Source organism: Macaca nemestrina, chromosome 16 (genome assembly GCF_043159975.1).
Source record: "Macaca nemestrina isolate mMacNem1 chromosome 16, mMacNem.hap1, whole genome shotgun sequence".
Taxonomy (NCBI): domain Eukaryota; kingdom Metazoa; phylum Chordata; class Mammalia; order Primates; family Cercopithecidae; genus Macaca; species Macaca nemestrina.
In genome coordinates, this window is record NC_092140.1 from 35,919,414 (window position 1) to 36,154,612 (window position 235,199).

Consider the following 235,199-nt stretch of genomic DNA (forward strand, 5'->3'; position numbering starts at 1 on the left):
TTTGCATTTAACATGCTTGGTGAGACCTTCCCTAAATTAGATAAATGCGTGTGATGACTCCCTTAACCTTCCCGGTATCCCAGCTTGCTAGCCCACCACCTAACCACCTGTATCACCCATCACCTTTCCAAGTTTCGGTCTATCTTTACGATTTTTTTGGTTATTACCAAAACCTGGAAAAGTGGAGTTATACTACTGAAAGTCCTAAGTAAAGAATCTATTGAAGGATTTTTCCCGCATGCTCAGTGGCAGATGCGGGTAGCAGTATCCCTGCAACACAAAGAAAGGGAGACGACAGACACAATGAGAACAAAGAGCTGCTGGGTCCCACACTAGAGAAAGAAATTGGGAATAGGCACATAATAGTGAAGACAACAAGAATTAAGATGTAAAGAAAAGCAGTCATTTTACTGCACAATTTATATACACCCTAAGAAGGAGAGAAACAGACAGCCCTATCCTCGTTCATTTACCCAATATGGTCTATATACATCCAACAAGCAGTAGTCAAGCTTTTGAACCCTGTTTTCTAAGTAATAATTATCATCTTTGTTCTTTAAAAAGAAAGCATGCATTGAAATTTAGACGTAGAAAAGAGGTGAAACATTGTTTAACAATTCTAGTCTGCATTATTCTTCTGAAAAGACAAATTTGCCCTTTTCCTACCTGTTTTAAAAGTGTGAAATTATTTGTGTCCAAAGAAAATTTAAATAATGTTTTTGCTTTCTCTTAATGCCCCTCTTTTTTTCCCTTTTGTGAATTGCACATGTACACACACCAGAGACACTCAAAATGCACACTGATTTCAACTTGGTGTCCCCAGGCTGCCAGTCTCTTTAACGTATAATTAAAGAGGTTGATGGTGTCAAGGTTTTAATTAAGCAGTCTTGATTTTTTATTTTGATGCAAATTAGTAAGCTTTGTGTTTTGAAAGAGATTGCATGCTGTAGTTGCTCAATTGTAGTGTTTTCATTTTAAATAAAATATGTAGGTGATTTCAGAGGTTTACAAAGAAGATATGAGAAATGAAAGTGCATGTCTCATTTAAAAGTTTGTGCTTTAAGCATACATTTGATGCACCGTAAGGTAATGTGAAACATCCACATATCACACATTCAAAACTGGATAAAGAAATGCACATTTCTCTCTATTAATTACACTTCAGAACTACCATCAGTCTAGTGAATTTTAAGAGAGAACATGAACTTATTTTAATTTGTATTTTTCACATATATTTCTAATAGTGTCTATGAATATTAAATAGATAGAGCAACAGAATCGCAAAAGCACCGTAGGTTCTTCTTGAGTATATAAAAATAATTCTGCAAGGAAACTGAGAAATAGCCTGTTATTATCCCAGTTTTACAGATGAGCTTACGAGGTTATGTTACTGCCCAAGTTCAGTCATGAAAATGATGGTTCTTAGCAGTTGCTAGTGGGCCAGAGTAAAATTTCTCCTAGAGTAAGATTCATATGTTTAAATTTTGCGATCAGTACAGCTGACATACCCTAATATGAGTACTACATTAATTCAAGTTTATAGATCCAATTACTGCAAGAAAAGAAAATAACCTAATGTGTTAAACTAAGATCAAAGATCCCCAACTGTATTTTCAAGTCGATTTGAACCACAAGTTTGAGTGATTCTTATGCCTCTTCATGGAGAGTCCTGTTTATACATACAGAATAGACTTGAACACTGCAGGTCCCATTGCCCGTGTGCAGCGCCTAGCATAGTGTCTAGCACATGGCAAAGAAATACTCAAAAAAATTTTAAAGGATGAATGAATCAATAAATAAATCCTCAAGTTCTAGCTGGAATTTAGACAAACACATAATTAGCTATTTCCATAAACCTCATTTATCATAAGGTAACAACATGGGAAGACTAGAGGCTTTTTGCAGATCCCATAATAATCAATTATTTTACTTCTGACCCCGTTAATAGCCAGGAAAATACTTGCTGCACCTAATGTGTTATATTTTAATGTAGGGAGATTATGGAAAGAGAAAACAGAAATACAAGAAGTCAGAATTTATTTTTAAAAAATCCCTGTGTGAGTTGCTCCATTCTAACCCCACCCAACTCTACTACTCATATTCATGCCCAAACTCACATAATTATACCCTATAAAGTCACATGTGGTGGTAGTTACAAGAATAATAATAGTAATAATAATCATTCTGTTGATTTGTCAAGCTATACCTGTAAGAGCCCCTTTAAATAAACACTCATTACATGTCTATTATTTTCAGGTGCTAGATGAGTTTTAAGAAGTGAGTAAGAAACCAGTGTCTCCACCATCAAGAACTTATCTAGTTGAAGAAAGAAGCATATAAACAACTAACTATAACACAAAAAATAGTATTACGTATCATAATGAAAATATAAATGAACAGCATAAGGAGTGATCAAGAAGGAGCAATTCAGCTAAAAATTTTGGGAAGGCTTCGAGTAGAAAATAAACATTATTTCAACCAGGCACGGAGGCATGTGTCTGTAGTCCCAGCTACTCAGGAGGCTGAGAAAGGAGGATTGCTAGAGCCCAGGAATTCAAGGCCAGCTTGGGGAACATAGTAATACTTTATCTCTAAAAGAAAGAGAGAGAGGAACAAAGGCAGGAAGGGAGGAAGAGAGGGAAAAAAGAAAAGGGAGGGAGGAAGGAAGGAAGGAAGGAAGGAAGGAAGGAAGGAAGGAAGGAAGGAAGGAAGGAAGGAATCCATTATCTCATTTGGATCTCCTCATTTAAGAGAATTCATTATCTCATTTGGTTCTCCTCATCAAGCTGTTAGGTAAGGCATCAGGGCGAGTGTGATATTCATTTATCAGTCCGCATGGGATGAAAACTAGGATATAGTACCCAGCTCTAATTCTTAATCAATATCCTTTCCTCTGTGGTCGATTTGTTTTGTTTTTATGAATAGCTCACATATGTACTACTGCCATTAGAAAGAAACTTTCTACAATTTATCTTAGAAGCTATCTAGTGCTTACTAAATGCCAAGAATTGCTCTAAACCCTTTCCATGTATTAAGTTATTTAATGATCAAACAACTCCTTGAGATACTTATTTTATAAATGAGAAAACTGAGGCACAGAGAGGTCAATTTGCCCACAGTTACCCAGCCATAAGTGGCAGAGCCAGGTTTTGAAGCTAAGCAGTCTGATTTCAGAGTCCAAGCTCCTAAACTGTAGTATCTCTTTTTAGGTCTTAAGCAGTACCAAGCAGAGTACTCTGCTCTGGTCCTTGTGGCTTTTAAATAAAAACTATTGACTAATGCAAAATCAGTCAATAGAATGCCTTGAACAAAGTCTGATTCATTAACACGCAAATATTACTGGAATTTTAAAGGTCACCAAGCACAGATTAGAAAACAGTAAGCTTCCAAGATCAACAAAGTTCCCAGTGCTGGTACAACATTTTTGACAGTACAATGGCTATTCATTCAGTGTGCATTTCTGAGCAGATGACTAAAACAGCCTAAATTATCACTGTCCTGTTTTGCATTTCTAGCCATTTGGATTATTCAAAGGTCAATACCACTTTTAAGAATACGTAAAAGAAACAATGCCATGAACTATATCAAACCCAAACAGATCCAATACTGGTTTTGGAAAAGTTCAAAAATTAAAAAAAAAAAAACAAACAAACCCATCAGGGACTTTTTTTTTAAATCTGAAACTTTTTTACCCAAAGCAAATAGACATTTTTGAACAAGATTTGCTTTTCTTAAAAATAAGTGCCCAAGATTAAACTTTGAAAAATAACATCTTACATAAAAGCACCTTTATTTTTCAAAATTTAACTTTACAGAGAAGAATGAATTCGGTATAATTTGAATCTAGCTGGAAAAAATATGGTAATTTATCCTACCATCACGTTGGCTATGTATTCTAAAGCTTTTGAAACTATTGGGATTTAGAATTATTTATTTTCTCATTTTCCTCAAATGTTTCTCTCATCATAAAAGTCAATGTGGTCGATTTTTTTTTTCTTTAATTGAAAAGGTTTCGTTTTCTTTGATAATTTACAGAGCTTTTATAAAACTCCTCTGAAAAAAGAAATTGCCATCACACCTAAGTGTTACAAACAAAAGCTAGAAATCATTTGGAAGTCTGTGTGACATGGCAGGGCAACAAGCCCTCCTGTTAGTGGATCTTTTTGTTCTCATAACAGAATCTGACACAGGTGCAAGGACATGACTCTTGGAATCTAAGTAAATTGCAATGGAAGGCAGCCCACAGAAAATAGTACACCATTCTCTTCGCCAAATCCTCACAGTCTGGAAGTTATAAGTCAGTTTCAGAGAAATTGCTGCAAGTTTATTCAAAACAAACCTTCAATTAGTGCATTTTCATAGTCTGTGCACATAATGAATTTTCAGAAAAGAGTAACAATATTATAGAGGGGTGATCTGTGTTTCAACTACAATATCTCGTCCTGGATCCTTCACAGAAACAATGATTATAATCCTGTCAGAGAAGGATTGGGTCATTGTGATTACAGATATGTTTTTTTTTTTTTAATCTTCAGGAATGTGTTTTTTTTATTTTCAGAAAAAAAGATATGTGTCAATTGTCATAGAATATGAAAGCTGTCATTGTCTTCAAATCAAAATGCAAAACGTTCAAAGATGAAAGGTTCTGGTAACTGAGGGATGGTCAAATTGGTAGGATAAGGGAGAATTAAGACAGAGTACAGTTTTCCAGATTTATAACCAGATGAAAGCCTCTGTTTTCAGACTCTGAGCTTTACTTGATGGTATTTATAAGCAATTTGTATTAGTACATGGAAACTGTGTCTGAAAACTCTGATACTACTAGAAGACTGGAGACAGAAAAAATAACAAACAAACAAACAAAAATCAGTAAATAGTTAAATTACTAGCTTAAAAATCAATTTATACCTGCATTTTTTCTTATATCTCCCTTACCTCTGGGTCTGTTTCCTTATAAAAGTTATTTTTACATGTTTGTTTGGTGATTAGGCCAACAAATGGCAGATGCCTATTGGAAGAAGAAAATCTAAACTAATTCAGCTTTTAGAAGACAGAAATCCAGAGAATTACTGTGGAAGCCTAACTTGAAAATGAGATGGTGACATCAGTCCCTTTGATGCTGCTACACTGCACATGTGGACAGGCAGAAGGATGATACAGGCTCAGGGTTCATCTTTGCTCCTGTGCATGGCTGAGAGAGGCTCCATCTCCATGCTTCTGACAGTGCTAAGGGAAAAAAAAGTGATCTGGCCAAGTGTATTGTAGCTCATAAAGCTCCTGCCTAAAAGTGGCAAAAGTTTCCTCCACTCACATTTCATTTACCAAAACAAGTGACATGGTTACAACTAACCTCAAGGGAACAGGGATATGCTATGGTACCATATGGCCAGAAGAACTGGAAATATTTTGTGTATAGCACTGCCTACTACAATAGGTCTTTTACATAAGTATTTCTTGTTAAGGAATAAACTGAAGGCTAAGATTTACCTAAAACATTTTGGATGATTCTCATAAATTTTGTACTTTTTTTATGTGGTTGTTTGGCTATGAGTTCTTTGTTATTGTGTGTTTGGCTCAACGTAATATGTGTGTATATAGTTTAAAAATCAATCTTTTACTATTGTTTCCTAATTTAATTGCATTGTAATTAGAGATTATGGTCTGTATAAATTTGATTGCTTGAAATTGATGGGACTTCCTTTGTGGCTTAGTAGATTATGAATATATGGAAATGTTCCATTTGTACTGGAGCAGCAGTATGTCTACATTCTATTTGTTAGGTGCAGGCTATCTACACACATATATAATTCATATAAATATAAATATATGTATCTAAATATATATTTATATAGATTCATAGCTTATGTATATTTGTTTGAAATCAAATTACCTACTTACCTCATTCAAATCTTCTGTAGTCCTACTCATTATCTATCAATTACTGAAAGAAAAGTATTTAAATGTGCTATTATGGTAATGTATATGTGAAAATATGTATTTGTTGTTTTATATATTTTATGCATAAATGTTCATGATTTAGATATTCTTCGAAGCATCCCAGTTGTTTTTATGTAATGTTTCTTATTCAATTACTTTTACCTTAAAATATATTACATCTAATATTAATAATATTAATGTTGCTACTTCAGCTTTCTTTCAGGTAGTAATTTTAACCTTCGGATTTTTCTAAGTTGCTTTGTTTTAAAAGTGATTTGCATAAGGTGCATATAATTGGATTTTATCATTCAATCTTATGTCTCTGTTATTTATTAGGTATTTACATTTATTGTAATAATTGCTGTTTCTGAACTTATTTTTATCAGAATATTTTGTTTCTCTTCACTACACTTTGTCCCCCTTTCTACCTTTCCTTGGATTTTCAAATTTATATATTTCATTTTTTCCCTCTACTCATCCAAATGCTATGAATTTTATTTCTGTTATTTGTAGTTACCCTTCATTTTTTAAGAATCATGTTCAAGAATTAAAATTTTCTAACAAATTTTCAATTTATTTCCTTGTATGAATAGAACAGGGATTTTAGAATTCATTGGCACTTTTTTTCTGTATACTTATTAGTGCCTAGATTTTTACTTTCACCTCTTTTGAGGTGAAACTCATACGCACACAAATAGTTATTTTAACAGTAAGTAGTTAAATTACTAGTTTAAAAAATCAATTTATATATGCCATTTTCTTTTATCTCTTTCTTGCTTCTGGGTGTGTTTCCGTTTCCTTATTATAATGTTTGTTTGTTTGTTTTTAGGAAGGGTCTGTGGGAAAATGTATTTATTCTACCTTCATCCTTGAATGTGCTTTAGCTAGAAATAAAATTCTGGATAGATAGGTATTTCCCTAAGAATTTTAAAGACATAATTTTATTTCTTCTGGCATCTACTGGTAATAATAAGTTTAATTGTAGTCTCTATTTTCTCCCTGGTAGATTTTAACAACATCTCTGTGTTTTGTTATTTCCTCATAATGTGTCTAGTTATGCATTTACTTTTATTTATCTGGAATACATTTTTTATGTGTGTAAATTTAATGGGTATACGTGCAGTTTTGTTACATGTGTATATTTGTTCAGTGGTGATGTCACCAGTAATGTACATTGTACCCAGTAAGCAATTTTTAATCATCCTTCCCCCTTTTGGCCTACTACTCTTCTGAGTCTCTACTTTCTATCATTCCACACTCTATGTCCATGTGTACACATTATTTAGCTCCCACTTGTTTCTGAGTTGCTTCACTTAAGATAATGGCCTCTGGTTCCATCCATGTTGCAACAGAAGATATTATTTCATTCTTTTTTATGACTAAATAGTATTTCATTGTAAATATGTACACCACATTTTTTTTTCAATTTTACAACTTTATTTGATGTATTTGACGATCAGCGATTAGTTCTCATCCACATTGACTGTCTGTAGATTTTTGAAAGTGGTAACAGGTACATAGGAAACCAAAGTGTAGAGCTTATTTGGTGAATCTTCATCCTCATTACGTTTTCTGGGCAGCCGCACACGGATTCGGTATGGGACATTCCTTCTTGCTTTGGCCCAGACAGCTTTGTTGAGCGTGGTATCAATGCGCACTTCTGGAGTTCCCATCTCCTTCATGGCAAATTTCCGAATCTCTTTGAGTGCCCGAGGGGCACGCTTCTTGAAGCCCACTCCATGGATGCGCTTGTGAATGTTGATGGTGTATTCTCGGGTCACCACCTCGTTGATGGCAGAACGGCCCTTTTTCTTCTCGCCACCTTTCTTTGCCGGAGCCATTCTGCCGGTCCAAGTTGGAAAGCTGTACACCACATTTTAATCCAATCATCTGTTGATGGACACTCAGGTTGATTCCGTATCTTTACTAGTGTGAATAGTACTGCAATAACCATATGAGGATTGGTATCTTTTTCATATGATTTCTTTTCTTTGGGTAGATACCTAGTAGGGTTGCTGGACTGAATGGTAGTTCTATTTTTAATTCTCTGAGAAATCTCCAAAATGTTTTCTGTAGAGATTTTGCTAATTTACATTTCCAACAGCTTTGTATAAGCATTTTTTTTCTCTGCATCTTTGCTGACATCTTTTATTTTTGACTTTTTAATGATAGCCATTCTGACTGATGTAAGATAGTATCTCATGGTGATTTTAATTAGCATTTCTTTGATGATTAGTTATATTAAGCATTTGTTTCATATGCTTATTGGTCATTTCTATGTCTTCTTTTGAAAAATGCCTATTATTGTCCTCTGTCCACTTTTTAATAGGGTTATTTTTATTGTTGTTGAGTTTTTGGGGTTCCTTGTAAATTTTGGGTAACAGCCCCCTGTTGGATGCATAATTTGCAAATATTTCCTGCCATTCTACAGGTTGTCTGTTCACTTGTTGAATATTTATTCTGCTGTGCAGAAGCTTTTTAGTTTAATTAAGTCCAGTTTGCCTATTTCTGTTTTAGTTACTTGTACTTCTTAGGTCTTAGTCCTAAATTCTTTGCCGAGACCAATGTCCAGAAGACTCTTTCCTTGGTTTTCTTCTATTGTTTTTATAGTTTCTGGTCTTATATTGGAACCTTTGATCCATCTTGAGTTGATTTTTGTGTACGGTGACAGATAGAGGTCTGGTTTCATTCTTCTGCATATAGCAATCCAATTTTCCCAGGACTATTTATCAAAAAGGGTATCTTTTCCCAGTGCGTATTCTTGTCAACTTTGTCAAAGATTAGTTGGCTCTAGATATGTGCGTTTATTTCTAGGTTCTTGATTCTGTTCCATTAATCCGTGTGTCTGTTTTTATACCCGTACCATGCCATTTTGATTACTGTAACAATGTAGTATAATTTAAGTCAGCTATGTGATGCCTCCAGCTTTGTTCTTTTTGCTCAGGATTGCTTTGATTTTATTCAAGCTCTTTTTTGGTTCTACATGAATGTGAAACTGTCTTTTAGTAATTCTGTGAAAATGATGTTGGTATTTTAACACAGATTGCATTGAATCTGTAGATTGCTCTCTGCAGTATGGATATTTTAACAATATTAATTCTTCCAATCTATGAGAATGGGATGTTTCTGCATTTGCTTGTGTCATCCACAATTTCTTTCATCAGTAGATTTCCTTGTAGAGATCATTTGCCTCCTTGGTTAAATATATTCCTTTTTTTTTTTAATAGTTATTGAAAATGGAATTGCCCATTTGGTTTCTCAGGTTGATCATTATTAGTGTATAGAAATCCTGCTTATTATTGGTGTGTAGAAATGTGTATAGATTTTTGTACATTGACTTTTTATCCTGAAACTTTACTGAATTCACTTATCAAATCTAAGAGATTTTTAGTAAAGTCTTAAGGTTTTTTAGATATAAGATTATATCATCAGCAAAAAAAGATAACTTCACTTCCTCTTTTCTTATTCGAATGTCTTTTATTTTTTTTCTCTTGCCTGAGTGCTCTGGCTCAGACTTCTAGTACTATGTTAAATAGGAGTGGTAAAAGTGGGCATGCTTGTCTTGTTATAGTTCTTAGGGGGAATGCTTTCAACCCTTCCCTGTTAATTATGATGTTAGCTGTGGGTTCGTCATATATGGCCTTTATTATTTTGAGGAATGTTCCTTCTATGCCTAGTTTAGTCATGAAAGTTGGTGTCAAATACCAAATTTTACCAAATGCTTTTTCTGCATCTATTGAGGTGATCATATGCTTTTTGTCCTTAATTCTGTTTATGAGATGAATCACATTTATTGATTTGTGTATGCCGAACCATTCTTGCATCCCTGGAATAAACCCTGCCTGACCATGGTGTATTATCTTTTGATGTGCTGTTGGATTCAGTTTGCTAGTATTTTGTTGAGGATTTTTGCATCTGTGTTCATTGGAGATATTGGTCTATAGTTTTCTTTTTCTGTTGTATCCTTGCCTGGCTTTGGTGTCAGGATGATACTGGCTTCATAGAATGAGTTAGAGAAAATTCCCTTCTTATGTATTTTTTGGGGAAAATTTCAGCAAGATTGGTATCAATTCTTCTTATATGTGTGATAGAATTTGGTTGTGAATCTATCTGGTTTGGGGCTTCTTTTTTGTTGGGAGATTTTTTTTTATTACTAATTCAATCTCACTATTCATTCTTGGTCTGTATAGAATTTGTATTTTTTCCTGGTTCAATCTTGGGAGGTTACATGTTTCCAGGAATTTATCCATTTTCTCTAGATTTTCTGGTTTATGAACATGTAGTTGTGCATAGTAGTCACTGATAATATTTTGTATTTCTGGGGTATTAGTTGTAATGTCTCTTTTTTCATTTCTGATTATGTTAATCTGGATCTTCTCTCTTCTTGGTTAGTCTAGCTAGTGGTATATCAATTTTGTTTATCTTTTCAAAGAACCAACTTCTGTTTTGGTTTTTTTATCCTTTGTAATTTTTGTCTCAATTTCATTTAGTTCTGCTCTGTTCTTTGTGATTTCTCTTCTTCTGCTAGCTTTAGGTTTGGTTTGGTGTTAGTTTTCCAATTCCTTGAAGTTCAGCATTAGGTTGTTAATTTGTAATCTTTCTATTTTTATGTAGACATTTGACACTATAAACTTGCATTTTAGTACTGCTTTTGCTGTATCCTAGAGGTATTGATATATTGTGTGTCTCCATTTTCATTCATTTCAAAATTTTTTTTTAATTTCTGTCTTAATTTCGTCATTGACCCAAAGTTCCTTCAGGAGTATGTTGTTTAACTTTCATGTATTCATATAGTTTCTAGAGTTCCTCTTGGTATTGATTTCTAGTTTTATTCTGCTGTTGTTTGGGAAGATACTTTATATTATTTTATTTTTTTTTTCAATTTATGGAGACTTTTGTGGCTTAATATATGGTCTGTCTTAATATATGGAATGTTCCATGTGCCAATGAGAAAAATGTATATTCTATACTTGTTGGGGAAAACGTTCTGTATATATCTATTAGGTCCATTTGGTCAAAAGTCTAATTTAAGTAGAGTGTTTGTTGATTTTCTGTCTCAATGATCTGTCTAGTGCTGTCAGTGAGGTATTGAAGTCCCCCACTATTATTGTACCTTATTCTTTAGGTCCAGTAATATTTGTTTTATGAATCTGGGTGCTATGGTGTTTGAAGCATACAAATTTAGGATGATTTTATTCTCTTATTTAATATATCCTTCATAATTTTCTAATGACTTTCTTTTTTGTTTGTTTGTTTGCATTTTACTGTTTTGGATTGAAAGTCTGTTTTATCTGTGTAAGTATAGTTTGTTTGTTTGTTTTTTACTGTTTTGGATTGAAAGTCTGTTTTATCTGTATAAGTATAGTTACTCCTGCTCAGTTTTGGTTTCCATATGTATTGAAGTATTTTTCTGTCCCTCTACTTTCAATGTTTCTATATTTTTACCAATAAGATGAGTTTCTTGTAAGTAGTATATAGTTAGATCGTATTTTTTTAATTCATTCTGCCAATATATAACTTTTAAGTGGAGCATTTAATCCATTTGCATTCAATGTTAATATTGATAGGTGAAGTTTTATTCCTGTCATATTGTTCATTGTTATCTAGTTGTCTGGTAAATTCTGTTTTTTTTTCTCTCTGTTTGCTTAGTGGTTTGGTGGAGTTCTGTCATGGTGCCATTTGATTCCTCTGTCTTCCTCCTGTGCTTTGTAATTGTTGTATAAGACCTGAGAGTTTTTACTTTTACGTATTTTTATAATGGCAAATATCACCTTTTTGTTTCAATATATTGGACTCCGTTAGCATTTCTTGTAGGTCCACTCTAATGGTTATGAATTCTATCAGTGTTCGCTTATCTGGGAATGACCTTCTTTCTCCTTCATTTATGAAGCTTGTTTTAGCTGGATATAAAATTCATGACTGATAGTTTTGTTTTGTTTATCTTTTTTCTTTTAGCACTTTGAAAATAGCATACCATTCCCTTCTGGTTTGAAAGGTTTCTAATGAGAAATCTGCTGTTAGTTTGATGGTAACAAACTTTGTAGGTAACTAGACACTTTTGCAATTTTAGAATTTTTTCTTCACATTGACTTAGATAGTTTGATGCCTGTATGTCCCGGCAAAGTCTATTTTGCAATGTATTTTGCTTGTGATCTTTGGGCATCCTGTACCTGGATGTTTAAATCTCGTGCTAGACTAGGGAAATTTTCATCAATTGTTTCCTTAAGTAGTTTTTCTAAACTTTTTGCTTTTTTTTTTAAATCCCTCAGGAATACCAAAGAATTGTAAGTTGGTCACTTTATGTAGTCTCATACTTTTTGAAGGTTTTTAAAAAATTCTTTGAAGTACTGTTTTATTTATTTTTCTTTGACTGGATTAATTCAAAAGATCTGTCTTCAAGTTCTGTGTCTCTTTCTCCTGCCTGGTCTAGTCTATTGTTGAAGCTTTTAGAAGTATTTTGTAATTACTTCAATGAATTTTTCATTTTCAGAAGTTTTTTTTGTTTTTTAAGATATTTATCCCTTTGGTAAATTTCTTGTTCATATTTTGAATTGATTTTCTGATTTCTTTGTAATGGTTTTCAGATTTCTCTTGCATCTCATTGGACTTCTTTAAAATCACTATTTTGAATTCTTTATCTGGCATTTTTTAGGGTTTCTTTTTGGTTAGGATTTATTGCTGGAGAATTACTGTGTCCTTTGGGGGATCAGATTTCTCTTGCATCTCATTGGACTTCTTTAAAATCACTATTTTGAATTCTTTATCTGGCATTTTTTAGGGTTTATTTTTGGTTAGGATTTATTGCTGGAGAATTACTGTGTCCTTTGGGGGGTGTCATGATACCTTACTTCTTAATATGATGATTTATTTTCATCTAAACAGTTGCTTCTTATTTTTGAAATGACTTTTATTGGGGTGGGACCTTTTTTCCTTGAGGATGTGATTATGATATATGTTGAGTAGAGGAGCCGTTTGGCATTGCTTCTGGGTATATTCAATGATGAAGATTCTGTATTATTTCCTTGATTATAAATAGCCTTATCAGTGTGGTGGTTTATCAAATGTTGGTTGTAGTAGTGGAGTACTGGACAGGTGAGCAGCCTCACCAACTCTTGAGTAGCCAGGGTGGCATGGACAATGGTGATAGTAGAGGTCACAAGAAGCTTATCTCCTTCTCAAGTGCTGTGCATTTGTGTCAGCACACGCTGTGATGGGCCGTGCAGGTCAACCTCCAAGCCAGTAGGCAGTGGATATTTGCAGGTAAGAGCAGCTGAAGTGGTAGCAATATAGTTTATGCTTGATTTTTGTTAACCAGGAGAAGTACTTGGGTTTCCCAGGCAATGGACTGGGCATGGAACACTCAGTGGTCTGGGTCCTGTTTCCACCATGGTGGGGAGTTTGATGCTGGATGGAGCTGATCTTGGCAAGTCTGCACTCAGGTCCCCCAGTGATGGTTGCAAGTACTAGCCCTGCTGGGGGTATCCGGGGGCAGTCAATATGCTGCTGGAGAAATGCCTGGGCAAGGAGCAGAGCTACCACTGCTGCACCAAGGTCCCAGGCACAGGAACAGAGAGTGACGCTGCCACCAAGGTCAGATGAACAGGAATGAGACAGGTCTCTCCCTCACTCTCTAGACCCAATCGGGCTCACTCTCCTTTCCCTACCAATGGAGCCAGTTGGGACATTTAGTCACACGCAGTCTGCCTTCAGTCCTCAAGGCCATCCAAAGCTATAATACTCATCTGAGTCAAAACCATGCCTCTCAGGCAAATCTCCCTCTGCTCTGGTTCCATAAAGAGAGGGTGCCCAATTGCAGTGCCCATGGCTGGAGCCCACACTTCACTCATCTCTCAGTTCAGGTCATGGGGCCCCTCCTCTGCTTGAAACCCAGTACTCCAATATCCGGACTGAGACTTTTATGCCAACAGCTGCCACTGCTGCTAAATTCCAGGATCCTGCATGGCTTGCTATGAGCTAGCATCAAGAATGGCACTGTCCTGTCAGCACCCAGGCCTGGGAAGATGCTTGGGAGGCGTCCCAGGGCCATTTCTTCTCACGGTTTTCTGGCTGCTTCCCATGTTAGACCTAAGTTTAGGAGAGTCAAGGTCCTCTCCCATGGCAGGGTTGTGCAGTTCTCCAGTGGAGAGATGAATCACAGAGAAACACTCACTCACCCTTTCCTGTACTGGGGATTCACTCACAGTTTTTAGCCAGAGACCACCATGCAGGCTGCCTGCCCACTTTCTCTTTCGTAGCATCTGAAATTGTCTTTCGCTCTTCTGTTGAATTCCCATGTTTCTTCTTGAATGAAATTTCACGGTATGAATCTCTACACACTATTTTGCTTCTTCCAAGTGAGTGAGGCATGCTAGAAAAGCCTCTAATCTACCATCTTGGAAAAACAAAAACAAAAACTCCAGAGTGTATTTTCTGATTGCTGATGTATTTCATCTACTCTAAAAATTCTCAGTTTTTATTTCACTTCTTGTTGCTTCTGCCTTTTTCTCCATTCTTTTCTGTGGCAGTGGGGAGATGGGTGGAATTTTATGGCTGTGTCTGTGTTTATTCACTCATTCATTAATTTATATCTATCTCTATATCAATATATCTTTATATCTCTTAATTAATCTTTCAAATTTTTTTCCTCTTATTCTCTCTGCTAAAGTCTTGGTGAATTCACTGGTATTACCACTCAATCTATTTGTATTACTTTGATAATTCCAGTTTAGAGTTTGTCCAGCCTACTAAGTTGTAAAAATTGCTTTTGTATGATTTCCCCTGTTTCCTTGAATTATGCTATCACTTTATGTATCTCTTTGTTAACTTTAAACATACATGTTCTAAAGCATTTTTAAAATGGCACTTTTATTTCTATTTTGTCTAAAATTATTGTATTTCCTAAGGTTTCATTTTACTTTCTAACTTTCTTGGTCTTAATTTTATTTGTATATTTCAGAATGTTGCTTTTTAGATCCACCTTGACTCCGTGATATTTTTCTCTTATCTCTTTTCCTCCTCTCTGTTTACAGTCTTTGTGGTTGCCTCAGCCCAGCCCCTAGGACTCATAGTCCAAGACCAGATCGTTTTCTAATGGCTCAGTGATCTTATCCACCATGATACTGGGATAGTTTGGAGCTAGATGACATGTTGGCTAGGCTTGGTCTTGAAGGTTGAGCCTGTCCTGCTGTTTTTCCTAGTACTCCGATTCTTACAAGCCATACCTCTGGCCAGCAACTGGCAACACCTTTTTGTTTCTGCCTGTCTTCCCGGGGTAGGAGAAAAAGAAAGGAGGGAGGAGAGAGGCTTGCCTCTCCACCCTACTTCTCCCCGGACCTGGAAACTGATATCCTTACTGCTTCTGCTGCTTCTGATACTGAGAATGGCAGTCCTGGGGCTTCAGTCCAACATTTCTCTTAAGTTCCTCATTTATAAAGCATATTATCCTTTTTTAAAATTTTATATTATGCTTTGCTCCCATGGTTATACGTTTGGACATGGGATCTGTGAGTGATTCAAAGTGTAAACTTTGAATGTCATTTTGACAGGAAGTCTACACTATTTTATTACCTGTTTTTAAACAAGCTAAACATTGCATCCTAACGCCATGCCACAGTAGAGGTCGGACTATGTGTTTTCTTCCATGTTACAGCTTCAGTTCAACATTAGCCTCTAGTGCACACCATACACTACTTAATCAGCATGCCTCATCCTCACTCAAAGAATAAAAGGAAGCTACAATGGCTTTAAACTTCTCCCTCTTATACAAAAACAAGAAGATAAATCACATAAGACATTTTTCACCTAAAAGAAAGATTACACTTTTCCACATTCATTCAGGTATAGTGGTTGGATGTCCTGAATCAATTTGGAAGGATGAACTGGGCAGAGGTTGCAGCTTGCCTCTCTGCTACTGCCTCCTAAAAGTTGTAGCCTCATGACTATTGTTTCCACATACTGGTCATCAGCTAGGAAAAGCCTATAAAAATAAAGCATTGGCTTACCCTCCTCCCCACCAAAAATCCCACTGTTTAATAGGAACTATAATGGATTTTGAAATCTAAGATAAATGATACTTTAAAAATAAACAGCTTAGAATCATACTTGTGATGTTGTTCTCCCTTTTATTGGCAAAGAATGGAATTGAGATGATGAGGGAGGTTTACATTTGGACTTGTTTTAAATTTTAAGAAGCTGTTCTTTTAAATTTACCATCTGTTACTTCAATACTTCAAAGTGTCTATGGTAACTGTTCAGGGATACCAGAGAGAACCATGGTGTAATTGGGTATGGCTTGACCCCTACTGTGCCTTTCTCATGGAGGAAGACCAATTCATTGTGAGTCTCATCACATTAAAAGAGAGTTTCCCTGCAAATATGTTAGCCTTCTGGTTACTGCACAGCAGAGATAAGAATTAGCTATAGACATTTTTGTAAGCCATTTGAATTACAAGGTGTTAATTCTGAGAAGAAAATTCTACCAACCTCTTGAGGTGAACCTCCATGCAAACTACAGTATTTCAACATTTTATGGCAGGTCTTAAATAACACCAAGTAAATACGTTTAAGTCAAACAATTAGTCTTTGATTAAGAAAGAATGATCCAGTTCACAGATTCCATTGTTTTCTTGAGATACTTTTAAGTTGGAGAAATTACCAGAAATACATTGATTTTTTTTAACTTTTATTTTAAGTTCAGAGGTACATGTGCAGGATGTACAGGTTTGTTGCATAGGTAAATGTGTGTCATGGGAGTTTGTTGTACAGATTATTTCATCATCAAGGTATTAGGTATCCATTAGTTATTTTTTCTGATCCCTCCTCCCACCACCTTCCTCCCACCCTCCACCCTCAAATAGACCCCAGTGTGTGTTGTTCCTCTCTATGTGTCCATGTGTTCTCATCATTTAGCTTCCACTGATAAGGGAGAACATGCTGTATTTGGCTTTCTGCTCCTGCATTAGTTTGCTAAGGTTAATGACCTATAGCTCCATTCATGTCCCTGCAAAGGACATGATCTCATTCTTTTTTAGGGCTGCATAGTATTTCATAATGTATATGTACCACATTTTCTTTATCCAGTCTATCATTGATAGACATTTAGGTTGATTCCGTGTCTTTGCTACTGTGAATGGGACTGCAGTGAACATACATGTGCATGTGTCTTTTTAAAAATTTTCAATTTTTTCCCATAGGTTTTTGGGGTACAAGTCATATTTGGTTACATGAGTAAGTTCTTTAGCGGTGATTTGTGAGATTTTGGTGCATCCAACACCTGAGCAGTATACACTGTACCCTATTTGTAGTCTGTTATTCCTCACCACGCCCCCCATCCTTCCCCAAGTCCTCAAAGTCCATTGTAGATTCTTATGCCTTTGCATTCTCTTAGCTTAGTTCCCATACATCAGTGAGAATATATGATGTTTGGTTTTCCATTCCTGAGTTACTTCACTTAGAATAATAGTCTCCAATCTCATCCAGGTCGCTGCAAATGCCATTAATTCATTTATTTTTATGGCTGAGTATATATCAGATTCTTTATCCCCTCATTGATTGATGGGCATTTGGGCTGGTTCCACGATTTTGCAATTGCGCATTGTGCTGCTATAAATGTGTGTGCAAGTATCTTTTTCATATAATGACTTCCTTTCCTCTGGGTAGATATCGAGTAGTGGGATTGTGGGATCAAATGGTAGTTCTACTTTTAGTTCTTTAAAGAATCTCCATACTGTTTTCTATAATGGCTGTACTAGTTTACATTCCCACCAGCAGTGTAGAAGTGTTCCCTGATCACTGCATCCATGCAGACATCTACTGTTTTTTTTTTATTTTTTTATTATGGCCATTCTTGGAGGAGTAAGATGGTATCACATTGTGGCTTTGATTTGCATGTCCCTGATCATTAGTAATGTTCAGCATTTTTTCATAAGTTTGTTGACCATTTTTATATCTTCTTTTGAGAATTGTCTATTCATGTTCTTAGTCCAGTTTTTGATGGGATTGTTTGTTTTCTTTCTTACTTATTTGTTTGAGTTCATTGTAGATTTTGGATATTAGTCCTTTGTCAGCTGTATAGATTGTGAAGATTTTCTCCCACTCTGTTGGTTGTCTGTTTACTCTGCTGACTGCTCCTTTGGTCATGCAAAAGCTCTTTAGTTTAACTAGTCCCACCTATTTATCTTTTTTTAAATTGCATTTTCTTTTGGGTTCTTGGTCATGAAATCCTTGACTAAGCCAATGTCTAGAAGGATTCTTCCTATGTTATCTTCTGGAATTTTTATAGTTTCAGGTTTTAGGTTTAAGTCCTTAATCCATCTTGAGTTGATTTTTTAATAAGGTGAGAGATGAGGATTCAGTTTCATTCTCCTACATGTGGTTAGCCAATTATCCCAGCAATTTGTTGAAAAGGGTGTTATTTCCCCCACTTTATGTTTTTGTTTGCTTTGTCAAAGATTAGTTGGCTATAAGTATTTGGGTTTCTTTCTGGGTTCTCTGTTATGTTCCATTGATCTATGTGTCTATTTTTATACTAGTACCAGTAGTGTGAGGTACTGTGATGCCTCCAGATTTGTTCTTTTTGCTTAATCTTGCTTTGGCTATACAGGCTCTTTTTTGGTTCCGTATGAATTTTAGAATTGTTTTTTCTAATTCTGTGAAGAATAATAGTGATATTTTGATGGGGATTTTGTTGAACTTGTAGGTTGCTTTTGGAAGTATGGTTATTTTCACAGTATTGATTCTACCCATCCATGAGCATGGGATGTGTATCCATTCATTTCTGTCATCTATTATTTCTTTCAGCAGTGTTTTGTAGTTTTCTTGTGGAGGTCTTTTGCCTCCTTGGTTAGGTGTATTCGTAATTATTTTATTTATTTATTTATTTATTCAGCTGTTGTAAAAGGGGTTGAGTTCTTGATTTGATTCTCCTCTTGGCCACTCTTGGTGTATAGAAGAGCTACCAATTTGTGTACGTTCATCTTGTGTCTGGAAACCTTGCTAAATTCTTTTATCAGTTCTAGGAGCTTTCTGGAGGAGTCTTTAGGATTTTTGAGTTAAATGATCATATTGTCAGCAGTGACAGTTTGACTTCGTCTTTACTGATTTGGATTCCCTTTATTTCTTTCTCTTGTCTGATTGCTCTGGCTAGGACTTCCAGGACCGTGCTGAAGAGGAGTGGTGAGAGTGGGGATCCTTGTCTTTTTCCAGTTTTCAGAGGATATGCTTTCAACTTTTCCCCATTCAGTATTATGTTGGCTGTGGGTTTGTCATAGATGACTTTTATTACATTGAGGTATGTCCCTCGTATGCTGATTTTGCTGAGAGCGTTAATCATAAAGGGATGTTTGATTTTGTCAAATGCTTTTTCCACATATATTGAGATGATCATGTAATCTTTGTTTTTAATTCTGTTTATGTGGTGTATCACATTTATTGACTTGTATATCCTAAACCATCCCTGCATCCTTGGTTTGAAACCCACTTGATCATGGTAGATTATCTTTTTGATATGTTGTTGGATTCAGTTAACTAACATTTTTGTTAAGGATTTTAGCATATATGTTCATCAGGGATATCGGTCTGTAGCTTTCTTTTTTGGTTATATCCTTTCCTGATTTTGGTATAAGGGTGATGCTACCTTCATAGAATTAATAAGGGAGGGTGCCCTCTTTATCTTGTGGAATAGCGTCAAAAAGACTGGTACCAATTCTTTGAATGTCTGGTAGAATTCTGCTGTGAATCCATCTGATCCTGGAATTATTTTGTTGGTAATTTAAAAATTACCATTTCAACCTTGCTGCTTGTTATTGGTCTGTTCAGGGTATCTAATTCTTCCTGATTTAAGCTTGGAGGGTTGTATTGTTCCAGGAATTTATCCATCTCTTCTAGGTTTTCTAGTTTCTGTGCATAAAGGTGTTCATAGTAGCCTTGAATGATCTTTTATATTTCAGTGGTGTCAGTTGTAATATCTCCTGTTTTGTTTCTTAATGGGTTATTTGGATTTTCTCTCTTCTTTTCTTGGTTAATTTTGCCAATGCTCTATCAATTTTGTTTATCTTTTCAAAGAACCAGCTTTTTGTTTCATTTTTTTGTTTGTTTCGATTTCATTTAGTTCTGCTCTGATCTTGGTTATTTCCTTTCTTCTGCTGGATTTGGGTTTGGTTTGTTCTTGTTTCTCTAGTTGTTTGAGGTGTGACCTTAGAATGTCAGTTTGTGCTCTTTTAGTCTTTTTGATATAGGTGTTTAGGGCTATGAACTTTCCTCTTAGCACCGCCTTTGCTGTATCACAGAGGTTTTGATAGATTGTGCCATTATTATCATTCAGCTCAAAGAATGTTTTAATTTCCATCTTGCTTTTGTTTTTGACCCAATGCTCATTCAGGAGCAGGTTATTTAATTTCTATGTATTTGCATGGTTTTGAAGGTTACTTTTGGAGTTGATTTCCAGTTTTATTCTACTGTGGTCTGAGAGAGTGCCTGATAAAATTTCAATTTTCTTAAATTTATTGAGGCTTGTTTTATGGCCTATCATATGGTCTATCTTGGAGAAAGTTCCGTGTGTTGTTGAATAGACTGTGTATTCTGTGGTTGTTGGATGAAATGTTCTGTGTATATCTGCTAAGTCCATTTGTTCCAAGGTATAGTTTAAATCCATTGTTTCTTTACTGACTGTCTGTCTTGATGAACTGTCTATTGCTGTAAGTGGAGTATTGAAGTCCCCCACTGTTACTGTGTTGCTGCCTATCTCATTTCTTAGGGCTATTAGTAATTGTTTTATAAATTTGGAGCTCCAGTGTTAGGTGCATATATGTTTAGGATATATTTTCCTGTTGGACAAGGCCTTTTACTATTATACAATGTCCCTCTTTGTCTCTTTTAACTGCTGTTGTTTTAAAGTTTGTTTTTTCTGATGTAAGAACAGATACTCCTGCTTGCTTTTGGTGTCCATTTTCATGAAATGCCTTTTTCCACCCCTTTATTTTAAGTTTATGTGAGTCCTTATGTGTTAGGCGAGTCTCCTGAAGGCAGCAGATAGTTCATTGGTGAGTTTTTATCCATTCTGCCATTCTGTATCTTTTAAGTAGAGCATTTAGGCCATTTATATTCAATGTTAGTATTGAGATGTGAGGTACCGTTGCGTTCATCATGCTCTTTGCTTCCTGTGTACTTTGGTTTTTTCATTTCTGCTTTTTAACTTGTATTTGTGTTTTATGACTCCTGTGTGATTTATGCTTTAAGGAGGTTCCATTTTGATGTGTTTCCAGGATTTATTTCAAGATTAAGAGCTCCTTTTAGCAGTTCTGGTAGTAGTGGCTTAAGAGTGGCGAATTCTCTCAGCATTTGTTTGTCTGAAAAAAAAAAAACTGTATCTTTCCTTCATATATAATGCTTAGTTTCTCTAGATACAAAATTCGTGGCTGATAATTGTTGTATTTGAGGAAGCTGAAGATAGGGCCTCAATCCCTTCTAGCTTGTAGGGTTTCTGCTGAGAAATCTGCTGTTAAACTGGGAGGTTTTCCTTTATAGGTTAGCTGGTGCTTTTGCCTCACATCTCTTAAGACTCTTTCCTTCTTCTTAACTTTAGATAACCTGATGATAATGTGCCTAGACCACGATCTTTTTGTGATGAATTTCCCAGATGTTCTTTGTACTTCTTGTATTTGGATGTCTAGGTCTCTAGCAAGGCCAGGAAATTTTTCCTCAGTTATTCCTTCAAATATGTTTTCCAAGCTTTTAGGATTCTCTTCTTCCTCGGGAACACCGATTATTCTTAGGTTTGGTCGCTTAACATAATCCCAGACTTCTTGTAGGCTTTGTTCATATTTTCTTTTTCTTTTTCCTTTGTCTTTGTTGGATTGGGTTAATTTGAAGACCTTATCTTCGAGCTCTGAATTCTCTTCTACTTGTTCAATTCTGTTGCTGAGACGTTCCAGCGCATTTCACGTTTCTGTAAGTGCATCCAATGTTTCCTGAGGTTTTGATTGTTTTTTCTTTATGCTATCTTATTTCCTAGAATATTTCTCCCTTCAGTTCTTGCATAATTTTTTTTTTATTTCCTTGAATTAGGCTTCACCTTTCTTTGGTGCCTCCCTGATTAGCTTAATTACTAACCTTCTGAATTCTTTTTCAGGGGAATCAGGGATTTCTTCTTGCTTTGGATCCATTGCTGGTGAGCTAGTGTGATTTTTGGGGAGTGTTGAAGAGCCTTGTTTTGCCATATTACCAGAGTTGGTTTTCTGGTTCCTTCTCATTTGGGTAGGCTCTGTCAGAGGGGAAGTCTAGGGCTGAAGGCTGTGTCTCAGATTCTTTTGTCCTACAGGGTGTTCCCTTGATGTAGTACTCTCCCCCTTTTCCTGTGGATGTGGCTTCCTGTGAGCCAAGCTGCAGTGATTGTTGTCTCTCTTCTGGGTCTAGCCATCCAGCGAGTCTACCTGGCTCTGGGCTGCTACTGGGGATTGTCTGCACAGAGTCCTGGGATGTGAACTGTCTATGGGTCTCTCAGCCATGGATACCAACACCTAGTCTCGTGGAGATGGTGGGGGTGAAATGGACTCTCTGAGGGTTCTTAGCTTTGGTGGTTTAATGTTCTATTTTTGTGCTGGTTGGTCTCTTGTGGGGAGGTGGCACTTTTCAGAGAACATCAGCTGTGGTAGTATGGAGAGGAGCCGGCCATGGGTGGGGTCCCAGAACTCTCAAGATTATATGTCCTTTGTCTTCAGCAATCAGGGTGGATAGAGCAGGACCATCAGGAGGGGGTAGAGCTAGGCAAGTCTGATCTCAGACTTTCCTTGGGTGAGTCTTGCTGTGGCTGCAACAATCTCCCAGGGCCTTTCCCACTGCTTCTCCTACCCCTGCATTTCACTCGGCTGTCTAAATTGACTCAGCTCCAGGTAAGGTCAAAAGCTTCTCCTGCAAACTAGACCATCAGTTTCACTAGTTGGGGGTATGTGTTTGGAGCAGAGGATTTCCCTTTCCCACTTCCACAGTTTGGGCACTCACAGTATTTGAGGTGTCTCCTGGGTCCTGCAGGAGCAATCTGCTTCCTTCAGAGTGTCTGTGGCTCTTCTTGGGGTTTCTGGTTTGTTCTGGCAGTCATTCTGGACCTAAAATTAACAATGCGAGCCTTCATATGCTGCTCTGTCCATCTGAGTCGAAGCTGCAGTCTAGTACTGCTTCCTGTCCGCCATGATACCCTACTGAATTTTTGCATGTGTCATTATAATAGAGCAATTTCTATTTTGGGGGATATATACCCAGTAATAGGATTGCTGGGTAGAATGGTATTTGTGTCTTTAGGTCTTTGAGAAATCAGCACATTGTCTTCCACAACTGTTGAACTAATTTACACTCCCACCAACAGTGTATAAGAATTCCTTTTTCTCCACAACCTTACCAGTATCTGTTATTTTTTGTCTTTTTAAGAATAGGTATTCTGGCCAGGCGCGGTGGCTCAAGCCTGTAATCCCAGTACTTTGGGAGGCCGAGACAGGCGGATCATGAGGTCAGGAGATTGAGACCATCCTGGCTAACACGGTGAAACCCCATCTCTACTAAAAAATACAAAAAACTAGCCGGGCAAAGTGGCAGGCACCTGTAGTCCCAGCTACTCGGGAGGCTGAGGCAGGAGAATGGTGTAAACCCGGGAGGCAGAGCTTGCAGTGAGCTGAGATCTGGCCACTGCACTCCAGCCTGGGCGACAGAGCAAGACTCCGTCTCAAAAAAAAAAAAAAAAAAAGAAAAAAAAGAATAGGTATTCCAACTGGTATGAATGGTATCTCATTTTGGTTTTGACTTGTACAGAAATATATTGGCGATAGTGGGGTTGGTGTGGTTACTTTGATGTGCTGATGTGTGCACTGTGGAATAAAGCTAATGAGCATTATGTTTGTATCATTGACAACTGGTATTAATAGCATGGAAAAAAACAGATATCCACTAAGATCAATGAGTTTGACCTTAGAGTCCTGAAATAAATTGAATTGGAATATCAGTGTAAGGTCATTTATCTTTTTTAAGAAAAAAAAATATTTTTAATATTATCCACTGAAATGGCCTAGAGATATTGATCAACCCAATAGTAGTGAGCAACCCTGGTGGTTAGATTGTGGTCCTTTAACTATTCCACTAAAAGAACAGTGTTCTTGAAAAAAGTAAAAAGCACTTGTTAGAGATCTAAGGTAGAAAATTTACCAGATAAGCCTGAAAATTATTATCAAAAACTAGTAGAATTATGTCAAAAGGACAGAGGAGCCAGCTTAAATAAGCTCCCAACTGTCCAGGGATGGGGCCATTTCAATATCAGTAAGAACAGTAACTGTCATGGATGGAAACACACAAAATATATTTAAGTCCATAGTTTAAAATGATACTTAAATACATAAATCACCTTTGGAGAATACTAAAGCTTTGACTTATGATTTTGAAAACTGATAAAGGATAAAGCTCTTATTCTACCTTTTCTATAAAAATTTAAGATAACCTAATTATTTTGAAAGAAAGTATCTTTTCATAGATGTATTTTGGCTAATAAATGAAAAGGGAAAAATAAAATGAAAACAGCACATTTATCAATATCTAATGAATTGCTAATCTCACAAAATGATGGTAGATATTATGCACCACTAATGAAAGTACCCAATATCACTGATTAAGTGGTCTTCACACACACACCGCCACCACCAACACAAAACCTGAATTTGATCACATCTCAAGACATGGAAATACAGGGGCTGAGAAACATGTGTGAAACAAAACAAAAAATACAATCAGCAAAACTCTGTAAGACGAGTGACCCAACTTCCTTCTGCTCCTCCTGCTTCTCTTCGTCCTTCTCCTCCTCCTCCACTCATCCTCTTTCTTCTGCAACAACAACAACAAAATTGCAAGAGGAAAAAAAATAGACAGAGGAGGAACCTATATACTAAAAGAGATGACATATCAATAATGTGTAGTGATTGAATCATAATTCAAATAAGCTTAAATAAGGAGAGAACATTTGTAGCATAAATAAATTGTGAAATGTGAGCACTATCTGGATATTTGAGGAGATTAAGGAAATATGGCTAATTTAAGAGAGATATTGGTGATATTTGTGCCCTGTTCTAAAAACATACAGATAGTAAGTATACTATGGTAAACACATATATATATGTATATATTAACTGCCATTGCATCAGTCTCCTGAGATTGCAGTTAAGTGGCAGTAGGGTAGGGATGGGAGAGTGGAGGGTGATGGAAGTGGGAAATGAATGTTTGTTGTTTACTTTAGCCAGAGAATAAATTATAAAGTGCATGTCAAATTTGGTTTTAATTCACTTGAAGCATCTATATGAACAGCTTAACAAATGAATTAGTGACCTGTTAAGGCATAAAGAGCATTGGATAAGTTTCTTTCTATCTCATTTTTCTCTACTAAACAAAGTACATTAAAAGTTCAAGTGGCCAGGCATGGTGGCCCATACCTGTAATCCCGTAATTCCGGCACTTTGGGAGGCTGAGGCAGGCAGATTGCTTGAGCTCAGTAATCCAAGATCAGCCTGATCAACATGGAGAAAACCCCATTTCTTTAAACAAACAAACAAAAAAATACAAAAATTAACTAAGCGTGGTGGTTCACACCTGTAGTCCCAGCTACTTGGGGGATGAGGTGGGAGGATCCCTTGAGCCCTGGAGGTCAGGACTGCAGTGAGCTGAGATCAAGCTACTGCACTCCAGCCTGGGTGACAGAATGAGACCCTGTCTTAAAAAAAGAGAAAAGTTTATAATGAATTCAAGCATTCCACATATATTAGAATTGACAGAAGTCTCAATATCTTATGAAAAAGATATATGTGTGTGTGTATATATGTGTGTATATATATATATCCATATGCCTCCATTTTAGAATTTTATGTTTGTTGAAATTTAGTAGAACCTTTAGATTTTTCCCTTTTTTCACCTACATTAATCATCCAGTATTGAAGAAAACCATGAGAAAAAAAAAAAAAAACCAAAGAAAAAAAGAATCTTTGAGGCTAAATATTTTGATCTTTATACATTTTCATTTTTCTTCCTGTGTGGTATACATTTCCTTTACCATATTAAAATATCATGGAATTAGGCACTTCATTGGTACATTCCTCTAGCATTTCTTGAACAATTCTGCCTTCACTTAATGATTGTCAAAAATTTTCTCAGGTTGTAACATCTCTAAAAAGGTGTGATATTAGAACCAGCAACACAGGTATGTAAAGTGCCTGGAACACAGTTGGTGCCCAGTGAGTAGAATTACAATGATGTCAAAACATTATTAATATGGGCGTACCTTTGATTTTCCCCCTTTTCCTACCCATCAAAGAAAGTCTGCATTGACAAGCCCAATTTCCCACTTCCTCTCACCTCTTAAAGGATAAATATAATTTTGTGCTAAATTTAAACCTAAGCCAATCTACTAAATCATGTGAAGAGAAAGAGAAGAGAAGGCCGGGGGCCTGTGGGGGTAGGGTATTGGAGTTGAAGTTAAGAGGAGTAGAAAAGGAAGGGGGATTTTAATAAGAGCGGATGTCGAGTATGTATTTGAATCCCCTTGACTGTCCTTTGAAAGGTATCTTATAAAAGATGAAATTCTTTTTAATTATGTTTCAGGAGTCAAACTACCCTTCTTGACTGTAGCAGTGTTATGGGACTGAACCCTGAGAATGTCTGGATTTACAAGGCTTACATTATTGACATGAAAGTTGTGTAGAAAATTATTAACATTGCTCAAACAGAGGTTTGGCCTTGCCCTAGACTCCTGGGAGATAACTTCTAAGGCCTTGGAATGTTCTACTTGCTAAGTGTGAGTTTGTTTACCTGGGGGCTTTGAACCATGGCAGATATTTTATGCTAACAATATGATTTATGTTGGGGCCTTTGGATCATACAGTATCAGTACCTCTGGAGAGGCTGCAGACGAAGGTCAGCCATGCAAGTGTTCAACCATGTCTACGAGACAAAATTCTAGTAAAAACTCTGGACGCCAAGGTTTGGATGAGCTTCCCCGGTTGCCCCTATGCAGTGCAGATTGTCACACATCATTACTGGGAGAAATAGAACCTGTCCACACAACCCCACTGAAGAGAACAACTGAAGCTCAACACTTAATGTCTCCTGAACACTGCCCTGTGCTCCTCTTCCCTTGGCTTATGTTAATCTGTATCCTTTGCCTGTGATAAACTGTGAATATAACAGCTTTTCTGAGTTTTCTTGGGGGGCCTCCCAAACTGATAGCTGTGTCAGAACTGAAGGTGGTCTTAGAGACCCCGGAACTCAGAAGTTGATGTCAGAAATGAGGGTGGTCTTGGGGACCAACAAACTTTGCAGAAGTGCATTGAGAATATATTTCTACACACAAATGTAAGATAAAAGTATTTATGAAAAAGCTTAAAAGTGAAAAGAGGAACCACATTCAGAGGAGAACAAGTCTAGAATTGTAGACCAACAAGCTGTACTTCCAGAGAAAATGTTAGAATACATAGTCAAAATAGCAAAATATGGAAAATGATATAATTTCTAAAGAAATAAATGATGATTTAATGTATTCTTTACAGTAGTGATAAATATAGTAAATTAAAATTTTTATAGAATGGGTATAATGCATATTAACTTTAGTAAAATTTTTATTTAGTCCCAGGGTTTGATGTTTTAAAGCATCTTATGTTAAACAGCCTCCAAGAGGACTACAAATTTAACTAATTCAATAGTAACACATGCAGAGTACAAGAAGTAACTCACAAAAGAAGAAATCTATACAAATGCATGCTAGGACAGAACTTACTTTGCAAATGTATGGCATAAAATCCATCCAGACAAATAAAAACCACAAGTTAAGTAGGAGTTAGCAGCGTGTCACTGTAATTCTAAAAGTTAATAAAATACTGCATTATCCAAATAAGAGAATGGCATATAAGGCTAAGTCTGTCACTGTATTCTATTCTAGTGGGATAATTTTTAGATTATCATATTCATTTTAAAACTCCATATATAGTGAAAGAAATTTCAGCATGCTGGGTTCCAATCTTAGCTTTGCCACTAACAAACTGGCTATCTCATGGAAGCTATCAGAGTTTGGCCTTGCCCTAGAGCCCTGGGAGATAACTTCTAAGTCCTTGGAATGTCCTGTCTGCTAAATGTGGCTGTTTACTTGGGAGAGTCAGGTCCCCAACTCTCTTCATCTCCAGATCCTGTAAATTGAGGACATCAGGCCAGAATCATACTAAAATCACCACACAGATTTTAAATCCTTTGTTCAACAGGAAAAGACATTATTCAAAATCGTTGGGAGGATTGAATCACAGTATATTTGTATGCAAAGAGATGTTTCACAGGAGGCTGTGGGCTACAACCTGCTGATGAGCTATCACAGGGGCCAGGTCAGAGGCCCTGGCTCACAGGAATCTATAGCTGATACTATTACCAGCTCCCATAGTCTTTCTTTAGTTGTAAGACCCTCATTTTACTAGGCATGTAGCTAGAAGCTACATTTCACAACCTCCGTTGGAGTTAGGTGTGAAATGGGATATAAGTGGCCAATTGGATGTGAGTGAAAGGAATAGGGCTGCTTCTTCATCACATCCATTATTTTTCTCATTGGGGCAATTACAGAGCTGGTGAGCTGGGATTATTTTGTTTTGTTTTGTTTTGTTTCCTTTTTTGAGACAGGGTCTCACTCTGTCGCCCAGGCTGCAGTGCAGTGGTACGATCTTGTCTCACTGCAACCTCTGACTCTTGAGTTCAAGTGATCCTTCCACCTCAGCCTGCCAAGTAGCCGGGACTACAGGCATGCACCACCACGCCCTGCTAATTTTTGTATTTTTTGTAGAGATGAGGTTTCGCTATGTTGTTCAGGCTGGTCTTCAACTCCTGTCCTCAAACAGTCTGCCCACCTTAGCCTCCCAAAGTGCTGGGGTTAGGCGTGAGCCACCACACTAGGCCTTCAGCTTTGATCATGAGATACTAGCGGACGGCAGTGTAACATGTGCTTGGGACACTTTCCTGGGCAGAACCTACTTTTGTTTTCAAGTGAGAAATATATATATATTTTTAAATTCTATCTTGTTTGAGCCACTGTATTTTAGAGGTTTTTGCTACATCACTTAGCTCTGCCCTAGTTTATATACAGATTGCTACTAGGAATCAGGTGCTATCAAACAGGAGCATAAAACACATGCTATTAGTTAATTGTCTTTGTAATAGGAATGAAGAAATAAATGTTGAAAACTAAAAGTTTATTGACCCTTCTTATGCTATGGCAAAATATTTGGCAAAGTTCTCACTTGCCTTAGCTACCTATGAAGCCCATGCTAGAAAAAGAGATTGGGAAAACCTAGAATATTTGTATATTTTAGCTGTTTCTTACTGAATGGTATGGATCAAATGTTTGTATCCTTCCAAAGTTTATATGTTGAAAACCTATTATCCAGTGTGATGGTATTTGGAGGTGGGGCCTTTGGGAGGTAATTAGATCATGAAGGTGGGACCCTCATGAATGAGATGGTGCCCTCATAAAAGAGGCTGCAGAGAGCTTCTTTGTTTTTCTATCATTTGAAGGCACAGCAAGTAGTTTCCATCTTTGAACCAGAAAGTAGGACCGCAGCAGAAACCAAATCTGCCGGCACCTTGATCTTAGACTTCGCAGCTTTCAAAACTGGGAGAAATAATGCTTTGCTGTTGATAAGCTACCCAGTTTATTGTATTTTGCTATCACAGCTCAAATGGACAAAGATGCTGCATTTACCATGAGAGAGATGAAGTAAAGCAGAATTTAGTCAGTTCACAAGCACAGATGCCCACATGTTGCAGTTCAGTCCTGTCTGAGACCTGTAATCAAAATTGACATTTACAGAGCATTTCATTCAAATGTTATAGAATACACATTCTTTTCATCAGCACATGGAACATTCTCCAGAATAGACGCTATCTATATCTAAAACCATATTATTTCAATAAGTTCTGAAAAATATTCCATAAAATTCAACATCCCATTATGATCAAAATCCTAAAAAACTGGTTATAGAAGGGAAGATATCTCAAGATATCTCTTGTCAGCCCACAGCTAACATTATCCTGAATGGGAAAAAGTTAAAAGACTTTTCTCTAAGATCTAGAACAAGAAAAAGATACCTACTTTTACTACTTTTATTAAGCATAGTACTAGAAGCCCTGGACAGAGCAATCAGGCAAAAAAAAAAAAAAAGAAAAAAAAAAGGAAGGAAGGAAGGAAGAAAGAAAGAAGGAAAGAAAGAAAGAAAGAAAAGAAAGAAAGAAAGAAAAGAAAAGAAAGAAAGAAAGAAAGAAAAAGAAAGAAAGAAGAAAGAAAGAAAGAAAGAAAAGAAAGAAAGGGCATCCAAATTAAAAAGGAAAAAGTAAAATTAGCCTTGTTCACAGATTACAGGATCTTATATTTTAAAAATCCTAATGATTTAACCAAAAACTGGGTAGAACTGATAAATGAATTCAGTAAAATTGCAGGATGCAAAATCAACATACAAAAAACCAGTGACATTTATATACACCAACAGCAAACAATATGAAAAAGAAATCAAGAAAATAATTCCAATTACAGTAATGACAAAGAATGTAAAATACCTAGGAATTAACCAAAGAAGTGAAAGAGCTCTACAAGGAAAACTATAAAACATTGGTAAAAGAAATTGAAAAGGACACAAAATTTGGAAAGCTCTTCCCTGATCAGGGATTAGAAGAATTAATACTGCTAAATTTGTATGTCAATACTACTCAAAGCAGTTTATAGATTCAATGTAATCCCTATCAAAATACCAAGGCCATTATTCACAGAAATAGAGAAAACAATCCTAAAATGTATATGGAACCACAGAAGACCCCAACTAACCCAGGAATAGCCAAAGCAATCCTGAGCAAAAGGAACAAACCTGTAGGCATCACACTTCCTGACTTCAAAATATATTACAAAGCTATAATAACCAAATCAACTGGCATATAAACAGGCATATAGACCAATGGGACAGAATACAGAACCCAGCTACAAATCCACATATTTACAGCTAATTCATTTTCAACAAAGGCACCAAGAACAATGGGAAAGAATAGTCTCTTCAATAAATGGTGCTGGGAAAACTGAATATCCATATGAGGAAGAATGTAAGTAGATACCTATCTCTCACCATATACAAAATCGAATCAAAATAGATTAAAGACTTAAATCTAAGACATGAAATTATGAGAACACAAGAAGAAAACATTGGGGAAATTCTCTGTAACATCGGTTGGGGCAAACATTTTTTGTGTAGGAACTCAAAAGCACAGGTGACATAAGCATAGTTAGATAAACGGGAGTAAACCAAGCTAAAAAGCTTCTGCACAGCAAAGGAAAGAGAACAAAGTGAAGAGACAACCCACAGAATGGGAGAAAGTATTTGCAAACTATCCAGCTGACAAGAGATTAGTAACTAGACTATATAAGGAGCTCAAACAACTTAACAGGGAAAAAAACTAATAATCTGACTTAAAAATGGACTAAAGATCTGACAAATTTTCAAAAAAAGACATACCAATGGTCAATAGGTATATGAAAAAATGTACAACATCACTAATCTTCAGAGAAATGCAAATTAAAACCACAATGTGATATCATCTCACCCCAGTTAAAGTGGCTTTTATAAAAAAAGACAGGGACCAATTGATTCTGCTGAGGATGTGGAGAAAGGGGAACCCTCTTACATTGTTGATGGGAATGTAAATTAGTACAGCCACTCTGGAAAACAGTATGGAGGTTCCTTAAAAATTTAAAAATAGAACTACTACATAATTCAGCAATTCCACTACTGGGTACATAGCCAAAAGTAAGGACATCAATATATTGAAGAGATATCTGCACTACCATGTTTACTGCAGCACTATTCAAAATAGCCAAAATATAGAATCAGCCTAAAAGCCTATCAATGAATGAATGGATAATGAAAATTATATATATATATATATATATATATGATATTATTCAGATATAAAAAAGAATCAGATCTTGTCACTTGCAACAACATGAATAGACCTGGAGGTCATTATATTAAGTGAAATAAGCTAAGCGTGGAAAGACAAATATCACATGCTCTTACTCATAAGTGGGAGCTTAAAAAGTGGTTCTCATGAAGATAGATTGTATATTGGTGGTTACCAGAGGCCAGGAAAGGGTGGGCAGAAGGGGAGGATGAAGAGAGGTTGTTTAATGGATACAAATATACAGTTAGATAGAAGAAATGGTGTTTAATAGATCAGTAGGGTGACTATAATTAACAATAATCGGTCTTTGTACATTTCAAAAAGCTAGAAGAGAATAATCCAAATTTTCCTCACATACACAAAAGATAAATATTTATGATCAATACCCCAATTACCCTAATTTGATCTTTATAGGTTATATGAATATATCAAATTATCACATGTACCCTGAAAACATGTATATCTATTATCTGTCAGATATAGATAGATAGATAGGTAGATAGATAGATAGATAGATATAAATATAGATATAGATAGATATAGATGATATAGATATAGATATAGATAGACTGGGAGTCCAGTGATTGAGGATTTAACCAAGCTAGATTATATGGTTTTGATCCGTGCCCCCACCAAATCTCATGTTGAAATGTAATTCCCAGTGTTGGAGGTAGGGCCTGGTGGGAGGTGATTGGATCATGGGGGCAGTTTCTCATGAATGATTTAGCACCATCCCCCTTGGTGTTGTCTTCAAGATAGTGAGTTCTCATGAGATCTGGTTGTTTAAAAGTGTGTAGTACCTCCCCACTTTCTCTTTCTTGCTCCTGCTCCCACCATGTGAGCTGCCTCACTCCCTACTTACCTTCCTCCGTAATTGTAAGTTTCCTGAGGCCTTCCCAGAAGCTGAGCAGATGTAAGCATTATGCTTCCTGAATAGCCTATGGAACGGTGAGACAAACCTCTTTTCTTTATAAATTACCCAGCCTCAGGTATTTCTTTATGCCAGTGCAAGTATAGATTAATACACTAGGAAATCCAACTGCAGCTTTATGACAAAGAGCAAGAGAGATCACTGTTTCTCAGAAACTCTTGCAGGGACTTCCATCTAGTGCTTTTCCTCAAACAGTGGGAATCAACTCACCTGCAAAGATCATTCAATTGAGGGAGAGAGGGATGAGCCAAGCATGGAAGCCAGTAAATAAAAGAGAAAAGTCTGCACATGGAAGAACTATGACCACCTAAGGCCTTCGCTAAGGTTGCCTTCATATGGAACTGACTAGTAGAAACAGATTAGAAGTCTATTCCATTTTTGAGCAGATTGTACTGCTTAAAAATAAAACATAAACCAGACTTACAGAAGCTATGATAGTTTGCCATTCCCTCCTCTCACCCTGAAGTAACCTTTCTGTCCCTAAACCCACACCGGTAGAAAGCAGGCCATAAAAGCTGTGCAGTCACAAGGAGGCCAAACTCTCCAACGTCCACCTCAGGTGCGACCATGGAGGCAAGTGGGCAAGGGAGTTCCTCCCAGAGAGCAGAACCAGGTCAAACCCAGGAACTTAATACCAGAGGAAACTTTTCATAATTACTGGCTGGCAAAATTGTTAGCTAACACAGACCACAGACTGCTAATCTCCATCCTTCCCTTTTCTGAATGAGAGTTCTCATTGTGATTATCTTTACTCCACAGTGATGTATTGGACGCCCGGGAGGACAGATAACTCACATTTCAGTCTGTAGGTCTCTGGACTGGAAGAAGTCATATCAGCACCTGACAGAGGGCACTAGGGGTCAAGCAGAATCCCTAGCCTCTTAGCTGGATGGGTAATTGAATGGGATTTAGAGATGTCCTCCTTGAGGAGTGTTCTGTGTGTAGGAAGAAAGGTGGACTTGGGTACTTGAACAAGCAACTCTATAAACAGTTTTTTTTTTTTAATAGATGCTGCTCTTTATTTCCAATATTCATTCTGCTTTCTTCCTTTAATAATAGAAACTCCTTCAATGTAATGAAAACTCACAGCTAGAGACTACATTTCATTCTCTTGTGCAACTACACCTAGTCAAGTGTCCCAAGGTGTGTCAAATGAGATGTGAGTGGAAGTCATGTGCAACTTTTGTGTCACATCCTTAAAAAGGAAGATGGCTGCTCTCCACTCCCCCTTGCCTGGATGCTGGAAAGGGGAAGCAAAGCTGGAGAACCTGCTTTGACCTGGTATTGAAAGCAGCTTGCTAGGGGATGGTGGAGCAAGAAGACAGAGGGAACCAGCATCCCTGGATGACCTAGAAACAGAGCTGCTTGCCTTCTCTGGACCACAACCTAATTCTGGACTGTAATGTGGGGAGAAAAATAAATTTCTATGTGTTTGGAGCCACGGTCTTTCTGAATCTCATTGTTATAGAAGCTTAGCCTGTACTCTAACTAATACAATAGCTAACATTTGACAATGTTTACATGCCTAGCAATAGTGAAATGGCATAGAGGTTTTCGTAGTAATTTTTCAACTTGATTTATTTTAAAAACTGTATTTTATAGTAGTTCTTGACATACAAAAAAAATTGTGAAGATAGTATAGAGGTTCTGTATACCCCACACTCAGGTCGCCGTATTATTAACATCCGACATTAGTATTGTACATCTGTCATAATTAATAAACCCATTATAAACTCAAATCTATATTTTATTCAGATTTGTTTAGTTTTTACCTAATGTCTTTTTTTTTCCCATTCCAGGATCCCATTCAGGATACCATAGTACATTTAGTTGTCGTATCTCCTTAGCCTCTTCTTGGTTGTGACGGTTTCTCAGACTTTCTTGTTTTTCATAACCTTAATAATTTTGAGGAGTACTGGGCCCTCAGTTAACATATTTCTGATGTTTATCTCATGATTTGACTTGAGTTATGGGTTTCAAGGATATTTATATCATGATTAGACTGGAGTTATGCATTTCAAGGAAGAAGACTGCAGAGGTATAGGGCCACTTTTATCACATCATATTGAGGGTACGTGCCAGTGACACAATTTATTACTGTTGATGTTAATCTTGATCACTTGGCTGAGGAAGTGTTTGTCAGGTTTCTCCACCATAAAGTTACTCATTTCACCCCTCTTTCCATACTGTGCTCTTTGGAAGGAAGTCACTATGCACAGCTGATACTTGAGGAGTGGAGTTATGTTCCATCTCCTTAAGAATGGAATAGCTAGATAAATTATTTGGAATTCTTCACATGGGAGATTTCTGTCTTCTCCTCCATTTAGTTATTTGTTCCATTATTTACTTACACCATCACAGCCTCATGGATATTTATTTTACACTTTGGATTATAATTCAATACTACATAATTTATTTTGTTGCTCAAATTTTTCCCAGGTTTGGCCATTGTGAGCGCTTTCAGTTGACTTCTCTATGTCCCTTTAACATATTCACATCATTTTGTGTGTGCATGTGTGTGTTTGAGCACTTCCTTATTTTCTGGCACTATACGATGCTCCAGGTTTATCTTATGTACATACTGCTGTAGTCCAAGAACCAGTCATATCGCCAAAGAGTGCCAGTTCCTTCTATGGGAGATAGTATGAGAAATCAAGACCTGAATGCAAGGTATGCTCACTGCTACTGGAGTTTCATTGCTTCTAGGCATTCTCATATGAGATAGCAAGAAAAAAAATATATGTATGGTAACTGATATAGATATTTATATACACATACCTACAAATGTTTCTATATATAACCATCTGCATCTGTATTAAACTATCATGAGTTCATACTGATAATTCCAACTCTTTTTCATTGCCACATGAATCATTCTAGCCAGCCTCCTTTGCTTGCTTATCTGTAACCATTAATTGCAACAGTGAAAAGCCTGGCTCCCACAATCTGCTGTCCATTTACTTAATTGTTCAATTCCAGGATACATGTATAGTGGTTTCAGAGTTGTTAACCCTTATGCCCATGGGAAAGAACTTTAACAACTAGAGTACAATGTCTGTATACAGTTGCTTTTGCATTTAGTCTTACAATCTTCACTCATTTTCAAAGTTACGTAGGTCAAGACCTTTTCCCCCTTTCCTCTTTAGTGATACTGTATCATACATTTGTAATACGATTAGACTCTTTTGTCACACTCTGCATTTCATGTTGAAATCCCCTGGCCCTGGCCTCCTAAATGATATTTTTAATTTGCCTACTACTAGAGTTCATTCTTTGTACTGTAAAGTTCTGTGGGTTTTGATAAAGGCATAGTGTCATATATTCATTATTAGAGTATCACACAGAATAGTTCTATTGCCCTAAGAAACTCCCTGTGCTTCACTTACTCAGCTCTCCATCTGTACCACCACCCCTAACACATACACACTTTACCTGAATCCCTGGCAATCATTGATCTGTCTACTGTCTCTATGTTTTTACCTTTTCTAGAATGTTATATAAATGAAACCATACAGTATGGAGTCTTTTTCAGACTTATATAAATGAAATAATACAGTATGGAGTCTTCATTCACTTAGCAATAGGCAGTTGAGATATATTCATGTTTCTATAGACTAAGTAGTTTATTCCTTTTCTTTGCTGAATATTATTCCATTGTATAGATATACCATAGTTTGTTGAGCTATTTCTTTATTGAAGGACAACTTGATTTCCTCCAGTTGTTTATGATTATAAATAAAATTGCTATAAATATCTATATACCGGTTTTTGTATGGATATAAGTTATCAGATCATTTGGGTAAAAACCTGGGAGCACAATTGCTGGATCATATTTTAAGACTATGTTTAGCTTTATAAGAAACTGCCAAACTGCTGTCTGAGGTGGGTATCTTAGTCCATTTGTGTTGCCATAAAGAAATATCTGAGGCTGGATAGTTAATAAAGAAAAAAGGTTTATTTGGCTTGCAATTCTGCTGGCTGGAAGATCGGACATCTGGTGAAAGCCTCAGGCTGCTTTCACTCATGGTAATAGATGAAGAGTAGCCAGTGTGTGAAAGATCTAATGCAAGAGAGAAAGGAATAAAAAGAGGCAGGAGGCACCAGGCTCTTTTTAACAAGCAGCTCTTGTGGGAACTAATAGAGTGAGACACAGTTATTACTGTGAGGATGACACCAAGCCATTCATAAAGGACTTTCCCCAATTACCCAAACACCTCCCATTAGGCCCCAGCTCCAACATTGGGGATCAAATTTTAACACAAGATTTAGATGGAACAACCATCCAAACTGCGGCAGTGGCTACACAATTTTGCATTCCTATAACGATGAATATGAGAGTTCCTATTGCTCTGAGTACTTGCTAACAACTGATATTATCAGTTTTTAGATTTTAGCCATTCTAATAGGCATATAGTAGTATCTCCTTGTTTCAATTTGCGTTTTCCTAGTGACAAATGTTGCTGGGCATCTTTCATATGCTTTTTTGACATCTGTATATCTTCTTTGGTGAGATGTCTGTTCAGGTCTTCTGCCCATTTTTTTTAACTAAGTTTTTTTTTTTGTTTCCTTATGTTGAGTTTTAAGAATTATTTTTACATACTAGGGACAAGTTTCTAATCAGATATGTGTTTGCAAATAATTTCTTCCAGTCAATGGCTTATATTTTATTCTCTTAACAATGTCTTTCACAGAGCAGAAGTTTTTAATTTTAACAAAGTTCAACTTATATACAACCATTTTTTATAGAGCATGCTTTTGGTGATGTATCTAAGAACTCATGTTGCTTTTCTCCTGTATTATTCTAGAAGTTTTATAATTTTGCATTTTACATTTAAGTCTATGATCCACTTTGAGTCAATCTTTGTGAAAGGTGTAAGGTCTGTGTGTAGGTGTTGTTTGTTTACGTTGTTTTTGCATTTGAGCATTCATTTTTCCAGCACCAGCACCATTTTTGAAGACGATTTCTTTCTCCACTGAATTGCCTTTGTGCCTTTGTCAAAAATCAGTTGACTAAATTTGTCTTAATATAATTTTAACCTGTTTGTGAAATCAATCATACTCAATAATATTTTAATGATACAAATCTAAAAGGCATACATGAATTCTACCAAATTTCAACATTCACTTAATGATGTATATCTTTAATGATCCATTATGAATTTATGATGACCAGACTCTTGCTTGCTTCTTCAACCTCATCTCTTCCTGCCCATTCCAGCCTAATTCCAGCCTCCTGGCAGTCTTTCTGTGTATTTAGTCTTTTCTAAGTCACACTGAAGTTTCACTGGACATGGGGCCTAAACACTTTCTTGTGGGAGACTTTCAATTTGGTTTGTCTTTATGAGCTGAAGAAACCCTAAAGCTCACAATCTTTCCTTTTGTCTTAGGAAAATATGTAAAATTCCTTCATTTTAGCTGTTAAGAAAGTTATACCAGGATCGAAAGTTTCTTTCTTCCAGATGCATTATTCATATTGCAACAAAGGAAAATCACACGTTTATAAAATTCCTATGAGAAGTCTCCTAAACGTGAAATGATGCTGCCTTACTGTTTAATGTTTCTATTTGGAAAACAGAAAGGGATATGATCCTTAGGGCCTTAGATGAGGAGAGGAAATGTCACACAGGATCCATTACTTTCCCTCAAGATGCAGGTTGGTTCAGACCTTACTCATCTCACCTTTAAAATAGTCATCAGAGCCTGCCTGGGCCCAGGTGAGCAACTTCAGCCTAAAGTCCAGGACTCAGCAGGCATTTGGGTAACTCATCATGGCAGAGAATTGAAAGCAGTCTGAGTAATATCTGATTTTTTTTCTTATGTGGTTCCCTGTGGAACCATGTAATAGAGGAAACTTACAAATCTTTTGACTGGTCTCTGTCTCCTGGCAGCTTTGAACTTCCATCTCATAACGTTTAAAGAAGCAAGGTTCAGTTTAGCCCAGACAAATGGCCTGATTTGGGCCAATTCTAAGACATCTTCTCCTGGATAGCTTTTTCCCAGGCTGATTCCTTCCCATCATCCAGATGATTTGAAATATTACCTCCTCACCTGACCACCTTATTTCTAAAACTACCCCTTCATCTAGTCACTGTATTTTACTCATTCATAAGTCTTATCAATTTCAGAATTATTGTGTTAATTTGTTTTCTGACTTTCAAACTCCTTCTCCACCTCCTGCTGGCTTTAGAATGTAAGTTTCATGAGGTCAGGAACCTTGATTGTTTGGGTTATTCCTGGGAACTAGAATGTAGGTCTTTTTTTAAGTTATTGAATAACAGAACAAATGAATAAATGAATGAACAATGATAGATGATAAACCATGCATTTTTTTCCAAGGAACCTAGAATAATTGGGCATTTAGATGTATTAATGAGAAGAATGTATCAAAGAGAATACAAAGATCCTTTCCAGAAGGCATTTACAAGGCAATGATGATGATCACTTTCCTCTCTTACAGTGAAAACATTGAAATCACTACCTACCTCATGCATTTGAGTATTTCATTAATCTCTCAGAAAGCATACTTTTTTTTTCTTTTTTAGATGGAGTTTTGCTCTTTTCGTCCAGGTTGGAGTGCAATGGCACGATCTCGGCTCACCACAACCTCTGCCTCCCAGGTTCAAGCGATTCTCCTGACTCAGCCTCCCAAGTAGCTGGGATTACAGGCGTGCGCCACCACGCCCCTGCTAATTTTGTATTTTTTTTAGTAGAGACAGGGTTTCTCCATGTTGGTAAGGCTGGTCTCAAACTCCCAACCTCAGGTGATCCGCCCACCTTGGCCTCCCAAAGTGCTGGGATTACAGGCATGAGCCGCCATGCCCAGCCAGAAGCCACACTTTCTAAGCAGGACAAAGATCCAGTAAATAAGGGTCAAAATGGTGCCTCAACTTGTGTTGGGATAAAGTCAACATGCAATTCTAAAATACATACAAAATATTCAACAACTCTTATGCATCTAATAAAAGATATCATCTAAGAACTGGGTAAGTAACAGGAATAGATTCATAGTCATGTGATGGTTGAGTTGGTGGAAACATTCGAAAGTCAATATTTTAAACCCCATAGTTTAAACAGTAGGGAATGTGTCCAAAAGGGAATATGGCTTGCCCACGTTATACACATATTTATAGGTGGCTCTGGGAACTGTTGAGCACTAGGGAATAGTTGGAACTTTAATAGCAATTTATTTACATTGTATCAAAATAACCAGCAAATTCAGCAGTACAAAAAAAAAAAAAAAAATCAACATCCTTGTTAGTTTGCCATGATGTAGACCCAACAGTCACTTGTTTTGGTAGAGCTCTTTATCAAGCTGAATGTTCCAAACACTCACAATTTTCCATCATAGTAAACAAGTCAGGGAATGCACAATAGTGATAGCTGGACCATCTCATCACTTATATCTAATAAGTTGAGTGATTGCAATCAAACCATTAAGATATACATATTACTTCTTGAATAAATTCTTATTTCTTGGCCTTATTAAAAGAGAGAATATCATTTTACATTACACTATTTCTGAGATTATTATATGTCTTTGACTTATTTAGAAGGACATTGTCATGATGAAGCTATTCATTCTCTTTTAGAGACATCTTTTTATTGGTGATAGAATTCAGGACCTAGTATCCTTAGATTTAGGCAATTGTGCCCAGGAAAAGTGTCAGTCATAACATAATTAATAGCCTGCAAAAAATGTGAGATCTTGTAAGTTGTTTTGGGAATCTGTCACTTCTATAGTGAAAATAAACTCAGACATAATGAAATGATCTTGATGAATCAGAAACATTTGTCTCTCCATTTCATGTCTATTCCATTTTTACAACAGCTTTTGGTTTGATTTAATACATTATTATAGGAGAGAGGGCCCATTAAACAGCTATAGAAAATGAGAAATGTGTTCCTTTTAGGTTTTTATACTTTTTAAATGATATTCAGATGATTTTAATTACTACAAAAGCATTGAGATGTTAATATACTTTAGATGAAAGGGAGGGATACTATTTCATCCATCCTTTTCTGCAGTGAATTTCAACTCTGAGAAAATTATTTCTTTTGATCACTCTGATAGCATATAATAAAAGAACAATAAAACATGTGGCTCAATTACCACTGCTTCTCATCAAGCATGAATTAATGAATATAAAATTATTATTAATTGTTTTTCCTGGCTCCCTCTTCATTGGACAACAATTTCACATTGCTGTATTTTGATAAGCATTTTGTGTTTAACACTTTGTGAACCAGGCTTTAAGAGGAACAGAGGCATGAAATTATTACACAGGAGAATAATTCTTTGAATGTATTAACATTTGGAAAACACATGATAATCTTTTAATCTCCCTAGTTTATCGCAGTTTTCCACAACTGCCTTAACTTCTCTAGAATTCTGCCCCTACTTCCATGTTCCATACATCTTTTTTCTAGAAACAGTTGCTATATGCACATAAAATGGTTTAAAAGTTCAATTTCCCAATGTTAATAATACTAGTTCCTCACATGATTATTACATGTTCAATTTCTTCAGAAAAGTTTCTTAAAAATAAAATATATAGCTTGAGTAGTTAAAAATAAGCTAAACAGTGCAACAGAGAATATAATATAATAAACAGTGCATGAAATTATTACACAGGAGAATAATTCTTTGAATGTATTAACATTTGGAAAACACATGATAATCTTTTAATCTCCCTAGTTTATCGCAGTTTTCCACAACTGCCTTAACTTCTCTAGAATTCTGCCCCTACTTCCATATTCCATACATCTTTTTTCTAGAAACAGTTGCTATATGCACATAAAATGGTTTAAAAGTTCAATTTCCCAATGTTAATAATACTAGTTCCTCACATGATTATTACATGTTCAATTTCTTCAGAAAAGTTTCTTAAAAATAAAATATATAGCTTGAGTAGTTAAAAATAAGCTAAACAGTGCAACAGAGAATATAATAGATTGTGATCACTATCATTGACAAAATTAATGTTGGTGAATTATATTTACAAACACTTCACATAAAGATTCTATGTAACTGATAGTTCATTTTATTTTTATAAGCCTTTTGTAAATAGGTGCTATGTAATATGAGTATATATAACATGCTAAAGAACATATCCTTTTAGTCCATAACCATTACTTCTAATAGATTATATGTATACCCAGATTTTCAAATGCATACAAAGAAAATTTAACAAATAATTACATGTAAGCTATACATGTCATATGATTTTACCTGTTACCCATCAATCTGTTTCTGTTTTTAAAACACAGTTTTCAAACACTATGTCTGTGATTAAACAATGACACTAAAGTTAAATTGTTTATATGTCCTACCTAGTTCAATAGGCTTAATAAACACATATGCATACATGTTTCCAAAGAGCAAACTAAAACCTGCTTTAGAATCAGAGAATTTGGGAAGCAAAAGGAACCTTAGAAATCATGTTATCCAATGCCCCTTATGTTACAAATAGTAGCACAGAGATCTGGAAAGTTTAGTGATTTTTGAGGTCTATAAACTTTTTATGTTAACATCTTTCTGCCCAAGTGTATAAGAAAAGTGTTGTTAGTATTTCTTTTGCAGAGGAAGGAAACATATCTTGCTTTCTTGACAGTTCTTCAGGATGTCAATGTCTATGAATCCGAATTCTTAGAGAATAAAAGGTGAAGAAATGAGAAACTTGGTTTAAATAGAAACCACTCACAGCCAACATATGGAGCAGGGATGGACCTGGCTGGAGTGTAATGCTCACTGCCTATCAGAAGCATCATTCCTTTGACATTGGTATCTGGAACCATTTGAACTTTTTATTGCTAACTCTAACCAGAGACCAGATGGCTCTTTTTATGTGTGTGACCTTATTGAAGACAATTAGATTACTTATGCAATAACAGAATTATTAATTTTGTACAAGAGTTGATCTTCAATATGAAAGCTTTTCTAGATTACATATTATTAAGATAAAACTTGTAACTTTTAATTCCTTAATGAGTGCTTTTCATCTTGATTTCCTTGTGCCAGAGTTATGGAATCCACTTTGCTGAAAATCAAAAGAAAAAAGACATGCAAATTCCGTACAAAAACAAGCTCATCATTAAAAATTTACAGACAATTATTCACCCAAAGGGCAGTGGTAGATTAAGGATTCCACTTTTCCTTCCACTTCTGAAATAATCACTATGGCTTTTGGTCATACTGTGTATATGATGTACCAGATGCCTGGTATGCATATTTATGAGATGTCTGAGAGTCATCTCCTGACAACTTATATGTACTATAAAACATGCAATGCCTATGGAGTACATATAGGGGGGAAGACACAAAAACTTCTGAGTCTTTTGGTAATCACACCCGCTAAGCCACATCATGAACTCTGGGAGAATAAAAATTTTAGAGCTACCACCATGCACATCAGGACCCATGATATAACATTAGATCATCATAAGATTACTAATTCAGGAAGAAAAGTGAGTATGAGAGCTCTCTGGGGGAAGCAGAACATAGAAGGCAAAGTATGAATATAATTAGGTATGTTCTTGTAATTGATTCTGCAGGCTGATGGAATGTGGGTTTCTGATATTTTTTCAGAGCATTTTCTAGATGTAGTCTCCCAGTAGCTCATTAATATCACACATTTGTCACTAAATTCCATACTTTGGATACCACGTAGGAGTCCCAAGTGTTCCTTTTTCATTCATCATACCAATAAGACAGCAGGAAAAAGTGCCTTTCACATAGTACTGTTGACCATCTTCTCAATATCATTTTGGTTATTTTATCTACTTACTACTGAATCTAAAAGTAAAATGTGGATAGTAGCTTTTAATAACCAGTCAAGTTTCACAGGACTTAATTTTGCTAATTTATGGTACAATGTGCACATCTCTTAAATCAGCTTTTAAACCTTTCATACGTAGCTTATAAAAAATGTTAGTTAAAAACACAGGTCCTCAATATCCTTTTCTCACATTGCATATGCTAATTAAGAGTGCAAATTATAGTAACATTGATCTTAGATGGATAAAAAACTTAAATGCTATATTTTTGTAGAATTACATAGAATTAACTAAATTTTCAATTTAAAAGTAATATTCAAAAGCATTTAATGCGATAACCAAATTTAGTTTAAAATTATACAATATTCAAGTGCAAGCATAAAATGTCATTTACGAATATGGACTTCAATTTAAACAATTATGTGAGTAGAGAATATCTTTTTATGTTTGGAAAAAATGGAAAATTGTCTAAAATGAACGACCTTTTGGTTTAGTTGTATCTATATCGAATCTGATACCAGAAGGCAATATAAAAGTTGACTGATTTCATACCATTAAACAAAATACTACCATAGTATAAATACCTGCAGCTGAATTATTAACTAAATATAATTAATAAAATGTTTTACTTTATTAAAATACATCATTTTAAGTGATACCAAATGCTCATTAAGGTTAACAAAAGTGTTAAATGCTTACAGAGTGTAACACTTACCCATAATCTTAGAGTAGCAAGGTTCACAGTGTATTGTCTGTCTATAAATCCAAATACTATCACCCGCTTGTAGATTTTCCAAAGGCCGCTTGCATATTTCACACTAAAGAAAAAATATATATATAAAGTTTCCATTATAAATGAAGTCTAGATTATTAGAGAAACAGACATCATCTCTCTACCATCGAGGTACCTTTAAGGGATGTCTACCACTGAAGTTTTCTACTTCACTCACAGTGGAGTAGATATAAATGTCCAGAAATTATTTATGCCAAGGACAAGATGACCATTCAGTATCTCAAACAAACACACAAAGGTGCATTTATTGTTTGCTAACTTAAAGGAGAGCTAGTTACGCTGTCCAAGCACAACCTAATGGAGAGAAGAAATAAACTGCTGATCTGACTGGGTTTGGGAAAAAGTTTATTTTGAGTTGTGCTGGTTTGAGGTAGGAAAGGGCTGACCTCTGCTTCAGACCTATCCACTGCTGATTGGCTGACTTCAAAGCATGAGGCTGTCACTGATTGGTTGGCTTTCAGAAGCCAATTCATTGAAGTAAACTGTCATTGATTAATTGGGTTTGTCTAAACCAGTTCATGTGGCTCTCTATTGCTATGGCTATAGAAAAAGCAGTATTTTTCTAAAAGAGTGAAGATGTTTGTTTTTATTCTCAGTAATATTTTATTGAAATTACACTGAAAATAGAAATAAATGATCTAAAATGTAATAAATGAAAGTATTTCTATTTACTAAAGGCAATGATCAGGAGAATATTCTTGCTTTAAATTTTTCTGCATAGTAATTTTAATTAAAAAGCTATAAACTAAGTTTTGTTTAATTGAACATATTTCATAACTAAAAAAACTTTGTTCTCATAACTATAAAACCTGCAGATTATATCTTTATATAGAATTCTGTACATTATGCCCTAAAATTGAAATGTTTTGCTCAAAATGAGTTACTACATTTCTGATTGCTATGTGTCACTGTTTGAAAGTAATAGAAATAGAAGCAATCAATTGACAAAGTACTGCATTATTTGACTGGATTTGATCATTTGTATCAACCATAGAATGTTGCACTAGAAAGAAACCATATATTTGACCCATTGTTTCTCCAACTGACTGTACATTAGATTAATCAAGGAGCTTTTTAAAAATACCAATGCCCAATAATCGCCTCTAAGATTCATGATTTAACTGGGGCTGGTCCCAATCATTCTATTTTTTTCCTCATCTCCCCAGATGATTATAATATGCAACCAGGATTGAGATCCACTGGTCTAGTCAACACCTTATCTTACAGTTATGGAAACTGAGGCCAAGGTAATTTAGGTGGTTGTCCAAAGTCACACTGACACAGTTACAGGCAGAGGCAAAACTAGAACTCAGGTCTTCAGACTCCCACTTAGTGCTTATGCAGTTACACCAAAAACAATGATGTCGATCCACCCAATGTTATGGTGAGAATGCAAAGAAGCATCCTATGAAAGCACAAACTATGAAGTTTTAGACTACTAATGAAAACTTTATTATTATTTATTGAGCCATAATTAATTACAACTAATTATGCTCTCAAAAGCAGACTGACATTCACCTATTGTTAAACCCATTGGTCCTAATTTCATAAGGTAAGAAACTGCTAACTTTCTTCTCAACAATTTATTTTTTTGTTTTGATTTCATCACATATTTTCTGTAATGCATAATTTAGTAAAGTGTTGCAAAAACTTTTATAAAAAGAATAAGTGGTTTTTTTCCCCACAGATTTAAATCTCTAGGGTAAGAGTGAATAAATGTGTCAGTAATCAACTGTAAGTCTAAAGCCAAGATAGTAATTACAAACCTTTGAGGTTTAGGCTGCAGAACTCAGAAATATTTAAGTAGTGTACTATCAATGTGACTGACAGTGCTTCTGAAAGCTTTTGCTTCATCTCATTTATTACATTAAATTATTATTTTTATTCCAGTCATTATGCAATTTTTTATTTAGTTAAGTGAAATAAACACATCCTTACCTTAAAGCAAGTAGAATGGCAGCAAATTTGTAATTCATCTAAAATCATTTTAGTTTCTACACCCAAGGGTTTTCGGCAATAAGTGCACATATCTCTTTCAATGACAGACCTATAGAGATGTAAGCAATTAAAAATAAATTTGCCATAATACAAAAGACAGATATATTCCCTATAAACTCACATGGAAACAGTATGTTAATGTTGATGATACTTTAGAAAATTTCACAAAAATCAAGGAAAGTTTGGAGTTTACTTATTCTAGTAATAGAATTGACTCTTCTAGTTATCTCAAAATGATATCAAATAACTAACATGAGAGAAAGTCTAAAATTATTAATTCATCAGAAATCAAGAGTACAGCTGGGTGGGACAAAGATGCTCAGTTTCCTAATTAGGAAATATCTCAAGTACTCCTCAGAAGTAGTTGAGGGCTTTTATTTATTAATTTACATATATCGTGTTACAGATTACACAGAAAAAATATGCTGCAGATTAATTTTTAACTCTCAAAATATTCAATAGACCCAAAATAGAAATCCATTCAAGAGCACGTAGATAAACTCGCAAAATGATGAGTCTGTAGTGCCTGGGACTGTAGGGGCCAGAGTCACCAAAACACTCCTCTTGGTGCCACTGTAAGACTCAGGATATAAGGATCCCTATCGTGACAAAATGTATACCCTTCAGCAAGATATAACCCCACCACAAATTTGATGGGGAAGAAAAGAGAGTTTTGTTTATTAAATAACAAATATTAAATATTTGTTAAAATAATGTTCAATGATAAATGATCTGCAGATATGATCAGCAGAATCCAAAATATCTTGAGTCACACCGGAACCTTAAGAAAGGATCCTTTTCCTTTTGTAAGGTCTTAGGACAGTCTTAAATAGCACCCTGCAGAGTGTACCAGTTTCAGGGTATTAGCATGCAGGCCTGACATTTCCAGAGTAGGATATGTAATGGGATAGTGAAATTAAGCAGCCAATATCTAAATAGTGCTTTATATGATATGTGAAGTGCACTTTTCTCTGCACTTTACTTACATAAACTCACTCTTCACAACATTCCTGACAAGCCAATATTATTATCATCATTTTATTAAAAAAGAAACTGAGGCACAAAAGGATAAGTAACTTGCCACTGTCATGAAAGCAGTGAGTGGAAGAGTGAAGATGTGAATGGAGGCAGCGTGGTCCTAACACAATGAATCCAAAGATCTGTTGCGCTCATTGTGTTGAAATAAGTTAGTCATACCCAGGAACCGCTAATCTATTACCAAGCCCAGAAGTAGGAGCAAAGAGGAGAGAGAATGGAAGGGAAAAGAAAGTGGGAGAAGAAAGGCATTATAGCAGATAAACTTTATCTAGCTTTATACTTTTCATCATTCTAGTAACATCTTTCTAAGTCTCGTGTATATAAATGAGTATTTTCTGCTTTTATCTGTTCTGTACCCGCTTGCTTATAGCTACCTGGCAAATATTTTCCTATGGATTATCCATAAACACACACACATATGTATGCATACACTTAAATTTCCCATTTAAGACTGTAAGCACTTTAAGAGTAGAAAATAGGTGCTCTATGCCCTTCATGCATTCCGCAGGCACTGATCTAGGCGCTGCAAATACAAAGAGTGGCGAGACAGTCTCCTCTGACAAGATGCTGTTTCCACTGGGGAAACCAGATGCATGATATAATGATCACAGTGGAATACAGGTACGTGGACAGAGTGAGGATAGCAGAGCCAAGAGAACCACTAACCCCTGGGGTGAAGTCAGGAAAGCCTTGTCAGAAAAAAGTGCTATATGCATTGTTTGAAGAGGAAAGAGCTCTCAAGGTGGGCTTGGTGGGGTAGGGATGAGGGGATGGTAGAGGAATTCCAAGCAGAGTGAACAGAACATACAAAGGATATTCTGCAGGAGCAGGTTCTGAAGGACCACGGAGAATGTGCAAAAGAAGTTGGACTTTATCCCGTTACATGGGAAACCACTTTAAACAGGATTGACCTGCTTAAATAAGAACTGTAAGAACATCGCCAATTTCACACACTATCAACAGCAAAAGGTTGTGGAACTGACTGGTCTCATGGAGAATCGACTTCTGCACTGATGACTAAGAAAAATTTCAAAGCCACTTTAGGAATAGGGTTTAAAGTCTTTCTATTAACAGCAATACTTCTATGGAGAATGTTTTCCTCCCTTAAGTTAATAATTGAAATACAAGCTCAGGAAATGCATTGATGTTGGTATTATCTTTATTAAGATCATACAGTTAGTCAAAGATCTTTTCGAAGCATTATGAAAACCTAACTCTGTTTTTTTTTAATTGGTTATCCAGATATTTGTAGTTCTAATGCTGGTGTCGATGAATTTACTACTCAAAGAGGTGTGACTTATAGGCAAGACACTCAGCAAAGCATTGCTAGTGGGCAAAATATTGGAAAAGTGACAAGAAAGGGATATAATTTTGATGTCTGGTTCACCCATGTTTCCCTTAGAAAATGGAACATAGGTTCATGTTCTCAAAAAAAAAAAAAAAAAAGTACTAAGTACACATTAGGTACCAAGCACTGTGTTAGAAGCTGAGACTACATAAGAAAATAAAGTATGTCTCTACCCTCAGTGAGTCATATCTCCAGCCCCTGCTATAAAGAAACACCATCAGTGGAACATCAGACATTTGCATGATGGCTTGTTTCCAGGGCTTGAGTTGAAATGCTAATTATTTATTTTCATTTACTTCACTGGAAAGCTGCAGGCCATACTCTCATAAGTGTCACCTAGGTGCCCCACTAAATGTTAAAGGGTAAAAGAGGATCATTAACAGCAAAAACCTGGAATGGGGCCAGTTCACCAGCACTCAATCAATACTCATCATAACTCCACTCCTGGGAACTGAGCTTGGGCCCAGAGTGGGTCACAGCAGCATATGTGCACGGCTGTTTGTAAGCCAAGCAGGTTGCAGAAAAGCACAAGAAGCGGGTGTTGAGCGTGCAGTCTATGGATGCAATGAAGCCTAAACGCTAATAATGTGGCAGCCCTGGGGCCTCCTGGGGATCACCAGGGGCTGGCCTGGGAGGCAGCTGTAAGGCACAGAAAGGTCTTTTGATAATATGCATCAAAATCAGACAGCAGCAACAGCCAGGAAGCCAAGAAACAAATTCCTGGATGCAGAAGTTGTTGTTATTGAGATGCACTTCTGTCCATGCACATACATGACAAGAAACATCAGCAGAACCATCTCCAAGGACAAAAGACAGCATGAAATATATATATATATATTCGTATATTATATACATATATATAAAAATGTGTGTGCATGCATGTGTGTGTGTGTACTTTTTATGTATGGAAATAAAGACATACTCACCTATCAGAAGTTGAATAAACAGTTTGTATGTATTTTCCGGAGATATTCTCCTGATATCCATCCTTGGGTGATTTACTAGGAACAAACATATACAGGCATGTGAGAGTCAGGCAATTTTCCTTATGTAGATAAGAAAACACACTCACACCATCTCATGAAGCCTCATAATATTTTATCTTTGTGTATGTTACAAGCCAGGATGATGTACTGACACCTTTTTTAATCTGTAGAAATATTGATACACAAGTCACCCCCAAACTGACATATATACCAAAATAAATAGAGAGTAGGGTAAGGAATACAGGAACAAGTGTGAGCAGGAAAAGAAGTCCTCATCTTTCATGAAATTTATACTTGCACCTCATCTGTTTACTAAAGAAAGCTACGCAGAATGTAACGTAGATAAAGAAAATACTCAAAGCACAAACAGGGCAAGCCCACAGACACACCATTCACAGGGAGAAACTGAGATTTTTGAACTTTTAGAAAAAGCACCCAACATTTTTATTTTTACTTGAATATATCCAAGAAAGAATAATTTAGAACGAAAGCAAAAGAAGTATGATTTTTAAAAGTCTTCTCTTTTCTATTATGTAGATTGCCCCAGCTTTTAAACACCACTCTTTCCTGGAGACAAATAAAATCTGTAATGTCCTAACCAGCTGGTTCCCTTAATTGCTTCCCAAGCACTTATGCTATCTGGGCATATATTAAGAATAGAAGCAATATGTTTCTTTATTTCATACAATGAGTGATAACCACATGGCCCTCACTTGGGATTTTTAAATGAGAAACCTATCTCTCTCTCCAAATTTCGTGGAGGCAGACTGCCGTCAGAACTAAAATCTACTTTATGAAACCCATAATCCCACAATGCTACCTAAGAATTTGCACATATTTATGTAGGATGTATGTCATGATTCCCATTTTATTGATGAGGAAACTGAGACTGGAAGAGTAACATCACTGAGGCTACATGGTTAGGAAACGACAAAGAAGGATTCAACCTCAAATGTAACTCTAGGGATTCTGTACTGTATCACACTGTCTGTCAATGTAGATTTTAGGGAACTTAAGGATGTCCAAGGTACATAACCATCCTTGCTAGGTTAAGGTACAGGAGGCAACCAATCCTTCCAGAGGCTTCTGGCCAACAGACTATTAGCCTGATATGACACAATATTAATATTATCTTTTTATAATGACGGTGCTAAAACTCAGATGCACATTAGGAACATCTGAAGAGTTTGTTAAAACACAGGTTGCTGGGCCGGAGCTGTAGAGTTTCTGATTTAGCAGGCAGGAGTGAGGCCAGAGAATTTTTATTCCTAGAAAGTTCCCAGGTCATGCTCATGGTGGTGGCCCAGAGACTATGCTTTGAGAATTACTGTTCTATATGTGAACATGATACACATATGTACAGGGTATATACAGTATGTACTTTTAAAAAAAAAACCATAGTCATCATAATAAAATAAGTATGTTTTAGTCTTGGTACTTCCAGGAATCAAGTTAATATTATTTTACCCAACTATCCTATTAATCAAAAAAATCTAGAGCATGATGTTTAGCAGAATATTCCTAATTCTTAAATAAATTATTCATTATGCAAAAATCAATATTGTGGTTGTTTGGCATTAGTTCCCATAAGAAATTTCTTTAAAAATCAAAATGTATTGATGTGACATTCCGTAAGGATAAAAATGTGAGAGATTATGTAAATATAGAAAAAAAGCCTATGTTATTGTTCACCAATATTTCACACCTTGCCTTTACTATAATACTATTTGATATTACTCATCTTTTTATCAATTTATTTCAGATTCAGTAACTACTTGCTATTTTAAAGTTTACTCTGAAGTGTTTTAAATTTGAGTTTAATTGAAAGACAGCAGAAATCACTGACTTGAACACACCAGAGAGTGAGAATTGGATTAAGGAAAAAATCAATCTTGATGTTGCATTTTGCAAGGTAAATTATGCATGGGTTTGAGAAACCTTTTTTGGAAGATCACTCAGCTCCTGACATGTATTGAATTTCCTGGATCCCCATCACGACTGCCTTCCACACAGAAGGCTGCCTGAATACACTTCTCTTAGACCCCTTTGAAATGGGCTTGTCTTAACATATGGGTCATGTATAGCAGCATTTGTGTGCCCCACCATTATTGTACTCCACAATTGGGACAATTCTTGTTTTATATTCCTTGAAAACCAAATGGATTGTTGAGCCCTGACCTTGGTTTACATTTTCCCCAATATCCAACACTCCAAGCAGCAGATTTCAATTGAAACATCAATATCGTACAACTTGGGCCAGGATGCACTACTCAAATTTATACCCCTTATTTTAGATTGGCAGTAAACAACTGTAGATAGAATCAGTTAATTCAAGTGGAACTCCAAATTAGTATAGGAATAGTTGTGCATTTTATAAAGCTTATTTTAACCATATAGTTATATACATTTATGTGAGGACTTTCAAATGGCAACCCTATTATGTATACATGTGTTATATTAAAATATTATTGAGTTCATCTAATGACTACAATTATTTATAGCCCAAGTACATAATATCAGAAACATTATAGAGAATTATATATGTAGGACTCAGTGTACTCATAAATGGTCTTCTATTTGAAAGAAGCACACCCTAAAACAATAGCATCTCTTATTAAACATAGATCCTTTCAAAATTATAAAATGAAGCAAAATATTTGAAATAAATTTTGAATACCTATTCTCCACATATGTCCTTGTGTACACAACAGTATCCTTTGGTCCTGCCTGCTTGGCTCCAGTGTTAGTGCTGCAAAACAAATCATTTTACTTCATGTTTAAAGTTTATTTGCAAGGATAACATAAACAAGGCTATTTTCCAATTCAAAGCAAAATGTAATGCATATATGTTCCTTCTGAGCTATAATTGTTGAAACATCAATGTTAGAGTGGTATTAATACAGCACTGCAAAAATGTTTTATCTCCCATTTTGTTTTTAACTTCCACTGTCTTGGTTTACTTCCTAAGTATTGTTACAAAACTTGATCACTCGGTAATTCTTTTATAGAACATGAGGATTATTTTTGAATATTTGTGTAATATGTTATAGTGCCTCTTTCTTTGATGTCTCATTCATATTTCCAAACCATAACTTTCTTCATGAACCTCAAACCAAAAGTAGACCTTAATTAGCTATCATGACAATATCTGATTTAACCAAGCCTTTAGATCTACCTAAAGAATGTCACACTAATGTCACAATCATGCTTTTTTAAATTGCAGACTTTTTGAGGGAAAATCACGTTTGATACTTTCCTACCAGATGTCACACAATGACACATTCATGAACTTATTTTTTTGTGTAAAGCTGTTTATACAGGTAACCCCACATAAAATTAGAAATTTCTGCATTTCAAAGAAAGGGTCAAGTTGGGTGTGGGGTATCTTTATAAAACAAAAGGAGAATAGTCCTGTCGTTTATTCTGCAGTTGGCCACGGTACCTGAGATTGTTCCTGGCTTCATAAGAATGGGAAGCAATTCTTGTGGACTGGTTGTGCAGAGGATTGGTGAACTCGTTGACTTGGGCATCTAGCCTGATAAAGCAAACACAAGTATTTGGCACTTCAAATCAAGGTCACTAGAAGTTTTTTGTGTTATTAAAATTCTTCTCAATTAACATTATTTTACAATGTGAATCTTTTTGTGTTTGCCTGGCTTCTGCACAGATAACACAAATAGAATGCATGTACTATTTTACTCCCTCTATGGAAACCTCTGCCTTACCTTTAAGAACAATCTGTAGGTATGTGCCACATTAGCTAACATTGCTCTTTTTTTTTTTTTTTTTTTCGAGACGGAGTCTCGCTCTGTGGCCCACGCTGGAGTGCAGTGCCGTGATCTTGGCTCACTGCAAGCTCCGCCTCCTGGGTTCCCGCCATTCTCCTGCCTCAGCCTCCAGTGTAGCTGGGACTACAGGCGCCCGCCACCGCACCCGGCTAATTTTTTTTTTTTTTTTTTTTTTTGTATTTTTAATAGAGATGGGGTTTCACCGTGTTAGCCAGGATGGTCTCCATCTCCTGACCTCATGATCCGCCCCTCTCGGCCTCCCAAAGTGCTGGGATTACAGGCGTGAGCCACCGCGCCGGCCTAACATTGCTCTTTTTATCAAGGACAGAAATCATCTGAAATTGGTTTCTGTAACATTTTCACACCAGCAATGCCATTATAGAAAGTTTCCCATGTATAATATATCTAAGAATTTATCAATTGAATGAAAATGATCCAGGGGTTGCTTTGAGAAACTCCAGTCTTCATTTTGTTTTTAATGGAAGGCAATATCTTGAAGATGGCAGAAGAACTCTGACCTAGATTTCTGCTAATCTAAAAATGTCATGATACTCAACAAAATGTAGGCATATGCGCTTTTTCCTATGGAAGAGAGGAGATTCTTAATGCAAAAATGGAGAAAATTTTAGCTCCTTTTGCTCCTCCATGTTAATAAACTCTGACATAGAAGAGATATGAAAACCTAAATGAGAGTTTAGGTCTTAATCAAGCCTTATCATTCTCAAACAGGCTGATTTCCAGATAGCTCTTAAAGAAGAGGAAAGCATTTGTTTACATATTATCTCTGGCATACAGAAAACCATCTGGTTTTAAGGCAGATGTTTCACAAAATATCCACGTAAGTTAAAATTTTACTAAGTGATGAGAAGGTGGAATTAATATTATTAGGTTTTCTAACATGATTACTAGAGTATGTCATCCCAAGAATCATAAACCTAGCTAAGAATCGTTTGAAAATGTTCAGATCATATAATATACAATACAAAACCCAACTTTAACAAGTAGAGAGCTTCAAAGGACAAAGATTATCTGTGAGTTTGAAATGCATTTGTATTATCCTCAGCAATAGAATATTAATTTTAGATCTTTCCTGCTTTCTCTTGTAGGCATTTAGTGCTATAAATTTCCCTCTACACACTGCTTTAAATGTGTCCCAGAGATTCTGGTATGTTGTGTCTTTGTTCTCATTGGTTTCAAAGAACATCTTTATTTCTGCCTTCATTTCGTTATGTACCCAGTAGTCATTCAGAAGCAGGTTGTTCAGTTTCCAGGTAGTTGAGCGGTTTTGAGTGAGTTTCTTAATCCTGAGTTCTAGTTTGATTGCACTGTGGTCTCAGAGACAGTTTGTTATAACTTCTATTATTTTACATATGCTGAGGAGTGCTTTACTTCCAACTATGTGGTTAATTTTGGAATAAGTGCGATGTGCTGCTGAGAAGAATGCATACTCTGTTGATTCAGGGTGGAAAGTTCTGTAGATATCCATTAGGTCCGCTTGGTGCGGAGCTGAGTTCAATTCCTGGATATCCTTTTTAACTTTCTGTCTTGTTGATATGTCTAATGTTGACAGTGGGGTGTTAAAGTCTCCCATCATTATTGTGTGGAAGTCTAAGTCTCTTTGGAGGTCTCTAAGGACTTGCTTTATGAATCTGGGTGCTTCTGTATTGGGTGCATATATATTTAGGATAGTTAGCTCTTCTTGTTGAATTGATCCCTTTATCATTATGTAATGGCCTTCTTTGTCTCTTTTGAACTTTGTTGGTTTAAAGTCTGTTTTACACTGTTAGTGGGACTGTAAACTAGTTCAACCATTGTGGAAGACAGTGTGGCGATTCCTCAAGGATCTAGAACTAGAAATACCATTTGACCCAGCCATCCCATTACTGGGTATATACCCAAAGGATTATAAATCATGTTGCTATAAAGACACATGCAGACATATGTTTATTGCAGCACTATTCACAATAGCAAAGACTTGGAATCAACCCAAATGTCCATCAGTGACAGACTGGAGTAAGAAAATGTGGCACATATACACCATGGAATACTATGCAGTCATAAAAAAGGATGAGTTTGTGTCCTTTGTAGGGACATGGATGCAGCTAGAAACCATCATTCTCAGCAAACTATCACAAGGACAAAAAACCAAACACCGCATGTTCTCACTCATAGGTGGGAATTGAACAATGAGAACACTTGGACACGGGAAGGGGAACATCATACACTGGGTCCTGTCGTGGAGTGGGGGGAGGGGGGAGGGATAGCATTAGGAGATCTACCTAATGTAAATGACGAGTTAATGGGTACAGCACACCAACATGGCACATGTATACATATGTAACAAAGCTGCATGTTGTGCACAGGTACCCTAGACCTTAAAGTGTATATATATATATATATATATATATATATATATATATATATAAAGAATATCAAAAATCACCAGTTTGCAAAATCCACAAACAGGAGAGATAAGTGATTTGCCAACAGTACTGTTATGGACTGAGATGTATTCCCCAAAATTTATATGTTTAAGCCCTAACCTTCAACATGACTACATTTGGAGACAGGGTTAATAAGGAGGTAATAAAGGTCATCTGTGGTTCCACAGAACTGGAATCCTCATAAAAAGAGGAAGAGCTACCAGAGATGTCTTTTCTTCTGTGTACAGAGGAAAGGCCATGAGAGTACACAGTGAGAAGGTGGCCAGCTGCAAGCCAGGAAGAGAGGCCTCACCAAAACCAATCCTGATAGGATCTTGCTCTTGGGCTTCTAGCCTCCAGAGCTGTGAAAAAATAAATGTCCATTGTCTAAGCCACCCAGTCTGTGGTATTTTGTTAAGGCAGCCCACGCTGACTAATACTGGTATCTTTTCCCAGTTGTGTTTATAATGTGATTAATGACAATGACTTTGTGGAATATTTAATTTTTAGAACTGTGAACAAAAACCAAATGCTAGGTTTGTAATGTGGTACAACAAACTCTTTGATGGATTTTGCTCCTCATGTAGACTTTGAGGATGATAATTTAAACAAATAAACCATTATTTTGGAGTAACTTTAAATGCACAGAAAAATGGCAAAGATAACACGGAGAATCCCTGTACACCTTCACCCAGATTCCCTTAAGGTTAATATCTTATGTAATTATAACAGAGTTGTCAAACCTACAGAATTAATATTTGTACCATACTATGAACTAAACTACAGATTTTATTCATGTTTCACTGGTTTTTCCATTGGTGACTTTTTTCTGTTTCAGAATACAATCCAGGATACCATATCTACATATCCATCATGTCTCTTTGGCTGCCTAGGGTCTGTGATAGTCTGCCAAGTCTTTGTTTTTCATGGGATAGTAATAGATTTTATGACAGAAATGTTATCTTAACGACAATTAAGTTGTAAGACTAATTTTTTGTTATTTAGAACCATAGGAATAGAGTTGGGGAGACAACACTTTGGCAACCAACAAAACAGCCCATAGTGCCTTTTAAAATGCTACTGGGCCCCACATCCAGATATTTTAATTTAACTGGTTTGGAGTACAGCTTGGTCACTGGGAACCTTTAAAGCTTTCCAGTGAGTCCCTTATACAGTCAAGGTTGAGAATCACCGCCTTAGAGGTTGGGAAGTCCAACATCTTACTCAAAAGAACATTGATTCTCAAAGTGTAGTCCCTGGAATAGCGAGTGATTCAGATGTACCCAAAAGTTTGAGAACCAGTGTAATAGAAGAATCTCTGCCAAATTATTCCTCTCAAATGCCTTGAATAATCTTTGTAAAGGAGAATTCATGACTCATAGCATATGTCACTTGACGGCTTAATTGTTAGGAAGTTATCCTCCATTGAAACAAACTGCTGAATTGTAATTTCCAATCAATGGTCACAGTTTTGTTTCTTAATTAAGCAATGACTCTACAAATACAAACCCAAACATTGTATTGAATCTCATAGAATTCCAAATGGATTTACACTTGAGAAAATGTTCCCTGCAGTGGAAATTCACCTTGAAAATTTACCTAAAACCCTCATACACTGCGTATGAGAATATAAAATGATATGGCTGCTTTGAAAGCAGTCTAGCAGTTCCTCAAATGGTTAAACATAGAATTACTCTACAATCCATCAATTTCATGCGTGGTATATACCTAAGAGAAATAAAAACACATTTTCACACAAAAACTCATATACGAATGTTCATAGCAACATTATTCACAATAGTGAATTAAAACCCAATATTGAAATAATCCAAATGCCATCAGGTGATGAATAGATAAATAAAATTGTCTGACCACCTTATCATTATATGATTTGAAAAGTATTACAGTCCTTAAAATCTGTGAAATGGCTCTATGAAATTAATTTCACTCACAGTCACAAACCATTTAGTTTAGGGAAAGACTTTATCATTTAGAATTGAAATAAAAATACTTAAACTTATTCCTGTTGAGTCTCAGAAAAAAAAAAAAAAAAAACCCAAAACTAAAGCCTCAGAAGTAGCCTCAGAAACAAAAGTTTTTCCTTGACCTTCTCCTGCCCTCCTATCTCAGTCTCATTCTCCCGCAAGGATAGCCAAAGAAACTAGAATCCCTCTTCCCCAAGGCAAGTCATACAAACCAAAACCCCTTTTCCCCAAAGCCAGCCGTAAAACCTAAAATTATTACTCTACCTATCCCTTCACCTTTCTTTCTACGTAAAAACTGGCCATAAAGAAATTATCTGACATCCCTTGTTTGACTGTAGGTCATAAGACCCCCATTCCAGAATGATTCTGCCCCATGCCCAGAAGGAAGGAATGCATGCTCAAGAGGTTAAGAAGAATCCAGGGACACAGGCCTTGCTGGCTTTCCCCATTCAGTCTGTTGCCATTAGGTCATATTCTTTTTGTCCAATCATATTTCTTCATGGCTCTCTGTACTTTATTGAACCTAAGTATTAAATGGACAATTTCCCCTATATCTTTGGGTCTTCATTCTGAAGGCTCCCATCACAGGTTAAATAAATTTATATGCCTTTTCTCTAATTACTCTGCCTTTTGGGAGTTGATTTTTCAGCAAAGCTTCAGAGGGCAAACTGGAACTTTCCCCTTTGCTCCTACCTTCTTAACAAATCAGATTAGAAAACATATATTTGCTTGCGCATCCAATTATGATGTACAGTGAATACATTCATAAAATGAATCACGTCTCAGTTTAGCAGATTTTCCTGGGATGCTTATTTAGATTTTTAATTTGATTCATTAAAGTACCTGAAGAGGTAGAATAAGCTGAAGTTACAAAGTAGCCAAAACTGAGAGGCAACACAAAATTTTGGTTATCAAACAGAAGACGAGCAGAGAATAAGGAAGCCAATAGGTACAGGGAAGGACAGGAAAAAGATGGACAAAATCCAATACTCAGTGACTAGCTGAGTTGCATTAGTGACAACGAACTCTAGTTAATGTCCAAGGGTTCCAAACTTCTTTAGGTCAAGAATGAACAATATTCCAAGTGAGATCTTTCTGAGGCCTGGCAAAGCCACCATTCCTGCTCTTGAACTTCCATGAAATTCCATTTCCTCATTAATCCCTCTGATAAAATCCCATTTCATTAACAAGTCCAATGGAACTGGAACACTTCTTAAATTAAATGGGAAATTCCTTAATTATACTTAATAATTTACTTGTAATTTTTTTTACCCCAATCACTTTCAAATAATACTTGAATGAGATTAGTTTAAGTGTAAGCCCAGTCCTATTCCCAAAAGAATTCATGTATTTCCAGGATAAGCAGATTCTGCTGAAAATTTATCCTCCCTCATTCTCTCAAAGACTTTCTCAAGGTCACAAACAGAAGGAAGAAGATGATTTGGGGAATTAAAGGAATGGAAAGAAACTATCTACCTGTGGAATTCAGGAATCTTTTATAGACAATATGAAAAAGAAAAGCGAGCCAGCTCTTTTGCTAGCTTTTCCATTCTCTGCAGATGAAATCAACAATATCGTTTCTTTACATAAAAAAATTAATACAAAAGGCAACTGCACCTTATGAAACTGAAAATAGTAAGCTATTGTGTTTAGTATTCCCTCATATATAGGGGTAAGAATTGCTAAACATGGAAAAGTTAATTTTTCCTAAAGTATACAGTCTGTGACAAAAATGAAGTATAGCTCCTGTCCTAACCTTTCTTGTAATGGCCAATAAGGTGTCACAGTTTTAAAGCTATTATACCCTATGGTGTAAAGAAATTTCAAAATTAGCTCCTGTTTTGTGGCTGTGATAAATTCATGCATTCTTTTAGCACTAGGCATCCAGGGAAGAGATTCCCAGAGTGCTTTCTGCACTGCTGAGAGCTTACCAAGCAACAGTAAGTAAAAATAAATCTTCACAGCCCCAAAGAGCTTTGAATTTCCATGATGCCATTTATACTAAGCAATAGAACAGCAGGCCCTGAGTCAGAAATTCTACAGAATTAGAATTATGTTAATTTTTTCACTATTAGCTATTAAGCACCACATAAGTTTTTGTATCTGGATTATATATATATACACACACACACTATCCAAATTATATATTATATAATGTATAATATTATATATCTAATCTTCTAAGGCTATACAATATATGCAGATGCATATGGAATTCATTAGAAAAAAGTGAATTATAATAAACTTTACCTTACATTCTTGTTTTCAGAAACATAAGAATTTACTTCAATTAATTTTTCCAAGTTCTGGTCTCTAAGGAAAAAAAATATGTTATTTATATATACATGTATATATGATTTAGTTACAACATAATGACAGGAAATAAGAAAATACTGAAACATCTAAAAATCAGCACATAATCTTAGACACAGTCATTTGTGACCTATCAGGCTATGGGAGATTGAATATCTGACATTGAGCTATTTGATCCATACAACTCATGGATCGAACATGGAAGTATGGATTACATTGTGAAAGAGAAATAAAGAACTAACTTTTTGGAAGGTTTGGGAAATCTGATCTGAAAAGAAATCAATAATTTTTATTCACATTCAGTTCATTTTTCTTTTTTCATTGATGTATAATAGATGTACATAGTTTCGGGGTACATGTGATGATTTAATACATTCATATAATTTGTAAAGATCAAATCAGTGCACTTGGGCTATCTATCACCTTAAATATTTATCTTTTCTTTATGCTAGAATCATTCAACATTTTCTCATCTAGTTATTTGGAAATGCGTAATCAATAATTGTAAACTATAGTCATCCTACTGATCTAATACTACGTCTTATTTCTTTTATCAAACTGCATATTTCTACCCATTAATCAACTTCTTTTCAGCTAACATTTAATGAGTATTATCTCTGTGTCATTAAGTACTAACTGTGTTTTCACATGGATTATCTCATTCAGATCTCACAAAATCCTGCAGAACAGTATCTGGATCTCAGAAAGGCAAAGTTAGTTTTCCAAGGCCAATTAACTAATTTTCGGAAGAGTCAAGATTTGAGATGATGCCATCTGCCCACCTGAAATCAATTCTTAGATGTTTACCCAGAGACCTTATTTAGGCTTTGGGGATCACAGAAACAAGGGAAATCAACTCAAAATTTGAATAAATAATTCATTATGTGGGGGATAAATTGAGTGATTTGATTCTTATATCTTGGGCTGCATTAATGATTTGACACCCTTTCATGAGACACAGGATCCTCTGGTATGTTATTTATATATTAGGTATAACATTATTAGTTCTTTTTTTTTCTTTTTTCATGAGTTACGAAAAGTCTTTGTCATAGGGTAGGAGCACTGTTTAGAAGTCAAAACAATGAGGCCCAGTTTTTTCCTTACTTCTGTGAGCAAGTTAGCCAACCATTCTAAACTTCATGTTGCATATTAGTCTGTTTTCACGCTGCTATAAAGAACTGCCTGAGACTAGGTAATTTATGAAGAAAAGAGGCTTAATTGACTTACAGTTCCATATGGTTGAGGAAGCTCTAGGAAACTTACAAGGAGAAGTAAGTACCTTCCTCATAAGGCGGCAAGAGAGAGCGCCAGGGGGAACCAAAACTACTTTTACACCATCAGATCTCGTGGAAACTCACTGACTCTCATGAGAACAGCATGGGGGGAACTGTCCTCATGATCCAATCACCTCCCACTAGGTTCCTCCCTTGACATGTGGAGATTAGAATCTGAGATAATATTTGGGTGGGGACACAGAGCCAAACCATATCATTTGGTAAAGAAGGACACTAATGTCCAAACTCACACAATTGTGGTGAGAACGAGTAAGTTAATGTAAATAAAATTCATGGCACAATGATATGGTTTGGCTGCGTCCCCACCCAAATCTCACCTTGAATTGTAATAATCCCTATGTGTGAAGGGTGGAGCCAGGTGTAGATAATTGAATCATGGGAGTGGTTTTCTCCACACTGGTCTTGCGGTAGTGAACAAGTCCTAAGAGATCTGATGGTTTTTTAGATGGGAGTTCCCCTAAACAAGCTCTCTTGCCTGCCACCACGTAAGACATGCCTTTGCTCCTCCTTTGCCTTCCACCATGATTGTGAGACCTCCCCAGCCATGTGACACTGTGAGTCCATTAAACCACTTTTTATTTATAAATTACCCAGTCTCAGATACGTCTTTATTAGCAGCATGAGAACAGACTAATACACAAACAGTGACTACAGTTGTGGGTGAATTGAAAAAGCATAAAAAAAAAAAAGAAGTGCAGTGATCCTGCAGTTGGCACTATTGATTCCACATTTTGAGAGGCCACTTTCACATTTTTATTTCTGTCCTAAATTGTCACATCTTTGGAATTAACTCTGTTTTTAAAAATCTCCCCTCTCATGGTCCTAAATAGTCGGTTCAAATAAGGTTATTATACATGGAATCAGTATATACTCTCACTCACAAATATAGATAAAGATGCAAAATACGGTAAAACGTTCTCTTGTTTACGTGGGGTGAGATTTAATACTCTTTTTACGTAACATCCAAGCTGTCAATATTGGTATAATATGCAAATTCGGCAGCATTCCCTAGCCATACTTAAGCCTCACATGTAAAGCACTAACTGCATACTTTTGAAACTGTAGAAAATAGGGTAAATTACTTTTTAAGTGAGTTACAGTGGAACTATGCCAATTAATGTAGGTAAAAAGTACTAGGTTTCAGAAGTAGCTCGGAAGTATCAAATTATTGGCTCTGCAGTCCGAACGATGTAAAATTCAAAACTGAATTCTTCTACGTAACTGCAAGAACTGAGTAAGATAATCTACTATCCTAAATCCTGCAAACTGAGAAATAGTGACTAGAGTCTTTGGATTTGCCTAATCCTTGATGGTCTCTACTAATTACTAGAGCCATCTTCTTGGCATAAGGGGCCACTAAACTATTTTAACAACCTTAGCCATTAAGAGATCTTTCCCTTAATGTTTTAAGTAATACTTTATTAAATATTTGGGGATAGTGGAATAAAATTAAAGGGAGTATCATGGTATTCCATGATCCAGTTTCCTAGAAATGTCAAACTGGGATGGTGGGCAGTGGTAAATAGTGGAAGATCATCAGGAGGTGTGAATCTTGGGCAATTAGAACTTTGTTTCTCAAAGTGTTTCCCCCTCCAGTGCTAATGCTGGAGGAACTGAGTGCTAGTTTTATAGGGAAACTGGTGGCTTTCATTACAACTTGAGAGTAGGGTCATATTATTATGGCCTAATATGGCCTTGCACATAGTAGCTGCTCCATAATTTAATTTAATTCCACAAATTAATTCCATTTGTGGAATCAATTTAAATTATTAATTTAAATTATCTTTTCTTTTTTGGGGAAACCTCTTACAACCTTACCCAGCTCTGAGAAAAGATATTAAAGGAACCCCAAGGGAAAGTATTAGCCTAGACCATGAACCTTTAAGATTGTCTGGTCTGTCTATATCTAGGGACATAGTATCCACCAAATTCATGTGGAAAAAAGACCAGTAAAGCCAGTTATGGACATTTCACCTCCATCTCTGTCCATCACCCAGCACCTGCCTTACTTCACCCCTGAATGCACATATTATATTTATTTCCTTTTTGCACAGCTCCCAGTCCTGGCTTTGTTTCATTATCTTTGGAGCTTGTTCTGGGTTGAATTATATACTCCCCCAAATTCATATGTTGAAGTCCTAACCCCCAATACCTCAGAACATGACCTTATTTAGAGATAAGCATCCTTAGAGGTAATCAAGTTACAAATAGTGTCTCTAAGATGAAATTTGGACTCAGACACACACAGAGGGAAGACAAAGTGAAGACATAAAGTGAAGACAGTTTTCTGGCTGGGCGTGGCGGCTCACGCCTTTAATCCCAGCACTTTGGGAAGCTCAGGCAGGTGAATCATGAGGTCAGGGGTTCCAGACCAGCCTCACCAACATGGTGAAACCCCGTCTCTACTAAAAATACAAAAATTAGTTGAGCGTGGTGGCAGGTGCCTGTAATCCCAGCTACTCAGGTGGCTGAGGCAGGAGAATTGTGTGAACGGAGGAGGCGGAGGTTGCAGTGAGTCGAGATCGCACCATTGCACTCCAGTGTGGGTGACAGGGCTAGACTCCGTTTCAAAAAAAAAAAAAGTGAAGACAGTTTTCTACAAGCCAAGGAGAGAGGCCTGGCACAGATATTTCTCTTTTGGCCTGAGAAGGAGCCAGCCCTGTGGAAGGAACCAACCCTGCTGACAGCTTGATCTTGGACTTCTGCCCTCCAGAACTGTGAAACAACAAATATTTGTCTTTAAGCCACCCAGTCTGTGGTAGTTTGTTATGCAGCCCTAACAAATAAATACAGGTTTGCTTCTACCCTCACAATGTGATTACATGTATTTTCTCAGCCTTATGGTGGACATCCTCAACTCCTCCTGGCTTTGAACTCCTGGCTGCTATAGATACTGCCCACATGCTGCTCAACCTCTTTTGTACCTTAGTTTTCATGAGAGGGAGAAAGAATGGGTTTGGATCTGAGAAAGGAGAAGAAGCCAGAATCTTAAAAATCCAACAACTACGGACAGATAACTCAAAATTGCAACCTATGCATGCCTTCAAAGAAACACATTTCCAAAGAGGAAATACAGTTGCAAATCACCAAGTAAACTATATTATTATTTGTTTCATAACATTTTTCTTATTTTATTAAACACTACCACCTATCAGGTTTGGTAGAGTAATATTTATTTATTTAAGGCTAGTCAAGTGAAGCAGTGGAAGTGGAAAAGGAACAAAGAAATCTATAACTGGTGTGAGCAGTTAGGAGTAAACACCACTGCACTCAGAGCAGCCAAGATTTTACTCTGAATAATCTATACCAATATTTAATGCAAAATAGAAAGTTCCAGATGAAGAAAAGTACAAAATGTGTATTTACTTTGGCTATTCACTCTGATTGATGCCATCAGCTACATTTGAAGATCCAGTAAAAGAAGCACAGACTGCTCATAAGCTTTCCAAGTTAAAGGAGATAAAAATAAATTTTTGTTCTTTAATTAAGACCACATCAATTGCATGGTGACTTTTACACTTGGTATAAGATGAAGAACTGTGAGTCAAGTGTGAAAAATAGATTTTTATAGAAATGCAACCAAATGCTGCAGGGTTAAGCAGAGGCTTGATTCCAATCCCCTTTCATGGCAGTGGCATAGAAGGCAGGCAGACCTTAAAATATTATACGTTGATGGACAGGTGGAATTAATTCTAAGAAAATCACCAACTTTCTGTAGTTACAGAAAATTGTTGAAGAGCAAATTGTTACTGACTATTGCAACTAATAATGTTTTTTGTTTGTTATTTAGAGACTGGGGTCCAGCTCTGTCTCCCAGGCTCGAGTGTAATGGTGCTGTCATAGCTCACTGCAGCCTCGAACTCCTTGGCTCAAGCAATCTTCCCGTCTTAGCTTCCCAAGTAACTGGGACTACAGGTGCATGCCATCACACCCAGCTAAATTTTTTTTATTTTTGTAGAGACAGGGTCTCACCATGCTGTCCAAGCTGGTCTCAAACTCCTGGCCTCAAGCCATCACCTCACCTCAGCCTCCCAAAGTACTGGGATTACAGGTACCTGGCCTAATAATGTTTTTTAAATGTAGATTTCAGAATATTTGGGGAGAAATATGAGTTATCTATGACATAAAGCCACAGGACAATTTTTGAGTAATTTATCCATGTTATAATAATGTCATTTATTTTCTACTACCACATCAAAAACTATAAACTCTCTTACAAAGCAGGTGAAGGAAAAAAAATAAGAGATTCTGGAGACCCAGGAATTACGTCTTTTACTATACAACTTTTCCTGGGAGAAGCTCTGCATATGAGAAAGTTATTAGCCCACTCCTAACTGTTCTTCCTTTCTCATGTGGGTGTGGGAGGTATTTATTAATAGGCAGCAATATGTTTCTCACCATACAGCTCATTTAAATTGCTTTTGTAGAGTATCAAACATATTTACAAAATTAAGAGTCTTCATATAAAAAATGTACTATGGTATTCCTTTTATGCCAGGAACTAAATCTTAGGCATTAGGCGTAAGTTCAAAAGGAATATCTGTCTTTCTGAAAGGAATAGAGAATACAGTGAGAGAACTGGTATAATTCCTCAACTTATTGACATAGCAAAATGGGCCCAACTCTTTATATTTTTACATATTTTTATAATTCTTTTCAGTGAGGGAGTCTTAAAGATTTTGTATTAAAGAAATTAACAGGTCCATAGAGCAGTTAGGCAATTCAGGTATTTTAAATATAAAATGTGACCAAGAACTTCAGTGGCTCCAATTCACTATAGTTTATTGAGATTATGTCATGAGCAAAAGATAGTCATTGGCTCAAGCAAGGAGACCAGTCACAAGAAATCTGATTCTTTTCATTTGATTTCACTCATAGGGGCTCAGAATGTCACAGCTGGAAGGCTAGACTTTCTCTAAGTGGACTATCACAAGGCATTGATGAGGTTGAGATTTATCCTTTAATTCAGTATTTGCTAAATACTTAACATGTGCCAGGCATTGCATTATGCACTATGGATAAAGAAATAAACAAGGCAGACCCAGTAGTTACCCTTAAAGACCTTCTAGTCAAAAAGGGATGATTAAATAATAACTCTCTTGAAGAGACCAACATTATGGGACAGAAAAGACAGATCGAGAACATCTAGAAGAAGCATCTGATGCAGACGTGGTGGGTTAGAAGGGCTTCCCAGAGCCTGAGTGAGAGACACCTAAGCGGATACCTAAAGGATAGGTAGAAGTTAGCCAAGCAATAGCGATGAAGGAGGAGTGAGGAGTATGCAAGTTAGAGGGTTTGTGTGGGTGGGGTTTGCTTTTGGGTGGAGAATGATAATAGACTGGAGTGGGAAAGCCCATAGATGCCAGATCATGGTGGGCTTGGAGACCAGGTTAAGGAGGATCATGGCCATTATGCAATAGCAATGCGGAGCCACAGAAGGAGTTTAATCAGAATGACATGATCAGATTTGTGTCTTAGGAAAACCACTCTACAGGGTGGCAAATGGATTGAAGGGCAGAAGGGGAGATTGGCAGCAGAGGGGCAAGTTAGGAGGCTGAACAATAATCTGGACTACAGAACCAGTGGGTATGATGAACTGTCTTGGACCACTCCCTGAGATGAGGTGATGCATCCAAAGTGATTGATTGATTGATTATGGGGAATGAAACACCAGAAAGAGTCAAGGTTGTCCCCAAGTTTATGTTAACAGAAATATGGAAAATATGCAACAGGTAGTTAGGAAGGAACTCTTCTCTTTTTGGAATACTAAAAACTTGGGGATGTCTTAACAAATAGGAAATCCTTAAGAAGATGGAAGTATAATGCCACAAACAGTTAAGACTATTTTTTTTCTACTTTAGATGAAGGATGCCTTTTCTAACTGTAGAGACGGTGGTGTCACTAGATGCTTTTCAATATTCATTCAGGAGCAGATATTTAGCATTTTAATAATCAGTCTAACAACAGTTTATAGGCTACAGATAACTGAATATCTCTCTTTGATACTGGTTAATGAAAATGTGAAACTGTTACTACCAAAAGTCATGCAAATTCTTACTGACTAAATGAAAATTTTGTGCACATCTGTATTTTTTCCTAGAAGAAGTTCAAGGATGCCTGCTTACATTCTGATCAATGGCAGTAGTTTATTCAGCCCCTAACTATGAATTAAATATACAGCTGCTGGAAATGTCAGCAAAGTCAGATGAAAGAACTCTGATTCACGGCTGTTACACTATTAAATAATCAGTGCTTATGTCACATTGAATTGATGTAACAGTGCCTTGTGACTGTTCTTCCTACTGAGAGGCACTTTTAAAATGCTCTCCTTCATAGAGGGCAGAATGGATAGATTATAGATACGGGTGGCTGAACCAATTGAATGAAGTCGCTTTTTTCAAATAGATGGTTCAGTCTTTCCTGTTTGTCTGCTTTGTGATAATTCTTGAACATCCCAGCTGATTCTCATCATATCTGTCATACTACTAAAGAATAATTAGACATAGGTTAGGTTAGATTTGTGAATCAAGCCAACATCTTAAAACAACACGATAGCCAATATTTTTAAATTTTTTTTATAGTAATCATATCTGTATACGGAAAATGTCCTCTTTCTATGGATATTTGATTAGGAGTTGCTGAAATATAAACTACCGTTTTACCAAATTGGCCTCTTCTAATAAAACAACAGGCAAAAAACCCTTCTGAGAAAGTTACCGTTGTCAATAAAGCACAATTGTCAGAGGAACTGAGGGAGGAAAGAGGTGGAGGGAGGAGATGTGGGAGAGAAAGTCAGAGACTACGTTTTTCACTGTCAGTTATTACATAACGTGGTTATTAAACGTAACCACTTTCAACATGATTGGGAACTTCCTAAAACTGTTACTGATAAAAAGAAAAATCCACCCAACAAATGCCACTATAAAGAAAGGGTTCTACTTCGCAAAGATATTTCCGTACAATTCTCAGCAGCAGAGTCCACTGTTATTTCAGTTATTAGAAACTCCACATGCAGCAAGGTTTTCTTTCCTCCCTGTCATTTTTACAATAATCCTCCAGAATAAATATATCTGATCATTGTCCTTTAACTGTGTATGAGCAGCAGAGGATCATAGGGAATATGAAGAATGGAAAGAACAAGAGAGTCTGAGCTGATTTTACCACAGATCTTTTGTTTTCCCTCTAGGTAGTGACATCAGAAGTCCCTGAGTTTAAGTCCAGGGTGTATTTTCTTTCTTGAAAAGGTTATTTAGTACTTTTGAGCTCTAGTTTCTTCTTCTACAAAATAGGGTGCATGAATAGATTTCTCATGGGATTGTTGTGAAGATTAAATGTATGTGAACTGCCAGTCATATCCTAGGTGCTCAAAACAGCAAGAACAAAATATGATACTCAGATAGAAAACAAACTAGGAGATGTAAGAGTTAGGCCAATCATGAATTACACTTTCCTGTTTCTCCTAATGGGTTCAAAGTACTTTATCATATGTTAATTTCTTTTTGTCATTTTAGAATATTGGACTACTATTTCCAGCAATGTATTTATTATAATATAATTTCAGGTCAGTAGAGCAATTTGGACTTCTGATACAGTGCACTCTTTTGCATTGTCTATTACTTTATTACAGGTTAATAAAGCAGTTTATGTGAAATATATCAAATAACAAATTATAAGATATCATAAGAATGTAAAATGGAAGTTTATGGTTAAAATCTGTAATATTTTGTGGGCCCACACTAGCTGTGGATCTAGGATTTTGAAGACCATGAATATTCTTTCCAATGTTCTACAGACATGCATTCTAATGTTTTACAGACATCCACAGAAACCATTAGTTTGGTTCAACTTCTTCAAAATATCTTTTTTCCTTATTTAATTGTATTCATTTCTTTCATTTCAGTCCTAAAACTCTATTTTCTGTAGACAACAAACATTAAGTTGTTTTAGTGCAAATAAGAAGCCCAGAACTAATTCCAAAATAGTGCAATTGATTCCAGAAGAGTGTGATATGTTTCCTTGTTGACAGGAGTCACATGGGATGGATCGTAAATGTATCCTCATTTAACACACCAAAGAAAACTTAAAGTCTTCAAAAGAAAGGCAGGAAGGAAGAAAGGAGAAAAGAAGAAAACAAAAAAAGGATAGGAAGAAGTGGTTGATGCCTGTAATCCCAGCAATTTACGAGGCTGAGGCAGGATTGCCTGAGCCCAGAAATTTGAGACCACCCTAGGCAACTAGTAAGACCCCATCTCTAAAAAAATTTTTTAAAATTTGCTGCCAGTTACTCAGGAGGCTGAGGCAGGAGGACCACCTGAACTCAGGATTTTGATGCTGCAGTGAGCTACGATTGTGCTACTGTGCCCCCACCTGGGTGATAGAATGAAATGGAAGGAAGGAAGGAAAGAAAGAAAAAAGGGAGGAAGAGAGGAAGGGAGGGAAGCAGGGAGGCAAGGAGGGAGGAAGAATTTCCTACCCTAGAAACTTGTAAACATGTCAAGATAGTCAAGGTCATTTACCGATTAGTGTTTCTAAGAGCTGAAGGTTTCACTTTGATAAGATTGTCCAAGTCTTGGCTGCTTAAAAGAGGGAGAGAAAAAAGTTCAGATTAGTAATAGGTTTTGGGGTTGTGCTAGGTCAATAAAGCAACATTATAAATCTACTTCATCCAGGGGCAACAGACAAATAAAAACATGAATTGACTGCTTCTATTTGATTACCTCTGATTGTTTCTGATTGCTGCAGGATTTACTTTGATGAGGTTAGCAAGATCTTGGTTTCTTTAAATCAAACAATAAAAAGAGAGCAGGTTAATTATGAAGTTCTTTTGGTAATATAATTAAGGTTATAAATCTGCTTGAAATAATAATAAAACTTAATATTCTTTCTGACCAAAGCACATTAAAACAACATAGTTTTATTACCTTTGGTTGTTTGTGAAAATTTCAGGATTCACTTTGATGAGTTTATCAAGATCTTGTTTTCTTTAAGTGGAAAAAATATTAAAGCAACTTGGATTAGAGATAATCATAGGTTTAAGGTAATTGGAAATGGAAAGGATAATAGTATAAGACATATTGTTTTAGTATTGACTAACCATGAAATATGTTTTCTAAACAATTTAGGGGATGAAGAATTACGCTTTATCAGAAGAAAACTTACTCTAATTTCATACATTTTATTGACAGAGCCTATCTACAAGGGCATGCTGGTTAAGTCACCATAGCAAACATTTGGTAACTGACAATTGTTCATTCTTGAATGTATTAACATTATGAAGATACCAACTGATTTTAATATCCTTATTTTTAAAATCAGGTTAATCAACTAAGGATATCAATTTAAAAAAAATAAACTCTAAAATGGGGATTATTGTTAATATAAGGCTTAGCAAAGAGAGTTCCAGCAATCCATCAATTTCAAAGTGCTCCTCTAAACCCATTTTAATACTTATTCAGAGAAATACATGGCAGTTATCATGGCAAGAGATTGCAGAACTGACAACACCTGCTTCCAGTACCATCTGGGAAACAATCTACATGTACCTCTCCCTGCAACAGTGCTTTTTCCTTATATAAAAATAAAATACATTTTATTCCTCAAAAAAAAAAAAAAAAAAAAGGATGCAAGGTCAGGGACCAAAAGAGCGTCATTTAGAGATGAATCATCAGAACGTCTGAGAAAAGGTCTGCATTTTCTTCCCCAGCCTTCAACCTTTCCATAGAATGTTCAAGGCTTCATTTAGTTTGATTTATTCTTCATGGTTCTCACCTCTCCATAGCCTATGGAAAGGCTCTAACTGAATTTTCCCTATTTTGAGCTTTATTCTGTGATAATGTTCTCAACTGAACATAATAAATTGATATCTATGAATACTATTAAAAGAATGATTAACATATGAAAACTATCCACAACATAATTTCCTTGTGTAAACTGATGACAAAATCTGTCACCAAACTAAACTGTGTCAGAAAGACAACAGTCTTTAAAATGAGGTTAATTTCACATATTATTATAAAATACAAAGAATAAAACTTTGTAGAGTGGACAGTATGTTCAAAAGCCACAATTTTTTAAAAATATACAATTAATCACAATATTGGTTAGTGTAACTACAGATAATATTTATGTGTCAGCAAAATTAAGAGTAACATTAAAAAAAAAACAAAAATCCACTAGAACTTCCATTTTCACTGTCCTACTGAGCACAAAAATTTAATTTACCTAATAATCTAGAACAATTATATACTAACCACTGTTACATAAAGCCCAATAAGAAATACATTTTACATCACAGCCTAAAACTGTCTTTTACCGACAGCCACACACACACAAAGACATACATTTTATGAAATAATATTCTTACTACATAAGAACTCTCATATTTTCTGTTCAGTTCATTCTATTTAATTAAGAGAAAAATGCTGATTGCCATTCACTAAATTAATTACAAGACCCTTTAATGGATTGCAACCCACATTTGAGAAACACTAGCTCAGAAAACATAAATATATGCTATATTCTACCACCACTCCTATAAAGACAACACCGTGTGTTAATAAAACAAAAATCTCAGGAACAGTCTGGAATTGCCTTGATTGATAGCATCATGCAATTTTTGCAAACAACAAATATGTAGATTTTTTCCAGGCCCTAGATCCTGCAAAGCAAGATGTCTAAATTTTATCCAGGAAAATGTAACATTTTTTCTCTCAAGTTACTGTTTTTATTTATTTAGCTTTAAGAATGTAGTAAAGGATACATTAGGATATTTAGGTTATTATTACTTTCATGCAGTTTAAAAGCTGTAAAGTGTTTTGCAATCATTTGCACATTTGTGCCATTTTAATCTATGAAGCAATCTTTCAAGTGACCCTGTAAGAACAGTAAAAAACACCTCCTGGTCATCCCACAGCAAGAGCAACACTCCTATCTTTACAGCCTCTGCTATTTCCCAAGGTGCTTAATTAATTTTTATGTATTTTAAGATCAAAGTCTGTGTGCTGTGATGTAAAGACTAGGAGTTGGGCTGGGAGTTAGAAGATCTCACAGATGACTGTGAGATTTTCGCCCCTGGTCTCAGTATTCTCATCTGTAAATGAGGAGGTTGGATTGGATAATCTCCAAGGCTCTGTCCATCTCCAAACATCTCCTCCTAGGACTCCATGAATATGAATTTTACTGCCTCTGTGTTTATTAATTAGCTCTTCAGTATCTCTCCTTTTTAAGAATGCAACTCATTGACAATATATTCTATATTCAGCAAGCAGTACATGAGTGCTCCAAAATGTAATATATTAAACTGACAACCTATTATTGTCTTGGTGTAGCATCTCTGTGCCCCTGGTACATAATTAGCTTTAATCTATGTTAATTGCCTGCTGTTAATAAGATTGAATATGCCTACTGAATTCTCTTTTTGGCTTCCACAACCTATAATTATACCTAATGTACAAGTAATGATACCTGGTTGTAAGCTGTGAACCCAGTAGGTGCTCAGTAATTATTCACTGCCTAAGAGATGATAGAACTACTATCAGTCTTCCACTAATTTTTTCTGTGGCCTGCTCAAATCACTTAACCTTTCTGAGTCTTAATTTCCTCTTCTGCAAAATGAGTAGATTCATCTGGAACACTGGTTTTCAAAATTATTCAAACGACTGGGCCAAGATATCCTAAGGTTCCTTCCCTCCATCTCCAAAATTTTACAATTTGTATACGTACCAACAGAACTTAAAAGTGGAAATCATGAAACCGTTCTTAAGATGTATTTATATATGAAACAGTAATGTGTAATGACATTAAGTCTTCAATTAACTATAGACAAAAAGTGAATTTCATTATCTTACTGACATTACTTCAAGAAGAATTATTAAACTTTAGGTCCATCACCTTGCTGAGCGCAGTAAACCTCCCAAGAATAATGAACCTCATAAAATTTCCACTGACTACCAGAAAACTCTAAAATGAGGTGAATGATATTGCTAATGATTAGTCCAATGAAGTGTCTAGGTCTTTTTTCAAAAAAATTAACTACCATTAATAAATTATCATCAATTTCAAAGACAAAAGTATTAATTTCAATACCATACAAAACAAAACATCAACAGCTCCTAGACTACCTATGTTCCTTCCTGCCCATTTCTCCAACCGCTCTGTTCAGTTCCTTTACTGGAGGCTTAGAGAAGAGAAAGCACAGCCATACATTGTTTCCAGCTGCCTCTCTTTCTTGCAATTAACAAATATTGAGACATCTAGGTTTCCACCTGCGATGATATTTTGAGATTTGCATTCAATTTGCCCATAGAATAATTTTAAATCATTTCTATTAATTTTGGGTTTACTTAACGAGAAACATAACAAAACTCACATCCATCTCTTACCCATCAGTGTTTTTGACAACTTTGGGGCTGACATTAATGTGTTCATCAAGACCTTGTTCACTGCGAAAACAAAATTAGAGGAAATTGGCAAATTTCATACCGGCATTTCTTTTTTTTTGTTTCGACAGGTGTAAATCATTCAATAGAATCCTAGTGTAAGAAGTCATGAGTTTACTGAGTTTCCAATTTATATATATTAGTTAACATTTTTTTAATCCTCAAAACAACTCAGTGACATCCACATTACCACCCCTACCCCCACCCCCACTGCCTTTATAAACAAAGATATTGCACTTCAGAGGGATAAAGGCATTCCCTGGGGCCAGATACCTAAGAAATGGCTGAGGGTGAACCAAAATTCCAACCACAGGAACTGGACCGCAAACTCCACACTCCTTTCCCCAACATCCTCCCTCTGTCTCATGTTCATAACAATCCCTCACATTCATACAATGCTTTTCACCTACATTATCTTCACAGTAATTTAATGAGTGATAGTTTGGGGTTTCTCTGCCATGCTTTTAGTAACTTTTGTCCCGTGTATAATGGGTCTTAATTTCTCAAGAACAGAAATAAATTCAATGTCATGCAAAAAATATTCTAATCAAACATAAGAATATTATGTTGTCAGTTTTCTTGCCAGTTATTTAAATATTAATCTCTGGGTTTGTGAGAGAACAGAAAGCCAATATTTACTTATTTGTTCAGTTTTATGAACTTGTAATTTACTATGAATTTATGATTATAATTTAGTTATGCTATTACTGTGTCAAAGGAACTTCTAAAGTAGTAATTACAGAATTACCTTCAATATTATCATCTTCAACAATAATATAATGAAATTAATGAAAGCAATAATAGATAAAAAAAATCTATCCAGCATTATTATACATCAACTTGTTCTCATTTTTTTTCATGTCCCCTTTCAAAATGTCTTTAGTCAATAATTAATCTTATTTTGGGGCATAAATTGGAGACTTGCTAAGAAGTCTTCAATAATCTTAATAGACTTACCTTTTGTTTGCTGAAGGGATCACTTTGATAAGATTGTCCAAGTCTTGGTTCCTAAAAAAATGTTAAGTTTCAGTAGCTGACTAGGTCAACTAAAATCCAATAATTTGTATATTTTTTCAGCCTTAATATTAACCAAATGATTGTTGCTAATTTAAAACTTCATCTATACTTAAATTTTTAGCCTTATGTAAAAACAGGTAGCTACTGTCAATTCATTTCTTGCATATATTTGTGTATATGATAATTTAATTTAGTTTTATTCTTGTTTCTTTCAAGTCAACCTCAAAGCAGAATTATTCCTAAACTCTTTATTTTACATACTTTATCTGTGTGGCAGAATTAGACCATTTAGAATATTTTCTGGAGGTTATAATGAGCGAGAGAAAATATAAAATTATTCATTATATCCATATGTTCCTTGCTCCCCTTCTTCCACAACAAACAGAAGCTGAGATTTTTTGTTAAAAAAAAAAAAAAGAAAAAGAAAAAAAAGAAAAAAAAGTCATTTTCTGATTCTATGTAGGTAATATATATAATATAAATATGTAATATTCACACTACCCCAAGATATTAAATCACTTCAGAATCACACTTCATGCAAAGCTAAATTAGAGCGAGCGAGGCATCAGTTTATATAATTTATGTTTCTATTCTAAACACTCAAATAGGCATTCATGGCTCTACAGAGATGCTGCTATTATCACAGTAATGATACCAACCCTAACACCAAAGACCTGAATAGGAAGCCTAATTTGATATACTTTATTATTGGATGATATGTTATATATCCTGGAGAGAAAATAATTGGAAAGACTTATATCTTAACTAACCCTTAAGACTAATCTATAGGTTCATTTTATCATGTGCGTATTCTTCCATGTAAATTATTATATTCTATTACATTGAACTGTTTAAAATTGCCATTTTGTTGGTCAAAAATAGTTGAATGTCAGCAATTTCATAAGATTCAACCTCCCAGGAAAATTTATTTGCTATGTTCTTCACATTGAGTAGTGCTATGGGAAATTAACAATAAAGAAAAAATTGTTAAGAGTAATAATAATACTAATAGATAATGTGTAATAAGCACGTGAACACTAAGTGTTTTACAAGCATGATCATGTTTAATTTTTGTAGTAACTCATGAAGAAATTAACTCTTACAATCCTGATATTACATATAAAAAAGCTGAGGTATAAAGGAGGTTAGGCAATTTGTCCAAGACTACACAGCTAGCAAAAGGTCCTCTGAACTCAAAAAAATCTCACTACCAAGTAAAAGAAATAGACACACAACCAAATGCAATACATGGCAGCATGTGGCTACCAAAATACAGCCCCAAACATTATAAAGGAAAAGTCATGAATAATCAGGCCATCTTCACCTTTAGAAACTAAGTCATCTTGGGAGAGGGAAAAGGCAACTGTCTTTCACTGAATCTTAATCTGTAATGTAATTATATGGTTTCTGGATTTAGTGTCTGACCCTCAATAATAAAACTAAAGTTGTATTAATATATGCCAAATCAGGGGGGCAGTAGGGTAGTAGGCTGTATTTCAGACTCCACCTCAACTACATTCAGATTTGACTCTCCTCACCCGCTCAAACAAAATACTATGTAGTCTAGGGGTCAGCAAACTATGGACCTCAAGCTAAATCCAACTTGCAGCCTGCTTTTGTAAATAAAGTTTTATTGAAACACAGCCACGCCCATTTGTTCACAAGGTACTTATGGCTGCTTTCACACTATTGGCAGAGATACTTAAAAACAGAGACAATTTTGGTCCCTGAAACCAGAACTATTTACTATTAGCCCTTTAAGAAAAAGTTGCTGACCTCTGATCTAGTCTAAATAAGTTGTTTGATAGCCACATACTGTAAAATAGACCGTATTCCAATATGCAAAGTAAGATAGGAAATCTGCTGAGAGAAGATATATATCTTGGTATCTTTTATATCTAACTCATGTTCAAATTCATATAACAATATACATTTACAAGTTGGTGATTTTATTATGCCTGTTTATTTACTTAACATGATATGCCTTAGATAAAATTCTTTCTATATAAAAGAAAAATGTCATTCTTTTTTCAATGAACTGAGAATAATTTTTTAAATGACTTCCCAACTTTAGGAATTGTTTGGGTGGTAGACAATAAGAAGAGAGGGAATACATGATGGAAGAAGGAGGAAGAATTTTTTATCATATGAAGACCTTTCTTTAGGCTACTTAGATCTGGGAAATTGTTTGGGGTGATGTTTTGTCTCATGGGGAATTCTCATTAATTTTTAAGGAAATCCTCAGCATGGAACACAAATCTCATACTGGTAAGAGATCATTCCTGTATTTCAAGGAATTCTCTCTCCCATGGCCAGAGAGCCTTGAGCACAGGATCTGCTGATTTGGGTCCCATCATTGGTTGTCTCTACGGCAGGACGATGCAATTTATTTATTTATTTATTTATTTTTGAGACGGATTCTCGCTCTGTCGCCCAGGCTGGAGTGCAGTGGCACGATCTTGGCTCACGGCAAGCTCTGCCTCCAGGGTTCACGCCATTCTCCTGCCTCAGCCTCCTGAGTAGCTGGGACTACAGGCGCCCGCCACCATGCCCTGCTAATTTTTTGTATTTTTAGGAGAGAAGGGGTTTCACCATGTTAGCCAGGATGGTCTCGATCTCCTGACCTCGTGATCCGCTGGCCTCGGCCTACCAAAGTGCTGGGATTACAGGCATGAGCCACTGCGCAATTTACCATGTTTTTAAGTTGATTAGGAAAAAAACGGGGGAGAAGTTCCATAAACCTTACCCTTGGTTAGTTGTGTTTCTTTCAGGAGCCACTTTGATGAGGCGGTCGAGACTTTGGCCCCTTCAAAACATAGAAAACCAGATCAGTGGTAGATTTACCGCTGACTTCAAGCATTTGTTAATGGTTTCAAGTATTTGTTAAAACTGAGAAATACTTTTATTATAAAATATTTATCAAAATAATAAAATTAGAGAGCATCTCAGAGGGCTGGGGGTTTTCAGTGTTGACTGTGAATATACATATAGGGACCTAACTAAAACTGGGGAGAAATAATGAATAAGTACTTTTAGAAAATGTTTGATGTGCCAGGCCAGGCACTCTTCTTAGTGATTTACGTGATTTGTCTAATTTAATCCTCACATCAATCCTATGACATAGTAAGTATTCATAGGAAGTATTATTATTCCAGCTTCATAGAGGGAATAACTGAGACACAGAAAGCTTAAGTAATTTTCCCACATGGCTAGTGGTAGCAGAGCTGGGATTTAAAGCTAGGTAATCTGGCTGCAGAATGCCTGTGCCTTATCATGACACCAAACATCTATTGGAACTTAGTAACTGAATTAGACTTGGGAGTGTTGAGAGAGCTCCTGGTGCAATTTCCTCACTTTGCAGATGAGAAACTGAAGCCTAAATAGAAGTGACTAGTTTGAGCACACACAGGTAAGAGGAGCAGAGACAGGCCTATACCCACAACTACGGGGCCCGGTCTAGTTCTCTTTCTCCTCTACTATGTCATCCCTTCTGCTTGAGAAAAATAATAAATCAATGAATAAAAATGTCCTGTCCATGGTGGGAAAACAATTTTATTCCTGATTAGTCAAAGAGTACTCTCATTGTATCAGAAATTGATTGACCAAAATTTTTAACATTTCAGATGTGAAGTAGGCAGGGTTACACGGCTTCTCTTGAAGGATCATTGGGTTCAGCATCAGTCAGCCGAAATGAGGCTTTAATTATACTTTTAGGTATTGGTTACTATGAAACAAAAAAAGGGAGCTTACTAAATCTTACCCTTGAGTACTTTTTTCTGTTCCTGGATTCACTTTGATGAAGTCATTGAGGTCTTTGGAACTTCAAACAAAAAACAAAAAACATGATAAATAAAAATGGAATTAAATAAATTGGCTGTTTCGATTTAAAGGATATATGTACTCAAGATAAATGTTACTATTAAGCTTTGAGATAAATTGGTACAAGACTATGCTCTTAATTTAAAAGACTAAACTTTGTGACCTTCCTACCAATCACTGGTACACTGACATAGTTTCTCATTTACCCCCAAAATAAAACCATACAATTAGGGCAAGACTCCATTAAAAAAAATCAGTTAATGAATGACATAATAATCTGCTAAAAACTCTCACCTGGTTCCCCTAAGCATTCCATCTAATGTTACAGCTATAACTAAACTGCTTTGTTAATCATTTCCATTTGTAATATCCTTCTTTAAAAAATGGATTTTATACCCATTATTTCATTCATTCCTAACAACTATCAAGTGACAAAAACCAAACATCATCATTATTATTATTATTGACATGGTGTTTGACTCTGTCACCCAGGCTAGAGTGCAGTGGCTGGATCTCAGCTCATTGTAACTTCCACCTCCTGGGTTCAAGCGATTCTCCTGTCTCAGCCTCCCAAGTAGCTGGGACTACAGGTGCACTCCACCATGCCTGGCTAATTTTTGTATTTTTTTATAGAGACAGGGTTTCACTATGTTGGCCAGGCTGGACTTGAACTCCCAACCTCAAGTAATCCGCCTGCCTCGACCTCCCAAAGGGCTGGGATTACAGGTGTGAGCCACCGTACCCAGCCAAACAAATATTATGATCCTCATTTTATAACTAAGGAGGCTGTAGCTCAGCATTCAAGGGACTTGTTCAAGGACACCAAGCTAGTAAGTAATGGGGTTCAGACTTTCTGATCCCAATCCAAAGGTTTTTCAACACATCTTCTTTCCTGAGTGCCACAAATGGATGGGGAAGAGGAAGGAAGAGAGGTAAGACATAGTCCTCACCCTTGGTCACTTCTGTTTACTTCAGGGGTCACTTTGATGAGATTGTCAAGACTCTGGCCCCTTTAAAACATTGAAGAAATGGTAAGATTGACAACACATAACAACAGTAGACTGACAACAAGAAGATAAAGCTGTTCATTAAAACTCAGAAGCAGTGTAAAAACTCATTGAGATCATGCCAAGGAGTTGAAGATTGAAGATTGTGAAAGGTGACTGCAGAAGTATGTAGGGATTTGTACATCTCTGAAATTCACTGAGACTCAGGGAGACAGTATTTTAGTCTCAGAGCCATTTGGCCGCTAGCAAGTACTGCACTAGGATTCTCTCTACTTTTACGCACTAAATGCTACAATTTTAGCTTTTACCAGGTGCACAAAACATTTTTGTAACTTAGTCTATATACTTGTTTCATGAAATATTCCAGAAGGGATACTCTTTACCAACCTCTGACATGTAGAACTTTAAAACCAGCTTTGGAGAATCCATATTTTGTAAAATTGGCATTCATTAGCAGATTTTTTCTATCACAAAACTGTATTAATACACCAATTTGTTAAAAATCTATGATATGCAACCCAGTAATTGCTTCTGGTACTTATAACTATGTTAGAATTATGAATTTTGACTAGTTGTATTTGGCAACAAACAATAGGAATATTGAAATCTACAGAGTTCTGAAACATTCTGAAATGTAAGATCTATCAACTGTAATATAAAGCACAATCTGGCTGGGCATGGTGGCTCATTCCTGTAATCCCAGCATTTTGGGAGGCCAAGGTGGAAGGATCACTTGAGCCCAGGAAGTCCAGGCCAGACTGGGCAACATAGCAAGATCCTGTCTCCATAAATTTTTTTTTTTAAATTAGCCTGGGATGGTGGTGCACACCTATGGCTCCAGCTACTCATGTGGCTGAGGTGAGAAGATTCCCTTGAGCCCAGGCTTTTGAGGCTGCAGTGAGCTGTGATTGCACCACTGCACTCCAGCCTGGGACAGAGCAAGACCCTGTCTGAGAAAGAAATAAAATAAAATGAAATAAAATTAAATAAAATTAAATAAAATTAAATTAAATTCCATGCAGTCATCGAAAACATTTTAGTAGTTTGCTGTTACTCTTTAGCATACATCGGTTTCTGATCTTAGTGGAATTTTGCTTTTCTCCCTGCATCTACATGTGTTTTCTGCATACCAATAGCAGCAATAAATGCTGCTCTGATCTACAGAGGATGCCACATAGGGAAAAGAATATCCACAGGAAGGCCTTTTTGCACTGCGTCTCCATACTCTGTGACTCTATTAAGGCCATGTCCAAAAGCCCCAAGGTTTTGTCTATACAACATCAAAGATACAGATATTTGAAAGCAACTAGATGTTGATTCAAGTCTTTTATTTGTATCCAGATGTCTGAGAATGTGATATACAGACTCAAAGTAGCAATAATTACTTTGAACCTTTGTCATGCAAATAATGAAACAATTAGCCCCACAGAAGCAATCACTCCACTCCAGATTACTCCTTGTTGATTTCTGCCCAAATGAAGTATGTGGGATTTGAAGGCCAGTGACAGAAAAAAAAAAATTCCCAGGATGCTATTTCCAGACTTGTGTATTCAAAAAAATAACAAAACGGTAAGCATTATAACTCCTCCCTTTGTGTTGGTTGTGGAATTTGCTTTAACTATATTTTAGGACTTGATCTCTTTAAATATTAAATAAAGCACATAATCAAATAAGGTTATTTAAATCTCATAGTTCATAAAGTCCATAAAGAAGAGTAGATTAATGTAGTAATGTACTATTAATGTAATAATGTAAAGTAATATGTGAGTTTATGTAAAGCAATACCTCATAGTATATATATCTGCAGTATTATGGGTTACTTCAATCCACCCTCATAGTATATATATCCATACCTCATAGTATACACCTCATAGTATATTTATCTTCAGAGTATATATATGTTTTGGAAAGCCCACCATGGGCCAGACCCTGCCCCAAGCTCTGGGATAAATGTGAACAATATAGACACAGGATTAAACCTCACAAGGCTTCCATTTCAGCTTCGGAAGAGTCAGGCAATATACAATTAAACAAATAAATGAATACCACAATTCCAAATAACAATATATGTTATGAGGAAAATAAAAAAGAGTGGTTGGTGCCTGCAGTAGTGGGGGTGGGGAACAGGACAGTGACTTAATTATATTCTGTGGTCAGAAATGACCTATTGGAGAAGGTGATGATATGGGGATTGAGCATTCCAGGAAGTGGGAACAGCATATGCTGAAACCTTAAGGCAGGAATGAGTCTGGAATAGAAAAATATCAGCTTGGTGAGGCTTTACTGAGAAAGTAAAAGGCTATTGCTTTATTTTTAAAAGATCCACAGACTTCATTATGTTCAGAAAAAGGAAATGACAACTACTATTCTCAAAAGCCCACAGGAAGTACACACATACAAATATAGACACATGTGCTACATACACGCTCACACACACAGGTACATTCACATACATGTACATATGCACTCATATACACACAAAAGCACATGTGTATATTTACACATATACTCATGAAAACACAAGCAACATGCATACATATGCAATCACGCACATGTACAATGTACACACATGCAATGCGCAGACTCATGTACATAGGCAATCAGTATGCATATAGACATATACATATATGCATGCACATGAATGCACACATGCACAAAAACATTTGCATGCATGCATACACACATAAGCATAGGCATGCCCACATACACACACACCAATATATGAAGAAAAATAAGTCCTGATTGGAAATATTATCATTATTTTTTGAGACAGAATCTTGCTCTGGCACCCAGGCTGGAGTGCAGTGGTGCCATCTTGGCTCACTGCAACCTCCAACTCTCCAGTTCAAGCAATTCTCCTGCCTCAGCCTCCCGAGTAGTTGAGATACCTGGCTAATTTTTTGTATTTTTAGTAGAGATGGGGTTTCACTGTGTTAGCCACCATGGTCTCGATCTCCTGACCTTGTGATCTGCCCACCTCGACCTCCCAAAGTGCTGGTATTACAGGTTTGAGCCACCGTACTCAGTCTGGAAATATTATTTTTAATAAAAATTAGAAAAGGAAACATGGATTTTTCTTGGAAAGTTGATATTAAATATTTGAACACTAAATTATGAAGAAAATATAATTCACTTGAATCTTTATTGTTGCAACAATTACTTGTATCTACTATATGCCTGGCATGAGAATCTTATGATCCCTCTTTTGTAAATGAGTAAACTGAGGTACAGGGACACAGTTAGCAAGTGATAGAGCCAGAATTAGAACCTACGATTTTTGGATTCCCTGCTCGCATTCACTACCTCAGGTTACCTCCCTGAACCACCCAGGTACTGAAGGAAATTAATGCTTTCTTCTCCATCTATGGGTTGCAAGCTTGTGCAAGCCTCGAACTCACTGGGTCGCTGTGCCTCTGACCATGCCACAACTACACAAACAGGGCAGGCTTGACAGTGTGCACACCAGCTTTTCAACTACCTAAGCCTTTGCCCTCTCAACTGGCCTGCAGGCATCCTTGACACACGTTAGAACTGACAAATAATATCATGAACTGAGATAATTGAATGGAAAGGAATTCAAGGGAAACTACATGCAATTATATGTTACTGTTTCCAGCAACATACCAACAAATTCAGTTTCAAAAATATTCCATCTGCCTTATAAAGAACAAAAAGCAAGAAGATATAAGCTCTCCAGACTTACTTGACAACTCATGGGTAAGAACAGAGTACACTTTGTTAAGCTCTTCATCTTTAAATACACACCACACTACATGCACATACACACACTAAACACAAATACACCACACACGCACACGTAGATCATACATATACACATCCACACATGCACTTACACATACACACACACGCTTATACACACACCCATTTATACACACATGCACTTAAATCCACATGCTACTGATACACGTGCACATACACTCACACACACTACTTACATCTACATACATATGCACTTACACATACATACATGCACTTATATATAAACACACTACTTATATATTCACACACATACACTAATACATGTACTCACACTAGCATACAAAGAAATAAATCATTTAGTTCAGTAGAGAAGGTCAGCCCAAATCTCATTTAATTTCTCAAATTTATTTGATAACAAACTTTGCCCAAGAATAAAATGCAGGAGATTTAGGTGTATCACTTGCACAGAATTACTTAATATAAGGTGTTTAGAGAAAAAAGAGCTCAGTTTGTTTTGGCCTGAATTCCAATTTACTGTCCTGAATACCAACACTCAAAATTCTAATGTGCTTCTAAATGCCAAACAAAGGGGAGGGGGGAACTTTAAATGCCTTACCTCCTAATATTTTTATTTGTTTCAGGATCCACTTTAATAAGCCCATCGAGGTCTTGTTTTCTTTGGAAAAGGAAATTAATTTTAATGAATGATGTTAAAATATAGCACTAATCAGATGAATAATGGCTGGAAAAATTAAGAAGTGGTAAATATACAAGTTTTCTATATCGATGTAAAATTTTAAAGCTCTACATGAAAATGAAAATTATTCTCTTGTAACTTGAGCTGAAGACCATTTAAGGTTGCTTATTTGTTAGTGATAAATGTGATTTTTTGTTTTGTTCTCAGAATGCATAAGTATATGAAACTTGTTATTTAACAAAATCAACTTTGTCTTCAGATATATCTTGTTAGAACACTCCAGGCAGGCAGGATTGAAGTAACATTAAGTTAGATTAAGTTCTACACTGGACCCAGACAGTATAAATTTCTACTCAACAAACTGGATACAATTGCCTATTCTGTTTTTAAGTAGTAAGAATAATGTTGAGAATCATAATTTCATAATAACAATAATTTAACAATATTAACTAAAAGAATAAGAATGTATGCTTTCATATAAACTCAGTTATCTACCTAGCCCAAACCCTTTTAAATATCAGTTCCTTCAGAGTAGATTATGGTGAGCAAAAAAGGGCAAGAAAAAACAGCTCACATAGTAGAAAAATTAATGATTCACTCCCCAGGGGGACACAGGCCATCCCATTAAAATACTTTGATACCATAAAAGGCAGAAGCAGAATCTAAAAGGGACAGGAGGGGAAGGCAGAAGCACTGTGACTGGGTGCCATTGCCATGTCAACACAGCTCTGAACAGGAGACAAAGTGGTGGGAGGTCCTCACTACCCCTGTGTGTGCCAGCCCAGCCTCCCCTGGGCTGCCTCCTGAGACCACCACCCTTAGAGAAGTTGAATTAGCAGAGCTTTAGAGAAGTTGAATTAGCAGAGCTTTAGAGAAGTTGAATTAGCAGAGCTTCAATGATGGCTCACTCTTGGCCATCTCTGTCATTTTGGAAAGACGCTTTGACGATTTTGTCAAGACTGTGCATTCTTTAGGCACAAAAAATTCAATTTGATCACTTACTCTGAAGACAAATCAAAGCCCAAAATCTGGGCAAAAAGGCAATTTACTATCAAACATTAAGACAATGCTTCAAAAGTTAGTGGTTTTATTGAGGGCAAGGAGGGATGGTCATGAGGCCTATCTTTATTGTCTAATTCCATGCTAATAAAATGTGGTTATGAAGCTAAAAAGTCACATTATTTTATCTTCTGATTGACATGTAACAGAAACCATAATTAAAGACATTAATTATTCTTACCCAGTGGTATTTTCATTTCCTTTGGGATTTACTTTGATAGCATTATCAACGTCTTCACTTCTTTAAAAAAAAAAGGTTTATATCAGTTTCAAAACATTCCCATAATATCAGACACATACATCTTCTGTATTCCCAATGATTAATTCAAGCTTTTGGAGAAAATTATTATACTGACATTAAATTGGCTTTTAGGATAAAAATTGCCTATCAATAACTTAGTTTAATTAATCCTTAGGATTTTATTGGGTTATATGTAAATGTAAATTTAGATCGAATATACTGTATGTAGATTCTTTGAAGTGAAGATCAGGGCACCAGGGATTAGACACAGAAGAGAGAAGCCAAACAAAGATGTGATGCCCTCAATATCACATAATTAATATGAGAGAAAATAACCAATATTTAGAGACATCTGTTCAGTTCTCACCTTCTGCTCGTTTTATTCATCCTGGCATTCACTTTAACAACAGATTCGAGATCCTGTCTTCTTTGAAAAAAACACCAAAACTTGTCAGTTAGGTTACAGTACACTTTTCTCTGAAATCTGTATAATCAAGAATGTCCCTGAATGTGGTGTCAGGTGTTTTCAGGACAAAATGACCAGGAAGAGCTTTGATGTAATTATCCTTAACTTACCTTTATTAATTTCCACAACAGCATTTCATTTAAACGAGTCTAAATCAGTTTAGAAAAACTTCTCAATGTGGCTCTCACTGTGCAATTTTGTCCTTTGTATTTCTTAATTTAAATTAAAATTTGACTCATCTCTTAATTATTTAAGAAAATATGGAATAAGAGATTATGTAGCGGGTTTTCTTGCACCTACTTCAATGTAACTCAAATCAGAGGTCCTATGAAGGAAACAGCACTCATCGTATTCCTTTTGCCTGCTAGGTCTGATGGGTCAAAGCAGTGCAAGAGTTCACTGTCACAAAGGAAAGCATAGCACTCCCATTCCTAATGAGGTATAAAAAGCTAACCTGAATAAAAAGAGCCCCATCAAGGTAGGAGATTTACTTACCCTTTCTCGTTTTTGTTAGTCCTTTGATTAACTTTAATTGGACTTCCAAGGCTTTGGGTTCTTTAAAACATTGGGGAAAAAAAAAGAGAAAGAGCAACTCAGTGGTATATTCAGAATCTTGTAATGACAACAGCAGATTTCCCACAAGAGAATCTCGTAAGATGTAATCAGTGCCTAAAGGATCAGAAGTCCTTGGAAATATTGAATTCAAGTGGCTCTATCCATCATGCAAAATGCATAAGCAGCAGCCTGAGACTAAGATATCAACCATTACTCAGTTATGATAGAGTCAACTTAAAAGTTTTAACCAACGTCTTGGCTTCTGCTTTCTTGGAGGTGGGTTAGTGGGAGGCTTTTAACACATATATTGAGATACTGATTTTAATACATATATTGAGATACTGTCTTATTTAAGCATGAAAATCATTTACATCAGGGGTGGAAATCAATTGATCAATATTTTAAGTCTAAATACTTTGAGGATTTAGACAAGTCATTTCTCCTAAAAAGTTAGCAGATGTGTTTAAAGGGTCTGAAGTCACCTTGGTAAAGTCAAAATAACTGTTATGGTCCCAGCACTTTATATAAATGAAATAAAACTCTCACATGCCAGTGACTGACAATCACTAGCAAATATGAAAGCTAATCTCTTTAAATTCCCCCAAGCTTCCAAGTATTATGCTTTGCCATTTTCACCTCTCTCTGATTTCTCTGTGATAAGACTGTCGATATTTTAAGTTATTTCAACGTGAGAAAGAAGGAAGGGAAGAAGAAAAAAGAACTTGGACTTTTTCCCTACCACGCAGACAAGATCAGTTATTCCTGCACCAAAACTCAGTTGTATTCAAATTATCCCAGATTATAAATCTTTTTCCTAGCCCACAAAATGATCTACTTATGATGCTCATCCTACTCTTCCTTTCGTCTACCACTTTTGCAGAACTCTCCAAACTGTTTTTGAAAAATATCTGGAACCTCATCTATTCCTAGAAAGCTCATATATCCATGAACAACAACAACAACAAAAGGCTATTTTTCTACTTCATCTATTCCATATTTGAAAAAGTCACCTACAATATGTTGGCATGTTTACATTATAGTCATAAGTTGTTAATAAGCATTCAATGCCTGTGTGATGGTTACTGCCAATGCTTTTCATCATATAGACTTTGTTAAGTGTTCTATATCAGAAAGGGTTAAGAATGCATCGCCAAGATTGGCTTGGAAAGCTAGAATGCCATCCTGGGCATAGACTGGCACAGATAAATGGTTTTTAAAAATAACTGTGACAACAGAAATAATTCTCATGTTAGAAAGGCAAATTTCATGACTAACCAAATACAAAGTAAACAGCCAATCTGGAAGGCAAAAATAGTAGAGATCTCATAAATCCTTGCCCTTTGCCATTCTTGACTATTCTGGGATTTTCTCTAATGAAACTGGCATGGCTTTGATTTCTTTCAACAAGAAAAATAATATCAGTCATGTAAGTCAATTATCTAGTGTATCAGTCAGGCTAGAACTACAAGGTAACCTCTTAAATGCTATCAGCTCAGTTACTAATAATTAATTAACCCATTTTATGATTTAAAATAAATAAAAGCCTAGTTTTGCATTTAAAGATATTTACAAATATATATGAAGAGATATGCATATGAAATGACTCAACTAAGATTCCAACTGAGAAGTGCCTTATACACTCTAAAGACTTCAGTGGTGGCCAGGCGTGGTGGCTTATGCCTGTAATCCTAGCACGTTGGAAGGTCTAGATGGGCAGATCACATGAGGTCAGGAGTTCAAGAACAGCCTGGCCAAGATGGTAAAACACCATCTCTACTAAAAATACAAAAATTAGCTGGGCATAGTGGCGGGCACCTGTAATCCCAGCTACTCGGGAGGCTGAGGCAGGAGAATCACTTGAACGTCAGAGGCAGTGGCTGCAGTGAGCCAAAGTAGAGCCTCAGAGCAAGATTCTATCTTAAAGAAAAAAAAAAAAAAAACAGAGAGACTTCGGTGGTGAGGGACTATGCTCCTAAATGCCTTATTATAAATGTATTTAGTTTATAAATCAACCTATTCTCCACTACTCTTAACAGCTAGTTGTGTTTCTTTCCATTTTAGATATAAAGGGGAACTGGGAGATCATCTAGGTCATATCCTTCATTTTATGGAATGAGGAAACAGAGATGTCCAGAAATTACACAGCTTGCCCAGAGTCACCCAGATTGATGTTGGTGGGAGAGCCAGCACCAAGACACACACTACCTCTGGACCCCAGTCTGAGGCTTATTCCACCAGCCTGCCTGACCCTTGTCCTAAGCAGGAGCTCTCTTCCAGAAAATAGTATACTGTCTGGGACTCAACCAAAATGGTCTGTCTTAATAAAATCTTACCCTTTGCCATCTTTATCTGTCCGGGTACTCACATAGATGAGACTTTCAAGGCTTTTGGCTCTGAAAACAAAGAAATTCACATAAAAGACTGCGTATTGAAATGAAATTGTGTGGTATCTTGAAAGGTCAGATGCAATAAAAATTCTCCATGAACTGCTCATTTACTCTTACTGAATGGAAGAGCAGAAATCCTTCTTGGTAATTATGTCTGAACTAAATGTACAATGCTGAGAGCACTACCCCATCTGCTAGTACATTTCCATGCCAGAGGATTCAACTCCCTCACAGCTAATGTCTGAAGGAATAAGACGAGCAATCTGCAAGATAAGATTTTCAGATTTGAGACAGATGCACTTACCTTTTCTCTCTTTCGTCTACCTTTGGATTTGCTCTGAAGAGACCATCAAGACCTTGATTCCTTTAAATGTATTGATTAAGAAAAGCCTCATCAGTGACAATGACCAATGCTTAACCCTATAAAAACATAGACCAGTTTACATCTAAGACAGGAAACAGAAGCTTGTTGGGGAAGATGAGCCACAATTCTTGAAACAGGTATTTTCATAGACTCAAATTTTAAATTGTAGTGGGCCTTAGAGAAAATAAAATAAAAGATATAAACTGGGGATCTGCCAACCACAATAGGTCCATAGAGGTGTTGCTTGGATTCATGGAGCATTTCTATCCTTTTAGCTTTCAAGCATGGGCTTTAAAGTGAGCCCATGTTTACAATGATGGTCAGGACACACAGAAACCTGGATTTTCAGGCTGGGTGTGGTGGCTTATGCCTATAATCCCAGTTCTTTGAGAGGCCAAGGTGGAAGGATCACCTGATCCCAGGAGCCCAAGACCAGCCTGGAGAACATGGTCTGACCCCATCTCTACAAAAAATTAAAACTTAGGCAGGCATGGTGTTGGTGCCTGTAGTCTCAGCTACTTGGGAGGTTGTGATAGGAGGATTGCTTGAACCCAGGAGATGGAGGCTGCAGTGAGCTATGATTGTACCACTGCACTCCAGCCTGGGTGACAGAGCGAGACCCTGTCTCTAAAACAAACAAACAACAAAACTGGATTTATAGGATCTCCTGAGAATGTCCTGCTGTCCTGCAACACTAGACTCAGTGGAGACCCTCAGCTGGAGCTGAGCTGAGAAGCAGCTCTGTGCTTAGACAGGGCATTTGCTCTCCTTTTGGCCCCAGTTCTCTCACTGCCTGTGTTTCATATAGTCAGTCTCCTTACCCACTCACACCTGCCTGGCCTCAGTGGGCCGTGGAGTCTGTGACTCCTGATCTAAAACCTCCTCTCCTTGTAAATGAGGAAACTGAAGAGCAGCAAATTAAGTGAGCATTATTGCCAGAACAGGATATGAAAAACACATCCCATGATCCTCTGATCAATTCATTTGGCATTTGCCCTGTTTTCTCCTTCTCTTTGATCGCTGTTTAGTGGGTTAGTATGCAAAATAATAGAGAGCTTGCTTACCTTATACAGACCACAAACACAAGCCTTGATTATTGATTTTTCTCTCTTGGCATATTTCAAGTTATACAATTATAAATGATTCAAAACAAGAAGATACAGCCTGGGCAACATAGTGAGACTCCATCTCTACAAAAAATTAAAAATTAGCCACACATGGTGGCACATGCCTGTAGTCCCAGCTACTTGGGAGGCTGAGGCAAGAGGATGGCTAGAGCCCAGGAGGTCAAGGCTGCAGTGAGTTATGTGTGCACCACTGCACTCCAGCCTGGGTAAGAGAGTGAGATCATGTCTCAAAAATAATAATAAACAATATAACATTAACTATGATAATAAAATGTTTTTTGTAATGGTTAAACTAAAATTATTCCATGATCAAACCAAATTCTGTTTACATTCTAGTGATTTAGTATTTCAGGAAGAGAAAAGTGGTTATTTATATAACTGCCTTAATAAACACATGGAGCATGAAAATCAAGGACACTTTCATATTAGTATCTTTAGATTTCAATAACCATTCATCATAACAATGAAATGATGATGATTGCTGCAAGCTTTTATTCAAGATTTGTAGGATATTTTTGACTACGTATGTGGGTCCTCACGCTCAAAGACTGGAAAGGCATAAAAAGTCACAATATGCAACTCAGTAGTAAAAAATAAACTTTTAAAAATCTTACCTATTCAAGCTTTTGTTCATTTTGATGAGATTATCCAATTCTTCACTTTGGGAAGAGAAAAAAATGTTTAATGTTAGTAAAAAGCTTGCCCAGGGTCAAAGGGTAAATTTGCCTTAAAATAACAGTTCTCTGAAATACAACACATGCCACTTTTATCATCTGCGAGAATCCTGATGATCCTCAAAGCTCTCATCAAACACCACTTTCTCCAGAATGCCTTTCCTAGTCCTCTAACTGAATAGAGTCCTCTACATTTTTGGAGCCCTTGCAGCATTTGTTTTTTCTGCACCTCCTTTATGACAGATCTATTACTATACTTTGAGTTATAGCCATTGCACACTGGTCTCATGTTAATGCCCCTACCTCTGCACAGGCACACGTATGCACACCACTTAAAATTTAGAACTGTATTTTACATCAGACACATTTCCGTGTTTTAATACAGTGTCTTTCATACAGTAGATACTTAATACCCACTTTTAATTGAGTCTACACATAGGTACATTGATTAATTACAGCATTGCGCAATGTACTTGCACACGTAGCTTCTAGAAAACATTTGTTCATCAGTAAGTCTGGCTTCCTTCTTAAGTTCTGCTACTTCATTTTCAGGTCAGCTAAATTTGCTAGCCTGTTTCCACATCTGAGAACTGCAAAGCCCTTTCTGGCTGCTGCTTCAGGAGCAACCTATCTAAACTCTTAGGTTCAGGAATTCTGTTTAAACCACATGGGTTCAACCTTCTCTCCCAAGCAGGCACCCTAGGTGAGGTGGGGTGGGGGTTTCACCACAGTGCTATTGGTTTCTTCCTCTAGTTCCCCATCACAGCATGTCATTTCTCTAACTTATCTATTCATGACCGCGCCCCCCCTGCCCACACACACACACACACACACACACACACACACACACACACACACCCCCCTTGCCCCACCTCTCTTGCCTTCCTCAGCAAGTTTTTCTGTTCACAAATCAGTAGTTACGCATTCAAGTTTCCTCGTTAAGGACACCTGGAGTACGATCCAGGATTCATCACTTATTCATTGGTGAATCTGGGCGAGTTACCTAACCTTCTGTGGACTCAATTTTCCCATTTGTAAAATAAGAATACTAGTCATACCCACCTCAGAAAAGAATCATAAGCTCATGAATATAAAGTACTTAGCACGACGCCTAGTCAGTCATAAATTCCTGATTAATTTGGGCCATTATAATAAATAATGCCCTGTCAACACTAAATTTTTTGTTTAATAAATGCTTGCTTTACTTTTTTTTTTTTTTTTTTAAAGGCAAGAGTTTCACTCTTGTTGCCCAAGCTGGAGTTCAATGGCATGATCTTGGCTCACTGCAACCTTCGCCTCCCAGGTTCAAGCGATTCTCCTGTCTCAGCCTCCTGAGTAGCTGGGACTTCAGGTGTGCACCACCATGCCCAGCTAATTTTTGTAGATTTAGCAGAGATGGGGTTTCACCATGTTGGCCACGCTTGTCTCGAACCCCTTACCTCAGGTAATCTGCCCGCCGCAGCCTCCAAAAGTGCTGGGATTACAGGTGTGAGCCACCATGCCCAGCCTAATAAATGCTTGCTATACTTGTTTTTTAATTGCACTTAGAAACACCAAGAATTCGACTTAGCCTTCAGAGAGATGCAATTGCTGAGTCACTTATGTGCTTGAAGATGCCTGGCACGAGGACACTAAGGCAAGAATAGCTGCTGAGGGTAGTCCTCTTAGAGACCCTAAATTAACAGCCAGTACATAGATGAATCCTTTCAAATAGTTTTAGGTATCAATGGTAGAATTGATGCCTGATAATAAATACTGAAATACAAAAGTTGCCACCTCTAACCAAAAAAAAAAAAAAAAGAAAGAAAAAAAGAAAAAATAAAAGATTAATGCTCTATCCTTGCGTGTGACAAACACTACCCAGTCCCTTGATACAGTAACCCATTACTGTTTCTTGCTTGAAATTCTACCCACTAACTCTGAGACTAACAATCTGTTCATGTCCCCAAGGGAAGGAGCAAACCCACGAGTTCTATAAATCTTAGCCCCAGACTTTCTGACTGGCATGAGTCACAATGATGAGATTATCAGGATTTGGAGTTGCTTTATCCCAAGAAAATTAGCATAAATCATGAGAAGACGCTCTGTGGCAAATTAAATAAAACGGATACTGTATTCCAAATAAAAGACTTAAGCTTTCAAAATGACTTTAAATTGATGAAAGCTTTGGATATTAAGTTTCACCATTGCATTTGTAACAAATTAAATGCTCTTAATCAGATAGCAGTAACATTCCATTTCACAAAGAGCAGCTTGGATAACGAAAGCCATTTCTACTCCCTGTGGATGGCCCAAAGTAACAATACTTTATGATGACTACTACGAACATTTTTCCTGATCCCTGTCAGGCAGCAACTTCTCTCTGTGATAAATGTACCTGGCTGTGGAATTTGAGCATTATGGCTAGGGAGCAGGGACAGGAAAGTTAAACTAACTGCCTCTCTCACGGTTTTTATTTGGTTTACACCAAACCATAATTTCCCTTCAGAGTCACTCACTTAGCTGTTTCTCAGATATCCTGATCACCCACCAAACCACTGTCTAATCCCTACTGGAAACAAAATATTACCTGCAACAAAAATAAATCAATAAAATTAGAGATCTAGACACTCAGTGAGAGAAGACATGGAAATGAAACATTCAGGACAATTTCTATAGACTCCATCTGGATTCAGAGCTCCTATTTTGTTTATGAATTTGCACAGAAAAGCCAAGTGTCATATTTTCTTCTCTGCAGTTCTTTTGACAGAGACTGCAATCTCTAACAACACTCTTAGCATTACTAAAATCTATTAAACAAGGAATATTTTTTGAGAGCTTTGGATTTAAACAATGGAATATTATGATTTTACCATAATCTATTAAATACCTACTTTGTACAAAGCATCATGTCACACAATGTAAATGGCAAATAAGACAAAACATCTGCCCTGAGAGACTATAGAGATGACAGAGAAGGTAACACATTTATGCAAATAACAGGAAACAAAACTGAGTATGATTCAGTCTTATAAAATATGAATAGTGCAACTCTAATTGCTTATAGAGGCAGAAGTCACATCTCACTGGATCACTCAGGGAAGACAACAGAGAAGGTGCCACTTGATCCGGATCTTGAACAATGGGCAGGGCTTGGATGGACTGGCATGGTGGCTTGAGACTGGGCAAGGTTACCATGTGGTATAAACAAAGCCAGAGTATTTGGAAACTACAGAGAGAAAGTGGTTTCCCTTGATATGAATGTGGGATAAATACAGGAGTGAAAACAGAAATAACTGGAATGTGAGGCTGGAGCCAGGTTGGCAAGGGCTTTGAATGAGGTTATATGCCATTGAATGGGCAATGAGGATCTGGTTCAGTGATTGAGCAGAATTTTGGAAAAATTCTGGCATTGATGGGAAATAATAGTTTAGTGGAAGGAAAGCCTGAAGAATGTAAGTAAAGCTGGATAGCTACTCTAATAATCTGTGCAGGAGTCAATGAGGGTTTAAACTAGAGGAAGTCTGTGTACACATGAGGAACATTTTAGATGTTTAATTCAAGCATGCATGATACTACCTAGGGGGAAGGAGAAAGAAGAATCAAGGATTATTCCAGAAAGGTGAGTCTGCAGGAATGCAAGAACAGAGAAGTCAGGAACAGCACATTTGGGAAGGAATTTGGACAGCCTGAGCAGGGGTGCTAGGAGATAAGTAGAGATCTGGACCAGCAACAGGACTGGATATGTGGAATAAGGCTTGACAGCTGAGGTCACTGGGTGAGTAAAATTGCCAGAAAAAGGGGCAGAGTTGGAAGAGTGTCTGTAAATGTCGGCACCATCCACTATTCAGGAGTACTCATCTAGAGAAACTGACGCTTTCTTATTTTAAATTACATACAATATAGAGCACTAGGATTTTGTTCATATTTGGAACTTTTAAAGGTATGGTTAAGCATTTTTGAAACACAAGAGAAGATAAAACCCAAGCTCAAAAGCTCGGAGATCTCACCCTTTGTCAGTTCTCTGAAGTGAAGTGGCCACTTTGACGATGTTATCAAGATCCTGACTCCTTCAAACAATGAAAAATAAATACAGGTCGGTGACAGAGGAGTTATTTTTTGAAGGAGCTAAAATTTCTCATTTGTTTTCAGTAAATAAAGTAAATAGGTGGTGTTCAGGAATTACTGAGTTTAACAGAAAGACAAAATGGTTCTGTTATGTCAGCTTATGGCACACAGAGACACGCACATCCCCCATTCACACACACACACACACACACACACACACACACTTCCCTCTGTTATTCCACCTGGGTGTTGGCTCTGCCATCTAGTGCTCACTGAAATAACTACATTTTCTCCTGAAGACTGGTATTGCCAGCTCCCAGGTTCTATGTTACAAATAAGACATAGAAAACAAAATCCACTTAACTAACAAGTAAACACAGAAGTGAGTTCAAAAGGTTTTCCACCAGAGCCAAGCAGCATTAAGTATCAGATACAATTATTTATTCCTTTTCACCCTGTAGCGGTGAAAATGTTTGTCTTCTCAGACTCTAGAATAGGTGGAAGCACCTGAGCACATAGACAGCTTGTGTATTCCAAATCAGATCAATGCCGATATCCCTGGATCATAAAAGGAACAGTTAGGAAAATTCTTATAGTAATTAAGAACTGTGGGCTGGGTGTGGTGGTTCACACCTGTAATCCCAGAACTTTGGGAGGCCAAGGAAGGAGGATCCCTTGAGGCCAGAAGTTCAAGATTAGCCTGGGCAACAGAGATCCCCCATCTCCACATACAAATTTCTTTTTAAATTAACTGGGTGTGGTGGCCTGTGCCCGTAGTCCCAACTACTCAGGAGGCTAAGGCAGGAGGATCTCCTGAGCCCAGGAGTTTGAGGCTGCAGTGAGCTATAAGTTCTCTGCTGCACTGCAGCCTGGGTGACAGAGCAAGATCCTGTCCAAAAAAAGAAAGAAAAAAAGAAAAGAACTCAGCATCTCATAGACAGAGGGTTAATAAGGTTCCATGAAGAAAGGATTCTGTAGCCAAGTTGGGAAATGTAACCGACTTTTGCTGATTTGGAATACACATAAGCACACTAAAGATTCTGAAAAGTTCTGTGGCAGAAAACTCTATTTAATTGTGTTTCCTAAATGTAATGAAACACTGAACTCTTCTTTTGCAGAACATGCATTGACATCCTGTGGCACATAGAACACAGGCTGGGGAATGCCAAGAGTGGTGCCGTCAGCTCCTCGGAACAAGGGAAACATGACTTTTTCCAAAGAAGAGAATCTATGTGATGTGTCTTTTAGAATGGGACTCTTCTGAGAGTCAAATGGGGATAATATAAAAAATGAAAAGGATATAAGTTTTAAATTTCAAGATAATTTTTCAGTGATAAAAATCTTTTGACTGAAAAAAGAGTTTATCACATTGATAGACCTATAAAATAGCACTGTTTAAAAACTATTTTCAAAAAAAAATATTTTTTTCCTTAAAAAAGGGAGAAAAACAAGACACATCCAGAACAAATGCTAGACTAAATAGGATGTGCAAGACAACAAGTATAAATAAGAAGTGTAAATCAGGACACCGGACATTTGGGGAATGCCACCTTACCCCCACCCAAGACATTTGGTGAATGTCCCTTTACCAAATGGCATCAATGTGCTCCTTCCTGATGCCGTAGGAGGAGTTGGACATGTCTATGTTCAGCCAACACTAGACAAAGTTTTTGTAGCACAAGTTTAACTGAACAACTCTATTTCCACCTCTTTGTTTATACATCCACACCAAGTATATGATAGACCTCAGAGCAGGTCCTGGGAATAAAGAGGTGAGCAAGCTCTCCTGCCTTTAGTGGGTTTGATCTTATCCTGTTATCTTGTTCACACCATTTTGGTAGTTTTCTTAATGGAAAGTTTGGGATAGAATTAAAAGAAACAAAATTCTGAAAGTGCCTACAAAAACATTTATTGATATTTTGGAGTCAGTTGGAAAATTGATTTTGTCTACCTTATTATTAATTGCCTTGCAGTTTTAAATGTGCTGAGAAAGCATACTTTATCATTGCTACAGTTATGTAGATATAGATAGAAATCAGTTTACCTTATATTTCTTTCAGCAGATCTGTTGGTTTCTGTATATACACCTGGTTTAGGTGGATGTATCTGCCTATATTTTCAAAGTTAAAGATTATATCAGTCAGAAAAGAAGACACTTTTTTGATAAATTTAAATTTATTTTTAAAAATTTATGTACAAAAAGATTAGTGTTTGTTGGAACCATACCTGAGATAACAAACTTAAACTCTTTGGGTTGGCAGGAACTCCAGTATAATGAGTTTGTAATTTAATCTATCTTTATTGCATATTTGTAAACCACTGGATATATCTAGACTTATAAGTTCTAAATACATTCATGTTGATTTTTTGTTCTCCATCAATAAAGCATTTTCATACTTATCTCTATTAGATAACGATATAATATTTTAAAATATTAATTTTTGTTATGGGCATCAAAGAGATTTTTTTTGCTTAAAGAATTAACCCATTTGAATACTATCAAGAAATATATTTGTTAATATAAGGTGGAAAAAAAAGTCTATGTTTCAAGCACACCTACCACATTGGGAATGACCATACTAAGCTGACAGAATTAAATTTTATTATGTTAGGTTCTGGCACAATTTAAGACTTTACTCTTTTCAAAAGTATCTGGTTGACCTACTTATACATTCCTACTTGTTCTCAAGAAGCTACATTCAACTATTTTTTGTACTCCTGAGGACATGCGTTAATTACATAGGAAACACTTCCATTTCATATTCTTTCATTAAAATCATCTTGCTGTGATTAAAGTAGTCAGGATTTTAAAAAACATGCAAGTTGTCCCAATTTTATTTTTTAGATCATTGGTGGAATAAAGAAATTTGAGTAGTAAGTTCCTGTGAAATTTGGCTTCCTTTAAATTTAAACAAGCTGGTAGTTCTAGTGACGCGGATTATAGATTAGAATGTCGGTGGTACTGAGGCCAATTAATTTTAGCCCCTTAAAAAATTCTATTCAAATTGGTATTTAATTACTCAATACTAGAAATGTTAGAGGAAAAATAATGTAAGATTAAAAAGCTTGAGAAGATATTTTTAAGAGATCATTATAACCATCATACAAACAAAAAGTTATAAATCTAATCTATATTTTAATTAGTTCAGTGAAGAAATATTCTCTTGACTCAATTAAAAAAATTATGTTCTCATCCTAAGGACAAAATTTCAAAGATACTGTGCAGTTTCACTGAACAGAAATTCAAACCTGGAGTTTTAACACCTATTGCTACATAGTCCTGCTGCCCAGTCAAAGCTTTCTAACTGAAGTTACCCTCTTAATGAAGAAAATTTCTATAATTGTGACTACTAAAAAATAGTTCTATAGTTGTGTCTTATTGAAGAATAGTTTCATAATTGTGTCTTACATGGTGTCAAAAAAATCACCATCAAAGAGCAAAAATACAAAAGAAGCAACAGTAGGCAATCAAGCAGATCTAATGTAGTCAATCTTCATTGAGTTACCATTTTTAATCTCACAATAATAATGGAAATGTGGGGTGTACATCTCGAAAAATTGTTCAAGATATATTAAACAGTTTAAATGTAACACATGGGAAGAGTTTCAGATCTCTGAATTTGTTTCCAAGTATTAATTATAGAGTGACGGAGATTCAAAGCTGAGAAGCAAGTCTATTTTTCCTGATTCAGAGACAAGTCAATTAGAACATCTTTCAAAACTTGTGATAGTTTTGAAATAAATTACAAATCCCTTCACTAAAAAAAAAAGATTAAAGAACTACCCAAAGGTATTTCTAACATAAGCAAGGATTTGAGTGGTAACACAAAGTTTCAAGAACATCTTTCATCAGAATCTGTATCTCTTAGTGGGAAACTTCACTTGGAGCAAATATGAACAAAAAATATACTTTTAATATGGTTTATATTTATATTATATACACTACAGGCCAAATACATATATGTATTTATATTTGCATATTAGGAACTAATACATAAAAAACCCTGTGCACAAACACTTTCTGAACATGAATATTGTTCCATTTCTATCCGGAAGGCTATTTTCTTAAGACAAGTTAGCCATTAGTATTCAAAGGCAAACATAAATAAACATATGTGCTGGGAAATAAAATTAGAAAAAGTTCTACAGATGCTTCTTTAGGGAATGTGCACACAAAACATTCATGCTTTGCACACAGAGGGTCACAATCCATTCGCTTTCATTTCCCTTGAACTTCATTTTGTCAAGGAATTCTGGAGTACTAGGTCTTACCTATTATCCTGTCTCAGCTGGTTAGGAGAAGAAACAGGAGAACTGGGCTTTGGAGGTATTGGAGGGTGAACACCTGGTTCCCTTTAAAACAGAAAACAGCAGTTCATTTCCCCATGGAAACATGGCAAATTTTAGATCTATTAACTGAATGCGTAATAAAAGTATCCTTTGCATCTTACAACCCCCATGTGTGAGGTACCTGAAAGGTCAGAATCCATGGAGCACTAAACTTTAAAGAAGTCAAATATTTAAAAGACGTGTATTTTAAAAGTTTATTTAATCAGGTTCTTGAAAACCCTATCCTCTTTCACTATAGTTTGGACTATCCTATGTTCTTTAAATAGCTCAAAATTTTGCTAGTATATCTAGCTCTAGTCATGGCATTCAGGTCAGCAGTGCATGAGAACTGTAAATGGTCCTTGGGTATTAACATAAGCTTCTTTGGGGATTATGTCAACTATCAGGCTGCTATGGAAACAGCAAGAAAAGGCTTTAATTTCAGAGACCTCAAGGTAGCATTGATTTGAAGCTCTTAACTAAATCTGACTTAAATATTGTCAGCACAGGCCAGTTTGATGCTGACAAAGCATACATATAATCTACTGTCAGCCTAGACTTTCCAATGAAGCACCACGGCAGTCTCTGAGTTGGCAGGACTTAATGACGTAGGAACTGGAGATGGGCAATTATGTGCACATTTTGGATGGAGTCAGCACCTTACTAGGGTATGTCACTCCCACGTGTTCCCCACCACTACCACCCCAGCAGTTCTCGATTTGCCCTCAACATAAACTCTGTACCTAGTGAAAGAACCCTCTGATGCTGTGTACCCTTCTGGCTTCCGTAGCAAGGTAGGTAAGCATGTGGGTAGGAGTCAGGCTGCCTGAACTGCCAGCTGTGTGATAATGAGTTAACTTGATTCTGTTTCTTCATCTGTAATAATCCTTCTAATAGGATTGTTGGGGTATTGTCAGGACTGAATGAAATTGTGCTTTTATTCAACAAACATTTATTGGTAGCTTTCTATGTGCAAGGCTCTCTGTGAGCTGGATAAGGTCCTCATTCTCAAAGGCTTTCAATATACAAATAAATATATGTCAGAAGAAGAAAAGTGCTGTGCAAATAATAATAATAATACAGAATAAGGAGATATAGACTGATGGGGTGGGAAGACTATTTTATTTAGAATGGACTGGGAAGGCCTCTCTGTCAGGTGAAATTTGAACCAAGACCTGTAGGAAGAAATAGAGTAAGCCGTGAGGCTATCTGGAGAAAAAGCATATAAATACAGCCATCATTAGCTTAGAGATGCTATTATGTTTTAAACTGGCAGAGATCACTAAGGAAGTCAGAGTAAGTAGAGACAAAAAGACGGCCAGGGGTTGGACCTTCAGGCCCTGCAATATTTAGAAGTCAAGAATATGAGATGAAAACAGCAAAAGAATCAGAAGGAGTGGCCAAGAAGGAAACAAGAGTAATAGGAGGGCGTGGTATCCCAGAAGCCAAGAGAGAAAAGTTTCAAGGAAAGAGTAATTGGCCATTTCAAATGCTGCTGTTAATCAAATAAAAACAAGGACTGGGAAGTTACCCTGGTTTGGCCAACAGAGTGGTCTTTGGTAACCCTGATAAGAGCAGTTTTGATGGAACGATGGTGGTGGGGGGGGGGGGGAACAAAAACAAAACAAACAAACCATTATACGAGTGGATTTAGGGAAAAATGGGAAGCAAGGAGATAGAGGCATTGAGGCAGTTTGGCAGTAAAGAAGAAAGAGAGAAATAGGTAGCTACTTCGAGGTTGATGGATTGAGGAAGGTTACTACAGCATGTAGATAGGATGATGGGAATGATCCAGTGAATCACTGATGCAGGAGAGTGAGGGGAAATTACTAGACAGATGACTTTGAGAATTGATGGGACCTAAGGCACAGTGGAGGGGCCGATCTTAGATGGAAGTACAGAGGGCTCATTCATAGCAGCAAGAGGGAAAGAACTAGATGGGTATAGCTGGGGTATGTTCATTGACTCAGAGTGGAGAAGGTTCTCTTTTGTTTACTTCTATTTTCTCAGTAAAATAGTAATCAAGATCATTGATTCAAAGTGAGGAGGTTGAGTAGGGGTTAGGGCTGTGTGAGAAAGAAAGAGGGGTAGAAAATGTGTGAAATGGTTTTCTAGGCAAGCAGAAGAGTAAGTGGACCCAGGAAATGTAATAAGATGATGACGATGATGATGATGATGATGTACCATTATATAGGGTCATTATGTGCCAGAAACTTTTCTAAGCACTTTACGTATATTAACTAATGTAATCCTCACTGCAATCCCAGACATAAGTATTATTCTTCTTCCCATTTTACAGATTAAAACACTGAAGCACAGAACATAAAGATAAATATCTCATGATGGTGCAGCTCATAAGGGGCAGAGCTCGGAATCTAAACTGGAAAGTCTGGCTGCATAAACTCTCCACATGCTGTGCTGTCTCTTGAAGGATCCTTGGGCCATACCAATCGCTCAGCTGAGGTTAGTACTCATGGGCTTAAAATCACATTATTTGGCATTGTTTCCTCTTGCCATATTCAACTGGTTGGGGAGGAAGAACAGAATAGACTGAGAGTTGGATTTACCATTAGCCACGTTTACAATTCAGCCAAGTGAGTGCAACAAAGAGAATGATGGCAAGGGAGTGGAAGGGGTCTGCAAGGAAGGGGTTACAAATCGTTATTTGGCATTGTTTCCTCTTGCCATATTCAACTAGTTGGGGAAGAGGAACAGAATAGACTGAGAGTTGGATTTACCATTAGCCACATTTACAATTCAGCCAAGTGAGTGCAACAAAGAGAATGATGGCAAGGGAGTGGAAGGGGTCTGCAAGGAAGGGGTTACAAATCACGTTTTTGGCATTGTTTCCTCTTGCCATATTCAACTAGTTGGGGAGGAGGAACAGAATAGACTGAGAGTTGGATTTACCATTAGCCACATTTACAATTCAGCCAAGTGAATGCAACAAAGAGAATGATGGCAAGGGAGTGGAAGGGGTCTGCAAGGAAGGGTTACAATGGGGGCTGTGGAGTTTGAGATGGGCATAGAGGGAAATGAGAATATGAGTGGTTGGGACTGTGAAAAAACTGGTAGAATTAATGGACTGGTGATTGTGGTGGGGCTGAGGAATTCCTGGAATCAAAGGACTGAAGAGAGTGAGCTGGACAGATAGAAAGCAGGAGCCAGAGAGGGAAAGTTTTGAAGTAGAAGTCTTGTAATTTTGTAGGGTGTGTGGTTATTTACAGGGCAAGATCTATCAATGGCTGCGGTAGTGGGAAGGACAAGATCATTGGGGAGAAGGTCACAAAAGTGAGAGATCGGGGAGGGGAAGGATGCTCTGCATGGATTTTGAAATTGCCAAGCATTGTGACAAGAGGAGGGTTTGGGAAAGATGGTGAACCTGGTGCTCAAGTATTCAAAGAATGAGCATGAGTGTCTCAGAGACCTTCAGATGACTCCAGCGAAGAAGAGAAGCTCACAAGGGCATGACTTCAAAGGAGATGGAGAGTTTCAGGGAGGCGGGAGTTAAAATTAACAGGAGGTGGTGATGAGAAGAAACCAGACCCCTCCCTTCCTCCAGACCCTGTGATAGGTCAGTTCAGAGGGAAAACAGCCCTTGCTGAGAGAGAGGCTGTGGAAGCAGGGTCCTCTGGAAGAGCACAACAAAAAGGTGGGAGATCATTCAGAGGGGAGGCTGAAGAGTGGAGGATTTTGGCAATGACAAATGACATGCTCAGCAAGGTGGAGTGGAAGGGTCTGAGAGCTCAGTGTGATATTAGGTTGGGTCAGGTTCAGGGAGGTACAGAGCTCTGTGGAGATGGTCCGGGTGATAAGAAATGACCTGACTGGGGTTTCAATGAGGGGCTATGGACATAGGGATGGAGGACATGATGAATGAGTCCTGAGACCTCTCAGCAGAGCGGTAACGAGGCTGTGGGTGATGGACAGTGGAGCACCAAGCATGGTGGGTCTCTTGGCTCTCATGTTGAAGGTGACATTGAAGCCAGAAGAGGGTGTGCATGCTTGGCTTCCACACAGGAAATAGTAAGTGTCTTTTGCTGTAGTGGTTGTTGTTTTCACCCCACACGACCCCAGAGCTGCAGATGTGACAAACTCTTACCCTTACTAACACACCCCACTATATTCTGTCACTGCTGTGGAGCACCTCCCTCTTCCCTTCCCCTGATTCTCTCCTTGCCCTTCAGACTTTGGCTTAGGAGTAACTATCTCCAGGGATATCCAAAGCCATGCTGCGTACATCCCTACATTCCCCCATAACAACCCTATTTACAGCACATACCACGCTATTCTGGATTACACATGATATTCTGTTCCCACACTGGACTGAAAGTTCCTAAAAGGACAGCTATATCCCAAGTACTAGGATTGTGTATGACATAAGAATGAAGGAGGAAGTGATTGGCTGTATTTCTTCGGCAGGAAGGAAATAGGTACCAAAGAGGGATTTGCAACTTTCAAAATCTGTGCAAGCTTAGCTTCCTCATAGGAGAAATCCACTGTCAATCCCATTACAGAACACCTACTAGGTGCCAGGTACTTGGCTGAGTCATTGTGCTGTGTGATATTTCTGGAAGAGCAATTTACATGGAAATAGTCTTCCCATCCTGGCTTAGTGGCAGATTCCACAGTATTTTGTTTGTATTGCTACCCTCTTCTTTTCTCAGAGAATATGCCTGTGTTGGGTGTATGTATCAAGTGATCTTTAGTCTTTAGAGTCTTTAGTATATCTATGTGGATTCATTGGTTACATGCTTTCCTTCCAGAGGCAGAGGAAAGAGGGAAGGAGACGGTCAGTCCTGGGTAATAATGAGGCTGTACAGAACACTAGATGTCTGAGGACAGGCAGGAAAGAGGTAACAAGGTGGAAAGGAGGATTACAAAAAGTAGAAATGGGATGGTGCCAAACTTTACTTATGTTAGAGTCATGTTAATGACATACTCAATTTCTTCCATTTTAAAATGTCTAGGGCCTCAAAGAGGTGGGTAAATATGCATTGCGTGGATCAGGGCAGTAGAGGTGAGTAGAAATAGATCTGAGATGGTCTGGAGAATACACAGGAAAGAGAAAGATGGATGTGCAGTTATGAAGGCCAAGAAAAGCGGAGGAGTGTGTTTATTTCCGAGGGTGATGCATTTACACCCCTGCTGGGCCAGGAGCCAGGCGATGCCATGTTGACTTCCATTTACCTCAAAGGAGCTTTCATTTGCATCACTGCAATGACAGCCACAGATGACAGAACTCAAGCCCTGGGGTGGGGCGGGCAATGAGAAGAGTCATTCATGTCGTGCCAGGAGCATGATGTGATGCCAAGCAGGGGGATTAAAATGCAAGAGTGAGGCAGGAAGCTGTGGCCAGAATATTTTGAAGAGAAGGAAACAAGAGACATTCATTGGAATGATCCTCATTGAATTCTGCTTTGAGATGCGATGTTTAAGCTCGGGTAAGTTGACCCTGGCTCTCCCCTTCGCCCATTCCCAGACACCTCAAGGCTCCTGCAGGATTTATGCCACCACACTAGTGGCTATCATGATGAGCTTTCAGGAATATAAAAGGTGGATTTCATGAGAAATATGTGAACACTTGCAGACTGTAGCTCAAAGGCCAAAGCTAAAAGAAATAACACTGTAAAGAAAGCTGTCTATATTATTTCATTTCCATATGCTGCTGCTAAGATCACATCTTTCCTCATGGCTTTTTTGCATAACATGCTTGGCTCTGTGACTTTTGTTCTAGTCTGGCTGTGTGAACATGTCGATTACTGCAGCGCAAATCTAGGTTGAACAAAGAATCATTGTCTCTAATATTTACCTGTGAATTTTGTTTTCCCTTTTCATTGTGCTTAGCCAGGGTTTCAAACTGGTCTTTCTGATGTTAAATCCTTGTTTTTTTCTCTATATCATACTGTAGACAACCAATTCTCTTCCAGGTATTTTCACTGCAAATCTATTAAAAATTGATTGATCTGAAATATTTCCTTGCCTTGTTCAAAAGAGTGGTTACTGTAATGATGCCTCGCTTTCTAGTGGCCAGTCAGTAAACTGTAACCTAGTAATGGAGCGTGCACTGGACTAGAATTCTAGAGATCTAGATTCTAGATTCTAGACTAGCTTTGCCACCAACTTTCTCTTTGACTCTGGAAAAAGCTCTGATTCCTTCCGAAACTCTGCTTATTTGCCTATAAAAGGAAGAGATTGGCCCAGATCTGTGGATGGTAAACCACTACATGACTGAGGGAGGGTGGCGCTATTGCAAGGAATCCTCAACTCCACAAGTACCTTGACGTTCATGTACTGTGCTTTTCAAATGTATGTAGATGCTGTTGTGGTTAATAAAATTTAAATGTAAGTTGGCTCTATAAGAACATGAGTCAACTTTTATTGGTCAGTAGATACAAAGATACACAAATTCAAGTATTGATAAGTCATAGCAGCTTTTTGTCCTTAGATGTTTTCTCAAAGACATAAAAATATTCCAACTATTACCAAGTGAACTAAAAAAAAAATGTTCGCATTAAAAAGGAGTCTACTCAAAATGGATCACACATCTATATGTCAAACATATAACTACAAACTTTTAGAAGAAAACAGAAGAAATTTTTGTGATCATTAGTTAGGCAAAGAGTTCTTAAACATAATACCAAAAACATAATTTATTTAACAAAACTTGATAAATTGGATTTCATTAAATTAGAAAAACATGTTGGCTCTGAAAAGTGCATCGTTAAGAGAATTGAAAAACGAGTCACACACTGGAAAAAATATTTGCTATTCACATACCTGAAAAAGGACTTCCAAGCACAATGTATTTTTTTTTAAATTTCAAAACTCAACAATAAGTAAACAAACCAGCAGAAATAAAATCAGCAAAAGATTTAAGATACTTGGGCTGGGCAGGGTGGTTCACGCCTGTAATCCCAGCACTTTGGGAGGCTGAGGCAGGAGGATCATCTGAGGTCAGGAGTTCAAGACCAGCCTGGCCTACATGGTGAAACACCATCTCTACTAAAAATACAAAAAATCAGCCAGGCATGGTGGCACGCACCTGTAGTCCCAGCTACTCAGGAGGCTGAGGCATGAGAATCACTTGAACCCAGGAGGCGGAGGTTGCAGTGAGCTGAGATCACACCACTGCACTCCAGCCTGGGCAACAGAGTGAGACTCCGTTTCAAAAAAAAGAAAAAATTTAACAGATACTTCACCAAGGAAGATACACAGATGACAAACACACCTATGCAAACATATGAAAAGGGTGTATGTCATGGGTGATTCCATTTATATGACATTCTGCATATAGCTAAAAGAGGAGACAGAGAGATGAGAGGACAAAGACGGGCTGCCAAGTATGAAGACAGTCCCAAGCAAAATGCTGGTCCTTTCACCCCCATCCCCCACTCCCATTGTCCTCTCCCAAACCCTATGCCACAGCATGTCCCCATCACCTATACTTCATAGTCAGGCCTCCCTGCCTCCCATCTTCTTCCTCCAAAGCCATCTTCCACTCCCCTCCACACAATGCAAGCCTCCATTCCCTTAGGATGCTCTAATCCTGCCCAGTTTTAGCAGGAAAGAAACCCGATTTACATAATTGACACTAAGATTTGAATGACCAGAGATAGCCCCTTTAACCTGTTATGCTTATAATTGAGGTGAAATTTACAATCTCTAGTCGATAGAACTTTCAGCAATACTACTAAATGGTGAAATAATTTTTTTTAATCAAATTATTTGTTTTTTATGATCGGAGCAAGGTGACGTTTTTGACAGAGTGCTTGACCCTAGGTATCCTGATTCTCACAGCTTCTTTCTCTATCCTACTTTTGAACCTGGAGCTTCCCTGCTTTCTCATATTTCCAGGAGGTCCTCTGCCAGGGGCAGAGGCAACAGGGGTTCCAAGAGAGGGAGGGGAGGTGGGAATCTGGGTTGGGCAAAGCAGGGATGCTTTGTACTTGTTGTTTGAAGGTATGAGTTACTTCAAACTAGTGTTAGGAAATCAGGGACTGTCTAAGTTGTTCCCCTAGGACTGAAGAAAATATTATTCATGATAAATGTTAAGACCTTCATTTACAGATTCTGAATTAGGTTTCTCCTTATTCTGTTCAAACTACACATTTAAACATAATAAACTTAAACTCAGGCTAATATTTTAATTACTTTGAATGTTTAGAATGAGCAATCTAGGCATTCAGGTAAGATTTTTAAATTCTGTATTTTGATATTTTATTGCGTGTCATAGAATCTTAATTTCTACAAAAGAGATTCCAGTTAATATAAAGATTTTTTTGTTGATATAAAAATGAGATGGATGTATTGCTTTTATTTAGCATGACATCAAACTTTGTAGAGGATTTGGTACCAATAGAGTTAAAAATGTTGCAGCATAATTAGAAAGGTTACATTTTACCATTTATAGTTACAGACAGAAAAATATAACTGTAGTGCAAGGTTGCCATGGCAACTCACTTCTCAATCAGGATATTTTCTTCCTCCTCCAAATCTACCAATCAGCTAACAGGAAGTGAAATAACCACTGAAGGAGAAGAGGTCGAAACAAATAAGGATGATAAATTATGTAGAAAATATTTATATGGTAATTTTCCTAGATGCGTTTCTACTTTAATTTTATCAAATATTATTTCCTTTTCTATCTTTAAAAATGATTCCAGAAAAAAAAAAAGCACATTCATTTCTAGTGGTGGCTTCATTATTGTTCCTAAATGAGAATAATGAATAACATTCATAAATATTCATACTGTCTGTTAAGCAAGTACTTTAGTTTGGCTTCCATGAGGTTCTTAAATGAGCTTTACATGCCGTTTAACCACTGAATCTCCAAGTCACCTAAATACAGTCAGAATCATTTGAATTTATCATAAACAGAATACAAAAATTTAATGGTAGGTTCTGAAATCAGAAAGAAATTCGACTTTCCAGAACTGTTATTTCTCTAGTTCCTTGTGATGAACCTGAATATTTCTCCAGATGGCTCTTATTATTCCCTCCATTGGCTCACGTCCGGCAAATGTTACCACTCTTTTAAAAGTCTCAGAGACAAGAAAGTGTTTAAGAACTTGAAAAATGAAGACATCCCCAAGTGTTTGCTGACACACTGCTTTGCCTCAGGCTTTCAGGCATATCATAAAACAAAAGAAGTGGGAAGAGGGGAACATGGCTCTGACTTTCTAGTAATTTTCTACATTGATGACACTTGCACTTTCTTTTGTACATATTCCAAATCTACAGCATATGGTCAGAGCTCAAATTACCTAACAGCACAACATTAACTCTTAAAACAGAAACATGATATTCTAAAAAGGTACTTAGGCTCACCACAAATTATGAGTGGATATCTGCGCATAGGGTCTTACATTAAAAGACATTTTCCCACATAACATCAGATTTGGAATTGCTGGATTTCCTGCTATCACTAAACATAATTGATAAAGGATAAATGCAGAGAATGTCCCATGGATGGGAAGCCCATCGTTCTACGCTTACAAATACGCTCACATAGACATGCCCATATACCCCGTATTCTCTGGCACTGGAACTTCGCTCCTCCTCTCCTTTCTGCCTGAAATGCCTCTATCTATACCTCCCCCTTGCATCTGGCTTACTCTTGCTCGTTCTTTAAGGCTTACCTCTGGCATTGCCTCTTTTGAGCCTACTCTACTCCAGATACAATGTCTACTGCCTCCCTCTCCACACTCCACATATTTTGTGGCTACCTTGACCTTTGTGTTTATCATACTCCCGAGGACCCTCCCTTGGTGAGGGCCAGCCTTCACGTTTAACAATCCTGGCTCAAAATGACTCCCTGCTAGAAGTTGAGTTTTCTCTCTGTACTCCTTTTTGTACTCCTGGCATCTAGCAAAGTGGTTCTCTAGCACATAGCCAGAGCTCGACAATTGTTTTGGAAAGAGAAAGACACAGAGACAGGGAGAAACAGAGAGAGGGAGAGAGAAAGGTGTTACTTAGCACATAGAATATAGCACAACTACAAAAAGACAAATAAGATAACAGGTTGAGGGAAATTCATTGTCTAGTAGATACGAAGAAATATTAAAATAATCAATCAGTCAATATGTACTTATTGACAAACTACTATGGATAAATTTACTTGATGATTCAAAGAGTTATAAGATGATGCCATTTAGTTGATGAGTACACTGCAATAGTAAGCGATGTGTCAAAGTAATGCACAGTTAATTGCTAAATGAGAATCGAAGATAATAAGCCTTCTGAGTCCAGATGACAAAAGTCACACCTTAGGGTGTGAAAGCTTTGGGGAGGAAGTAAAATTCATGCCAGACTTTTTGAAGGATGGCTTGGTTTGAGATGGTAGAATCCATTGACCCACACTGCCTTCACCCTATCTACCTCTCATTACACCTTACCTTTACCATGCAACCTTAGCCCCCCACCACACCTGATGTATAGACACACATTAAAGTTCCACTTCCATTTTCTTCTCATTTAATATTTTCTCAACAGGTGTCTTTACTCTATAAAGATACTACATTTTAAATCCTTGGGTTCAACCCCAAATTGAATCTTCAGAAACTGCCTTTTACCTGAGCACACTCCTTCTTCCCCTCTAGGTGTTTATCTTTGCTTGGGAATCACTGATACAAATATATCCCGCCAGTGTCCCAGACTCTACCTGCTCAACACAAAGCACAGTGTCAGCTGCTTAAGACCAATTGTGTACTCCCTATTCTGCTCCTATTTCTTCCCACATTGATTAGTGGCATTACTACACTTAAAATCACCCTGGGCTTGAAAACCTAGCATTGTGTAATCTCTCTCCTTCCCCCAAATCCCACACCCCTATGGGGACCTGATCTCTGAGTTCCCTGCTAGAAGCTCTTCCTACAACATCAGATTTCCCAGAGAAGACTGATGTTCTTCTCATGCCCTCACAGTTGATCTTATGGTATGGTTATTTGTACATTCATACGCTCCAACTTTTGGGGCTATAAAGCTGCTGCCACTTTTCAGAGTTCTCTGCTCTGGGACTCCCATCATGATGCTGAGTGACATCACCTAGACATGAAAGCCCTTTCTCTGATCCCTCCTCTCCCCGGAGTCCCTTCACCCTCCTCCCTTGCTGGGTGATGGTCTCTTTGCAGTTGTCTTTGGAGGTTCTCATGTGGCGAGTGACTCCCTCAGAAGCAAAGCCTGTGAAAGCACCAGCCAAATTAGGCTTGTGGTATGCCTCTGCCATCTCATGGTCATATCTTTTTTCTCCATCAGCACCCTAATCCTTGGAACTCACTGCAATGATGATTAAATAAACACAGTAAGGAACACAAAGAGGTCCATGATAGCTTTGATGTTTTAAGTGTGGGTGTGGCTGAATATTCAACTTATGATAACACAAGAAAAACTTAATTTTAAAAAGTAGCATAGAATGCCTCTCAAAAGTGAATATGTCATCGTGTTTGGTTATGACAATAAGATTCTCTAAGGATAGGCTAGCGCAGGAAGAAAGGAGCTAATCTCCCCAATGTAAGTAGTTAACAGGAACTGGGGGCTGGAGAGTGAAGGTGGAAGAAAGGGGCTGTTGAGGAAAACAGCAGCAGGTGAAGGCCTGCAGAGAAATACCAGCCAACAAGAAATGCCCAATAACAGGGATGGCCAAGGAATTTATGAACAGGGATTTCCAATATTTCATTTTACGTAGTTTGGTGTAGGCTTCTGCAATATATTGCTACCACTCCCACCATCCCATGTCTTTACTAAGACTTTATCCAAGTGGCATTTGGACACATCAAGGAAACTATAGCTGGTTTAGTGTGGAAGTGAGAGAACAGGACAGAGGTAAGTCAGAAGTGAAATACTGAAGGGAAATCAGATCAAAACGTGGTGATATGGCTTGCCTCTGTGTCCGCACCCAAATCTCACCTCGAATTGTAGTACCCATGGGCCCCTGAGTCAAGGGCAGGACCAGGTGGAGGTGATTGGATTATGGGGGCAGTTTACCCCATGCTGTTCTAGTGATAGTGAGTGAGTTCTCAGGAGGTTTGATGGTTTTATAAGTGTCTGGTATCTTCCCCTGCTTGCTTTCATTCCATCCTTCCACCCTGTGAAGAAGGCCCCTGCTTCTCCTTTGCCTTCCTCCATGATCATAAGTTTCCTGAGGCCTCCCCAGCAAGGTGGAACTGTGAGTCAATTAAATCTCTTTCCTTTATGAATTACCCAGTGCCAGGTATTTCTTCATAGCAGTGTTGGAACAGACTAATACACATGGCCATGCTCCTTCTCACCAGTTCTATTCAAGAGAGTATTGGATGTTCTGACCAGGGCAATCAGGTAAGAGAAACAAATAAAGCATATTCGAATAGAAAGAGAGGAAGTCAAATTGTTTTTGTTTGCAGATGACATGATCCTATATCTAGAAAACCCCATCATCTCAGCCCAAAATCTTCTTAGGCTGATAAGCAACTTCAACAAAGTCTCAGGATACAAAATCAATGTGCAAAAATCGCTAGCATTCCTATACACCAACAATAGGCAAGCAGAGAGCCAATCATGAATGAACTCCCATTCACAATTGCTATAAAGAGAATAAAATACCTAGGGATACAGCTAACACGGGAAGTGAAGGACCTCTTCAAGGAGAACTACAAACCACTGCTCAAAGAAATCAGACAGGACACAAAAAAATGGAAAAACATTTCATGTTCATGAATAGGAAGTCTCAATATTGTGAAAATGGCCATAGTGCCCAAAGTAATTTAGAGAGTCAACGTTATTCCCATTAAACTATCATTACAGGAGAATGAGATAGGAGACCGGGTTAGGATGAAGAAGGATGGATTTCATTTTGAACACATTGAGTTTCTCATGTCTTTGAGACAGTGGGCAGTGGGCTACCCAAAGGCAACTCAGAGAAGAGATCTGGAGCAGATATAAACAAAGAAGTGGAGAGCACACAAATGGCCACTGAAACCCTGGATCTGGATGCTGCTGTTGAAAGGCAGAGCACAGAACAGGAGGAGAAGAGAAGAGGGACTTGGAGCCTTTAGGAGCATCAACATTTAATGGCTTGGTAGAAAATGGTGAGGAAGCTGAGGAGACTAAGGAAGAAGGGCTGAGAAATCGAAAAAGAAAGAAAATCCAGAAGAGTGTGTTGGGGGAGTGTGCTGGTTCTCGAAACACAACAAGAGAGATTTGATAAGGGCATAAAGAGTCAGTGGTGCCCTTTGAAGGGTGACGTGGTCATACAGACTGATATGAACAATGTCATCAGTGACTTAGGGAAAGCTGTTTCCATGAACTAATGGTGATAGGAACCAGAAAATGGAGATGAAAAGCAGCATCAACTCTTCTGAGAACGTTGGCTAAGATGGAAAGAGAGGAAGGGTGTCAGCAGAGTAGGTTTGTAATATTAGGCTATCAAATTTTTAGGAGCTATATTTTTTAAGATGGAAGCGGTTTGAACATGGAAAATGGGGAAACCAGTGAAGCAGGACTTTGATCAGAGAGATAGGAGTGAGACAGAGGAATGTAACAAGGAACAACAGTTATAAAGCTAAAATTCTGATTCAGTCTTGATTAAAATGAAAATAAAACATGCTCTGATAAGAAGACTTCAAAGGATAATCTGCTTGGCATATCTTGATAATTCAAAACACTGTATTGGTTATTTCCATTCTTAGCAAGAGAAGAAAGAAGACAGAAAACATCAATATCCCAATGGTTGAAATCACAATGACCAAGAAGCAAACTTGGAAATCAACTAGAAGGGCCAAAGGTTTTATTTAAGTTAAAAATTTTACATGCCATGTCTTGCTGTCATGAATTACAGCTACTCTCTTGAACATTTACAAAAATAGGACAAGAGGCTTTCAAAGATATTCAAGTCTTAACTCCAAAATTTTGTTTGATCACCCAGGTCTGAACTCTCTCATTGCATAACTAATGTATACCATACATAAAATGACACTTCTCAGAAAATTTCATTTTTTCTTTAGCTATAAAATATGATAATTTTAAAAAACTCTCTGTAAGTATAGGTATAGATGTAGATATAGGAATAGATATATTAATTATAAAGATAGACTAACATAGTTATAGGCATAGATATACATTTAAACAAAGGTATGATATTATGAGCTCTTCTGTTGATAAAAAAAAGTTTAAGGCCTTTTGGGTGTGGTTTACATTGTGCTTGTAATAGATTTTAATCAAAACACAATATAACACAAGTTTTTAATCTGAACTTGATTTCTTCCATAGTATAAATTAAGAAAGGAACAAATGAGAGATGGGATAACCCATGGTGTTAAGGGCTACAGAGAGGTCAAGGGAGGAAATTCCAGGAAAAGGACTCATTCCTGGATGACAGGGGAGTTTGATGGTCTTTTCAATTGTGCTGCACAGAAAAAGATGTATGGGAGAAAATGAAATTTCAGGGAAAGATTAGGTGGTGAAAAAAAGCTTGCAAAACTAAGAACAGAAAAAGTAAGGGTGTCAGTCTTAAGTGAAAATTCTTCTGGAGAAGATGGGAGGGGAGAGAAAAGGGGGAGAGATGAACACCAGTGTATTAGTGAAAGATAAAGGGAAATGTTTGACATTGAGCTATTAGCTAGTGTTATCAATCATAGCCCCCCATTTTTATCTGTTTTTGACCTATTTTCATTTTCTTTGGGCTCCTCTGGGAACAAAGATATCTTTGTGAAGCCTTTACTCCCTTTCATCATTTAATAATCGCTTCTATTTTTCAGCATTTACTAAAAAGGCTGTTTCTCAGCCCTGGGAATGCACTGGCATTAAAGGTGAGAAACAGAAGCTGTACTTTCAGCTCTTCCAAAGAAAAGCACTTCAGAAATCAAAGGCATTGCTATATTGTTATTATTCTCTCCTTCCCCTGAAGGCTTGGCATGACATATTTTTGATGCTCAAAGAGAAGTCTTTTCGTTTAGCCATTATATTAATAATCTGTGACTCTAAAAAAGGAATGGATATACAAATTGATCAACCTAGCCTAATAATCTCCTCTTTCCCTTAGTTCCAGAGCTATGGATCTGAGCCAAGAATCAGAAATAGGAACATTGTAACTCATTTCATCTCCCATGTAAATCACATCCAGCAATGCATAATCGTGAGGGAGGGCAGAGAGCCAAGCCCCATCAGCTCTGTGAAAACAGATCCACAACCTCAACAGGCATTGATAGCATGAGATGTTAATTCATGAATAATCCTTCCACGTTTTTACCCTGTTATATAACCAGTTGCTTTTTATAATGATATTGGAATAATGAATAATTGGAATGATGAGTTGAGGACAAAATATGAAGTTATTTTAAAAATAAGTAATAAATAGATCTAAGAAAAGTACCAGTTATTCTCTATCAAGACAAAAATGGATGAATCTTAACAATACTCAGAAAAAATAATAACTAGGAGAACTCCTAGTTAACATTTTCCCCACTTAGATAACTCCTTACATCAAAGGTATCACCCATAGGGAAGTATCTAATAACAGCCTGAGGGGAAAGAATGTTTTAAACTCCAAATGTAATTCATACATGGAAGTTCATGTAATTGGAAGTCATCTGTAGATGAGCAGGTTCTAAAATAAAACATTGTAACAGTAGGTGAATGTGACTCCAAGTTGTGACTGCTCAACATGTTATAGAAATATAATTTGATTTAGTTATAGATAGGTAGACAGATAGACAAACAGATAGAGATAGGATAGATGGATAGATAGATAGATAGATAGATAGATACATAGATACATAGATACATAGATACATAGATACATAGATACATAGATAGATGTAATGATAGGTATAAAAAAAGTAACTCGAGCTCTTTCTATTGACCAACTAGAGTTTATTTACATCCTTATAGATCTCACTCAAATTATTTCAAAATACATGTATTTCTAAATATATCCATAACTTGGAAATGAAAGAGACATTAGAAGTCTGCACGGTAGATGAAAATTTTATAAAATAAACCAATCTAATATTAAATGAGCACATAGTTTAATAAAATTTTCTTTTCCAATAGTCAGAATTAGAAAAACTGATCCCATTGAAACATTAAAATATTCTAGAAGTTGAGACATAAAAACATCTTTGGATACCTGAAAAGTAAACTAAATAGAAGACCTGTTTTTGTTTCTGAGTTAGTGATGATATTGATTATAGAGCATGCTTCTTTAAAGACCAGAGTGTAGGTTCCATGTTTTGTTCACTGATATATCCCAAGATCCTAGAATAATATCTGGCACACAGCAGTGTTTATTAAATATTTATTACATTGAATTGGTGCTGGCATTCCTAGCATGAAAATTGTAGAATAAGGTGTCCTCCACCTGATCTATCATTTAGTTATAACTATTACTCTCAACAACAACAAAAAAAATTAGAAAATACTCATTTGTCACTTAACATTTATGAACAACTTGCCACACATAACCTCATCCAGTTCTCCAGGTTCTGCACAGCCTGGAGACAGCTGGGCACCAGGAGCCCACATCGGAACCCCTGTCTGATGCCTGACTCTGTTCTCTCCTGCTGTCACTGTTAAGGATTAAGTTGTGTCCCCTCTGCCCCCAAAATTCACATGTTGAAGTCCTAATCCACAATTCCTCAGAATGTGACCTTGCTTAGAAATAGGGTCATTGCAGATGTAATTAGTTCAGTTAGGATGAGGTCATACTGTAGTAGGATAGACATGATTAGTTGCTTCATAACAAAGGGAAATTTGGACTCAGACGTGCACACAGGGAGAAGGTCATGTGAAGATGAAGGCAGCAATCAGAACAATGCTTGTACCAACTGGGCAATGTCAATGACTATCAGGAAACCGCCAGAAGTTAGGGGAGCCCTCACAGTCCTCAGAAGGAATCAACCCTGATGAACCCTTGATTATGGACTTCTGGCCTCTAAAACTATGAGGCAATAAATTCCTGTTGTTTAAGCCACCCAGTGGCACTTTGTGGCAGTTTGCAGCACCCAGTTTGTGGCACTCATTTCTTTTGGCTGTAAGTAACCCTAGCAATTTAATGCAGCCACCTACTTACTCCTAGCAGTTTGTCAGATGTCCTACCAGGGTACTTGTAGCCCTGACCTTACTCCCACTGGACACCCTACAGTACAGAGCTGAGAGTTCACGAGATTGCCTCCAATTTATCCCAAAGCATCCACAATTATATGTTGTAGATGTCTGACATGTTCTTCCATCTAATGGCACAGCTATTACGCCCGACACCGTTCCCTTACCGTCTCCTGGCTCCTGTGCTTGAAGAGGCATTGTAACCTGGAGGGGGCGGTGGAAACCAGGACTGCCTGTTAAGAAATGACACGGTAATAAACACAATGCTTGAAAGGCTGATCCCACCCACATGTCTGAAAATAATTTGACAGTTAAAAAGACAGTGAGATTATACCAAGCCTTGGAAGTAAAATGAACACTATTTCATAAATGAAGTAGGAAGTAATTGTCCTATATTCTAGGCTATCTGTTCCTCCAAGTAAACTTCTTTTCTCATTTCCTTTGGCACTAAGTAATGTGGACATTTCTTTTAAAAATAAATCTAAAGCAAACCTGGAAAATAATGACAATTGCTAAATCTAGATAGTAAATTCATGTATGTTTATCATGTTATTCTCCCTATTTTTTGCATGTCTGAACTATTCACAACAGAAATAACAATCTTATACTCTACTCAAAATATATATAGTTTTATTTTTATTTTTATTTTTGAGACGGAGTTTCGCTCTTGTCGCCCAGGCTGCAGTGCAGTGGCGCAATCTCAGCTCACCACAACCTCCGCCTCCCGGGTTCAAGCAGTTCTCCTGCCTCAGCCTCCCAAGTAGCTGGGATTACAGGTGCCCACCACCACGCCCGGCTAATTTTGTATTTTTTAATAGAGATGGGGTTTCTCCATGTTGGTCAGACTGGTCTCAAACTCCCGCCCTCAGGTCATCCACCCACCTGGGCCTCCCAAAGTGCTGGGATTACAGGCGTGAGCCACCACACCCAGCCTCAAAATATAATTTTTTAAAAACTGTGGGCCAGGTGCAGGGGCTCACGCCTGTAATCCCAGCACTTTGGGAGGCCAAGGCAGGTGGATCACCAGGTCAGGAGCTCAAGACCAGCCTGGCAAAAATGGTGAAACCCCATCTCTACTAAAAATACAAAAATTAGCTGGGCGTGGTCGCATGTGTCTATACTCCCAGCTACTCGGGAGGTTGAGGCAGATAATTGCTTAAACCCGGGAGGCAGCGGCTGCAGTGAGCCGAGATCGCGCCATTGCACACTCCATTTCCAAAAAAGAAAGAAAGAAAGAAAGAAAGAAAGAAAGAAAGAAAGAAAGAAAGAAAGAAAGAAAGAAAGAAAGAAAGAAAGAAAGAAAGAAAGAAAGAAAGAAAGAAAGAAAGAAAGAAAGAAAAGAAACTGATAGAAAACTCTGACAAGTAAGAATATTGAAAGCGCAAGTGAATATCATAGCAGCACTAGCTTTAGTTCTAACCTTAATTAGAAAGATGTCCTCACATCACTAGGTCATAATTTTAGTTGGTAGCAATAGCTAAGCAGAAAGACCAAGATACGAACGAAAACTGAAGATATTCAGATGAGAACAGTATGCACTACAGAAGAAAAGGCAGACAGGAAAGCTGGCTTTAAATTGTTTAAGTAGGTCTCTTCTCTGAGCCACTGCAGAGCTGAACTAAGACAAGTTACGAGTCACTCAAGGCAGATCCCAGCTCAAGGTAAGGAATAGATGCTACCCAGGAGAGCAAGTCAAAGATGTGTCCCAAAATAATGAGAGTCTTATTGCTGGCTTCAGTGACCCTGAATTATGCCCAAAATGTCAGAGGAAAGATTCTTGCACTAGGTAGGAGATTGAACTGACTATCCTAAAATTTCTCTTTCAAACTTAGGAATCTGTTTTTACTAGGCAAAGGGTCAAGGGGCATGAAATTTAGGTTCAAGGGAAAGATGAATCACATTTCTGAGACTTTGCAGCCTCAACCAGAATTTTGTTGAAGGAAAAAAATAGAATCAGTCATTTTTCTCCAGCAGCACCACGGCGATGTCAGCCGGTCCATCAACAAACATTGAGTACCTACCCCGTACAGAGCATGGACCCAGGTACAGACAGGGAAATTGAGAAAATTTTAAAACATTGATGTTTGTAAATGCTTATTTTCCATTTGCATCACAATTCATAGCCCTGGGGTTTTTTCAACATGCAAACTTCTCTTCCACCATCATGTTCTGTCCCATGAAGAATATTTGGTCACCACTGGTCCAACTACTCCTCCGTGCCTGCTAATTACATAGGACTCGGTACCAGCAGAATGTGGGAGACCATGGAGAGGAGGTCGGTGGAGGAGGCAATAATCAAACAAATACAGATGGATGTCTCCAGAAAGGGTCTTTGACTCTGCATTTGGAAGCAAGACCAGCCCAATCCACAGAGCAGAGGTGGCATCTCCACATACAGGCCTGTTTCAGGAGCATGGCAGCATGGGGCCCTATATTCATCGTTATTTCAGGTTAAGATATTCCCAACAGCAACACTCCATGAAACATGCTACCTCAAGCAGTTCGCCATTTAACATGCAAGCTCTATCATCTAAAACATTTCCTAGAAATTCAAGGCCCTAAAGGAACTGAAAACAAGACTCTATATTTGAGAAAGAGATTGTTGGAGGAAAGAGCTGAAGTTTGGGAACAGCAGAATGTAGATGCTGGATCCCCGCCAAAGAGAGGAGGAAGCTTTCTAATGCTGCCTGGGAGTTTGGTGGATGACTTGCTTCAGAAATTAATAAAGAAGAGTCTTTCATAGTATATCAGCAAGAGGCAGACACAGTGAGTTCATTGTACCTCTTCTTCTTTACAGGAGTAGTAGCAGAAGTGGATGCTACGGTGTTGGAGGTGTTTGCATTCAGTGAACCGCCAGGTTGCCTGTTTAATGACAAGAACAACAATTAATCACACTCTCAAACTTTTTCATTTCAGCCTACCTTTGAAAAGTCTTAAATTCTACTCATATTCCTGCCTGCTCTCTGTTCATCATAAAGTGTTTCACTTGAGGATGGAAAAACAGCCAAAAATCTTCTCCCTTAGTTGACATATTTTAGAAGTTGTCGGGTTCTCATAGAACTAGCTAAAACTAAAGGAATAAAGAAGTGATTCATAAAATGACATTAACTGTCTGAAATTCACACCAATCAATTCTGGCGTGCTACAGATTCACATTTCTTTTATTCCTGTGATTGTATTGTGACTAATTATGTTGCAGTTTTTTGCATTAGAAAAATTTTTAAATCATACCGTCTTAAGTCTCTATCTAGCATTTATTCATATATGCAGATCCTCAAAAATGGAAGTGACCCAGGCCCGTTTAAAGCTCTGAGAGCTGTGATCCAGTATATAAATCACTTTATACATAAATAGGAATTCAAAAATAAAATAAATTTACAAATATGTCTGATTTGGGCTGCTTGTAACCACCAGTAGTACATTCCAGGGAAAATGTATTTCGTTTAAATAGATTTTTAGCTCACCCCATGATTTCCCAATTCAATTTTCTCTGAAGCAGGAAGCATAGATGTGAAGGGTGGGTAGGGAAGGAAGTGAGGTGTGGAGGAAGGGTTAATTATTGTGGGAGTAGAGAGAAGAAAAGTCCTGTGGGGGAAAAAATAAGGAGTCTAGATTTTAACAAAGAAGAAGAAAGAAAGGATCACCTAAGCTTTGGTGTTTGATTAGAGTTATGACTGGAAATCTTTTTTTCTGCAAAAGTCCGGATAGTCACATTTGGACCTTTGCAGACCATTTTGGTATTGTCTTCTACTACTCAACTCTGCCAGAGCAATAGGGGCATGGCTGTATTCCAATAAAATTGGCCTGAGGTGGTTTTCCCTGGTTTTTCTTGAACACGTAAAAAGAAATATACTACAATTAGAAAGAATACATACAACTTTGTTACTTCCGGTGATCTAAACATGGACATGCTCCTGGTAAGAGAGAAAGAAAGCAAAGTTTGAACAATGAAGAATGAACGTTTGCATCTATTTGGAATTATTCTTGAATTTAGAGTTATTAAAAGTTAGACATTGGTGAGAGAAAGAAATAGAAAGCATCATATTTTAATAAATTTCATAAGATGATTTCATGATTTTGTCTCTTGTACTAGAGTCCAAAGAATTTTTCTTCTTCTGAAAATTTAGTGTCGTTTAAGTCCAGTATTTTTATTTGTTGGATTCAGTAATTTTCCTTAACAACAATAATGTAAAATTTGCATTTGTACCTATTTCATAATTTTGCCACCAGGACAACTTAAACAGAAACATAAATGTGGTAAGAATGGTGATTTGGAGCTACTAGCGCTCTTGATTTTTAAGCTAAACAACAAGATTTTATTCTAGCCATGCACAGGAGTAATGATTTTTACTCCTGAATTTCTGCAATAAAAATAATAGAGAGTAAGAATTTACAGAAAGATATCAAGTAGGATTGAAGAATTGCAAGTGCATAGGTAACACTTAGAAAAATATTATACTTGAGCCTTTCCCATAGCTAGTAGATACTGGTACCTATTGGTTAGTTGTTTATCCAAGGTATTGGCCTTATACGTTTTAGCAGCATCATTTCTGTCTGAGATCCTTTATAAAGAAACAAGACAAAAGTCTGAATAAACATTTAAATTGTCAAACTCCTTTCAGACCATTTTCTTGCTAGAATAGCTTAACAATATAACCTTTCTCCCGTAAAGAGAACTATTTTTCAAGTGTTACATTTTAGAAAATTTTTAAATAAAAAGAAACTACTTACGACAAAATCTACTTATGAAGTTGTTTTAATAGAGTTTGAAATTTTATTTTATTTTATTTTATTTTATTTTTTGAGACAGAGTCCTGCTCTGTCACCCAGGCTGGAGTGCAGTAGTGTGATCTCAGCTCACTGCAACCTCCGCCCGCAGGGTTCAAACTATTCTACTGCCTCAGCCTCCTGAATAACTGGAACTACAGGCACTCACCCCCAAGCCGAGTTAATTTTTGTAGTTTTAGTAGAGATGATGTCTCACCACGTTGGCCACATTAGTCTTGAACTCTTGACCTCAGGTAACCCACCCACCTCCACATCCTAAAGTGCTGAGATTACAGGTGTGAGCCACTGCGCCCAACCTGAAATATTAAAAGTGTTATGCCTTTTGCCTGTTTGTCTTTCTGACTCTTCGAGCATTTAACTCATTAACTATTTTCATTTTCATTATTGTCTAATGATATATCTTGTCAATGACAGTACTTCCTAAGTCAGTGAAAGGCGTCAATGAAATACTTTTTTTTTTTAATGGTTTGTGGCATAAACAATATTATGTGTTTGCCAAACACATTTTCTTTTCTTTCTGAGCAATCAGGGAGACCACATTTCCCAACCTTCATTGCAATTAAATTGGGACCATATGATTGAGCTCTAGACTAAAGAGTGTGGGCAGACATGTTATCTGCCACTTCCAGACCCATTGTAAAACCTCCTGGTGATCTTCCATGTTCTTTCTTCCCCCTTCTACTATGGCTTTGGTATGCATGGCAGCATAAAGATGGCAGCATTAAAATATGGAAAGAACTTAGGTCCCTGAGTCACTTCATGGACTCCAGCAAATCACATTGGACTCTGATGTGTCAAGCAGTACCTTATAGTATGTTAAACCATCTAGATTTGGAAGAGAGGAAGTAGACTTGTTAAAAAGTTACTCTACCTTGACAAATTAGTTTACTTTGACTAATACATGTAATAAGTCCAAATGATCATTAGAGATTTTAATCATTCTAATCTCATAGATCTAGAAAAGCTGTGTTCATCTGCTTCTTGAGTTAGAAAGGACAAATAAGGAAGGTTATCATTCTCTACCAATGGTAGGATCTCATAACTTCGGCCCCGTTCCTTCTTTCCTTGTCTCATACCTACTACTGTTTGCTGGTCATTTGATATGCTTTCTCGACTCTCCAGAACATCCCTGCAAGGTAGGCATAATGATTTTCATTTTATAGATAAAGAAATGGAGTCTCAGAGTCATTTTGTGGCTTTCTCTTGGCAACACAAATAGAAAGTAGTCTATCTCCCAAGTCATTCACTGGGATCCAATGTCATATATTTGATTCTGTAGTATGATTGTTCCCCAAACGCATATATTAGGTTAACACATCTTCCTTTAGTCTTTATTCTTCATCTCTCACAATCTCTTTCATGCTACCTAGGGGATAAGTCTATCAATGGTAATGGAGAGAACTCTAAACCACCATTTCAATATGTATGTTGATTTCATATTGCTGGGGGATATTAATTTTGTAATTATCCTGGAAATTAAATTTCTGTCAACTAGTGATATAAATTAGGTTATTTTAATAAAAATCGGTTTTGGAGACTTGAAATACCCAACAATGTAATTAGCAACATGATCAGAAAAGCTGAAGGAAAAGTTATACTTTCACAATGGAGCACTAGGGGGCCTCCTAACCTAGGTTTTCCAAATTAGTTATAACCCACTATCTCTGCATGCTACATACATATTTATGTTTCTTTTCCACACCTCGTCTTTTACACACATAAGTATATTTTAAAGGGAACTTTTCAAATGCAAACCCAGTACTTTTCTCATATTCATTAAAACAATTCATCTGCATCATTATTAAAATGCCAATGCACACATACTAGATATATTTGATCATCCTCCTCCTAAAATTATTTCATGTCTTACATTTTGGAGTGGTCTATATTACAGAAGTTCGGCTCCTGCTAACAGGACTTGCCTTTCTTTACTGACGCCTGTGTTCTCTTCCTCAAATCTATTTCCACATCGAGTGCCTTGGGAATGAGCTGCCAGAATACTTTTTCCAAACATACCACTAAAGTGTATAAATAAATTATGTAATCTCTGGGCCTGCTTTCGAGAGTATAAAATGAAGGGCTTGGGATATATTGGTGGTTCTGAATCTCAGCTGCACATAGAATTACTTTATAAGCTTGAAAAAAAATGCTTGAGTTCCACCTCAGGCTAATTAAATCAGAATTTGAGGAGTGAGGGGTAGTAGGATAGAAGGCACCAACAAAGTTTAAGAGCTCCGTCAGTGGTTCTAATTTATAACTAAGGCTGAGAATGACCTAACTACATTGCCTGCGAGGTCTAGTCTATTTCCAGCATTCGTAGGCTGCGTCTCAGCTGACCTGACATAAACGTTCAGACACATAGCCTACAAAAGCTTATGTCTTCCACCTTACTTGAGGTCAATTATCTCACTTTAAAATTCATTCCTAGAAATAAGGTTTCCTTCTTCAATTAGCCATCTGCAAGACCAGGATGAATGGACAGAGGTATTTTATCTACCTCTTCTCTATGCACCGTTGTGGAGATGAGATCTTGTACATATACTACAAATTCATTTTTGACAAGGATGATAATTTTTAAAAGAGAAAGACTAACTCTTTAAGATACCAGTGTTGATTGTCCTCTATTAGGGTGACTGACTTGAAAGCCTAGGAATAGTGCAGAAGGTATATACATTTGCTACATTAATCAACACTGGCACAGTCTGAGTTTAAAATCTATTGGATGCTGTAAGTTACCATGTATTTTCTTAAAACCCAGTAGGTGCCATTTTTGCCTACAATTGCAGCACGTCTTTAGCTGCAAGGAGTAAACTCAACTAGCACTGGCTTTGGGTATTCATGGTGCCTATTTAATAGGAGTCCAAAAGACTCCTATTAAAGATGCTAACTTTGTCCTTTACTTCTGCTTACTAAGCATCTCTACCAAATCTAAACTAAAAATGTGATTTGTGGCATTTATACTTCAACCTGAATAGAAGTTGCCCTATTTTCCCTGTAGAGATGAGCGCTTTCCCTCCATGTAAGAAGGAACTAACAGCAGGCACACACGTTGGACTCATTCTATCAGCCCTATGGAGACTCCAGTGTCGAAAGAGTATTTTCACTTTCTAAAGAGAAAGTAAAGAGCTAATGTCTCTGTCCTGGAGTGTATTGAAACTATTGTATTATTAAAATTTATAGTCTCTCCATAAAGCAGTTGCACGGACTGATGTTTTTCCACCATCAGTGTGGAAGAACCAAATGTTGGAACAAGGATTACACATATTCACACAAAAAAAAACCCTATATTCTTCATTTTAAATTGAACTAACAGATGCCGTGCAGTACCCACCCTAGCTGTACTCAAATCAGTGTCACTAAGAATTGTTCACATCAACCTACTATTAGCAAGATTTTAGAAATGCATCTAGTCAAGATTTAGTGAGATTTGAAGAAAGTAATTCAATTCTTAGAGCTCTCCATCCCTGGGAATAAAATAACAGCGATTCAAACCTTATTTTGGTAAACGTTTAAATTCTTCATAACTTTATAAGAAAAGGAATTTCATATGTTATGCATTCTACTTACATGGTTCAAAAGAACCTTACCTGTCCAAAGTGTCATCAGAACTATACCGACTAATTGTAGCTTTTGACACATCTCTCTCATTTACTTTCCTGTAGCAAAAATAATTACCAAAAAAATCAGATAAATTATTTAAAAAAGTTTATAAAACCTATCATACATATGGCAATATTTTGACCTATTTGAGTAGGAAATGTACATGTTACCAAGGAAAGATAGATTTAGAGTACCCAAATCTTCCAACTTGGATGGAATAAATTATGGAAAATCCAATATCCAATGCTAATAAAAGATTCTTCTCTGGCTTCAATTATTTCTAACAACAATGTAACATATTCAAATTAGGGATAAGGATTCGTAAATCATACAACACAACAAACAACACAACACGCAAAATGGTTAATAACTAATGTGTACTCTTGTCAATGTTGTTTATTTCTACATAATAGGAACTCAATCTTTTATACTCAACTATATTTTGTTTGCAGAATTTTAGCAGTGCCATAAACCAGCACCATGGACTAAATCCATAAACGCTTTGTTTAATATTCAGCACCGTGGACAGGGTTGAAAGAAGGGAACTTACAGGGAGAAGGAGGGGAAAGACAGCAAAGAAAGGAAAGGAAGGAAACAGGAAAAGCTGGGAAAATGAAAAGGAGAAAGTGGGAAGCGAGAGAAGGGAAGGATAGGAGGAAAAGAGGAAGAGAGAAGAGTGATAGGAAGAAGGAGAAGAGAGACAAGGGCAAAGAGAGGAGAGCAAGACAGATGAGCAAAAATGGGGGGAGGGATTTAGAAAATAACAGAAAAGAGGATAGAAGGTTCAACAGAAGGAATCGTGATCATGGAAGCAAAAGAAAGATCTTGATCAAACATGAAAAAGCCTGTTTAATGCCTCCTATAACCCTATGATATAAAGCAAGCAAGCTTTTTGGAGAATTCTCTATTATTTATTGTGTTTGTTTTTCCAAGTATCATTTAAAACCGTCCTATCCAAAGTATTGCATTAGAATAAGTACTAAGACTAGGTGCTAAAGATTTAATTTTAAACTTGATGTGGCATATTTTCACTAAGCAACTATTTGGATGTATTCAATATAAAAAGTACTACAAATAGTGCAAAAAGTATATTTGCTGTATTAGTAGTGGAGAAAGTAACATTTGCTGTATTAATCAACACTGTTGTACTAATAAATATAAGGAAATCTAGAATAAAATAACTATAGCTGCCATCTACAGAGTAAGACGGACAAATCAGGTATGTACCTCCAAAGACAGTACCTCCAAAGACAGAAAGTAGTGAGTGCCATAAAAGAGGTTTAGGTAAGGTGTAAGGAAGTTCTAAGTTGAGAAAGCTGATTTCTAGGTATGCAAACCAGAGAAGGCTTTATGGAATGAAGTGCAGTTTGAGCTGGGCCTTGGAGGGGAAATAGATGTGGAATAGATGTGAACATTTTCGAATAGAGGTAGAGGGAACAGTATCAGTTGAGGCAAGAAAAAAAGTGAAGAAAAATGCCAAATACAACTCCCCCAAAGTTTAATACAACCCCAAAGTGAAATCATGGCGTGGCTCACCATCGTGTGTAATGTGTAAATGCAAGCAGGTGCTGGAGGGCCATCTGACCCCTTCCAGAAAACAGCCCCTCCCAAGACACTATCACTATGTCTCTAGGTGGCCATTGTCTTCCTACTACTTATCACAATAAGACATGTTTCAACATGTTATTTTCATTCTCTCTCCTCCCTCACTTTCAACTAGGATGCAAGTTCTGTGAAAGCAGCGACTTTCCAATTGTGGATAATATGAAGGTATTATCTAAGGTGATGACAGTATATTATTTATTTTCCTTTATTTTCAGACCCCACTCATGTCAGCTCTCTGCACACATTGTCATCTCTGTGGGAAGTGCTTCTTTCCTTGCTCCATGCCCAACAGCCAGTCTTGCCCATTTGGGAAATTTTTCCTCATAATCCTTCAAGCATCATCACCAACACCAAAGACCACTTCCATAGTGAGGTCTCTGATTATTTAGGCAGAGTTAGTCTCCCCTCCTTTCTATTCCCATAGTGCACTCACACACCTCTACTATACCACTTTCCGTGACAAACTTTAGTATTTTCATTTGTGGATATTTTTTCATGAATACAAGAGCTCCTTAAGGTCAAAGATTATGTTCTATGCATCTTTGTATTCCTGGCACCTGGCACAATGCTGGCACATAGCGGGTGCTCCAAAGTGGCTGTTGAGTGGGCATCAAGGTAAAGACAGCCTCTGCAGAGCAGAAAAATGACAAGTGACACCCTCTGAGCAAGTACCAGGAGAAAAACAATCTGCCCTACTCTTTTAGGGAGATTGATTCTGTGATGTTAGTTATAGGTCAAGGGGGAAATGTCTAGGGCTTACAGATTTTTGTTCCTTAAAAGACTGATATGCTACTTTAGCCACAACACTGGCCACCATGAGGAAGGGTTCAGGAAACCAATACAATTTAAAATATGAAATAAGCATGAAAGGGATTATGCTCCTGTTAACCTAAAGCACATTGTATGTACATTAAGAATATGAAGCGTATTTCACACTTAAAAAACACAAGGGTCTGTGTTCTTTAATCATTCCAGAGAAAGGTGAATAACATATAGGCAGCAATTTCCACGGGTGGCTGGACTCAAATGATGAGCCTCTCCTTTGTTGGTGAGATCAGAGCCAGCTGAGAACCAGGCTCTGATCTTCAAAACCATAAAGACTAAGGACAGGGCCTCGGCGGAGTCTGCCAGATCACAGAACAGTAAATCAGATGAACTAAAGCTGGCATCAGGAAAATGAAACGGCAACTCTGTGTAGAGGGTTATATGCTCAGCACCCTTAAAACAGGTCAAAATTATTAAAAAGTTTAAAAGGGTTGAAAGAAATTCATAAACAAAAGTTTCCAACATAGACATGTCCCAGGTGTCTGCTTAACTTTTTAAGCTCCACGCCATAGAAGACATCCACACTCCCTTTCTAATGACATTTTAATGACAAACAGACACAAGCTACTAGACCAGATAAAACTTGCATCTGATAAATAATTAGGTTCTTCTGATGGGTGTGGTTGTTTGTATGCATGTGAGTACAGCTGTGTTTTAGTAACAATATTCTCTATTTTTTATCAGTCCGAGATTATTTACATCATTGTGATTACTGTTTTATCTTAATTTTTCTACTAATGTGCTTTGATCAGTCTATTTGCCACTGAGGATCAGTTCATGTTTTCCCACTAGCCCAGGAGTTTCCAAAAAGAAAGGTACTGTACCATAAAGCAAGTGAACTCTGGAGTTGTTATTTCTGTGTTTTAGGATTCCTTTCCCTAAGGTTCAGAGATATCTAATCTGGTCATGTTGCTGTTGTTGTTTGTTTGTTTGTTCATTCATTTGTTTGAGAAACAGGGTCTTCTTCCATCACCCAGGCTGGAGTACAATGGAGCATCACTGCCCACTGCAGCCTCAGTGTCCCAAGCTCAGGCAATCCTCCCACCTCAGCCTCTGGAGTAGCTGGGACAACAGGTGTGTACCATCACACCTAGTTAAATAATTTTTTTTTTTTTTTTTAGACACATTGCCCAGGCTGGTCTCGAACTCCTAGGCTCAAGGGATCCTCCCACTTTGGCCTCCCAAAGTTTTGGGATTACAGGCGTGAGCCATGGCACCCTGCCTGATCTGATCGTGTTTCTATGAGAGTCCTTTCTCTGCCTGTCAGGAGGACTACCTCCATGGGATGTACAGAGGGTTGGTTATGTTCTGCCTCCAAGTCATGGCTCTGGAGAGGCAGAGTTTTCTTGTGGAAACCTCTGATGATATCACAGATTCTCCTTCACATGCCCAGAACATCGGGGAAAGCCCGAGGCATGCTGCAAATATTCAGTTGTCTTGAACAAGTCTTCTCTGAAAACTACCATCTTTATGTTACATCTCATGATGTAACATGTCTGAACACCCACCTGTCCAATGCATCATGGGAATTATGTCGATTGAGCACCACCCTACCATAATTTTCATCTCTGCAAAGAAAGAACAAAAGTATGTCACATAGAAAGTTACCACAATATTGGCTAAGCACCAAATGAGAGAGACATGAGGGCGAGCTCACAATTTTTGGCAAGGTTAATTCATTTTACTTCAGTTGTGAGAACACAAAATTATGTATCTATTTTAACCAGTCACCACTTGAAAGAGCATGAGAAAAGGAACAAGTTTGTCAGTACAAATGATCATTTATCCCATGAGGTTTGCACATGATTCGACAATGAATGAGTGTTGTGATGTGTTTTGTTTTATCAGACTGTGGGAATATGAGCCCATTTGCTTTATACGTATTAGAAGAGTCCTTTTTGGCTTGAAGTCAAATACAAAAGCTTTCCACAAATTGTGTTTAAATTTAAGCAAGCCCATTATGTCTGGATATGTTGGTGGACTTGACAGTTCTCCTTCCTAAAATGTGGGAAACTCAGTACCAATATTTGTGGTTAAGGAGATTTATAATTCACAGGAGACCTAGCCCACTTTTGAGCCATGAGAATACAGTTTGCTCTAGTTAATCACTAAAATAATCCTATGAATTAGGCAGTGAAGACACTGTCACATCCAGTTCACAGATGAGAAAATTGATTGGGGATTTTGTGGCTTTCCTAAGACCACAAGGTTAGCAAGTAACAGACATGCATCTAGGACCCATATCTTTGCATTCCAAACCATTGCTATTCCTACTGGTCAACCCTGCAATCGACCTTCATATGTAAAATCTCAAAGTAATATAATTCTTGTTTTGTACAGTGGAACTGAAAGTACAGGCCCTTTCAGGAAATGTCAAAACATGTAGTGAAGCCTTTGGATTTGAGCCAAGGCAGAAAGTACTTGAACCTATTTCATGTCAACCCAACCAAACCTGAAATACCACATTTTTCCTGGTTGTGCTCCAGTAACATTACTCAATCCTCTGGTACTTTTTTTTTTTTTTTTTTTGATGGAGTCTTGTTCTGTATTCCAGGCTGGAATGCAGTGGTGCAATATCTTTGCTCACTGCAACCTCTGCCTTCCGGGTTCAAGCAATTCTCCTGTCTCAGCCTCCCGAGTAGCTGGGATTACAGGTGCCCGCCATCACGCCCAGCTAATTTTTGTATTTTTAAAGTGGAAATGGGGTTTCTTCATGTTGGCCAGGCTGGTCTCGAACTCCTGACTTGCCCACCTCGGCCTCCCAAAGTGCTGGGATTACAGGCCTGAGCCACCACGCCCGGCCTCTGGTACCATTTTTAATGAAGCTATAAAAGAACTGTAGTAGACAATTAAATAGAAAGATGAACAGTAAAAGTGAAACAATGCCAACAAATATATACTCTCAAAGACCCCAAGAGAACTTTCCTATCTTCCTCCGTATCTCTTACTGAAATTTTTGAAAGAGCAGCAGATACCAGGCGTATTTTTATCTGAGGCAGAATTATAACACACAGCCCAGAACTGGGCCAGGGAAAATCAGGGAAGCATCAAAGCCAATTTTCCCTTCACTCAGCAGCTCCTATGCCATCCAAGTTGGCTTCCCTGGGTTTTCTTGGGGAGGCATGCCTGGCATAAAAGCAACATTCCTCCCAACTGTGATTTGTCTTATACATTCTATCTTCACTCATCTGTGTAAATATTGGCAATCCAAAATGTATGGTCTACATTTGACATGACACTATCACTACAGAAAATTGGAAATGCTCTGACAGAAGCAATAAATGCTGTTTCATGGAAAGAAATGATTGTTGTCCAATAGTGCTAACTCCAAAAGTTAGTGTGAGTCTCTAAATCTCTAAACTCCTGTATATTTCCTTGAAATAATAATATTCAATAACAGAAATTAATAGATATTTTAAATTTAACATTTACACAAATGACCCTTAAATAACCATATCTGCAGAGTTTGTAAATAGTTTAGAGTAAGTATCCTATAATGCAGGATTTCCCAACTTCAGGACTGTTGACACTTTGGGTTTGATAATGTTTTGTGTGGGAGCTGTCCTGTGATTTATAGGATATTTACCAGCATCCCTGTTCTCTGCACATTAAATACCAGAAGCACTCCCCAATTTTAACAACAAAAATGTCTTCCAACCTTGCCAAATGTCTCCTGGAGTTAAAATTGTCCCTGGTTGAGAAACATTTGTGTAATGGAAAAACAATGGACCATGTTAAAATCTCATCTCTACCACTAAATAGCTATGTGCCATTAGACAAGTTACTTAGCTTCTCTGAGCTCAGATCCCTCTTCTGTAAAATGAGGAGATATAACACCTACCTTGTGTTTTATTGTAAAATTACTGGTGCTTTATACATAAAGTATCTAACACCAAGCTTAATAACAAAGAAATTATAAAATGTCTACATAATTTATAACATACACACAACACGATATATATCCGGGCTGGACAAATACCTATTGCAAATCTATATTGGCAATGAGGCTATATGCCTATGGCCATAGTTTTCAAATCTTTAAACCTCTCAGCTAGTAGAAGTAATGCTCAAAACAGACAAAATTTTGTTGGTGGTAAGTACTTACAAAGTAATACCATATATTCCACCTTCCCAATACCTAGAAGTAGATGGCACTAAAATAAGTCGGTAATTTTTTAAATTTCTCTTGTACGTATCAAAATTTTATATATTAAATTTGGAATTATATTCCAAATTTTTGTTTATTTCAGCTGACATGATCAACATAGCAGGAATTGTCTGATCATGGATTAACTGTTACCTTTTTGGAAACTGGAAAGTCATGTTTTCTTTTCAATTTACCAAGGAAGCACAAATATCTATCCTAGGTAATAACCAGGCTCTCTCTCAGTAATGACTCACATTCTCTTATGTATGTGGATTTTTAAAATGGCAGAGGTATTCTTGAAACTCTGGTGTGTAACCTATTTATGCTTACTAAGTCTTACCAAAGATTAGACCATGCAACAAAGTGTTTCAGGAGAAAAGTATTCACTTTTCAGATGAGCGTTAGCTTCCCAAACAGAGAATGCCTCTCTCTGCCCCTCCATCCACCCACCACGCTCCACACCAGCTTACTTTTCTTCTTCAGGGCGTTTCTTTATCCAACTGTTATCCTGTAAGAAAGTTCTTCTTTTGTTCACCTCCTGAAAATCCTGCTGCTTCCGTGTGGTTCCCAGAGTGGTGCTCTTCATCTCTATCAACAGAAACATGAAAGACTGGAAGATGTAATAGTGTGGAGTTGAGCGTGGGCTTGGTAACCTGAAAATCCTGAGAGGCACAACTGATTGGCCAGCATCAATCTTCTAGGCTGGCAAGTCCAGTACTGATTCAAAGTAGGATGCACCAGCAAGAAAGAACAGATCCCACACCCTATCACCAAAGATAACACACAAAGCTGCTCAGGTGCCAACTGAAACTGCCAGTGCCACTTATGAGGCCCCATCCAGTTCCTGGGAAAGGAGAACTCCCAGCCTGGGATAAACTGAGCCAGGATTTAGTGGGCTGGCCATTTTACCCCGTAAGAAATATACCTTGGAAGCCCACAAAAGACTGTTTTTATAATACCTAGTAATAGTCAATAAGTCCTGGTCATTTGATTCTAAGTAACTTAATTCTTTTATTCTGTAAGAGCCAAACACAAAGAAGGTCATATTTTTTTTTAAAAAAGATATTTTTATTGATTTTTAAAAAATGAATTCCAATTACATGACTAAAAGCTGTGGCATGTATACTTTTTCTTAAGCCTAACTTTGCAATGCTAATTAAATTAGACTGTTGTTTCTCAGCATTCAATGTCTGTATTAAAGAACTGAGATCTGTGAGTTGTTTTACTGAAATTTTAAAGTTTTCTGAGTAAGAGAAACTCATGTACATTACCATTTCCTGTGGGAGACATTTTTCTCAAGGTAACATTGGACATGCTGCCTTCCAGTAAGGACCTAAAAGAAAAATGGGAAATAGAGAAAGCACAACAATGACTCTAAGAACCCGTAAGTGACTGTTTCATGACTGAGATTCACTTTTCAATGACAGTGATAGTCACATGGTCTGTCATAACAAATGCATGACATAAAATGCCCCTGAGAGTTCATCTCTTCCAACATATTTGTTTTACAGATGGAGAAAATGAGGCCCAGGGCGTTTTGTGATTCCAGCGTTATATCATAAGCAATTGGTAGAATCAGGCCATCAATTAATTCATGTGTTCAATCAATAATTACGCATGGAATGCTTACACTGTCCCTGGCACTGAGCCTGGTGCTGGGGGCAGAAAAATGAGTTAGACAAGTGTCTGGTCATGGTCAAGAGGGAGAGAGAGAGATTGTGCTGAACCCACAGCACACTGTGAATGCCCAAAGAAGGGCTCCTCAGCTCCTTCCTGAAAAAAGCCAAAGCAAACTCAGGAAATTGCTGTGTAATTAGAAGGAAAGCAACCAGGCACATGGAAATCACAGACTTTGAGAAGCATTGGTGATTTTAGGCAACTGCCACATGGAAAACTCAAAGTTTCTGAACTACTCTTCTGGTGTTAAGGGGTTAAGGTAACCCACAGCACCAGTCTGCCCAGGACTGATCCAGTTCCCCAGAACTGAATTATGACTTTGTGGGTCCTAGGCACTTTTGCCTTCAGGGTCCCTTCTTACTCACACAGATATACACACACACACAAATTTAAAATTATATCTTATGACTATGTTAGTATGAATATGATCCTGGCTGACTTCATTATTATTATTGTTCTATCAATATTTTTCTTCTGTTATTGAAAGAAATAAAAATTAGAATGCTTTTGTGGATCATAAATGTATTGTGGGCCTTTGTGCGCCTGAGTTAACCCTGCGTCTTCCTGAAAGTGGAAACCAGAAAAGTCCTGGGCAAACCTGGATGGCTGGTCACCCTAGGTGGGGTTATTATGTCCTTTCCAGTGTCCATCTCACCCAGACCGTGCATGGAACATAGGAGGGGCATTCAAGCTCAAGTCAGAAGCAAGTTTTAGGTCCATATTTATCACACTCAATGTCTGGAAAATGAACCACTTAATCTCCCTGCAAAATGAAGCTATTGAAACCTGCCATCTACTTCCTAAGTTGCTGTGATGATCAAATGAATAATGTACACAAAAAACCCACTTTGTTAAACGATCAAATGCTATTGGACTTAAGGAAATATTATCGGACAACTGTCTATAGGTATAACTTGGGGTTCTAAAAGCCCCCACTTCCTATCCTCTAATGCGAAAGTATTTCCTGCAACAACTTGCCATAGGACCTGAAGCAGAAAAGACACACTTCTCTGGGTCAAGGTATTATTTTCCTTGGGGTCGCTTCTTAGAATGTCAGTAGCACTGCAGAAGATCAGAGGTGGCGGCTGTAAGTGTCCAGACCAGCTCCCCCTCACCAGTCTGAAGCTTGGCAGCTACAGGCTCATGACTGCACCTTCCCTGAGGATTTGCCCTTCACTCTGCCTGGCTGGTTGCACAGCCTCCCCACTCACTACAACCTGGAGCCGGTGGCTGACTGACCGGGATAAAAAAGGTCAGTCCTTTGCCTCAAGATAGAATCAATTTTATCCAGTGACTTGCACTTCAGAGCTGGGATCTGGCTGTAGATCAGCCAGCAGAGTGCACATCCTTGCTCACTTCCTTCCCTGGCCTTCCCCTGCCTCTCTCCTGAAAGCACACCCTCAATAACTCAAAAGCACCCAAATGCCTCTCAGAAATGGCTTCTGGGAAACCTAACCTAAGACGTGGATTAAGAACCAATGTATTCATCATGACCATTACCTTCTCAGGGACCAGCAGCTGTTCGCTGCATGAATAGCTGATTCTGAAGGTCTTAGTGGAGTTAGAAAGAACTGCATCTAAGTGATGCTGTTTACTGACTGTGTCACCTTAGGTATGTTATTAGCTCAGGTCTCTTATTTGTATAATGAGATGAAATAGGAACATTATGAGGTTCAAATATTACTAGATAATATATGTAAAGTGTCTAATTATTGCCCAGCACACAGTAGGTGCTTGATAATTTTTAACTCCATACTCCATTACCTTGGCAAGCAGAGAGCAAAGACATAGGAGAGGTATGGTTGGATGTGGGATGGGATGGAACAGACTTGAACTTGGGCAGCTGGGCACACCAGAAGTGTCAGGGATCCCCTGGCTGGCTATGTTTAGAGGCTGCATAGATAACCTCTGGTAAAATGAAGGTAAAGAAGCACCTAAAGGCAAACTTAAAGCTCAACTAGTGACTATTTTGCCTCTCTCTGGGAGTGTGTCTCAGGACTTTTGGCTAACCTTTTTCCTGTTTCTAAATGGGCTCTGATATATTTTTTTTCCTCTTAGCCGATAAAGACCTGGAGAGTTCTCAGTTGATTGCACTAGAATTCTCAGGTGGTCAAAATGCTGATTGCATAATTAGTGATACATCGGCAGAGACAGTAATGCAATTGTGAGACAAAAGACAGGGTAAATGGAGAAAGGGTGTTTTACAATTACCTGCTTATTTTTCTGTCCCTCCCAAGAGACTGTGTTTCTAGTGGGCAAGGCCTAAATGTTTTCCTTCTATTCCCAGCATCTGGGAAAGAGTAGGTCTTCCCCGGGTGCTTGTTACTGGCCAAGTCATGTTCCTCCAAAATTCATATGTTGAAGTTTCCATCGCTTGTATCTCAGAAAGTGACTATATTTGAAGATAGGGCCTTTAAAGGGGTGATTAAGTTACATCCATGCCCCTGAGCAAACTATCGCGAGAACAGAAAACCAAACACCGCCTGTTCTCACTCATAGGTGAGAATTGAACGATGAGAACACTTGGACACAGGAAGGGGAACATCACACACCCGGGCCTGTTGTGGGGTGGGGAGAGAGGGGAGGGACAGCATTAGGAGATATACCTAATGTAAATGACGAGTTAATGGGTGCAGCACACCAACACGGCACATGTATACATATGTAACAAACCTGCACGTTGTGCCATGTACCCTAGAAGTATAATAAAATATAAATAAAATAAATAAATAAATAAATAAGAGGTGATTAAGTTAAAACAATGTCCTTAGGGTGGGCATTAATTCAACCTGACTGGTGACCCTGTAAGAAGAGAAAATTTAGAAACACAAAGAGACAGCAGAGGAAAGGCCACTTTGAGGATACAGTAAGAAGGTGGCCATCTGCAGGCCAAGGAGAGAGGCCTCAGGAGAAATCCAAATCTGCCAATACCTTGATCTTGGATGCCCAGGCCCCACAACTGTGAGACAATGATTTTCTGTTATTCAAGTCACCCATCTGTGGTATTTTGTTATAACAGCCTGAGCAAACTATGGAATCCTTATGAAAAAAGTAATTTGAAGAGTTATAAGATAGCCAAGTCATTCAAAGAGCTTTGGTCCACACTGCACCTGATCTGTGCCCTCCGTGTCTTCAAATGGTTTATTGCACAGGATAATTGCTATTAGAATAAAGATCCACTGGTCGAGTCCCTGCCCTGAACAGGATACCTCCGAAGCATTGTCTCTCATTTTTCACATAAACTCTGCGGGGTGGCTCTTGGTACCTCCAACTCCCAGGTCAGACTACTGGAGCTCAGAGAGAGGATGAAACATGTCCAAGGTGTTAAGGGGCTGTGTCGGGCTTCCAAACCAAGCCACGCCCTCCTCAGCAAACAGCACTAATGCCCATCAGTAGTCACTGCAAGACTAGGCTGCTGCCCTGGTGTTAGAACGAGAGCAGGAACGTGGATGCAGGGGCTTGCCTGGTGCTGGGCATCTCACTCCTTGGAAGTCCCATGACCTCCGTCAAGTGCTTGGTACCAGGGCAGCCTCTCAATGAACCGCTGCAACAAACAAACCTTCACAGGACAGGCTTCTCTGTGTATTCCCCAATATTCCTTAGGTTAAAAATATGTCCACACAAAAACTTGTACGTGAATGGTCATGGTAGCACATAACAGCCAAAAAGTAGAAATGACCCAAATGTCCATCAGTGGATGAATGGATACACAGCATGGTATCTCTGTGCAACAGAATATTACTCAGCATAAAAGGGAACAAAACACTGATGCATCCTACAACGTGAATGAAACTTGAAACATTAAGTTAATGAAAGAAGCCAGGCACAGAAGAGGACACACTGTACGGTTCCATTGATATGAAATGTACAGAACAGTCACATCCATAGAAAAGAAAGTGGATTAGTGTTTTCCAGGGGTTAGGGGGAGAGGTGAATGAAGAGTGACTGCTAAAGGGAATGGGTTTCTTTTTGGGGTAAAATTAAAATACTCTGGAATTAGATGGTGGTGATGGTTGCACAATCTTGCGAATATATATATAACATAATAAATATAAAATAATATATTATATATTATATATTACATATTTATTAAATAATAAATATATATTTAATAATATAATATGTAATATGTAATTATTATAATATGATAAATATAAAATAATATGTCATATTATATATTTTATATTTATTATATTAATAATATCTATCTATCCATATATATTTTTTTTAGACAGAGTCTCACTCTTCACCCAGGCTGGAGTGCTGTGGCACGATCTCACCTCACTGCAACTTCTGCCTCCTGGGTTCAAGCAATTCTCGTGCCTCAGCCTCCTGAGTAGCTTGGTGTGTGCCACCACTTCTGGCTGATTTTTGTGTTTTTAGTAGACATGGAGTTTTGCCATGTTGGCCAGGCTGTTCTCAAAGTCCTGACCTCAAGCAATCCACCTGCCTTAGCCTCCCAAAGTGCTAGGATTACAGGTGTGAGTCACCGCACCCAGCTGTGAATATATTTTTTAAAAAGCACTGAATTTTACACTTTAAAATGGTGAATTTTATGGTATGTAAATTATATCTCAACTCCAGAAACAAAAACTGGCAGCAGGCCAGGCCGTCTTTGAGCTAGAGAGGCAGAAAAGACACTCTTATATGTCCCGTGTGGTTTTGCCAGAATAAAATGCAATCAGATTATATTTCACAAGATTATCCCAGTCCCATGAGGATTTGTGCACCTCCATACACCGCTAACAATTGAGCCCTCCCTGGTATGCATCTGTATCAACTCCTAAATGTTAAACTGGTGCCGTGAGTGACCCATGGATCATTCATCATTGTGGCCTGAAAATATGCTCTCTGACCCTGAACTATGCAAGAAGCTGTCAAATTTATACAATAGAGACAAGCAGGCCTAGGCTTCTGTGGAACTCACAAACAGAAATCACATAAATAATACAAACACACATATTCAGGAACATCCTAGTTTAAAACTTTCTGTCTTCTGATTGGATCTTAGTTCCCACTTGTGGTTTAAGAAGAGTCATCCTATTGTACAGGAAGGCAGAATGAGAGTTGCAAGGATAAAGTCAATCCCAGGCAAGAGCATGTCTATGTGAATTAACAATGGGGTATAGCAGATTATGTGACAATAAGAGAATGTGATATTCTACCATGTTACCAAAACATGGAACCATTGGGTAGTGTGTTCTGTTATTTCAATTGAGCACATGCTATTTTAAAATATATATTACATATAAAGACATACAAATAGTTAACAGGTAAAATGCTCAACACCACTAATCATCAAAGAAAGGCAAATCGAAACTAAATGAGATACCATCTTACTCCAGTTAGAATGACTATTATTAAAAGGACCAAAATGACAGATGCTGGCAAGGATGCAGAGAAAAGAGAACTCTCATACACTGTTGGTGGGAATATTAATTAGTACAACCTCTATGCAAAATAGTGTGAACATTTCTCAAAAAACTAAAAATAGAACTACCATACGATCCAGCAATCCCACTGCTAGGTATCTATCCCAAAGAAAAGAAATCAGTATATTAAAGGGATACCTGCACTCATGTGTTTATTGCAGCACTATTCACAATAGCAAAGATATTGAATCAACCTACGTGCCCATCAACAGACAAATGGATAAAGCAAATAGGGTATATATGCACAATGGAACTATACACAGTGGAATACTCTTCGACCATAAAAAAGAATGAGATCCTGTCATTTGTAGCAACATGGATGGAACCAGAGGACACTATGTTAAGTGAAATAAGCCAGGCACAGAAGGACAAGTGCTGCATGTTCTCATTCATATGTGGGAGCTAAAAAACTTAATCTCATAGAAGTGGAGAGTAGAATGATAGATACCAGAGACAGGTAGGAGTATGGGTGGAAAGGGGAATGAAGAGAGGTTGGTTATGAGTAATAGCTCTAATGTTTGATATCAGGCTAGGGTGAGTAAGCAACAACATTACGTATATTTCAAAGTAACCAGAAGACTCAAAATGAAGCTAATGCATAAAAATGTTAAACATTCAGGTAATGGATACCTTGACACGATCACTATACACCCTATGCATGTAACACACATGTATACCACAAATATGTAAAATATTTTATATCAATAAAAGATAAAATACATAAACTACATATGTAGTATATAGTTAGTAAATACAGTCTATATATAAATAATTTACTTATAAGTATACAACATAAAGAGCTATCCCTATAGCTATAAAATTAGAATTCAGTTTTTAGAAAACATACTTACACTCATTAAAACACATAAATTTATCTTATGCATGCCATATTCTTCTACTCAAGCTACTTATGCCAGCCTCCCTGAACAAATATCCTCTGCTTGTGAAAATTTCCCTTATTTTCTTTTAGAAAGTGTATTAGTCTGTTCTCATGCTGCTAATAAAGACATACCCCAGACTGGGTAATTTATAAAGGAAAGAAGTTTAATTGGCTCACAGTTCCACATGTCAGGGGAGACCTCACGACGATGGTAGAAGGCAAATGATAAGCAAAGTCACATCTTACATGAGGGCAGGCAAGAGAGCATGTGCAGGGGAACTGCCCTTCATAAAGCCATCAGATCTCACGAGACTTATTCACTATCACGAGAACAGCATGAGAAAAACCCCACCCCCGTGATTAAATTATATCCCACCAAGTCCCTCCCACGACATGTGGGGACTCTCACAATTCAAGGTGAGATTTGGGTGGGGACACAGAGCCAAATCCTATCAGAGAGTTAAAGATACACGCTGATCTTTATACAGACTTCCTGCCCATCTTAATGTCAACACCCTTCTTTTCCCCATTACATCTTATCCTTAGCTTCCCTTTATGCTCCAGAACTTTCCATCTCCCTCAAACCCTCAAAATTCATCTGACCTTCAAGGCCTCAGGATCTTTCTGTCTACTAGCCAATCTGAAGTAAAATGTGCCTGAACAGGTGACAACCTAATGTGTTTGCAGTGGCATAGGAGGAAAAATGATTGACAGCCCTTGAGCAAGAAAGTCCCAGATTGTGTGTGTCCCAGCTTCATCACTCATTAGCTACTTGGACCAAGTCTCTGCTTCTGCCTCTGCAAAGAGGAAGTTATAGCAATCTTAAAAGGTTGTTATGGAAATTAAATGAGATAATGCTTTGTAAATTACAAATTCCTATAAAATCATCTAAAGCATTTTATTGTTTGAACTTTCCTCCCTACCTCGCAGACCCTAAAAGGGCAGCAGAAGCCTAGGTCAGAGGAGGACTGAGGTGGGATATGGGTAGAATACCAAAGAAAATTTAAAACACAGCAACCATCTGGGTTTTTGGCCAAAGAGCTATGTACTATGGAAGAGGCAGCTGGGATGTCCCAGAGAAAGAAAGTGGGTTTACCAGAAACTATTCTTAGGGAATATCCCAGAAGTTTTGGGATGAAGCCAGTGGGGGTGTTTATAGGATACCTGGGGCTAGTCATTAACAGAGAGAAAGAGGGTAAGGCCCATGAGCTTGTTCAAACGTCTTATTTCACTGGTTTTCATTTAACCAGGTCTTCAGGAAAACACCTAGCTGACAAAAGCATGAAAATATCAGACCCTATGGCAGAATGCTGGGTCTGATTGGAGCTATCCCTAAACATAAAATGATGAAGAGATACCTGTTTTCCTCTACACATCTTTTTGCAGGAATTTCTGATGATCCGAGAGTTGATTAAGACTTCAGCCCTCCCAGTATGGTACATAACCCTGGGTGCAGACCTCCAGATGGGCAGAGGATGAGGGAGTGAGGGATGGAAGGCAGTGGCACTGAGTTCATTGCAAAGGGTCTGCTTGCAAATCCTTCTGCACTCAGCATCCAAGCATTTTTATACCAAATCCATCATACCCTTTTGTCAACCAGTAAATTACTGAAAATATAATTAGTCTTATATGTAAAACATCATGAATGTTTTTATTTTAAAAATGAATTTTCATTCTTAAAACAGTTAGTAATCATTACTGTAGATTTTGGGGTAAATCTAAATTTTTATTTTAAGAATTATTCCAGAATGCCATGCCTCTCTCTTTAAAATTACAAATGTTACTCACATTTTTTTTAATGTTTAAGATTTATCTTAAATTTGGGGGGGTGGGGGCTGAGGGCGGTATGTTCCAATGGGAGAGGACAGTAAGGAAAGGTCCAGTCATGATGATCTGGAGATTTCCAAGTAGAGACTTATAGCAGACAATGACGGCATATCTGATATCCATTCTCCCCTTCTTTCTTACTGATAGCTAAAGCCACATTTCTCAGGCTCTCTGAAGCTAGCAGTAGACATATTTGTAGTTCTGACTATTACAATTGAAGTGGAAGTCCCTGGGAAGAATGTGTGCTTTTGTGCTCCCCCACTCTTTTCTGAAAGTAAGGTGGCTTGCAGGAGGGAGGAGCAGTCCTCTTGGACCTTAGGGACTATGGGCAACCATAGGGACTAAATTCACACACGAAAAATAGCAGAGCAGGAAGTTAGAAGGGACCTGGTTCCTTGACAGTGTCATAGAGTTGCCACAAGAGCCCTGTATTATCTATCTCTGAGCTTCTCCTTCCAAGAGAAAAATAAACCTCCTCGTTTGTTTAAGAGATTTATTTTCCTTTTCTTTTTTCTTTTCTTTTTTTTTTTTTTCTTTTTTTTTTTTTTTTGTTACTTAAGCTTAATGCTCTTCCTCCATGTCACTAAGCCATCGTGCAGCAAATAAAAGGTCCAAAAGTTGACAGGAGTCTACAAATGATATGTGTGATTCTTTTTTTTTTTTTCTAGTTTTGGTAGTGGTGAATGTCACTCCTCAAAATTCATATGTAATTGCAAGGATGTATGATTCTTGTATCGACAAAACATATGTGTTCAATGTTCCTAGCAAGAAGGGTCACATGTTAAGCCCCTACCATGTACCACCTGCTGTACCACATGTTTTATGCACATTATCTTATTTAATCCTTCCAGGTCAGTACTATTATCTATAATTATGGGAGTCCAAACCTCGGAGAGGTGAAATAACCTGCCCAAAGTACACAGTTAGAGGAAGAATCAGAAACTGCAGTTAGGTCTGTGTGACTGCAGCGCCAGAGCTCTTTTCCGTAAGTGATACTATAGGTACCTCAAAGTGCCATGTGATATGACCCATATCAGGCACTCAGAGAAATGCTTGGAGTCCCAGATGATGGATGCTCATGGGAGAACAGGTGAGAGGAACAGCAGGAATGAACGACGGCCCCAACATTTCCTGACAGCTCAGCCTCAAAACTCACTCTCCGATGACCACACTGCAGCCAGAAGTGGCTTGACACGGTTCCCGACTGGACTCCGGTTCAGCTAATTGGATTTATTTCTAAGTGCCACATTTCAGTTTCATTCCAACTAGGTTTTTAGCTTCTCACAAAAAAGATGAAACTCTAATCTTGGCTTCTCAAAAGACTGTTGCCAGTACATATGCCTACTGATTACAGACACCAGCAACTGTGTTTTAGAAGTGTAATATTATGAGAAAAGATGTGTGAACGCTGTCTCTCCTATGCTGGGAAGTAGAAAACCATTTACCTATGAAGCACTGAATGCATGTGTTGAAAATTATGATATGAAATCACAAAGTCAAAGTCTATGAGGAGAGAGGGAAAAAATATTTTCAATTACTGGCCCATCTTTCATTTCCTCTTTGTGGCCAAACACCAGAAACAGCTAGTTTTATCTGCTGCCTACTGCTTCTGCCCAAGGACATTTGTCTTTAGGTTTTACATGAAATCACTGCTCAAGTTCTAAATCATGAAATCAATCAACTTTCTTAGCTCTTTTCGTATGCATTTGAAACTATCAGCATCTCCTATTTCTTACATTTGTCTTCTTTTCAGCTTCTCCTCATCTCTCCATGCCCTTAATCAATTTCCTTCAGTATTTTCTATCTCTAATAAGAGCACTTCCTCTGGGAGCATTTACGTCCATTAGGTGACCCAATTGCCGCTCCCCCCACCAGCCCAATCTGAGCCCCAGCTCCTCTTGTCCCCATGCCAATAATTCCCTGAGCCAACTTTCACTTCAGTCCCCCAGCACGATCGCAGCCCCAGCTCTTCCTGTCCCAGTGCCAAGAATTTCCTGGGCCAGTTCCCAGCTCAGCTAGAATCTTCGTCATCTTTTGGGTTCTCTCAGCATGAAGACTTTTAAAATCTCACTCTTCCCTTCCCACCCAAGGACATAATGCCTCTTGGCTTACCTGAGGAAGTCTTTAGCACTCCCTGCTAACCTTCTCTTAAGAAAGATTGTGTGAACAAAGAAACTAAAATTGGTTAAAGAAGGGCTCATAGAGGAAAAGGAATAGGAGAAATAAGGCAGAAAAGAAAAACACAAAAAAGTGCAGCAGAAACTAAATTAGCAAAATAAAGGATGATGGAAGAAAAGAGAAAAAACGAGGACTTCAATTCTGACTGTTTAGATTTGGGGTCCCACAATAATAATAACTATTTTGAGCTTATATTTCACAGGTGTTGTCTCATTTAAGCCTTACATGCCTTTAGGTTGTTACTATTATTATACTTGTTCTTTACATGAAACTTAATGATGAACGGTTTCAGTGAAGTCAGAGTCTTTTTGCAGAAGGATAGGGCAGGAGTTGGAAATGTGGGCAGTGGGCGAAATGTAGGCAGTTTTTTTTTTTTTTCTGGAAAGAGTCTCAAGATGACTAGTTTGCCTGAGGTTACATAACTAGTGAATCGCCCAGTTGAGTTTCAAACTCAAATCAACCTGACACGAGAGTACCTATCTCAGAAGCCCGAGAAACAAAAAGGAATTAACAGGAAGAAATTTACTAGACTAAAAAGTGGTGAATAAAAAAAGAATGAAACCATGTTCTTTGCAACAATATGGATGCAGCTGGAGGTCATTATCCTAAGCAAATTAATGCAGAAACAGAAAACCAAATACCAAGTGTTTCCCCTTATAAGTGGGAACTAAACATTGGGTACTCATGGACATAAAGATGGCAACAATAGAGATCCGTGGTGGAGCTCAACAGAAAAGAAGAATTGGAGCAGACTTTCTTTGACCATTTTACCAAAGTATCATGAGATCTACATAGAGTGACATTTGGATATTTTAACTAAACCAAAATCTTTCAATCAATTTATCAAGCTTCTAGTATATTTTTATAAATTACTATCTTTATGAAAGACCAAATGTCAATAGTTGCCCAGGGCAAATCTCTTTAGTGATGGAGAATGCAAAAAAGCTAAAGTAGAATAAGTGAACAAATACAGAAAAGGGGTCTAGAAAATGACACAGGGTGGCAAATCGCCCTGGTGGTATTCACTTTTGCTTCTGAAAATGTCCTGAGGGTCTCAGGGCGCAGTAACAGTGCCATCCCCACCACTACTTGTTTCCCAGAAATCAATGAAACAGCGAAAATCCCTAGGAACTGGAAAAGGACAAATGCCATAAAACCATTTTCAGTAGAAGTATAAGAGGGGCTCTATAATTACAGACCAATAACCAGAAGCATTATTTTTTGGAAGATAAATAAAACAAACCATCAAACAACTAATTACCACCTAAAAGTACAAGAAATATATGTAAGGGGAAAACAAACAGTGCTTCATGAAGTGTAATATTAACAAATCTATTTAAATCCATTTTTAAATGATCTCTCAGAAACAAACAACTGTGTTTAGCCTGAATACACAGCCTAAAAGGAAATCCAAAAATCATTAGGCTGAGATTCATTTAGCCTTCTGTGATGGTTAGAAAGCAGCTATTTCTTCAGTCACACAACCTCACAATCTAAGCTTAGCATTGGGAAACTTGTTTACTGATGGTGAAACAGAGTCCAGAATGTAGCACAAATGAAAGACCCTACCATACAATTTTCTCACTGTTGATTCTGGGGTTTGTTTGTTTGCTTGTTGAGACGGAATCTTGCTCTGTAGCCCAGGCTGGAGTGCAATGGCATGATCTCGGCTCACTGCAACCTCCACCTCTGGGGTTCAAGCTATTCTCCTGCCTCAGCCTCCTGAGTAGCTGGGATTATAGGCACGCACCACCATGCCTGGCTAATTTTTGTATTTTTAGTAGAGACGGAGTTTCACCATGTTGGTCAGGCTGGTCTCGAACTCCTGACCTCGTGATCCGCCTGCCTCTGCCTGATTCTGGTTTTTAATACGCAACCCTCACCAGCTCTTTTTCTTATGGCCCATCTTTTCTGCAGAATGATAACAGTAAGCTTTAATGTGAATAGTGACCTATAATTATTTATTTCATTTTACAAAAAACACTGGTCTAACATTCATTGATTAAAAAAGCTATCCAATAAAAGTTATCTATCACCTGAGCCCCACGAGGGGCTATTTTCAGTTCTAGCTGAAAATACAAGTTAAATGACTAAAAACTCAAATTTTGACCATAGACTATGAGCCAAAACCCTGTTAGTTATCTTAAATACTTTACTGGATTTCATATTCACGAAAGCTCTGGCATGTAGCTATTCTCTATCCCAATTTTACACAATATAAATCTTTCTCATTATATTTAGAACTTATGTGGAAATACAAGAAAGTATATATAAAATGTGGAAAATACAAGAAAGCATAAAGAAAGAAAAAAAAATCAGACACCTTTAATCAATCACAGCAATTTTCTTCCAGAGTTTTTCTTTGCCCACTTAGAGCCTACTGATATGCATTTTTCCAATGCCATTTAAGAATATTTAAATATTTATTTTGCAGCTACAAAATATCTCATTTTATTTATCTATTTATTTATGTATTTATTTATTTTTTATTTATTTATTTTTTTTTTTAGACGGAGTGTTGCTCTGTCACCCAGGCTGGATGGAGTGCAGTGGTGCGATCTTGGCTCACGGCAAGCTCTGCCTCTTGGGCTCACGCCACTCTCCCACCTCAGCCTCCCGAGTAGCTGGGACTACAGGCGCCCGCCACCACACCCGGCTAATTTTTTATATTTTTAGTAGAGACAGGGTTTCACCGTGTTAATCAGGATGGTCTCGATTTCCTGACCTCATGATCCGCCTGCCTCGGCCTCCCAAAGTGCTGGGATTACAGATGTGAGCCACCGCGCCCAGCCCATATTATTTATTAATGTAACATCATTCCTCTGTTGTTTCTAAAAAACCATATAAAAGTCTTTCACCAAGTATCTGATTATTTTCTTTGAATGGATCCTAGAAGTGCAATTGCTTGCCAAGATGTATTATTTCTAAAATATTATTGATCCCTATTGTCCAGTTTCTTTCCATAAATCGTATAGTAGTTTATCATCCACCAGCAGCATGAGTGTCTATGCATTTGCCAGCATTTAGAATTATCATTCATTAATCTTTTTAATAACATAATAAGTGAAAGTAGAATCATTTTGTTTTACTTGCATATTTGTCTTCACTTTACAGGGCATTTTTTGCTTATTTTATAAATTATCCATTGACAATTATTATATATTTCTTACTGATTTCTCATTTTCTTTATATGTCAGGAACATTCATCTTTACTTTCCTAGTTTTTCATTTAGCTTCTAATTATAATTTTGTATCAGGAGCTTTCGATTTTGCATTCCCTATTTTTCCCTTTATAATTTCTTCCACTTTCACTCTTTAAAAGCCATCTTTGTAGACCATCCATCAATCTTCTTTCTGACCTCGAAGTCCAAGCAATCGTCAAGTCCTATAACTCAATATCTCTTGTTATGTATCTTTCTATTTCCAAGACACCAATTCAAACTACCGTAATCTCCTGACTATTCCAACGGCTTCCCAGCTACATTCTCAGTCTCCAGACTTCCTCAATTTTAATCCATTCTCCTCACTGGTGCCAAAGTAGTCATCACCTTGCTTAAAGCTGTTCAGGGGTGTTCCATTTCTGTCAGGATAAAATCGAATTTTTAACAAGGTTAACAAGGCCATACTCTCCAGCCTCATTGCTTCCCGCTCCCCACTCACACTCTGGCTTCAGCCATAGCAACTCCTTCCAGTGTCTGGTGCTCCATCCTTTTGATCACCTGTGAGCTATTGCTTATTCTATCTATGCCTGAAACACTCTTCTTTCTGAACTTCCCCCAACCCCTCCTTTTCCTTCAGGAAAAGACTTCCATTCATCTTCCAGATCACACATTCTATATCCTCCAGGAATCATTCCGTGATGCCATTGCCACTTGCCCCACCCCTTCCTCCCCAGGCTAAGTTATGAGCCCTACTGTGTGTTCAAATAGCAAAGAGTTTCTTTCCATAACATCACCTAAGACTGTCTGTGTGTGTGGCTGAATAATCTTCCCCCACCCCCAACACGCGCATATACACACATACTCACACACTCACACTCGCACACACTCACACACTGTACATCTTAAGAGTAGTGGCGAAGCCCATCTTCTCCACAGTTGATTTTCAAAACTTATCACAGTACCTGGTACATAATCAGTTCTAGAGGAATATTTGTTGAACAAACATGAGGTTAACTAAATATTTACTTTTCTTTTAATTTTTACAATATATTTTGTTGTTTTATGTAATCTCTCTAATCCATGTGGATTTACTTTGGTAATGGGAGAATAAATCCCTTTCTCATTGATACATGATTCGTCCTTTGTCACACTTTAAATTCTTACATATTCTCAAATGTGCTTTGTGGCTGTTTTTCTCAAGAAATCTGTCTTTAGTTTCTTACAATAAAAACAAACTACTTTTATTATTGTGTTTTTCTGATACATACATTTTTAATATCTAGTAGCATAGCACCCTTCATTAATTTCCTTTTTAGAAATTCTATCAGCTATTCTCATTTATTCATTTCTTTAAGATAACTTTAAATTATTGTCTAAGGTTCCAAAATAAATATTCTTGGAACTTTTGACTAAAATTGTACAGATTCTATAAAAGAGTTTGGGAAGAACTGACATTTAAGGTCAACTTTGACCTTTATGTCTTACTATAAAATGTTGTTATTTTTTAAATCTGGATTTTAAATTTTTCTTGTAGAGATTTTTTCTAGATTTCTATATTTTTGTGCTATTGTGAGTCATATTATACATATATGTCCCATTATGTAATATGCTATGTATATTATAAAATATGTATATAATACACCATTATATAACTTTATGCATCTATTAATTATTCAGCAAGAATCCTAGTTTTTCTTTTTATCTGCTGGTGCTGTGAGTTAGGCATACTCATACATGTCACCGTTTGTCCACATGGGATCGTGGTTCAAATTCAAGTCTATCTAGATTTCAGATCCCTGCATGCATTTGTATACAAATTTCTTTTAAACTTTTACACACAGCATTTCTAATGACAAAAGAGGGAACCCTGGGGAGAACTGGCGAGAGGGCAGGGCAATAGGGATAGTTTTCTCCAAAGTTTTTTAACTAAAATTAGCTCCCTATACAGACATGTGCCATGCTTATTTCATAATTGTATTGCATTTTCTAGAATATTGACACAGTCTCCTGGGATGTATATATCTCAATTTGAAAAACATGGCTTATAGTTCACTGCCTTTCCCCAGGAGGTTTCATATGAAGGATACGTAATCACATTTTAGAGTCAGGGAAACTTGGGTCTACAGACAAATAATAAATTATTTAGATTTTTAGAGCTCTCAATTATACTATTACAATGAGGATTCAGGACGATCAGTTCTTGTATCTAGAAGCAAACCAGTTGTCATTTAATAGATAGCTATAAAATTCACTCTTCCAGTTAAGTATTACAATAAAAAGATGACTCATATCCTTAAAAAATTTAGTAATCAACATGAAATGAAAGTCTAGTAAATGTAGCTGTCATTTGGCAAAGCATCCATGTAAGGAAGAGCTTCTCCCGAGCCCCAAAATCACAAGTTCATGGAAAAATCACAGTTTACCATTTGTACAGTGGTAAGCTGGAAACACTTAAGGAATATAACTGATAAAGACTTTTGATTAAGGCCAGGTGCATTGGTTATGCCTGTAATCCCAGCACTTTGGGAGGCCGAAGCGTGTATATCACCTGAGGTCAGGAGTTCGAGACCAGCCTGGCCAATATGGTGAAACCCCGTCTCTACTAAAAATACAAAAATTAGTCAGGTGCACACGTGTAGTCCCAGCTACTCGAGAAGCTAAGGCAGGAGAATCACTTGAACATGGGAGGCGGAGGCTGCAGTGAGCCAAGATCGTGCCATTGCACTCCAGGCTGGCAAAAAGAGCGAGACTCCATCTCAAAAAAAAAAAAAAAAAGCAACAACAAAAATGACTTTCGATTCAGAAGTGAACTTGGAACAACTCCAGCTATGTATGCAGCAATTAATATATAAAAATCTTTATTTCAAAGTCCCTAGCCAGAGAAAATGGAAAATGATCAACAAATGGTCTAGAAGCAGGATAATGACAGAAAGTGAAGCCAAGTGAAACCAATAAAGATTTCCCTTGGACTGCAGGGCCAAAGATTTGATCCCCTCACTCTTAAGAAATGGTGGGAGTTGATGCCTGAACCATATAGGATGCTCTCAGTTAAACAATGTTTGCTTAAGTTGACTGCTTAGTTCATTCCACAGTATGAGCTCAGTCATTCAAAACATATTCTTTGTTTTGTTTACATAGTCCCCAGGAATATGAACCTCTCAGGTATTTCATCATAATTCTGGTAGTCTGAGAAGGCAGTCAGGTAAGCATCACCTACAGAATGGCATTCGGGGCGAGGGTGTTCTGATTGTACAGACCACAGCTAACACACATACATCAGATCCCCTCCCTGCTGAGGGGCTACTGGATCCTGAGATGAAAATCTCATAAATATAATAAATGGCAACACTGATTCCACAAGCCACAAGTTGGAAACATATGTCTATGTCTTCCATTATGTCTTAGTCACACCATACACAGTATGATATTTCCACATATTGCTGGATAACCACAGTCTGTGATGGAGTGTGGTTCGTTTATTGCTACTACATATTTTATAATAAAAAGTATTTGAAAAAAATATTGAGAAAATTCAGTAAGACAAAAGACAAGCAATTTGGCTTCATGTTCTGGTTCTGCTACTCTGATCTTCACAAGTTACTTAACATTTATGCTTTGTTTTTCTCATCTAGAAAATTCAGGCATTAGACTAGATGGGCCTATGCTCCATTTCAGTTGAAATATTCAGTCAATTAGATCTAAGATTTACACGAAGCTAACATTCCAATAAAAATTCTGACCTGTTGTTGGCATTCTCTGCATATCCCAACATTTAGGATCATCTGAATGTTTTACTAAAATTTTTACTGTTGTCATTTCTCAGTTTTCTCAAATTGATGTTTCTGATACTTTAAACACTGGAGCACCGCAAATATTAGGAAGGCTATATCTACGTTATAAACTGTGGAAGTGAAAGACAGTTTTAAATTTAATCACATTTTATGAAAAATAAAATTACCCACACATGCTATGCTTTAGTTTTCTGGTTACTATAAACACTTGAAAGCCAAGTTATAAAATTCTTCGGTAAACCTCTGGGAAATGAGCACTGAGCACTGGTGTGCCTAAACCCCTCTCAGACTGCAGGTGACCTGGTCAGCAATAGGAAGCCATGAGAACTCAAGCACTAAAGATAGAGCCAAGTATGCTGTGGGGGCGCCTCTCTGGAGGACACAGACCTGCAATTTGCAAGCTGTGAGTGGCCCCTGCATTTGAATTCCACAGCTCTGTATCATAAATAGAAATGATTAAAAAAAAACACACACACACAAACCAGACAAGTCAGCTTAACTATTAATTACAAAAGAACTCTTCTATCCTTACCAAAAGTCTCCCAAAACTGGTTTTTCAGGACTAGGCTATGAATAAAGTTTGAAAATTGCCCCCATATATATTAATCACTCCTTAGGTTAGAATGCAGAATATACTGTAGAGAAGTTGGCCAGATGCCCACAGATCCCTGTAAGGAACCATATACCCCTATTCTGCCCCCACACCCTGCCTTTACTCCTTGGTACTTTCAAGTAAGAAATGGCAATTTTCTTATTTGGGGAAGATAGGGTGGAGACAAAAACCTCATAAAAATAAACCTCTCTCTCTCATAGCTCAACAACTTGCAATATTTTTAGCAGTAGAGAAAAAATATGACTTATTAACTATAAAGCAATATTTGAGTTCACTATTTCACTAAAAGCATCATTTATGAAAACAGAAAGTTCCTTTAAAAAATGTTTGTATAGTCACTTGAGAAAATAAACCAGCAGGTGCTGGTCCCTTCGCTTAAAGAATTTATTATCCTTTGTGTGGCAGGATTCACCAGCTGACAGCTCCCACCCAGAAAATCAAATAGGTGCTCATTTCTGTGATGCCCGTAATGTGTAAAGTTGCCAAGAAGTTCAATGCAATGTGGCCTAAAAGTACAGCAAGGAAGAGCAGAGCTAACAGTCAGCTGGAGGCTGTCAAAATTTATAGGAAGAAAAGACAAAGATAATACAGTAAGTTCTAATTTTAATCATTTGAAAGGAACACAGAGAAAGCTGTGCACATACAGCAGATGTATTTCTGTTTGCAAGTATAATTCAACTTACCTCTATTGAGCAGAAAACCAGGACTTTTTGGCTAACCGGCCTGTAGTGATTCCCTGGGAGGATCTGACTGAAAGAAATGGGAACCTAGAGTTTATTCAGTGGAGTCTCAACCTCTACCTGACTGTATTAATGAACAGTTCAGAGGTTTCTTTCTCAGCGGCTGAGTCACTCAGGGAGGAGGTCTGTGGTATGCAACAGGGTGTCACCTTGTACAAATACCAGTTCAATTAAAACAGTCTCACTCATGAACCTACGGCCTTTGTTTGGTGAATTCTTTAACTTACGGCCTTGTTATGCAAATATATATATATATAGATACGCTCCTGTGATTGCCCTTTAACTGATATCAACAATATGCACAACCATATCACTGACAAGGTGGCATAGGACCCAATCTATTTTGCATTCTCTTTCAAAAAATAAAACTGAAAACTCAATAGAAGGAACCCCCATGTGCCCCACAGTACCTGGAAGGCAGGGGCACAGACAAGCATGCAAGGAGTACATGGCTTAAAGGAAACTTCAAGACAAACAAGTTCTCAAAAACCCAGGAACCCTAGGATCAGAAAACACGAAAGAAGTCTGTTCCACACATTCTACACCTAGAATATTTTGTAAAACTATCAAAGGGAAAATACACCTAGCACATAAGAATTCTAATCTCTATCTTATTTATCCATGTATAAAAAAATGTGAAAAAGGGCCAGGCGTGGTGGCTCATACCTGTAATCCTAGGACTTTGGGAGGTGGAGGCAGGCGGATCACCTGAGATCAGGAGTTCAAGATCAGCCTGGCCAACATGGTAAAATCCTGTCTCTACTAAAAATACAGAAATTAGCTGGGTGTGATGGCGCACACCTGTAACCCCAGCTATATTTAATAACGGTAACATACCATGATAAAGTCATAGACAGAAATTTTCAATGCCAGGCATCGCATAGGGGAGAGAAGGAAGAACCTGGAAGGTGATGTTGATGCAGAGTTTTAAAGTCTTAGTAGACAGTGATTAGATGGTCAAGAAGAACCATTCATCCACTCTGGCAGGAGGAGGCAGGAGAATCACTTGAACCAGGGAGGTGGAGGTTACAGTGAGCCAAGATTATGTCACTGCACTCTAGCCTAGACAACAGAGTGAGACTCTCTCAGAAAAAAAAAAAAAAAAAAAAATGTGAAAAGGATGGTTGAAACTTCTCTCATAACTGAGGGCAGCAGTAGACCCAATGTCAAAGGCTGCTTCTGGCCAGTTGCAGTGGCTTTCATTTGCACTTTGGGAGGCCAAGGTGGGAAGATCACTTGAGCCAAGAAGTTTGAGACAAACCGGGCAACACAGTGAGAGAGATCTCATCTCTACTGAAAATAAAATATCAGCTGGGTGTGATAGTGCCTGTATTTGTTCCCAGTTACTCAGAAGGCTGAGGCAGGAGAGTCTCTTGAGCATGGAAGGACCAAGCCACAGTGAGCTGTGATCACACCACCGCATTCCAGTCTGGGTGACAGAGTGAGACCCTATCTCAATAAACAAAAAACAAAACAAACAAACAAAAACAAAGGTTGCTTCTACTGGGAGGAAGGAGTAGCACTGAAGAGCCATCCTAGGTGGGGACTCCTGTTACAGGTTTTGAAATGCAACTTCCGTAAGTGCCAAAGAGGCTTTGAGGAAGCTTAGCAAACCCAGAACATTGCTGAGAGAAGTCACGTCATCAGAACTTCCTGGGTCATCGTCACTCATATGTCACACCAGCAATGAACCAAATCCTCCCTGAACAACTGCTCCTGAAAACTACAAAGCAGCTGAGTGGTGCCCACTGAAATGACTGTAACACGAAGTAGAAACCCAGACTGGAGAGCAAGGCAATTGCAGTATGTGGTCATTGTGACTGGGAGACCACTTCCTTTACGTTCCCTGATGCTCCCTTATTCTGGGCTGAGGAAATTGAAATCTAAAATGGAAAATGTTTTTTCAAAGTAAAACATATATACGTGTCTACTCTGCCTTTTTGTGGAATTTTATACATGCAAAATATTTTTAAAATATGCTTTAAGTTTCTGTGATGCCCAAAAATCTTGGTTTGAACATTAATATTACAAATGATAAAGTTGAAAAACAAAGATACGATTTAACTCAAAAGATAAACTAGAAGAGATCTTCAGCCTTAGAACTTAGCCAAAATGAAAGGCAAACACAGTTTAAGAGCTTCCTTGTAGGGATAAGTTGTAATTTACATTACAGAATGTTGAAATATATTACTTCATAAAACTCAGAACCTGAAAGATGTTTTTATCTTACAATGAAGTAAAGTGCAGCTTCCAAAGTTATGGATTTTGAGCTTCCAAGCAATTATTTCTGCATGCAATTAAGGGTTTCTCTTGCTTTATACACCGGACCATCCACACTGCTAAGCCAAACCAGTGTTTTTTCATTTAGAATCAAATCTCTGGTATAAAAAGGGACAATTCTAAACCACTGAGCAAAATTCAGACCTCTTCATGCTAAGCAGACATGACTGCCTAAAATTTAAAATCTCAAATGTGAAGAGGTTGAATCAAGAACATTTTCAGGTGTGGAGGTAGCCAAATAGGCTGGGCATTAGTTTCACTCAGGTGTTTAACTGGGAAGCCTTGGGCATGCTTGGAATAACTTGGCTTCACCACACCTGTTCACTTTCAGTGTCGGAGTTCTTGAGATCTCTCTAGAACTGTAAGCTCAGAAGCTGAAATGCCAAATGGTAAGCTCAGAAGCTGAAATGGCAAATGGTTTTTATCTCGGGTACAAAAGCCAATTGATTGGTGATGGCTTCCTGGAGGAATCTTGAGGTTTGTAAGCAAGTTGGAACTCAACAAGGGAATGTCATGGTCGATTAGCAATATCCACCACAGGTCTTGGATGGGGGAATGTTTGCTGACCCTGTCTCATAAAATTAGACGTTGCAACATCACATTGTTTTGTCTATGTGTTATATCCAAAGAAACAACCAGCCAAAATGAGCACCTTTTTTTTAGTTTTAGGTTCACAGCAAAATTGAGAATAAACGACAAAGAGTTCACGTATACCCTCAGTGTCCCCACTATCAACATCCCACATCACAGTGGGACATTTGTTACAATTAATGAACCCGCATGGATGCATCACTAACACCCAAAGTCCATAGTTTACATCAGGGTTCATTCTTGATTTTGTATATTCTTTGAGTTTGGAGATATGCATAATGACATGTATCCACTATTATAGTAACATACAGAGTAGTTTTGCTGCCCTACAAAATCCTTCGTGTGCTGCCTATTTATACCTCCCTCCCTGCAACCCCTGTTAACCACTGATCTTTTTACTGTCTCCATAGTTTTGCCTTTTGCAGAATGTCATATTGTTGGAATCATGTAGTATGTAGCATTTTCCAGACTGGCTTCTTTAACATAGCAATATGCATTGAAGTTTTCATCATGTCTTTCCATTTAAGTTTTCTCCATGGCTTGATGGTTCATTTCTTTTCAGTGTTAAATCATATTCCAAGGCCAGGCATGGTAGGTCACATCCACAATCCCAGCACTTTGAGAAGCTGAGGTGGTAGGACTGCTTGAGGCCAGAAGTTCAAGACCAACCTGGGCAACACATTAAGACCCTGACTTTAAAAAATAAAATAAAATAACAATAATAATAATATCCCATTGTCTGAGTGTACCACAGTTTGTTTATTCATTCACTTCACCTACTGGAGCACATCTTGGTTGCTTCCAAGTTTTGGCAATTATAAATAAAGCTGCTATAAACATGTGTGTGCAGTTTTCTTTTTTGAATATTTATACTATATTTTGAACCCAGTAGTATATAACATTGTTTGGAAACTAAAAGGTATAAAGTGGAATACAATGAAAAGTCTTCCTTTTCCTCCAAACCTTTCTTTCCAACAAAAAAGTAGTTATTAGTTTCTTCTGGGTCTTTCCAGAGACATTTATGCATATACAAGCAAATGTAAGATTATACTGTTCTGAATCTTGCTTATTTCCTCTAAGATTGTATTCTGAAGATCTTTCTATATTGATTTTTCACAGCTGCTTGGTATTCCACGATATGGATAGTCCATAATCTATGTCATCAATCCACTGTTGATGGGCATTTCCATTATTTCCAAACTTCTGCTAACAATGCTGCCATTGGTAACATTGTACATAAATCAATTGGCACATGTGTGAATCTGTAAGATAAATTCTTAAAAATGTAATTGTTGGGCCCATGTGTTTGCACATTTTAATTTTGGTAGAGCAAATCTTGCCAAATCGCCCTCAGTAATGGATTTACCAACTTATCCTTCTTATTCTCATTTGTCTTCTTTCAATCATTTCTTCATTTAACAAGCATTAAATACCCATAATGCTCCTACATTGTTTCCATCCCAAGGGAAAGGAAAATTCATGAGACCCAGTCTTGCTCACCAAGAATTTACAATTTGTTTGGAGGGACAGACATTGAATTAAATAGCTATAACACACCATGATAAAGTCATACGCAGAAATTTTCAATGCCAGGTATCACATACTGGAGAGAAAGAAGAATCTGGGAGGTGATTTTGATGCAGTTTTAAAGTCTGAGTGGACAATGATTAGATAGTCAAGAAGAAGAACCATTCATCCACTCTGTCATCTTCTTAATGTTTTCCACATTTCCCCTTAATAGTGAACCATTTTGCAACTTTCCTGCCTCCTTTCCTCTACCAAAAGAGCAACTTGGCAGCCCCAGCAACCCCAGCTCCTCAGGCTGTTATGGGTCCACATTTTCTGGAGACAGTCATGAGCCACACTGCAAATACAGTGTAATTCCCCTGACCACAGTCTGAAATAAACCATTCCATGGGGATTAGAAGCAAGAACTGTTTTTTTTCCCCATTGAAAAACTAAGAAAGGCCAATTTTTGTAATTAAAATCTTACTTTTAAGCTCAGATTATTTCATAATTTTCCTCAATTTAGTTAATTCTCCCACTTCATTCATGTCTCTTCATCACCAAATACTTACTAGTATTACATCATAAGCTCCTTGAGATCAGAGACCAGGCCTTCACATTTGTTTTTACGCTAACACATAGCACAATTCTTGACTCATATAGATATTTACTCATATATATACCTATATGATCCATATAGTAACATTTAATGTTTGTTGGTTGAATGAAGGAACAATAATCATAAACAACAAGTGTGCATGCATAAGGTATTTATTGCTTACCTAAAGTCTGGTTTATCTGGTTTATAAATCTGATTTTCTTGAAAGACTACAGTATTCTCTTCAATTCACCTGGAACACTCACTGATGTTTCTTTCTTTGAGACAGAGTCTTGCTCTTGTTGCCCACGCTGGAGTGTTGTGGCATGATCTCAGCTCACTGCAACCTCCGCCTCCGGGTTCAAGTGATACTCCTGCCTCAGCCTCCCGTGTAGCTGGGATTACAGGCATCTGCCACCACACCCAGCTAATGTTTTTGTATTTTTAGTACAGACGGGGTTTCACCATGTTGGACAGGCTTGTCTTGAACTCCTGACCTCGGGTGATCCGCCTGCCTTGCCTCCCAAAGTGCTGGGATTACAGGCATGAGCCATCGTGCCTGGCTCACTCACTGCTTTCTTAAAACAAGGGAAGAGTTCTCTGCATTTTACAGAGATTGCTCAAATAATAATTATCATAGCTAAACTTATTGCCCAAGGTTGGAACCTCCATCGTCATTGCCTCCTGCCTCACCCTCTCCCCACTGCTTTAAACTACATCCAATTTAGTTCGTCACTCAACCATTACTATCAATTCTCCCTCCTAATTCAGTCTCCCTTCCACTTGACTCCCACTGCTGCCTAATTCAGGTCCCCATCATCCTAAGAAAACACTGCTTTCATCACCTGCTAACTAGTCTCTTCCCAGTTCAACTCTAACCCCTGCTCAGTCAGTTAGGCTCTTTCAGGTTGTACGGATCAGCGATAAGTTCTGGAAACCTCAGCTAATGGCAGTAGAGTTAAGCAGAGCATACCCAAAGAATCCAAAATGATGATACTTAGAAGTCTACAGTTTATCACAAGAAAAACATAAAATGTAACAGCTGCATTAAAGTAGAGAGAAGCATCACAGCTAAGGGCTGTCTCATAGCAAAAAGTCAAAGGAACCATGGGCAAGCTCCAATTGTCCTTTCTCCACAAAGTTCTTCTCAGGATCCACTTTCTCCCTCAGGCTGAGAACCACTGACTCGTGAATGGAACACCCAAATGGAGTTTCAGCTGCAGTATCTTCTACCCTGCTGATCCCATAGACATATCCTGCTATGGACCATGCCTCCTGGGGTTTCAGCAGACACAAATCGTCAGTTTCACTGTTATCGATAAACAATGATAACTGGTAAATGACTAGCTGGTAAAAATCACCCTGAAACTCTTGGGGTGCTTGGTTACAAAGCCATGCGACCAATCAGTATGTTTCAGATCAGGGCTGTGCAGGCTCATTTCACATTTCAGCAGAACAACTCAGGCTAGCTTCAGGCCTGCTAGAATTAACCTTCACAGCCTAGAGGGTTTAGTATAAAGATTTAGGGGTGGTTAGGAAGAAAGAATATTGTCTCAGCAGCCTTTCTTAGATCTTAAATATACAAGTTGCTGGTTACTTTGCAAAACCAACACTAGTTGGCACAAATCTGGGGACCCAAGGACAGCTCTGAGTCTCGCATGCTCATGACTCAGCTCTCTAACCTTGATTCTCTACCTGCTTCTTTCTGCCATGCTACCAGTTTGTCACAGTCTCTATATGTTTCAGTTTAAATCCCCTGAAGACATCTGCTTGAGTTAGTCATCCACCATCCCATACTGGGTTTCTGTGGGAAGAGGTCTTACACTGGGCCATCTCTTGGGTCTCTGGCTAGTTATAAAAGGACAGACTCAATAGTGAACCATTTTGCAACTTTCCTGCCTCCTTTCCTCTACCAAAAGAGCAACTTGGCAGCCCCAGCAACCCCAGCTCCTCAGGCTGTTATGGGTCCACATTTTCTGCAGACAGACTACACCATCTCAATTAGCTGTGACTAAGGCAACAGCACTGATGGTTTAATGCATGGTTCCCCTGAGCCGTGGAACTGCTAAAAAGTGGACTACAAGCATGGCCTTGCATCCAGTTGTAAATTTCTCTCTAGTAAAGACAGTCCATTCCCTAATGCTATTTTTCCAAAAGACAGATATAATCATATCACTCCCCATCTTCCAACCCATGATAAGTTCCCTGTGTTGCATGAAATTGAAACATTTTAGATTAATACACAACTCTGCTGTCAAATGTAGCACCTACTGTTCTACATGTTTCTATTTAAAATTTTTATACTAATTAAAATTAAATAAATTTACAATTCAGCTCTTCAGTTACACTGGCCACATTTCAAATACCATATTGGCTGGAGAAGATAGGAAATACAGAAAGTTGGTCTAAGATGTCTTGTTAAGTCACTTTCAACTATTCCAGGCTTATCTCCCACCACTTGCCCCTGTGTGCCCTAAGCTTTAATCACATCAAAATCCTTCCTGTTGCCCAAACATACTATAATATTTTAGGCTTTTAATATCTGTATTAATGTCATTCCTGTGACTTGAAATGTCCATTTCTTGTGCACTTTAGTGATCTCTTACTCACTTTCTCAGTCCCTGCAAACACATAACCTGATCTATGGAGCTTTTCCTACCATTTCGGGCCTCAAACACAGGTAGCTTCCCCCTTTCTCTCTGCTCCAAGGGAACTCTGTACATATTTTATTAAATACCTAACTGCATTATATGATAATATAATTGTAACCAGCATACAATATGCCATTCTAGAAGAACTTAATAGCAGAAGCAGTATAACTATTGCTTAAGAGCACGAATTCAGGTGCCAGATGGTCTCTGCCAATGACTACTTGAGTAACCTTTTGGTAAGTCATTTAACTCCTCTTGTCTCAGTTTTCTCACCTGTAAAATAGGAATAATAAAACAGTACCTGTCCCATAGGGTCATGGTAACACAGAAAAAGCACTTAGAATGGGGCCTGCAATTTTGTAAGGTGCTACCTAAAAGTTAACTCTTAGTAAACTGTTAATGCATTTTATTTATTCATACATGAATTATATCTAAGAACAAGACCATAAGCACAATTAATAATTCTTCTCTTCTCAGGTACACTTACTGTGCCCAGTGTTCAAGTCCTTTAACACGCAATGTTGTTCATGAACATCATTAGTTGTCTATGACTAAATGCAGGTTTTAGAAGGTGTGTGAAGATCCTCTCAAGAGTCAGTCCCTGGGACTTATTGATGACTTTCTAAAAGATTGATCGTGCAGGAACCTCCGAGAAAAAAGTATGTAAAGGAACAGAATGAGAGGTGTCCATGTGGAGTGCAGTGTTTACTGTAGTACTGTATAATTCGTTTCTCTTAGATGATAACTTGTTGCTTCTCACATTCTCTTCTGTTTGATTGGCATGGCATTTTTCTCTTCTTAGACCCAATCTTTCTTCTCTTTCCTCAGTGTTCCCATATCCATCACAGCAGAGTTTTCTTTCTTGAAATCTATTTTATCTCTCCCCTAATAATCCATAGTTGTATTAGTTTTCTATTGCTCCTGTAACAAATGGCCACAAACTTCGTGGTTTATAGCAGCATAATTTATTATCTTACAGTCCTGGAGGTCAAAAGTCTAAAATTAGTGTCACTGGGCTAAAGTCAAAATGTCAACAGGGTTAGTTCCTTCTGGAGGCTCTAAGGAGAGAATCTGTTTCCCTGATTTCTCCAGCTTCTAGAGGTCAGCTGCATCCCTGGTCCATGATCTCTTCATGGTGACATTCCAACCTCTTGCTCTGCCACATCGCCTGTCAATGACTCTGATCCTCTCATCTCCCTCTTATAAGGATACTTGTGATTATATTGGGCCCACCTGAATAGCCCAGTATAATTCTCTCATGTCAATGCATTAATTTAATCACATCTGCAAAGTCCCTTTTACCATGTAAGATAACATATTCAGAGCCCGGATATCAGGATATGAACATCTTTGGGGGACCATAATCCAATCTACCATACCTACCATATTTTTACCATGTTTCCAAGTTTCCTATAACTTAATCTATTTTTACAATTAAAAAAAAACTAAATATTTCATTAAGTAAATGAAGTTCAAAATGCAGGCAATAATTTGATTTAGTAGATAGATACAAGAGAATTCTATACTATTATGAACTTTATTAAGTTAAAGTAGGCGACATATTTACAATGCTTCTAAAATTTTGTATTTAAAAGCCATGTAAACAAATGCTAGAAACACATGAATTTTTATAGTCATTTTCTACCTTTCACTCATGAGCGATATGAACAGTATTCATTTAACAGACCTGTTTTCAAATGATCACAGGATGCTTGAGTATTGTTTGCAATGATTATGTGAGACCTGTGCCCAGCTAAATCTGGGGGAAGCATACTACCTAAGATGTATATACTACCTATGCACATATATGTACATACCTGCACACGTGTACACAATATATTTATACTTATGGATCTATGATACATATATGAGATTTATACATATATAATACACATATAGCAGATCTACACACACACACACACACACACACACACACACACGTTGATAGCTCTACCTGTGTCTGTCTCCCCTATCATAATGTAAACACCCTGAAGGCTGAGCCCTGAGCTTACTTATCCTTGAGTCTTTGGTAGTCCTGACTTAGCCAGTTCTCAGGGATTGTTTCTAGGATGACTATATCTGCATTACCATGTGACACATGAGGAAATGGGACAGAAGCCACCTGACAAGAAAATGAAATCACCAGGCTCTTTCTTTGTCCACTTCTCCTTCTCAGCGTCTCAACATTCAATAGACTAGGCTAAGAAAATGTGGCTCACATGGTCTCCCTCGTTTATGCTAGTGTTTCTGTTGGTATTTTCCTTTACTTCTTGCACATTCTGATGTACTGAATCTCTCAAACCACTGGGGTGTCCCAAAAGTGTGTCCTTGTTCCCTCCCCACTCACAATATCTGCAATATCTGAAAAGCCCTCACCTCCCCCACTCACTTCCTCCTCCAGTTTACTCATTCCATCCACCCTCTTCCACCTCCTCTCATCTTCAAATTGTCTCCAGTTCCTTTACTTTATATAATCAAACAATAAACCCTCCAGAGAAAAGAGAATTCTAGAAATTTTTAATTTTCAAGCTTTATTGTAAATTAGTGGACTATCCTCTATTGGAAAAAAATTTGTGATAATTTTAATGGTATCCCTAGAAAACAGGGATTTTTAAATACTTCGGAATTGGTATACTTTATTATTTCTTTAATTTTACAATATCCCCTGCCAATACCTCATTCCTCTCCTAACTAAAAGTTATTAAAAAATGGTTGGCCTCAATAATTTGAGAGAGTGTGTGTGTGTGTGTGTGTGAGAGAGAGAGAGAGAGAGAGAGAGAGGGAGAAACAGAGAGAGAAGTTTTGAGGTCATTTAAAATACTATGAGGTAATTTGCTCTTTATAAATTTTTGATGTTTTTACCTTTTTACTGTTGATTTATATTTTAATTTCCACTTCTTTACTTAATATTCGGTTCTTTCAGGAAGAATAAAATGGCATATGCTTATACATTCAGATGTCTTCTATAAAAACAAATCTTGACTGTTACCATTTCTACTACTAAGTGCCTGATATAAAGAAAATGAGGAAAATTCAAACTAACTAACCAACCACATTCCCAAGGTTGGCTAAAAAGAAACGTAAAGGCCTGATTAAATTTGCTTTTATATACAAGAGGTACAATACTAAAATTCAAAGGTCATTGTCTGTTTAAAATATGGCAGTTACCAAACAAGGTGCCTCTTATAGTGCACTGCCTCCCAATCAGAACAAATTTCCAAGAAACCATCAAGATTCTTGCCTACAAACCCAATCCTTGCAAAAAAAATATTTGGCTTTAAGCAAAAATTGAGACAAAAGTTGATATGGAAGTATCAAATAGGATAAAAATGTTATGAAAGCTCTTACTACTAATATGACCGATGCAACTCAGAATCAATCCTTTTTGTTTTTTGTCTATGGCTAGACATCAGCAGTCATTTTCTTAAAGGACCTGATAGTCAATATTGTATTTTAGGGTTTCTAGGCCATATGCAAAAACTCCACTCCGCCATGTCATAGCATAAAGCAGCCATAGCCACCACGGGAAAGGAATGGGTGTGAGCAGAATGGTCTACAGTGGCCAGAGCAGGCGATATTTGGCCAACCTCTGGTCTGTGCTAACCAACCCTATTGGAACATCCCTCTCCCTTTTCACCCCCTCCCTGTGGAGGAGGAAATGCTTAATGAGAAAAGAGTCAAAAACCTGTATTTGAAACCTCATTTTCCAGACAAGAATTCTGAGATATTGACTCCTTCGGGTGACTTGACAAAGATCCAATAAATCAATTAGCGTGGAAGTAAGGTCAGAATTCATTCAAAATTATGGAACATTTCTCGACCACATGCTCTTGTCTGATGAGCAGCTAAGCACTAAGCACATATACCCTTATCTGATTTCATTCTCATAACAACTTTCTAAAGTACTGTTATCGTCTTTGTTGCACCCATGAAGAAACCGAGATTTAGAAAGGTTAAGCAACATGTCAATTTCACAGCAGGCAAATGGTACAGGAAGAGGCCAGGGCTTTGAACCCTCTGCTTCTTGTCACTTTCACTGCTGCTGGTGTTTCCGTTGCAACACTCTCACCAGCCTGCTTTCCATTGGATGCTATTCCATGGTCCTCTTGAGAAGCCTTGTCATGGTAGCATGTGTTTTTTTCTGTGTTTGGAAGTTAACACTGGAGTTCTCACCATTTCATCTGCCCTAAACTGTCATGGGTAGAATTTTTCCCTCTCAGAAGCACTCACAAAACCTGACTTGTTTAGCCAGTCTAACCATAATTCTGCAACACAGAAACAGGGAGTAGTCCTTAACTTACACACCCATGGCCAACCCCATGTAGAAAGGCTGGGAAACTGAATTGTTTGATTTTTGCTTATGCAACTACACTAGTCTGAAAAGACCCACAACCACAGGGCATAAGGAAAGTTGGTTGACTTGATGCCCCCTCCTACACTGTCAGACTCCTGGAGAAGCTGTGTGATTCATTACAGTGCAGGTCTTCAGCATAAAAGACTGAAATGTCCTTTTGTTCACAGACAAAATGTGTGATTCTCTTAGAAAACGGGCTTTCCTGGCACCCCCCACTTTGCACTACATGGACCTCCCCACACTTTGCCCACTTTGTTTTTCCATAAGCCCTGTCAAACGAGTAGGTGTAGAAATGTAGAAAGCGAGACAGACACATGCAGTACACGCTACTTTTCTAAACTGATGTATTTCCTTATGAAAGCTTGGCAAGTGTCACAACTAAAGTTTCACCATTAAAAGAAAAAGCCATCACAGGCGAAAAGGCAAATTGTGAGCTGAAAACAAACTTTTCTAAATTGATGCGCTCATGTCATAGGATCAAATATTATTCTTCCTGTATCCTACACAGGAACGTAAGCCATTTTTGCATGCACATTTACTTAAGGAGAGGTTTGTTGTCTACACACTATTATCTTCATTTTCAACTCTAGAAAAGGGCATACATAAAGTGCATTATCCTCAGATCACTAATATCCATAAGCAGATATTCCCTCTCTGCCTTTCCTTTTCCAACCAAGGTCTATTTTACATCTGTTGAAATAGATGGGTTTCAAATGAAAAAAAAATTGAGTGAGAGAAAATTTCTGTCTTACAGCAAAAGTAATCCCCAGTTTGTTTCTGATGAAGTTACTTTATAAGATCTATTGTCCTTTACTTTTTCTTCCAAATCTTTATTTCTCCCAACAGTAATGGAATGAAAATGAAATGAAAAATCTGGAGTCAAGTTGGGTTAAAAATAAACCCCTAGGGGTCTCCACTGAAGTAAGACAAGGATCAATTAGTGAAGCGATGGGTTATACAGTCAAAACAGCAGCTTTACTACACACTATTTACTATTTACTATTCACAATAGCAAAGATGTGGAATCAACCTCGTTGTCCATCAATGTTAGACTGGATAAAGATAATGTGGTATATATACACCATAGTATTCTATGCAGCCATAAAAAGGAAGGAGATCATGTCCTTCGCAGGGACATGGATGGAGCTGGAGGCCATTATCCTTAGCAAACTAACACAGGAACAGAAAATCAAATACTGCCTGTTCTCACTTGTAAGCAGGAGCTGAACAATGAGAACACATGGACACACGTGAGGGAACAACACACACTGGCGCCTGTCAGAGGGTTGTGGGTGGGAGGAAGAAGAGGATCAGAAAGAATAGTTAGTGGATGCTGGGCTTAATACCTGGGTGATGGGATGATCTGTGCAGTAAACCACAAAGGCACATGTTTACCAAGGTAACAAACCTGTACATCCTGCACATGTACTGGCCGACAGGCTGTGGGACTTTTTGAGGTGCTACCTGAGTTGACTGCAGAAATTTCTAGAAGCAGTGCCAATATCTTTCACTGATTTCGCAGAGGCAAATCAAGAAAGGTTAAATATCATGTTGGTAAAGTCATTTTCTGTAAACAAACCAACATTTAAAAGCTGCAACAAAAAATTATCATCCAGAAAACCTCAGCAAAGCACTTCAGATACCTCTGGGCAAATTCCTAACCATAGCAAACAAATTCTAATGTTCCGCCTAAAGATTCGACTGCCCTTTGCATAGCTGGGCAGCTTCCTGGGTCTCTCCAGGAAGGTATGCAGCACGCCCAGTGGGCTGACCCACCCTTCACAGCCAAACCTGACAAGGCTGAGCAAATACACTCTCAAGGCAAAGACATTCTTTAGTGATTGTGCAAAGGAATTTGGCAGCTGTGTCTTCCCCATGAGGTGTGGCATGAAGAACAAGTTCCTCAGTTAGGGGCATAGGATCATCCACAAAGAAGAAATGACCATTAAATTGTATTCACCCAGAAATCCACATTTACATTAAAATGCCTGTAGCCTTCCTCTGCTGCTTTAAGATATTAAAAAAGAAGTTGCTTAATATTGAACCAAGTAAAGGGTGGAACTAATACAGGATACTTTGCATAAATAGCTTTTCTGCTTCTCTCTTTTCTTCCTTCTTCACCCATGAAGCAGATGCTGGCATTCACAGTGCGGGCCAGGAACCCAGTAAGAATGACTCAAGTATCTCCTTCATACTGGGGTGGATGATAGACTTCGGCCCAGAACAGAGCTTCCAAAAGGGTTCTTTTTCAATCCTACAAGTCACTGTGAGCAGAGAGATAATAATGTCCTTTTCACTCTGACTATGTTTCCACAGGCAATATTGGTCATAGAAAAGTCAAAGGCGTAAGAGTTATTTGGTTCCAGTCTCTATCTTTTTATCACCAGGATCCTAGTAGACCCAAGCTGAGGGCAATAGCTTTCTGTTTTGATGTGTGGTCTGCTTACTTTGGGCAGGCTCTGCCACTGGGTGATGAAGGTGCTATTGCCCTGAGTGAATCATGTAAGAGTGCAGAGGTAAGCTGCCAGTCACCCTAGGGGAAGGGCTGAGTCTTTCTTGATTCCGAATGGGAGTCCATTGACATGGTCCCGTGAATCATCTGTGGACTACACATGACCCTCATGGATGCCAGAGTTGAGTGGGTGGATAATTGAATAAATTTTTTGGTTGTTGTTATGTTTGTTTAGCAAAGAAGGCTCTCTGACTTGTTCATGGGTTGGGGTAAATGAAATAATAGGCCAGTTCCTGGAGGCCAAAAAGGCAAGCTGAAAAACAAGATGGATGCTGGAGAAAGAAGTCATACAAAATATCTAAGTCTTTGAGACTAGATTATTGTTACTCAGGGACAGAAATCTATTCTATCTGTGTGTGTGCTGGAGACAACTTTATTAGTGAATAGTAGTTTGCAACTTTTCCCTCTCTCTAGCCCATATTAGAGCATTTGAGCATTGCCCACTCATCTTTATCCTCTACTACTTCTATTTCCTAGGTTGATTTTCAGGAGGATCAGCTACACAGCATAAGACCTACACAAAACAGAGGAGAAGGAAATTGACATATCCTAAAAGTCTACTGGATGGTGAGGATGGAGGTGATCAAAAAGCAAGAGGGCGGAGAGAAGGATTATGAACTAGAAACAGTAATGGGGAGATAAGACAGTGAAAGACTCCCTGGAGCTGATACGCACTAGATAAGTATTACCAAAGGAGGTTTAGATTGCACCAGCATAAAAACGTACCACCTATAGATATTTTTACTTACTTTTAACTAAATATCTGAACTTTGGTGTATTTTGTGTTGTGCCAATTATCTGTGGGAAACCCAGCACTACCTACTTTCCAAGATATTTGAACTATGATGGCTACAAGATTAGGAACTGCATTTCTCGGAATGCCTGCCAGTACAGGTTTGAATTATGTTCTGCCTGTGAGAGATACTCACACAAGCTTTGAAAGATAAGAGAGAAGTAGAAACCATATTATTCCTGAGCCACTGGCAGTAAAGAGATCATGTGTTTTGGCAGACAGTAGATATGAGATGTTTCCGGAAACTTCCTGGCATCTTCCTGTGAATTATTTCTTTTTAGTGGTGAACAGACAACCGAATCATGGTGAACCATTTCCAGCAGTTCCTGAAATTCCCCATTTCATGAAAGGCATCAGCAGTTCTACTTGACCTTCATTCTTCCAGCCTTCTTGTTTCCTTGGCAGAAATCTGATTTGATCTTATAAAGCATAATACACAATTATAAATTTAAAAGAATAACATCAATACTATTTTAATTATATTATTTGACAAATAAGATTTTTTTCTTAATAAAAATGTTAGTTTGTACTCAATTCTTTTAAATTAATTAGCATACAACTTGAATGGTGTTAAATTCATTTTATTTCAACATTTAGTTTTAATAGCTATAAGAGGTTAAAAAAAGAAGACATTTCACAAAAATGTGTAGATTAAAATGGAATGTATGCCTCATTGGTGACAAAGTTCCTCCTTGTCCAAACTCTAGGTTTATATAAGTACACCCTATAATGTTCACACAATGACAAAATCACTTAATGAAGCATTTCTCAGAATGTATCCCCATTGTTAAATGACACATGACTGTAAATATAGCCAAAGTTTTCCACTTGAAAAGGAAAACAAATCTATAACTCAAACCAAACACAAAAATCACCTCCAGACTGGCTAAAAACATAAATGTCAAAAACAAAACTTTGAAATTTTAGAAGAAAATATAATTGAATATTACTCTAACCTCAGGGTGGAGAAGAATGCCCTAACTACCAGAGGAACTAGTGATAAATTCCACAGCATTAAATTTAGACTATCTATTCATCAAAATGTATTATGAAAAAAGTGGAAAGTCAAGCTACAGAGTAAGAAAAGATAATTTCAACATAATACACCACACAACACAACACAACAAAAAGGATAGGCTTCCAGTATATTCAAAGAATTTCTATGATTCAAAAGGAAAATTATAACTCAATGCAGAAAAGGGCAAAAAGCATGAACAGGTATTTCACAGAAGAGGAAACACACATGCCAAATAAACATAGAAGGAAATGTCTAAATTCACTAGTAATTAAGAAAATGCAAATCAAGACCATAACAAGGTCTGGATGAAGTTTGTCACTGCAAAAACTCATGTTGAAATTTGACTCCCAATGTGGCAGTGTTGGGAAGTGGGGCCCAGTGAGAGGTGTTTGGGTCATGGGGACAGATCCTTTATGAGTAGATTAATACCCTCTCACCTCTGCTGGTGTGAGTGAGTTCTTGCTCTCATAGGAATAGAGTATTCCCCAAAAGAACAGGTTACTAAAAGACTCTGACTTCCCAGCTTTCTCTCTTAGTTCCTCTCTCACCACATGATCTCTTTGCACATGCCCACTCCTTTGCAGCTTTCCACCATGAATTATAGCAGCATGAGGCCCTCACCAGATGCAGGTGCCCAATCTTGGACTTTACAGTCACCAGAATTTCATGACAAACAAACCTATTTTCTTTATAGATTACCCAGCCACAGGTGTTCCGTTATAACCACACAAAATGGACTAAGACAGTGCCATTTAATATTTATTTGTGATAGGCTGAATAGTGGTCCACCCAGGATGTCCACATCCTAATCCTCAGAACCTGTAAATATTTTGCCTTCCATGGAAAAGGAATTTTGCAGGTATGGTTAAGGACCTTGAGATGAGGAGATTATTCAGTGGACCCAATGTCATTACAAGTATTCATTTAAGGGAGGCAAAAGGGTCATAGTGAGACAAGGCAATGTGATGATGGAAGCAGAGGTCAAAGCATCACAGGCTGAAAGTTAGTGAAGGTGAGGCTTTTGCTGCTGACCCCTCCACTGTCACCACCCGGCACACCAAATGTGACACATGATTATCCCACAAATGTACTGAACAAAGACATCAATGTTAGCTCATATAGTAAATGTTAGTAAAATTCTATGTCATCATTACTTATCAAGATTTAAAATACATGTAAAAATTCTAATATTTTATATATTGTAACATAATGTTATTTATAATAATACATTTTATAATTCATAATACTAATTATATATAATATATAGGATATTTTATAATATATTATTTTAATATTTTTCCTGCACAGCAATGAATTGTCTTGTGTTACAATTTTAAAATGTATTAAAAACTTTTGTTTTTAAATGCCAGAGATGCTACAGGAAGCCACAGTAGCTTGTTTCTACCACCTGGTTAATTGGGTACATTTACAATCAGGTCCTTGGGAATTCACACCTCTGATATGGTAACCTACAAACCTGCTCTAATACCACTGGCGCTCCACTCTCCAACATCCACCTCTACCACTCCCATAAGTTCCAGAACTGCTCCCCAGTTCCTGTGGGCCTGGCGCATTAGTCCCATTCAACTGTTGGTGCAATTAAATCTGCATCACTTCTACTAGCTGGGATCCCCAAAGGACCCCTGGGGCCATATCTCTTTCCACACCCAGAAGCCTTTCCCTTTAATATGACATTCAGCTCTATCTGCAAATCTTAGGTTTATCTTTAGTCATTTACTATTTCTTTCATATTTTATCTTGGTGTTTCTAAGTTACAAGTCCTTGAGCAGATGGACCAAAGAATGTAAGTCTGGTAACTCTGCCAGTGTCTATAACTCTTCCGGGTTCACAAGAGATATTTAATAAGGGGAAATAAGAACTCGACCAAAAATAAAGCAAGACCTAAACCAATTTAAAAACAACTGCCTGCCTGGTTTAATTTGAAAAGTCCTGGAATCATATACTACTCATGGCTGCTGTAGGACCTGAACTATGCCCATGAATTAATCTCCATAGTGGCAGAAGAGAGGAATATATTGCTATTGTCAATATTTTTGTCTTAGAGTCCTAGGTGACAACAAGAGTTATACTGGAAGACCTCACGAGAGAGTGTCTCAAATTATACCTTCATTTTATTTTATTTGACTTTTGTTTTGTTTTGTTTTGTTTTGTTTTTTGAGACAAAGTCTCTCTTTGTCTCCCAGCCTGGAGTGCAGTGGTACGATCTCAGCTCACTGCGACCTCCACCTCCTGGGTTCAAGCAATTCTCCTGCCTCAGGCCCTCAGCCTCCTGAGTAGCTGGGATTACAGGCCCCCATCACCACGCCTGGCTAAGTTTTGTATTTTTATTTTTTTTTAGTAGAGATGGAGTTTCACCATGTTGGCCAAGCTGATCTTGAACTCCTAACCTCAGGTGATACACCAGCCTCGGTCTCCCAAAGTGCTGGGATTACAGGCATGAGCCACCGCACCCGGCCCCTTCATTTTACAAATGGGTGAACTAAGGCTTAGAGAGGTGAAGTGATTTGCCCAAGTCTCCTTTCTCAAATATGAGTGTTCTTTTTACAACCACATATAGGTTAAATGCAACTTAATCTAAACATTGTAAGAAAGAAACATTCTGTTAATAGACGTTTTTCAACATATAAAATAGGTACTAAAAATATATTTCTGTTTCATGGTATATATGACTAAGGAAAGAAAGAAGGGGAGAAGAAGTTAAAAAAATAACTCGTTGGAAGAAGGTTTTTTTAAAAAAATAACTAATTGGAAGAAAAAGAAAATAATGTTGACACCTTGACTCATTAAAAACCAACCAAAAAGAGACAAGATACACAGAGAGGACAAAACAGAGAGAGAAGAAAAGGAACATCAAGACACAGAAAGAGTAGATTCATGACATATAAATCTGGTGCATTAAAAGATGTCTTGATATTTATGCTCCCTGTTAAAATTATCATTTAATTCAATGTTATCAAGGCTATGTGCCATAGCGTTAAACACTAGAATTAAAATTGAAGCGTCATTTAGTCCAAGCGTTTTGTAGTTTTTATCTCTTTAAATTAAATATAAATTATCATAATGCAGAACTATATCTCAGATGGTTACTAATAGAATTTATATGAGGATGTTGTCTCTGGTCCTTTGAATGAGTGATAATATAAAAAGAAGGGCATTTTGTGAAAATATGGAGGATAAGGTAAGAAATTATAGTTTGAATAAAGCTATAAAGATGGAAATACATTTACAGAAAGAGACAGATCCTTTTTCCCAAACACAATCTGACTTTTATTACAGAAAGCATGCATTTAAATATTATTACAGATGATTTTTATTGTTTTATAAATTTAACTCTTTGTTTCCTTAAACAGTTGCTGAAGGTTTGGCATATGCAAGGTACATGCAAAGTCTGGCTTATGCTATTATTTTATGTACAATTTCTACACATCTGATATAGACACACAATCAGCTCTGTCTCATATCGTGAGAAAAATCTGTAGAACGAGTTAAAATGATTAGTAACTATTTTCTTATATATGTAGAACTCCTATATATGTAGAACTCGTATGCAGGTCTCAGGGGTTGTTTAGATTAGATTTTACATTTGTCTTGATTTCATCATCATTCCACTTAATGGATACTGAAGAACAAAATGATCTCCAATGTCCAAATGATGATGCCATTGGGAAATTTTTGTCACATAAAGCTGGCACCCTAAAAGGATATACCTTTAGCCAAACATAAATCACATACACACACAGGCATGTGCTTCCAGAAAACTGCAATGAAAATTTCCTGCTGATAAACAGAAAGGAGATGGCTCCTAAGATGCTTGAATTTGCAGCCTAAATTCACATAACTTGTACTATCCAATAAACTTCAAATTAGGATGTTATTATGAAATGGTCCAGACTTTATACCTGTAGCCCAAGATTTCTAACAGAAGCAAATACACGTTCTCTCTGGGGAGAGACATGTATTAATATTAGGCTTCAAAGTGTTCCTACAAGTTTAGGAAAGAATGGGAGCCCAGAGGTGTAAGCCCAACACTTTCTAAAGCAGTGGGAAAGAGCTTTATCTGTGGGAAGGATCCACCGATCAAGAAGAGGTGACTGATACTGAGCCCAGATTTTGGCTTCAAAAAGGCTAGGGTGACTCTCATATACCCTCCATGGGCTGAGATACTAAAAACCATAGCTTTATGGTAATGGAGAACCAAAAAGAAAACAGCACTAGAAACCCGGGTTCACAACATCTGGATGGTCCAGAAAACCCCAGAAATGGAACCTGAATTAAGATGGGTCAGAATGCCTGCAATTGCAATCCCAGCACTTTAGGAGACCAAGGTGGGAGGATTGCCTGAGGCCAGGAGTTTGAGACCAGCCTGGGCAACATCACAGCACCCTATCTCTACAAAAAAAATTTACAGAATAGCCAGACATTGTGTCACAGGCCTGTAGTCCCAACTACTCAAAAGGCTAAGGAGGGAGGATGGCTTCAGCCAAAAAATTTGAGACTGCAATGAGCTATGATAACACTACTGCACTTTAGCTTGGGAGACAGAGCAAGATCCTATCAAAAAAAAAGAAAGAAAGAGAGAAGGATGGAAGGAAGGAAGGAAGGAAGGAAGGAAGGAAGGAAGGAAGGAAGGAAGGAAGGAAGGAAGGAAGGAAGGAAGGGAGGGAAAGAAAGAAAGAAAAAAAGAGAAAGAGAGAGGGAGAAAGAAAGAAAGGAAGGAAAAAGAGAGAGAGAAGGAAGGAAGGAAAGAAGGAAGGAAGGAAGGAGAGAGAAAGAGAAAGATAAGAAAGAGAAGAAAGAAAAAGAGAGAGAGGAGGGAGGGAGGGAGGAAGGAAGGAAGGAACAAAGGAAGGAAGGAAGGAGAGAGAGAGAGACAGAGCAAATGAAAGAAAAGGAAAGAAAAGAAATGCTGGGCCAGGCATGGTGGCTCATGTCCATAATCCCAACACTTTGGGAGTCCAAGGCAAGAGAGTGGCCTGAGGCCTGGAGATTGAGACCAGTCTGAGCAACATCGATAAAACCCCGTATCTACAGAAAAATAAAATAAATAAAAATTTTAAAAAGCTGGGCACGGTGGCTACGGTCCCAGCTACTTAGAAGGCTGAAGAGGGAGGATATCTTGAGCCCAGGAATTGGAGGCTATAATGAGCTATGATGGCACCACTGCACTTCAGCCTGGGTGACAGAGCAAGACTCTGTTTCTAAAAAAATAAAAAAGATGGTCCCAGATTGAGAGCACCACAGATGCCTCAGAAACAAACACAAAAATTCCCTCTGAGATTCTATCACCTTAGCCTTAATTATTCCTATAATTAAAATTTTAGTTAAAGTGTTCAGCAATGTCAAAAAATAACTAGGCACACAGGAAACATGTCACCAGGAGCAAGAACCAGCAGAAACAAAGAGCTAGCCAAAATAAATACACACAGGTCTGTGATTGGAAGTATTAGTACAGATCCTAAGATAAGTATGCATAGGATGTTCAAAGAAATAAAAGCAAAGATAGGACATTTCAGCGGGGAACAGAAAATTACAAACAGTAACATAGAAGATTAGAAAGAAGTGGTGTTTGAAAAGTGAAAGAATTCTAAATTTGAATCTGTCTTTTTAGATTGTTATAAAGGTATATTTGTCAAGTTAAAAGGCTAGGACATATTTTCTTTAATAGTTCATTAGCTTGATTCATAACTTACAAACATTTAGACATATGGTATGTGCCATCATTTGTATTCATGATGCAGGCTTAGGAGTAAACCTGTAAAAGAATAAAATGAAAACTTCATGCCAATAAATTTGAAAATTTTAAAAAAAATGGAAAAGTTTCCAGACCAAGATAGCTTACCCAAACAGATCAACAGTAACAAATCATATATCTGAACAACTCTGTTACCATTATTAAGAACAAAAATAAAGTCAGTAATTAAAAATCTTTTCACAAAGAAAAATCTAGGTCTAGAGGATTTTATAGGAAAGTTGGGCTTTTCCTAGGAATACCAGATTGATTTCATATTACAAAATCAATTAATGTGGCCTACCATATTAACAGATTAAATGAGGGAAAAAATTACATGATTATCTCAGTGAATATGGAAAAAGCACTGGAAAAACTTCAGCATCCATTCACAATAAAGACTGAAAAAACTATGAGTGGATAGAACATTCCTCAATCTGACTAAAAGTATCTACAAATCCTATATCAATCACAGTATTTAAAGTTCACACCTTTCCCTTTAAGATTAGGAATAAGACAAGGATGATAACTATTGCCTCTTCCAGTCACCATTTTACTGGAAGTTTTATCCAATACAGTCAGGCCTCCCAAAAAAAATTAAAAAGAAAGAAACAAAATTATCATTTCTCATGGATGATATGATTATGTATATAGAAAACCCAAAAACCCATAAAAGTGTTTAGAATTTAAAAGAGAGTTAATTCAGGTTTTAAAAATATATGCATAAAATAAACATACAAAAATCTGCATTTCTATATATAAGTCACAACAGAAAAGGAAACAAAAATAGTGCTTAGAATAGCATCAAAATTACGAAACATCAAGAAAGAAATCTAACACAAAACATGCAAGAACTCTGTGGAGAAAATTATTTAACTTTGTTGGAAGAAAGTAAAGAAGTGCTAAATATATAGCAAGATATAAAATGTCTGAAGGATTGGAAAAACTAATATTGTAATAATATTGTGGCTGAGGCTGGTAGTTGCCCATCACAATCTATTTTCTCTTTCCTCCATGGTGCTAGAGTATGTTGGGTGCATGGTTACCCAGCTAGAACTACATTTCCCAGCCACGTTAGTTGGATGTGCCCATGTCATTAACTTTCCTCCCACAGAACATAGGCCGAGACCATGCTGGGCCTTATGTTATCAGACACTTTCTTCTTCCCATTGGCTGGAGTCAGTGAATTGCAACAGCCCAACGTGGACCACACTGGGGGTTTCTGGGTATTGCAGGCTTTCCCTATGTTCTGTGTGATCTAAATGGTAATTATACATATGCACGCATGCAAAATTTGATTGAGCTACAAAACTAAAATTTGAACATTTCACTGTCTTTGTTTTACCTCCATTATAGCAAGTTTTACAAAAAATTAACTTGATTGCAGAAGAGGGTAAGCCTGAGTTTAGCACAATCATTCAGGATGGTGGTGCAGCATTTTAGGTGAGAGCTAATATCAGCATGAACTAGGGTGATGACTTGAGGAGATGAAGAAGATGAATGATTTGAAATATATTAAAGGAGTTTAAATCCACAGGATCCGGTGTGGTGAATGGTAATAAATTTGGATGTCAGAGGTGAGGGAGACAGAAGCTTAGGGAAAGATTTCCAGTGTTCTAGATCTATTTAAACAAGCTGAACAAAGCAGCCCAGAAAGTATGGGTCTGACCTGAGGAAGGAATCTCCAGCTGCTTTTCACACTTATTTGGAAAACAGTGAAACTAGTGAGCAATGTTAATTTTTATGAGGCTCTCCAAGCCAACCCTGATAATTGAGTTTAAATGTTAAGTTTACGGTTTTACTAGTGCCCTTAGCTTTCCTCGCAAAGAATTAATTGATTTAATTTTAGAATCTGAATGTTCTGTAATTACTCTGCATTGCATTAAAGAAGTTTCCTATATTATTGTTTGACAATGTTTTGTGTGAAGAACACAAAGTAGAATGATTTTTTCTTTTCTTTTCTTTTCTTTTCGAGACGGAGTCTCGCTCTTGTCACCCAGGCTGGAGCGCAGTGGCGCGATCTCGGCTCACTGCAACCTCTGCCTCCCGGTTTAAGTGATTCTCCTGCCTCAGACTCCTGGGTAGCTGAGACTACAGGCATGCACCACCATACCCGGCAAGTTTTTGTATTTTTTTTAAGCATAAACGGGGTTTCACCATATGTCAGGTTCTAACTCAGGTGCAAGTGGAGTTGGTGGGCGAGTGGCGGGTAGCTGGAAAAGCACTCGAGGAATTGTAGACAGTTTTCAAGATGGTTCTACTCTGTGGGCACGAGTGAGCCATATGTACAACGTTAGCAGGGTAATTATACCTTTACAGACAATAGTGGCTCTGAGCCAAGCACGAGCTCACGTGGGTGATCATCTAATGTGCCTCACATGGCCTGGTTACATAATGTGTGGGGTCGTGCATCTGCGCTCCAAACACGCTGAGTCATGCTGCACCAGAAGGCCACCTCAGCCTACTCCTGACTAAAGCACAGCCATTCCCCTTACACTATGTTGGCCAGCCTGGTCTCAAACCTCTGACCTCAAGTGATCTGCCTGCCTTGGCCTCCCAAAGTGCTGGGATTACAGGCGTGAGCCACCGCACCCAGCCAGAATGGTTTTTATTAGAATGAATAACATGTTCTGTGTAAGATTAGTTGTGTTTAGTATGGGTGTTTTGCTTTCAATTCTACTTTGATACTTCTTAGAACTTTGGATGAAAAAATTTCATTGTATTTTTATTAGAACTTGACTTTTTTATAAATCCCCTCACCCCTCAAAAAAGAAAGAGAATATCTCTATTATTAGGAAATACACAGTAAAATATTTTAGGGTAAAGTGATACTGGGGTAAAAAGCCATGATTTATGCAATTTATATTGGTAGTATAATGGTAAATTGTGAAGAGTCAAGACAGCAAATTACAAACAAATGACATAGAATGATGACAATAGATGAACCTGAGTAAAGGGTATAAGAGATGTTCTTAGTGTTATTCTCATTCTTGCAACATTTTTCTAAGTATGCAGTTATTTCCAAATAAAAAATTTAAATTAAAAATCAGGCTGGGTGCAATAGCTCATGCCTGTAATCCCAGCACTTTTGGAGGCTGAGGCAGGTGGATCACTCGAGCACAGGAGTTTGTGACCAGCCTGGGTAACAGGGTGAGACCCTGTCTCTGCAAAAAATAATGTTTTAAAAACAGCTGTACATTATTATGCGTCCTTGTGGTCCCTGCTACTCAGGAGGCTGAAGTAGGAGGATCACTTGAGCCCGGGAGATCGAGGCTGCAGTGAGCCAACATTATGCCACTGTACTCCAGCCAGGGCAACAAAGTGAGATCTTGTCTCAAAAAAAAAAAAAAAAAAAAAACCCACACACACACAAAACAAACAAACAAACAAAAAACAAACAAAATAATTCTAATGAAGTGTGCAGTAACACCAAATATTCTTCCATGGATTCCTCATCTCCTATAACCTGGACAAATCCTCCTGTTTGTCCTTTAAAATAATATGCCAAGGCATTGTTTCCTCTATGAATACCTTTCTCAACACTTTTCTCTAAACAGAAACTATTAATATACCTTTCATGTCATCTGAAATTGCATTTATACTGTAGTAACAGAGTGAAAGTAGCAGTGACTTAAGACAGAAATGCATTTCTACCCCCAACTTGAGGGAGAGTCAGTCCAGGGTTCTGCTTGGTTATCAGTGTCCAGGGTCCTTCTATCTTTGCTCCCTACCATCCTTTGTACATGACTTCCATGCTCAAGGTTACATTATGCTTCAGGGTGGCTGCTAGAGCTACAGCCATCACATCCACATTCCACATCCACATCACATCCACATTCCAGCTAGCAAGCCCCAGTCATTTCTCCCCAAGCTAAGGGAACTTTTCCCCAAATTCAACCCAAATACTTTCATTTGCATATTATTAGCCAGAGCTTAGTCCATGGCCACATATAGCTGCAAGGGAGGATAGAAAACGGGGTCTTCAGCTGGATATTTTGTCACCTGGTATAGAATCGGGTTTCTACTGTAAGAAAGAGAAGAATAATGAATTACTGGGTGGGCAATTATCAGTCTCTGAACACCTCCCATTTTGACATTCACCATAATTTTATACATGTTCCATTATATCACATTTTGTTTGTTTTCATGTTAATATGGCAAACTACAAGATAAATTTTTAGATATGAAATATCTATATTCATGTCTAGTCCCCTGATGCTAGCTCAGGCCAGTAGCATGGTAATTGCTCATGTAAGGTTGAGGAAATTAAGTGAACTGATAGGCAGCCATTTGAGATATTCCAAATGAGTACAATTTACATTCCACACAAATATCATTCAATTATGGAAGACTTTGAGAACTGACTTCTCAAAGTTTAATTTGGTTATAAAATCTGAGTTAATTTTGGTGGTGGCAAAATTCCCTGATGATTATAGGTCATAGAATATATACAACAGAAGGTTTTAACAGCAAAATGTAATTCTTTTTCCTTAGCCTCAATGACTCTTCCCTCTTTTGTCTCTGAATGCTGAGAGTTCCTTCATTTCAATATTAAAACATTTAATGATAGGTGACTTCTGTTTGGAACCAATCTATAAGGAAGTGGGTTCAGGAACCATTTAAATGGCATTCTCAACAACAAGCAGCATAATAGGAAACAGGAAGCAAAGATGTCAGATTTCGAAGTGATGTTTCATTTTCTCAAGCATATGATTCATGGCAGAACCCAACCGATCTTCAGAAAGGAGCAAAAGGTCAATCTTTCTATGTGAAAACACTTAACTGGAAAAGAATTTTCATCCACAGGAAGAAAAAAACCTTAACAGTCTGTAGTTGTGCTTTTACTATGTGTCAGGCAATTTGCAGATACTAGAGGCAGAGTGACATAAAAGAAAGAAAAGACCCTTAATCTTATGTAGTCTTTAGCTTCATAGAGTTCTTCCAGCTAGTAAGTGGTAGAGTATGTTTTCAAAGATTTTCTACCTTTAAAACCCACACACTATACTTGATCTTAGCCAAAAGGCCAAGAAGCAATAATCCACTCGCGTAACCACTGTATTTCTGGATTAAGAATTAGTCTTTCTTATACATTTCTATCTTAAATTTTGAGTCTACAACCACATGAGAGCTAAAAATCCTAAGTTGTTGCATTCAGTACTTGTGATTTCCACTGAAAAATGAATTGGTGGTAATGGTAATTTAACTAGAATAACGTTTTTAAGTAAAACAAAATGTTCATTGATATTTTATCTTGTTTTAAAGGCTCACTTCACTGAGTTCTATATAAGTAAGTTACCAAAATTTTGGAGTTCTCAGATTGCTCTATGATCACCTGAACATAGCAAGCAACACTCTGAACTGCAAAGCAATCATTTGGATATCCTTTTTCTGCTTGACGGCAAAAATTCACATTCATTTTTTTCCCTAAGTTACCCAGATAATTTGGCACTGTGGGCAGCCTCAGCACAGCTGCCAGACATACTGGGAAAAAAAATTACCCGAAAGAAAAGGTGGGGCTTCAGAATGAGTAAAACAAAAGCCATGCCAAGAAAGATAAACACACACCCTCCTTTGAAGATTATTGCCAAGTGTCTTTAAAATCATGCCAAAGAAAGCATCCCATCCAGGTTTACTTCATCTCAATCTCACCTGTTCTAACTCTAAATAAGCAGGCTGTCACTTGCAGCTCAACAATTCTACCTTGAGCTTTAAAAAGGTATTAAAGAACTTACTGCCTGAAATCAGAGCATTGTTTTACTGTGTTGCCTGATTCTTATCTGATGGAGAACAGTCAAGAATAGAATATAAGGCGTCTGGTCACGTATTTGAGACCACAAAAGATCAGGGTGGGACAACCTCACAGCACATCATGTGTTCCCCAGATGGTCCTTTGAGTACCTTCTTCTTTGAGAAAGACAAAAGCATCCCTTACTAGTAGTCACACCTACATTCTCTGATTAATAGGTCTGTCACTCTGAGAAGTTTTCCAGCCTGAAATGTGAGATCATCAAACCCTAGAAAAGCCATAAAAATAGCATTTCGCTATGTATACCCAGCATTCTGCCAAAAGAAATCGTAAGTGCCTCTGAATCACTGCTCCAGAGCACCAGCCCACAGTGACCGACCACAAAGCATATGAAGTCTCACCTAGAATATCAGCAAGATAATAATTCTCCCTGGTAATAACGCTTGCTGTGGTAGCAAGCCCTGATCATTGTTCTCTTTTTTAAAAGTAGGGGAGAGACAAATGCTCACGAATAACTGTAAATGTGACAAAGGATGATGTCTCCAGGTCAAAAATGGAGCACGTGACATCTGAATCCAAATGGATTTCCATTTCCCCCTTCTTAAAAATTACATGGGTTATAGTATAATAAAGCAAATTAAGTGATCATATTAAGTCATTTTAGTTAAAAATTGTTCCAACTTGAGCCTAATACGTGCCTATGATTATAGTTTGTAGCCCTATTAAATTCGGGACCCCCCCAAGCCAAAAAAAAAAATTTTTTTTAAAGAAAGAACTAGGCAGAAGATGTGGAAACAAACACAATGATCTGCTTAGTTCTGGAAGTCTCAGTGTGACCAAGAAGAGCTGTTTAGTATTGGTGGGATAGAGAAGTACAGGGGATTCAGGACTTTATGTCCTAAAAAGGAGCAGTAGTGCCCAAGTTCTAAAAGGGACGATAAGAATAAATCTTCTCAATTTCGTTTTAAGGAACAAATTCATTGAATTGGACATCTCCATACAAAATATCCATGCACTTTTCACTTTGGGGCACTAGAGGGAAACAAAGTAAGAAAAATAATGAAGCCTCACGTATTAAGCTGCTAAAAGAACACATTTCTTTTTTTCATGTCAATGAATTCTTCCGTTACTTTTGGTGGGAAACGGTATTCAAATGGTAGCCTAGTTTCAAAAAATACCAGTTTGGATTTGATTTCACAATACTTCAAGCCCACTTCACAGGAACAAACCTACAGCCAGAACCTCAGAAGGTCCATTATCTTTGGTTAAGTCAGGAAAAAAAAAAAAAAAAGTGAATCAGTAAGTCAGTTTTGAGAAGGGTGTGCGTGACACAAGCCTATTATTTAAGGCTTGATTAAATTCTTTTTAGGAAATCACTTTCCCAATTATATGTAAGAACACATTTTTCAATGTTATGAGGGTGGGAAGAGGGAGAGGTTCAGAAAACAAACAAACAAAAAGCAGTTGGGTACTGTGCTTAGTACCGGGTGACAAAATAATCTGTACACCAAACCCTCAAGTAATGACTTTACACATATAACAGACCTGCACATGTACCCCAGAACCTAAAAGTTAAGCTATAAAAAAAGAGCAGGAGGCAGCAATCCACTTCTGACTTTAGCTTCCTTTTAAAGTGTGGGAATGTCACTGCTTTCAGAAATGGAAGAAAAAAAAGCACTATAATTTAGTACACACATTTCATTGCCGTCTTTTCATAAAGAAAAAGTGTTCTGGGACTTTTTGTTTTGTTTTAAGGGGCAGTCTCGCTCACTGCAAGCTCCGCCTCCCAGGTTCACGCCATTCTCCTGCCTCAGCCTCCCGAGTAGGTGGGACTACAGGCGCCCGCCACCACGCCCGGCTAATTTTGTGTATTTTTAGTAGATATGGGGTTTCACCGTGTTAGCCAGGATGGTCTCGATCTCCTGACCTTGTGATCCGCCCGTCTCGGCCTCCCAAAGTGCTAGGATTACAGGCCTGAGCCACTGCACTCGGCCCGTGTCCTGGGATTTCTGTTGCTAATGATAATAAATATCAGGAAGCTCTCTGGGGAGTTTCCAGTCTTCAACCCTCCCTACTGTGCTCCATTTCCCTCTTCAAATGAACAAAATTTCAGGTGAAGGAAGCCTTCTTTTCTAACTACTATATCAATGATTATTTTTAATCATGTTTCATATATGGAATATTTTTATGGTTAGTTTAATATTGAGGTGATGATAATGTTTGAACTTGAACTTGTCATACCCCTCAATCCAATCAATTTTCAAATCTAGGGATTAGTCTTGCTGAAAGGAAAAAACTCCACTGGGTTCCTATAAATTTATTCAAAGCATTGTTGAAGTAATGCTTGATTTTAAAATGTATATATTCAATGTGTACCTGTGTATGTATGTTATAGAATTGTTTAGAGCCAGACATTGTTAGGACAGAAAAACAAAGGGGTAAATTTTTTTCTTATGTGCACTGTCATTATAAAATGAAAATATATTTATTTTGAGTACCTCTGTAAATTTGGTATTTATTTGCAAGGCTGAATGAGTGTAAACTTAGTCCTTAGTCCTTTCGGAGTCTTCAAAATCTGGGGGCTTACAAATTCAGTGGTGTTTGGTGCCTCTAAATTTCCTTTTTTTTTTTTTTTTTTTTTTTGAGACGGAGTCTCTGTCTGTCACCAGGCTGGAGTGCAGTGGTGTGATCTCAGCTCACTGCAACCTCTGCCTTCTGGGTTCAAGCGATTCTCCTGCCTCAACCTCCCAAGTAGTTGGGACTATAGGTGCATGCCACCACACCCAGCTAATTTTTGTATTTTTTAGTAGAGATGGGGTTTCACCATGTTGGTCAGGATGGTCTTGATCTCTTGACCTTGTGATCCACCCGCCTCAGCCTCCCAAAGTGCTGGGATCACAGGCATGAGCCACTGTGCCTGGCCGGTGCCTCAAAATTTTCTATATAGCAATAAACTGAAAAAGTAATACTGAGTAATAGTAATGACTCTGAAAAAGTAACATTGTGCTTGCTTTTTATCTATTTGCATGTTTCAGAACTTAACAGCTCTTATAAATTCTATGGATTATTAGAATTAAAATAACAACAACAACAATAATAATGGCAGCATTTTATCTTTTCATCTTCAGGTTTTGTGTTTGAGATACTCAACTAATAGTTACAGAAATACAGCAAGCCATGGATTTGTCTTAAACAGAGAAAAAGATGTTGTAACAACATATTGTAAACACACTTAACAGTGCATATAGGTATTACTAGAATGTAAGCTCAACGAGCGAGCACAGCAGCTTTTATTGCATTACTGCATGCTGTCTCCCTATCACAAGGATAGTGCTGAGCACAAGGCGGGGCGCTCAATTTTGGTTGAATAAATGTCAGTAAGGTTTGACCAATGAAAAATGGAAGATTTTTCCTCACTTTGAAACAGAAATCATCCCTAACAACTAAATAAAATCAACAGAAAAGTTTAAATTGCATAAATTCTGGATGACTCCCTTATGGGCTAGTCTGAACTAGCCAGTCAGCATACCCTGGAAAATGGACAGATCACTGAAAGCCTCATACCTGACCCTATGGGAGAGGCCATGCGAGACATTGAAAAATTCAGTGGGAAAGATCATTAATATGATCTGTAATCATATTAAACATTTAATATGATTAAATCCCATTTTGGATATAAACGGAATTTACTCTAATTTTGTAGATGAGAAAACTGATTTGCTCTAACTTTCACACTGGCAGAGATGGAACTTGATCTCCATCTCTCTGAACCCAAAACTTGTGGGCTTAACTGCCCTTCTAGATCAAGAACATTTAAGCCAAGGTTAGGAGCAATATATGGGATGCAGTAACTTGAACAGTGATGGCCTGTTTTACTTTCTCACTAAAGCCCAGAACAAACACCAAAACTAATGAAATAGTGAAGACAGAATTAGGAAATATGCGATTTTTTAGCAAGTTGGTTGGAACACATAGTGAGATCATTACCCTGACACAGCTACAACTAAAATGCAAATGAAATACATGATGTCAAATATGTCTTACCTCAATGCTTTTCTGAGGATCTTGTCATAAAGCAGATTCTAATTCAGCTAAAATTGGCAGGGGTAGCGGGGGCACAGGGCAAGATTCCGCATTTCTTACAGGCTCCTGGATGGTGCCAATCAACTGGTCCACAGACCAATCTGTGAGTGGTAAAGCCTTACCTGATTCTTGTTCGAAACATCAGGTAAGAACTACATCCCTCTCCTTTGCCAAATGAAGGTTTGGGACCTGAAGCTTGTTAGGTTTTACCAGCTTGAAGCAGGTAGGGCAGTAGCCAGCTGTCCCTGAAATCAAATTAATCACAATAGGCCTAAAGTGAAATTTTGGAGATTAGAACTGGCATTTAGATGGAGTGATAATTACACAAATATTCCAGCACACCTCCCTTTTGGTTCCCTTTTTTTAACCTGGCTTATTCCCTCAAATTCTCACAATTTACAAAACTAGAATATAAACACCACAGTAATGGAATTTATTACAGCATAACGATAGAATGTGCTAAGAATTATGATTTTTCCATTTCATTTTGGGTTCCACTAGGAAGGAACCCACTATATTTTTTATTGGATCTGTGATTCCCCATCTGCCTTCTTTTAAAGACAGCAATTCAGTTGTAGTTACGTTAGTATTTTTCTTATTCTTTAAGCAGCATTTATTAAGGGCATACAGTGTGTCCAACTGTATGCTAAGTGTTTAAATAAACTGCTTTTTATTCTCCTCACAATAACCCTAGGCGATAACTACTACTATTTTTCCCATGTTAAAGATGAGAAAGCTGGCTGGGCACAGTGGCTCATGCCTATAATTGTAGCATTTTGGGAGGCTGAGGCGGATGGATCACGAGGTCAGGAGTTTGAGACCAGTCTAGCCAACATGATGAAACCCTATCTCTACTAAAAATATAAAAATCAGAGGGGGTGGTGGCACATGCCTATAATCCCAGCTACTTGAGAGTCTGAGGCAGGAGAATCGCTTGAACCTGGGAGGCGGAAGTTGAAGTAAGCAAAGATAATGTCACTGCACTCCAGCCTGGGTGACAGAGTGAGACTCTGTCTCAAAAAATAATAATAATAATATTAATTAATTTTTAAAAATGAAGATGAGAAAACAGAGGTTTAAGGAGATACGGCAGCTTTTCCAAGGTAACCGATATGTCAGTGTTCCCTGAATGCAAAGCCTGAGTTCTTAGCCATTGTGCCCTGGTAGTTCCTTTTCTGAAAGAAAAGAGTACAAATATTCAAATTTTCTTTTGAATGTTTGTAAAAAGCCAGTTTGTGGGTCTGTTTTATAAGATATTTCCAAGCCTAGAACGCATTTCTGGCTTACTGTGGGAAGTGATGCTACTCATCATGGACTTTATCACCAATAATCCTAAGTGTTCCTGACTACTTTACATGATGACTAATTCTGACCATGTGCATGTGTGTTCCTGTGGGGAATCCCTTTACTCTGTGCTTCTATCAGCTCCAAATTTAATCTGTAGCTGCAGCTGCCATGATGAGTGCCCCTGCCGCCACCTATTCCATCCAGGACTGTGTCTCTAGAATGACTAGTACACGAGTACATAGTTTCTTTTGGTTGTTATTTATATCATGCGAATAAGACTTAGAATGAATCACAGAACCTCTTACTTTTCTCCTGGACCATTAGGCATTGTGAAGACATAGCTGTATCATTTGAAGCTTTCTGAAATGGGCTGAAATAGAGAAGTGGAAACCCAGATGATAAAGACACCCCAGTGGGACAAGCAATTCAGAAGGCTCCAAGCAATGCCCAGTAGCCCAGAACAGCACAATGGCTCAGCAGGGAGTAGCAAATGGATATCTTAGCATCAGAGAGAGTATCGGGACCATCAGGTGAATGTAAAACTAAATGTGGTTGGCATCAGAGACAGACAGTTACAGGACCTGAGAGAAAGTGTGAGGGCATTTGTACCCCATAGAAATGATGAGAACTTTGGTACTGAATAACCTATTTAGTGAATCTCAAAGCAAGAGCTTAGTTTTCTGTTTTTTTGTTTTTTTTAAAGGTCAAAGTTTAGCATCAAGTAAAGGATCTGAGATGGAAAACCATTAAGCGACCTGATTCTGAGCCTCCAAACACTAGATCTAAATTTACTTGCTTAAACGGCTTCCAGCTCAGAATGGAGTTAATCCTCCAGTCAGGCCTGCATCTAGGGAATGCACTGTGAGAATTTAACAAATAGGAGCTTAGGAAGTCAAGCAGATCACTAAAATTACATCTTCTTTACATGAACTTCTAATTCACTGATTGAAGTAAATGAGCTCCTTTTGTAATCATTAATACTGTGTTTAAAGAAACTGAGCAATTGGAGATGGCTGTGAAATTCTTAGATGAACATTCAAGTGCGTGTTGCATTGTATCTGTCTTGCAGGTTGACTTATAGTCACCCTAGTCCCAAGCTAGCAAAGGCTTCTATTTGTCCCAAAATATCTGGTCTCCCTCCTTTCTGGCCACATGGCTGTACAGAATGAAAAGAGTACAGTTCTCAGTTTCCTTTACTCATAGGCATTGCCCTGTGACTAACCTCTGGCTAGTGGGATGTGAGTAGTGTTGGGTTGAAGCACCAAAAAGTGTCCTTCAATGCTGGGAGCATGCATCCCTTTCCTTGTCTCCTTTTCCTTATTCCCAGTGTCTGCCATGAGAATATGATGACTTGACTTAAAGAATGGAGACCATAAGCCAGGTGCAGTGGCTCATGCCTGTAATCCCAACACTTTGGGAGCCCGAGGGGCAGATCATGAGGTCAGGAGATCGAGACCATCCTGGCCAACATGGTGAAACCCCCTCTCTACGAAAAATGCAAAACTTAGATGGGTATGGTGATGCATGCCTATAATCCCAGTTACTCAGGAGGCTGAAGCAGGAGAATCACTTGAACCAGGGAGTTAGAGGTTGTGGTGAGCCAATATCCCGCTGTTGTACTCCAGCCTGGTGACAGAGCGAGACTCAGTCTCAAAAAAAAAAAAAAAAAAAGAAAGAAAAAAAAGCATAGACTACAGATAGAGAAACAGCAAGACAGAAGCCTGGGTGCTTGCCTGGGTGCTTGAGCACATCAAGAAACAGAACTGCCTTCCATTAAAGACATGGAATGCCTATATCCAGGCATTAATGGGACAGAGAAATTAACTTCTTTCTTGATTAAACTATTGTCATTTGAGTTTTATCGATAGTTGCAACTAAACCCCATTCTAAGTAATTCACTGAACCATCATCTTCACAGAGGTCATAATCAATTAAAAAATAACATATTGGTTGCTTCTTTGACTAATGCTAAGTGGTCATAGTGTCTGCTGATGTACAAAGTGATGGAAATGAGGCTGAATCTGTGGGAAATCAGGTTTTAGCTAATCAGTTTCAGCCATTTAACATTCTGTTTTATGCAACACACAAATTAAGCAGTAACATTAACGTTCTCAAAGTAAAGCATATTTACCTTCACCATTGTTTCTTTAAGATATTTTCACAGTCACCAGATTGTCTTATCTAAACATAACATAGACATTGAACAATCTTGATACTCCTTGCTCAATACAAAGAGTTGTGATAAATGAGTGGAACTGAAGGGGAAAAATAAATAGGTAGGGAGCCAGTAAACTTTCCTACTGAAAAAGAAAAGTGTTTGCGGACGGTAAAATGAGAAAGGTTACATTAATCTTTTTCTGGCAGCCACAGTGACAGAGTAACGATGTTTTAATCAGTGGTTAGATGATTCTCTGCCAAACTGTGAAAAAAGTAAATTAACGATTGATACCCATCACCCTTCTGGGTAGCCTCTTTGTATTATTTTCTAGCACTCTCAACAGTTCTTAGCTCTAAGGTCTTTATGATGTCCCCTTGGCTGCCCCCTACACACACACACACACACACACACACACATGCACACACATGATATGATTCCATTCTCCAGATCTTTCATCTCATCTCATTAACATAATAGGAGCTGACACAGTCTTTATCTATTAGCTCATTCAACCCTATGAAATACATGACTTTGAGATGCCCTTATTATCCCTACTTCAAAGATAAGAATGTGAGCCACAGAACTAGTAAATTGTGGGGCTAGCGTTCAAATGCAGGCAGTTTGGCTCAAAGTGAGTCTGTTCTACAGATATATCCCATTCCCTTAGGAACATTTGCAACATAAAAATGGCAGACGGTAGTTACCAGATAACATCTGCCAAGAAACAACTCCTAAGCCTAGCTAAAATTTGTCTTTTCCAGGAGGATCAATAATATAGCACTGAGCAGGCTAATGGAGGAATTTGGGGGGAAGAAGACATTCTGTATCCCTCAAGAAATCTCACTCCTTAGGTAGTCAACCAAGTAGTACAACCTGACCTTCAATTAGAATCCTATGTGTAACTATCCTTGAGCTATTAGTATACAATATGGATGTCAGAAAATAAGTTAATTTTAACATTTAAAAAACTTGAGATTAATAAGAATAAGTTCTGCTCTACCTGAGCCTAATATATTCAAATTTTCAAATGGATTTCATTTGCCCTTTTATGAAGCCCAAGTCCCTGATTTTAAAAAATTGCTGGAATTTTATTATTTCCAGCTTAGTACTGAAATGCTGTTCTTAATACCACTTATAATTCATTGTCATTTTTCACTCTACCATTGATTATTTTTTCTCTGTATACAGAGAAAGCCGTTTGAATCTGGCAAATATAAACGTTAAAAAGGCTTTTTAAGCTGGCCAAGTGCCACATGCCTGTAATCCCCAAGAGTTCAAGATCACTCTAGGCAACACAGACAGACCCCATCTCCAAAAAGAAAAAACAAGGCTTTTTATCTATTATAATCATGACATACTCACTTTCTGATTTCTCATGCTGACACTGTAAAGATACTGTCCAGGGAAGATAGTCCTTGTAAAGTAATATATTTATAACAAGAACTAATATTTTATAATCTATGAGATGGATTTTCTTTCTCTGTTTGCAGATGGGGAAAGTGGTGCTCAGTGAGTTTTCATATATCACCCAGAATTCATCAGTGGGTGAGGGCAGGAATTAGAACTCACCCAAATCACCCAACTGCAACTTTGTGCTCTTTCCGTAATGCTGAAGAGCCATGTCTTTGCTAGATTTAATGGCACAATGGTAGTCAGAGTAAGAAGAGGTCCATGAATTATATCTTTGAGATTTTGAAGTCAATGAAAATTGCAATTCTATGTATGAAAACTTGCTTTTTAAAAAAAAACAGCGTTTCTTAAACACATTATATTCTCTGACATCTTTGGCCCATACATGTTTTTTTGGTACCAACTGCCCATTCCTGCATCTGTAGGAAACTGGGAAGCTGCTTGACCACACCTGATGAGAGACAGCAGTCACATGGTGATTTCACCTCCCAACCCTGACAAGCAGGATTGTACCCAAGGAAGGCACTTCCCTAAAGGGCAGACAACCCACTGGTCTTCCAGAAACCAGCACCCATGTGACCCAGCTTAAAAAGATGAACTGTGCCAAAGAAATTCCTCTCCTAAGAATGTGGGACTGAGGTAGCAGCAGGGTCGGCGTCATCTTGTAGAAAGTATCAGGAGTACCATGATGTTCCACAGGGAAGCCGAAGTTATGAGAAAATAAAATTCAAACATGTAAGTAATAAGAGCTACCATTTATATGGTACTTACTATGTGCTTCACATTCTTAATTTATTGACCCTGTGAAGAAATTACTGTTAGTAACAGGTCCCCACCTACCACCATTTTACTGATGAGAACACAGAGGCACAAATGAATTAAGAAACTCATCCAAGGTCACACAGCTTGGGAGCACAATATCAAAAGCCAGGCCCTGTGGCTTCACTGCCAAATTTAATTTCATATAAAGAGAGCCTAGTATATAGACATAGAGAAGATAATAAATGACACATTCAAAGAGAAACAGAAAGTCTCAAGAGAGAAAGATGCGGAGAGAGTGACAGAGAGAGAGAGTGCGCAATACCCCAAGAGGCCTCCAGTTCTCAGCTGCACTTTAGCTCCTCTCAGATTCCCATGAAATCTCTGATTACATCCTCACATAGAACAGCTTAAGTGCCTCTGTTCCTTGTAGATAACAGATTCCTAAATAAAATAATATTATTTATTTTGATATTTTATAAATATAATACCCAAAGGTGCTAAAGTTCTAGCACTGTTTATTTCTTGTCTGAGGTAAAGATTGGATCTCTTCTAGATTTATGATCCAATAGGACAGATAAGATAGACAAATATGGACACAAGAGAAATATTTATAATCTCAAGACTGCAATGAGATTATGATGTAGATAGGAGTTAAAGAAACTGAATAAACTCAAAACTGTTGAGCATAAATCATGAAAGCCTCCTGAAGAAATAAGGCACGAGCTAGGAATATAACAGAAGATAGGACTATGTTTCCTTATTATACAACTTGGATCACAGTGGGCAGAATACTTTCTGCCTCAATAGAAAGGAGGGAAAGGCATTGAGAGGATTGGATGAGAAAGTATGTATATGTGTGTGTGTGTGTGAGAGAGAGAGAGAGAGAGACAGAGAGAGCGAGAGCGAGAGAGAGAGACAGCACACCAGCTACTAGAATGTACAGGAAAAACAGAGAGAGCAAAAAATAAAAAATAAAAAAAATCAGGTATTGTACCACCATACAAGAAGAACCAGGATGATGAATTCCTATGATCTTCTAAAAATCTGATGTATTTTTGGCTGATGCTTTAGTATTTAAAACAAAATATAACATTTTATGTTTATGAAACCACCACTAAATTCCTATTTTGTGACTTTTTTTTTTTTTTTTTTTTTGAGATGGAGTTTCACTCTTGTCACCCACGCTGGAGTGCAGTGGCGCAATCTCGGCTCACTGCAACCTCCACCTCCTAGGTTCAAGTGATTCTTCTGTCTCAGCCCCCTGAGTAGCTGGGATTACAGGTGCGTGCCACCAGGCCTGACTAATTTTTGTATTTTTAATACAGATGCGGCTTCACCATGTTCGCCAGGCTGGTCTCAAACTCCTGACCTCAAGTGATCCATCCACCTTGGCCTCCCAAAGTGCTGGGATTACAGGCATGAGCCACTGCGCCCAGCCCATTTTGGGACTTTTAATGACATAATCAAGCAGACTGAAGTCAAATGCCTTCTTACTTGGTGTCTTCTAGTACCAGGGTGCCTTCCTTGCTGTCCCATATGCTGACACACAGTAGGCATTTAATAATAAATGCACATGGACTGAATCAGTAAACATTAGCATTATCTCTTCATTCAAATGTGAGATCATATCTATAAAAATTAAAATCCCATACACATTTTTTTAATGAATTGTCTAGTGTCATGTCTTAAGAAGTCATAAAATTCTTTGCTCATGTCAACCTGCTTTCTGCCTTCCCACCAGACTATGTATTCACATTGAATCATGAGCTTTTTATGATCACAAAAGAGATGTTACAATATAAATTTTTAGTTACTTAAGCATATTAGGTTTTCCCTAAATAAAGTGTCGGCAATGCTATTTTTGCACAGAGATTCCAAATAACAGTCCTGTCCTACTTAACTTATAAATTCCAAATGTGCTGGATTTGAAAAACTATGATACCAAATATACAAACTAAAAACACTAGTAATAAAAAAAGAAAAAAAGAATCTTTCATAACCAGTCACTCTAAAAGCAATTGCCATAAAATAAAATTTAGAGTCCTGTTGGGTGTGTCAAGGACCTGTATAGCAAACCTACAGATAAAAGCTTCTGTTTTACTTTTTTTTCAGGGTATTTATACTCCCTTCATGTCTGCTAATTTATTCCAACTGCAAAAGAAAACATTCAGGATGAAAAATTATAGGAATAAATAAAGATTTAAACATTTACAAATGGGCATTAGCACATGCAATTTTTACAAAGCTTAAGTGAACAGTAAGTACCTCTGGGAAGCTTTGTTATTATTTCAGGACAGATGAGCAGGCTAAAGAAAAAATAAAAACAAAGATCAATGTCATAAGATATTTCAATATATTATAAAGCTACAGTATGTAAGATATTCATATTTGCTGAAAAATATAAATATATATAAACAAACAAAACCTTGACCATATCATAGATTTGAATCTTCAAAGTTAAAAGATTTAAAGTCCAAGCCTCTTTTTGAAAAAGGAAGAAATCTGAAGTATTGGAAACCTGATGTAAAATCTTTTGAACACTATGTCAAACAATTAAATGAGAAACTTGAAAAAACATTTGCAGCAAATTCAATGTTAATTATTTTAAAACAGATACAGATAGAGCTGCACGACAATGTGAAGATACTTAATGCTCAGAACTGTACACTTAAAAATGGTTAAAATGGTAAATTTTATGGTTTATATTTATATTTTATCACAATAAAAAAAATATATACATGTGTAAATTCACTAGGAAAAAAGCTAAGGACCTAATATATTCTTGGGAAAGAGATGGCTAGTTACTTCAAAAAATAAAACATCACTTATCAAACATTTGGGAAAGTGCTCAACCTCATGGATAATCAATATCAAAAGCAGTATGGTCCTATGACGGTCTATCAAAAATGTATCTCCTGCAAAGGTTTTTAAGGAACTAAACCCAACCATAGGGTGTAGTCTTGTGAAATGGGTACATTCCAATATCAGATCCCTTCCTGATGGGACCACAACCTGTCATAACATCTTTAGAAGCAACTGACATACTTTAGAAGATATTACCATGGGTGTGTTGGATTGTTACTCAACAGCCATTTCTCTTAGTCTAAAATAATTAGACTAAAATAGCTTCCTAACTTGCTAAACTGCAAAAGCCGGAAAGCTGAAACTACATTTTCCAGACTCCCTGGTCGCTGCAATTCTGACATGGTTTGAGTTGGTACAAGTCAATGCCTCTTGGTGAGATCTGGGAAGCAGACGTGAGACAGAGGACTTTTTGGCTGCTTGGCATTTCTTTTGGCAAGCATAGATGTAGAGGCATTTGGGTTTATGATGACAGAGTTAAGAGAACTACAGTGTCCCTTCACTGTCTTTACACAGGTCAAATCTGAGGCATCCATTTTCTGGTATGAGTTTCAGCCAGCATGGTGTGGTTCTGGATCCTGCAGTGCTGTGGTCACTTTTCCGTTCAGCAGGTGGCTTTCTGACCATTCATAAAAGAGACATCAGTACCCTCACTGGCCCAATTCAGAGGAAAGCATAGAGAATTGTTCCTGGAAGTTCAATCTAGACTTTCTCCCTGGATTCCGTAAGGCTTTTAATACCTTATAACAAATTTTTTTCTATTATTCTCCATGGCTTTGTTCTCTGACTGAACCCCAGTTAATATATGCATCAAAAATATTTTAAATGTTTACATTTGTGGCCTAATCATTCCACTTCTGGAATTTTAGCCTATGAAAATAATACTTCAGAGGGATAAGACTTGTAAGCAGAAATATATACTATAACATTATTATTTCAACAATGGGGACTAATTAAGTAAAGCACTGTTTTCCTGCTTTTATTCCAAAAGACAATGAAAATTACTGTCAGATTTGAACGGGGGAGTGATATTTTCTGATACGCTTTTAAAAGTCATCACCTTTGTGCCAAGAACAGAATGATTATTATTTTTGAAGCCAGGTGGTGGATTCAGAGGAGTTTACTCCAGTCTTCTTTCTACTTTTGTGTACACTTGAAATTTTCCATAATAAAAATAAAAGAACAAATGTCATGCAATATTTAATGTAATACCAACTATGTTAAGAACACTCTGTGTAGGAGAAAATATAGGAAAAAATACCTTAAAATGTTGAGGTGGTTGTAATTATGCCTCATTTGAGTATCTTTCCTGTGATTGACAGAATTCTAAGGAGCCACAACTATATATCATTCCCTCCTCCCTGAGTGTCGGCTGGTCCTGTGAATATGATGGAGTATCATTCCTGTGATTATGTTTTGTTATATGGCAAAAGTGAAGGGATTTCACAGAGGTAATCAAAGTCCCTACAATTGACTTTGAGTTCATCAATAAATTTACCCAGAGTGGGTCTGACCTATACAGGTGTGTCCTTTGACAGGGGCCTAGACCTTCCCTGAAAGGAGAGACTGCTGTGACCTTGCAGAAACAAGCCACCATGAGTCCTACAGCTGCAGAAAATGAATTCTGTCACCACAACCTTAGCTTGGAATGGGGCCCCAAGCCTCCAACCAGACTACAGCCCTGGCCAACACCTTGAGCACAGCCTTATGAAACTGAGCAGGTGACCTATCTAAGCCATGACAAGATTCCCGACCCACAGAAGCTGTGAGATGACAAATATATCTTGTTGTAAGCTACTAAGTATGTGGTGATTGGTCATGCATCAATCAAAAACTAACACATTTACTTTTCACTTTTCTGAATTTTCTAGATTATCTAATATAAATATGTTTATTTTATAATAGAGGACAAAACTTTTTACAACAAAAATAAAAGAGAATTAATGTGGATAATTCAAGCTATATATTCCAGAAAAGAGAACTGACATCATTTTTCTTAATGTTATTAACAAAGAACTGCATTAAATAGGAGGAAATTTTCTCTTTGTACTTTAATGCTCTGGATCAAATCCAAAGTTATCCAGCTCAAGGCCAAAAGTGAACTCACTCCGTATAATTGAACTAGTGGTTTCTGAAACAAATGTACTGAAAGATAAGCCTTTGCACCAGTCATTCTTCTCTTGCTGTGCTATGATTCACTGAAACCATCCTGAATAAACAGATTTTGATTTTGGTTTAGACTTCAACACCCAGCAGGCTACCCCACTGATTAATGATGATAAAACTAAGCAGAAAGGGAAGCCATTCATGAAACAAACAATATAACCATCAATCAAGCTCACAGCTGATAATATTCAGATACTGAATAGTGCTTGACTCTCTAGCACCACTCCATGGAGACCTGCTGAGCAGCTAAGTGCTTTAAAATTAATATCAAGATCATCAGTGCAAAGGTTGATGGTGTCGGCGGGGATGAGGACTCAAGGATATAATGCAGTATTTACCAATCATCCATGATGAGCTAGTTTCTCTACAATGCATGCTTAGTTTAAATCCTATATTAGGATTTAAGCTTCTATGTCAGAAGCACAAATACTTCTTTCTCTGACACGCATCTGCCTCCTGCATCGGTCATATGGGCCAGTTAAATGGAGACCCTTGCATCTTTTGTTTTTGTTATTGTTGTTGTTGTTGTTGTTTGAGGCGGAGTCTCGCTCTGTCACCGAGGCTGGAGTGCAGTGGCGCGATCTCTGCTCACTGCAAGCTCCGCCTCCCGGGTTCACGCCATTCTCCTGCCTCAGCCTCCCGAGTAGCTGGGACTATAGGCGCCCGCCACCATGCCTGGCTAATTTTTTGTATTTTTAGCAGAGATGGGGTTTCACCGTGTTAGCCAGGATGGTCTCGATCTCTTGACCTCGTGATCTGCCCGCCTTGGCCTCCCAAAGTGCTGGGATTACAGGTGTGAGCCACCGTGCCCGGCCGACCCTTGCATCTTTTAAGTCCCTACTGGCAAATTTGTGGTTCCTTCAGCCAAGTAAAATTGTTTTCCATTTACTACTTTATATATTTGGTGTTATGTATTACTACATTATTTCTTCAATCTATGTTTACACTGGTCACAAGAATCCCAGACCTATTTCCCTCCATTCTAATCCCAATTGGCTGCGTGAGAAATGAATTCCTCACTCCTCACTTTTACCGGAACACTAAATCACTACCTGACACACCATATACTTCACTTGCTAATTTTTCTTCCTCTAAAATTTTCACTCCACTAAGGAACAAAATTTTGGTTGGCTGGTTCACTAAAATATTACCAGTTGCCATTGTCTGACACATAGTAGGCAATCAATAAAAATTGTTCAGATGAATGAATGGTACTCCCAGGAACTAGCTTAACTCTAGTTTACCTCTGAGCAACTGTTGTATTACCCCTGAGAGGTCTAGACATTTCTCTTTCCCAATGCACAGTCATCCCAATAGCTGAAGGTCCCTTTGCAGAAGGCTGGAAAAAATATGCTTATGTGATATGAATACAGAATTCTTTTTCAAGAGTACCTAGCCTTCCTTTTAGCATCTGAAATTTAAGTTTGGAACATGGTAAATGGCCAACACTTTCTTATGTGGTTTGAATTTAGGTCCCTGATGGCCATGCCTAAAGTCTTTGAGTTTTGGTTGGTGTTAGCATCATTTTAGAAATCAAATATTCTCTTGCTGGGTTGTACATATAATTTATTTCTAGGACACCTATGACTGATTAGCAAATGTCAAAGGTTTCTAGGGTTAGACCATTTTGATGATACACTGACTCCCCCTCCACCTTCCCCACATCTGCCCAAGACCCATTTGCGTCCAATGTTTAAGTGCTACTATGTGGCTTCTGCCACTCTGGGATCCTAGTATCCCAGTGAAATCAGAGAGTTCATTTCAGCTGTGTCTCCTCGCTCTGCATTCTAGATCCACAAAGAACATTCTTTATAGAGATTTTCTTAATGCTGGGATTCTCTTCACCAGTGAATTTCTCAATGCATGCATCAACAAGGCCTTGAAATCAAAGTTAAGAATTAAGAAATTGATCGTACACAAAAAAATTCCCTCCCACTTTCCTACATCTGTTTTCATTTCTTCTTTATGGTATAACACGAATATCTAGGCCACCGCTGAGTCCAAGTTTCATCAGATGACTAAGATAAGTAACTACAATTAATCCCAGTTGAATATTGTATTCAACCTAGTTACAATATAGGTACCTGCACCTAGATTGTATATAGGTGAGGTGCAGGTACATATATTGACACACTGTACTTGATCTCAATCACAGTCCTCCTACTTTTGTCAACATCCTCAGAATTTATTGCCACATGCATCAGCCAGATTTCTGTAAATATAACAACAAAATTTTGTAAATTTGGGGAGTTTGATTTTAAAATAGGCTCTGGGACATGCCTACCTTGGTTGCAGGGGAGGACGGTGCACTGGCATGGGAAGATTTACACACTGAGCAACCCAACTTTTCTCACATGCCTCCACCCTGTGTTGGCACCTACTTAATAACCTATGTCAAAGCCCAAACTTTGACATAAGAGGCTAGGAAAGGTTATAAATTGATGTAAAGAAGCAACTTGGAGGATAAATCTTTGAGTGTGCGTTCCAATTCAGCACTATGTTAGAAAGTGACTAGTTTTCAGTGGGTGGCTTGAGAGTTGAAGACTTTCAGTTTGTCATTTTCTGTCATTAAAGTGTCCATTGCTTAACTCTACAATCCTTGAATTCCTCCACACCCTTCAACCACTCTCTTGCAGCATACATTTTGCCTCCCAAACCTAGTATTCAAGGTGGCTATCACATGAGTGGACACATGTGATCATTTGATTAACTGTTTTGTTTTGTTTTTTCTTCACAAATTTCGATGGATGTTCAGGTTCAGTTTCTTAATATCAACCTGATTTCCAATTCCCCTTAAACCCTACCAAGACAGAGAATAAAGTACAGTTTCCCTCTTGTTTTCCTGAATATCTATTGCCTACAACTTCTGGCACAATTTTCAGTCACAGTCAGGGCTTTTAGATGCAAATAATAGAAACTGACCCTGGTTAATTAAAGCAGAAACAGAAACTATTTAAAAGACGCTGGATAGTCCACATATTCTCTGGGAGGGCTGGAGAAGCAAACTTATGAATTTTACAGCTGGAAACAATTCCCACAGTCAAACCACAAGAGTTATCAGGTAAAGACATTGGAGCTCCTGCTGGACCCAGACAGCATAGCACCTTCCAGCAGCCAATGACCAGACCCTGGGTGCTGCTGTAGGAACTCTGCTGCCACTGCTGCCTTTGGGAACCAAATGTGGTTGCCACCTCCACCCCCAAATGTTGTCCAAATATATTCTGGGTGGTGTGTGTTTCTTTGTGTCCCAGTTTCTCATAGTCTCGAGAGAAGATGGACCTGATTGGCACAGCCCAGCCCCATGCCTTAACAGCAAGAACCCTGGAAAGGTGAGTAGCTGGACGGCATCAGAGGGAGAGCATTTCCCAAACATAGAGAGTGGGTTCTGATACCTGGATGGCAAAAAATAAATTGGTAAATCTCCATCATACTGGCTTTATGAGAAATGATAAGGTCTGTGAATATAGACAGCCCCAGTTTCAATTTGTGCACTTTCTTCACTTTCTATTTGACGCTGGGCAAGTTCATCTCTCTGAGCTTTGTTTTTTCTCGTGAGTAAAAAGGATATGAACCCTCTCTTGCAGAAATTAAAAAGTAAGTCATGTGGACAAGATAATTCAAAAATTGAAAGCTATTACTTGAAAAGATAATTAAGATATATAATATTTTGTGAGGCCTCATCTTGGTAAAATATTCAACTTTTCATATATTTATGCTTATTCTCTCTAACTAGGGGATCATGTTTTATACTAGTTTGTATGTTTTATACTAGTTTGTATTTCCGCAGAACAGTACACACACAGATACATACACGTGCACTTAATAAATGAACTAATATCCCAGATTATAAAATAAAATGAGTGATAGGAAACATTGATGCAAAAAACTGAAGAGGACACAAAAAAAATGGGAAGCTATTCCATATTCATGGATTGGAAGAATTAATATTGTTAAAATGTTTATACCACCCAAAGCAATCGACAGATTGAATGTCATCTCCATCAAAATATCAATGACATTCTTCACAGAAACAGAAAATAATAATCCTAACCATTTATATAGAACCACAAAAGACCCAGAATAACCAAAGCTATCCTGAGCAAAAAGAACAAAATGAAAGGAATCACATTACTTGACTTCACAAATTATACTACAGAGTTATAGTAACCAATACATCGTGATACTGGCATAAAAATAGACACATAGACTAATGAAACAGAATAGAGAATCCAGAAATAAATCCATACATCTACAGTGAACTAGTTTTTGACAGAGATGCCAAGAATGTATACACTGGGGAAAGGATAGTCTCTTCAATAAATGGTACTTGGAAAACTGGATATCCATAGGCAGAAGAATGAGACTATACCCATATGTCTCGCCATATACAAAAATAAAATCAAAATGGATTAAAGACTTAAATCTAAGACTTCAAACTATGAAACTACTAAAAGAAAACATTTGGGAAACTCTCCAGGACATTGATCTGAGCAAAGATTTCTTGAGTAACATCCCACAAGCACAAGCAACCAAAGCAAAAATGGACAAATGAAATCACATCAAGTTTAAAAACCTCTGCACTGCAAAGAAAACAATCAACAAAGTGAAGAGACAACCCACAGAATGGGAGAAAATATTTGTAAACTATCCATTAATCTCTTGTCAATAGTTTACAAGAACCCCATTCTGTGGGGTTCTGTGGGATATTGTTGACTACAGTCAACGATAATTTATTGTACATTTAAAAATAACTAAAAGTGTAATGGATTGCCTGTAACACAAAGAAATGATAAATTCTTGAGGTGATGGATACCCCATTTACCCTGATGTGATTATTATGCATTTTATGTCTCTGTATAAAAATATCCCATGTACCCCATAAATATATATACCTCATATGTACCCACAAAAATTTAAAAAAAAAAAACATTTTAATGAGCGACAGCAATGCTTCATTCTATAGCAGTGAATCAAAGAGTATATGGATATAGGGTATGTTCTACTGCAAGTCTGAAGTGTATTTCTAGGGGGCCTCCACTGATGACTCCTGTTATGGACTGATGTTTGTGTGTCTCCAAACTTCATATGTTGAAACCTAATCTCCAGTGTGATGATATTTGGACATGGGGCCTTTAGGGGGTGATTAGGTCATGAGAGAGAGTCTTCATAAATGGTATTAGTGCCATTAAAAGGTACTGAGGTATTGTGCTGAACACTAGGTATTCTGCAGAGGCACAATAAAATTTTAAAGAGTTTATTTGAGTAAACAGTGATTTGTGAATCAGGAACTCCAAACCACAAGTGGTTTGGGGGCTCCTTTGAAGAAGCATTAAAGACAGGCTTTTAGAGAGTGAATACAGATGTGAAACAATTTGGTTATAGTTATGCAGTTGCCTTACTATTTTGTCTATCTTGTTGGAAAGTCCCTAGTTATACAGTTATATAACTATAATTTAGTTGGCAGTTTCTGATTGGTTAGCCTTAAGTTTCATTTCTCTTTAATATAGGCATTTATAAGAAATAGCTCAAGTTAACTTTTGCTTATGTTTGTAAATCAAACCGGGTTAAGGTCAGTTATGAAGCCTAACTGGCTTTGTCCACTCAGGGATTCTGCAGGCCTGGGTTTCCATTTTAATTTAACAGTGCCCTTATTAAAGGGACCCGGAGAGACCCTTTACCCTTTTAACCATGTGAATACAGCACGAAGATAGCCATCTACGAACCAGGAAGCAGACTCTCACTAGACACTAAATCTGCCAGCACTTTGACCTTGGACTTCCCAGCCTCCAGAACTATGAGAAATACATTTCTGTTATTTATGAGCCACTCAGTCTAATGCAGTTTGTATAGCAACCTAAAAGAACTGAGACAACTACAAAATGACAGATGTCTTACTCTGCATCACGTTGGGCTCTAAAAGACCACCAAGTGTGAATAACCCCAACTGTACATCACTATTATAAACAACTCAATAAAGTTTCAACTATCTGAACTAAGTCAACCCAAGGAAAAACAAATGGCAGTATCTGGAAATAATAAAATAGTAACAAGAGTAATGTATCTCTTGTACACATAAAAAAATCATGCCACTAAGACTAGCTCTGAGTTATAGTAATGCAGTAAGAAATATTTTAAAGTATATATAATTTTCTCTTTACCACTCACAAGAATGAGGAATACATCCACTAGATGATTAACTTCCTAAAGTATAAATCTGATCATTTCCCTGTCTTCCTCAAATTCTCCACTGATTCTCAAAATAGACCCCTAGACCTATGAGAATGGAGATTATACATGAAACACAGGTAAATGAAACCTGATTTAAATATTTTTAAATTTATTTTACACTTAATCAGTGATTGAAAATAGTGGTTTTTTTCTACTGTCACTAACAAATATTAAAGATTCTATCCTCAACAGAAAAAATGAAAAATGGCCTACTAGTTCTCCTCCCACAGTATGACCTTGGCAAGTCACTTGACATCTCCAAGTTCACTTCCTACATTGCAAAATGAATCCTTTCCAGCTCTGAAAGGTTGTCATCTCTACTTTGCCAGTGTCCACTGGCTCCATGCTCCACCCCCACCTAAAGTGGGCTCCATATCCATTTGCCTTGATCAATCAAGGTAATCAGCCATAGGAGATAAAACATAAATTGTAAAGTTGCCAATCCTGAGTCATATAAGCAAAAATAATCTAGTTACTCAGCATTTCCATAATGCTTTATTCTATTTTCAAACACTGTTTGGCCACCAATCAACACAAACCATAGTCATAAACCATAAAAGAAGACACAGAGACTGATGAAATTAATGTTGACAAAACTTACCCAACAGGTCAAAAGCAGAGAAAATTACATGTTAACATTACAAGTAAATGATCATACTGTGTGAGCCACATGCATTTTTGGTACAGAGTTGTATAACATAACACTCAGTAACAGAAAGACATCACAATCCGGATTGGACCCTACTTGTGGGGTCCTCTTCGCCTCTGTACCCCTGGCTTACTTGGAGCTGGGAGGATGACTGTCACTTCTCTACCTGACAGCCAGGAACCACTATTCTGATTCTCCCATATATTCCCCTTTTTTATAATTAAATAGTTCATTCACCCTCCCCTGAGCATTTATTATGCATGCCAATGTTTCACATCACTTCAAATAAATCAATAATTGAATGCTCCCCTCCCCTGCTCCAGCCATCTCGTCTACTGCCATTGCCTATATGGCCTCAGCTCTTCTTTGTTCTGCTCCAGGCACACAACCTCTCTTCCCCATCACACATGGTGGATGCCTCAGAGCATCCTCCCTCCCTCCTCTGCCCCTCCTTAGACTCTGCCACCCATCGTGTGTCTGACAGCTCCACCTCTGTCACTACTTGCTCCTCCAGCCCTACTGGTCCCCATCATGGCTCAGCCTTCCCCAAACCTGGTGCTTTATCTTACTATGTGGGGCTCCCTCAGGACATCAAAGCAGCAACTCAGTGGCTTTGGCCTGGCATCCCCCAGACCCACTTCCCTCTTTTTATTAAAATCTCAACCAGGAGGAGCAGAGCAAGATGGCAGAATAGAAGCCTGCACCGACTGTCCCACCTTCCCAAGCACGGACACCAACTTATCAACTATCTATACACCAAAAAAGTACCTTCACAAGAACCAAACCTCAGATGAGCACTTATAGTACCTAGTTTTAACATCATATCACTGAAAGAGGCACTGAAGAGGTAGGATAAACAGCCTTGAATTACCAACACCACCCCTCCACCATCCTCCAGCAGTTGAAATCAAAACTACAGTAAGATACCATCTCGCCCCAGTTAAAATGACTTTTATCCAAGAGACAGGCGATAACAAATGCTGGTGAGGATGAAGAGAAAAGGGCATCCTCATACACTGTTTGTGGGAATGTAAATTAGTACAACCACTCTAGGAAACAATTTGGAGGCTCCTAAAAACCTAAAACTAGAACTAAAATATGATCCAGCAATCCCACTGCTGGGGATATACCCAAAAGAAAGGAAATTAGCATATCAAAGAGATATCTGCACTGCCATATTTGTTGCAGCACTGTTTACAATAGCTAAGATTTAAGTGTCCATCAACAGATGAATGGATAAAGAAAATGTGGTACTTACATACAATGAAGTACTGTTCAGCTATTAAAAAATGAGATGCTGCCATTTGCAACAACATGGATGGAACTGGAGATCATTATGTTAAGCAAAAGAAGTCAGACACAGAAAGACAAACATTTCATCTTCTCACTTCTTTGTGGGATCTAAAAATCAAAACAATTGAACTTAGGGAGATAGAGAATAGAAGGATGGTAACCAAAGCCTGGGAAGGGTAAGTAGGGAAGCGGGGGATAGAAATGGCTAAAAGGTATAAAAAAGTAGTAAAAAAAAAATAAGACCTAGTATTTGATAGCACAACAGGGTGACTATAGTAAGTAATAATTTAATTGTACATTTTAAAATAACTAAAAGTATAATTGATTGTTGTAACACAAAGGATAAATGCTTGAGGAGATATCCCTTTTTCCATGATGTGATTATTATACATTGCATGCCTGTATCAAAACACCTCAGGTACCCTGTGAATATATACACCTACTATGTGCCCACAAAAATTAAAATTAAAAATTAAAAAAAATTGAACCAGATTAAAAGTGACACTATTGGGCAGTGACAAAACCTTAATTTGGGGTAAGGAAATAACCTGTAGAATTTTTAAATAAAACTTTTTCTCTTAAATAATAGTAACCTACTAGGGATGACACCTCTGAAAATTAATAATTAAGTTTTTCAATGAAAATATAACGAAATCATGCTTTATTCAACAGATATTGAGTGCCTCATATGTCCTGGACATGAAAAGATGAAAAAGACATATTCTTAAACTCAAAAAGTATATAGCCTGCTAAGAGAGGTAGAAGTGCAAGCAACTAAACAATGATGACATAGTTGCTGAAGTAGAGGCATGATTTAGGTGGAAGAAAATACAAAACAAGGTGCTGCTCTGGCACAGCTTCACCATATGTGGTATTTACTGCAAGATATTAAAATTATGGTGTCTCTGTTTCTCCCTTTAGATTATAGACTTTTGAGGAACCAGGATCTAGAAAATACTATGCCTTGCATATAGTAATCACTCAATAAGTGTTGACCTGAATAGAGAATGAACTGCATTGTTAGTTCTGCCTAAGACAGAGGGAAGATTCATGGATGGATTTTCAGAGGAGATAACATCTGAGCTAGATTTTAAAAGATGAATTGGTTAGTACTGGAAATCCTAACCTGAGCAACCAGGCAAGAGAAAGAAATAAAAGGTATTCATACAGGAAGAGAGGAAGTCAAACTATCTCTCCTTGCAGACTATATGATTTTATACCTAGAAAACCCCATAGTCTCTGCCCAAAAGCTCCTAGATCATCTGATAAACTTCTTCAGCAAGGTTTCAGCATACAGAATTGATGTACAAAAATCAGTAGCATTTCTATACACAAACAACATCCAAGCTGAAAGCCAAATCAAGAATGTAATCTCATTCACAATAGCCACAAAAAAATAAATTAAATAAAATTCTTAGGAATACAGTTAATCAGGAAGGTGAAAGATGTCTACAACAAGAATTACAAAACACTGCTCAAAGAAATCAGAGATGACACAAACAAATAAAAAAAAAATTCCATGCTTATGGATTGGAAGAATTAACATTGTTAAAAGCAATACTGTTCAAAGCAATTTACAGATTAAATGCGATTCCTACCAAACTACCAATCACATTGTTCACAGAATTGGAGAAAAACTATTGTAAAATTTATATAGAATCAAAAAAGAGCCCAAATAGCCTAAACAATCCTAATAAAAAGAACAAAGCTGGAGGGATCACATTACCTGACTTAAAACTATGCTACAAGGTTACAGTAACCAAAACAGCATAGTACTGTTACAAAGCAGACACATGGACAAAATGAACAGAATAAAGAGCCCAGAAATAAAGCCACATACCTATGACCATCTGATCTTCAACAAAGTCGACAAAAACAAGCAATGGGGAAAGGACACTCTGTTCAATAAATGGTTTGGACATAACTGGCTAGCCATACGCAGAAGATTGAAACTGGACCCCTTCCTTACATTATATACAAAAATCAGCTCAAGATGGATTAAAAACTTAAATGGAAGACCTAAAACTATAAAAACCCTAGAAGAAAACCTAGGAAATACCATTCTGAACCTAGGCCCTGCAAAGATTTCATGACAAAGATGCCAAAAGCAATTGCAACAAAAACAAAAATTGACACATAGGACCTAACTAGACTAAAATTGGCAAATGGAACCTAATGGCAGAGCAAAAGAAACTATCAACAGAGTAAACAGACAACCTACAGAATGGGAGAAATTATTTGCAAACTATATATCTGACAAAGGTCTAATATCCAGAATTTATATGGAACTTAAACAAATTAACAAGCAAAAAACAAATGACCCCATTAAAAAGTGGGCAAAGGACATGAACAGACACTTTTCAAAAAAAGACATACATGTGGCCAGCAAGCACATGAAAAAATGCTCAACATCACTAATCATTAGAGAAATGCAAATAAAAACCACAGTGAGATATCATCTCACACCAGTCAGAATGGCTATTATTAAAAATTTGAAAAATAACAGATGCTGGTGAAGTTGTGGAGAAAAGGGCACACATTTACACTGCTGGTGGAAATGTAAATTATTTCAGCCATTGTGGAAAGCAGTTAGGTGATTTCTCAAAGAACTGAACAGAACTATCATTTGACCCAGCAATCCCATTACTGAGTATATACCCAAAGGAATATAAATCATTCTACCATGAAGACACATGCAGATGTGTTCATTGCAGCACTATTCACAGTAGCAAACACATGGAATCAACCTAAATGCCCACCAACAATAGAACAGATAAAGAAAATATGGTACATATACACCATGGAATACTACACAGCCATAAAAAAAATGAAACCATGTCGTTTGCAGCAACATGGATGGAGCTAGAGGCCATTGTCCTTGGCTCACACCTGTAATTCCAGCACTTTGGGAGGCCGAGATGGGCAGATCACGAGGTCAGGAGATCAAGACCATCCTGGCCAACATGGTGAAACTAAAAAATAATACAAAAAAGTTAGCCAGGCGTGGTGGCGGGAGCCTGTAGTCCCAGCTACTCAGGAGACAGAGGCAAGAGAATGGTGTTAACCTGGGAGGCGGAGCTTGCAGTGAGCCAAGATCACACCACTGCACTCCAACCTGGGCAACAGAGCGAGACTCTGTCTCACAAAACAAAAAAAAAAGCAAACTAACACAGGAACAGAAAACCAAATACCACATGTTCTTATAAGTGGGAGCTAAACATTCAACACACATGGACACAACAAAAGGAACTATACACACTGGGACCTAATTGAGGGTGGAGTGTAGTAGAAGGGTAAGGATAAGAAAACCACCTATCAGGTACTATGCTTGTTACCTGGATGAGGAAATAATCTGTACACCAAACCCCTGTGACATGCAATTTGCCTATAGAACAAACATGTACACATACCACTGAACCTAAAATGAAAGTTAAAAAATTAATTAATGTAATTTAAAAATAAAAGATGAATTGAAATATTTTTTGAAGATAAATGACTAGAATAGGATTTGCAAAACACTGGGAGACATAAAATAATAATTGCAATAATAACAGCTAACATTTAATATGTCAGGAATTATGCTCAGCACTTATATGCGTTTTCCTTCAATTCTTACACCAACCATATGTTGTAACTACAGTTTTCACAGATGAAGAAACTGGAGCATGTAGTGGTTAAGAAATAAAGTCACAGGACAGGTGAGTGATGAAGCCGGGATTTGAATCCCAGCGACACCCATGATTCTCTGACTCATGAGCCTGTGAACTAGATAATACTACATTCTCCTCCAAAATTCTGCCAGCTCCAGTGTCATAAGCAGCCCAGTACCTATGGTCACCCACTGTCTCACCATTCCTCAGAGTGGATATCCATCTGTCCTTTCTACTCACATGACTACCATTTTCATAATATGACTTCCCTATCTTCCAGCTGCTCTTTTTATCTATCTCATCTTTGCTTCTCTCCGCTATTGCTTCTCTGTTCCTCCTGCTTTCCACTCCTCTCTCTCTGTGTCTCACATTCGTGCTCTCCAACAGAGCACCTCACTGTGTTAGAATAACCATCTGTAGCCACCATTCATTGGTTTGGGCTGTCCAGCACCCAACTCCCATTGACACTCCAACTTCCTTTTGGAGGAATCTCCAACTACATAGATGTAGAAATGGAATCCACATTCCACACAGTAGCCAGTGAGCCAATGCTCTGTCTTCCTGCCCAGCCCAGCTATGGAACACACATGTCATTTGGCCTCTTCCTAGGAGACAAGTGTAGAGACAGCTCTGGGCCACCCCATTGAAGAAGCAGCAGCAGAGGCATCAAGCTGAACCTGCTGCTCCTCAGATGTAACTTTTGCTGTGCTCCCATGCACAGCCCCAGAGCACTTCGGTTTCTGTCTCTTTTCTAAGCAAGGTCCTCCAAGCTCCTGTAGATATGTGAGACACAGATATTCTTCCAGGGAATCCCCTGTTGAGGTTAAATTCACCAGAACTATTTTCTGTTGCTTGCAAACAGGAACCCAAACAGAACTCAGGCATTAATGTAGTTTTGGCTCTCATATTTGACCTGCTTCGGCTGCCACCCTTATCCATAATTCAATCCAATGAGGCCAGGGTAGCAGGACCACATGACCAAAATCATCACAGCTTCTGTTCAAGGGGCCACTTGTGGGAAGGAACTGGGGGCTGTTAATTTGGACTCTCAGAACTTAAATCAGTACCCTGGGAGAGACTGAGTCATGTTGATATGCCGAGGGAATTAAGCCAGTGACCAGTGGGAGATGAAAGATATATGAGATAGAAAAGACAAAGATGCAGCAAGGGCTCTGAGGAAATGGGAGTGAGGTGGAGAGACTGGTCTCAGAAAATAAGAGAAAAAAATAAAAGAGGAGTCTTTTTGCCCTATCCCACCCACTCCTGAGAAAGGAGGTAAGGGCAAGATTGCAAAGGTAAGTATGCTTACTGAATAGAAGGAACTTGAAGGAGTTATTGTAAATAGATCCTGCTTCCTCCATGAGGTAAGAGACAACGGCATCTGCTGACAGTGAATGTAGGAAGTCGGTGGCGGGGGGCGGCGGCGGGGGGAAGGACTTGCAGAGATGGATGAAAACTTGGAAAAGCCACAATTAGAAACAGGGGAGGGAGCCTACTGGGAACTGGCAATCAAGCTGCACTGAAGCAACTGTCTTTTATTTGCGTTTGCTAATAGCAATTAGCCACTTTTTAAACAAAGACCCAGACAAAGGGGGACACAAACCTTCCCTGAAATTGTTCAATGAAAAAATCAAGGCCTTGCAAACTCTAGCAAATTTCACAGAAGAACCTTTAATCTAACTTTTCAATTTTGCAATTTTACTGCTCTGAAACTTTTCAGAGGGATTTCCTTCGCTGGTCCAGAAGGAAAACATTATTGAACTAAAAAATGTTTGAGACAATAGAAATTTGTTAAGAAATCTGGATTTTGTCTGATTCACTTCTTTCTGACATTAAGAGGTTGATCCACTTTGTATAGAAAAGTATTAAAGAAAACTTACACAAAAGGCATTTAGGACCCTTATAGAAGCATTAAGTAGTGATACTTACATGAAAACATTTATTACAGTGGGCTTTATTTTCACTGGTTAAAATAAAAAAGGAACTACCAAAACTGTTCTTGCTAGAATTCAAAAAGACAATGAAAAGCTCATCTCCATAGTCTCCGAGGAATAACATAGCTTGGGTGTGGTTACGTTTGATGATTTAGCACGCTGAATTAATTATTTTTCTTTTCTTTTTTTCAGACAGGGTCTCTCTCTGTTGCCCAAGCTGGAGTGCAGTGGCACCATCACAGCTCACTGTAACTATGAACTCCTGGGCTCAAATGATCCAACCATCTCAGCCTCTCACGTAGCTGGGACTACAGGCACACGCTCCACCAGGTCTGACTTTTTTTTTTTTTTTTTTTTTGAGATGAGTGTCTTACTAGGTTGCCCAGGCTGGTCTGGAACTCCTGGGCTCAAGCAATTTTCCTGCCTTGGCTTCCCAAAGCACTGGGATTACAGCTGTGAGCCACTGTACCTGGACACCAAATTAATTCTTTAAAAAAATGTCCTCCCTCTGGTTTTGGTAGGCAACTGAACTGAACTGAGACATAAATCTGTAGTCTTCATTTTAGATTGCAGTCGAATTCATGAAGTAAAAATGTGCTTCTGACATGGTATTTTTTTAAAAAATGAACAACTGCTCTGTCTCAGCTGGCATGTCCTAAAAGAAGACAGCATCTGGATAAAATTCAACATAGAATTCTAGCTTTTGTGGCATTGTGAATAAAAACAGTTGGCCAAACAACTACCTATTTAAATTATTGAAAGCTGATGATTACAGATAATACTTCTGTCTGATAATTAGAGTGGAAGTAGAAATCATTCAGAATACTATGAGGTTGGACAGGATTCCAGAATTAGTTTTCCCTTAAATAGAGTGTTGCAGACAAAAGCAGTTTGGTCTTCAAAGACCGAGTATTCTTAAACTATTGCATTCACCAATGGGGGCTATGAAGATGTGGGTTAATTTACTTAACACTTCAGAGGTTTGGAATTTTCAGACAGCAGCAAAGATGAGGCCAAATCGAGGTTAAAATTCCTCATTCTTCTCTTGTTCTTTTCAAACACAACAGCATCACGTTCTTAAAAGATAACTTGCGATACAGAGGTTTTTATTTGAGACCCAACACGGTAAAGAAACAAAAAGATAAAATTCTCTTTGTAAAACAAAATGTAATTGAAAACAGCCACAAGAGGGCAGTGAAAATACTGGGGATGTTGCAGTGCACGTCCTTTGATCAGAACCTTAAACTGAAAGCTGTTTTGCAGGATTTTGAAAGCATTTGATTGTTTAGCAAATAAGAGACCTGAGGGGTGGGGGTGGGGGCAGAAGCAAGAGAAGACAGTATCTTCTTGATCACATTAATGTAACATTAATGGGAGACAGCACTACCACGTCCAGCCCGAGCCTTAAGGACGACAGTTGTAGGACAGTGATTCAGCACAGATGACGTAATGAGGTCAGTCCCCCAATTCACTCTGTAATTTAACCCTGCCTACAATAGATCAAGGAGGCTGGGCAACCGTAACAACAAAACACAAATTATTGGCATTCGACCTTACAGAACATTGGAAAGCAGCTGTATTTGTAGGTTGTTTGCTGAGTGTGTGTGTGTGTGTGTGTGTGTGTGTTTAATGAAAGCGATGTCTTTTTAAAAGATTGTGAAGTCAGAATTATTACTTTTTAAAAAAATTCCCACAGCTCCATTTAACCCACGCTATTTGTGGGAGGTGAGAAAGAAATGACTCACATGATCGCTAAAATGCTTGTGAAAATGGAGATGAAATGGTGACAGACACTGAAACATTCAGCTCTGATTCTTTAAAAATCCTTCCAAAAAGAGAATTGGGCTGGAGGTAGGGAGGGTACAATCAAGAATTAATGCTAAGCAATCTATAGAATCTTAGACCTTAAAGCTAGAAAGTATTTTAAGGTCGTCTGCATCATACCATATTTTCCATATTTCTAGCCTATAATTCTGCTTTTAGCCATTTCAAAGTAGAAAAATCTACACATTGTGCTAGTACATCAAGAAGCACTTCTCAAATCAGCTACCACTGAATTGACTATGGAAATGTGGCTGTAGATACAATTTGCAAGTGTCAAAATCAACCAAAGAATCTTTAGGGACTCTAGGCATAGGTGTAATGAATAAGCACAAAAGTCACAGCCAATTCACTTTTATTTTCTAAAGCAGAGAGCTCTGGCAACCAGTGTTGTGAGTTCCGTGGATGGCATGCCGGCTCCTTGAAGGAAAAGGCTTTTAGACACACTCAAGCTTGAACGATGATGAGAAATAACCATATCCTTATTCTTCAGAGTAAAATGATTCATCCTAATTTGTTGACAGTAAAGAGAAAAAGTGTGATTCTTGGGTCCATGACAGCTTCTCCAATCATCTATCTAAAACATAGCTGCCATTGATGTATTGAATATATTTACTCATATACTTTTGTCAATAAGTACATATTTTTCATATAAGCACACAGAAAAGCAAGTCATGTGATCTACTGTAAGAATCCTATAAAGATTTTTGTGACCACATTTTATTCTAACCTCTTTTCTAATAATTTGTGTGACCCTGGATTTGCCTTTCTCCCCACTTCCATACAAGATTTGCATGGCAGCAGTAGAATCAAACAAGCCTAAAATATTTGGCCACTTGGATTCACTGAGGTCATTCTACTTACTGTAAGAGATAAGAGAATCTGAATTAGCAATTCTAATATTCCTGAAGAAGTCTTCATAAGCTATAATGGTTCTGAGTACCAAAGAGTTTTTGTATACCGGGTCCTACTGCAGGCAAAGAACCTAGACTACACTATGTTACTTCCAGGACACACTGTAAAATAAATCAGTCATATGCAAGGGTGGAAGTTCTGATCCTAAAGTGCCTGCAAGTTTGAGGTGCTTTGGGGCCCTGTCAAAATGTGCAGTGGAATAGATTCTAGGAATTTGTCTCTGAAGCTTCCTTAGTCTTTCCAGAAGAGAGATGTGTACCCTCATGGTTTCTAACTACCTTACAGGTGGCCCTGACCATTTCATATTAAAATTATTGTACATTCCTAAAGAGTGTGGTCATGTTACACTAGGTAGCTAATCAGGCATGAGTACAGTAAGAGAGGGCTCCCCACCTACCAGGAATGTCAGGTGACCATCAGGTGATGGTGGTTGTTAACTTTTATCTCTCTAAAATAGTAATTGGTTGCAGCCAGTGCCAGGGAAAGGCAGTCTTCCAATATAAAGAAAAAAACCTGGAACTGGTGATCAGTAGCTTCTCAATAAGATCTCAGGGGCTGGGCAAGTGAGCTCAAGCATGTGCATTAAGAGGCAAAATGGTGGAGTTTAACTGGTATATGACCCTCTAGGGTTCTAGGGGCAATCAACTGCTAAGAGAAGAATGCCTCAAGTAAGCACACATGTAACTCCAGTAAACACACGGCGCATGCTCACCTCCCAAGTGCTCGCAGGCCACTGCGCATGCCAACAGCCTTCCCTAAGGGAAGAATCACGTGAGAAAGGACACAAGACGCTGGAAGTGTGCCAACATACAAAACCGTAAGTCAAAAGTCAACCACACGCTTGATCTCGCATGTCGCCCACTTGGCTCTCTTCCAAGTGTACTTTACTTTCTTTTGTTTCTCCTCTAAAGCTTTTTAATAAACTTTCACTCCTGCTCTAAAACTTACCTCAGGCCGGGCGCGGCGGCTCACGCCTGTAATCCCAGAACTTTGGGAGGCCGAGGTGGGCGGATCACGAGGTCAAGAGTTCCAGACCATCCTGGCTAACACAGTGAAACCCCGCCTCTACTAAAAATACAAAAAATTAGTCGGGGGTGGTGGCGGCGCCTATAGCCCCAACTACTCAGGAGGCTGAGGCAGGAGAATGACGTGAACCCGGGAGGCGGAGCTTGCAGTGAGCCGAGATTGCGCCGCTGCACTCCAGCCTGGGCCACTGAGCAAGACTGCGTCCAAAAAAAAAAAAAAAAAAAAAGACTCAGTTGCTCCTTTTGCCTTATGCCACTCAGTCGAATTCTTCTAAGGAGGCAAGAATTGAAGTTGTTACCGACCCATACGGATTCACTGCAGGTCATAGTCATGCCTCACACATTTCTCAATTGACCAGGACTATCTTTCTCAATAGTAACTGAATAAAAATGGACTAAACGAATGAGATTGCAATGCGGAAGGTAAGCAACAGGTGGGGCTCACCCAACACTCTTACCTGAGCACCTTACTTATAATGCACTTCAATTCATGATTCAGAGGCAAAACCCAGGGCTTCCACTCATTCACAGTGTCTGTGCTGACACAACCTACCCCTGCCTCATGTGCCAGCTGCTCAGCCTCTTTGCCAATGACAGTCAACCTTGAGGTTCTTGAACACCACTGGACAATGTTAATTGATATTCCTCAACAAGGCATCTCTCACATTGAAGGTGCTGTATACAAAAGGAAGGAAGTGGGGGAAGGAAGGAAGGAAGGAAGGAAGGAAGGAAGGAAGGAAGGAAGGAAGGAAGGAAGGAAGGAAGGAAGGAAGGAAGGAAGGAAGGAAGGAAGGAAGGAAGGAAGGAAGGAAGGAAGGAAGGAAGGAAGGGAGGAAGGAAGGAAGGAAGGAAGGAAGGAAGGAAGGACTAGATGGAAAAACATTAAGCTTAGTTTCTTGAATACAGACTGCTAATGCAGGCCATTTGTCGTTCCATTCTGAGCCCTTTCTGTCTCTTCCATCTTCACCCTCAATAATGCCATTTGAATTGTCCATGCAGCTCCCATGATGATAATTTTGTAAAGTTGGATGTTTTAGGAAGAAGTTGATTTATTTGATCTCCTATCTGGTTTGCAGCTATGTTCCTACTTATTCTCTCCAGGCTCTGCCATTCTTCGGAAACTCCTCAATGTTACAGTGTTTGTGCAACTGCTTGCACTTTAATTATTTTTAATGTGCATTTCACCAGAAACCCATAGTACTCCTGTACCGGGAGTGAATCCTGCCTGCAGTGAGTGCATATCAATGGAGGGATGAGCTAATATAACTAAAAGAAAAGGAAAACAATTAAACTCGATGCCAAAACAAACAATGAAATACAATTTTGCTTGTTTATTTCTTCACAGTTGGGGCAAAAAAAAACCCTCAAAATTTAATGCAATCAATTACTACAAAATAACACCAAAATGGTTATTTTAAAAAGTATGGGGGTGCTTATGTCTTTAGCGTGGTTTTTCCTTTCTTCTTTCTTTTCTTCCTTCCTTCTTTTCCTCCTTCCTTTATTGCTTCCTTCTTTCTCCTTCATTTCTGCATTCATTTTTTCATGATTATACATGTAAGCATCTAAAATCAAGAAGTTTTCTTCTTTTGAAAGATGAAAAGCAAGAGAAATAAGAAGGGGTCAAACATCCTGCAAAAGTGGCAAAAATGTAACTGAACTGTCTTCAATGTATGCTGTAATACCATAAGTTCCTTTGTCATGGGAAAAATTTAACAGACATAATTTGGCAGACATAATTCTGGTATATCAACCATGTGTATTTTAAGCTTTAATATACTTTTATATATTCAACTTCATTTCCATAACTCAATATATCAAAATGTAATGGCTTCCCAGCTGTAAGAATTGTTGAGGACTTTTTATATACTCTTTAAGGCTACTATGTTTTTCTTAACATTTTAGCAGTCATTTGATTACTAAAAACAGAGATTCACCCATGACATCTGTGCCAACAACCAGTTAGTGGTTCACGAAACCACTGTGCCTTTCTTCCAAGTATACTGGTGGACAATATATCATAGTTGCCTTTCCAGTTGGATGTGGCCTGTGACTGGGTGTTGGTCAATGGAACCTGAATAGAAGTGATGGGTACTACCTCCAGGCCTGGTCTATGACATCCTCCTGCCCACAATTCTTTCTCTCTTATTTCCCTTTGCACGCAATGAATGGAGAAGTCTGAGGATCAAGAGAAGGATCTAGAGGCTAAATTGCTGCCTGAAGGAAAGCTGTCCACTGGTCAGCCAACTAGGCTAGGGCTGCAATACCCTTGACAAATTAACTTTTATTTTGGATTTTTAATTCCAATTTTAAACTTTGAAATTTTGAAATTCTGTGTGATAGTAGTTGGTCTGTTCCAGCGAATACACCAGTCTGAGAAAACCGATGTTGTTCTGAAGCTCTTCATGATTCAAGCTGGAAGGGAAAAACCAAGTGGCTGAGAATTGGTGTGAATGTAGAAACCTGCTGGTTTCTCCTCATCACTTGTCCATGAAATGCCAGACTAAAGAGAGATAGCTGTGGCAAAGATACTGTGAATATTTAATTTGAAACACATTCAGTGAGCACAAACTCTGTGCCAGAAACCAACATGGACAGTGTTCCTCTAGTCGGTCGCTCCTGAGGGTGATCAACTGCTCTTAACAAACGAGTAGAGACCCAGAAAAAAACACAGCTTAATAAGACAACTAACTAAAGGGCTGAGTAGGAAGAAACAAACCAGGTTTAAAGAAATGGGGGAGAAAGAGGCAGGGACATGAGAAGAAGGAGGTATAGAATGCAGGTAGGTAGCAAGGCTTAGAGAGATTCTTTAAGGCAACCCAGAGGTTTTGCAAGGGGTCTTCAGGTCCTGCCCAGGAACGGGGAAGAAATAGTAGAAAGCACCAATCTTGGATCCAGCAGCATGTAATCATTAATTATCTAATCATTTAAGTATTTCATTCCTTCAGCCTCAGCTCTCTCTTAAAAGAGCTAGGTTATTTCCTGGTTTTGCATAGACAATTTGCATTATAGTCTCCTAAACTGGAAACAAACTAAAAGACTGGTCAGGGAAGCAGTTTTCCATTCTTTCCCAGGCCATTCTCCACAGTTATGCCCCAAGTTACAACCTGGGTGTCTGATCAAAGTCTTAAGGGGCTTGTCGCCATTATAACTAAGCAATAGCAACTTCCGAATCCCTTTTTTGTCATAGTTAAGCACAGACCATCATGCAGTACCCTGGATTTCTATACAGTACTCTTAGTATGATATGAAAAAAAACAAATCTGCCCTAAATTTTGTTATTCTCTGGATTTGGCTGCCACTGAACCAGGTTGAGCAATCTATTTCTCTGAAGGAAACACCCATTATTCTGGGAAAATTTAGGCACATTCCTTCCTAGAAGAGAAAGGAAAGACTAAGTGGCCTTTGGCAGAATTTTGAGACCTAATTGTCTAAGAAAATGACATTTCACAATGATGAAATGCTGTGGCAGTGAAAATTTTGATTTAACATCGCTCACGGTCTCCAAAAGATTCACAGTCTCCTTCCACATATATCACCCAACCCTGAGACCTCAGTTTGCAAATAGTCTTACTTACGGAGCCAGGGACATTGCTTTGTCCAAAGCATGCTAGAGAATACTGCAGGCCTAGAACTGATGTTTTTTCAAGGGATAAACAGACAGACTAGAATCCTACTTTTCTCTTTTTTGAGTCACAGGGCCTTGAGCAGGTAAGGGGGCTGTGCCCTCTGGATCTTTATCTATAACGTTGGAGTAGGGTAGCTAGACAAGTCTCCTTTCTCCTTCACCCTTTTGACTAATTTCATCCTATCCAGTGGGTGAAGACAGATTGTCTTTGTTTGTATCCTCATCCTCAATTGAGGGGGTCTTTCAGCATAATAGTGAGATCTTTCCTGACCAAAGGTGTTTGGGAATTCAGAAGCATTCTGAATTTTAGAATAATATGGTGGAAAATCACATGGGATGGCATGCAGGGCCTGGGTAGCACCTGTAATCAAACACTAATATTAATATTTTAGTTAAATCTACGAATAGTCCCACATCAGGCTGGGTCCAATACTGTCACCAATGAAGTTTAAAAAAACAAAATCTTTGAGTTTTCAGAGGAGTTTGGATTTGGGAATTGCCCGCAAAGAATTAAGGAGCTCTTTACCCCTTTGCCCCCAGCTCCATATGGCTACAGAAGAGCTCACTTTCACATGTGAAAAAGCACCTGGCATTCGCTCAGGCTGACCCAAAGTGAAGTCAAACCACTCACAGGGAAACAACTGACCCTTGATGAACTGCAGTCACATCACCATTCCACCATGAAATTCATTCTCACCAAAATAACCACCTCCTGCGAACTCTCCATTTTGCAACAGATTTGGGAATAAAATAAAATTAAGGAATCTTGCCCAAAGCCAAGGTCACTGCTACCCAAGATATATTTAACAATAAAAGTTCAGCCTTTCCAATCCCTGCCCCTGCCCCAACTCATGACTTACAGGACTTCTCTGCTAATAACTTTCCTGAAACTTCCATATGAATATGTGCTTGTGTTGTATATGCCTTCTCCTTGAACTTCAACACAATGTTAAAAATACTTATTATTCTTTGTAAGAATTATTTTAATCATTTTATGCATGAAAAATTAAGCATTTATGAAAATTTAGCTCAAAACTTAAGTAATAACAGATTAATCATAAAAAGGGGATCAAAGCCAGGCGTGGTTGCTCACACCTGTAATCCCAGCACATTGGGAGGCCGAGGCAGGCGGATCACAAGGTTAGGAGATCAAGACCATCCTGGCTAACACAGTGAAACCCTGTCTCTACTACAAATACAAAAAATTAGCCGGGCGTGGTGGTGCATGCCTGTAGTCCCAGCTACTCAGGAGGCTGAGGCAGGAGAATCCCTTGAACCTGGGAGGCAGAGGTTGCAGTGAGCCGAGATCGCGCTGCTGCACTCCAGCCTGGGTGACAGAGTGAAACTCCATCTCAAAAAAAAAAAAAAAAAAAAAAAGGTGGGAGGGATCAATAAGGGAAAAAAATTAAGGTGCTCTATATTCTGTCAAAGTATGACTAGGTGCGTCAAACCTTGTCGTTTACCATCTTTTCTCTCCTTTCTCTCCTATCTTTTACTATCAACCTGGGAAGAAAAAAACTGTTTTAAAATAAATCTCATGCAAATTTTTGAATGAGAACCTGAATTTTAAAACACTTGACAGATGATTGTAACTTTTCTTTTAAAAAGTAGAAAAATTATTCTCACTTTAGTAGTATTGGCTTGAAATTTTGACACATAAAGGTATTCATGATTTTTTTATAACAGAAAATGGAAAAATAAAAAAACTCTTGAGACACTATCAATCTATTTTATGCACCATAAAAAAGCAAAAAAAGAGTAAGATTTCATTAAATATTTATAAATGGACAAGAAGAATATTGTAAATAAATGGGATTCACTTTAGCAAATAGGAAAATATTTTATAAGTATCTTAAAGTTAATGCCTAAATGTATATTTCAAAATATATATTTTAAAATATATTTAATGATAAAAAGTCATGCTAATATTGCATCCTTAATGTAAGCCATCATGTAGACTATCTTCCAAATGGCAGTTTTCAAAGGTTGGAACATTATTTTTCTTCATCTACCTTCTATATTTGTGATTGTAAAACAAATCCAAGATGTAATTAACTATAACTCTATTTTATCTGAATTCAAAGACACAAGATGTGTCTCAAAGCCAGTGGCCTACCAAGAGAAAGATCTTTTTTTTTTTTTTTTTTTTTTTTTTTTGAGACGGAGTCTCGCTCTGCCACCCAGGCTGGAGTGCAGTGGCCGCATCTCAGCTCACTGCAGGCTCCGCCTCCCGGGTTCACGCAATTCTCCTGCCTCAGCCTCCCCAGTAGCTGGGACTACAGGCGCCCGCCACCTCGCCCGGCTAGTTTTTTGTATTTTTTAGTAGAGACGGGGTTTCACCGTGTCAGCCAGGATGGTCTCGATCTCCTGACCTCGTGATCCGCCCGCCTCGGCCTCCCAAAGTGCTGGGATTACAGGCTTGAGCCACCGCGCCCGGCCGAGAAAGATCTTAACAGGAGCAAAAATGAGTTGGTGACATTTTATTCCACATTAAAATAGCAGAGAACAGAACTCTGGGGAACTGAAATTATTTCCCTCTTAAATTAGGAAAAGGAATAAATATGAAGATGTAGTTGAAGTCATTTTAAACTTTTTCTGTTCTTTTTAAATTTAGTATTATACTTGTGGTAAAATATGTGTAACATATAATTTGCCATTTTAACCATTTGTAAGTGTGTGGTTTTGTGGCTTTTAGTACATTCATCACCACTATCCACCATCCCAAAACTTTGGGAAGAACTTTCTCATCTTTCCAAACTGCAACTCTGTAACCTTTAAACAATAACTCCCCATTCCCCACTCCCCAAACCCGTGGCCACCTCCATTCTACTTTCTGTCTCTATGAATTTCACTATTCTAGGTATCTCAAATCAATGAAATTATATAGTACTTTTCCTTTTGTGCCTGGTTTCACATTTCATGTCTTCAAGTTTCGTTCATGTCGTAGCCTTTCAACAGGTGTCAGAATTTCCGTCCTTTTAAGGCTGAAAAATATTTCATCTTATGGATATAACACATTTTGTTTATTCATTGATCTGTCTGTGGGCACTTGAGTTGCTTCCACCTTTCGGCTATTGTGAATAATGCTGCTTAAACTTTCTTTAATAAAGCCATTTCTTATAAAACATTGGCCAGAAAAATTTCTCAACAAGATTATAACTGACACCCTTTGTCTTGAAGTCTATTCAGTCTGGGATGAAACTCCACGTTGCTAAGTAATACAACAAGTACCTTCTCAGAAGTTAAATGTTGCTTCATTATTTGAAAAGTATACTTCTCTCAATCACCTTCCCTCCCAATCACTAACCTTAATTTTAGAATTTGTGTAACATAGAAATTGTAATGACCATCCCATGTTGTTACAAAGTCTGTGCCTCTGAAAGGTAACAACCATTAGCGGAACTCACCGAGTCAGGAATAAGAACAGAGAACAAATCTTTGTCTCCTAATTTTCCAAGGAATTAAGTTGACATCAACTCTGTGAATACGTGTAAGCTTCAGAATCACGACAGTTCAAATGCCCAGTGGATTCTAGGATGAAGCTAGGTCTCTGTGAGCCCCACATAAGGAGGCTTATTATTAAGAGTTCATCTTAATATGACTCCTTGTAGTGAAGTTTTGAAGGACAGACTCCCAAAAATTGTATCATAGAAGATGTTATCTAGAAGACACATTAGAGCTCATCTTGGGTAATTTCTCATTTTATATCAGACCAGGAAGTGGTACTTTTCCATCATAGAAAATGGCCACCCTCCTTAAATCATTTTTAAGAATAGGGAGGAAGATTAATCAATTAATAACATCCCATGTCTTACTAAAAGGAAGATTCTGACATAATGTAATGGTTTTCATGGCAGTTCACTTGGAAGTTATTTCATATTTTCAAGCTGCAGTGATTGAGTGCCATAAATCCAAACATTTAATCTCAGGAACTGCTATTAAAGTGGATGTGTTTATCAAAGGCCAGATCTTCTTGATAGCTTGCCTGATTGAATGCCTCCTGGAAGTGAACTATTCATGTGAGATAACCATCACATTGTTCAGTAATATGATTACCATTTTGCAAGTCTAGGGCTGTTTCGTTTCATGAAAATTAGGCTGCCCTTCTCACACTCGCCTTTCCTCCCAATCACCGTCTTAAATATTGCCACTCAATGTCATTTCCTTACGAAGTCACAGAGAATAACTTTTGGATTTCATACTGTAAAGAAATTGTCATAAAACTCCCTACCATTACTACTAAATTTGTGCCACTCAAAGGTGACAACCCTGTCATCTGTTTCAAAATACTGTGCTCAGTCTCTCAAACAATGTCACATAAAAAGTAAGCCAAAGGAAAAGAAGAAAAGATAATTTGTTCATCTTGTTTGTCTGGTGAAGGATTCAGTCATTGCAAGGGATGATGAACAAACAGGTTTTTCTTGGGGGAGGGAGGATTCTTCACAATTCCAAATTTACAAAATCAATAAATTAGAAAAAGTGTTATTTATATGTCAAAGGAATTTTTTTTAACATATGGGTTCTCTGAGTCTCTATTCTGCCTTTGGAATATTGCATGATTGCATTTCATTGACAGAACATAAATTATACCGAATACACCAAACCAAAGTGCTTCCAGCCCTATGATACTTGGGAGAGTATATAAAAGTGTGAAACTAGGCTGGGTATGGTGGCTCATGCCTATGATCCCAGCACTTTGGGAGGTCAAGGCAGAAGGATTGCTGGAGGCCAGAAGTTCAAGACCAACCTGGGAAACAGAGAGAGACCCCCCCCACCATCTCCACACACACACACAAAAATTAAAATTAGTTGGACCTAGTAGCATGTGCCTGTAGTCCTGGCTACTCAAGAGGCTGAGGCAGGAGGATCGTTTGAGCCCAGGAGTTCAAGTCGAGGCTTCAGTAAGCCATGATTACGTCACTGCATTCCAGCCTGGGTGACAGAGAAAGACGCTGTCTCCATTTTAAAAATAAAATAAAATAAAAATTAAAAAGCATGTGAAAATAAATACCAGTGGGGTGTGTGTGTGTGTGTGTATATATATATATATATACACATGAATATATATATATACACACACACACACACACCCCTCTAATAAGTTGGGCAGAAAGTTTTCCTTTGCTGCTTTTCAAGTGTTCTAGCCTGAGGCCAGATCATTCATACAGAGTGATCTCTGCCTGGAATCATCTGTAGCCTCTCCCATAGAAATGATTATAGCACTGCTTTGTGAAAGATCAACTCTGGCTTTACTCATGAACCCTCTCTTTAATGTTGTCACAGTTATTCGGCAATACAAAGTTCAAACAAACAAAAGAAGATAAAAATAAGCCAGCTAAGCCTGGAAATTCAATTTCCCATTTACGAATTAGATGAAGAAACCTTTTTCCTCAGATTTTTCTAGGGCAGCCAGCTGGCTTGCGTTTCATAAGCCAGTTCCAGCATGCACTCTTGTGTTTGCATCTGAGTAGTTTGTGATTTAACAGTATTTCTTGAATATTCACCCTAAAGAGAAACAAAGAGAAACCACCATCATGTCTCTGGAAGAACACACATCCTCATTAGTTTCCTGAGCACTTATTAAGCAGCAGAAACTTTACATACATTTATGTACATCAGTAAAATAAATATGCACGGTGAATATTATCATCCTTGTTTTACCAAAAGAATATGAGGAAAAATTAAATATCTTGCAAAACTCAAGCTCCAATATAACAACTGTTGATGTAGAAACACATTACAAGGGCCAGGCATGGTGGTTCACACCTGTAATCCCCGCACTTTAGGGGCCGGGCGCGGTGGCTCAAGCCTGTAATCCCAGCACTTTGGGAGGCCGAGACGGGCGGATCACGAGGTCAGGAGATCGAGACCATCCTGGCTAACACGGTGAAACCCCGTCTCTACTAAAAAATACGAAAAACTAGCCGGGCGAGGTGGCGGACGCCTGTAGTCCCAGCTACTGGGGAGGCTGAGGCAGGAGAATGGCGTAAACCCGGGAGGCGGAGCTTGCAGTGAGCCGAGATCGCGCCACTGCACTCCAGCCTGGGTGACAGAGCCAGACTCCGTCTCAAAAAAAAAAAAAAAAAAAAATCCCCGCACTTTGGGAGGCCGAGGTGGGCAGATCACCTGAGGTCAGGAGTTTGAGACCAACCTGGCCAACATGGTGAAACCCCATCTCTATTAAAAATACAAAATTAGCTGGGTGTGATGGCGAATGCCTGTAATCTTAGCTACTTATGGGGCTGAAACAAGAGAATCACTTGAACCTGGGAGGCGGAAGTTGCAATGAGCCGAGATCGCACAACTGCACTCCAGCCTGGGCAACAAGACAAGAGTGAAACTCTGTCTCAGAAAAAAAAAAAATTACAAACAGATCCACAAGTTCACTTGAATATGTAAGTGCTGAAAGGATGGAAAGGAAGAGCTGGGTAAAGGAAGGTATTCATAAAACCACAGGTTGCTGAAGCAGATAAGTTGTCCAAGTTCTTTTTAAAAAGCAAAATCATAACACTTCTGTAAAACTCTTGCACTAATGCTTTGTTACACTTCAAACATAGGTCTAAATTATCATCCATTTGTGCTTTCTAACATGCCAATTTTTTTTTTAATGATAGACCATATTGTACACTAAGTTTTTGATACCATACGCATAAAAGCTCCAAGTGAATTAAGAACCTATGACTATATAATCACTTTTGAGGAAACTTTGATGTCAAAAAGTGGCTCTACGTTAACAAGCAATTAATGTGCTATGACCAGAGTTTATAGGACTCACCCATTGCGAAACATAAAGTTCACTTTGCATGGTATAGGTACTAATACTTCCAGGTTCTTGCCATTCACTGAATTTATAGACTGGCCACAACAAATCACTGACCAAATTTTCAATCACTATAGTTCTACCATACTGAGAGTGGATCCAGGCAATGCAAGTAGGAAATTGAACAATAACCTGGTAAATAGGACAACTAATTTGGAAAATTTAAGCCAAAACTGCTTGTTCACAAGCAGGAATTTTGTGAGGTCTCAACAGCTTTCTTCATGTCAATTATATGTACCCAGCTTTAGTTTCCTTTGATGTGTTCAATTTTTTGGAGGCATGTGCAATATTAAATACAGGTCTTTGCCTTGAAAATAAGTTTCTGATATGAAAAATATCAGCTTAATAAACAATTGAAGCTATTTTCAAAGGCAAAAATTGTTTCTTGCTTGAAAGGACAGCAAAGCCCCAAAACGTGTTTAAGGGTAAAATTTTCGGAATCTTTGACTCAGCTTGTCCAAGCACTAGTCTACTACCGAAATTTCAAAAGACTTAGTTAATCTTCCTTCATAGGGAATAGTATTTTATACTACTGGGTTCATGTCATTCAGACATTTATGTCCTAAGCAAATTAAAGACCTAGATATGCAGATTCATCATTACCTGCTTCTGTGTGTCACCACCAGGTTTCAGCAGGACTCAGCCACAGGACCGTACTCCATTGTCTCTCCAGTTCATCTGTATAGTTTTCATTTCTAAAATAAAAAGGTTGATCTAAGTTTTCTTTTAGATTCTTTTCAGCACTTACTGTTGGCGAATTTACAGCATGAGTTTGACTACAAAGACTTTAAAGCCAGAATAATAAATCCTAAGCAAAACAGATCTAGGGCAAGTTATTTTGGTGTTATATAGGTACGATTTTTGTAGAAACAGGATCTCACTTTGCTGTGGTGAGTGATAATTGCACTATTGCACTCCAGCCTGAGTGACAAAGCAAGACTTTGTACGATTTTAAAAGCTGGGTAGCCATCACTTATTAGATTGGAATTTCTGTCATTTAATTTTATTGCCCACCAGAAATCACCAACCATGCTTCCAAGTGGAATAAAGTGTGGTTTAGGTGAAGGTGGTAATGAATGCAAATCTTATGACCCAAGGTAATAGTTCTTAAATATCTCCATTCCTGCTTTGGCTCCAGTAATTGTAACCACATTGAATATGGTCCCAACTTAACTTTGGCCACATCCACATGGAGAGCTTTTTTTTCTTTTGAGACAAAGTCTTGCTTTGTCACTCAGGCTGGAGTGCAATAGTGCAATTATCACTCACCACAGCATAGTGAGACCCTGTTTCTATCCAAAAAAATTAATTAATCAGGCATCGTGGTGTACACCTGTAGTCCTGGTTACTCGGGAGGCTGAGACAAGAGGATCACTTGAGCCCAGGAGGTCAAGGCTGGCAGTCAGCTGTGGCTGCACCACTGCACTGCAGCCTGGGTGACAGAGCAAGACCCTGTCTATAAAAACAAAACAAAAGAGCAAGAACTATCCTGTTCTTTCTTTCCCCACAGACCTATGTCCTCATACTCACTAGGCATTTTCACTCAATGTTCTTATGTAAACAAAAATCCCAACAATGAAAACATATTTTTAATTGCTTTTACTTCTTTTCTAATCTCTGAAATAACCATTTAAATGTTCTGTACATTATTTCCTCTTCACTAATGCCACTAAATCTCTAAATATGACCTCATAAAGAAATATGTAAGTAAATTTAAGGATTGCCCACATTATAAATTTCATTTCAACAAGTGTTATAATTGTGAATTTCCTTTGTTCCAAATATGAACTTAAGCAAGTGACATTCACCTCCAGTTCTCAAAGAAATATCTTTGCTTGAATGTTTAAAGTCTGAATGTCCTCTACCAATAAGATTTGAATCCCCATTATTTAATTTTCTCACGATTCTTGCTCTCACCGGCTGCTAATTATCTCTTCTGTGTATGCCTTTTTCTCTTAGTAAACTGTGGATTCCTCAAGGGCAGGAGCACATTTTATTCCTATAGACTCACAGTGACTGGCATACTAAATGTTTATTGATGATTTGCTGTATCTTATAAACTATCCTGGTCTAAAATTCACTTCAAAAGAATCATGGTAATTACATCACCTCAGTGATTGCAACCCACACCTTCTATTCCAGATAGAATGTTGTAAAGCTTTCCTCTAGTTTCTCTGGAAAAATTAAAAGTACAAAATGATAAGGAAAAATGTTAGAAAATATTAAAGTACTATATAGCATTCATACACCATTACTAAAATCACCCAGCTGTGACACTACTAGTAAAGTGTCAAAATATAAGGTGACATTTTACAAAACCAAGTTCATTTTTAGGGCACTAAAATGTATATGACCTGCCCAAATACACACCTAAAGAATTCATTCTGATATACCATATGATGTACTCTTCCACAAAAGTATTGTGTCAGGTGCCATTCTACTGGAATTAGGGCAGGAAAGATCAGCTCAAGATTTGGGCCAAGATTTGGAGAGTCAGAATCCATTTCAAATGGAAAGAAATAAAGAACTTATTTTTTAAGAGCCCAGGTAGGTCTATGATAAACAGAATAATAGTCCCCGCCCCTCGACCAATACTCGATAATAACATCATGATAATCACATTGGAAGAATTGCCAAACAATTCATATTTAGAGGAAAGTCAATGTAAAAGGAAAGAAGTGGGGGAGGGTGTAAAAGGAAAGAAGTGGAAGGAAGGTGGCTGTGGGTGAATCTAATTCAGCAAGTTCACACAAATATTGGTGTTTCTCAAAATCCAAGGCTTGTAAAGATTTTGTAGAAATGGACTACTTTGAGGAGAAATGTTATGAAGACTAGTCATTCAAATTTTTAAAAATAAAGAAAAAATTGTTTTATATTCTACCAGGAATGAGTTGAAAAAAGTCTACAGACAAACAGCCTCACTCTATAGATCTAAGTATTGCAAATAGCAGATTGAAATCTCTTTGGGAGCATGTATCACATTTTATTCATTTTTTTCTATACTCATGACCCAGGAGAACACCTAGCATAAAGTGGGCATTTAATAAGTATTCGATGCATAAATAAATATAGGCTCTAGAGAAGTAGGCTCTAAAGAAGATAGTACTACAAAATAAAAGATGATTCATTCATTCTTTCAGCAAATATATATTGAGTGCTGATTTTGTGCCAGGTGATGGAGTAATAAGAAAAATATTGTTCCTGTTGTCATGAAGCATCAAAAATTCCTCAGCCATCAAGTACCCTCTGATCATTAAGCGTCTTTGAACATCAGTATTCCAGAGAGGTACAGCTTTAATTTCATAAATTACCATTTCATTGTGTCAAGTTTGTATATTCTCAAAACCAGGATTTTCTTCTTTCTCACCCACGCCAATGAAGCTATTTTCAAGGACATTTTTCAGACTCAATTAAAAATTAATAAATAGGCCAGGCGTGGTGGTTCATGCCTGTAATCCCAGTACTTTGGGAGGCCAAGGCTGGCGGATGACCTGAGGTCAGGAGTTCGAGACTAGCCTGGCCAACGTGGCAAAACTCCATCTCTACTAAAAGTACAAAAATTAGCCGGGCATGGTGGCGGGCACCTGTAATCTTAGCTACTCAGGAGGCTGAGGCAGTAGAATTACTTGAACCTGGGAGGTGGAGGTTGCAGTGAGCTGAGATCGCACCACTGTACTCCAGCCTGGGAGACAACAGCGAGACTCCATCTCAAAAAAAAAAAAAAAAAAAGGAATAAATAAAAGCTCCAGTCCGAAAGCAGTTTATTCTATAAGGGAATCCCCTGCCTCTGGATCCAGAGCTTCGATCACTCTCAATTAGCTGAGACAAGTTGAGAAAATCCAAATAATACAGTGGAAGTGGGTATCCCAAGTACAAAGAGAAAATGGAAAGGACTTCAATTTCATGAAAGAAGTGTGATTGAATTTTATCAAACATCATGGGTGGGAATAACTGAGCTAAAGGACATATCTTCCCAGGCCCCCAGTAAGCCAGGGATCTTGTGACATTCACAGGGTACAGTGAGCAGTGCTGAATAATGTACACGCTTAATAAATGAATGAATGCCTGATGATCAGGGCCCAAGCCAAATTTTTCTTCCCAGAAACAAACCAGTTTACTGATTTAATAAATAGCATACCCAGTGTGAGCCCTAGAGACACACAGGGCTCTAATCTTCTTTTGGTTCTAATGCTGGAGGAGGCAAGCAGAGGTCGGGACTTGGTTAATAGTTTGTTTAGTCATCATTTCTTTAGTTTATCAACTTTGCCCTGGCAGCACTCACTGGCCAGTACACATCACTGGGGAGTTCTGATCTTTCTCTGCCTGTGGTAAATGTAAGCAAGGAGCCAAGCAGAGTGTTGCAACCCTGTACTGATTTAGAAGGAAGGCAAAAGGGGAATTGTTCCTTTCAGAGACTAGTGACTTTGGCTAGACCAAATTTAAGAGCCCCACCCCACCCCCGCCTTTTTTTTTAATTAGAAAAATTCTTGAGTGTCAGCCTCAGGAAAATATATGAAGTGGACAAAATAGTTTTGATCCTCCCAGGATCTCTTCTTTGCTTCCTCCCTTGTCCTCGTCCCTTGCCCAGCTCAGAGGCTATCCCTGCGTCACACTTTCTGTGTCAAATCTTGCTGCTAAGGGCCTCCTTTCATTAGAAGTACAGGCTCCATTAATCCTCAGCTGACTGGAAAACATTCTGATCAGCGATTGTGCCATCATTGTTAGAGCCTAAAGTGTTCCTCCTAAGGAATCCTGCCTTTTAACATTGAGTAAATGGAGACTTTTCCTTAGCCTCAAGAAATACAATTGAACACCTATGATTCTCACCAAAAAGCCTTTTCATCCAGCAGGAGTCTTATTGTAAGTATGATAATGGCCTCCCCTCTGGAAATCCTGTCCATGCAAACAATACTCCCAGGAGTCAGACAAACAGCATCATAGCATGTAGAGATCAATTATGTACTAGGAGGTTCTCTCTATTGACTTGCAAATGAACAAGGTGTCAGAGGAAGGATGAAACTGTATCATGCAATGTGCTGATCCAGAGGGGTTTTTTTCCTACAAATCTGGCTCAATTTTGGAAGATGCAACAAACATCCCAAAGGTGTTTTATGCTCCTGTAAAGTTAATATTTCCCTGCTTGCAGAGATGTTCTTCTTTTGCCCTTGGAAAGCACTAGAGTAGAATTTCACTGTATTATGAACAGCTCTGCCAAGAGTATATTTTTAGTCTCCTTTAGTGATTTCCGTATATCTCTATACCAGTATATCTCTAAACTGCATGCAATCTGTTAAATAACCACCAAATCATTTAACAGATAACATGCAGTTTTTTTAAACAAGTGATGCTAACTAGTTTTTTTTTAATGCAAACTATAAATGCTGTTGCTATACATAATATTATGCTGATCCAAGACATACCAGTTAATAGCAAATTTAATTTGGGAAATAATTTCTATGATATAAATAGTATCATCTTCCTTATAGTCTTTAATGAGGCAATGGCTATGTGACCTGAGGTTGACTGTCCAAACTCTGTGAAGAAGTTCATTAATGGGATAGGGTTATTTAGGTGGATGGTTTGTCAATATGTCTAAAGTGTCATATACAGCAATCATTTTTATGACTGCAAACACTAGAGAGGGTATTTTAAAATCACAGCTGGGGAAAGATAAAAACATGGACTGCAATCATTGCAGCTCTTGCCTGTCCTTTTAGGTCTATTCTTTTGTTGGTTGCTACTAGCAACAAGAAAATTCAGCTAAAGAAATTTTAATCAAATAGATTCTGCTCTGTACCTCACTGATCATATATTCGGTTGCATTGAAAAGCAGGGGAATTGACTTGAAATCAATAATCTGAAATACAAATTCTTTTGCAAGGAACTATTAAACATCTTAAAGCAGCAATCATCCATCATGAAGATTAGGTTGTTGGAGCCATGAAAAATCACCTCCATGGAGCTGATGACCATCTTTCTCCTCTGCAGCATGTGGAACTGTGAGATTTGCTTTTCTGCTCCTTCATAAACAAGGGCAGGAATGAAATGAAACACCCAGTACTCATCTCAGAAATTAATCTGAGCCTTCGCATTGTTAATTGTAATCCAGGGAGCTTTGATCATTTGAACATAAGGAAAATAAAAAGAACTTTGAAGAAAATATTAATAAATAAATCTTAATCACACAATAATAAAATAGTGTAACTGAGGCTGCTCTTAACTGAGCATTTACTATGCCAGGCCTTGTGCTAGATGTTTATACATCTTAACTCACCAAATCCTCATGTGTCTGCAGAGAGAAGAGCTTTTCTTTTGTCTTCATGAGGAAACAGAAACTCGAAGAGGTTAAGTAATATACCTAAAGTCAGACCACCAAAAAATGGCAAAGGAGAGTGAAACCCGGTTTTACACAATGTCAAAGACCTTGCTATTAATTTTAATGCAAAACCAGCAATTACTTTTGCACCAACCTAATATTTTTCACTCTGCCACACTGGATCCCTGAAAACACAGAAAGCTATCAATCATTCACAGTATCTTCTATGATAGAATCAAGGAGGGCCTCCTATTTTCCAGGCACTTTACATATATTGTCTCCTCAAAAGCATACTGTGACCTTGTGAAGGAGGTATTTAGAATATTAACATCCAAACCCATTAAGGGACTTTATGAAGATTATAGAAATACGAGGTGGCAGAGCTGGCATTTGAAACCAGACCTGTCTGACTCAACCACATGTCCTTTCTGCTCTCTTATCCCACCTCCCACAAAGTCGAGCCTTTAGATAATGCTGATACTGGTGGATTGAACAAAGATTGTCTTAGATGAGGCTTTTTTGTTGAATGTGGCTAGGTTTCAGAGGATAATATTTGGCCTATGGCATAGGTAAATCCACATATATCACCAATTGCTATATAATAAAGTTCTCCTATCTCTTGTAGGTTTTACTGGGGATCACAAATCTCCATTAATTTTTTAAAAATTATATTTGGCATGTTTTTTTAAAAAAGATAAAGCATAATGGACCAAAAGAATGCTATGGTCAAATGGTGTGAGAATAAAATGCTATTGTTTATTTATACCCTATCTAAACTTTTACCGAGTCTGTTTGAATGTCACTTAAGAGGAAAAAAACTAAACTAAAAATTCAGATTTAAATGGAAACTAACACCAAACAATTCATTGATCAAATTGCCATTTTCTATAGACCAAATTGTAACTTTTTTTCCATCTTCATTAAGGTATAATTTACAAATAAAAATTGTAACTATTTAAGGTATACATTGTGAAGTTTTGATATGTGTGTGTGTGTGTGTGTATATATATATATATATAGTGAAACGATTGCCACGATTAAGCTAATTAACATATCCCTTACTTCACATAGTTGCCTTTGTGTGTGTGTGATGAGAACATTTAAGATCTACAATCTTAGCAAATTTTAGGTATACAATACAATATTACTAATCACTGTGATATTTGTTATATATCCACAATTTATTCACTGTGCATAACTGAAATTTTTTACCCTTTGGCCAACATCTCTTTCATTCAACAAATTCATGGCATTTGCAAATTTCAACATTATGTTCAACTGACACAAAAACAAGTAAACCTCTTATCTAGGCAGTATTTATCCTGAGACCCTGTCTTAAGAGCAAATGCAGACCTAAAACAGATGCATCTTGAATAGAGTCTACATGGATTAGTATATTGCTGGGAACCAGTGAAGGTAATGGCAGTGAGAAATCAAGTAGAGGTTCGTGCCAACAGTGAATGGCAAAGAGAAACTGGAAGCATAGAAAGGTGGCCAGAGGACGGGCATGGTGACTCACAGCTATAATCCTAACAGTTTGCGGGGCTGAGGTGGGAGAATCTCTTGAGGCCAAGAGTTTGAGAACAGCCTGAGCAATGTAACAAGACCCCATCTCTACCAAAAAAAAATTTAAAAATTAGCCAGGAGTGGGGGCACACATCTATAATCCCAGCTACTTGGGAAGCTGAGACAGGAGGATCGCTTGAGTTGGAGAGTTTGAGGCTGCAGTGAGCTATGATTGTGCAACTCCCTGGGCAATAGATCAAGACTCTGTCTAAAAAAATACGAAGAGGAAGGAGGGAGGGAGGGAAGGAAGGAAGGAAGGAAGGAAGGAAGGAAGGAAGGAAGGAAGGAAGGAAGGAAGAGAGGGAGGGAGGGAGGGAGGGAGGGAGGGAGAGAACTTCCCTATTTTGAACAATAAGATTATGCAAATATTTTTAATTTTGCAACACCATTTGGACATAGACAAAAAGACAGTGTGAACAAGGCCCCTCACATGCCCCAGTGTTTTCTACAAAGACATGGTAACATTGTCCGGTGTTCTTTCCCCTCAGGCCAGTGGTCCTCACAGTTTACAACCCCAATCCACTCAGCTTCTTTCCTGACCCTTGGCTTTGTTACATTTCCCTATTGTTTTTCTTTAATTTTGTTGATTTCTGCTCTTGGCTTTATTTCCTTCTGTCCATGTATTTTCACTTCACTCTTCATTTTCTATCTTTTGAAAATTGAACCTTAGATCATTGACTGTAGACCTTACTTTTTTCCTCATATAAACATTTAAAGATTTAAGCTTCCCTGTTAAGTACTGCCCTTTATTGCATCCCACAAATTTTGATGTTATTATTCTATTATCATTCAATTTGAAATATTTTCTAATTTCCATGTTACTCCTTTGATCCTTGGATGATTTAGAATTCTGTTGTTTAATTTCTAAAATTAGGAATTTCCCTAGATATGTCATTGTTACCGATTCCTAATTTAATTCTGTTATGGTTAGAAAAGACACTCTGTATGATCTTAATCATTTCAAATTTACTGAGGCTCATATTATAGCCTAGCATAATAAAACTGCTGTGTACATTTTTAAAGCATATATATTTTACAGTTGTTGGGTATGGTGTTCTATAAGTACCAGTTATGCTATGATGGTTGATAGTGTTGCTTACATAATATATGTCCTTGCTGTTTTCTTTATCTAGTTGCTTTATGGATTAGTGAGACAGTGGCAACAAAATCTCCAAATATGATTATGGAATTGTCTGCGTTTACCTTTAATTCTCTCAATTTTGCTTCATGTATTTGGAGGCTCTGATATTAAATATATGAACATTTATAATTATTGTGATTTCCTGCTGAATTGATTCTTTTGTCATTATGAAATATTCCTATTTATCTTCAATTATACTCTTTGTCTTGAAGTCTGTTTTATCTGACATTAATATAGTCATTCCAGCATTCTTATGCTGCTTGTATGGTACATCTTTCTAGGTCTTTATAGTTAAAATGTATCTCTTGTAGACAATACATAATTGGGTCTTGTTTTTTAAAGTCTGTTTTGACATTTTGTTTCCAACATTGTCTAGTACAACTTTCTGTGACAATATGTTCTATGTCTGCAGTATCCAATACTATACCACTATCCACATGTGGCTGTTGTGTACTTAAAATGTGTTTAGGGTAACTAAAGAAATGCTTTTTTACTTACTATATGTATATTTAATTAATTTAAATTCAAATCGCCACATGTGGCAGTGGTGGGCTACACTTTTTAACATTTAACATAATTGTTGATATGGTTGGATACAGGTGGGGTATAATAAAAAAAATATATATATATATATGTATATATATATATTTGGTCTTTTTCTCTGGTTCCTGTCATAGATGTCCTAAAACTCTTGGAATTTCAAACAAGGGTTTTTTGTACGCTAATGAGATGACTGAAGTAGAAGTGTGGGCTTCAGGATGGGGGCTGGTCACTTAGAAAACAAAACAAAACAAAACAAAACCAAAAACACCCTACTTGGTTAGAAGGCCAAAAATTTCAACCTCGAGGGAGTGGAGAGGGGCTGGAGAGGGAGTTTGATCACTAATACCAATGATATTAACAATCATACCTACATAGTGAAACCGATAAAAATCCCTAAACAACAGAGTTCACAGAGCTTCCAGTTGGTGAACACATCAGTGTTCCGGGACAGTAGTTCTACATCACCACCACCACCCACCTGCCATACCTTGTCCTAGGCATCTTTTCCATTTGGATGGCCCTGAGCTGTATCCTTTATAATAAACCAGTAATCATCAGGAAAACGCCTTCCTGAGTTCTGTGAGTCATTCCAGCAAACTATCAAACCTGAGGAGGAGACCGTGGAAATGCTTAAATTTGTAGTTGACCAGGAAGAAGTGTGGGTAACCTAGTGACTCCATTTACAGCTGGTAACCAAAATGAGGGAAGTCTTGCGGGACTGAGTCCTTTAACTTATGGGATCTGATGTTAATTCCAGATAGACAGTGTCAGAATTGAATTGTGTCTGATTGGTATGGGAGACTTGGAGAATTGGTTGGTGTAGAAAAAGATCATACAATAGGACTACTATTTTGATGATTTTCTGTTTTGCTTCCCTCTTGAATAACTGTTATTGATCTATCTCCAGGTTGTCTGACACTTTCCTTTGCTACACAAGCTCTAACTCCACTGTATACTCCATTTCTCTACTCCATTATTTGGAATCATTTTACTCACTGTTCAGTACTCAGTTTAGTGATTTTTGCTCTTCAAAGAACTTCCTGCATTCCCATAAATGGATCTGACCATTTTCTTCTTTGCTTCCCCTACTAGATCCTCTACAGTAATTTTTCCTGGTACCTCTACCTTTATTGTTAGGGGTCTTCCTCCTAATTGTTTACGTCATATTCATATTTGATTTGTCCTCCTAAGGCTGTGATCGATTCTTCTAATATTATGATTGATTCTTTTCTTAGAATTTTTTTTTTAAATCCCCTAAGATCCACTAGAAGAAGAACATTTCCCAGAATAGAACGTTTTCCCTGCATGGACTGGTCTGATGTTAATAATTCTATTCTCCAAATTCACCTAACTGAAAAGTGATGAAAGTAGCCCCTCTCAGAAAAAAACCCAACAACAGCACATCCTTTGTTAAGACAGTGCCTTGTTGCTATTAGATTGAATTCAAAACCACATCAATGGAAATAATTTAATCAACAAAAGGGATCCCGAATTCCAGCAAAGAAGAGTTTTAGAATTCCCTCAGAAGGAATTGTGAAATTGGCAACAAAATATTTGGTGTTCACTAGAAAGACAAAAGAACCTGCTGATGTTCACTACACTTATTCCTGGGACAAATTCCCTAGGCATCTGTGCATATCAGGGTGTAGTGGAAAAAACAAAGACTCCCGGAGTAAAGCAAATCTGGGTTTGAATCCCAGGTCTGTTTCCTAGTGGTGTGGCCTCCAAGATGTTCCTTACTCACTTGTCTCTGCTTCTCTATAAAATGTGAATAATGGTGCTTAATATGTGCCATTGTTTAAGTATTTAAAGTATATATTTAAAGTACCCAGCAAGTTGTCTGCATTGAATGAATAGAAACAATGAATATTTTTATTTCTGTAATCATCATTATTATTATCAATAGTACACATCTAGCTAAGTGATAAGTTCCTTGGAAACAAGTTAGGGTATGGTAAGGCTGATTTTGGAGATATCCCTGGCAATATATTCTGTTTTGCCCAAATTCAAGTCTCCAAAGTTTTATTCATTCCAGCTATTCCTAGGGAATAAAAAAAACCTGTGAGAAGGGAATTTCAAACAAAAAAAAAAACTCACAAAATTCTGCAGGACCACATCTTAACAATAGAAATTTGCTGGGCACTGGTGCTAATTGTTTTTTATGCATTAACTAACTTAATCTTTATAACTTTATAATCTTTAAGATAGGGACTATTGCAAATGAACAAAGCCTTTCAGAGGTTAAACAACTTGCCCAAACTCATACAGTAGAATGCAAAGCTTGGATTCAAAGTCTCATCTCTGAAACCTTTGCCCATTAATTTCCACTCAGTCCTGTTCTCCAGATGATCCAAACCCTCTGTGTTTCAGTCCTCCCGGCAGCTCACCTGGCCAATTCAACATTTGCACCTGCTTAACCGCGAAGTGAACATGACCCAGAAAGTAAAGTGCCATGACATTAGGAAATCATATGTTTTAAAGGTGCTACAAATGAAAATGTCTAATAAGGCAGGGGGCAACCAATATTGGTGGGCATTTGCAGTTCTGAATAGGACTCACTTTTCTTCCTAACACTTTGCTGTTTTTCACTAACACTCACAAGTGTTGGCCTGTTGGCATTTCCCCTGCTCCCACCCACGTTTACCAATGGAGAGAGCAGAGCCGGCTTCTATCTGCAGACCTTACCCACACAACAGAGTCAATCATCCTCGAAGCCAGCAAAGGGACTGGTTCTCTGCTTTGTCATCAGAATTCTTTCCTTTTTGTTGCTCCAGGTTAATGAGTGAGAAACTTCAGGCCTAGAGGGAACAACAACAGATATTGAGATTCATTGCAGAGATCATATTTTTAAACGCATTTGAGGACCAGAAGCCTATGTTCTAATCTGAGGATGTGTGAACTGAATTGAAACATTCTCTTTCCCTCAAAATGACTACAATTTTTTTTGAAAACGATTTTGTGGTCCTTATTAAAAATAAATAAAAATATCACTCTATCACTCCTAAAAGGCATGCCGTAGCAGAGCTATCGAGGCAAAAAGGTTTCGAATTGGGCTTTTGTTTTAAGAAAGGTATGCTGATTTAATTCCTAAATTTTTGGAGTGTGTGTGTGGCTAAGTGACATGTAATGGAGTTTTAAGATTTAAGTTCTAATAAACTCTTCCTGGGAAAGTGTTATGATGATGATCATTTGCAATTAGTCAAAGCTATTCAGAGAGTCACAAAGTCCAACAGAATTCCTTCATCTCTTAATACGAATCAGGTT

General features: G+C 37.8%; 2 protein-coding genes and 1 long non-coding RNA gene across 9 annotated transcripts; 1 reads left to right on the plus strand and 2 right to left on the minus strand.

The window, feature by feature from the left end:
- Positions 1-7,366: 7,366 nt before the first annotated feature.
- Positions 7,367-7,780, minus strand: LOC105481723 (large ribosomal subunit protein eL31-like). Its single transcript, XM_071081693.1, has one exon. The coding sequence runs from the start codon at positions 7,776-7,778 to the stop codon at positions 7,401-7,403; it is 378 nt and encodes a 125-aa protein (XP_070937794.1). The 5' UTR covers positions 7,779-7,780; the 3' UTR covers positions 7,367-7,400.
- A 32,238-nt stretch (positions 7,781-40,018) lies between these two features.
- LOC105481725 (sciellin) lies at positions 40,019-151,979 on the minus strand. 7 transcript variants are annotated; one of them, XM_071081178.1, is made up of 34 exons: positions 151,827-151,979; positions 132,856-132,917; positions 132,055-132,172; positions 128,946-129,005; positions 124,995-125,063; positions 121,113-121,181; positions 120,495-120,533; positions 119,401-119,481; positions 116,787-116,852; positions 99,487-99,567; positions 97,259-97,324; positions 95,157-95,216; positions 91,108-91,152; positions 89,307-89,366; positions 88,949-89,008; positions 86,556-86,615; positions 85,962-86,018; positions 85,535-85,594; positions 84,214-84,273; positions 79,821-79,880; positions 78,812-78,871; positions 77,798-77,857; positions 74,992-75,042; positions 73,978-74,037; positions 70,519-70,578; positions 70,315-70,374; positions 70,114-70,173; positions 60,240-60,302; positions 53,236-53,328; positions 52,471-52,542; positions 49,734-49,808; positions 46,362-46,470; positions 44,346-44,448; positions 40,019-42,894 (listed from the first exon to the last, which is right to left on the minus strand). In XM_071081178.1, exons 2-34 carry the CDS (start codon positions 132,896-132,898, stop codon positions 42,878-42,880), a joined length of 2,157 nt encoding a protein of 718 aa, XP_070937279.1. In that variant the 5' UTR covers positions 132,899-132,917; positions 151,827-151,979; the 3' UTR covers positions 40,019-42,877. The 7 variants fall into 7 exon arrangements, with proteins under 7 accessions (XP_070937279.1, XP_070937277.1, XP_070937278.1 ...); XM_071081176.1 differs by having other exon boundaries at positions 85,962-86,021; XM_071081177.1 differs by having other exon boundaries at positions 70,114-70,170; positions 85,962-86,021; positions 151,827-151,978.
- Positions 151,980-192,780: 40,801 nt separating this feature from the next.
- On the plus strand, positions 192,781-194,076 carry LOC105481726 (uncharacterized). Its single transcript, XR_003018031.2, has 3 exons — positions 192,781-192,967; positions 193,566-193,694; positions 193,782-194,076. It is a non-coding gene; the product is annotated as an uncharacterized lncRNA (long non-coding RNA).
- The last annotated feature ends 41,123 nt before the right edge of the window (positions 194,077-235,199 follow it).

Excerpts from the sequence above, each read along its gene's own strand:
- LOC105481725 (XM_071081176.1), bottom strand. The coding sequence starts at position 132,898 with ATGTCCAATGTTACCTTGAGAAAAATGTCTCCCACAGGAAATG. Across the intron at positions 97,325-99,486 it reads CAGCTGAGACAGGATAATAG|GCAGATACATCCACCTAAAC; the intron begins GTAAGACCTAGT and ends TTGAAAATATAG. Across the intron at positions 86,022-86,555 it reads ACTAACAAAAACGAGAAAGG|AAGACAGGATCTCGAATCTG; the intron begins GTAAGTAAATCT and ends TTTTTTTCAAAG.
- LOC105481723 (XM_071081693.1), bottom strand. The coding sequence starts at position 7,778 with ATGGCTCCGGCAAAGAAAGGTGGCGAGAAGAAAAAGGGCCGTTCTGCC.